At 36.2% G+C, this 288,358-nt stretch overlaps 2 protein-coding genes, 1 non-coding gene and 3 pseudogenes across 3 annotated transcripts; 3 read left to right on the forward strand and 3 right to left on the reverse strand.

Annotated features, from left to right (window-relative positions):
• The first annotated feature begins 22,665 nt into the window (after window positions 1–22,665).
• Window positions 22,666–150,790, forward strand: Ccdc73 (coiled-coil domain containing 73). The gene is made up of 17 exons (XM_071616315.1): window positions 22,666–22,803; window positions 50,068–50,139; window positions 69,112–69,183; window positions 71,381–71,416; window positions 72,840–72,914; window positions 89,853–89,891; window positions 93,646–93,781; window positions 94,012–94,091; window positions 115,420–115,548; window positions 116,277–116,336; window positions 117,124–117,228; window positions 127,622–127,732; window positions 130,308–130,442; window positions 140,715–140,898; window positions 142,003–143,508; window positions 145,949–146,082; window positions 150,581–150,790. The coding sequence occupies exons 1-17, from the start codon at window positions 22,666–22,668 to the stop codon at window positions 150,788–150,790; spliced, it is 3,222 nt and encodes a 1,073-aa protein (XP_071472416.1).
• On the forward strand, window positions 25,962–26,887 carry LOC114093820 (serine/threonine-protein kinase 25-like; annotated as a pseudogene).
• LOC114093673 (protein SPT2 homolog pseudogene) lies at window positions 82,709–84,700 on the reverse strand (annotated as a pseudogene).
• LOC114093819 (bifunctional phosphoribosylaminoimidazole carboxylase/phosphoribosylaminoimidazole succinocarboxamide synthetase pseudogene) lies at window positions 106,222–107,888 on the reverse strand (annotated as a pseudogene).
• Window positions 138,555–138,660, forward strand: LOC114093848 (U6 spliceosomal RNA). Its single transcript, XR_003582937.1, has one exon. It is a non-coding gene; the product is annotated as a U6 spliceosomal RNA (small nuclear RNA).
• A 408-nt stretch (window positions 150,791–151,198) lies between the features above and the next one.
• Window positions 151,199–167,817, reverse strand: Eif3m (eukaryotic translation initiation factor 3 subunit M). Its single transcript, XM_027936449.2, has 11 exons — window positions 167,709–167,817; window positions 164,389–164,521; window positions 163,399–163,537; window positions 162,996–163,119; window positions 162,743–162,837; window positions 158,733–158,816; window positions 157,767–157,866; window positions 157,106–157,187; window positions 152,848–152,991; window positions 151,846–151,906; window positions 151,199–151,389 (listed from the first exon to the last, which is right to left on the reverse strand). Exons 1-11 carry the CDS (start codon window positions 167,748–167,750, stop codon window positions 151,269–151,271), a joined length of 1,125 nt encoding a protein of 374 aa, XP_027792250.1. The 5' UTR covers window positions 167,751–167,817; the 3' UTR covers window positions 151,199–151,268.
• Between the last annotated feature and the right edge of the window lie 120,541 nt (window positions 167,818–288,358).

Below are 288,358 nucleotides of genomic sequence, written 5' to 3' on the forward strand. Positions count from 1 at the left end.
TTTGCATAGCATTTACATTGTATTAAATGTTATCAGTAATCCAGAGATAATATGAAGTATGTAGAAGGACGTGAACTTGCAAGTACTGTGTCATTTTATATAAGGCACTAGAGCATCTTCAGATTTTGATAGCTGTGAGGTTCCTGAAACTAACATCCTTAGCTATATTGCTGGTACCTTCTCAGAGTGCCGGCTGAGGCCATTCCCTTGCACTTCTACCCTCTCTCATGTGCTCACTCCTGGGGGAGCTCAAAAGCATTAGAAGAAGTTCCACCCTACCTCTTACCTTAGAACTACCTTCATTTGTATCCCAGTCAATACTTTCAACAGTGTAGATAGACTTAAGTTTGAATCTCTGGCATCCCAAAGTGAAACTTTTGCTCCGAAAAATGAACTCTGTAGATTCCCACAATTTCATTATATTTTTGAGTCTCGAACTGGAAGGCTTGGGTCATCTTTGATTTTTTTTTCTTTTTTTGCCAATGTTTCTACCAAACAATCACAAAAACCTTACATTTTCTTCTGTAGATATTTTTCATTCCTTTTTATACCAAGCAAAGCAGGTTCTAAGTTACCTGTCTCAAATATAGTCCCCTTCTCCTTTCCCTTATCTCTGAGCTCCATGAAATCCATCAAAATCTCAGGGTGTAGATCCCAGAAACTTGTGTATCCATTAACGTTCTAGATAATTAGTTTGTCCTGCACTGAAGTCAGGGTTGGGATTCCTATTTCAGGGGGGAATATTACTGTATTGTCAAGATACATTAGGTTATGCTCCTGTAACAAATTCATCCTGAAATCTCAGAGGCTTAACATAATAAATGTCTATTTGTTGTTAAGGCAAATTCCAACATGGATAGGGCAGCCTTCTCTTTGTTGTAGTTATACTATCTGAAACATGAGGTCTCCAAGATGTTGAGACTGGGGAAGAAAACACTGAAGGGATATTTCCAAAGGACAGGATTGGAATTTGCTAGAATTTATGACAGGAACTTGAACTAAACTGCACCTGCATCTGGAAAATGCCTAGAAAGTTCCCGAGAGAAGTGATCAGTGGGACATATCTGAGCTTCTTACTCCCCACGAGGATGGTTGTTCCCAAGTATCCTGAAGTGGCTTCCACCACTTGCATCAACTTTGAGTGAATCCCAGTTCTTATCACAAAAACAAACAAAACCCAAACTGGACACCTCAGGGCCCTGCTGCAAACACCTCATCATCTCCCAGCAGAGAGCGGTCTCCAAGGCTTTAAGAATGTGGGCCAAATGTTGATAGTGCAGACAGTCCTCAGATAGGCACGTTAAAGGCAACATTACAACAAATCTAATTTTGTAGATGTTAATTGGCTTTACTTCGATTCTAGAATCAGGCAGCAGTCTGTACTAAAGATGGTTAAGAATACTCCATCCCACCACATGAGCAGATTATATTTATATCCAGAGATAAGGAAGTGATGTATTGAAAACAAAGGGAGGTACAGAGATAGCTTAACTGGTTACAGCTTCTGTCTTATTTGAATATGGCTTGAATGGTTGGCTGCTTGTGATTGGCCAATAGTCAATTACAGCAGTAGGTTATAATCTTTTACAAATCAAGTGACAGTGGATATTTTATATATATTTTACTCAATTATTATACATTACATATTTTTTAAAATTTTTTATGCGGGGGGCGGGTAAATGTCCTATATTTATTGTTGAAATCAACATTTACAGGTTACCTATCAAAAATAAAAGTCCAGGGCTGGGAATATAGCTCAGTTGGTAGAGTGCTTGCCTTGCATGCACAAGGCCCTAAATTCGATCTCCAGCGCTACAAAAAAAAAATTAAATTACAAAGTCTAGATGTTCAGTTTAAGAGTAGAAAAGGGTTTTATAACAACATTAAGTACTTCCTTCTGTTCTACAGTAAGTCAGGGAGCCATTCAATATTCATCTCACTTAAGGAGATAGGAATGATGAAAAACAGATGAGAAAACTGAGGCTCAGTCAGGTGAAGTCACTTGCCCAAGGACTCACCACTAGAAAGAAGTGGGCTATGATTCAAACCCTGGTAATCTAGTTACAGAAACCCTTCACTCTTAACTCCAGTGTTGTTCTTTTCTGGAGAGAATGACAAGATACTTACAAGCTGTTTTAAAGGGGAAGTAGATAAAACAGTTTAGTAATAGTAATAGTTTATTCTTGTTAAATCCAATCTAGTTGTCCTAAAACTGCCTCCATACATATTTTAAGTTTGGGTTAAAGGTTCCTTATGTTCTCACTAAGATGCTGAGACTGATTTGCAATTTGCAGTCCTCCTGCCTCAGCCTCCTGGGTCGCTGGGATTATAGGTGTGTGCCACCATGCTGGGCTGAGAAAAAGATATTTATGGCAGCATTATAAATTGATGAATAAACGTAAAAGTTATGTAGAATAGGCAATAAAAGAATGGTGCAGTATACATAATAAGATACTAATCATATGATCTGGACACTAAGTCTAGTTTAAAAAAAGTTGGTGTGAGATGGATTCAGAAAAAAACTTCACTGTCAGATGGAATTTGATGTAGATTTTAAATATGTCTAAATAGAGTGTAGGGCAGGGCGTCCAATATGAGAAGCAGAATGTGTGCAAATATTAGTTCAAGCTTCTTAACATGCCATAAAAGATCCCGTAAGTCTGCTTCTTAAGCCTCATCTTGCACCCATCTTCCATGGTAGACTCTACCCTCCCTAAACTATTTTAGTTCCTCCTTTAAAATTGTATTTCTGTCATTTTTGCCTTTGCTTATGCTCTTTTTTTCCTCTAAGATATCCTTCCCTAAAATTTCACTTTACTAATGTTTTAATTTTTAAGATTTTAAGTCTCAGCCAAGAAGTTTCCTTTTCCAGGAAATCTGACATTCCCAAGATGTCCCTGATTTTCTTCTGCTGGATTAGAAACCTCATCCTTGTGCTAACATAGTATTCTTTATAGATCTCTATCATTGCATATGATCATATAATAATTATTTTTTTTGTCTATCTCTCTATCAGAATTCCTTGAGAACAAGTCTCTCTTCCCGATTCATTTTTTTTTTTTTTTTGTATCAGGGATTGAACCTAGGGGGGCACTTAACCACTGAGCCACATCCCTAACCCTTTTAGAGACAGGGTCTTGCTGAGTTGCTTAGAGCCTCACTAAGTTAGTGAGGCTGGCTTTGAACTCACAGTTCTCCTATCTCAGCCTTCTGAGCTGCTGAGATTATAGGCACATGCCATCGCACCTGGGCTATAAGTTTCTATTTTTTAATCATTACATTTTAAATATAGAATATAGAAGGGGCTCAATAAATATTTGTCAAATGAATGAATGACTTTTTTCTGTTTCTTCTATTTGCTTTCGTTAATATTTTATACTTAAGGTACTCCTTAGTTCTATTAAGTTTTATTTCCTTTTTTAAATACATTCAGGTTTACACTTAATGTTGTTGCCTATTTCTTTATTTTTTAAAAATATTTTTTAGATGTTGATGAACCTTTATTTTATTCATTTATTTATATGTGGTGCTGAGAATCAAACCCAGTGTCTCATACACGCTAGGGAAGCGCTTTACCACGGAGCCACTATCCCAGCCCAATAGTCTATTTCTTTTTGGAAACTCAACAATTTTTGTGCCTTGGCCCTTTCACCTTTCCTTCGCTCTGCTCTCTAAAGAGCAGAAGAATATTATTTCTTTTTTCTCTCTAAGACTAAAAATTGATGTGTTTCCCCTCTATCTAGCTCCCCTTTTCATGTGGTATGTATGTGAGAGAGTGTGTATGTGTGTGTGTGTATGTGTGTATGTGTATTTGTTTTTTTGGGGGATGGGTACAGGGGCTTGCACCCAGGGGTGCTTTACCATTGAGCCCATCCCAAGTCCTTTTTATTTTGAGACAAGGTCTCATTAAGTTGCTGAAGTTGCGTGGTACTTGTGATCCTTCCCACTTTAGCCTCTCTGCACTTACAGTACCCAGCCCCCTTTTTCATATTTAATGGCTTGATCTTCATTGGCCTCTTTCTACAAGGTGTAAGATGTTCAAGTTTCTACCCTAACCTCTACCTTTATCTGATTAAAATACCATCTTAAACCACAGATCATCTTTCATTTTGTGAAAAATTCTTATCAGTGACCTCATCAGTGCTTATTTGTATTTTCCAAATACGTTTGTACCAATAACAGCTACCCTCCCATCTATCAGCCAAGTGTCTACCTCAAAATCCTTCTTCATGACCTGTTTCTTGAATTCCTCAGTAGTCTAAAGTCCACAGGTTAAAAAATGTAAATTTTTTAGCAAGAAGTACACTAGATACCATCTCATCTAATTTGTTATTGTATTCATAATTATTTTTTCAATGAGATAAGAAATTATAAATTAACAAAGAAAATTTAGATTTAGTTTAGCAACTTTATTTTACAGATGAAGTGAATGTGATTTGAACATTGGGGGCTTTGAACTTTGAAGCTTAGAACACTTTAAAAAAATTTTTTTTAATCTATCGGTCTTTTATATCATGCCTCGTGTTATGTCTGGGCCTATACTTACTTGAACATGTGCATTATCTTTTCTGTGCTGTAAATACTTTGGGATTAAAGAACATTAACTCCCAACTTGTATCACCTATGGTTTCTTGAACAGAGTGAGTGAAGCATATTATTCTTATTCTTTATTATATCCATATAAGAAGTCTAGTTTTAAAAAAATCCAGGGTCTGGTGGCATAATTTAGTGGTAGAGCACTCATTGCCTATTATTCCCTGGGTTCAATCCCTAGTACCATAAAAAAAAACAAAGCAATCCAGATGAGTGGTGGAGTGTGCCTATAATTCCAACTACTTGGTAGGTGAGGCAGAAGGATCAGTTGAGCTCAGGAGTTTAGGGCCTGCCTGGGCAACAGAAAGTGACCTTAAAAAAAATTGTATACAGATACTCTTTCATTTCCTTCACTATATAATTATTCTTTTCTAGTTTTGTGATGTCTAAAAATTAATCTAGTTATAGGAAACATTCTACATATGTCATCTTATTCATGGTTTCTAAGTATCCTTCTTCCCATCTTTTTTGAAAATAAGAATGATCTATTCCATTCAGTGCAGTATGCAGTGCAACAAATCCTGAGTGCCTGCTTTTTTGTAAATTATTGTATTTGGCACTGTGAGGACACAAAAGTGAGTAGGCCTTGGTCATTGATCAAGAACATACAATATAGTGGCTAAGGCAACCATTGCTAATACAGGGATGGAAGATGATGAGTACAAATGCAGTCAGTTCCAGTTTGGCATGTATGCTATACGGGACATAAGAGACTTCATTGTTCTTTACTTTTAGAGGGGCTACATCTTAGGAAGTGTAAATTTAAAATGCTATTTCATCACAAAGGATCTTGATGGAGTTAAGGAGGTTCCCAATGAATCTTATAGCCATCCGAGATCAGATAATTAGTGTTTATATATTTTTAGATCATGTTTTATATTTTTAATCTTTTTCATTCTACTCATACACCACGTTGAATAACTATAGTTTTGTACACCAAGTTTCATTTATGTGACAAGTGTGATCCATATTTTACACTTAAATTCTATATTAATAATTACTATGAAATAGATCTATTTATCTGATCTGGCATAAGATTAGTCATAAGAATAAAAGAAAATGTGATGAAATCAACTTATGATATATTGAAGAAAAGAAAAGCAACTTGAAAGTTTTAGTTCTTTAACAAAGACTTTCTGGGAAAAAATGATTTAGTTGCTGAAAAATAATGTATTTATAGTTGTGAAGCTATTGTTGACAATTTTGTTTATATTCTTTGAATGTTTTAGCTAATGTCAAAGCCTTCCAATTGTTATTATGTGAAATGATAGTGTGAAATTGATGCTGTTATAGTATAACAATAAGGACGTGACTCATGTATTTTATGTACACATGCATTCAACTGTAGTGACAAATGGCTTCATGCTGTGTGATTAAATGCATATTAGCGTTTGCCCTAGGCATTTGATTATTACCATCTTTACTTCATTACATTACCACACTGTATGGCCATATAATTTATAAGATAATACACACATCACTTTGTTGCTGATAGGAATTATTCTGTTTTATGGATGGTGTCCTTTAATTTTGCCTTTCATGGATTATAAAATTGGTTAATATCTGCTGAAGTGAATCACTGGAGAAGCAAATAAAGATGTTGGCCTCAGGTCACAGTGTCATTTGTGATACTGGCAAAATCTTACAGGCTCATTTATCCCTGTACATGATTGATAACAGCATGGGTTAAATGGAGAAAGCTTTGCTTCCATTAAAGGATCATCATGAATGAAGACCTCCCACTTAAAAGTCAGGCATGATGAGAAGACAAGAGACTATCTACAGGTCAAATTAAATAACTTAAATAATTTAAGTAGAATGACAGTGTAATTTGTTCATTCTGTGTTATTACTCTGACCCCTATCAGGATTATAGGTTAGCTTACTTTTCACTGTAGAGTATTTAAGATGTAATTTTTAATAAATATTTTCAAAGATTTAAAATCCTTTATAGCTCTTAAATTGTTGTAAACTATGGATTTTTATTATATGCTTTTGAAAAAACTTTTTTAAAAAATAAAACTGGTATTCATTACATAACTTTAAGCATTTTATAATGAGGTAGTACTTTAAGTATTTTATAATGTATTGGCTTTACTTTAGAACAAATTTTATTTATTATATTTATTATAAATGCAATATTTATAATAAATATAAATAATGTAGGTAGTAAATACATATAATAAATATTGAAACTAAGCATTATAAGTAATAAATTTATTATTATAAATTACTATAAATAAGCTATTTATCAGAATTCATTAATAAAAACTTGAAAGAAATTAACTAAAGCCAGGTGTGGTGAAACCTGCCTCTAATCCCAGCTACTTAGGGAGGCAGAGGCAGGAGGATGGCAAGTTTGCAGCCAGTTTGGGCAATTTAGTGAGACCCTGTTTCAAAAAAATAAAATACAAAGGACTGGGGTTATAGCTCAGTAGAAAAGCATTTGCCTAGCAAGCATGCAGAATTCCGGGTTCAATTACTAGTATTGCAACAATAGCAACAACAACAAACAACAGCAACAAAACCTAGCATTTTTTAATGGCCACTTTCCTATATGGAATCATTACTTATTCAAATCGTAGTCCAAAAGAGGGAAAGCATATACATTTTTTGAGATCCTACAATAAAAGCTGTTTTGAAATGTGAGCATATTTTGATCTGTTAAGAGTGAAATACAGAAGCTTCAAATTAAATATTACATCTTTTTTATATTACTAGAATGACATATTTAATATGTGTAACTATTTCTTTTTTTTTTCTTTTTGGTGGTGCTAGGGATTGAACCCAGGGCCTCATGCATATTAGGCAAGGGCTCTATCACTGAACTACACTCCCAATACCTTGTTCTTTCTTTCTTTTTTTTAAACAATTTTTTTGTAGTTATAGATGGACAGAATGCCTTTATTTTATTTTTATGTGATATTAAGGATCGAACCCAGTGCCTCACACATGCTAGGCAAGCACTGTGCCATTGGGCCTCAGCCCTACCTTGTTGTTTCTTTACTGGATTTTGAACCTTTACTGTAAGCCAGGACTTTATGTATATTACCTTTTTAATCCCCACGTACTATGAAGTAAGTATCATTATCCCTATTGTATAGATGAGGAAACTGAAACCCAGAAGGGCCACACAGCTAAAAGGAGAAAGAATTTTAATCCACATCATTATAAACAAAAATGCATGTTTTTCTTAAAACACACACCAAAAATCATATTTTACCACAAAAATTTAAAACCGGTGCATTTTCACCATATCATGCTATCTATAGCAGCATTATAGAACTTTTTTTGACAGTGATTCACAGTAAGAAATTCATTTCACATTGTAATCTGGTACACATAAGTGTATTTACACATACATATAATTAAAACAAAACCTTATGGGGCTGGGGATGTGGCTCAAGCGGTAGCGAGCTCAACTGGCATGCGCGGGGCACTGGGTTCGATTGTAAGCACCACATAAAAATAAAAAAGATGTTGTGTGCACTGAAAACTAAAAAATAAATATTAAAAAAATCTTAAAGTATACCATATATGAAGATTGCTGATATATTTTAAATTTAGCCTACTCTGGTATGTCTTATATATGAAAACTGTGACTAAATTGATTTATCTCTAAGGGTTCTGTATCAACTTAAATCATAGAATAAAGTTTTACCCTTTATTCTGGAAGTTATATATACCCTTATAGAAAAGAAAGATAAAGGGGGACAAAGTCACTCATACTATTTTTCACAAGGGTTGTTCAGAAAAAGAGGAACCTCAGTTGCCATTTTCTCAATTCCAGAGCAACTACTTAAAATTATTTTGGTGATTTTTTTTAGACATTTATTTCTGTATCTCTAGGTCTTCTACAAATAATATGTTTATCATTGATACTTATTGATATTTGATATTTAAATTTTATTTGTTATCTAATGACTTTATGTAAATAAAAATGATTCAGCCTTTTTTGTCTTTTGCCCAAATCTGTCCCCTTTACATACTATTCATTCTCCCCATAAAATTATATCTACTTTTGATTGAATCAGTATTTAAAGTTATCTTATGACTACATGAGTGCTGTTCACAGAAGAACTATTGTAATATCCTGTGATTATTTTTCCTTCCTATCTTAGCTTATTTTCTCTCGTTGCTTATTTTTAATGTATTCCTTACTTATTCAAGCTGATTTCCCAATTACATAAAACTCTTACTAATGATTTAAAAAGTCAGTAGACTTTAATTTCATTGTGTTGAGAAAGATGCTGCCAGAGCCTATTAAACTGTTTCAGTGTGGAATGGTGGAGTATAGTGTCTCTGCTGTACAAGTGTCATCTTGGTATCTTCATTCACCAGCACAAGGTTCCTTTCCTCTCTCTCTTTCTAGGATTGCTATATGCTGAATGTTTGTGATTCCCCTCCCCCCAAATTCATATGTTGAAACCAAATCACCAAATGTGGTAATATTAGGAGTTAGGGCCTTTGGTAGGTATATTAGTTCCCTGATAAAAAGAGACTCCAGAGAGCTCTTTCATCCCTTCTACCAGGGATGGACATAGCAAGAAGATGGCCATCTATGAACCAGGAAGTGGTACCACACTGGACACCAAATCTTCCAGTACTTTGGTCTGGGACTTTCAGCTTTCAGAATTCTAAGAAATAAATTTCCGTTATTTATAAGTCACCCAACCTATTATATTTTATTATAGCACCCTGGACAGACTGAGACAAGGGTGCCCTGTTTCCTGGATCCCATGTCTTCCTTTGTTATGGAGATATCTGTAAATAGCTTCCTGAGAAAGATTGAATGGAAGGTAAATTGTTTTGGATATTGCTTGTCTGACCCAGGGCCTTGAACATGCTCTACCACTGACCTACATCCCCAGCCCAAATCATTGGTTGTCAGGGATGGGAAGGAAGAGTGGTGAGTAATGTAAATCAAATTGCTCCTCAGTTTTTGTACTACTTTCTCAGATCTATCCCTCCATCTGCTGCCTTCAAAACAACAAAAAAAATTTTTTTGGTCTCATTTCTATTCTCTTTGTCCTAAGTCTTATACTATAAATCACCCATTGTCATTTAGTGGAGAAAAACTAAATACCATTGTTCAATCCGTTACCTTTAACTGAAGACTATTTTTGTTATTGTTGATGTTTGTTCCTAACAAAACTTTATAGCATAAATATTTTTTATATTACTGTAAACTCCACAAACATAGTTCTGAGAAGCAATGTAATGTAATGGTTAAGAGCAAAAGTGTGGACCCAGATTACGAGGTTCATATCCTGATTCCACCCCTTACTGTGTAACCTTGGGCAAGTTACTTTATCTCTCTATGCCTCACCTCAGTTTTCTCATTTGTAAAAGGAAATACTGATAGTAATTATCTCATAAAATTGTTTGGGGAACTAGATATAAAATATTAGAAGAGAGTCTTACACATAGTAAGTGCTTAACAAATATTAACAATTATTTTAAGTGGCTGTAAACATTCTACCAGATAGTGACTGTTTTTGTTACTAGTTATTTAGGTTGATTCCAACTTCTTTCTTTGTTTTAATTAATATTTAGTAGTAAATATTACTACCTGTAATATTTATAGTTACCATGTAACTTTTTCTTTTAGCTGTTACCATGTAACTTTTTCTGAATTTAGGATTTTTCTTTTGAATAGATTTTTAGAAGTGGAGTCAGTATAGCTGTGTACAGTTTATGACTCTTGAGACATTTTATTTATTTATTTTTGGTACCAGGGATTGATCCCAGGGATGCTTAACCACTGAGCTACATCCCCAGCCCTTTCAAATTTTAATTTTTTGAGACATGGTCTTGCTAAGTTACTTAGGACCTTGCTAAATTGCTGAGGCTGGCTTTGAATTTGCAATTCTCTTGCCTCAGCCTCCTGAGAAAAACTAAATACCAGTGTTCAATCTGTTACCTTTAACTGAAGACTATGTCTCCTATTTTTGTTAAGTATCTTTTTTTAAGTAATTCCACGTCACTGGGATTACAGGCGTGCTGTCTACCATGCCTTACTCTCGAGACATTTTAAATTGTTTTTTGGAAAGAATTTCTTCCATTTAGATTTCTGCCTTGCTAATTTGATAGGTGAAAATGTTACTTAAATATACATATATTTATATATTTCTAGTAAGCCACTAACTTTAATAAAAAAAGTCATTTTTAATGTTGTATATTAGCTCATATAGAGATGTATGTTAAACTGTTATGGAAAGTGGTTGTTTATTGACCTATATATACTCTTTTCTTTGCCTGAAAACTACCTGACATTTCCCCAAGTAGTCCTTCTTACATTCTCAGGTGCATGATATTTGTGAATTAACCTGGATTGACTTCACCTCTAGCTTCAAACGTTGTTTGTTGAACTTTGCCACTATCAAACTTCTGAGCTCAATAATTACTATAGTGATGATGGGAAGGTAACCCAAGGAGGCCCAAATAGGCCCAGATAGGAGCTTGCCAGTCTCCTATCTCAACCTCCTGAGTAGCTGGCATGACAGGAGTGAGCAACAAGTACTGGCTCAGATATTCTTTTTTTTTTTTTGGGGGGGGGGGATACGGGGGATTGAACTCAGAGGCACTCAACCACTGAGCCACATCCCCAGCCCTATTTTGTATTTTATTTAGAAACAGAGTCTTGAATTGTTTAGTGCCTCGCTATTGCTCAGGTTGACTTTTGAACTCATGATCCTCCTGCCTCAGCCTTCCAAGCTGCTGGGATTATAGCCATGCACCACCATGTCCTGCTCAGATACCCCTTTTCTTGTTGGAAGAAGGAACAAGGAAGTGTGTAGCCCTGGTGCTACTTGCAGTATTTTGGCATTATAAATTGATAACCTATTCAAAATGTAGTGAATATATTGAGGTAACATAGGCAAAAATGAAAAGAATAACAACCCAGGTGCTGATCACATTGCTTGCCTGAAGCAAAATCTAATTCTAGACTTTTATTTAGTAAAACAAGCCAGAACATTTAATTTTCTTAAATTGTGTTTTCTGTATTTGTACCTGAAAATAGCCTTATCATTGAATTAACAGAAATGGTTGAAGAGTGCTTTCTACTTTTTAATTCCATATCATGGCACAATTATAGATTGGTAATAGAATTTGTACAGTGCAAAGGGACAAGTGGAAAAAGTTACTTTTGGCTAATTATACAATTATCCCTATGTGTTTTTGATCCTGGCAGTTTGCAGAATTATATGGGGTAAAAATGGGAGTTCATAATCTGCTTGAATCAAATGTATGAAATATGATATGTCAAGAGCTTTGTAATGTTTTGGACAACTAATAATAAAAAAAAAGAAAAGAAAAAAATCAATGACTCCCAAACCTGTAACCTACTGGTTTTTTTTTTTTTTGGTACTGGGAATTGAACCCAGGAGAGCTTAACCACTGAGCCACATTCCCAGACCTTTTAAAATATTTTATTTAGAGACAGGGTCTCATTGAATTGCTTAGTGCCTTGCTAAGAAGCTGAGGCTGGCTTTGAACTCACAATCCTCCTGCCTCAGCCTGTTGAGCTGCTGTAACCTACTCCTAATACACCGTGTTAGCATAACAGTTAGAAATTTATGGGCTAGAACAAAATGTTGATATACTTTAAGAAAATGGAATTGATTCTCATATTTTTATTTTCTCCTTTCATAACACCCCTAACTCCGATTATAATTTAAAAAAATGTACCAAATGGGGAAATATACAATTTTCTTAATCAGTTGTTCTGGCTCATATTTTTGGAATATTTGCAAATTTGTGGGTTCTTTGAATCAATTTTCTCTGTTTTGTAACAGAAAAAAATGACTGTCAACAAATTTCTCAGCTTATATTGTTGAGATAGATTATAGTGCTCATAGTTTTGTTTGGTCCTTTAAATCAACATTTGATACAGTAAAACAAGGAAATAGAAACTGTTTTCCTGGATAAAATCTAAATCTAAATTTTCTCTATATTCTGAAAACATCCAGTGACCAATTGAGTATCACATGGATAGGTTTATTTGTTGCAGTGGGTCTCATACTTAAGTGGCTACAGGATTTCAGGGCCTAATCTGAAGTAGATCTGAGAATGTGCATTTCTAACAGGTTATGAGGTATAGCTCATGTTGGTCCACTTATTTATTTCACTGGTTTGATTGTTGTTGTTAATGTTTTTGGTTATTAAACTGGGAAACAATGTCATTTTTTTTTTCTGTAAAAATAAAGTGATGCTCTTCCCAAATTCTAGAGATATTTGGCTAATGATTTTGAACAAAGAACATTTAAGATAGTGTGTGTATAGCAAGAAACAAATACCAGTTTGAATGTACTTTAAAGTGTATTTCTGATAAATGAGTTGCATGTTGATATTGATATATCATGAAAAATAGGAGGAATATTTTGATAAAAATAATTTAGTATTAAATTACATTTCTTTTCATACCAAGGCTGCATCCCCAGCCTTTTTAATTTTTTATTTTTGAGACAGAGTATCACTAGTTTGCTGAGGCTGTCCTTGAACTTGTAATCCTTCTACCTCAGTCTCCCAAGTTGCTGGGATTACAGGCATGCACCACCATGCCAAGCTAGTATTAAATTATTTACTATACTATTAAAATTCACAAAAATGTAGCAGTTGCTCAAGTCACTACATTAAATCTCTTTTGTAATGTGTTGGGATATAAGTAATAGTATCTACTTAAAGAACTGAACACAGTGGCACATGCCTATAATCCTCACAACTCAGGAGGCTGAAGCAGGAGGTTTGAAGTCAACCTCAGTAACTTACCAAGACCCTCAGCAACTTAGCAAGACCCTGTCTCAAAATAAAATAAGACTGGAGATGTAGCACAGTGGTAAAGCTCCTTGAGTTCAATCTTCTCTTCTTCAGAAACCCAATCTATTTAAATCCCAATCTAGTTAAAGAAATATACCTTTCTGATGAAATAGTAATAATATTTAAAATGTTACTATTATTATATGTACATATATAATATTTTCAAAAATCTTGATAGAATGTCAAAATCAGACATAGTTGTAGACTTTTCTTATATTCTCTTCAGAATTATTTACTATCTAATCATGGTTGTTAATCCAGCTAAAAATATGTTTTAAACCATCAATAGTGCTGATATACTTTAAGACATTGTGAAACCATCTTTCAAAATATGGCCTATCTTCTTCCATTAAACTTGAAGTTTATTGTCAAATTAAGGAAAAGAGCCTCAGAAAAACCACCTTTACCTCAAGGTACACAGTTGAAAGTGATCAAATTTTTAATCTCCGTATAGCCCTTTTGACTAAGTTCAGTGATATTTTTAAAAATCATGTTGTATAGAAAGAAAGACTATGCAAACATCAGAGAAGCAATTTAGGGAGCAAAAGAAAAATATAGGTGAAACTGCTTTGTCATAGGCAAGGAATTATGTTTGTGTGTTTATGTATGTATTACTGGTTAATTTATTCTGTACTTTGTACCTGTAACTATATTAAATTTTGTGAGTGTGGGAAAATGAATGAAAGAAGAATAGTTCTTATCTTTAAGAGACATCCCAGTGGTGAGGCAGATGGATTACTCATAGAACAACTGGCAAATTATTATTAAACTGTTGTAATATATTTAAGTGCACAAGAGAAATTTAGAAAATGGAGGGATCAGCGTGGCTTAGAGTAGTCAAGGAGGAATTCCTGGAGAAAAGGGCCTTAAGTTGGGCATTAAAAATAGATAAATGATACCACTGGCTTGGGAGGCTGAGGGAGGAAGATTGCAAGTTCAAAGCCAGTCTCAGCCACTTAGTGAGGTCCTGAGCAACTTAATGAGACCCTGTCTCAAAATAAAAAATAAAAAATACAAAGGGCTGGGGATGTGGCTCAGTCATTAAGTACCCCTGGGTTCAGTCCCTGGTACGAAACAAACAAACAAAACACCCAAAAATGGTAAGTGGGGGAGTCAAAAAATTGTTCTAAATACAGCAGTAGGAATAGATTAGGTAGAAGACAGGAAACTAATAGAGAAGTTGCATAAGAAGATTGCTATAGAAAAGGAGGATGAAACTAGAAAGGGAGAACCCTTAAAAATCAGGCAAATGCATTCAGGCTTAACTTTATATATGGATTTGGTGATTGATGAGATTTAAGTGGTGTTTTGTAAAATCTGGAAAAATTTTCAGGACAGACTGAAGTGGGAGAGAAGATTAAAGAGGAAGAAGTGATTATAATTCGTGTCTCCTTTTGCAGTTCAAGAAGGAGACTGGAGAATTCTCTGGAGAAAAGGAAAGGTCTGAGAAAAAAACATGTCTCCATAGTGACTTTGGTGAGGTGGACACTTAGTGGAAAGTCTGGTTTGTTATCTGATTGGCCAATTGTGAAGTCTCTCAGTCAGTAGTCCTCCATTTCTTCCTCTAGTGCTTCAGTTAGATTGATAGAAACAGTAGTAGTGAAACAACATGTTTGTAAGGGCAAATTAGAAGGAAAACCAAACAGGTCCATTTAGAAATTAGATTTAGGGGATGAATAAGAGAGTGAGAGTCAAAAGAGAACAAGATTGAGGCAGTGAGTAAGAGGGCCAGGCAAAGTAGAGGAAGAGAATGAGGAAGAAAGAATGCTATCAAAGATTTTGTGAATGTTCATGGGAGAGTTAAATAAAATATGTGATACTATTGACAGAAAAGGAGTTAAAAAGATTTGAGGAGGAAGAGTACAAATTTGGGTTTATTAAATTTGAGGTGAAAAAATACAAATGAGTACTTTTAAAATTATTGAAGATCATTGGGATTTTTTCACATGATAGTCACATGGTAGAACTTTGGAGCTGGAAGTAAATTTGGGGAATAAAATATTCCAGAATGTTTGAATTATCTGCTATCACATGGCTACCTGTTAACAGATTTATTGATATCAACTGATGCCCAATCTGTGGCTTTTTAGATGATTATTGTGTGCTGATAGTAGGGGGGTGGTCACTAAACAGATAACCTTTAGGGATTAGATGAGGTATATCAATTTAATATTTATTTAACTAATATTAAATATTCTATATTAGTCTGTACTCGGCCCTGTCCAAGGTGCTGAAGACACAGCATGGCCAAGTTAGATGAGCTTCTGCTTTACAAGGAAGGAGAGAAAGAGATGTAATAAACAGTTAACATAATTAACACATAAATTTGTCATGAAGAAAATAAGACAGGATAATGTGCTATAGAATGGTTAGGTATGGAGCTTACTGAAGAAATAACATTTGACCTGACACCAGAAAAATACAGTTCACTTATTCAAAGTGTACAATTCTATGATTTTTTTTTTTTTTAGTATATCATGGTTGTGCAACTATCACCATTGTCAATTTTAGGATATTTTCATCACCTGAAAAAGAATCCCCATACCTGTTAGCCACTAGTCCCTATTCCCCTGCAATGCCTTCAGCCCTCTGGCCCCCAGCCTTAAGCAACTATTGATCTGCTTTCTGTTTCCATGAGTTTGCCTCTTTTGGGCATTTTGTATAAATAGAATCATACAATATGTGTCCTTTTGTGACTTATTTCTTTCATTTAGTATGTTTTTGAGGCTGATACCTGGTTTAGACTGTTTTAGTACTATGTTTTTTTATTAGGGACAAATTTTCTGGATATGTACATTTTACTTATCCATTTACTATTTGATGAGCATTTGTGTTTTTTCTATCTTTTGTCTGTTGCGAATGGTGCTGCTATGAACATTCATGCGCAGTGTTGTCTTGGGAACCTAGGAGAGGAATTGCTAGGTCATGTGGGAACTCACACTTTTTTTTGGTTTGTTTTTTGAGGTGGGGTCTTGCTATGTTGCCCAGGCTAGACTTGAAATCATGGGCTCAAGAGATTGTCCCATCTCAGTCTCCTGAGTAGCTGGGACTCTGTGTGTGTCACCATACTCAGTTATTCTTTACCTTTTGAGGAACTGCCAGACTATTCTTTTTATTAGCATATATTAATTGCACAAATGGGTATATAGTGCATTGATCATGTTTCAGACTGTTTTCTAAAGTGCATATACTGTGTGTATGAGAGTGTGTGTGTGTGTGGGGGGGGTGGGGAGATATCACAGATACATATCGCGAGGATTGAACCTAGCATCTTGTGCATGCTAGGCAAGAACTATCCCAAAGCCTGATTGTACCCTTTTATACTTCCATTAATAGTTTATGAAGTTTCTAGTTTCTTACATCCTTACCAACACTTAATATTATGTGTCTTTTTGATCATAGTATGTCATTTCATTTTCCCAATGTTTTGTCTTAAAAATACCAAAACTTATGAGTTCAAATAATAGAACAACCAACACCTTTATACCCTTTACCCAGATTCACCAATTATTAAATATTTGTTACATTTTCTTTATCTCATTGAATGTAATTTGTAAGTATTACAATACTTTACTCTGAATTACTGTAAGCATGTATCTCCTAATAACAAGGACAAGGATTTTCTCCTTCATAGCTTTGGGAAGATACAGATTTGGGAATATCATCTATACTCATCATTCATATTACCCATTTATCCTCCAAATGTCCTTAGTAGCTATTTCTTTTTCAATCTAGAATCCAATTAATGTTCATATATTGCCTTAATAGTCATGTCTGTCTGTTGTCCTTTAATTTAGAATAGTCCCCCTGCATTTTAAATGATATTAACTAACATATTACACTTAAATATAAATAGACAGGTAGGGATCACCATCTATTTGAGAAAAACATTAAAGAGATGAAAAGTAAACAGGAATAAAGGAACTTGGACATAAGGGCCAGAGGGCTGAAGGCACTGCAGGGGAATAAAAGAGCTGAGGTCACTTAATCTGTATTAGTTTTGAATGTGGTTGAGGCTCCTTGACTGTAGCTTCTCAGGTAAAGCTCTTCTTGATCCAGACACCTGTGAACTAAAAAACAGATTATCTGCTTCCTCCACATCCCATACACAGTGGTGTGAGAGAGGCAGGATAACCAAAATAGACATTTCCATTCAAAAAGGAGAGAAAGGGAGGACATTAGGTCATAGCATGCCTGAAATACAGGTGGGCTTATGTTATTAGGGGCATGAAATAATGTTCCCTAGTCCTTTTCTGGGGGGAGGGTACTGGAGATTGAACTCAGGGGCACTCGCCCACTGAGCCACATCCCCAGCTCTATTTTGTATTTTATTTAGAGACAGGGTCTCACTGAGTTGCTTAGTGCTTTGCTGTGGCTTTGAACTCACGATCCTCCTGCCTCAACCTCCTGAGCCACTGGGATTACAGGCATGCGCCACTGTGCTCAGACTCCCTAGTTCTTTTTTTAAAAATATTTTTTAGTTGTGGTTGGACACAATACCTTTATTTATTTATCTTTATGTGGTGCTAAGGATTGAACCTGGTGCCTCACCCATGCTACGTGAGTGCTCTATCACTGAGCCACAATTGTAGCCCCCTAGTCCTTTGTTTTTATCTTGGCCTTAACCTCTGGAATTTTTTAAACTAATTTTTAAAATTTACATATGACAGTGGAATGCATTACTATTCATATTACATATATAGAGCACAAATTTTTCATATCTCTGGTTATATACAAAGTATATTCACACCAATTTGTGTTTTCATAAATGTACTTTGGATAATGACGTCCATCACATTCCTCTGCCTCTGGATTTTTGGCTCAGCTCTTAGAAAGGCTCTTCCTTTTCCATGAAAAATGGCTTCTGGAATGAGAAGGGGATTATGGGGATAGGATTAGAAAGGGCAATAGGGAGGATGGATACCATCAAATAGGATGGATATCATCAAAGTTCATTATATGCCTGTATAAAAATGTTACAAAGATATTCATCATTTTGTACAATTAATATGCACTAGTTGGGTATGGTGGTATACACATGTAATTCTGGCTGTTTGAGAGGCTAAGGCAGGAGGATTGCAAGTTTGAGGCCAGCCTGGGCAATTTTGTGAGATTGTTTAAAAAAAAAAAAAGTGGGGCTGGGGTTGCAGGTCAGTGGTAGAATATACCTGAGTTCAATCCCCAGTGCAGCAAAAAAGAAAAAAATGGCTAATAATTACAATTAAAAATGGAAAAGAAAGAAAGAAAGAAAGAAATGGCCTCGAAGAGGGCATTATAACTCAGTGGTACAATGCTTGCTCCATTATGTGCAAGGTCCTGATTTAACATCCAGTAATGCAAAAAAAAAAAAAAAGACAGTTCACAAGTAAGTAGTTTGCCTTGTTTCCTTTGGTAAAGGCCTTTTAAAAAAATGCTGTGCTAAGTCCTTTTTTGTTCATGCTGGCAGTCATCCTGCCAGTACAATTGAAAATAACCTATATCCCAAACAAACACAAAACTGTCTGGGTTTCTTGTGAAAATTTTCTCTAAAGCCATATCCATAATTCTTTTTAAGGTAGATTATTTTCTACCTTAGGCATGTCAGGCTGCTCTGAGCGAATGACTTTGAGAGTCTTATGTAGTAAGGGCGCCTTGAATTTTCTGTGGTCTTAAAAGGCCTAATTACCCTTACCCTTGGTTTGATATTTATTTTGAATTATTTCTTAGTGGAAAAATTTTTGCTGATTGGAGAGTCTAGAAACGTGACATGGGTTTTATTTTCCATCTTAGTTATCTTGGATCTTTTGTATTTTCTCCAAATTTGACTTACAAACCTGAACTATTTCTTCTTTAATTCATCTCCCTTCTTATAGCTTCAGTATTCAGATTTTTAAAAAAGCCAATTTATACTTCTTTTTTTTTTAAACCTGGGGGCTGAGGTTGTGGCTCAGTGGTAAAGTGCTCACCTAGCATGTGAGAGGCCCTGGGTTCGATCCTCAGTACCACATAATGATAAATAAAGGTATTGTGTCCATCTACAACTAAAAAATATTAAAAAAAATAAAATCTGGAAATCTTCATAATCAGATCCAGAATTTAATGGAGTGTATTTTATATCTGAAGTTATTTCATGAAATCTTTCAAGACTCTAGTTATAGTTTCTTCATTTCCTTCCGGTTTCCATAAGAAGTCTTTCTGTTACCCTTCCAGTCTTTGCTTACCATGCAGACCTAAAGCCAGTGCCACCTATTGTAGATTTTTGTTACTGCAGCCTTCTATTTCCAATACTTATTTCTGTATTGGTTACCTATTGCTGTGTAATAAACCACCCAAATTTAGTAGCTTAAAACAATAATTTTTTATTTCTCATATTTTGTGGATTGGAATATTTGTCTGCTGGTTTTATGTATGTTTTTTCATACAGGTTTATTGAATTATGGATTTTCTTAGGGCTGAGCTCAGGTGGAAAAGGGGAAACTTCTGGGTCTTGTTCTTCACATGGTATGTCATTCCAGACTATGTCACAGGATGGTGATCTCTGGGGAGCATTCTAAGAGTTCAAAGGTAGAAACTGCAAGACCTCTTGAGGCCTACTTTCATACTACTTTCCGTAATTTATACGTTATCAATTCTGACATATTCTATTAATGAAAGTAAGTCATAAAACTCACCTAGATTCAAGAGGGTTAAGAAAAGAGTCTATGTCTGGATGGGCGGAACAACAAAATCACATTTTAAAGTGATATAAGTATGAAATGGTAGGATTTTTTGCCCATTAAACAGTATATAGCTATTGTGATTTGTGCTGCTATAAAATTGATGTGGCTGTGTCCCTGTAGTATGCTCTTCTTAGGTCTTACAGCCACATCAATGTTTATAGCAGCACAATTCACAATAGCTAGAATGTGGAACCAACTTAGATGCCCTTCAATAGATGAATGGATTAAAAAATGTGGCATTTATACACAATGGAATATTACTCAGCACTAAAAAATAATAAAATCATGGAATTTGCAGGCAAATGGATGGCATTAGAGCAGATTATGCTAAGTGAAGTTAGCCAGTCCCTAAAAAACAAATGCCAAATGTCTTCTCTGATATAAGGGGGGCAACTCAAAATTGGACAGGGAGGAAGAACATGAGAAGAAGATTACCACTAAATAGGGAAGAGAGGTGGGAGGGAAAAAGAGGGAGAAGGGGAGTTGCACAGAAGATGGGAGGAGATCCTCATGGTTATACAGAATACATTTATGATGTTGTAATGAGAAAAAGAAAAAAAAGTGTGTCACATTAGATTGGATAGAGAGAGGATGAGAGAGGAGGGGAGGAGTAGGGAGGATAGGAAGGGCAGCAGAATAGAATAGACATATTGATTGATGTATGTACATTCCATGTATGTATTATATATCAAAATGCATTCTACTGTCATGTATGACTAAAAAAATAAATAAAAATTAAAAAAACAGTATATAAACTATATGACTAATCACTAGATAAAAGAGGTGCTTGTATTTTTGAACCAAAAACAGGATGCTATGAGGGAAAAACCTACTTTAATGTAACATAAAAGAGCTCTTGGGTACAAAAACATAAAGGATTTCAACAGAAAGATTAGAAGATAAAGTGGAGGGGATCTCTCAAATAGCAGAACAAAAATATGATGAGATAGGAAATAGGAGGAAAAAGATAAGAAAATTAGGAAGTCCAGAAAGGTAATACAATGTCTAACTAAAGGGAGTTCCAGAAAATGGGAGGGTATTATTAAAAGAAATATCTAGGAAAACTTTCCCACAGCTGAGGCCCAATTATCAATTAAGCTTGGGGTTAGAATAAAGTACTCTTATAGAAATTGTTATATATCTAAAAGCTTAGCTTCAGTTTCATAGAAAATAATTAGAGGTTACTCTTTGTCAAAATGAGAAAAAAGCAAAAATGAAGACATATGAACCAGGAAATAGTAGTTTAAACACAAAGTATCAATAATGTACTCAAGCACATTATATGATAAAAATCATCTAATGTGTTAAAAAACATGGAAAAATTTTTGCTATGTGACACATTTTTTTGGAGAGTATTTGGAAAAAAATAGACAATAGGTATAGAGCCAAATAAGAAATAGAAAATCGGTACTTGATTATCTTTGTGTGCTGCTGATTGTCCTTGAAAAATTATTTGTGAAGATTCTTTGAATCCTTTGCATAAAGTTACATTTCTGTAGAAGGAATTTTTACTTGCATCTGCAAGTTTTTTTTCAGACATTACCAAGGTGAAAGTATTTTAGATTATATAAATAGGTCAAGGTTTCTCTCACCACCTTTTATAATACAAAATTTCATGACAAATTCATATGAAATTAAAATTAAGGTTAATGTTTTCTAGGGGTTAAAGATGGGGGGAAAGGAGTGGGTATGGCAACAAAGGGAGCTTGAAGGAGCTTGAAGGGAGCCTGTGTTGGTGTTAGAATTCTGTTTCTTGATTGTGGTCATAGTCATGAAGTTATGCCTGTGATAAACTTTCATAAAAGTAAATATACACGTTTGTATGCACACACAAATGAATGCACATCTAATTGGTAACATCCTAAATTCTGGGGATTGCATCAGTGTCATACACAATATTTTATTGTCCTCTTGTTATACTACAAGATGTTAACATTGGAGGAGGTTGCTTGAATGGTCCTGTACATTGCTTTGCAACTACTTCCAATAATTATTTGACATTGAAAATTTGAAAAGGAAAGTTTCTTGAAACCTGACTCATACATTTTTCTGGATTGAGAATATGTTAGGTACCTTGGTTTTAAATAAAAAGCAGTTACCACAGCCTCCTCTTGCAATTTTGTTGAGTTTTTAAAGGTCATATTACTATTAATTAGTGTTCACACAATCCCTTGCATAATAGCTTTATGTCAAGGCAAAGTTTAGGAAAAGAATTTGCATTTATCTTGGCATGCAGGAGCTATGAAGGGTCAAACCTTGCCTGCAATATGAGGAACACAACTTCTAAGAGACTGGTGTTTAAGGGCAGAAAATTTCTCTGAGGAAACCTGGGTACCAGAAAAATCCTTAGCTATGGAGAAATTGAATAGAATATTGCTGTTAAGTTTAGTTTTTGTATGAAAGATGGAGTAGGAATGATAAAAAACTGTATGTACTGTCAAACCTGGAAGATTATGGGATACAGATTGTTACATTTTTGTGGTAACTATATTTTTACTTGGAAAACAGTTTTTTTTATTTGAAATCTTTTTATATTACAGGAAATAAATGTTACTATGGAGAACGATTTCAACACTGAGTCATCATCATCTGCCTTTACTCTTCAACATTCTTCAGAGACAATGTTTTCCATTCAGTTATTAGATTTCAAAACAAGTTTACTGGAAGCAGTAGAAGAATTACGTATGAGAAGGGTAAGTTCCTTTTTTGAATTTTTTAAATAAGAGAACTTGCTTTTATCCTTTTTTTTTTTTTTTTTGGTTATTGCTTCTCAAGGGGGAAAATAAGAACCCAAGAAAATAACCTCTTGTTTAGAAAGAAAATATGCAGTCCAAATAATGACATAAAAACACAGCAATTAAGACAATGACCAGGGAACAGGAACTAAGAAAGATCTAGAAACTAAAACAAACAGGATAGGGATTTTCAGATTGCTATATAATTAATAAGTCAGGTACTATTGATGGGGCCACTGGGGATACATAGATAGCACTGTGGTTAGATGCTCTGCAAATTGAAATAAACTGCTCTTGGTGAGGTTACATTTTTTTAAGATAGTATGGTAGGTTCCTGTAAAAATGATTAAATAGTGAAACAGAGCAATATATGATTAAGTGACAAAATAAACGTATGTAGTAAGTATTCTGAGTTCAAAGAATCAAATACCCTTAGTTTTTAAAGTAATAGCTGAAATTTTAAAAAGGAGATACCTAATATATTACCTGTAAAATATCTTGGTTTCAACAGGAAATCTATATTGTGTAAACCTCGTTAAAAAGCATTTAATTTCTGAGATTGTGTGGAACTGTTTTTTTCTTGAACTTCTGGGGATTGCACCTGCTAGGCAAGTGCCCCACAACTGATCCTAGCCCTCTGTGGATCTAAATTTGAAAAATACATTTTAACTCTGTAGGATGATTGGTGTTCAAAGGGTTTTGAAGAGAAGAAAATAAACTATAAAATTATTTCAGTAGTGATCCAGTAGTATATTTACTAGGACTTATACATGTCTATGAAGATAGAACAAAAGAGGCAGAAGAATTGATAGATAAAGTAACTTCCTGAAAATAAACTACAAGTGAGAGGAAAAAAAGATCTGAAATAACATATTATATGAACCTTGTTCTGGGATTTAAAATTGGTGAAATTTATTGTTATAATAAGAAAATTTAAATATTACAGTGCTTATCCTATATAAAGCTACTTATTGGTGTAACAAGAATCTGTTAAAGGAGAAATTTTTCTGAAAAATGGTATCTTTGATTAAGTGTTATAAAGAAATATTTTTGCAACATTAATTTAAAATGTTACCTTTTCTAAATGAAACAACTTTAGGCCACTATTTAAAATTTAATATTTTTTATATTTTAAACATTTTATTGTGGTCTGTTTGTATTTCCAACCTGTTTTTCAAGTCTATTCAGATGTTTTTTACTTGCTATCTAATCTTTACCTAGAGTTTTTAAGTTTCAGTGATTATATTTTTCATTTCTAGATATTCCTTTGAAAATTGAAAAAAATTAATACAGTGCCAGCCAGAATTGAATGCAATGGTTTTTGGAACTTGGCAGGATGATTCTAAAGTTATATCTGTAAAAAAAATGCATGAGAGGTCAGCACAGTGGTTTACGTCCCAGCTACTCCATAGGCTAAGATAAGAGAGTTGCTTGAGCACAGGGAGTTCAAGGCTAATCTAAGCAGCGTAGCAAGACCATGTCTTTTAAAAAAAAGGCATGAGGATAGCCAAGAAAAATTTCAAAACAGTGAATTGTTACTTGCTCTATCAAATATATTAAGATAGGTTCTAAAGCAGTAACAAAAGTGTGACTACTGAAGAAATAGAAAAATTGATAAGTGAAAGAATAAATCAATTTAGTGGGGGAAAAGAACAGTCAATAAATGGTATTTGGACCATTCATACATGCCTCAGACACAAAAATTAAGCTCAGGACAAAGAAAAACTAGGAAAAAAAAGATACAAATGCAAGGAAAAAAAAGATACAAATAATAGATGAACATTTAATTTTGTTGTTTGATCGAACCCAGGGGACTCTACCACTGAGCTACATCCCTATCTATAACAGGGTGGCTAGCACCCTGACAGAGTAGGTTCCTGCCCAGGAGGTGTGAGCTGGCCTGGAAAATAAAAAGTCAGCAATCAGTAAGAAATAAAGACAAATCCAGAAATTAGATATATAAAGTGGAATGTCTGATGGGTCTTCCAGTCCTAATGGGAACTGGAACTGAACAACTGACTAAAAGGCCCCAATTCTTTATTTAAGAGGGATTACATCAAAGGCAGGCATAAGGTTTCAATGGGAGGAGTCTTGTTTTGGTGCTTGCTTCTCTGTTGTGGCAGGGGTCTTGGAGTAAACAGGTTTATTGGCATTTGAGAAGCTACACCCATCTTCGAGAGGCTGTCTGGCTCCCATCTCCAGAGCTGAGCTAGAACTTGAGTGGTGAGCTAGACAGGGCACCATGTGAATCAGGTGTTCTTGAACCAGTGGATTGGTTCCTCCTGGGAGTTTCTGATACCAGGCTTCCCTACTTAATGGCTGGAATATTGCACAGTCCATGCATGGGTCATGGATGGCTTCCAGCACTCATCCTCAAGTAGCTGGGATTAACAGGTGTGCATTACTTTACCCAGGAAGAAATAATTTTTATGGTCTTGGGAATAGATTATCCTTGGTAAAGGAAAAGATGACAGATACAAAAATGATTAGCTTCTTTGGAATTAAAGCCACCATAAATGAAGTTTTTTAAAAAAAAGTGGCTGAGAAAATATCTGCAGCATGTGAAATGGGAAAAGAGATCAATACTTATTTACAATATATTCCTATGGATCAAGACAACTCAATAGAAAAATGGATAGAACAAAGAATAAAGAATACTCAAAATACAAAAGTAGCCTTACTTTATTAATGTTAAAGTAAGTACAAATTAAAAAAAATGAGATATTTTTGCTTCCCAATTTGGAAAATTATTAAAAAGATTTCTACATTTTTGGCCCTCACTGCTGCCTTCTCATGAGCTGGGAGGCCTGGGCTTTCTAGGCAAGTAAGGCTGTGGTAGGCACCCATGTTTTCTATGCAGAGCAGGCCAGGATTCCAGGATGGAGCTCCCTGAGCTGCTTGAGTGAGTAGGCCTCTAGGCAGTGGACCAAGGGATGGTGCCTAGGTGGTGCAGGCCTGGCTCACCTCTGTACCCACACTGTTGGGTGAACCTGAGAAGCTCTTTACCAAGCTTGACCACGTTGGCAAGGACTCATTTGGGGAGGTGTACAAGAGCATCAACAACCACACCAAGTAGTTAGTGGCCATCAAGGTCATTGAACTAGAGGAGGCGAGAGATGAGAACAAGGATATCTAGCAGGAGATCACCATGCACAGCCAGTGTGACAGTCCCTCTTGATGGGCTTCTTTGACTTCTTTCTACCTGAAGAGCACCAAGCTGTGGATCATCATGTACCTGGGTGGGCGCTTGGCACTGGACTTGCTGAAATCGGTTCCAGTGGAGGAGACTTACATTGCCATTATCCTGCGGGAGATTCTGAAGGGCTGGGATTATCGGCACGGAGTGCAAGATTCACTGAGACAGCAAAGTTGCTGGTGTCCTGCTGTCAGAGCAAGGCAACGTGAAGCTAGCAGGTTTCAGGGTGGCAGGGCAATTCACAGCACATGCAGATTAGGAGAAACATGTTTGCAAGCATCCCTTTTTGGAAGGCACCCGAGGTTATCAGGTTGGCCTAAGGCTGACATTTGGTCCCTGGGCATCATGGCCATAGAACTTGCAAAGGGGGAGCTACCCAATTCCAACCTCTATCCCATATATGTTCTGATTCTGATTCCTAAGACCAGGCCACCCTCACTGGAGGGCCACCATAGAAAGCCCTTCATGGAGTTTGTGGAGACCTTCTTCAACAAGAACCCCCTGATTCTGACCCACTGCAAAGGAGTTGCTAAAGCATAAATCAAATGCTGCACCAAGAAGACCTCCTTTCTCACCGAACTCATAGACTGTTACAAGCTTGGAAAGTCTGAGGGGCATGGCAAGGAGTCCAACATTGATAGTGAGGCTGAGGACCAGGAGCAGGGTCCCATCTGGACATTCCCCCTGACCACCCAGCCAAGCCCACATAGCAAGCTGTCAAGGGGACAGCTGCCAAGGGGCCCTGCCACTTTCATTGAAAATCTGGATTGGAAAAACAAAAAGATTAATAAATTCCAGTGTTGGCAAGTTTTCAGGAATGAGTACTTCTTATCTTTTATTTATTGATGTAAATTAATACAGACCATGAATGAAAATTCAGTTTATCTGTCTAAATCAGAATTTAAAATTTTATGATCTTAACAAATGAACAGTTTATATTTTTTTGTAGGATAATTCCTTGTTTGGGCTAACTTGGGCCAAGATTTTTCTTTAATAATATTTATTATATCATTGAAATGGGAAAAAATTATAATCAAAATATCGGTCAGCAGGGTACACAAATGATATTATTACATTTGTGACTTCTGATGAACCATCCTTCATGCCCTAGAATAGATCACTCTCATATTAACTTAGATCTGGTCACATGATTTTCTTTGGCTAATAGGATATTAGTTAACATGAAGCATTATAGACTTGACACATACTTGAACCTTGGGGCTTATCATCTTGGAAGCCATCTGCTATGTCATAAAGCTCAGAATAGATTATTGAATGATGAGAAGTTATATAGGAGGAGACATTAGAGAGTGAGAGAACATCGTGATCATTCTAATCCCAGCCAAACTACAGTATGAATGCATGTGCATAAGTGACCTTATCCATGCCCTGTGAAACAGAACTTCCCAGGTGAGCTCAGTCAATGTACAAAATTGTGAGATTTAATAAATTTTTTGTTATTTTAAACTGCTAAATTTTGATGTAGTTTGATATGCATAGTTAGATGACCAAATCAGATATGTGGACTATTCTGTAATTATGAAAATTAATGAGTTAGGTACATACAGACCAACATGGAAGATGTGTGGAATACAGAAAATCTTTCCTTTATATGGTAGTGTGGGACCATAAAAAAAAAATGCCTCTGAAAGCTGAAACCATGTGAAGTGATTTTAAAAATAAATGGTAAGGGAGGGAAAGAGGAGATTCTGGGGAATGATATTCGCCAAATAATATTGTTATATTGTGTGCATGTACACATATGTAGCAAGTATTATGAGCTTCTATGTACAGCTATAATGCATGAATAAAATATGAAAAAAACAAAATGGTGATGAAAGTGTGATTATTTTGTATTTATTAAAAACATTTGTGAAAACATAATGTCTTTAGTCATAAATATAAAAGGAAGTAAAAAACCAATGAAAATATTTAGTACACAAATAAATAATAAATGCAATTTAAAACAGAATCATTGAAAGATAAAGGTTTTTTGATTAAAAACTTATCAAGATAGTTTAAATTGTGTTTATCTTATTTTTTCTTTTAAAAATACATTTAATTTTAAATATCAATACATAATGTACATATTTATGGAATAAGTGTCATATTTTAGTACATGCATAGAATGTGTGATAATTAGTTCAGAGTAATGGACATATCCATCACTTTAAACATTTATCATTTCTTTGTGCTGGGAACATTCAGAATCCTCTCCACTTGGCAGCAATATGGATGGCACTGGAGGACACTGTGTCAAATGAAATATCAGTCACAGAAAGACAAATACATGTTTTTCACTTATGTATATGGAAGCTTAAAAACTTGATCTTGTGAGAAATAGAGAGTAGAATGGTGGTTACCAAAATCTCAGAGTTGGAGAGATGGAGACAAGATGGTTAACAGATGCAGAAGTTCAGGTGGACAGGAGAAATAGTTTCCAACATTCTGTAACATAGTAGAGTGACTATGGTTGACAGCAATTAATTGTATATTGCCTTATTCATTTTTATTTTTTGGTACTGTGGATTGAACTCAGGGGCACTCAACCACTGAGCAACATTCCCAGCTCTATTTTGTATTTTATTTAGAGACAGGGTCTCACTAAGTTACTTAGCACCTTGCCCTTTCTGAGGCTGACTTTGAACTCACGAGGCTCTGTTTCAGCCTCCTGAGCAGCTAGGATTACAGGTGTGCACCACCGTGCCCAGCCTATTACCTTATTCTTGTTGTATAACTTAAGATATGAAGTAAGCATCATTTTTTCTACCTTTGCATAATACTCCTGTCCAAGATTGGATTAGCTTCCTACATTTTATCCCTATAGTTTCAATATTGTGAAATATCTTTGAGTTTCTTTAATATGATGTCTTTGCTAGTCACTATTTCTCTAGGACATCTTTAATCTTTTCACCATAGTCACTTTCCTTATTTATGTTGACAAATTCCCCTTCTCTGTGTTCCTCTGCCTGCGTATCTACATTTTCTAGAATGGTCAGCTATTTCTTCTATAACACTCTTATTTGATTTGAATTTTACTCCTTGTGTTATTTTTTCTTTCTGTCTCCATTTTGTTCTCTCTCCCTATTTCTTTCCCCTTTTCTCTCCTCCTTCTTCCCCTCCATCCCTGCTCCTCCTTTTTTTTTTTTTTGCCACACTTTCATTGGCCTTCTTATTGATTACCCATTTTTTCTAAAATTTCACGTGGAGTTAAAATTGGGACACTATAAAGATATATATATGTATATGAATACTTGAATTTTTATTGTAAATGTAGATTGAATAATAGAAAAACAGTGTCCAGTCACTGACAGAGTGTAATAGAAGTGATATGATTGATCATTGATCATGTGCATGTGTGTTCTTTAGTGATTTATGGATTGAAGAGCTAGCAGTAACGTTTGTATAATTATGTGCCATGGTAAATGAAATTTGAACCATGTTGTTGGGGGATTAATGTCCTTAATTAAGCCATAAACTAAAATTTACATATATAAATATGAATCATCTGCATATTAGTCAATGAAAAGTACAAGTTGTAAAAGACAAAAATTTTAAAAATGTTTATATTGCTATAGAAAAAAATTCTTGAAGGATATGTGTTAAACCACTGACCATGGTTACCTCAGAAGAGGGAAGAGATTGACATATCCTATGTATGTGTGCTGTACTTTTGAAGGGAACTTTTGATTTTATATACAGAGTCATAAGTCTTCTGTCACTGTTTGGTCAAGTATAGTGAAAGACAAGTTAGGTACAATGTTAGATTTTTGATACAATAGAGATTAAATTTTCTGTTTCGGTTGTATTTTATTAAATACACACTCAAAAATTTGCACTTTATTAAAGTTCTGCTGGAATATGTAAAAATAATTTATGTATATTTCTTTTTCATTTTTTATTGGTTCTTTTAAGTTATTCATTTGACATATTTATAAAAATATGGAATATAATTTATTCTAATTCAATTCTCAGTACTTCTGCCTTCCTTCCACTCCTCTTTCCCCTGTTACCTTTTTTCTGCACTACAAATGTGATTTTATATACATATATATGTGTGTATATATATTATATACACACATATATATACACATACGTTTTAAATTAGTGTCTTATGGCTATATATGATGGCATTTGCCAATAAATGGATGGAACTAGAGACTATCATGGTAAGTGAAATAAGCAAGTCCCCCAAATTCAAAGTTGAATGTATTCTTTGATATGTGGAAGCTAGTCCAAATTGGGGGTGGGGGATTAAAAAAAATAGAAGAAAGATCAGTGGAGCAGATGAAGGGGAATAAGAGAATGAAGGGAAGGAAAGGGAGATGGGACAGGGAAAGATAGTGGAATGAGTTTGACATACATATGTGTACATATATGAATAGACCACAGTGAATCTCACTATCGTGTATATCCACAAGGTACTAATGATAAAAACTATATTTTTTAAGACCAAGAAAAACATTATTAGTTAACATTATTGAGACAGGTAGTAACATTTCAGTCAGGTCTAAGAATTATGTTAGTAATATGTGTTAGTTTAAGATTTGATGTATTTTTGTCTTGTGAAGAGTGTGTTTGTTTAATAGGAGAGTTTTAGAGGGTAATAAGGCATCATTTTGGAAAGTTATTCTTGAATCAGGAAAGTTTTTTGTAGTGTTTTTTTTCACATTTCCTGAAATTTGAAATTCCTTTACAATTAGATACTGAAAGTAATAAAGTATTAGGCATGCCAAGAGATATTATATGATCCAAACCAATAGAAGAATCAGACAATAAAAATAAAACTGTTTGTGATTTGCATTGGAGGTCAAACAGAAAAGGGCATTTAAGTAGGAAGAAAAATTTTATTATAATACATTGAAGAAATTAGAAATTGAGAAAAACAGAGGAGTATCTGAAGCATTTCACTGAAGAATAGAAATATATAAATAAGAAAATCAAATAGAAATTCTGGAAATGAAAAATATAGTATTTCACATTCTAACTCAATAGATTTAATGGCTAATTAGATAAGTAGAACACAGGATTAGAGGGCTGAGGGTGTATCTCAGTGGTACAGTGCTTGCCTAGCACATGAGACCCTAGGTTTGATCCTCAGCATCAGTGCAAAAAAAATATTATAGAACCAGATTACAGGAGAGAATATTCAACATAGATGAAATACCTTATGCAGATTCGAGAAGCTCTGCAAAATCCATATGGGATACTTACAGAGAAAACCACACCTAGATACTTCATATAACTGAAAACCAAATAGAAAATATAAATAAATAAATAATTCAATGGGCTTTTGGGTAGTCTAAAGTAGCAATGATTTGCTAAAGTTATTGTGAGAGAAAACTGAACAATTAATGGTATAGTATGTGATAAATAACATTAAATGGATTTCAGTGCCCCATAAAATTACTTAAGCTGTGAGTAGAATCATACCTTTTTCTGATCATTATGATTTGTAGAACATGTATCTTTAGCCTACTTGGAAAACTTATAAAATGGGTATTAGCTACATTCCCCAAAGTAGTATCATTATATGCTTCTTCTATTATAGGATTTTAATTTAATTTCATGCTTTTATTAAAAATTATTTATCTTTTTATTTGTAACTTTCCTTTCTCTTCAGTCTTCAAGCAGTTTTATTAAAGTTTTAAACAAACACTCCTATGAAATTGTCAGTGAGAAAAAATGTATTAAATTTAGTAAGAAAATCCAATCTTGAACTTCAATAAAGTATCCCAGAATATAGAATCCTAAAAGTGTTTATTTTTTATTGGATGCCTTAGGACTACAAGGATTTAAGTGTTTTTTACAAAAACAATAAAAGAGGAGTCATTTGATGGTTTATTTACTCTTTATAACCTTTAGTAAGTGTCATGCTTTTTTAAAGTGCTTGCTTCAGGCTGTAGTTTTACAAGATGGGCTGTGTATTGGTCAGACCTTTTCAATTCTTGACCCTGAACAGATTTAGGAACACAGTATGTATAGCAGGCACATGCCCAAGCAGCCCAAAGTGTAACAGGGTACTTTTACTCTTCTTTTCAAACTCATAATCCACCTCCTACAAAATTGCTTGATTCTGTTTCTTATGTTGTCTAACAAAATACTAAGAACTCCTCCAGATAGTTTCTTGGTGTTATTAGCTTAAAATATTAAAGAAAAATATCTCTAGTATTCATGAAATAATTTTAAATTTAATTAAAAAATCCCTTTCCCAATAGTATTTAAATTACTGTTTTACATTTGTGAACTTAATCAATTATGAAGATTTTTGATATGGAAAATTATTAGTATAAAATATTCAGTGATTCTTAAATTATTTTCTTCATGCAATAAAGATTTCTAGTTTTTAAACTTGAAAAGTTTTATAAAAAACCAGAATATACTCACATATTTAACATAGGTAAATTTTTGAATAATTTTCTTTTTTGGGATGTGAAAATTGAATTCTGAAGTTTTTATAGGAATGGAGTATATCATAACAAATCATACTGCTCTACAGAATTTATAATTTCTTAAAGATAATATATTTCAGTGTTTAAGAGACTCTGGAGACAGATAATATGGGTTCAAAACTGATTCAACTGTTTACCTGCTGTGTGATTTTAGGCAAATTATTTATCCTTTTGCTACCTCAGTTTTCTCATCTATAAAATAAACACAGTAAGGAGGGGGAAGATGGAAGACTAGAGGAAGGATGGACATTCCAACAGTTCCTCAACACTGGACTTAAAAGCAGGAAAATGGCTTCTCAGTGAGGTGACAGTATAATAGATGACAAAGTAGGCACTGGACATTTATCTCAAAACTATATATCTGTACAGGACTGACATTAGTGCTACTCCTGGATCCCTGTCCCCAATCTAAGAGGGTCTTCAAGTGATTGGGACACTTCAAGATCACAGAGTAGAGATCCTGCTGCTGAGAAACACAACTCAGCTAAGCAACAGTGAATCTCACCCCTCACATATCTAGCCCTATGTGAGCTTAAATATTACTTTAGTTCGTAGACTGGGGAGACAAAAACCACAAGCCAAAAACTAGGCCCCAAGGTGGAACAACTAGAGGGGGAACTTCAGGTTCTACCCCTCAATATCTACTCTTACCAAAAACAGAAATCCTAGAATAAAAAAAGAACTACATGTGTAAGGACACATATACAAGAGGAGGGGAAATCCATCTTAATTGATATGTAAGTCCAGGACCTCTGAAAACATGAGGAAATAGGCAAACAGATCTCCCCCCAAAATTCACAATTCCCATATAAAGGATCCCACAGATATGAAAGAGGATGAAATTGCAGAGAAAAATTATAAAAAAACTGATTACAAAAAAACTGATAATTAAAATGTTCAGTGATTTAAAAGATGATTGAAGGAATGAATCAAGACAACAAATACAGAAGATGAAAGCTTGTTTCAATAAAGAAGTAGAATATAAACCAATCAGGACTCCTGGAAATGAAAGACACACTGAATCAAATTTAAAATTTACTTGACAGCATCTCCATCAGATTTTGTAGAAAATAGAACTTTAGCATACAAAAACAGGACCTCAGTCTTGAATTTTAGTGCATAGAATACAGTAAAGAAAAACAAAACAGAATACCATCAGAATGTACAGGAACTCTGGGACAACACCTAGAGACCGAACCTGAGAATCAATGGGATAGAAGAGAACATGGAGATACAAGCAAAGGCATTAAGAACATTTTCAATGAGATAGTCACAAAAAAGCTTTGCCCAGTCAGGCATGGTGGCTCATGCCTGTAATCCCAGTGGCTCCGGAGGCTGAGGTAAGAGGATGGAGAGTTCAAACCTAGCCTCAGCAAAAGTAGGGTGCTAAGCAACTCAGTGAGACCTTGTCTATAAATAAAGTACACAATAGGGCTGGAGATGTGGCTCAGTTATCAAGTGCTTCTGGGTTCAGTCCCCAGTAAAAAAACCAAAAAAACTTTACCCATATCAGAAAGAGATAGACATCCACACACATGAGGTATACAGGATCCTGTATAGACCTAATCAGAAGAGAAGTTCTCCAAGGCACATCATAATCAAAATGTCTAACAAAGAAAATAAGGAAAAAAATTAAAAATTATAAAAAAATTGATTATAAAAAACTGATAATTAAAATGTTCAGTGATTTAAAAGATGATTGAAGGAATGAATCAAGAGAACAAATACAGAAGATGAAAACTGCAAGAGAGAAACATCATATCATATTTAGAGGCAAACCAATAAGATTCATATCTGACTCAAATCAGACACTAAAAGCAAGGAGGGCTTGGAATGAGATATTCCAAGCTCTAAAAGAAAACAGTTGCAAACCAGGATTGCTATACCCAGAAAAGCTCTCCTTCGTATTTGATGGGTAAGTAACTTTCCATGACAAGGATAAACTAAAAGATAAACTGCATACAGAGGAACCCAAAAACAAATTTCAAAACTTCCAAATAGATGAAGAGCAATAGAAGATTGATTATCTCTAAATAAGAATCAAGATAGAATTAAACAAAACAAAAAATCAAAATGGAAGTAAACCACAAACACATATCCGTAATAATACTGAATATAAATGGTCTCAACTCCCAATTAAAAGACATAGATTAGCAGAATGGATCAAAAAAAAACAAGATCCAATTTTATGCTGTCTGTAAGAGACTCATATCATAGGCAGACACAGACTAAAGGTAAAAGAATGGAAAAAATATTTCATGCAGAGTCCATAAACAAGCTGAAGTTGCTATTCTCATATTTGAAAGAGTTGATTTCAAACAAAAATTTACCAAAAGAGACAAGGTGATTATATCCTGATAAAGGAAACATTCCACCAAGAAGATATAACAATAGTAAATATATGTGCTCCAAATGGCAGTGCAGCCAATTACATTAAAAAATACTTCTTGACATTAAATTCCAGATAGACCCCAATATAATAATACTGGGTGACTTCAACACACCCCTGTCACCAATAGACAGATCATCAAAGCATAAAATCAGTAAAGATATATTCAACCTAAATAATACTATATATCAAATGGACCAAATAGACATATAGAACATTTCACCATAAAACAGCTGAATTACCTTATTGCCAGCAGCCCATGGAACCTTCTCCAAAATGACCATATTCTAGGTGACAATGAAAGTCTTAGCAAATAACAAACAAACAAACAAAAAAGATATAATCCCATGCCTCCTATAGGCCCACAATGGAATGAAACTAGAAATTAACAACAGGAAAAATAATAGAAACCATATAAACACATGAAGATTCAACAATACTCTTAAGTGAAGAATATATACAAGATGAAATGAGAGAAGAAATCAAGAAATTCTTAGAAACAAATGAAAACAATGATAAAACTATCAAAATCCCTGAGACGGTATGGAAGCAGTACTAAGAGGAAAAATTTATTGCATTGAATACCTACGTCAAAGAAGTAGATATCCAAATAAATAAGCTCATGTTCCACCACAAGTCCTCAAAAAAGAACTAACCTCAAAATTGGTAGGAAGTGAAAAGCATGAGAATCATGACAGAATTAATGAAATTGAGAATAAAAAATCAATACACTGGATCAGTGCAACATAGAGTTGGTTCTTTGAAAAGATAAATAAGATTGATAAACCCCTAGCCAGTCTAACCAAAAGAAAGAGAGAGAGGACTCAATTCAACAAAATTAGAGATGAAAAAGGAGAGAAATCATCACAGATACTTCTGAAATCCAGAGGATCATGGGAATTATTTTGAAACTTTATAGTACAATAAACTACAAAATCTGAAAACATGGATAAATTTCTAGACACATATCACCTTCTCAAATTGAACCAGGAAGATGAAAACCTAAACAAATATCAAGTAATGAAAAAGCAATTAAAAGTCTACCAACAAAGAGAAGCCCAGGTCCAGATGGATTATCAGCTGAGTTCTACCACACCTTTAAAGAAGAACTATTATAATTTTTATCAAATTATTCCATGAAAGCAAAAGGGAAGGAACACTCCAAAATAGATTCTATGAAGCTGGTATAACCGTGATACCAAAACCAGATAAAGACATATCTAGGAAAGAAAACTACAGACCTCTCTTCCCAATGAACATAGATACAGAAATCTTTAATAAAATATTAGCAAACTGCATTCAAAAACATATTACACTATGACAAAGTGGGCTGCATCCCAGGGATGTAAGGTTATCCTACAAATTATAGAGCTATAGTAACAAAGCTATAGAGCTATAGTAACAAAAGCAGCATAGTGTTGACATCTAAGTAGACATGAAGACCAATGGGATAGAATAGAAGACACAGAGACAAAGCTACATGCTTACAACCATTTATTTTGACCATTATAAACCATTTGTTTTGACAAAGGTGCCAAAAACATGTGTTGGGAGAAAAGACAGCATTTTAAACAAGTGGTGCTGGGAAAACTGGATATCTATATGTAGAAAGTGAACTTTAGATCACTATCTTTTGCCCTGCACAAAAGTCAAGTCAAAATGGATCAAAAACTTAGGAATTAGGGCTTGGGTTGTAGCTTAGTGGTAGAGTGCTTGCCTAGCATGTGAGAGACACTAGATTCGATCCTCAGCACCACATAAAAATAAATGAATAAAACAAAGGTCTATCAACAACCAAAACAAACAAACAAAATAACTTAGGAATTAAACTAGAAACCTTACAACGCTAGAAGAAAACATAGGGCCAATGCTCCATTATATAGATGCAGGCACTGACTTTCTCAAAAGACCCCTAAAGTTCAAGAAATAAAACTAAGAAACAATAAGTGGGATGTCATAAAATTAAAAAGCTTCTGCACAGCAAAGGAAACCATTAAGAGAGTGAAGAGAGAATTTACAGAATGGGAGAAATTTTTTGCCAGCTCATCCTCTGAATGTTTAGAGAACTCAATTGTGTGCATGTACTAATATGTAACAACAAATCCCATCAGTATGTACAACTATAATGTACCAATAAAAATGTGAGAAAAAAGAAGTATAAAATCTCAATGCAAACAAACAAATTCAAAACCCAAATAACCCAATCAATTAAAGAGCAAAATAAATAAACAGAAATTTATGAAAAAGAAACACAAATTATCAACAAATATATGAAAAAAATGTTCAACATCTCTAGCAATCAGGGAAGTGCAAATCAAAACTACATTAAGATTTTATCTCACTCTAGTCATAATGACAATTATCAAGAATATGAATAATAAATTCAGGTGAGGATGTAGGGGAAAAGGCACACTCCTACATTGATGGTGGGACTGCAAATTAGTACAGCCACTTAAGAAAGCAGTGTGGAATTTCCTTAAAAAAAAAAAAAAAACTAGGGAATGGAAGCACCATATGACCCAGCTATCCCCTCCTCAGTATTTAACCAAAAGAACTAAAATTGGCATATTATAGCAATAACAACCACTACAGTGTTTATAGTAGCACAATTCACAATAGCCAGATTATCAACCCAGACGCCCAGCAATAGATGAATGGATCAAGAATATGTTGTATATATACACAATGGTGTTTTACTCAGCCATAAGGAAGAATGAAATAATGGCATTTGCTGGTAAACGAATGGAAATGGAGAAAACCATGCTAAGTGGAATAAGACAGAAAGTCAAGGGTTGAAATTTTTTTTCCATATGTGGAAGCTAAAACAAAATAAGTGAAAGAATGTTGAGAGCCACAGCCGAAGGGGCCCCAGCAAACTTTCAGACTGCCAGCTGATGATTGGCTCACAGCGGCCCCAGCAACTTCTAGCTGATTGGCTCCTCTGTGGTGATGCTCATTGGGCTGTTTCCCCGCCCTTTCAGACTAGGGAGCTGCTCATTGGGGGACTTTTTTTGGCTCCGCCCACACGACCCAGCCAATCCGCCTCAAGAGCAGGAGGAGTGGGGGAGGTTGAGAGGCTTGTGGGAAGCCGGTGGTGGCAGTTGGGCTCTGAGGGTTTTTCCTGAGGAGCTGTTTTGTTTGGCGTGTGTGGTTCTAAAAATAAAGTTAGTTTCTTTTGACAAGTGGCTCCTGAATTGTGCCCAGCCAGACTGCGGCAAAAGAAGGCAGTGTGGGAGGGGGATCAGATTTCATGAAGTTAGAAGTAGGGGAATGGGAGGGAATAAAGAGGGAAAGGTAAGGAAATATGGAGTGAATCTAACTTATATATGTATATAAATGTGTCAAAGGGACTATCTCCTTTATGTGTATGTATAAAGTACCAATCAATCAATCAATAAATAAAGGAGTAAAAGGAAGATCAGTAGAGTAGAGGAGAGAGCAAAGGGCGAGGGAGAAGTGGAAGAAAGAGGAGGGGAATGGGAATTGAAATCAAATTCCTACTATGTATAATTATGTCAAAAGGAATCCATATAACTATGTCTAAATATAATGTTCTAATAAACATGGTAAAAATACCTATCTTATAAAATTATATCCCAGATTAATCAATACATAAAAACTGGTTAGGGCAATATCTAGATCATGGTAAGATCTTAAACCCATAGACTCTAAGAAAGAAGTGTATTATCAGACCAACATGATGAAAGCAGTATTAGTGTCTTGCACATTTCTAGTCCAATCACTTTGGGAAGGGCTGCATGTTATATGTGGCTGCTTTCTGTCTCAGCCTTCCGAGTAGTTGGATCACAGAAACATATCATTGCACCTGGCCAATTTGTTTTTATTATGGAAAAGTATTACTGCAAGGGATTCTCATCTCTCCTCACTGTATTTATCATGTAGCATACACAGTTAGTTGTGCATTTATTTGCTTCCTCTTTCTATGTTGAAGGAACCCTAATTGTGTCTTTGGTTTCATCTCTCACCAGTGTGAATCAGATAAACCCTTACTGGTTTTAGTTACTTAATGATGGTTCAATGACAGTCTGCTTTCCAACTTAGGAGTTGGCGTGTAATTCAGTCATGGAGTGGTTGTGCATTGGGGTGTCTGTTGGGAAGCTTTGGGGAAAGATTTCATTATCTTTTTATTATGAGAGAATATACTTTTTTGACTGCACATTATTCTCCTTTTTTTTTTCCCTTAATGTCTACAGTTTTGATAGCCATTCTGCAACAATGAGGGGTGGAAAGCCTAAGGAAAATCACTTTCATAATGAAAAAAATAGAAAGATGAAAATGTAATCATAGAAAGATAGGATCATAGCTCTTGATGATATTGAGTCAATTATTGAAGTAACCTATCTTCAGTTTCCTTTTCACTCTTATAAGCCCCTGTGAATTAGGTTTTGTTGTTACTTGTTTCTGAAACCATTTTAAATGAGACAATTTTCAGGAAAGTCTTTGAGTAACACAGCATAAGTATGTGCTTACAAGTGTGTATATGTGGAGCAAGCAAAGAACACATAAGAGAGTCACAAGGAAAATATTTCATTAAAAACACATTTAATCTATTATTATTCTTGGATTTTTCCTCATTTTGTTATGAAAATTATCAAACACACAGCAAAATTGAAAGAATTTCACACTAAATATTTATAATATTGTTAACATTTTTACTGTATGTGCTTGATTACCTAACTATCCCTTTAAACATTTTTTTTAGTTGTAGATGGACACAATACCTTCATTTTTTATTTATTTTTATGTTGTGCTGAGGATCAAACCCAGTGCCTCACACGTGCTAGGTGAGCACCCTACCTCTGAGCCCCAACCCCAGCCCCCTAACTATCCTTTTTAAATTTTATTCTTTGATAATTTCAAAGTAAAGTGTAGGCACCAGTACATTTCCTACGAAATACTTCAAAATGCCTATCATTAAGCACATTTCACCAATTATTCACAGCTTTTTTCTTCATACTAAATATTATAAACAACAAAATGTACAGATCTTAGCTATTTTGACAGTTGCCTATACTTGTATATTGCAAACCCTTATCAAGATATGTTTCCACAAACAATCAAGAACATGAAGAGAGAGCCTATAGAATGGGAAAAAATCTTTGCCACCTGTACCTCAGATAGTGCATTAATCTTCAGGATATATAAAGAACTTAAAAAACTTAACATCAAACACAGTTGATAAATGGGCAAAAGAAATGAACAGGCACTTCACAGAAGAAGAAATATGAATGGCCAACAAATATATGAAAAAATGTTCAACATCTCTAGCACTTAGAGAAATGCAATTAATACTACACTGAAATTTCATCTTACTCCAATGATAATGGCAATTATCAAGAATACAAGTTACAGTAAATGTTGACAAGAATGTAGGGAAAAAGGTACACTCATACATTGCTGGTGATACTGCAAATTGGTGAAACCACCCTGGAAAGCAGTATGGAGATTCCTAAGACAAATTTGAATGGAACCACCATTTGACCCAGTTATCCACTCCTTGGCATATACACAAAAGACTTAAAATCAGCATACTATAGTGATGTGGTTGCATCAATGTTCATAACAGCTCAACTCACAATAGCTAAGGTGCCTTCAGTAGATGAATGGGTAAAGAAAATGAACATATACATAATAGAATATTACTCAGGTATAAAGAAGAATGAAATTATGGCATTTGCCAGTAAGTGGATGGAACTGGAGGCTATCATGCTAAGTGAAATAAGCCAATACCAAAAAACCAAAGGTGGAATGTTCTCTCTGATATGCAGATGCTGACTCACAATAGGCTGTGGAAGGGTGAGAAATAGAGGTTCACTGGATTGAATAGGGAGTAATGGGGGGAAGGGAGAGAGGATGGGAATGGGAAAGACAGTAGAATTAATCAGACATAACTTTCCTGTGCTCATATATGGTCATATTTCATTGATCATGTATTCACATGACCAATGAAACTTCACAACATGTACAATCACAGAATGGGAAATTAGACTACAGTTAAGTATGATATGTCGAACCCGTGGAGGGGCAGAGCCGCCCCACGCGCCTGCAAGGTAGGCGGACCTGCGATCCATCAGCAGAACAGGCCCAGCGGCCTGCTGAGGGGCAGAGCCGCCCCCTCCCCCCGCGCCTGCAAGGTAGGCGGAACTGTGACCACCGACAGAACAGGTCCAGAAGCCTGCGGAGGGGCAGAGCCGCCAACCGCACCTGCAAGGTAGGCAGACCTGCAACCCACCGGCAGAACAGGCCCAGAAACCCGCGGAGGGGCAGAGCCACCCCCGCGCCTGCAAGGTAGGCGGACCTGCGACCCACCGGCAGGTCAGGCCCAACAACCCGCGGAGGGGCAGAGCCGACCCCACGCGCCTGCAAGGTAGGCGGACCTGCGACCCACCGGCAGAACAGGCCCAGCGGCCTGCAGAAGGGCAGAGTCGCCGCCCATGCCTGCAAGGTAGGCGGACCTGCTACCGACCGGCAGAACAGGCCCAGCGGCCTGCCGGCATGGTAGGCACATTGCCCCAATTGGAGGAGGGGCAGAGCCGCCGCCCGCGCCTGCAAGGGAGACTTTGCAACTATACAAGAGCAATATAAATATATAGGGGGAAAATTCAATAACACAACAGTTTCACCAAGCAGAAAGAAATGCGAACAGTATGAAGAGACAAGGAAAGAAAGGACCACAGCAATGCAGGTCAACTCAACGTTAGAAGAGGTAATATCTGCAGCAGACGGAATGTCAGATAAAGAATTCAGGATATACATGCTTCAGATGATCTGGAGTCTCAAGGAAGACATCAGACAGCAAAATCAGACAATGAAAGATCACTTCAACAATGAATTACATAAACAAATCCAAGAAGCAAAAGATCAACTATACAGGGAGATAGAGGTTATAAAAAAACAAACAAACAGAAATTCTAGAAATGCAGGAAGCAATAAACCAACTTAAAAACTCAATTGAGAATACTACCAGCAGAGTAGAACACTTAGAAGATAGAACATCGGACAATGAAGACAAAGTATTTCAACTTGAAAAGGGCATAGACAGCTCAGCAAGACTGTTAAGAAACCATGAGCAGAACATCCAAGAAATATGGGATAACATAAAGAGACCAAACTTAAGAGTCATTGGGATACAGGAAGGTATAGAGGTCCAAACCAAAGGAATGAGCAATCTATTCAATGAAATAATACAAGAAAACTTCCCAGACTTGAAGAATGAGACAGAATCCCAAATCCTAGAAGCCTACAGGACACCGAATGTGCAAAATCATAAGAGATCCACACCTAGACACATTATAATGAAGATGCCCAATATACAGAATAAGGAGAGAATTTTAAAAGCTACAAGAGAAAAGAAGCAGATTACATTTAGGGGTAAACCAATCAGGATAACAGCTGATCTTTCAACACAGACTCTGAAAGCTAGAAGATCCTGGAATAACATATTTCAAACACTGAAAGAAAATGGGTTCCAACCAAGAATTGTGTATCCAGCAAAATTAAGCTTCAGGATGGAAGATGAAATTAAAACCTTCCACGATAAACAAAAGTTAAAAGAATTTGCAGCTAGAAAACCATCTCTCCAAAAAATCCTCGGCAAAACATTAGAGGAAGAGGAAATGGAAAATAACAATGAAAACCAACAGTGGGAGGTAGTACAGTAAAGGGGAGAAAATAGTCAAAGAGGAAAACAAATCATGTTTAGTAACATAAATAAACAAATATGGCTGGAAGAACAACCCATATCTCAATAATAACCCTAAATGTTAATGGCTTAAACTCACCAATTAAGAGACACAGGCTAGTAGAATGGATCACAAAACAAGACCCAACAATATGCTGCCTACAGGAGATGCATTTGATAGGAAAAGACATACATAGACTGAAGATGAAAGGTTGGGAAAAATCATATCACTCATATGGGCTTCGGAAACAAGCAGGAGTGTCCATACTCATATCAAATAAAATAGATTTCAAGCCAAAGTTAATCAAAAGGGATAAAGAGGGACACTACATACTGCTTAAGGGAACCATACACCAACAAGACATAACAATCATAAATATATATGCCCCAAACAATGGAGCAGGATGTTCATCAAACAAACTCTTCTCAAGTTCAAGAGTCTAATAGACCACCATACAATAATCATGGGAGACTTCAACACACCTCTCTCGCCACTGGACAGATCTTCCAAACAAAAGTTGAATAAGGAAACTATAGAACTCAATAACACAATTAATAACCTAGACTTAATTGACATATATAGAATATACCACCCAACATCAAGCAGTTACACTTTTTTCTCAGCAGCACATGGATCCTTCTCAAAAATAGATCATATATTATGTCACAGGGCAACTCTTAGACAATATAAAGGAGTAGAGATAATACCATGCATCCTATCTGATCATAATGGAATGAAACTGAAAATCAACGATAAAAGAAGGAAGGAAAAAGCATACATCACTTGGAGAATGAACAATAGGTTACTGAATGATCAATGGGTTATAGAAGACATCAAGGAGGAAATTAAAAAATTCTTAGAGATAAATGAAAACACAGACACAACATATCGGAATCTATGGGACACATTGAAAGCAGTTCTAAGAGGAACATTCATTGCTTGGAGTTCACTCCTTAAAAAAAGAAAAAACCAACAAATAAATGATCTCATACTTCATCTCAAAATCCTAGAAAAAGAAGAGCAAAACAACAGCAAAAGAAGTAGAAGGCAAGAAATAATTAAAATCAGAGCTGAAATTAATGAAATCGAAACAAAAGAAACAATTGAAAAAATTGACAAAACTAAAAGTTGGTTCTTTGAAAAAATAAACAAAATCGACAGACCCTTAGCCATGCTAGCGAAGAGAAGAAGAGAGAGAACTCAAATTACTAGCATACGGGATGAAAAAGGCAATATCACAACAGACACTTCAGAAATACAGAAGATAATCAAAAATTATTTTGAATCCTTATACTCCAATAAATTAGAAGACAGTGAAGGCATAGATAAATTTCTTAAGTCATATGATCTGCCCAGATTGAGTCAGGAGGATATAGACAACCTAAACAGACAAATATCAATTGAGGAAATAGAAGAAACCATCAAAAGACTACCAACTAAGAAAAGCCCAGGACCAGATGGGTATACAGCAGAGTTTTACAAAACCTTTAAAGAGGAACTAATACCAATACTTTTCAAGCTATTTTGAAATAGAAAAAGAGGGAGAACTTCCAAATTCATTCTACGAGGCCAACATCACCCTGATTCCTAAACCAGACAAAGACACTTCAAAGAAAGAAAACTACAGACCAATATCTCTAATGAACCTAGATGCATAAATCCTCAATAAAATTCTGGTGAATCGGATATAAAAACATATCAAAAAAATTGTACACCATGACCAAGTAGGATTCATCCCTGGGATGCAAGGCTGGTTCAATATACGGAAGTCAATAAATGTTATTCACCACATCAATAGACTTAAAAATAAGAACCAAATGATCATCTCGATAGATGCAGAAAATGCATTCGACAAAGTACAGCATCCCTTTATGTTCAAAACTCTAGAAAAACTAGGGATAACAGGAACATACCTCAATATTGTAAAAGCAATCTATGCTAAGCCTCAGGCTAGCATCATTCTGAATGGAGAAAAATTGAAGGCATTCCCTCTAAAATCTGGAACAAGACAGGGATGCCCTCTCTCACCACTTCTGTTCAACATAGTTCTCGAAACACTGGCCAGAGCAATTAGACAGACGAAAGAAATTAAAGGCATAAAAATAGGAAAAGAAGAACTTAAATTATCACTATTTGCAGATGACATGATTCTATACCTAGCAGACCCAAAAGGGTATACAAAGAAACTATTAGAGCTAATAAATGAATTCAGCAAAGTGGCAGGCTATAAAATCAACACGCATAAATCAAAGGCATTCCTGTATATCAGCGACAAATCCTCTGAAATGGAAATGAGGACAACCACTCCATTCATAATATCCTCAAAAAAAAAAAAAAAAATACTTGGGAATCAAACTAACAAAAGAGGTGAAAGACTTATACAATGAAAACTACAGAACCCTAAAGAGAGAAATAGAAGAAGATCTTAGAAGATGGAAAAATATACCCTGTTCATGGATAGGCAGAACTAACATCATCAAAATGGCGATATTACCAAAAGTTCTCTATAGGTTTAATGCAATGCCAATCAAAATCCCAACAGCATTTCTTGTAGAAATAGATAAAGCAATTATGAAATTCATATGGAAAAATAAAAGACCCAGAATAGCAAAAGCAACTCTAAGTGTGAATCAGGCGGTATAGCGATACCAGACCTCAAACTATACTACAGAGCAATAGTAACAAAAACAGCATGGTACTGGTACCAAAACAGGCGGGTGGACCAATGGTACAGAATAGAGGACACAGAAACCAATCCACAAAACTACAACTATCTTATATTTGATAAAGGGGCCAAAAGCATGAAATGGAGGAAGGATAGCATCTTCAACAAATGGTGCTGGGAAAACTGGAAATCCATATGCAACAAAATGAAACTGAATCCCTTTCTCTCGCCATGCACAAAAGTTAACTCAAAATGGATCAAGGAGCTTGATATCAAATCAGAGACACGCCGTCTGATAGAAGAAAAAGTTGGCTACGATCTACATACTGTGGGGTTGGGCTCCAAATTCCTCAACAGGACACCCATAGCACAAGAGTTAATAACTAGAATCAACAAATGGGACTTACTCAAACTAAAAAGTTTTTTCTCAGCAAAAGACACAATAAGAGAGGTAAATAGGGAGCCTACATCCTGGGAACAAATCTTTACTCCTCACACTTCAGATAGAGCCCTAATATCCAGAGTATACAAAGAACTCAAAAAATTAGACAATAAGATAACAAATAACCCAATCAACAAATGGGCCAAGGACCTGAACAGACACTTCTCAGAGGAGGACATACAATCAATCAACAAGTACATGAAAAAATGCTCACCATCTCTAGCAGTCAGAGAAATGCAAATCAAAACCACCCTAAGATACCATCTCACTCCAGTAAGATTGGCAGCCATTATGAAGTCAAACAACAAAAAGTGCTGGCGAGGATGTGGGGAAAAGGGTACACTTGTACATTGCTGGTGGGACTGCAAATTGGTGCAGCCAATTTGGAAAGCAGTATGGAGATTTCTTGGAAAGCTGGGAATGGAGCCACCATTTGACCCAGCTATTCCCCTTCTCGGTCTATTCCCTAAAGACCTAAAAAGAGCATGCTACAGGGACACTGCTACATCGATGTTCATAGCAGCACAATTCACAATAGCAAGACTGTGGAACCAACCTAGATGCCCTTCAATAGACGAATGGATTAAAAAAATGTGGCATTAATACACAATGGAGTATTACTCTGCATTAAAAAATGACAAAATCATAGAATTTGCAGGGAAATGGATGGCATTAGAGCAGATTATGCTAAGTGAAGCTAGCCAATCCCTAAAAAACAAATGCCAAATGTTTTCTTTGATATAAGGAGAGTAACTAAGAACAGAGTTGGGAGGAAGAGAATGAGAAGAAGATTAACATTAAACAGGGGTGAGAGGTGGGAGGGAAAAGGAAAGAGAAGGGAAATTGCATGGAAATGGAAGGAGACCCTCATGGTTATACAAAATTACATACAAGAGGAAGTGAGGGGAAAGGGGAAAAAAAAACAAGGGGGAGAAATGAATTACAGTAGATGGGGTAGAGAGAGAAGATGGGAGGGGAGGGGATGGGGGATAGTAGAGGATAGGAAAGGCAGCAGAATACAACAGACACTAGTATAGCAATATGTGTAACCGATGTGATGCTGCAATCTCTATACGGGGTAAAAATGGGAGTTTGTAACCCACTTGAATCAAAGTGTGAAATATGATTTGTCAAGAACTATGTAACATTTTGAACAACCAACAATAAAAATTAAAGAAAAAAAAAAAAAAGGAAGAGTGCTCGCCTCCCATGCACAAGACCCTGGGTTAGATCCCCAGCACCACACAAAAAAAAATAAAATAAAATAAAGAAAAAAAAAAGTATGATATGTCAAATATGTTCTACTGTCATGTATAAATAAAAACAAATTAAATAAAACAAGTTCATTGCTGGTTCTGTTGTATTATGTATTTCAAGAACAAGTTACTAAATTGTTTCTAAGGGTCTGAAATGGAATAAAATATGGCTTCGTATTAGAAAAAAAAAAAAAAAAAGGTATGTTCCATAAACCCAGAAAGTTCCCCCATGCCTCTTCTTAGGCAAATTCCACTTCCTATCCCCAAGAGGCAATCATTCTTTTGATAATTTTTTCACACTCAGTTTTGATTGTCTTGAAATTCCATGTAAGTGGTGGTTTTTGAAATATTGGTCTATTTCTGTGAGTTGTCAAATTTATTAGTATAAACTTCTTTTTAGCATTCTGTTACCTTCTTTTTTTCATTGATTTTAAAAAAATAAATGACAGCGGAATGCATTACAATTCTTATTACACATATACAGCACAATTTTTCATATCTCTGTTTGTATATAAAGTATGTTGTGGCTGGGGATGTGACTCAAGCGGTAGCGTGCTCACCTGGCATGCGCGGGGCACTAGGTTCCATCCTCAGCACCACATAAAAATAAAATAAAGATGTTGTGTCCACCAAAAACTAAAAAATAAATATTAAAAAATTCTCTCTCTCTCTCTCTCTCTAAAAAAAATATATATGTTGACACCAATTCATGTCTTTGTACTTTGGATAATGATGTCTATCATATTCCACCATCCTTGCTAACCCCCTACCCCCTCCCTTTCCCTCCCACCCCTCTGCCCTATCTATTCCTCCCATGCTCCTCCTCCCTACCCCACTATGAATCAGCCTCCTTATATCAGAGGAAACACTTGGCATTTGCTTTTTTGAGATTGGCTAACTTCACTTAGCATTATCTTCTCCAATGTCATCCATTTACCTGCAAATGCCATGATTTCATTCCCTTTTATTGCTGAGTAAAATTCCATCTTGTATATATGCCACACATTTTTTATCCTTTCATTCACTGAGGGGCATCTAGGTTGGCTCCACTGTTTAGCTATTATGAATTGTGCTGCTATAAACATTGATGTGGTTGTGTCCCTGGAGTATGCTGTTTTTAAGTCCTTTGGGTATAGACCGAGGAGAGGGAGGGATAACTGGGTCAAATGGTGGTTTTATTCCCAGATTTCCAAGGAATCTCCATATTGCTTTCCATATTGGCTCTACCAATTTGCAGTCCCACCAGCAATGTATGAGTGTACCTTTTTCCCCACATCCTCAGCAACACTTATTGTTGTTTATATGCATAATAGCTGCCATTCTGACTGGAGTGAGATGATATGACTTTAGTATTTTAGTACATGGTTTCTGTTAGTTCTTTGAGCATATTTAGAATAGTTGGTTTAAAGTCTTTGGGTAGTAAGTCCAATGACTTGTCTTCCTTGTGGGGAGGTTCTGTTAACTTTTTTCCCCGTGTGTGGGTCATATAAGTTCTTTGCATGTTTAGTGATTTTCTGTTGAAAACTATGTTTTAGATATGCATCAACTCTGAAAAACAATTCTTCCCCCTTTCTAGAATTTTGATTTATATATATATATATATATATATATATATATATATATAGAGAGAGAGAGAGAGAGAGAGAGAGAGAGAGAGTTGTAGATGAACACACACCTTTATTTATTTATTTTTTTATGTGCTGCTGAGGATTGAATGATAGGCAAGTGCTCTGCCACTGAGCTACAGCCCCAGCCCGGCTTATGTTTTGTTTGGTGACTTTTCTGAACTATTGGTAAAGTCTGTAGTCTTTGTGTGTGGCCAGTAAAATTGCTGTTCTGTTAGTTTCATGATCAGGTAATGATGTGACAGAGATTTCCTAAACACCTAGCGCCAAAAGGAAAATAAAACAACAATAAAAACCCACCTAGTCTTTGCATAAGGGCTCTATGTGTTTGTTGAGGCACATCTTCAACAGTCAACCAGGCAGTTGAGATTTTCATTAGAAGTTTCGGATTTCTCTAGAGATGTCTTATGTTTATGATGTAGATTAATTCAAGAGTATTACGTTATTTTGAAAAAAAAAACAGAAGGTGTTTCTAAATGACTGCTTCCTACTTGGCTTTGTATGTCTCCATTTGACTTTTGGTTTTCCGTTTAGAGAGAATCTGTCATTGCAGCTACCCCATCTGAATGTTTTTAAATTAATACTTATTAGTGTGGTGGTGGGTGGCAACAGGTGGGAGGAAGGGGACTTTTTTTATATTCTCAGTAAGCCTCACTCTTAGGTAATATGATTTTCAGAATGAAGCCTTCACAAGTGTTCTGATCCTTCCTTTAGCATGCATTTATGCCCCTCTAGTGATACAGATGTTGTTTTCTCAGTCCTCCTAACTGCAGTGGGTTTCCACAGGTGCTCTGAGGTTATGATCTTTATTGGCCTTCCCCTTGTAGATTAAGGCTTTCATTTCTTAAAGGAGATAAGGAAGGCAGGCCTATCTAAGTAGTTTTCAGTAGTGACTGTTTGTTCTCTTTGTTAACTGCACATGTTTTCCATTTGTTTACTTGGGTGTAGTTTTCATTTCTCTTCCCCTTGTCCTTGTGATCAAGAAATTTGGTGTGTAGAGGAAATAGGAAAGATAGCTTGTGACTGCTCTTCTCCTCCATAATCATTATCACAGGGAAAAGCTTTCTCAGGATTCTTCCTAGTCTTCCCTGTAACACCCTAGTGGGTTTCTTCAAGAAAAGCCTATCAGAAGGTACAGCCTCCCTATTTCAAAGGCCGTCACGGGATTTATATTCTTACAGTAGCCCACATTCTGCAGTTAGAAATTTATTAAGGACTTTTAGCTAACTTTTCTTACCAGTGCTCAGTGGCTTGTTTCCCAGATAAGCAAATGCTGGGATTGTGCTCCTCCCTGCAGGTACCTGTCTCTGCTCAGATTTTGGGTTATTTGATTGATCTGCGACCTCAATTTGCTGATGGATTTGTTCAAATAATTTGGAATTTGTCCAACTCTGTTCTAATTGTGTGAGAGGATACCATTTCTGTTTCTCTGAAAAGAGGTAAAATTAAATGTCTGAAAGTTCTAATTTTCATAACATTTTCTTTTTTACTTAGGAAGCAGAAACTAAATATGAAGAGCAGATTGGTAAAATTATTGTGGAGACACAAGAACTTAAATGGCAAAAGGTGAGTATTTCCCCCCTCAGATTAGCATTTTTAACATCTGTTTAAAATGTATTCTAATCTGTATTGCAGAATTAATTTTTAAATTTCCTAAACATATTCAGGGGTAGTACATTATTTGAAACAAAATCTCAAGAAAATTCCAAGTAAAACTGTTGGTGACAAATGGACTTCCAGAAAATAGGATAAAATTTTTGTTTAGGTTTTTGGTATTATAACATTGAGGATAACTGAAAATTTCTATATATTATTTTACACTTGAGAAACATACTATAGGAGAATAAGAGTATTTTGAAATCAGTGAAACTTTGGAACTAGTGCCATATTTTCCCTGGGATGTTTTTACATAATGTAACCAAATAGACAAAAATAACATCAGCTCTGGTTTTTCTCTCTAGCTTTATGATAGTGCTTCTTGTGCCTTTCCCTCCATGTAATCTTAAAGCTAAAAAAGTGAAAGCTTGATGATGATGATACTTCTCCTTTTCACTTGGCAGAATTGAAACAGGAACTTACAGTTAATATATCAGAATCATAATTCAGATGATAGAGATTAAAACTAACTAAAAATTATTCAAATTGTGAGACTAGACAGACTCAAGATTATATCAGAATATCAAAGAAAAATCAGAGTCAGATTAAATGAGAGACAGGTTTGTAATAGGCCTGAATGTGGCTAGAAAGCACAGGTAAATACTAAGTACAAATCAAAGCTCAAAGTACATTTCAAAATGTAAAGTTATATCTTGTTTCTGATTTTTATTTTTGTTTTGTTTGTTTTGAAATTGGAGGTTCTCACTGTATTTCCAAGCTGGTCTTAAACTCCTGGGCTCAAATGACCCTACTACCCCAGCCTTCTGAGTATCTGGGACTGTTATAGGCGTGAGCCATCACACCTGACTTTTTTTTAATACTTTTTTTGTAGTTGTAGGTGGACACAGTACCTTTATTTTATTTATTTATATGTGGTGCTGAGGATCGAATCCAGGGCCTCACATGTATTAGGCGAACAATCTATTGTTGTGCCACAACCCCAGCCCACACCTGGCTTTATCTTGTTTTTGTATAGGAAGAATCAACAGTATAAAAATCATCAGAATTCCTAATTTAACCAGTGGTTTAATACCATCCAATTTAAAATACCAACAGCATGTTCAGGGAGCTTAAGTTTCCTGAACATGTTGATTCTAAGGTTTATGTAGAAATAAACATACGAGAATGACTGGGAAAGTTTTGAAAAAGAAGAGACCCAGGGCCTTACACATACTTTATAAGCATGTTATAAAGCTATAATAATTAAAATAGCTTGGTTATTAATGTGAATACTTATTCAGTGGAACTAATAGTATACATAAATATAGATACATAAAATAATTTAGTGAATGATAAAGATGGCTTTCAAGTCAATAAGGATGAATAGATTATTCAATAAATAGTATTAGACAAAGACGGTAGAATAGAGGAGGGGTGCAATTTCCAGTTGTTCCATAGCTAGGGATTCAAGCAGTGAGAATTCATACTGCTTCCAGGGGAGGTGGGTACACAGGAAATGAACCAGATCTCAATATCAGAATCATAGAGTTAGAGACAAAAGTTGGGACTCTTTTTGTCCCAGTATGGCATACGCATATCAAAATTATTCTTGTCAATAAGTTTGACCACCTCAGTGGTGAAAATCCCTCCACTTTTCATTAAGATTTATTTTATTTCACTTTAAAAATTTACATATTTTAAAATTTTTCCTTCATTTTTCTATCAAATGTGAGTGTAAATGTGTGTATGTGTGGGTATATGTGTTCTTGCTGTGTTGTTTGGCTCATGAACACACATACATATATATGTTCATTTTTTTCTCTTCATTTTTATCTTTTTTTCCTTCTTTCTTTGCTGTGACCCATGCAGCATCCATAAAGGAATCTTGAGTAGGGGTGACTGGAGATGAAGAAAAACACAAAGAAAACACAAAGACATTTTTAAGCAAAGCTGGGGCCGGGTGAGACACTTCTCTTTGATGGAGGAACAGTGACCCAGAACTAGCTCCACAAGTTTATTGTATAGGGTCTCATCAGAAAGTTAAACTATAGGGGCATTGTGAATTGTTCAAGGCTTGTGAGTTGTCAGAGGCTCTTTGTGTACTAAAAAGTTACAGAGCTTCATTTTTTGCAGCTATCTTACTATTAACATGGTAGGAACATTCTGCCGCACCCAGGAATGTTTCCCAGGCTTGGCTTTTGCTGATGCTATAGGATCAGCTGATGACCAGCTGATGACTGGGGGCTCATCTACTCTCCACATTTCTCCTCTTCTTCCTCTTCCTCCTCCTTCTCCTTTTCCTCCTCCTCTCAGACCCAGGGCCTTACACCTGCTAGGCAAGTGCTCTGTCGCTGAGTTACACCCCCAGATTTTTTAGATTTTTTTTGTAGTTGTAAATGGACAGAATGCCTTTATTTTATTTTATATGGTGCTAAGGATTGAACCCAGTGCTTTGCACATGCTAGGCAAATGCTCTGCCACTGAGCTACAGCCCTAGCCTGAGCTTTTCTTTTAAAAAAAAAATCTTAAAACTTTTTCTTTTCTCAACTATTTGTTATTTTGACTTGTTTTGACTTTAGAGGAGTAGGGGTTTTATTTTTGTTTGTTTATGTGTTTTGGATTGACTTTTTGTTTTGGCCCTTTTTTTTCATATTACTCCTTCTCTCCTCTCTTTCCCCTTCAATAGCCAAATTAGCTAATTCTTTATCTTGTTATTTATTCTTTTTCTTTTATTTTTTACTCCCCCTTTTTTATAGCCATTACTTGTTACCTGTCCCTGTTGTATCTCTTTGTATCTTTTGAATATTTTAAACTTTATTTTACCTTCATGTACTATTTTCTTTTCTCTTAATTAACTGTAATTTTGCTATATTTAAGAACAATTTAGTTTATATAATTACTACCCTCAGTTTTCATGTTGTTGCAGTTGTTAGTACCGGGGAGGGCATAGTTGATACCTGCTCTGTACTTTAATACTAGATCTAGTTCACAGTTATTTGTTGTTTTTGCTGTTATTAAATAGTAACCCCACCATTTCTTTTGGTAATTAATGGTGTATATCCCGTAGAAAGCATCAGAGGACAGTTATTCTAATGCTGATGTTGATCACTACTGTGTTTGCTATTGCTTGTTTTCCCCTTTTCTGAGAGGGGCTGGGAAGCATCTGGTATACTACAAGTCTACACCATAGAGACTCACCCTTGGAATCCACTCCTCCAGCAAAATCAGAGAAAGATTTCAAAAAGATGGCTTAGAAAAACCCACAGTGAGAGCTGAATCGTGAATCACACTGACAATGAGTTTCAAAGTACTAATAGTTCTGAATCATTGGATGGTCTTGATGTTTGCAGATGAATTCCTATATTTGAATTATCTCCAAACAAGGGAAAAAAGTCAAACTTGTATCTCAAACACAAAGGACTATAAACAGGGTGCCTTAAAGGCTCCATCTGATGATCAGCAAGGATTTAATTATAATTATAATTTGATTAAGAAGAATGGTATGACTGTAAAAGGAACAAAGTGTTGGGAAAGCATCAAAGATTTTCCTGGATACCTTTTTTGGAACTTATACCTCCACCTCATTCAGTCAGTAAGAAAATCTTTTGCATTTCAATAAGAAAACACAACATTTTAATAACTGTCCCTATTCAGGATGACTCAAATTCAGATGCTATAGAACCACCACCTCCTGCCATAGTACCTGCTCACTATCATCCTGACTATCCAGGGTCAACCAGAGGTATGGCATCCTGTTATGGTTTGGATGTGGGGTGTCTCCCATTAGCTCATGTGTGAAAAAATGCAAGAAGGTTTAGAGAAGCAATGATTGGGTTATGAGAGCCTTAACCCAATCTGTGAATTAATCCTCTGATAGGGATTAACTGGTAATTGAAGTGGTAGAGTGTGGCGGAGGACATGGGTCATTGGGAGCATGCCTTTGGGGTATATATATTTTTTTATTTTATTGTTTTTTTAATGTGGTGCTGAGCATCAAACCCAGAGCCTCACGCATGCTAAGCGAATACTCCCCCGATGAGCCCCAGCCCCAGCCCCAGCCCCACGGCCCCTTTTTATATATATATTTTTTTCACAAATAGGACTTTTTATTGGTCACTATTAAAAATTTGAATTTTAAACAGATTCTTTTTTTTATTGGTTGTTCAAAACATTGTAGAGCTACTATTGACATATCATATTTCATACATTAGATTCAAGTTGGTTATGAACTCCCAATTTTACCCCAAATACAGATTGCAGAATCACATTGGTTACACATCCACATTTTTACATAATGCCCTATTAGTAACTGTTGTATTCTGCTACCTTTCCTATCCTCTACTATCCCCCCTCCCTCCCCTCCCATCTTCTCTCTCTACCCCATCCACTGTAATTCATTTCTCTCCTTGTTTTATTTTCCCATTCCCCTAGGACACCCATAGCACAAAAGTTGATAACAAGAATCAACAAATGGGACTTACTTAAACTGAAAAGTTTTCTCTCAGCAAGAGAAACAATAAAAGAGGTAAATAGGGAGCCTACATCATGGGAACAAATTTTTACTCCTCACACTTCAGATAGAGCCCTAATATCCAGAGTATACAAAGAACTCAAAAAATTAAACAATAAGAAAACAAATAACCCAATCAACAAATGGGCCAAAGACCTGAACAGACACTTCTCAGAGGAGGACATACAATCAATCAACAAGTACATGAAAAAATGCTCACCATCTCTAGCAGTCAGAGAAATGCAAATCAAAACCACCCTAAGATACCATCTCACTCCAGTAAGATTGGCAGCCATTATGAAGTCAAACAACAACAAGTGCTGGAGAGGATGTGGGGAAAAGGGTACTCTTGTACATTGCTGGTGGGACTGCAAACTGGTGCGGCCAATCTGGAAAGCAGTATGGAGATTCCTGGGAAAGCTGGGAATGGAACCACCATTTGACCCAGCTATTGCCCTTCTTGGACTATTCCCTGAAGACCTTAAAAGAGCGTACTACAGGGATACTGCTACATCGATGTTCATAGCAGCACAATTCACAATTGCTAGACTGTGGAACCAACCCAGATGCCCTTCAATAGATGAATGGATAAAAAAAATGTGGCATTTATACACCATGGAGTATTACGCAGCACTAAAAAATGACAAAATCATAGAATTTGCAGGGAAATGGATGGCACTAGAGCAGATTATGCTTAGTGAAGCTAGCCAATCCCTAAAAAACAAATACCAAATGTCTTCTTTGATATAATGAGAGCAACTAAGAACAGAGCAGGGAGGAAGAGCAGGAAGAAAAGATTAACATTAAACAGATACATGAGGTGGGATGGAAAGGGAGAGAAAAGGGAAATTGCATGGTAATGGAGGGAGTCCCTCATTGTTATACAAAATTACATATATGGGGTATATATTTTGTATTTGGCAAGTGGAATTTCTCTCTCTACTTACTGATCAACTGCTTCTCTGTACCACATTCTGCCATACTGTCCTGCCTTATCCTAAACCCTGACAAATGGAGCTGGCTGTCTATGGACAGAGGCCTCTGAGACTGTGAGACACCCCCAAAACTTTTCCTCCTCTAAAATTGTTCTTGTCAGGTCTTTTAAGCCACAGCAGTGAAAAACTTGACTAAAACACATCCTCACCATATTATGCCTCCACAGCAACATTACTTACCACTTCTACCTCCTGAACCACCAATAAGCCATCCAGTGCCACATCTTCCCCAGGCTACAGGTACTCCTCATTTGGTATTTAGCCAGGCTCTACCTTCACCAGTGACCTCTGCTCCACCACCAATAACCCCCTGTCCCCGCATATATCATTGCCTAGATGCCAACATATATGAAATTATCCTCCTCCAGACACTCCCCCACCTCAACATTGTGTCCAACATGTAACTGCACCCCTCCTCACCATTATAATTCTAATCCTTTACTCCAGTTTACTGAAGATCAAGGAACTCTGAGCCCTCCATTTGCAGAACTAGAGGAAATGAGTCCTGGTATATGCCCAGCACAAAGAGAGCCACCTCCTCCTTCATGAATTCAGTGTCTGCCTTCTCAAACCCCACTTCCTGGACCACATCATCCAGATCAGACAAGATATAAACCTTATTACCAATGATACTAGTATTTTGAACTGAAGATAGAAGGAGGAATAAAACCTATGTATAGTCAAATTTTAAATTAAGTTTTGATTGTTTTGGGAAAGAAAAGTACCTCTAAGTGAGGTAGCTATAAAACACATTGGGTCTTGTCTCTCAAAAGGGTTTTATATCTTGACTTTAGGATTGATTTCAAGTACTATGTAGTACAGATAAGTGGCTCAGTTCAGCACAGCTATATTTTAACACCTTTGTTCCCCAGGTGGTAAACTGACCCAGAACATTTGTTAAAAAGAAAAAAAACTGAAAAAATTTTTTTCATTGTTTCACTTTCAAAAGTATTGCTTTAGTTAAACTCAATGTTTAACTTGTGGTACATCCACAAATGATATCAATAAAGACCTTTTGACCTAAATGATACTATAAGTCAAATGGACCTAATAAACATATATTTTGGGGAGAATATTTCTCCCAACAACAGCTGAGTATGCTTTCTCCTTAGCAGCTCATGAAGTCTTTTCCAAAATAAACCATATTTTAGGATACAAAGCAAGTCTTAGCAAATATAAAAAAATTAATATTCCTTGTATCTTATTAGATTATAATGGATCAAAATTAGAAATCAACATCAAGAAAACATATATAAACCACAAAAACACATGGAGATTGAACAGTACTCTTTTAAATGATGAATGGCTCATCAAAGAAATGAGAAGAGAAATTTTAAAATTTCTAAAATTGAGAACAGTGATATAATATACCAAAACCTCTGGGACACTCTGAAGATGGTAGGGAGAGGTAAGTTTATAGCATTAAATTCCCACATTAAAATAAAAAACCTCGGGCTGGGGATGTGGCTCAAGCGGTAGCGCGCTCGCCTGGCATGCGTGCGGCCCGGGTTCGATCCTCAGCACCACATACAAACAAAGATGTTGTGTCCGCCAAAAACTAAAAAATAAATAAATATTTAAAAAAATAAAATAAAATAAAAAATAAAAAACCTCAAAAAGACCCCAAATAAGCAAATAAACAATTTAATGCTCCATCTCAAGGCCCTAGCAAACAAGAAAAAACTATTTCCAAAACCAGTAGAAGATGGAATAATTTTAAGATCAAAGCTTAATAAAATGGAGAATAAAAAAGCAATACAAAGAATCAGTGTACCAAAAGTTGGTTTTAGGAATGATAAACAAGATTGATAGCCCCCTAGCAAAACTAACCAAAAGAATGAGAGAGAAGACCCAAATCAACAAAACTGGAGATGAAAAAGGAGATATCACCACAGACACTTCTGAAATCCAGAGGATTATTACAGACTATTTTGAAAACTTAAGTTTTAACAAATTAGAAAAGCTAGAATATATCGACAAATTTCTAGACACATATGACCTACCCATATTGATATAGAAAATGGAAACAGACCAATTTCAAGCAATGAGATCAAAGCAGTAATTAAAAGCCTTCCAACAAAGCAGAGTCCATGACCAGATGTATTCTCAGCTGAGTTATAACAGACCTTTAAAGAAGAACTAACTGCAGCCCTCCTCAAAATATTTCATTAAGAAGGAAGGGAACACTCCTAAACTAATTCTATGAAGCCAGTATTACCCTGACACTAAAATTAGAAAAAGAGACATCAAAGAAGGAGAACTACCAATACCTCTCATGAACAAGATGCAAAAATTCTTAATCAAGTATTAGCAAACCACATAAAAAAGATTATATAGCATGACCAAGTTGGAACCATCCCAGGGATGTATGGTTAGTTTAAATTAATAAGTCAATAAATGTAATTCATTGCATAAACAGAATCAAGGACAAAAATCATATGATCATCTCAATAGATGCAGAAAAGTCCTTTGACAAAAATTTAGCATCTAGTCATGTTAAAAACACTGGAGAAACTGTGAATAGAAGGAACTTAACATCATAAAGACTATGTATGTTAAACAAAAGTCAGCATTATACTGAATAGATAAAAATTGAAAGCATTTCCTCTAATCAGGAACAAGATAAGGATGTTTACTCTCACCACTCCTATTCAGTATAGTTTTTGAAACTCTAGCAACCAGTCAAGAGAAGGAAATTAAAGGGATACAAATAGGAAAAGAAGTCAAACTATCTCCATTGCTGATGACATGATTCTATACCTAGAAAACTTGAAAAACTCCAAAAGACCTCTACATCTGATAAACAAATTCAGCAAAGTAGCAGGATACAAGATCAATATTCAAAACCAACAGTTTTCTTATACTTCTGTAATGAATCTGTCAAATTCTCCATATTTGCTGAAGAAGGCAAAATAGTTGATTGGCCCCCTTTATGAATCCTATATTCCACCAATCACCTACATGGACAGATCAAGCCCTTAAAATTCCCTAGACAACAGACATCCATTGGCATCCCTCTCTTGGCACCCCTCCCTCTTTGGGAATTCTGCTTTCTTTCTTTATATTGCTCTAATAAATCCTGTTCCTTTACTTTTACCCTTGTGTCCATAGATTTCATTCTTTGAATTTTTAAGACAGGGAACCCACCTGACATCCATGCTCTGTGTTACTCCATGTTATAGTAGTTGTTTATATTATGTATATTTGTACATTTTCCCTCTTTTCTTGAGTGATCTTTTGATAGGACAGTGTCTGTACAATAGTATTTAAGACTCTAGAAGTCACACATTTGAATATACCAATATGGAAAAATGGTGAGAAAAAATTATTATTAGACTATGTAGATTTTACTAAGCCAGCAGCCAAGAATATCCAAGTAAAAGCAAGAGGACAAAGGACATCCCCAATCACAAACAAATTTCAGTCTGTTATTAGACTCATATCACAGAGTGGCCAAGAATAGAGAGTAATATTAATGATAAGGACTTTGGAAATATCATGATTAAGAAATAATATGTTTACTTATTTAAGGTTTTAAATTGTTACCAAAGAGGAAATAAAACATTTGGGAAAATAAAGAACAAAACCCTGCAAAACTAGGCATTGCAATCTGATTATCTGAATTCGGTGTCAGCAAGCTTTTTCTGTAAAGAGCATATGGTAGATATTTCAGGTTTTGTGGACCCTGTGATCTCTTTCATAGCCACTTAACTCTGTTGTTACAGTGTGAAAGCAGCCATGTTCTGTATTTAAAAGAATGAATGTGTTAGCCGGGCGTGGTGGCACATACCTGTAATCCCAGCAGCACTGGAGGCTGAGACAAGCGGATCATGAGTTTAAAGCCAGCATCAGCCACAGCAAGGCGCTAAGCAACTCAGTGAGACCCTGTCTCTAATATAAAATACAAAATTGGGCTGGGGATGTGGCTCAGTGGTTGAGTGTTCCTGAGTTCAATCCCTGGTACCCTGCCCAGGCTCCAAAAAAAAAAAAAAAAAAAAGAATAAATGAGTCTGTATTCCAATAACACTATTTCTGGCACTGAAATTTAAATTTTATACAATTTTCAGATAGTTTGAAGTATTGCTATTCTTTTGATTTTTTTTTCTTTTTAGCTATTTGAAATTGTAGATTTACAATAGCCACCTCCTCAAGAAGCATTACAACACTGAAAATTGTTGACCATTTGAAATTGGGATTCCTACTGAGGTTGGAAACCCTAATTCTGTCCAAAAGCATGGGCTTCTCCAAAGGCATAACTGCTGTTAATGTTAACTCACTTACCTCTTGACTTTTGGCAAGCTTTTGCTGAAAGTTCTGTCATCTGGACGGATTTTAATTCTGGTAAGGAGTCATAAGATAGGTCAGCTGAGACTGCTGTGCTGTGTCCTGTCTGATATTTTTCCCATTTTTCTTTAAAAAAATGACCTATTCACAAATGAGATTAAACTTCAATTTAGGGAGGGTTTCTAATAGATCAGTTTGTACCACAGTCATTGCTCAAGAGACTAGATTGTCATTTTGCCTTTGGATAGCAGAAGAAGAGCAGCAGACTACTACTACGACTACTACTACTACTTCTTCTTCTTCTTTTTTTAAAAACACATTTTCTCTATCGGCAACATTTATAAGAAAGAGCTAAGAGAGAGATTTTCTCTAGTAATTCACTAATTATCAAAATATTTCTTGAAAGAAAGTTTGCCAGGCAATTTGTTTTATATCACTACGTTAGCGTATTTGAATTTTTTTCTCCATTAAGACATAAAAACATTTAAAACCTGTTTTCTGGTAATCCAAGATGGCAGGCTAGAAGGAGGATGGATTTTGTGTTGTTTTGTGACTAAGATTCAAGTAGTGGGAATACTGTTTCTCTGCAAGTTACTAGAGAACCCCCAACAGCTACACCCATGCAGGAATCCCACTGCTTCTCCCACACAGGATACCCAGCCACTGTCTACACGTGAGACCTCCAGCTGCCACTCCCTTGTGGACCTCATCTACCAGTGTGAAGCTCCCCTAGTTGCCTTCATCTTGGGACACTGAAATCACTTCCATAGTCCCCTACAGGTGGTAGCTTTCACCTGGAGACATAGGATAGGGACTAGAGATAGCCGCCAGCCACAACACTGCTCACCACAGAGCTGCATCTCTGAACACACCACCCAATGCCACCACCCAACCTAACCCCACCTGACACCCCATCTCTGAAAGCAGCCTCCATCTTGGGACACCTTTATATCTATCTTTAGTTGGGGCAACTCTCAGCTTGGGGCCTAGAAGCAATATCAAAGTACCTATAGTCCCCACTTCCTCCCTCTCCCCCATAGCTACTAACCCAGAACCATGCTTGCAGTTACAGGGCAGGTCCATAGCAAAACCTGGCCTGAACTGCCCAATACAAAACAGCTCTCCTCACAGGTGCACAGCCCCCAGAGCACAGACCACAAGACCTCTGGAGAGAGAGGTACCTGATTGGGAAGTAGGAATGGGGGAATGAGTGAGATATACAGATTAGAGACCAAGGATTGTGAGGTCTACAGGTGATATAAGGATATAAGATCAGGCACCCACATCATACTAACACACCCCAAAGGATATCCTTGGAGTGCAATCTCCCAGTGGGACCTGTAAGTGCTATATCCCACCTCCCTAGGAGCTCTGCCCCCAAGACCAATCCTCCTACCCTAATAACTTTCACCATCCTAAGGGTGGAGATACCAGCAAACAGCAGACAACTCCACCTATTGGATGAGAAGGGAAGTAGGAAAGATAATGAACTCCAACAAAATCAATCCTTATATTTTCCTTTGAGATTTTTTTTTTAGTTGTCATTGAATCTTTATTTATATGTGGTGCTGAGATTTAACCCTGTGCCTCTCACATTCTAGGCAAGTGCTCTATCAGTGAGCCATGACCTCAGCCCCTTTGAGATTTTTTTCTCCCTTCTTTTCACTCTCTCTCTTCTTCTACCCTCACATCTCCAACATTTGTGAAACAAAGTATTTTTCATGAATTAAGCTACTGAGGTCTGGGATGTCTGAATAGTATATTACAGTTGTGTTGTATATTCTTTTATCTCCTATTTTTACATTTTTATTTTTCTTAATTTTTATGTTTTTTTTTTGTAATCTCTCTTGTATTCCCACTGGTCTCCCCCAAATCACTTTCTCTCTTTTCTTCTGCTGCTACCTAACTTCTTTAGATACCTCTTTCAGGCTTCCTAAGATTTAATAACTCTATATCCTCACCTCCTACCTCCTTAATATCTCATCCTACACCACCTCTGGTTCTCTCTTTGTCCACCATCAGAAACTGTAGACACTTTTGCAAACCTACTGTTTATATTGTGGATAATAATTGAACTCTCCATTTCTGCATATTGTGACAAAACCATAAACATCTTAATATCAGCTAATTGGTTTAAGGCTGTATATTGTTTGTATTGGGGTCTGTTAATATTATTTTCCCCCTTAAAGGGGAGGTATTTGAATCCTGCAGGGACACTATAAGCCTATAGGGTAAAAACTGTAACACCTCGGATCCACAGTGCCTAAAGGGAAGACACAGGAACAACATGAAAAAACAAGGGTAGAGAGTGCCCCAAACAAACCAAGGTACTACATGATTAGAATCCATGGGCAGCACAACAAAAGAAATGACAGAGAAGGAGTTCAGGATGTACATAATTAAAATGTTCTGTGAATTAAAGGATGATATAAAAGAGCAAATACAGGCAGAAAAAGGTTATTTCAACAAAGAGCTACATAAGCAAATATAGGAAGCAAAAGATTATTTCAATAAGGAGATAGAGGTTCTGAAAACAAACAAACAAACAAACAAACAGAAATCCTTGAAATGAAAGAAACAATAAACCAAATTAAAAACTCAATAGCATCACCAACAGATTAGATCACTTGGAAGACAGAATCTCAGAAAATGAAGACAAAATATATAATCTTGAAAAGAATGTTGACTACACAGTAAAGATGGTAAGAAACCATGAGCAGAACATTCAAGAATTATGGAATAACATAAAAAGGCAGAACTTAAGAATAATTGGGTTAGAGGTGGGCATAGAGTTCCAAACCAAAGGAATGAACAATCTAGTCAATGAAATAATATCAGAAAATTTTCCAAACATGAATAAAGGATTGGAAAACTAAATACAAAAGGCTTACAGGACACCAAATGTACAATTTCACAACAGATATCCACACCAAGGCACATTATCCTGAAAATGCTTAGCATACAGAATAAGGAGAGAATTTCAAAAGCCGCACAAGAAAGGAATCAGATTACATAGGGGGGAAACCAATTAGGGTATATGCAGATTTTTCAACACAGACCCTGAAGGTTAGAAGATCCTAGAACAGCATATATTAAGCTCTGAAAGAAAATGGGTGCCAACCAAGAATCTTATATTCAGCAAAATTAAGCTTTAGATTTAATGATGAAATAAAAACCTTCCAAGAAAAACAAAATTAAAAGAATTTACAACTTGAAAGCCTGCACTACAGAATATCCTCAGCAAATCCACAAAGAGGAAATGAAAAACAACAATGAAAATCAGCAAAGGGAAGTTTTACACTAAAGGAAAAACCAATAAAAGGAGAAACCAAGTCAAGTTAAATTACCAAAAATAGACAAAAATGACTGGGAATATAAATCATGTCTCAATAATAACCCTGAATGTTAATGGCCTAAACTCACCAATCAAAAAACATAGACTGGCAGATGGTTTTAAAAAAAAGACCCAACAATATGCTGCCTTCAAGAGACTCATCTCATAGGAAAAGACATCTGCAGACTGAAGGTGAAAGGTTGGGGAAAAAACATACCACTCACATGGTCTGTGGAAACAAGCAGGGGTTTCCATTCTTAGATCAAATAAAGTAGACTTCAAGCCAAAGTTAATCAAAAGGGATAAAGAAGGATATTACATAATGCTTAAGGAACCATATATCAACAAGACATAATAATTATAAGTATATATGCCCCAAACAATGGAGTGTCTACATTCATCAAGCAAACTCTTCTCAAGTTCAAGGGTCAAATATATACAACACAGTAATTCTGGGTGACTTTAACTACCTCTTTCACCACTGGATAGACCATCCAAACAAAAGCTGAACAAAGAAACTATAGAATTTAATTAGGGCAGAAGGGAGGGAGAGGAAGGGAGAGGGTATGGAGTTAGAAATGATGGTGGAATGTGATGGACATTATTATCCAAAGTACATGCATAACGACACGAATTGGTGTGAATATATTTTGTATACAACCAGAGATATGAAAAATTGTGCTCTATATGTGTAATAAGAATTGTAATGCATTCGGCTGTCAGATGTAAATAAAAAATTAATAAAAAAGAAGAAAAAACAAAACAATAACTTAGACTTAACTGACATATATAGAATATTTCATCCTTCAGTGAACAAATACCCTTTCTTCTCAGCAGCACATAGATCCTTCTTGAAAATAAACCATATACTATGCCACAAAGCAACTCTTAGCAAATATAAAAAAGTAGAGATACTACCTTGCATTTTATCAAATCATAATGGAATGAAATTAGAAATAAATAAATGAAATAATAAATAAATAAATGCTACTTCAACACCTGGATATGCTACTGAATGGACAATGGGTTGCAAAAGACATCAAGGAGGAGATTAAAAAAATTCTTAGAGGTAAATGAGAACACAGATACAACATATTGAAATTTCTGGGACACTATGAAAGCATTACTAAAAGGAAAATTTATTGGAGTTCATTCCTAAAAGAAAAAGTCAACAAATAAGAAACTTAACATTACATCTCAAAGCCCTAGAAAAAGAATGACAAATCAACACCAAAAGTAGAATAAGACAGGAAAAATCAATGAAATTGAAACAAAAGAAGCAATTGAAAAAAATTGACAAAATAAAAAGTTGGTTCTTTGAAAAAATAAATAAAATCGACAGACCCTTAGCCATGCTAATGAAGAGAAGGAGAGAGAAAACTCAGATTACTAACATCGATGATGAAAAAGGAAATATCATGACAGACACTACAAAAATACAGAAGACTATTAGAAATTATTTTGAAAACCATTACCCAATAAAATAGAAAATATCAAGGGTAGTGACAAATTTCTAAAGTTATATGATTTGCCCAATCTGAATCAGGATGATATACACAAGTTAAACAGATCAATTTCAAGCAATGAAACAGAAGATGCCATCAGAAGCCTAAGAAAAGCCAGGACCAGATGGATACACAATGGAGTTCTATAAGACCTTTAAATAAGAACTAATGCCAATACTCTTCAAATTATTTCATGAAATAGAAAAAGAGGGAGTACTTCCAAACTCATTCTGTGAGGCCAGTATCACCCTGATTCCAAAACCAGGCAAAGACACATCAAAGAAAGAAAACTTCAGACCAATATCTCTAATGAACATAGATGCAAAAATTCTCAGTAAAATTCTGGAAAATCAAATACAAAAACTTATCAAAAAAGATAGTGTACCACGATCAAGTGGGATTCACCACAGGGATGCAAGTTTATTTCAACATATGGCAATCAATAAATGTAATTCATCACATCAATAGACTTAAAAGATAAGAATCATATGATCATCTCAATAGATGCAGAAAAAGTACTCAACAAAATACAGCACCCCTTCAAGTTCAAAACACTAGAAAAACTAGGGATAACAGGAACATGTGTCAACATTTTAAAGCTATCTATGCTAAGTCCCAGGCCAACATCATTCTAAATGGAGAAAAATTGAAAGCATTCCCTCTAAAAACTGGAACAAGACAGGGATGCACTCTTTTACCACTTCTGTTTAACATAGTTCTTAAAACACTGGCTGGAACAATTAGACAGATGAAAGAAATCAAAAGGAAACAGGAAAAGAAGAGCTCAAACTAGCACTATTTGCCGAAGATATTATTCTATACTTAGAAGACCCAAAAAATTCCACCAGAAAACTTGTAGAACTAGTAAATGAATTCAGCAAAGTAGTAGGATATAAAACCAATACTCATAAATCAAAGGCATTTCTGTATATCAGTGATAAATCCTCTGAAAGGAAAACAAGTAAAACTTCCCCATTTATAATAGCCTCAAAAAAATTAGGACTTAACCTAACAAAAGAGGTGCAAGACCTCTATAATGGAAACTACAGAATGCTAAATAAAGAAATTAAAGAAGACCTTACAAGATGGAAAGATCTCCCTTGTTCTTGGATAGGCAGAATTAATATTGTCAAAATGATGATACTACCAAAAGCATTATACAGATTTAATGTAATTCCACTCAAAATCCCAATGACATTCCTCATAGAAATAGAAAAAGCAGTCATGACATTCATCTGGAAAAATAAGAGACCCAGAATAGCTAAAGCAATTTTTATCAAGAAGAGTGAAGCAGGTGAAATCACTATACCAGATCTTAAACTATACTACAGAGCCATAGTAGACCAATGGTACAGAAAGAATAGAGGACATAGAGACTAACCCACATAATTACATTTTATTAGACAAAGGCACCAAAAATATACATTGGAGAAAAGATAGTCTCTTCAAAAGTGGTGCTGGGAAAACTGGAAATCCGTATGCAACAAAAATGAAATTAAACCCCTATCTCTCCCTCTGCACAAAACTCAAAATGGATTAAGGACTTAGGAATTAAACCAGAGACCCTGCATCTAGTAGAAGAAAAAGTAGGCCCAAATCTTCATCATGTGGGATTAATCCCCTACTTCCTTAATAAGACTCCTATAGCACAAGAATTAAAATCAAGAATTAATAAATGTGATGGATTCAAATGAAAAAGCTTCTTCTCAGCAAAAGAAATAATCTGTGAGGTGAATAGAGAGCCTACAGCTTGGGAGCAAATTTTTACCACTTGCACATCAAATAGAGCACTAATCTGTAGGGTATATAAAGAACTCAAAAAGCTAAACACCAAAAAAAAAAAAAAAAACAAACAAACAAACAAATAACCTAATCAACAAATGAGCCAAGGAACTAAGCAGACACTTCTCAGAAGGTGATATACAGTCAATCAACAAATATATGAAAGAATGTTCAACATTTCTCTAACAATTAGAGAAATGCAAATCAAAACTACTCTAAGATTTCATCTCATTCCAATCAGAATGCCAGCTATTAAGAATATAAACAACAATAACTGTTGGCGAGGATATGGGGGAAAAAGGCACACTTATACATTGCTGGTGGAACTACAAAATGGTGCAGCCAATATGGAAAGTAGAATGGAGATTCAGAAAACTGGGAATGAAAATACCTTTTGACCCAGGTATCCCACTCTTCACTCTATACCCAAAGGACGTAAAAACAGCATACCACAGGGACACAGCCACATCAATGCTTATAGCAGCACAATTCACAATAGCTAAACAAATGGAAAAAGAAATCGTGGGCTATATACACAATGGAATATTACTCAGCATTAAAAGAGAATAAAATCATGGCAATTACAGGTAAATGGATAGAGTTGGAGAAGTAAGCCAGTCCCCAAAAAACCAAAGGCCGAATGTTTTCTCTAATGTGATTGCTGATCCATAATGGGGGTTGAGTGGGGAGCATGGGAGGAATGGAGGAACTTTAGATAGGGCAAAGGGGAGGGAGGAGAAGGGAGTGGGCATGGGAGTGGGAAAGATGATGGAATGAGATGGGCATCATTACCCTAGGTACATATATGAAGACATGAATGGTGTGACTCTACTTTGTGTATAATCAGAGACATGAAAAATTATGCTCTATATGTGTACTATGAATTGAAATGCATTCTGCTGTCATGTATAACAAATTAGAATAATAAATTTTAAAAACCTGTTTTCCATTAAAATCCTTAGTTTTGTTGTATGTAAAATATCATATACATATATATGAATGTATTCATATATGTATACACACATATATGTGAATAACGTGTAAAAGTAAGATGTGGTATCATAAAGGAGAAAATAATATTTCTCATTTGGGGGTTCAAAGGTAACATTTACAAGATGGAATAGGGTGAATATCAGAGATCAGAAATGCCCATTATATGAGTAACTCCTATAAATCTTTAATATTTAGAGAAATATCTCTTTGTAAGTTTGAGGATAAAGTGAGAAATTGATTTCCTCCCAAAACAATATCATTGATTTGCCTACTTGATATATTTCCTTTTTTTTTTTTTTTTTTTTTCTGGTCTGGAGATTGATCTTGGACACTCTACCAACTAAACAACACCCTCAGCCCTTTTTATTTTTTTTTTTGAGATAGGGTCTTGTTAAGTTGCCCAGGCTGATTTAAAATTTGAGATCCTCCTGGCTCAACCTCCCAAGTGGCTGGGATTATAGGTGTGTGTCACTGTACTTGGCTTATCTAAAGGTTTTCTAAATCTGTTTCCTAGGCAGTTGGAAATTTTCTAAGTAATTTTTGCTTCACATTTGTCATCTGGGAATATGAACCAATTAATGTAGATCTGGGAAAGGCAGTGTTTTTTTTAAAAAAAATTAACTTTGGAAACTTAAATATTTTAAAGTAATTAGGAAGTTCATAAAAACAAAAGGCATAAAATAAAAATTTTATCACAGTATAATACATGGCTCAGTATTAAATAATAATTACAGAGTCATAACAATGCAAATATTGACTTGATTTCAGGCATAATTTTGATATAACTGTTGGAAGACTAGGAGAAAATGTGGGGTAATAGTTATATAAGAAAGCTAAACTTGCAATACAACAGGAGGTCAAAGAAAAAAATTTAAAATTGCCAAGTCAATGTATTATGTAGAAATTGTGAAGTAAATAAGAAAAGTGGTTGCCACTTAGACATATTTTTTAAATGATGAGAATTATTAATTTTTATAAAAATAGAAGAAAATGTTAAAATTATCTTGAATCTAAAGGACAAAACATATAACTCCACCAAAGGAGGGAGCAAGAAACGGACCATATATGTGCATTTTTTTAAAAAAAGGTCCTGAGATAGCTTTGGTTATGCAAAATAAAAGAAAAGAAAAAAAGTTATTTCAGTTACTTTCAAGTCATATATGTCGCCATGTGAATGTTTGTGCTTAGATAATAAAATTGATTTCTCTGGAAATCCTAAGACCATAGTCTATTTGTGTACTAGAATTTTTAATTTTAATATCTTTGGTTAAAAGGTATTTTCTTGAAGAAAGATTTGGAGCCAGGCATTCCAGAGTCTAAAAATTTTAAAACAATGTGTTTTTATTGTGAAGAAGGAAGTGGAAGTAAAATTTTTACATAATGATTCCATGAGGAAAAAAACACATAAAATTGGTTTAAAGTTGCATTTCAAGAGGATAAAAATGCAATGTGTTTAAATTAAGCTGTGGACCAAATTAAGATTTAAGCAGACGAGGTTATAAGAATTTATGTTTTGACTTCTCATAATTTTTTAAATAGGAAACTCTTCAGAGTCAAAAGGAAGCATTAGTGAAGCAACACAAAGAAGCAATGGAAATTTTTAAAAAGCAGGTATTTTAGACACTATAATGCACTTCCTCCCTTTTGCATGAATACGAAGGCAGGGTTTTCTCCAGACTCCTGGAAGACAAGAAGGAGAAAAGGGTATTATGAGGAGTAATAATTGAATAGCTACTTTAAATCATGACTGATAATAAAGAGTGTTTGAGAAAAATATTTTCAGAGATGGAGATGTATTTTCATTTCTTCTAAATAATTTAGGTGAATGATGTGCATGTATTCTTATTTCTTTTCCTTTTCCTCTTTCTTTGGTTAGAGTATCTTGGAATCTTACCTTTTCCACTTTCCTCCTTTACTAAAGTCAGTCATAATACTGGCTGAGATGCAAATAAGGAGATATAAAGGATGAGAGGTGATTACCATGCACAGAATCCTCCATAAATTCAACCAACTTAAAGTAACTAATGAAATAAATAAGAAAAAAAACAAAAGAAAAATATTTTAAAGGAATGAATAGCAGCACTTTTTCAGTTAATTTGAATTCTTAGGTCTTCTTGACTGCTTTGAATTTCTCTTCAGTCCGTAGCTAGAAAATATTAGTTTAAAAAAATATGCTCATTCAAAATAAATTAGCCTCTGGAAGTTTTTCCTTTTATCCCACTATCTTCATTTGTACTTCCTTTTCCTTCCTTCCTTTGTTGTCTTCATCTTTATGCAGTGTCTGTTTAGAAAAAGAAATGTACCTAAAGAATAAACCTATAAAAGCTATATCACTAGTGTGTTATGGTTATTGATGATTTACACATTAGTTTGAATTTGTTTAAACAAATAATGAACTTTATTCCTTCAATCTGAAATAGGTCTCATCAAATTTATGAGAATTTTAATTGAAGGGTATAGAAGCAGAAGCCAAAAAAGTATCTTAGTATTCTCTAGGAGATAACAAATAGAACAAATGTACATCTCTGCTATCACAAGGGACTTGGAAAAGAAAAGAACACACAGTTATCTGAAGATTAGGGAGAAAGTGCTCTTGAGTTTCCACTGGGGTGGGACCCAAGGTCTTAAGCACGCTAGGCAAGTACTGAGCAGAATCCCCGGCCTTATGTTTGTTTTAAATACATAATTCTTGAATGTAAGGAGTATGGAAAAGGAGATAAGAACGTTTCAAAGAAAAAATTTATTTTTTGACAATTTTGCTAAGTATCCTTGTGCTACTTAGAATATTTCTTTTTTTAAATTTTTATTCTAATTTGTTATATATGACAGCAGAATGCATTATAATTCATATTATACATATAGAGCACAATTTTTCATATCTCTGGTTGTATACAAAGTATATTCACATCTTTTATGTTTTCATGCATGTACTTAGGGTCATGATGTCCATCTCATTCCACCATCTTTTTTACCCCCTTTCCCCCTCCCTTCATCACCCTCTCCTTTTCCCTATCTAGAGTTTGTCTATTCCTCCCAACCCCAGTACGAATCAGCCTCCTTATATCAGAGAAAACATACAGTATTTGGTTTTTTGGGATTGGCTAACTTCACTTAGCATTACCTTCTCCAACTCCGTCCATTTACCTGCAAATGCCATGATTTTATTATCTTTTATTGCTGAGTAATATAGAATATTTCATTATTGTCCTTTGATATGTGTTTTTCAGTTTTTTGTTTTAAAATGTCATTATTTTAAAAAGTCATCATTTCACTATCATATGCATTTAAAAATTTTTCAGAGCACAAATACTGTCTGCAAATAAAAATTGTAATGATTTCATAAAATTATACCTTCAGAAAAGTACACATGCTATTATTTAGAAGTAGATGATGGTATATTCAGACATTTAAGGAAATTTCTAAAGGGGAAAATGAAACTTTGAAGGGTTATTGATGTCTCTAAGTGAGATTAAATTGTTCACTTATTTTGTTGACTGTCTTTTCCTCTCTTTTTTTATCTTTTTTTTTTAATTGCCAATGGGCCTTTATTTTTACTTATTTTTATGTGGTGCTGAGAATCGAATCCACTGCCTCACACATGCTAGGCAAGCGCTCTACCTCTCAGCTACAACCCCAGCCCTCTCTTTCGTATCTTTATTATTTTATTTTCTAGATGTAAAAATGACATATTCATATTATATTAAATTCAAACAATACAGAAATATGAAATGTTTCTATAATCCTATTAACCAGCAGAAATTACTGTTACTGTTTTACTTATCTGGATCTTAATTTTAAAAATTATCAGTTGCAAATGAAGATGTATGCCTTGGAAGAAGAAAAGGTATTTATTAATTTTTAAAATAATTTAAAGCATATGTAAATGAATTAAATTTTCAGTTATTCACTATAGTAGAAAACAGCCTTGGTAATAAACTAATGGGGGAGAATCTTGATTGCTTAAAATCCTAGAAACAGAAAGAACCCAAATAATTACATTATTTGACCTCTGTCATTTTACAATTGAGAAGACTGAGGCTCAATGAAGATATAATGATTTGCTGTGGCAAAGTTGGGAATTTCAACCCCCAAATTAATGTTTCTTCCACTCTACTGCAATGTTCTAATGTTTTTAGTGCTTTTTCAATGTATTTATTTAGTGCTTTTTCAATGTTCTTTAAAACACATTGAAATGACTTGTACTTGAGTGCAGACCAACCTGGAAAGGAGAAGTGATTCCCAAATGTAGAAACTAACCAGGTGCTAGATATTTTCTCTAGCTGTTTGTTAGTTAATACATATTTTTATTATGCTTATGAGCATGCAGTTTGCTGTTTTAATAATTATAGCTGAGTATTTTTAGCAAAAAAATTTTAAATTTAAAAAAATTTCCCCATCCTTATATTCATAATATAATATAAATGTACCTGTACTTTATTAATTAAAATACAATCAAATCTCTGTATCCACAGTTTTGCATCCACAGGTTCAACCAACTGCTGGTTGGAAATATCAGGAAAGAAAAAATTGAGTGTACTAGATATGTACAGATATTTTTCTTGTTTTCTATAAGCAGTACAGTATAACAAACATTTGCATTGTATTTACATTGTATTAGTATTATAAGTGATCTAGATTTAAGATATATAGGAGGACATGTGTAGGTTGTATGTGAATATGAACACTAGGCTTTTTTTTGGGGGGGATAAGTTACATCCCAGCTGTTCTTTATTTTTTATTTTGAGACAGGGTCTTGCTAAGTTGCTTAGGGCTTCATTAAGTTGCTGAGGCTACCTTTGAACTTTCAAGCCTTCTGCTCAGTGTCCTGAGTTGCTGGGATTATAGACATGTACAATCATGCCAGGCTACTATTTTATTTTATTTAAGTGACTTGAGCATCCTTAGGTTTTGGTATTCATGTTGTTCTTGAAACCAACTCCTTGCATATTCTGTGAGATGATTGTATATTTATTCTAACTGCAAGAATTAAATAATTTTATAGTATCTCAAAGTTCTATGAATGTTCTCTTGATAAAATGATTAGTCATTATAATGAGATATTTCATTTTATGATCATTATAATCATGCAAAGGCCTTATTTTTTAATATTTTGAAGCCATTAGAAATATATTTTGTCATGCAGATACAACTTAAAAGCCTATGAAGTATTAGATTTAAATTACAAATTTTGGTTCTTGAGCTATTATATTTCCTCCTTTTATAATATTTACATTAGAAAGTATTAAAATATAGTTTTTTACTTAAAGGGAAAATATCAACTTGCTGCAGAAATAAAAGAAAAAGAAATAGAAGGATTGAAGGAAACATTAAAAGCATTACAGGTAAAGTAACAGTACTACTTAAAAAATAATTTGCTATTTTATTGTTGTTTTTAGTAAAACATCATTAAACATGTAATTTAGCAAAGCAAAGCTGAAAATTCATACTATATATTTTACATAGTTTAGTACTTTATTTTCCCAAGAGACTTAAATTTCAAATTAGTATCTTTGCTTCATCATCTTTTATTTTTTAAAAATACTAAATTACTTTTACTATTTTTTTTTCATGTGTGTGTGTGTGTGTGTGTGTGTGTGTGTGTTTTACTGAGGGTTGAACCTAGGGGAACATTACTACTAAACTACACCCCAGCCCTTTTTATTTTTTCGTTTTGGGACAGGGTCTCACTAAGTTGCCATGGCTGGCCTTGAACTTGCAATCCTCCTGCCTCAGCTTCCCTTGTACCTGAGACTACAAATGTGTGCCACTGCACCCAGCTCACTATTTCTTATAGTAATAAAGCTAGAGTCTTTTAAAACACTTTTCACATGAGAAAAACAAGTAAGGTCCATATATTTTAATTTACCCATGGTCCTTAAAAGTTAAAATAGTGCTAATTGAATTTTTATCATGTGCTAATAAGTATTGTGCTTATTTTCTACAAATATAGGCTAGGAAACATCACCTTTGCTCTTATGTTGGTCACAGTCTCTTGGAAAATACAGAAATATTTAACTAAAGATAATACATTCAGTGTGTTTATTGAAGATCTACTATGTGCCAGACATTTTTCTTAGCACCAAGGATATAGTGACGAGTAGAAAAAATAATCATTTCCCTTCTGGAACATCCAAAAAAATAAAATGAAGAGTGAATAAAGATCATTGGTAAAGGGTATATTCTCATGATTTCAAAATATTATCCTATAGATAACACTAATTACAAAGAGCAAAATATAAATTTTCACAGTGGAAGGATCCTGAAGTTCATCACCTTAACCAAGTGATCAAATGCAGCATTGTTAATAATATTATGTAGTAAGAGGCACAAAAATTTACTGATATAATATAAATATTTTTGGTACCAGGGATTGAACTCAGGGGCACTCAGCTACTGAGCCACATCACCAGGCCTTTTAGAGACAGGGTCTCACTGAGTTACTTAGCACCTTGCTGTTGCTGAGGCTGGCTTTGAACTCGCAGTCCTCCTGCCTCAGCCTCCCAAGCCACTGGGATTATAGGGATGTGTCACCATTCGGGGCCAGTGTAATTACCCTTTTACCAAAAAAATTAACCTGAATCTAATACTGGAGAAACAATGAAACAAACTCATAATGTGGGATATCCTATAATACAACTAACCTGGAATATTTAAAAAACTTCAGTGTCATAAAAAAACTTAAAGAAAAAAGGAAGGGTGAACTATTTTTGATTAAAAAGAATAAAAACAGATGACAATGAAGTGCAATATATGAACCTTCATTGGATCCATGCTCAGGGAAAAATATAGCCATAAAAATTAAGGGGCAATTGGGGAAACTTGAATAGTACTATATGAGTTGATATTGAGTTGTTAATTTTCTTAGGTGTATTATTGGTATTATGGTTCTGCATGACAAAGTTTTTATTCTTAGACAATGCATGCTGAAGTATTTTAGTGTGAAGATTCCTGATGGCTGCAACTTATTTTCACATAGGTCAGGGAAAAATTATGTATGTATGAACACAAAGAAAGTATGGAAACTGTTAAAAGTTGGTGAATGTGGGAGAAGCTGGAGAAGATCATTCTTAGAAGAAAGACTTGGGAGGTTTATTTTTTAGTTTGTCTCCTTTATAATTTTTATAATAGTTGCTCTAGTGGCTAAAAATGTGTATTTATATATGTATATGTGTATTTGCTGCAGTCTACTTCTAGCAACATTTTACTATTTTAGGTGGTGTGTAGAAATCTTAACACCATTTAGATCCTTACCCTTCATGCTTCCTGATATATTGTCTTAATATTTCCTCTCTATACATTGAACATCATATCAGTGTTATAATTTTTTCTTTCAATAGTCAAATCTAGCCAATGAACTCCAAGATAAATATTTTTAAGAAAAAGAATTTTTATTTTTTATTCATTTTTTCTTTTTTTTAAAGAGAGAGAGAGAGAATTTTTTAATATTTATTTTTATTTATTTTTTATTTTTTGTTTTCGGCGGACACAACATCTTTGTTTGTATGTGGTGCTGAGGATGGAACCTGGGGCATGCATGCCAGGCGAGCGTGCTACTGCTTGAGCCACATCCCCAGCCTAGAAAAAGAATTTTTAAAAGTCAAGGAGAAAAGAATAATCTGTTTACCTAGATTTTTCATTCTCTATTCTCTGTTCCAAGGTTCCCTCTATTTAATTTCTTTTATGTCTGAAGAAATTCTTTTAGCAGTTCTTTTACAACAAGTTTGCTGATAGCAGATTTTCTTAGTTTTCCTCATCTGAGAATTTCTTTATTTTGCCTTCATTCATGAAGAATTTTTATCTGGATATAAAATTCCATAATAAAGCAAGAAAAAGTAATAAAAGGTATATCATTGGAAAGGAAAAAGCAAAACTGTTTTTGCAGACAAAATAGCCATCTTATAAAATCTGATACCACTTACAAAGAAGCTACTAAAACTAATGAGTGAGTTTAGCAAGGTCACAGGATACAAGGTCAACACATCCAAACCAATTGTATTTCAATTACAAAGCACAATCAAATTGAAAAGCAACTACAACACAGTTTATGGACAACATTAAAACGAAGAGAATACTTAGGGGAAAATTTAACAAGGTGCCATACTTGTACACTGAAAACTGTAAAACTGCCTAGAGAAAGTAAAGATCTAAATAAATGGTGAGATATAACATGATTATTATGAGTCAATATTTTGTTTTTTTGTGTATGTGGTGCTGGGGATTAGAACCCAGGGCTTTGTGCATGCAAGGCAGGAACTCTACCAACTGAGCTACATCCCCAGCCCTAGTCAATATTTTAAAGATGTTTGCCTTTCTTTTTCTGTGAAGTACTTTTTAATGACTGTTTTTCTTTTGTTTTGTTGGATTTTTTACTTCCTATTTCCATGAATTCCTTATATTTCTATGAAATAAACCTTCTTTGTCTATTATATGAGTTTCAAACAGTTTTTCTCAGCTATTTATATTTTGATTTTGTTTGACTTTTTGTTTAATTCTTAAGTAAGATTTTCTTTTTATTTTTATGGTTTTTAGACTTTAAGACATGCAGGAAGGCCATTCACTACTCCAAGGTTATAAAGAATTTTCCCATGTTTTCTTGTATTACTCTGATGTGCTCAAATTTTACATTAGATATTTGATTTCTTGAAGTTTATCTTTGTCTGAGATATGTATCTAAGTTCATATTTTTCCAGATTATTATCCAATTGTTTTAACACTATTTAGATTCTCTTAATTTGAGATATTACACAATTTTTTAAACATTTATTTTTTAGTTGTAGGTGGACACAATACCTTTATTTTATTTTTATGTGGTGCTGAGGATCAAACCCAGTGTCTCATGCATGTTAGGTAAGAGCTTCTTCCTCTGAACCACAATCCCAGCCTTAGGCAATTATTAATATTGGATTTCTTTTGTTACATTGATATAACAAAGTAAAGAAAAATAAATTAAATCAACAAAGGTCAATGAACTCCAAGATAAATATTTTTAAGAAAAAGATGAGAATGGATTCTCTGTCTAAGAATGAATAAGCTAAAAGATATTTGTGATGTAGTAAATAATCCTTGTTGCAACAAAAGCAAAAGGTGATTATAATCTCTAGGAAAACCAGACAACTATATTAGAAAGATAAAAATCAAATTAAAATTTGGAATGTTTTTGAGCAATGTATGGAATATAAAAAGAGACAAAGCATTTAGGTCCTGACCTTAATAAAATAATCCTTCAAGTAGCACACTAGACTTATAAAGAAGGAAATTTAATATTAACACATTGTTGAGAACTGCACCAAACAATATATACATTGACTGTAATAATGTAAATATTATTAGTTTCCATTTTTAGAATTAATCTATAAGCAAAGCATGGAAGACATAATTATGATTACAGAATAAAACTTAAATGTTTTTGAGATTCTCAATGTAAAAGTAACAGTGTGGCAGGAAGATGATGCTGATACCCAGCCATGTTCTTTCAAGTTGATGAAATCAGAGAGGTCCAAGTTTACTGTTTAAAGTTTATATAAAGTTTAATGACTCTTACCATACCTCAGATATACAATTCAAGATGATCCTAGTGGATAAACTTTTTTTCCTGCTTATTTGGAAAAATTTTAAAAAATCATTTCTTATAACTGAGAAAACAAATTACCATTTTAGCTGTTAGGAATAACAAAAAGCAACACCCAATGTTAAGTTTTCTTAGTGTCTTGAACTAAGCATAACTTGCCTCTTATTTTGCCTAATTTCTTTTTTCTTGGTAAATGTTTAAAAACTATTACATCTTTTCTTACTAAAAAGTTGTCAGTAATGTTACTTTTCACATTAGTACTTCATTCTTTTAGCATTCCTTCTTAAATTATTTCAGTTCCTGGCATGCATACATATTTAATTATCTAAATAATGTAGAGAGTATTTTCAAAGCCAAAGAAATCCCTTCATATGATTGACCTTTATAAGGGTTGTAAGAATTTTTTTTTGCCTTATTCATAGTACTGGTAATATATAAGGTAACTCATGGTCTGCTAAACATGATACATTAGAATAATGAACATCTTTCTGATTCCCACTTCCCCTGCCCCCAAACTGAAGAAACTTAAGTTCCTGTTCAAGTAAGGAAGGATCTGATATAAATTCACTAGGCAGAGAAAAACTTTTTTGGGGGTGGCAGTCCTAATGATTAAACTCAGGCCCTGGAACATGATAAGAGCTCTACCACTGAGCTTGTCCCCTTAGGCATAGGTGGGGAGGCAACTCTTACTTTTCTTTCTCCTTTTGCCCTTTCATCTCTTTCCCTACTAAGTGCTAGGTACCAGAAATTTAAAAAAAACCAGATAGTGGCTTTTATTTTGGAGTGCATAATTAAGAGATTCTACTTACTGAATTCCAAAACAAATAGAAAACAAAAACCACATACCCCGAAATTGGGAATGTATTCCATTTCTTGTGTGACACTTTGTTAATTGATTTCAGAGGGATGGTTTAAAGCAGGACAACCTTTCTACATCTCAAGTATGTGACTAAACTTTGCTTATAAAAATAATATGCCTAAAGAGCTAAGTAAAGATACTTTGCTGGTTGTCCTATAGATAGTAGGTAATCTGGTTTTGCCTATGAATGACTTATTACATAGTTTTGTGACAAGATGCTTTCTTTTGGAGTTCCAATTTTCCTTTGGTTAAAATGAGGAAATTGAACTACATTAGCATTTTCCAAACAAGACCATTTTGTGAGGCAATAACATATATACATTTTCTACTCAAGATGACAGGAGTGAGCAAGTAGAACAAGCAGAAGAAGTATGAATAAGAGAGTGTAGGGAGAATATGGAAAAACTGAATTGGAAATAATGAATGAGATAGATGACCTTTACAGTATTATTATTTCATTATTTTGTCATTAAATATAAAGTTTATAGGATTTGATACCAGTTCTTCTTACAGAACTGAAGCTTAATTTTATTAGGCCTTACCTAATCACACTTACAAAAGGGAACTAAATTTCCAGACCTTTGAGTGTATATTTATCTTTCCATAAGGAATTTTTAGGCATTTGAATGATTTTGTCATCTAGAGAAGGAGAGAAAGACATGTAACAACAAAACAAAGGTCTCAGAGTTGGGAAGGTGACAAAAGCATCCTCATCAACAATGGTACTGGAACAACTGGACATTCTTATAGGAAAAAAAAAAGATTCTAAATACAAACTTATATCCTTTACAACTCAAAATGGATCACAGACCAAAACTATAAAACTCCTAGAAGATAACATAGGAGAAAATCTAGATAACCAGAGGTTTGGTGATCACTTTTTTGATAAAAACAGCAAAGGCATGATTCATGAAAGAACTGATAAGCTGGCCTTCATTAAAATTTAAAACTTCTCTTTGAAAATTACTGTCAAGAGAATGAAAGATAAGTCACTAAAAGAAAATATTTGCATTAGGTGCATGTGATAAAGGACCGCTATCTGAAATATAGGAAGAATTCTTGAAACTTAATAAGAAAACAACTCAAATTAAAAAAAAAAACGGGTCAGTGATCTTAATAGGCAACTCATCAAGGAAGATATACATACAGATATACATACAGAATATCAGCATATGAGAAGATGTTCCACAATATATATCATCAGGGAATCACTTTAAAAATACCACCACACACCAATTTGAATGACCAAAATCTGGAAAACAGACACCACTCAATGTTGGTGAAAATGAGGAGCAACAGGGACTCTCATTTATTCCTGGTGGGAATGCAAAATAGTACAACAATGATGGCAGATAGTTTGGCTGTTTCTTACAAAAACAAACTCTTACCATATGATGCAGCAATCATGCTCCTTGGTATTTACTGAAAGTAGTTAAAAACTCATGTATATACAAAACTTGCATACAGGTATTTATAGTGGCTTTATTCATAATCCAAAACTTGGAAGCATCCAAGGTGTTTTTTAGTAGGTGAGTTGAGAAATAAATTGGTATATCCAGGCATTGGAATATATTCAGTGCTTAAATAAATTAGCTACTAAGTTATGAAAAGACATGAGAAAAACTTAAATTTAAATAAGGCAGATGATCCTGCAATGCCTGTGTGATTCCAACCCTATGACATTCTGGAAAATGTAAAACTATGGAGACAATAAAAAGACCTGGGGTTGCCAGGGGTTAAGAAAGACGGAGGGATGAAAAAGCAGAGCACAAAGATTTTTAGGACAGTGAAAATACTCTGTGTGGTACTATAATTATAAATACATGTCATTATACATTTATACAAATCCATAGTCTGTATAACACCAAAAGTAAATGCTTGTATACATTGTGTATTTTGGGTGATAAAGATGTGTCAGTGTAGGTTCAGGAGTTGTAACAAATGTACCATTGTGGTGAGAGATGTAGATAGTGGGGAGTCTATGGGACATTTCTGTACCTTCCTCTCAATTTTGCTGTAAAATAAGCTCTTAAAAACAACATTAAAAAATATTTATTTAGTTGTAGATGAACACACAGTATCTTTATTTATTTTTATGTGTTGCTGAGGATTGAACCCAGTGTCTCACACATGTGAGGCAAGCACTTTATCACTGAGCTACAGCCCCAGCCCCTGAAAACAATATTTTGAAAAAGCATCCCTGAATGGAATTAGAAGAATTTTTATTACCAAAATATTTTTCCTTTCCCCTCTATTTTTTATAATTTAAAATATTTTTTTGTAGTGTGAAAGTTAATACTTTTAATTATTTTTGGAAAATTTAAGCCATTATCACTTCAAGAATTACTTTCCCCAACAATTTTTATATTTTCTCCTTTCTACCTTCTAAAAAGAAATATATATTGAGTCTTCTTACCTTATGTCTCTATACATTGTACACTTTCTATTTCTTTATCTTGGTGGATTGGCTGCATTTTATGTAATTTCCTTAGATCTACTAGTTCACTAATTCTTTTTTTAGAGAGAGAGAGAGAGAGAGAGAGAGAGAGAATTTTTAAATATTTATTTTTAAGTTTTCGGTGGACACAACATCTTTATTTTATTTTTTTATGTAGTGCTGAGGATCGAACCCAGCACCCCGCGCATACCAGGTGAGCGCATTACCACTTGAGCCACATCCCCAGCCCTAGTTCACTAATTCTTAATTGAGTTTTATTTACTGTGTAATTTATCCATTAAGTTTTTAAAGTTCATGACTACAGTTTTCTTCTATAGGTTCTATTTGGTGCATTTTCACACTTGCCTTTTAATAGTGTCTTATACATTTCTCATACTTTTTATTATATTTTTTATGACTTTAGAAATTTTAAAATAACTTTTATATTTTTAATATTCATCTGCTATTGGGGGGTACACATATTCCTGTTTGAAGTGGCTGCCTGCTGCCTCCTCATTTTCAGTGTTCATTTTTATTGTAGTTCATAAATTTTAAATTGTGAGCTCACTTCAATGAAAATTATACTTTTTTGGTGAAATTTTGTTGTGGAATTCTTTCTACAGAGCTCTGCTATATTTCCTTCTGCTTTGAGACTTAAAGGTCTTACTGATTAGTCTACATTTGTTCTGTTAATCTATCATCTTAGAATATATACACCATGCAGGGGTGTGTATATTAGGCCTTTATACACTTTTGTGCTCCAAGTTTAGGTTTTTCAATTTTTCGTGGAATAATTTTTGGTTTTGACCCAGAGATCCAGACAAACATAAGCTTTGTTCTGCTGGTGGGCTGTTTTTCTTGTTCTTCTTTGCCAGAGTTAGCAGCTCTTTTAGCATCTCTCTTTAAAAAAACATATTTTTAGTTGTAGATGAACACAATATCTTTAAAATTTTTTTTGTAGTTGTAGATGGACAGAATGCCTTTATTTTATTTGTTAATTTTTATATGGTGCTTAGGATCAAACCCAGTGCCTCATGCATGCTAGGCAAGTACTTTGCCACTGAGTTACAGCCCCAGCTCCTGAGCCACAACTCCAGCCCCTAGTGTCTCTTTTTTATACCAGTTTTTCTTAATTGTTGTTCCAGATCTCTTGGCTCTCTGCTCATAACTTAACCATTAAAGCCTATGCCTGAGTTTAGTGATTCCTAGGTTACCAAAGCATCAGTTTGTACTGATGAGAAAACTTTTGAGTTTTCTTTCTTGTTTCTAGCATATGGGAATTTGCCTTTCTCTCTCTCTCTCTCTTTTTCTTTTTGATATTGGGAATTGAACCACGGTGCTTAACCACTTAGCCACATCCCCAGTCCTTTTTTATATTTTATTTAGTGACAGGGTCTTGGGATTCAAAAACATATTTGTATTGGGGGAGCCTCACATGTAACTTCCTTGTTTTTTAAATACTCTCTCAAATCCAACATTTGAATAAAACAACTTTTTTCTTCAATATAAAAATGAACTTTTTTAGATAAAATAAATCAGTACAATGACCTTGTCTGTTTTAAACTAAAGCCAACATAACAAGAAATCTTTAAAAAAAAAAAAAAAAGATAAATCTGAAAGGAAAACTCAGAAAAGAACATTCTTACACTGGCCTAACTTGTATTTTTAACCGGAAAACCTTTATTTGCCTAATCACCTAAATTGATAAGTATGCTTAGTAATGCAATCCATGTTTAATGCAGAATACAATATATTATACTTTAGAGTCACAAGGATGACATCTGTGTGATAATTATAAAACTTACTCTACATTTTTGAGTTCTCAATCCAAACATATAGGTTAGGACAGGTCACTTTATTGCTGGAAACCTTCATGGAAGGGCCAGGTTCCTCATAAAGACGAAAAGTTTGATTGGTAGTTGGGCAGTCTCCGCTCACATCAGCAGAATTATAAGGAGTCAAGAGGCAATTAAAACAAAAGGAGATTAGCCAACTTGTGAGTGGCCCCACATTAGAGTGCATAGCTTATCAGGATCAAGGCTGGCATTTGTGAACAGTTAACTTCATAATAGCACACTGTGGGCATTACTGATTTCATCCTGGAGTATTTGAAAATACTTTATGGTCAAATGACAGCCTGCAAGTAACAGTATGCATTCCTTCTCTTTGAGCACTAAGTCTAAATCTAAAATGATAAAGGGGACTTATTTAGTCTAAAGGAAGAAAATCCTTGCAGCAGTGTTTCTAGAATTTCACAAAAATAAAATAGCAGCTAATGTCTCTTCAGCTTCTTGGCTTTTTGACGTTTCATTTCTTCTTCACGTCTCATTTCCTCTAAGTCCTCCTGCATACCTAGTCTTAAACTCTTTACTTCTTCCTTCTGCTCTTTCCAACTACTCTCCATGTAACATAAGGCATAATCACTTTCAACTTTGTATTTTTTTCTTTGGTCAGAGCCAAAGATTTCTCGAATGTGCTTGGATATTTCTTCCTGAGGTTCTCCTTCATCTTCAATGAAATCATTCATTTCAGAGTCACATTCATCATCATTCTCTTCTTCCTCATTTCCTCACTGCCTTCTGTATCCAGTAGGGAAGGGAAGTCTTTGAGGACCTTGGGCAGATCTGTAGCTAGAAAACATTCATCGTTCATTGCTGGTTCCACTAATAATATTCTTGGAAGATATTGTTTCTGTGACAACAGTACACTTGGGCTTCAAAGGGTGACCTGGGCTATTAACTGTTCACACAAGTCGTAAGCCTCTTACTGGTCTTCCAGGGTTTGAACTCCTGATAGTCCATCTAGCTGGAACTGAACCACTTATGAATCGTCCAGGCCCACTGACTGGCTACTCAGGGGGTCCTGGGGCACTCACTGGTTGTTGAAGGTCATGTGGACTGTTTATAGGTTGCCCAGAGCCTCCAGAGCTGCCCACAGGTCTCCCAGAACTACCTGAGACACTAATGGGTTGCCCGGGGCCATTGAACTGCTTGTAGGTTGTCTAGGGCTATTTGTACCAGTGACTATTCTCCCAGAGGGATTCAAGTTACTGTCTAGCTTCTTGGTCTCATGACTGAGCGCTCAGGTCCTGAGCTGGAGCTACCATTACAGTGTCTTGGCACAAGGCCAGAACTAATTGTGGGCCTAGCAGTCCCTGGGCTGGGTTTCACAGGGGCTGAGTTGGAGTTACTGACTCGCTGCCTGGCACCTGGACGCTTAGCTTCATTGTGGGGGTGACCAATGGCCCAGACTTGGAATGGCTAATATAAGAAGGATGAAATTATTTGTGTTCAGTAGTAGATTTCTGAGTCCCATTGGCAGAAGTCTTTGGTGCTGGTGAACAGGTCTGTCATGACTTCATGAATTGAGGGTTGGGAACTATATAGCCTGATCCTGCCTTGGTCCTCTCTCCTAGCATAGATTTGGGTGAAGACACTAATAAGTGTTTCTCATGGGCTGTGCTAGGTCTGGATTTCTTCTCAGTATGAGGAAAGGACATTCCTTTAGAAGAAGGATGACTGTCCCCAGAATCTTTGCTAAGTTTTGTGCACATTCTTTCTTTCTGAGAAGGTGCCATTTTGGACACAGTTGGAGGTAAGGTAGTTTTGTATTTGTCTCAATTTTCTTTTTCCTGTGTTTTTGTTCCAGGAATTCTTGCTCCCTAAGTTCTTCTTCAGTCCTAGGCTGCTCTTCTAATTTCTTCACTACCTTTATCTCCACTGGTTCCAACTTCTTTTTATCAGCCAGCCTCAGTATAATTAGTGAAGTTCATGGGTGGTGGGGCACTTTAAGGGGGACCTTTAGCTTGCTTTCAACTTCAGGAGGTACTTGCTTTTCCTCATATTCCTGCTTTGACTCTGCTTGATTGTATTCTAAAAATTCATATTCTTCTTTCATCTTGTACTCTTTTTCAGTTGCCTGACTGATGTGGTCTTCCATTGCCTGCCTGTTCTTTAACTTTTCCTCAGTAGAATCCCATTGTAGCCATGGAAATTATTCTTTGTCCTCTTGAGCATAGCTCTTGCCTTCTTGTCATGTTTGAGCTCAATTCGTTTTTTTCACTAGTTCTTCTTTTCTCCTTTTCTAAGGCTTTTTGTCTGAGCTCCTCTTCTTTCCTTCTAAGAAAAGCTTATATGGCTGCTAATTGGACACCTTTAACTTTTGGGTCTTTCTTTGGAGTTCCCACTGCTAAACTATATCTTTTTGGCCCATTGTTGACACCTTATCCTTTGGAAGCTATCAGGAGAATTTTCCTGAAGTCCATGTTTGGCCAGGCAGCAGAGACTGGCCAGGCACTCAGAAAGGGGTGAAAGCATACCTTGCCAAGGTGACTGCTATGCCAAGGGCTTTCTTAAACTATTTTTTTTAATGCTGTAATTTCAAATAGTTCATTCCACAAAGTTTTTTAAATGATTTATTTTTCTTCAAAACTATCATAAGCTTACACAGAGTTTATTGTTCCTCAACAGTTTGAGACTAATTTGCGATTCTGTTACTATGTCACCCCTATACTGTAGTATATTTTTCTTACAATCAAGGACATTCTCTTTTTTTGTGTGTGGTGCTGGGGATTGAACCCAGAGCCTTGTGCATGCGAGACAAGCATTCTACCAACTGAGCTAGATCTCCAGACCCAAGGACATTCTTTTTTTTTTTAATTTTTTATTGTTGGTTATTCAAAACATTACATAGTTCTTGATATATCATATTTCACCCTTTGACTCAAGTGGGTTATGAGCTCCCATTTTTACCCCATATACAGATTGCAGAATCACATCAGTTACACATCCATTGATTTACATATTGCCATACTAGTGTCTGTTGTGTTCTGCTGCCTTTCCTATCCTCTACTATCCCCCCCCTCCCCTCCCCTCCCCTCTTCTCTCTCTGCCCCCTCTACTGTCATTCATTTGTCCCCCCAAGGACATTCTTTATAAATAAACTATAGCACAATCATCAAAATTGGGAAGTTATTATTGGTACATAACTGTAATGTTCAAGAACCATTCAAGTTTCATCAGTTGTCCCAATAAAGTGTTATATAGCAAAATAATCCAGTTTAGAATCCCCTGTTGCATTTATTTATCATAGCTGTTTAATAATTTCCAGTATGGAAGAGTTCCCCAGTCTTTATTTGATTTTTATAACTTGATACTGTTAAAGATTATAGACCAATTAATTTGTAGACTGTGCCTCAGTTTCTGACTAACATTTCTTCTTAATCAGATTTAGTTTACATATCTCTGGCAGGACTATCACAGAAATAGTGCTGTGTTCTTAATATTAAATTATATCAGAAAGTTCATGCTTTCACATTGATATTTAAAGTAGTATCTGACAAGTTTCTTCTCTGAAAATTTACCCTTTCCCTCTTTGTAACTGAAGTGTTTTGTAGGGAGGTACTTTGAAACTATATGAATATCAATTTTTTAAAAAATGTGTTTATTTTTATATATTTAAATATCAATATAAATTTAGTTTATTATTTTATTCAATGGATTAAAAACTGTGACTATCATTTATTTTGATGCTCATATTATTTTTTTGGACAGCAGGAGTCCATTTAAGCTAGTTTTGACATGTCTTTATAGTATTTTAGCATTTTTATGATTTCATTTTTTAAAAAATATTTGTTAGTTGTCAATGGGCCTTTATTTTATTTATTTATGTGGTGCTGAGAATTGAACCCAGTGCTTCACACATGCTAGGCAAGTGTGCTACCACTGAGCCACAACCCCAGTACCCATTTTTATGATTTCAGATAAAAATAAAATATGTCAGAATACCTTGTACTTTACATGGTCTTTTCCTGGAATGAATCATTTCTCCATGTTGAACTGGTTCCTGTTAGTGGAGAAATGGTATGTAGAAGATAAGATCTGAGTACTATTATACACATTAGTATGGGGTATCTATCACTTCTTCTGACCCCCTGAATACAGCAAGAGAATATGTGTATGTCTTTATATACATATGCACATTTACAATTATCTTATTTCTACATCAGTTTTTATATATTAAAAATCATGAATTCATACCATGTCCCACTGCAGTCTAAAAGCTCATTGTAGTTTATTTCCTTCCTGTAAATTAGACCTTTCTGTTCTTTCAGTGAAAATTTTGAAATTTCATTACTTTTAATATATTTATTTATTTGATAAATCACCATATGTGTAACCAGTCAATCATTCTGCTGTCCCTTCCTTCCTCTGGTGGATGCCTTCCTTTCCCTGAGTAGAATCTGATACCTTGAGATGGGATGTCCTATTACATTTTTTGGCCTTATTCATATATTTTGCCTTAGCCGTCTTTTTGTTCTTTCTTTTAGTACTGGGGATTGACCTAAGGCTTCATGTATGCTAAACACTTGTGCTACCACTGAGTTACATCCCTGGCCCTACCCTACTCATTCTCTGACTGCCCACAATAGACTCTCCTCCTTCTCACCAGAAATCATTTTTTCATCATTCAGGCCTGATAGATACCCCGTTCTGTAATGCTATAGTCATGACTTCCTCACCACTTCTTCACAGACTCCCTACTTTGTTCTGCCTCATCTAGTGGGTTTAGGATTGAATTTTTTTTTTCAGAAAGAGAAAAAGATTAAACGTTTTTAACATTGTGTTTCAGGGACCTTTATTTCCAATTAACATAAATCCAATTAATGGAAAATTAATAGGAAAACAGTTTTTCTCTAAAGAAGTAAGCATTTTAGCTATTCTTAATTTCCATAAAATAAGGAATTACCATAATAATAAACATCTGTATGTCATTTTTGAGATTATCTTCTGTAGTTAATACATTAATTAGTATCAGTATAGTTTTATTCTTATATTAGAAAGACAGCTGTATTTGACATTATAAAGCAATTCATATGTGATTTTTAGAATTAAAAAATGAAAAATTAAATATAGCATACATAAAAAGATTGTATGTCAATCTAATTCTATTACTTTCAAACTTGACATGTTTAAAAGGAAGCCATAAAATCCCCCTTTTTTCAATTGCATATTTTTTCAGTTCACTTAACTCCATCAGCTACAAACACTGTAGTCCTTTCACCTAGATTATTGCAGTAGCCGGTTAACTGGTTTTCGTTCCTCAACTTCTGTTCCCTTTTACTGTTAACATGACATCAGAGTGATCCTTAAAAAAAAAAAAAAAAAAGGTCAGCCTATGTTACATTTATGCTTGGAACTTTCTGCTTCATTCCTTGTTAAAACCTAAATACTTATCACATATTATAAAGCTTGCAATGATTTGGGTTTTTCTGCTTTCTCTTACCTGTCTCTAAACTTGCCTTTGGCTGTTCTTCTCCTACCTACTTCCTCCCAACCACATGGGTATCCCTGCTGTTCTTTAAACATACCAAGTATTGTCCCCATTAGGGCCTTTGCATTTGCTGAAATACTCTTCCTTCTCTCCAAGTCTTTACTCAGAAGTTGCTTTCTCAAAAAGGTCTTTCCTGACCATCCTATGTAATCTTCTTCCCTGATCTGTTATTTTTCTTTAGCACTTATTAATATCTAATACACCATATGTTTCAACTTATTTATGATATGACTTACCCAGAATTTAAATTGTGCAGGATTTTTGTGGTTCCAGTGTATATCTTCATCAATGTTTTGCCTACAATGAACATTCAGTATTTGTTGAAGAAATGAGTCACACATAGTCAATTCTACTAAAATGAAATAAAATGATCAGCTCATTCATGAAAGTAGGCTAACAATTTAATTCATAGGAAATGTGAAGTAATCATTGTATTTTTGTTTAAAATTTAACAAATGTAAATAGGGTTTAAGAAATTGAGCACTTAAATATGTAAATCAATGGATGTGTAACTGATGTGATTCTGCAATCTGTATATGGGGTAAAAATGGGAGTTCATAACCCACTTGAATCAAAGTGTGAAATATGATATATCAAGAACTATGTAATGTTTTGAACAACCAACAATAAAAATTAAAAAAAAAAAGAAATTGAGCACTTATAATGGCTGGTTGGAGTTTAACTTGGTCAGTCACTATGTAGTTAACTATTATGTAGCAATTTTTAAAAGCCTATGAAAATGAACAAATCTCAAGAATTTCACTTTTTTCAATTTGTCCTGCTAAAATGAGTAACTACAAAATTCTAGGTATAAGTATGTTTATTTCAGAATAATTCATTATACTAAAAATGGAATACTGGGTAAAGCCATACAAATGAGAACAATTAGGTAAAGTTAAATTAATGTGTATCCATTGAAAAGTTAAGTTGAAGTTGGGTGAGTTGATGCATGCCTGTAATTCCCAATGACTCCAGAGGTTGAGGCAGGAGGATTGCCAGCCTCGGCAGCTTAGTGTGATCCTACCTCAAAACAAACAAACAAAAACAACAACAATAAAAGGCTGGGATTTAGCTCAGTGGTAAGTCAACCCTGGTTTCAATTCCCAGTACCAAAAAAAAAAAAAAGGTTATGTTGTATATTTGTCCTAGAAAGCCATTTATTACATATTAAGTTAAAATAATATTTATTATCATCACTTCCTTCTGAGCCTCTTTTAAACTATAAATGCATAGAAAAAGGTTGCTAAGTTGCTGAGGCTGGCCTTGAACCTGCCTCAGCCTCCCAAGTTACTGGGATTTCAAGTGTGTGCCACTGTGCCTGCTAGTTATCACTCTTTAACATACTTTTTACTTATATTTGTTAACCAACACTCCCTCTAGAAAGAAAACATTTTGCGGGGGTTTGTGTTGGTGGTACTGTGGATTGAACCCAGGAGTGTTTTGCCACTGAACTATATCCCCAGCCCTTTTTATTTTTTGAGACAGGGTCTCACTAAGCTTCCTAAGCTGGCCCCAAACTTGGGATACTCTTCCTTCAGCCTTTAGACTCTCTGGGAGTCTCTGGGATTACAGGCATGCACCTACTTTAAAGAAAGCTTCTTAAGAGTAAGGGCTTTGAGCTGCATGCAGTGGCGCACACCTGTAATACCAGTGGCTTGAGAGGCTGAGGCTGGAGGATCTTGAGTTCAAAGCCAGCTTCAGGCGTTAAGCAACTCATTGAGACCCTGTCTCTAAATACAAAATAGGGTTGGGGATGTTACTCAGTGGCCAAGGGCCCTTGAATTCAATCCCCAGTACCTGCCCTGCCCCCCCAAAAGGGGCAAGAACTTTTGTTTTGCTTGCTGCTATATCCCAGGAACCTAGGAAAAAGTCTAGCACATACATATGCTATGAATATGTGTTGAATAAAAGAATGTATTGTTTTTGTTATAAGGAAGAGGGTTATTGTAAATAAAATTTTGAAAAAAAAATCACCAAAAACTGTGCATAGAAATAAGTGCCTAATTTTACAGCATGCAGTTTTGATACCACAGGGAATTTGTGGTAAAGAATTTTAATGAGATTTTCCCTCTCTATTTTTCAAGGTTTCTAAATATTCTTTACAGAAGAAAGTGAGTGAAATGGTAAGAAAGTTACAAAATACCTGTTTTTTTTCACTTGGATTAGTACATAAGATGCATAGTAATTTTGTGAATGTAAATGTGATATTTATAGTAAAAAATGGAATACTTAAAACTGGATATTGCTGTCCCCTGTAAAGATCTGACATAATTTAAATACTGTATAATTTAAATTATTTTACAAAGTTACTTGCAGATTACATGGTATTTATATTTTATAGAATAAATTCTAAAAACTATTATTTTAATGATTTTTTCCTACATATTTATGGAAAAAAATAGTTATTGTAGACTGAAAAAATTGAAATACATATTGGGGTATGGCATTCATCCTTTAAAGTTCTACATTTAGAATGCAGAACTCATTATTTATTTATTCAACAAGTATTTATTGTGAATTTCTTTTTCCTTATATATAAAAAACTAATATTTTTGTTTTATAGCATAATATTTTATAGAATATTTACTTTGATATTCTCCTTTTCTAGTCCAATTTATTCAGAAGTATTTTTTGTGCATGTGTTGTTGAACAAAATTCTTTTATATCCACTTAAATCTTCAAAAGACTTCTTGAGTGGGTTTACACTATTTCAGTCTTCATTGGAGCAAACTGTAAAGCAAGAAAAATTAATTTTTGAGTATGGCTTATATATATAAATATGGGTGTGTGTAAGAAATCAGAGGTCATTCCTTATGATATTAAATATAAAAACATAAAGTAAGTATTTTGCTTCTTTAAATTGTTTTGGTCTGTTATAAAATAAAAGAGCCCATAGAAAGATTGCTAAGCTTGATTGAATAAAAGATGTGAAAATTCTGTTGCTGTTCAACTGGAAAGAATAAAATAATATTGTCAGACTATTTTAAACTGTGATTTTAATTAAGAAGCTGAAAAACTAGATTCCACTTTAGCTTTAAGTACCATGACATTTGTTCTGAAAGTCATCTTCAACGCTACAGTGATTTTACACAAAATATAGTGAAATTGAATAATGTGCCCTTTGACCTGGGAGATAAGGCTACAAGTTAAAGATCAAAGGCAACATATAATGTGTTTTGTTTTATTTCAGTTTAAAATTTGATTAAACAGATACTTAAAATCTTAAAAAAAACCATGGAAACATGTATTTTACCTATTCTAGTTTTTGGTCATACTTCGAAGCTTTTTGTTATTGTGAATTATAACCTCTTAACATACCAAAATTAATATTTGAGTTATAATATTTTTTCTGATAGTTGTTCAAAGCATTTATACCATTTTTCACTTAAAGTAATTAGATATTGATATGTATATTTAATATTCCATGATCACTCTGGCTGAATATTTATATTTCTTATTTAAAAGTTAAAAATAATATTTTTTCTAAACATTCTTGGATATATTTATCTTACATTATAATTCTTTTATTATTATTTTTTTCTGTTTTTATATAATTTACATCCTTCTTTTCATTCAAAGTTAATCTTATTTTATTTGTAGTGGTACATTATTCTTTTATATTATTTGTCTTTATTGGTACGACAAGGTCCAAGATAGCCACTATAATAGTGCCAAGGAGAGACTTTGGGAAGCAATAAAGTCAAATGTCTTAAAACAGATTATTTCAGAAAAGTAGTAAGCAACTTTTAAAGAAGTTCATGATCTGCTATAGGTGAGCACTAAACTACTACAAATTTCTGTCTTCTAGGAAGTCAGTAAATTAATTTTCTTATAAAAGTGGTGATACATTTCTAGATAAATTAACATATCATACATAAATCAAAAGATTTGTTCATCCCTACCCAAATCACCCTTTGGAAAAAAATCATAGACATTACCAATAAAATAATACAGCAAAACATGTTAAAGAAAAGCTTTAGAAAATTGAGTTAACTATCATTGTGATTTGGTCACTGAAAAAAATCTCTCCTGTTGTTTGCAATAATTACTGTGCAGATAATATATTGTGTAACTGAATTTATTGGTGGCTGTGTTGTATACCTGTGTAAGTTAATTCTGCTTATTTAAGGAAGTAAAAACTTATAAAACCACGTTTAAGTCATATTTATTTCTCAGATTTTTATTAAAGCAAAATTTCAATATTGAAGCTTTTGATATTATTGAGAATAATCATATTTTCTTTCAGAGTAGAATGTTTTTAGACTGAAGCCTTGTCTAGAAATAACTTCAGGATAATAAATATTATGTTTATCTGTACACATGTACATTAGCAGTGTAACTTACTTTTGTAAGTAGTATTTGCCTTACATCTTTAGATTAGAAAGGTAAAACTATCTTAAGATTAAGATGCTTTTGCGTTTTAAAAATTGAATTTTATAACTCCATTAAATTAGTTTGGGTTCATATTGAAGAAGTTAGAAGTTGCAAAATTGAAAATTAAGAATACATGAAGTTTATCTTTGGATTTTTATCTTTTCCTCTAAAATTTATTTATAGCTAACTGTTTTAAGGAAGTTAATTTTGTCTCCAAAAATTAATTTCCTTAAGTAAATGGGAAAAGGGGGAAATTGTACAGCTAGGTCTTTTATTAGTAAATGTATATTTAAAAATCATGTATAAATATTATTTTGAAATAATACTATTACTATTACTATTTTAAATGCATCAAGGCAACTTTATGTCTCTGCACACATATACACACACATAATTATGCATATGTTGTCCTCTTTTCTAATATTGATTTTAATAGGTTATATTTGTTTTAAATTAGGTACATATGTGTTTAGAAAGCAGTACATCTGACATTATTTTCTTGGACTAAGTCTTGCATCGAATAATAAAATTATATAAAAGAAAAAATAATTTACATCAATTTAAGAGGTAAAAAGAACAAAACCAATATGTACTTAACTATTAGTCATCTCAGAAATCTCATGAAATCAAAGGGGTATCAGTAGAGAAACGGGACTGGGGCGTGAACAGAGGGGGGAAGTGTTGGGGAGTGATTTGGCCAAATTATATTGTTATATCATATGCATGTACGAATGTGTAACAACAAATCCCATCATTATGTACAACTATAATGCACCAATAAAAAATGTGAAAAGAGAAAAAATTTAAAAAGAGAGTTCTTTTAATTGAAGGTAATGGGACCCTTATTGTACTATAAGTAGGATCCAGTCTTTTTTTTTTTTTTAACCAATTATTTCTCCAGTTTAAGTAGGTTTTCTACTCAACTATATTGCCTTTCTATCACAGAAATATTGTCTTTACCATTTCATTTTTAATGTAGTGAGAAGGTACTATATTCATTAAAATTAATCTCAGAAAAAATTACCTGAGTTGCACACCAAAATTATACTTGCAAATGAAGGCACAAAGAATCAAAACCATGCTCTGGTTAGGTGCTAATTATTCATGTGATTTAGACAAAGAAAAAATGATTTCCTAGGGTTCTAAGACTATTGCTTTAATATCTTCCTACTTTATTTATTGTTAGGCTGATTAACTTTTTATAAATAAAAGTTGATGTTGAAAAAGAAAGAAAAAGACATTGTAAACAAAAGAAATATAAAATGAAATTGTCTATATTTATTCCAGGGGAAAGGAAAGTTTGCTTTAGTTTTATACAGATTTAGAAATATCTGCTAACTAATCATTTTTTTTCTATTGTGTACTCAGCACTTTTTCATAACTTTTATTTTTGGTATATTATTAACAAGAGTTGTTTACCACTATATATATATTTGTTTGTGTGTGTGTGTGTATGTGTGTGTGTGTGTGTGTGATACATATAACATTTATTCTTTAAAATAGGAACAAAATGTCCAGTTACATCTTTTGGCTAAAGGTGATTATCATAAACAACTGAATGAAATTGAGAAATACTATGCTACAATAACAAAACAATTTGGATTGGTAAAAGAGAATCATGGAAAGTTAGAACAAAATGGTAGGTGCTATTTTGTTTAAACTTACATGTTCAAGAAGGAATATTTAAATAGATTTTATCATGAATAAATTGAATTTACTTGACATTAGTAGTAGTAAATGGCACTTTAACATTAAATTAAATAAAAATTATTTAAATTACATTGGAACTGTTTTCCTGTCTGTGTTCATGGTATTTTCTTTGAAATATATGATGAATATAATATTTTCCTAATGTCTTTGATGTTACAGTACAAGAAGCAATAAAATTAAACAAAAGACTTTCAACTTTAAATAAAAAACAAGAATCTGAAATATGCAGTTTGAAGAAGGTATGATTGATACAATTTTATAGTATTGAGTAAAAAAATTATACTCTAAGGTGGGTGCAGTGGTGCATGCCTGTAATCCCAGTGACTTGGGAGGCTGAGGCCAGCCTCAGAAATTTAGTGAAGTCCTAAGCAACTTAGTGAGACCCTGTCTCAAAATAAAAACAAGGGCTAGGGATGTAGCACAGTGGTAGAGTGCCCCTGGGTTCAATCCTCAGTAAATATTAATTAATTATAGTCTAAAATAATCAGTCTTATGGAATATTATTAGAAAACAGTTTGGTAGAATTTTTTGATAGAACATGATTCATAAATTTTGAATTACGATTCTAGTACATTTAATAATTAATTCCAATCCATTCAAAAATTGTTTTGACTTATAATCAGTGACTTGAATTTTTTAAGTTAATTTATTTATTTATTTATTCTAATTAGGTTATATATGACAGCTAAATGCTTTTTGATTCATTGTACACAGTTGCCACACAACTTTTCATTTTCTGATTGTACACCATGTAGCGTTGCACAATATGCGCAGTCAGACATGTACCTAGGGTAATGATGTCCATCTCATTCCACCATCTTTCCTATCTCCATTCCTCCTTTTCCCTCTCTCCCCTTTGCCCCATCAAAGTTCCTCCATTTTTCCCATGCCCTCCCCTGCATTATGGATCATTATCCACTTACCAGAGAGAACATTTGGCCTTTGGTTTTTGGGATTGGCTTCTTTGGCTTAGCAAGATCTTCTCCAACTCCATCCATTTACCTACAAATGCTATTTTATTCTCTTTTAATACTAAGTAATATTTCATTTTTATTTAATGCTGAGTAATATTCCAAAGTTTTTTTTATCCATTCATCTATAGAAGGGCATCTAGGTTGGTTCCACAGTTTAGCTATTGTGAATTGAGCTTCTATAAACATTGATGTGGCTGTGTCACTATATTATGCCAATTTTAAGTCCTTTGGGTATAGACTGAGGAGAGGAATGGCTGGGTCAAATGGTGGTTCCATTCCAAGTTTTCTAAGGAATCTCCATATTGCTTTCCAGATTGGTTGCACCAATTTGTAGTCCCACCAGCAATGTATGAGTGTGCCTTTCCCCCACATCCTTGCTTAGAGTTATTGTTGTTTGTATTCTTGATAGCTGCCATTTTGACTGGTATGAAATGAAATTTTAGAGTAAATTTTGATTTGCATTTCTCTAGTTGCTAGAGATGTTGAACATTTTTTCATATATTTGTTGATTGTGTATCATCTTCTGAGGAGTGTCTATTCAGCTTCTTAGCCCACTTATTGATTGGGTTGTTTGTTTTTTTGGTGTTAAGATTTTTGAGTTCTTTATAAGATTAGTGCTCTATCTGATGTGCATGTGGCAAAAATTTGTTCCCATATATATGCAGGCTCTCTCTTTACCTCATTGATTGTTTCTTTCCACTTAGAAGAGCTTTTTAGTTTGAATTCATCCCATTTATTGATTCTTGATTTTATTTCTTGTGCTTTAGGAGTCTTGTTAAGCAAGTCAGGTCCTAATTCAATGTGATGAAAATTTGGGCCTACTTTTTTTCCTCTATTAGGCGCAGGGTCTCTGGTCTAATTCCTAGATCCTTGATCCATTTTGAGTTGAATTTTGTTCATAGTGAGAGAAAGGGGTTTAGTTTCATTTTGCTGCATATGGATTTCCAGTTTTCCCAGCACCATTTGTTGAAGAGGCTATATTTTCTCCAATGTGTGTTTTTGGCACCTTTGTCTAGTATGAGATAACTGTATTTGTGTAGGTTTGAGTGACTTGAATTTTTATGGTGATGTGAATAGACAGTGAACATTTACTGTATGTCAGCTTCATTAGCACCATTCATTCATTCATTCAGTATTTATTTAGTGACTTATAGGTTGACAGCCAGTGTCTCCATGGAGGGTTTTTCTTCTTGTGAAAGGTGTAAGCCACCTGAGAAATTAAAGTCTAGCATAATTAGTGAAGAACAAAAGACAAAGAGTCAGAAATATGTTTTCCAAAGCAGAGCCCCTGATAGATCCAGTCCACACAAGAGCTGGAGCTAGACAAAAGAAAGTGGCTCCAGCAGTTTATTTAAGGCAGTACAACAAAGCCAGGGGTAAGGTTTCAAGGGTGGAGTCTTGCTTTTTGATGTCTTGCAGTCAGCAGGTTGATTGGCATCTTTTTCAGGTCACACCCATCTCAGGTGCTGTGTGGGAGATATGGCAGAGCAGAATAGGAATTCACAATATGTTTCTGGGTAGTCTTACACAGAGGAAATGTCCATAGGAAGTTCCCAGACACCAGATGTTCCTATTCACTAGGTTGCAATGCTGACAAAATTCACACACAGCCCACAGAAGGCTCACGACAATGACTTATATTTGCCAAGTACTATGTGCCACTAAGGACCCAACTATAAAGAAAATAAAATATGTTTCTACTTTTATACGGTCTAATGTGGGGAATTAGACAGAAAACAAGTAAATATACAGATCAAATAATTTAAAACTGTCATAAGTAATCTGAAGAAAAAGTCAGGATAGGATGACATAACAGGCGATTTTTATTGATTGAAGATAAAGGAGTAGAGGAAGAAAAGGAACAGTGTTTCAGGCAAGAACAGCATGTACAAAACCTTAATACAGGAAAGAGTTTAGTACATTTGAAGAACTAGAAGAAGTCTGGTATGGCTGCAGCATCATGAATAAAAGCGTCCATTGAATATTTATTGATTTGCTCTTTGAACACCAGTATCCCCTTTTCTTCTTCCTAACCTTATCCAAATTTTTGTTTTTGTTTTGCCTTCAGCTTTAGAGCTGAGCTTCAAATTGGCAGAAAACTATAAACATATTTCTTTCCTCTGGCCACAATCATTCCTTCAGGAATTAAAAATCAGGAAAAATGTAATCCCCATAGTGGCTACCAATCATGAGAGAAGCCAAAACCTGAGGAACTTAATGTGGAAGGCAGATTGGTGTGATATAAAGAAACCTGTTCTTCTACAACATGTTGAGTCCCTGCATTTTTTCCTGGTTCTAGACTTTTCAGTTATGTGAGCCAGTAGTCCCCATTAGTACTTAAGCTAGCTTGGTTAGGGATACTTGTTTTTCATTGTTTGCAACTATAAATATTCCAACTGATGCAAAGGGAGAGTTAGTATGAAAAGAAGAAATAGGTAAGGCCTTCTTTCTGTAGAGAATGACCTCTAATTTCCTTTCCCTACTCCCTTCAAAGCCTCATCTCAAATATACCACTTCAAATCATTTTAGGACTGCTTCCTTACCCCTGAGAGAATTAAGCGCCTATCCCTATTGATCTGAACATGAACAACTGAAAATGTTTTTTCAAAACATCTGTTGAGTACCATTTAAAATGCACTTAATTTGTAATTATTTATTGGTACACAAAATATTTTCTACTTTTTCCTGCAGTTCCAAAGTTATGCCTGGAAATCTTATCTATATGAATTGCATTAGTGGGCTTCCAAATCCTCTAGCTTCCTGTTGAGCAGGGCCAGTGAAGCCTGGGTAGAAGATGGGAGAAAGGAAAGAAAAGAAATCAGGGTATTTAAACCCTCTGATCCCTCTCTGTGTCATCACTTCAGGTTGGCCATGTCACTCACCAGATCACTACTTCTGTTGAATTAGCCTATTTTATACATTATTCCCTTTTTGAGTTCCAGTAACCTTCTTATTGTTTGCTAAAGTTGCAGACAGCTCCACTGGTGGAACAAGGTTGTACAATCTCAATCCTTGTGACTCTTTTATATCCTGTCGACACGTTTGCAAATAAACCATCTTCAAAATACCCTAATTTATATGTGCCATCTATTTCCAGGTGGGACTGTGAATGTATGCTTGGTCAGGGCATATCATTAGTGAGGCCAGAAATTATTAATTTAGTTTCTGTGTAGACTAGTTGATTCAGTACAGAGAAAATTCTGTTTCATGGTGAAAGATTTTTTATCTAGCCAGTTTGTAAAAATATATTTTGAATTCAAGGAATGAAAAAATATGAATGGGGTTGGGGTTGTGGCTCAGTGGTAGGGCACTTGCCTCACCTGCCTGAGGCACTGGGTTCCATCCTTACTTAGCACCACATAAAAATAAATAAATAGATAAAATAAAGATACTGTGTCTATCTACAACTAAATTTTTTTTAGAAGTATGAATGGTGCTATTCAGATGTATCATAAATTTGAAGAACAATTATTTCTACTTATTTGGGTTAGTGTTGTCATCTTAACTCCAAAGCAGTCTGCTCTTTTTTTTTTTGTCTGGGGGTGGGCTGCTTTAAGTACTAATTTTTTTCAAAGTAAATGCTTTAGGTAAAGGATTCTGCTTTGAAAGGAGAAAAAAGAAAAGAAAAAAAATCCCCAAACATTAATGTCTTCTTATATACATAGAATTTCACTATTTTTATTTAATATATTTAAGTTAATGAGTTTAGTTTTAAAGCAGTTTGGGGTCTGTAGCATAATTGAATAGCAAGTACCAAGTTCCCATATACTCCTGTACAAACATCCCTCACTATCAAAATTCACTAGTATCTGATGTCAGTCATTTTGGATTTTGGTTGTTCTAATTGGTGTGTAGTGGTATCTTGTTGATTTGCAGTTCCCTAATGACATATGATGTGATCATCTTTTCACGTGCATATTTGCCATCTGTATATCTTTGGAGGGATGTCTATCTTGACCTTTTTAAGTGTTGTTAATGGACATATAATAATTGAATATATTTATGGGATATAGTGTGATATTTGATAAATGTATTCAATGTGTGATGATCAAATCAAGGTAATTAGCATTTCAGTTTCCTTAGATGTTTATCATTTCTGTGTTAGGAACCTTCAAATTTCTCCCTTCTAGTTCTTTGTAAATATATAATAAATTGTTGTGAACTATTAGTCACCTTACTGTGCTGTAGAACACTAGAAGTTACTTTTCCCATGAAATTATATTTTGGTACCCATTATCCAGCCTTCCTCTATCTCTCTTCCTCCTTACTTTTCTCAGCCTCTAGGGGCCACACTATTCTACTCTCTACTTCTGTTGTGATTTTTGTGTGTGTGTGTGTGTGGTGCTGGGGATCGAACCCAGGGCCTTGTGCATGTAAGGCAAGCACTCTACCAACTGAGCTATATCTATCCCCAGTTCCGATGGAATTTTTTTTTTTTTTTTTTTTTGCATTTATCCTGGCTTCATGTTCTCTGAGCTTCCTAGATCTGTAGTTTGGTATCTGACATTAATTTTGGAAAATCCTGGGTCATTGTTGCTTAAAATATTGCTTTTGTTCCTTTCTCTCCTCCTTCTTCTGGTATTTCCATTATGTATATTTTACACAGTTTTAGTTGTCATGCCATTCTTGGTATTATGTTCAGGATTTTGTTCTTTTTAAATTTTGTTTTCTTAGCTTTGGGAATTTTTGTCATATTCTCTAGAATAGAGATTTTTTCCTCAGCCATGTGCAAACTACTAATGAGTCCACAAGAAGAATTCTTCATGGTGGTTTTGATCTCTAGCATTTCATTTTGACTCTTTCTTAAAATTTCCATCCTTCTGCTTATTTTATTGATCTGTTCTTACATGTGATCTACTCTTTCTATTAAAATCCTCACCATATTAATCATACTTGTAAAAACTCTTGGCCTGATAATTCTAGCATTCCTGTCATAGCTGACTTTCATTCAGATTTTTGTTCAGCCCTTTGAAATTTTATTCTTTGTGTTTTAATATATCTTATGATTTTTTTTTTGTTGAAAAGTGAACATGATATAGTGGGTAGCAAGAACGATGGTAATTAGACTTTTAGTAATAAGGTGTCAGGGGAAGGGAAGCATTCTGTAGTTTTATTAGTAGGTCTATCTTTTGGTGAACCTGTGCCACTATATTGAGAACTTCAACAGTGTTTTTCAGTAGGGATAGAATGACTAGATGGGGCTAGAGTTGGATATTTTCTTTTCCAGGTATATTAGGTAGGTATAACTATAGCTGATTTGGTGTTTTCTTTAAAATAGATTCTTTGGAAGACAGCTCTTGTTAGGAAGAATATGCTTTGATATATTTCAAAATGATTCCTCTTTCCCTCCTCCATCTTGAAGCACAAGGAGATTTTCCACCAATGTTCACTGTGAGATCTGGTAGAGTTTCTGGAAGTAATACCCACAAATGTAACCCCTACACCCCTATTACGGGGTACCCCAGGAATTTTCAACTTTAGAGTTGTCCACAGTGAGCCTCTAGCAATTTAACAATTACTTTTTGGGTCTTTTTACCCTGGCACTGGTTATTGTGGAGGTTTCTGCTCCAGTTAAATTGTGATTCTCTGTATTTTCCTGTCTATCTCTCTTATTCAGTTTGCCCTATGACCTCACTTTTATGACAGATTAAAGAGAGTTGTTGATTTTTCAGTTTGCTCAGTTTTTTACTTGTTGTTAGGATGGAGTGGGGACTTCTAAGCTCCTTACATGCCCACTGAGAAATTGGAAATCCCTCTATCTTTAAATACAGTTTTACTGAAATCAAAATATTATTAAGGATCTAGAGACCCAGGCATAAGTTTTGAAGAGTATGCTGCCAGATGAATGACATGCTTTAATGCATGAATTCAAAGACTATTAATATTTGTAACATTACAACATGTTGTTGTATATAAATCATTGATCTAATAGCTGTCAGTAAATTTGCTATATATTCCCTGGACTCTCTTCTTATACCTGAGAGATCAGAAAGTAGGAGCATAGGTGTTGTAAGTTAGAGAAGATTCAGATGGATGATGAATAATCATATAATTCTATTCTTAAAAAGTCTTTTGTCTTTCTGGGCACAGTTACACATACCTATAATCCCAGGGACTAGGAGGCTGAGACCAGGATGATCATAAGGTCAAAGCCAGCCTCTGCAAAAGCAAGGCACTAAGCAACTCATCGAGACCTGGTCTCTAAATAAAATATAAAATAGGGCTGGGTATGTGGCTCACTAGATGAGTGTCCCTCAAGTTCAAGCTTTGGTACCCCCCTTAAAAAAAATCTTATATTTCATTTAGTGTATAAAATGTTTCTTTTATCCTTGAATATAAAGGTAACTCTTTTTAACATAAGGAAGAATAGCTATAATTTTAAAAATTTGTCTGGAATTCCAAATCAGAGAATAGTTAAAAAGGACCATTCATTATTATCAATATAAACTTCAAATGCAAATATAAATAACTATATGTTAATCCAGTAGTCATGAATAAGTACATTTTCAGTGATATCTCTTAGGCTAATTTATTTTTTATTTAATATGTTTGTCAGTAACTTAAATAGTATCCATATTTGGCAATTATATTAAAATATTCATTTATCTTTATGCAGCTAGTTTCTGTATTATTACTAAAAAGATTATATAGTATAAATTTCATTATGAAATTATATATTTGCTTTAAATATAAACAAATGTTTCATTGTAACAAAATAGACTATCAAATTCTAATACGTAATTTAAGACTCTGACCTGTAGAGTAGATGAGGCTCCTCTAAATCCAGGGAGAGATACCCTTGGCGGATTTATTTAAGAGGGTGAAGAATGTCCCTTTCTATACATGAGTAGAGTGATATTGCTCATGAGAACACTTGCTTCTTTTTCTCAGGCCATGGGGCCTCAGCCGGGGCCACCTAAATGTGGTAATAGGTTATGCAGTGCTGGCCTCTGTCATTCTAGAAAGCATTACCGTCATTGTGTCCATTGTAGCTTAATTGTTCTTGGAAGAGACTATATGAAAGGGCAAAGTGAGAGGATTTCATTATCTTTGAGACTTAAAAGTCTAAATAACTGCAAGAGGTGAGCAATATAAAATGTGTTTGAAGGGCTGATTTTTAATATTTTAGACATTCTAGGTACACAATTTTTATATTTTGTGTATTTTATGTGGATTTGATTTTTAATCTTAACAATGACTTTTATTTTTTACTCTCTTTCAGAAACTAATTGAGTCTAGCAACATTGGTTATATCACTCATTTAAAACTTCTAAACATTAATTTCCCAAAGATAATTTTCATTTTTCTTTTATACTGATTTTGTCCAGAACAGTTAAGTTATTGGTTTGTGATAAGGTGGAATTCCTTTTTTGTGGAGCAGTTAAACAGATCAAACTTAGTTGTTAGATAAAACTAGGTATTATAGTTCTGAATGCTGGGTTCACCATTATGGGAATCATGAAGAATTCCCGATATTATCTATGAGAAACATTCATAACCTCTGCTGTTTGTCTGAGTAAATGTCAGAGCACTCAAGGAGATAGTGATATTAAACAGACTACCTCATGCCAGAAAATGAGGGGTGAAGGAGAAAACTGCACAGTATTTATGACTCTAGGAACTATAAGTTGTAATTTAATGAGATCAAAGCATGTGCTGTTTATTTGCTGCACTAATAGCTTTGAATAAAATGGTTAGAAAACAGACAATGTACTAAAAGTTCAGAATATTTAGAAGCTTATAAAGGCTATAAAATCAAAAGCATATTTTTCAGTGGAAAATCATTTTGTGGAAGTCTTTGATTTTAATTTATTGTGCTCTTAAGATTAATTAATGCATAATAGAAAGAGAAAGATGGAAGAAATCATTACTTTTTATTTTTACCAGCCATACACTGTTTTTCTATCCCTAACTCATTTATAAACCTTTGTACTATTTTAAAACAATTATTTTAATAGGAATTGATACATTTTAGGGTATCTCCCATAATTCAGCTGATTCCAATAGTTTTCGTTTTCAGTTATTTGAAAAAGGTAGAAAAGCATAGGACTTTGCTGTATTTTGTAACATTGGGGAAGAAAAAAACTTTGAAAAACCAGTTGTCCTTGATTTCTTCAGAGAATTGTAAGCTATATAAGTGAATATAAATTTTAGCCATATACGTCTTATTAATAGGACATTGTGTCTTAGGAGTAAACTTTGAACAGATCACTAGTACAAAATAAGTCATGTAGTAATTTACTTTCTAAATTACTTTGAATCTTTGTTTACTTCATATAGTTGTATTTTGCTTTAGGAAAACCTAATAAAAAATAAAGATTCAAAAATAATTGTTGGGTTTCCTTTAAAAGTTATCTTAGTATATAAAAAGCCACTTGAAAGCAAGATTATAGAAACACTATTATGTAAAGAATGATATACATCGTGTTAAAGTCAATATCATTGGTTTCTTTTTTAAAAAATAGAATCAGTTGAGCATAAGAGATTTTTAAATACTCTGATAGTATTTTACTAAATACTGCATAACAATACAATATAAGTATTAGTCAAATGTGTAAATATGAGTTGAGATTAAAATTTTATGGCCAGGCATGGTGACACACACGTGTAATCCCAGTGGCTCTGGAGGCCAAGGCAGGAGGACCATGAGTTCAAAGCCAGCCTCAGCAATTAGCAAGGCCCTAAGCAACTCAGGGAGACCCTGTCTCTAAATAAAATATAAAAAAGGATGAGGGATGTGCTTCAGTGGTTAAGAATCTCTGGGTTCAATCTCCTATAACTCCCCCCCAAAAAAATTTTTATGATCCTCTCTCAGGTATTTTACCTTTGAATTAATTTAATAAATTCTTAAGAAATGAATTACCAAAACAACTAGATTTAATTTTTGATCTTTCAATATCCATAGTCATTTAAACTATCGTCTCATGTTTTAAAATATTTAACAGGGGTGGAAATGATAGAATCAATGAATTGTTCAATAAGTTAAGTCAAAGACTATTTTGCCTTTGGAGTAGAATAATGATTTATTATAATGTCTAATTTTTATAATTGTTTTTAGCATATTCTTGACTATAAACTTAGAATACAGAAATAACCTATTTTAAACTCACAGTTTAGGAATGTTGGTTACAATAGTCAAGGTTATTCTCAGCCATAAAATGTGCTGTTCTTTTAAAGTTAACATAATGCTAATAATTCACCATCTGGTAAGCTTAAGTTTTCCAGTATTGGTAATAAAACTGCAGTGGTTTGTTCACAGTTAAACAAGGAGTATCTCTCTGTAATATGGCAGTCTAAAGTGCTGTATAATGAAGCTAACTGATTCAATCACTATGGAACCCTCAGCATTATACTTATGTCTACCACTTTCTAAGGCAATCTTGCAAATTGACTGAACTGTTGTGTCATTAATAGTCTGTTTGGCAGACATTAACCAGTCATTTTTATTGCCATTTACTTTATCCTGAGTGAATCAAATCTTTGATTTCATTAAATTTTATTATAGACAAAGATGAGTCATATTTTTATTCATATGTTTATTTTATTTTCTATTTATATCCATTCTAATTTTTAGTTCCTGTTAGATTTCTGAATCTATTAAAGTGCCATGGAACATAAACTAAGCATAAGATATAGTATCTTTTTATTAACATGCATTAATTGTACAAATCCATTAATTGTGCAAATTAATGGGTTTCACTGTGACGTTTTCATATATGTATATATAATATACAAAAAGTACCCTTTGGTACCTTTTTCTGAAGAGCTTATTCAACAAAACTCTTATTAATCATGAGGAATGAATCTTAATTCCTTACATAAAATAATACTTAATTATTCATGACATTTATTAAGACTTCATAGTACTTTATTTTACAAGCAGGAAAAATTCTATATCACACCACAGTTGTAGCGGAGAATCCCCTGTATTCAGCCTAGTAAATAGATGATGTGTCTAGCACATAGTAGATACTTAGGAAATATTTCTTGCATGGATTTTTATATGCCAGGAACTTTAAAAAATTTATTATCTACATTTTACAGATAAGGAATTTGAGGCAGTATTAAGTAACTTGTCTAAAGTTACAAAACAAGGAAAATAGAATCAAGATTGGAATGCAAACAAATTTGGCTCCAGACCCTGTGATCTTAACCATTTAACTTATGATAATAGAATAACAGCACAAGCAGTTCATGCTATATAAGTTTTTTCTCTTCTGCGTTATTCATGATAAATCCTATATTTATTAAAAGGGTACATTGTTGACTACTCATACTATTGAACTGCCATCTTCTTATATGCCTAGACTGTAGAACTACACACTAGCTTGTCCCTACCCTTGAAATTCATTGCAACTGAGCTTCCATTGGGCACTTTCATTCAGCCCTCCACTTTCTGCAATCAGAGGACCCTTTTCTATGATATGTACCATCACATGCCCAAATCTCCTGCCTCTAGTCTTTTATTCCAGTTACTTCACTCAGTCCATTAGTCTGTTCTTGCTTATGTGGAATTCCCTGAATAATATTTCTCATTTATTCTGTTTATATTAACTCATCACTTCACTTTTTCTTTAAAACCAAACCTTTCAACTATAGTTGTCTTAAGGAGGTGTACCACTCGGGACATACTGGTGTTGCCACTCCCCTTGCCCCTGGCTTTGTGTTCTCATTTGTAATATGAGTATCATAATATATACCTTTCCTGTTTAATACATATGTAATAAATATAAAGTTGTAAAGTGCATGAGAAAATATTTCAGAAAGTTTCATTCACATGCTATAGAAATGTATGAAATTATTGTTTCAAATGAAATTAAGTTTAAAATAGGATTAAAGTAGTTTTGACAGATTCAGATTTTCTGCATCATAACTACAGGTGAGTTATTAGTATATATAGGCTTTAAGACAATTAAAACAGCCTGTTTGCTTTTTTATTCATTAATAAATTTTGTGTCCTCTGTCTTAAAGTCATGTTTTCATCTTGCTTGACTTTTTTCTGAAGCTAAACTAGAAATTTGTAGTTTTTTCTCCAAGAAATAAAATGACATTCTTTTTTTTTTAGAGAGAGAGAGAGAAAATTTTTTTTTAATATTTATTTTTTAGTTTTCGGCAGACACAACATCTTTGTATGTGGTGCTGAGGATCGAACCTGGGCTGCACACATGCCAGGCGAGCGCGCTACCGCTTGAGCCACATCCCCAGCCCCGACATTCTTTCTTATAAATTATATTCTCTGAGCTGTGCACCATGGCACATGCCTGCAATTCCAGTTACTTGGGAGGTTGAGGCAGGAGGATCACAAGTTCAAGGCCTGCCTTTGTAACTTAGTGAGATCTTGTCTTAAAAAATAGAAAGGGCTAGGAATGTAGCTCAGTGTAGAGCACCCCTGGATTTAACCCTCAGTAGCAGGGGCAGGGAGCAGAATCATATTCTCTGATCTTTTCTTAGACTGCTTCAAGGAAATCCATTTGGTAATATTGCTTGCTTGCAGTTTGATCCATACCAAATGGCTGTTTAATCCAAATATCTGAGCAGCAAACTGAGCTCTATGAGAAAATACCGTTGAATATCTGAGACCACTGGATTGTTGAAGAGATGACCATACTTCCTGAGCTCCCTAGTTTAGTGTGAGGAGAGGACAGCTGATAACTGGATAGGCAGTATTATCAGATATCACTGGGCAAAAACCATTCTTTCTACCTTCCACTGCCCCAAATGCAGTAGGAATGTCATCTCCTTCATACTCATCTTTACTCTTAAGAGTTTCTTCTGGTCCTTTATGGGCAGATGTTACCTGAAGTTCACATGGAATTCCAAAATTTCCACAAGACTTCTTGATTTTTTTTTCCATGTGACTCAGATCAGAAGCTGAACCCATCAGTATTATAACCCTGCATTGACTTCCTGATTTCTATTTCTATTCTCTATGTGACCCACTGTTTTTCTTTACCATCTGGAGCCTTTCAGGAGTTATTTTCATGTCACAATAAGACTTTTCCTGCTGGCTTCTATTTCCAAATGGCCAGAGTCTCCAGAAGTCATTATAAATGACATCAGCAAGAACATTTTTTTTGGTGGTTACATAAACACTAGATTCAATCTTCATATCAAGCACTGGGTGTAACAGTTCTGAGACAACCAGGGTTTCTTCAGTATTTAAAAAAAAACATGTGTAGCATGACTTATCTTCTTAATTCTGGCTTATAACAATTTCAACAAAGCAAAATTTTGTAGCAATTAATTGTTTCTCGGACAACTAAGGATCATTGTTGGCATCATCCTTGAAAAATGTTCCACTTGAGGTGGGCAAAACTTATATCCTTTCTTGATGCCAGGAATTATTTTTAGAAAAGAACCAATCACTATTCTACAAATCCACTCAAATTAGAATCATTTCACACCTGGGGCACAATGAAAGCTGTCTCCCTCCAGCTGGTGAAATCAGTTTTGATGCCTGCTTCCTGTAACAACTGAAAATACAGCTGGTAATTTTATTGGAGATTGTAGTTTTTCCTTCCGGATGATTCTTTCTAGATGCATGTTATGGTTTGGATGAGAGGTGTACCCCCAAAAGCTCATGTGTGAGACGATGCAAGAAGGTTCAGAGGAGAAGTGATTGGGTTATGAGAGCCTTAACCCAATCAATGACTTAATCCCCTGATGGGATTAACGGTGATAGCTGGAGGTAGGTGGGGTGTGGCTGGAGGAAGTGCTAAATTTGGCACATGGCTATGAGATATATATTTTGTATCTGGAAGAATGGGAGTTCTCTCTCTCTCTCTGTCTCTGCTTACTGATCACCACGTGAGCTACTTCTCTCTGCCATGATATTCAGCCTCACTGTGAGCACAGAAGAATGGAGACTGAGCCTGCCTTCTATGGATTGAGACCTCTAAGACCGTGCACCCCTAAATAAACCTTTCCTGCTCTACAGTTGTTCTGGTTAGATCTTTTAGTTGCAGCAGAAAAAAAGCTGGCTAAAATAATGCATTTTCTGCTGTAATTTGGTCTTTGAATTTCAAGAGAACTTTTTCCTGGACTATCTAACAATTGAAAGTTTTTTTTTTTTAATTATTTTTTTATTTATATATGACAGCAGAATGCATTACAATTCTTATTACACATGTAGAGCAAATTTTTCATATCTTTGGTTGTCCACAAAGTATATTCCACCAATTCGTGTCTTCATACCTGTACTTTGGATAATAATGATCATCACATTCTACCATCATTAATAACTACATGCCCCCTCCCTTCCCCTCTGCTCTATCTACAGTTTGTCTGTTCCTCCCATGCTTCCTCTCCCTACCCCACTATGAATCAGCCTCCTTACATCAGAGAAAACATTCAGCAATTTATTTTTTGGGATTGTCCAACTTCACTTAGAATTATCTTCTCCAGTGCCATCCATTTACCTGCAAATGCCATGATTCTATTATCTTTTATTGCTGAGTAATATTCTATTATGTATATATGCCACATTTTTTTCCATTCATCTATTGAAGGGCATCTAGGTTGGTTCCACAGTTTAGCTATTGTGAATTGTGCTGCTGTGAACATTGATGTGGCTGTGTCCCTGTAGTATGCTGTTTTTAAGTCCTTTGGGTATAGACCGAGGAGAGGGACAGCCAGGTCAAATGTTGGTTCCATTCCCAATTTTCCAAGAAAGCTCCATACTGCTTTCTGTATTGGCTGCATCAATTTGCAGTCCCACCAGCAGTGTGTGAGTGTACCTTTTTCCCCATATCCTCGCCAACACTTATTGTTGTTTGTCTTCATAATAGCTGCCATTCTGACTGGTGTGAAATGAAATCTTAGAGTAGCTTTGATTTGCATTTCTCTAATTGAAAGCGATGATGAACATTTTTTCATGTATTTGTTGATTAATTGTATATCATCTTCTGAGAAGTGTCTGTTCAGGTCCTCTGATAAAATCAATGTTCACTACCTCAGCTATTGCTGTTATCCTGAATGAATGTGCTGCAGAAAGTGATCATGCTGCGAAGAGAGACTGGAATCTCTCATTTGCTCTTAAATGCCTTTTCCAATAGCAAAGTCTGAAATCCTTTTGACTGATCAATTGCTCTTCCTCCTTTAAGCTTGAACTATATTCTATTTCTACAATGATTAGTTCTTTGCAAACTATTTATCCTTTACAGATCATCTCTAAATTTCATAGAACCATAGGGATTATCTAATCTGACAGTTTTCATCTTTCTTTGAGCAGCAGAATACTTTGTTTAAAATGTAGGTGTTCGGGATTGAAGCAAATAAATGTAGAGCTGCTTCATTTGAAGGGAGAGTTGGAAGAACTCTGGAACTATATCTGTTGGCTACTCTTCTTCATAAGCATCCCTGCAAAAGCTCCATGGAACTGCACGATTTTGAAAACTGTTAACTGGATCCAACATCTTTTTTTGGAGAAGGAACTGAGACCCAAAGAGAGTAGGTGAATTATTTACTGTCAAGCAATTTATAAAAAAGATCCTTCACTTATTTTCACTTTATTCTGCATATTGTTTGTAATCAATTAATTAATTATTTTATTTTTTTTCAGTTATATTTTAAATAATCTGAAACTTTTATAATGTTAGCTGAAACTCTTCTTGGGATGGATGTGGTGATCATTTCACAACACTCTTTCTATTTCCGATGAGCAGTCTAAGCCAATTAATATCACTTTATTCTTCATGCCAGCATTCAGTTCAGGAATGAGCATATGGGGGTCATATATGGTCAAAGTATGTCATTTGCATGTATGAATATAATTATATATAATTAAAATACACTAATAAAAAAAGAGTGAGCATATGAAGTAATTTTGGTAAGCAGGAGGTGGTTCAAGGAAAATTTTTTTCTTTCTCTTTAGAAAGAGTTCCAGAATGAGATAGTCACAATTTAATACGTCTTCTTATTAGTCCAAAGAAGCAGAGTCCTATGAATGGAAACTGGAGAAATTAAGATATTAGTCTTTGGTAACACACATTTGGTGCCCAAATCAACCAGCACTAGAACCTGCCTAACTTTGGACACCCTGTTATGTGAGAGTCAATTTACTTATTTACTTTAGTAGGTTAGTTATGATTTTCTGACATTTGTAACCAAGGCATCCTATGGGTATTCTCACACTGTTTTCCATTATAGAATACTGTGTTTTGTACAAGTGATGAAGTTTAAAAAAGTAAACTATAAGCATAAAGGAACTTTAAAACATAGTTTTATGACATTTATGTAAAAGTGATCTATTTAAGGTTTTCTGGTACTCTCACAAATGAATTCCTCTGGCTCCCTGTTTATTCCCTTTTCTCCTGTTTCTCCAAAACTATCCTCAGGTCTCTGTTTTTCTTTTATCATCTGTCTTTCAGTGAGTTTATATTTCTTAATCCAGTCATTTTCTTCAGGAATGACTTCACATACACATTTCCTGCCCTTCTTTTAAGTTTTAAAATATATTTATTTATTTACTTATTTTTAGAGATAGTGTCTCACTTTATTGCCTAGGCTGGTCTTGAACGCTTGGGCTCAAGTGATCCACTTGAGCCTCATCCTTCTGAGTAGCTGGATCTATAAACACATGTTACTTACTGTTTTTGGTTCTCTAGTTCCATATTTTCAACTGGTTGTAGGTTATTTCCTTTTTGTGACTTTAACTTCGAGGTTAATCATATATTGGATTCTTCACTATCCTATTATCCCTGAAAAAAATTCATACAACTCTTAAGAAGAAACCATCTTGCTGCTTGTTAAGGTAAGTCATTATTGGTACACTGATACTTCTTTGGGGGAAATTCTTTGGGTGCTACCTTTTATAATATGAATATATATATATATATATATATATATATACATATACATATATATATACATATATACATATATGTATGTGTATATATATATATATATATATATATATATATATATATAATGAAGGATGTGTTTCGAGAATAGTAACAGCCTTGCCAGGTGTGGTGGTGGTGCGCATGCCTATAATCTCAGTGATTTGAGAGGCTGAGGCAGGAGGATTGAAAATTCGAGACTAGCTTTAGCAATTTAATTTAGCAAGGCCCTAAGCAACTTAGCCAGACCCTGTCTCAAAATAAAAAATAAAATGGACTGGGGTTGTGACTCAGTGTTAAAGTGCCCTTTGTTCAAATCCCCAGTAACCCTCTCCCTCCCCCAAAATAGTAATAGCTTAGGCTTAATGATTTGTACATTTTGGCTTTTTAAAAAAATTTTTTGTAGTTGTAGATGAACACAATATCTTTATTTATTTTTATGTGGTGCTGAGGATCAAACCCAGTGCCTCACACATGCAAGGCAAGTGCTCTACCAATTCCAATGTGCCATCTGTTTTTTTTCTTTTTTAAAAATATTTACTTTTTAGTTATAGACAGACACAATATATTTTACTTTTTTAAGTGGTGCTGAGGATTGAACCCGGGGGCCTCACGCACGCTAGGTAAGCACTCTACCTCTGAGCCACAACACTAGCCCCGTGCCATCTGTTTTCTAATAGCCCCAGTCCCCATTTTGGCTTTCTTAAGAGTCTATCTCATGACATTTTCTCTCTCCTAAATGAAATCGTAATACGTATTTCATCTCTTTTATCAGTGAAGCAGATTTTTCATTTTTATGTTTCTGCCTTTCATATTTCATTCCCCCTTTTCATTTTGTCTACCTTCATCTATATACTCTGGAATCATCTTTTATCTTCATTTTCTTTGTTCAGTTGATGATATCTTTTTTTAGAATGTCTTATCCCCCATTTCCCATTTTTAAATAGTATAGACACTCATCATCTCATGTCTGAATTAATGTAATAGTCTCTTAGCCTGTGTTTTCTTCAGATTTCATTCACTTTTTTTGACAAGAGTTCACTGAGATACTGGTTTAATGTACCAGTTGTAGGTGACTGACACAGAGTAGGTACTTGGTGTATATAGAAGGAATGATGGGTTGAGTAGTTTTCTTTTGCCCACCAAATCAAATCCCAAACTTCTTTAATTGGCTTTCCAGAGGTTCTGTGGTTTGCCCATTCTACATATTCAACATTGTTTCCTGCTACTTCTTAAAAGATATGTTCCATTCTATTTTAACCAAAATCTTTGTGGCCATTAGTATTATTCTTAGTTCTTCCTTTTTGCTTTTGCTTTCCTCTATCTTTGCTCTCACTCTTGAAATGCCTTCTCTTTATTTTGTTTGTATTAAACAGGGTTGTGTTAGGAATCAGATGGCACATTGGGATTGGTAATTGAGAAAGATTTAATGAAGAAGCTATTTACATAAATGTGGGAAGAGTTAAGGAAGACCAACAAGGGATGGTAAAGTACCAAAGGATAAAAGTAGTAGGGAGTTTATTACCATGCCTATACTAGAAGGGGCAAGGGAATGAAGCAGATGCTGAAATGTGGCAAGAACTAGCTATGGTTGTAAAAGAAGGCCAAAGTCAGAAGCTGTGACTTGGTCAAGATACAACACCATTGCCAAATTGTGATTAGGTAGGGCAGAAACTAGGAAAATACCTCAATCTCTTTCTTTTCCTAGCCTGCTGATTCACTGATGCCTCCTACAGATTTAACCTAACAAGGAGCCAGAGGGCAGGGTGGGGTTTCCTATACTCAAAGAGCTTAGCCACACAGCAGGGCACAAAGCAGTGTACAGAAAGGGTGGAAAGTGAAGGAGGGACAAATGGAGGATATTCAATCTACTATTCATTCTTCAAGGCCCAGTTCAAACCTGCCTCTCCTCCTTCATTCAGTCTTTTTTAGTTACTTTAATACATGCTGATTGGTTTCATCATACCAGGATATTAATTTGTTTTCTTGTTCTGCTGAAGATAGAGCCCTATCTTTTGATTACTTTTAGCAGTCACTTTATGCAATGCACATATCCAAAGGTTGTATGTGAGCTAAGACTAATGAGTCCTTTCTTCTGGATTTTGAAATATGATGTAGTATAGTAAATTTCTCTCTGGGTGGGCTGAAACTGTAACATGTAGAACTCGGAAGTATTGGCAGCCCTATTTTCTGTTGCTTCTGTTTTGCTTGCTTGATATTGCACTCTTGGATTTCCTCCTACCTCAGTTGACTGTACTCTTTGGCCTTTTATACTGACATCTTTAGTCTGTGAATAGTGGAGTTCCTTAGGACTTAATTATTTATCATCTTCTATCCTCTAATTACTTATTTCTGTAACTGTAAATATTATTTTGAAAACCACATAAGAAATTTTTAATTTTTAAAAAAATAGAGAACACGAATCAATTTTTAAAATTGTGTAACCTTAACCATCCTACTGTTTCGGCTTTTTATTTTTAACTAAAGAGTCAAGAGTCTATTGCTTAGGTAGTTCAGAAACCAAAAATTTGAAGTATATTTGTCAGGATTCTTAATTGCATGCTGACTTAGTCAGCAAAAGAATTTATTGGAAGAATGTTGATCATCTCAGACTTGAAAAATCATTAGGAGCAAGGGAGACTGCCAGGGTTACCAGCACTCTGGTAGAGCAGATTCCTGTTTGGAGATGTGAACTGGCTGGGAGAATAAAAAGTCTGAAAATAATTACTAAGGTATAAAAGACAAAGACAGAAATTAGATTTTTAAAAAGGGGGCACCTGGTGGGTCTTCCAGTCCTGATAGGAACTGGAACTGAACAAGTGAAAAAGGCCTGTCCTTTATTTAAGGTGAAATACATCAAAGGTTTCAGAATGGCAAGCTTCTTCAGGAAAACAGGATAAGAGTGGGAAAAACAGGTTCTTCGGTGGTTGCTCTGGGCAGCTGCATTTGAACTTAGGGCTGTGAACTAAGGCACAGTGCCAGCGTGATCTGGGCTTTCTCAAATTGGGGAATTTCACCCAGGAGTTTCCAGAAAAGCAGCTTCCCCGCCCTAATGGCTCAAACAAAATCCATAATTCATACATGGCTTCCAACGGGAGACCATGCAGTATATTTAAGACAAAAGCATAAAACCAAGCTCCCACTGCTGATTACTCTATACCTTGTATCATCTCAGCTGACCATAGTGGATGCACTACTGTCTGGGAGGCATCATTGTTACCCATGGAAGCTTGAAGTTACTGGCACTGTCCCCACTGTCTACCAACAGACAGATCTGCAGCAGTCCTTGTCCTTTGTAATAGTCTTGATCCAACATCCAAGACTTGTGCATCTGATTAGCAGAGTCTGTTCTCAAGCTTATAAAGCAAGTATCTAGTATTTTAGCTTCTCTGGTGGACAGTGGGTTCTTATAATGCAGAGTTACTCCAGAATACAAAGGGAGCTCAGAAGCTATGTAATCAAGGCTATAAAAATCACTTCTTGGGTATTTAATAGATACACAAAACAGCAATACAATCAGTTGCACACTAATTTAGAAATTGATATGTTAGGATTTTAATGTGATTGGTATCAGCTAAACTAAATGAACATGTAATGGTTCACAAATGAAGACTTCTTTCATAATTCTAAATTATACTTTCTGCACACTGCCAAAATTATTTTTTTAAAAAGCAAATCTTGTCTTATCATCCTATTCAAAATTCTTTAGTAGGGATGGGAATAGGAAAGGCAGTAGAATGAATCTGACATAACTTTCCTATGTTCATATATGAATTCATGACCAATGAAATTCTACATCACAACCAAAAGAATGGGATCCTAATTAGAATAAGTTATTATAATCTAGGTATGTATAATATGGCAAAATACACTGTACTGTCTTGAGTATCTAAAAAGAACAAATAAAAAAATAAAACAAAAAACCCCCAAATCCTTCAGTGGTTAATTCCCATTGTCCCTAGAATAAAAATAAAATTCTTTATCTTGACAGACAACTTCCTCTTAAGATTTGAGTCCTGCCAGATTTCTAGCTACATTACCAATATTTTCCCCTTCCCCTTCTGAATCTTTAAAGACTTAATTCAAGTGCTACTTTTCTGTGTAATAACTTCTTGATGTCTATAACTAAACCATTTCCTTCTTTATGCTTCTTATACATTTCTGTAATACATTATATTTTAATTATTTCTTACTTGATGCTAATCAAATTGAGAATCCTATATTATCATTTTCATTATCTCAGAAGATTTTTTTTTTCAGTACTGTGGGTTGAGCCAATGGGCACTTTACTACTGAGCTACAACTCCCAGTCCTTTTTAGTTTTTTATTTTGAGACAGGCTCTCACTTGCTTAGGGCTTCACTAAGTTGCTGAGGGGCCTCAAATTTTCAATCCTCCTGCCTCTGCTTCACAAGTCACTGGGATAACAGGTGTGTGCCACCATGACCAGCTATCTCAGAAGATGGTTATTGAATAAGTAATGAATGAAAACACTCTACTTTTCTGGTTGGTTAGTGCATGTTTTTTATCCCCATGTGATTGGTCTTGCCTATTCTATTAGCCCCATGTTGCATTCCCATGTTGGCTAATCTTGCAAAGGAGCTACAGGAAGTAGACCTTGATATACTGGTAGTGTTATCTTGATATATGAATTATAATTATAGGTTTAAAGATGAATTTTGAAATTGTCAGGGAACTACCTTACTTTGATGAAATATGTGTATTGAATTTTGTTGACATATTTTTTACATTAAGGAACTAAAAAAAATAGCTTCTGACTTGATAAAGTACAAGGTCACATGTCAGTATAAAATAGAAGAAGAAAACATCAATATAAGAATTAAAGAACAGAAATTTGAAGAACTTCAAGAAAGACTCAACATGGTATTTGATTTAATGTATTCAAGTTTATAAAATTAATTATTTTTAAATGCATGAGAATTTTAGGATTATAGCACAAAATGTTTCTTCTTTTCAAAATTGCCATACATAGTAAAAATTCAAGGTATTATGAATTTTTTTTAATTATTAGATATTTTTTGCCATTATCAAGGACAAAAAATTTGGATGCAACCATTTTATTTTCACTTTGATTTTGGATAATATTGTAATACAATGGTGTCTCCAGAGAGCTTTAAAGATGAGGGATTTTGTAGTTTTAACCTTTCCAAGTTTGTACAAATCTATATTGAATTCTTTTTTTTAAGACTATATTATATTTCATTTTCTAATGTCTCTTTTTGGTACCACGGATTGAACTCAGGGGCACTCAACCACTGAGCCACATCCCCAGCCCTATTTTGTATTTTATATAGAGACAGAGTCTCACTGAGTTGCTTAGTGCCTCTCTGTTGCTGAGACTGGCTTTGAACTCATGGTAGGAGCCTCAACCTCCCAAGCCACTGGGATTACAGGCGTGCACCCCACCACACCCGGCTCTATATTGAATTCTGATACCTTCCTCAATTCACTGGAGCCACTGTTTCAACCACAAGCAAATGTGGGTGCTCTGGAGTAATAGGTCATGTCATTCTCAAGTTTTTTGAGCACTGAATTGAATGTAAGAATTTGAATTTTATACCATAAGTTTAAAATTATTCAAATTTTTGAAGGAATTAGAATTAAATAAGAAGATTAATGATGAGATTATCCATACTGAAGAAGAAAAACAGGTAAGCAATCATAAGATATTTATGAAATCAGTAAATATTTTAAAATCAGCTACAGTGTGGGAAATAAAGTAACACATGGAATCATGTTTAAGTCAATATGTAGCAAATAGTAAGCTTTCAGTTAGAATGTGTATAACAGTCACATATATACTCCCATTTTTAAAAGATCAGTTTTTTTCTTTGTTCAGAAAAGTGGTGCCCTACGAGGTAATTATTGAAGTATATTTATACATAATGCATGATTTTTCAGAACATTATCCTCTCATATGAATCTATACATAGTGCTTACTTTTTCAGGACATTATCCTCTCATATGAATCTGTTTGATATTTATAATTATTCTAATTTTTTAAAAAGGTACATGAAAGAAAACTCCTGTTCTTTGTTTTTCTTCTGCTTTTCTTCCATTTGATTCATGACATCCTAGTTCATTATAACATCTTGTAATATAGCCCATATGACATTATAGTAGAGATATATTTGCTATTTTGCAGGGGTCAAGTCAACAAAAGTTTATTTTAGTTTTGAATTCTTCAAAATTTTCAATAGTGTCATGGTCCAATTAAAAAAACTTAGTTAATTATTTAAGGGACTCTTGGAAATAATATTTCTTTGGAAATTATGTAAGAAATATTTTTAGATATTTTATTATAAAATTTGCCATTAGTTTAATAAAGTATTGAAATTAAACTATAATGAATTAGAAATTACAAAATGTATATGAAGTCTAGAGACATGACTGTTATATTAAACATTTAAAAATTGATATATTTATATATTTTTAAAGGCTATCATCATTTCTTTTCAACATATGCAGCAGTTACTTCAGCAACAAATTCAAGCTAATACTAAAATGGATGCAGAATTGAAGATGCTAAAAGAAAATAATCAGGTTATATATATATATATACATATATACACACACACACATATATATATACACTATATACATATATGTATATAGTGTTTTATCATATTTCTAATGAGCTTTGCCTGTTTAATTGGTATTCATCCGTGCAATTTTGTTGATGTTTTTTAATTTTAGGGGCAAGATACTGAATTCCATCAACTTTTGTTTTCAGTCTTTAAAGTAAAGTATAAAATGAAATGTCTGATTTCATTTTATAATAGAATGAATGGGATATTTCTTTGTCTTAGAATTGTGGCTGAGGTCTAAAACTGAAAATAAAAAGGTGAAAGTGTCAGGCTGGGGTTATAGCTCAATGGTAGAGCACTTGCCTAGCATGCGCAAGGCACTGGGTTTGATTCTCAGCACTGCATATAAATAAAAAATAAAGATCCATCAACAACTAAAATAATATTGAAAGAAAAAAGGTGAAAGTGTCATCCACATTATAAAAGAGCAGTCAACCAGCTCTCAGAATTTCAGGGCAGAACTGTGTTCATAGGAATATGATAGCACTAGCACTGTTGCCACAATCATCCCAGCTTCCTCTTCCATATATATATATTTTTTCATATATATATCATACATATATATTAAAATTATATATTTTACATATCATATATAATATGATATATAAATATATAATATATAATATGATATATAAATAATATGATATATAATAATATATATTATGTTATATATATACTATATTATATACATAATATATTTTATATATCTGAAAATTATTGGGGGCTGGGGCTGTAGCTCAATGGTAGAGCACTTGCCTAGCATATGTGAGGCACTGGTTCAAGCCTAAGCACCATAAAAAAATAAACAAATAAAATAAAGGCTGTCTGACCATCTACAGCTACAAAAAAATTTTAAAAAGAAAATTATTGGAAGGGAATACATTATGGTCACTGATATTTTGAGAGTGCAGTGTTAAAAAAGAGAGGTTTTTCTCTACTTCCATAGTGGAAGGGGATGATGCTAAGTGTGAGAATCTAAAGAAAATCCCTTATGGAGATTGAGGTACAAGAAGGGAAGACTGCCCCTTGTTCCTTGTATGAACACTTGAGATCCACTCCTGGTGTTGTCAGTAGAATAAAATATGGTAAATTCATGTGAAGAAGCTTGCCATGTTTCTTGAAGTTGGGAAATTTACCAAGAACATATTAATTAATGCCCAGTTCTGGTCTGGAAATTTCAAAGTGGAAGGTTTTGGGGAAAAATCTCTGTCAGTAAGACTTGAAGTGTATCTAATACCTGTGGCTCTAGAAGTGTGCGTAAGAGAGAATCCGCTCATTCTGGGCTCTACATACAGAAAGGTAGAAGTTAGTGGAGGGCAGGAACTGCTCTGAGTACCCCTAAGCCAACTGATGTGATGTCTACTTAGAAGTAGGGGCGTGTTCTTCTGGGGTGGCCCATAAAAGACATTTCTGCCCCTCTTCTGGGGTTTTTGGTAGCAAGGAGAAAAGGTAAAGCTGAATATTTTACATGAAAACTATAATCACCTCCCATGTAGGAACCATTATTAGTAGAGGCTAGAGCAGTTTCATGACTTGTGCAATTGTATAGGGACCCACACTCACGAAGACTTCCTGCTTCAGGTTTAATGCTTTGCAGTCACAGTCTTGGAAGTTTTTTATTAACTTTTATCTTGACTTTATGTTTTATAAATTAAGACTGATGGGACAATGGAATCTGTGCCAAAGGCTTGTAGCCTCAGTTCAGACATTTTTTTTAAAATTTCCAGTCTTGGTTCTTAAATCTTGTTTGGCCCTTCTCTCTTGTCCTTTTCTTCTGCCATTGGCAGGTTGTTGGATCACATTTGTAGTGAAAGATCTGTGTTTTGATATTGACCTTTACTTCTTGGCGGGGACCTAGTGCAGGAAGGGAAGGTCTTACTTGGTTGCATGTACCCTCCAGCACTTCAAATTGACACATGAGGCAGCAACTGTTCAGGTTCCAAGTTGTCATAACTTTGGTATGGTAAACAGGTGACTTGTCAGGGGCAGGATGAGTTTCCAGTCCAGGTAATGCATCCCCATCCCTGCCCAGCAGTTGGAATCACTTCAGAGTCACCCATTTATCATGGGCTGGAGTAGAAGGCCCAGGGGAAAGGAAATTGACTTCCCTGATATGGCCAGAACATAGTACATGGGTCAAGCATTTGGAAGGAAGAAGGGAAACCTAGTAGCTGGTGGATCTTATTCATGCTGAGTTGGGTGATGAGTCCACTAGACACTTATGTTTTCCCCTGCTCAAGAAACCATGACATTAAGTTGAAAATAAAAACCACTATGGCAGATTAAGAGGGAAAGGGAAGGAGGAACTGCAAAGAAAGGAAAAAATTTATATTTTCATCTTTTTAATAATTCTTTTCCCTTGTTTTTTATTTTATTTTTTCATTTTGTACCAAGCCAAATTATGTAGTCCAACAGCACTGAATGGAACCACATTTAACCTGATCAATGTGTCTTATCTTCATACTATTGATATTCTATGTTTTATTCTATAAAGAGAGCTATACCCTTCTTATTTCCCTTGCCTTCACCTGGTACTATAGGAGTTAGACTTAGGAGAAGGAGCTCCACATGGTGGCGCATGCCTGAATTCCCAGCAGCTCAGGAGGCTGAGGAAGGAGGATCATGAGTTCAAAGCCAGCCTCTGCAAAAGCAAGGTGCTAAACAATTCAGTAAGACTCTGTCTCTAAATAAAATAAAAATAGGGCTGGGGATGTGGCTCAGTGCCCCTGAGTTCAATCCCTGGGACCCCTCCCCCCAAAAAAAAGAGGAAGGAGAAAGATGTGGTATGCCAGAGTCAAACTTCTCTCTCCTTTAATATCTTCACCTATTCTAATAAAAGACTGATAAAAACAATTTCTTTGAAAGTTTAGTTATGAGCAAGACCCCCTCCCCCACCTCCCATACCCCTGCCCTGTAATTGGATAACTTGGACTATTTCTCTAATATATTGAACTTTCTCCCAAGAAACATAATTTATCCAAATTCTTTAGGAGTAGCATTAGCAGAAGCATCTCCTAATTCATAGAACAGAGTTGAAACAGACTTTTAAGGGAACAAAATATTAGAGATTGACTAATCAAAACATTTCAGTCCACAAAAATATAAGCAGTGTCATACAAGGCCTTGTAATAGTTGCAAAACTTGAATTAAACTTTTATCCTGGTTTTAATCAGGCACTGTTTTTACAACTTCATACTATTATTCTTTCCTAGATCTATGAGAGCTGCCAATTTTGTTAGATCACTTATACTAAGATGGTTCTTAATTATCTCTTCATAAACTCTAATTCCAATTCTTAAGTATTACTGAATTTTAAACAGCCAATAGTAGTCATAAATGTATAGTTATGGGTTTCTTTTGAGTTAACAATGACTATCAAGATAGTCCCAGGATATTTTAACTATGACTACTGTTATCTTGGTAAACAAAACCTTTATCCTTAATTATCATAATTAGTACCTCTCCCTTGAAGTTAGATGTAAAACAGTAAAGATTCAAAATTTATAAAAAATAGAACTGTCAGCTTATTTTGAGAAGCAAGCTCATTAAAAAACAAGCAATACCATTTATCATCACTATCATTTTTAAAATGAACATTTTAATATCAAAATTATATTAAGGACATAATCTCGAGATAAAGGACAGTTCTTTATAAGAAAAGTCATTTAACGGCCTTATATTGACTTTTTTTTTTTCTTTTTGCCATGGACTAGTGAAAATTTTGTCATGGATCAGTACTTGTCTGCAGACTAGTGTCTGAGAACCACTGATATATAGCACAACAAAATATTAATGTTGAACTGTTGCTAAGGATTATGCTGCATAGATCGCCAGTGTTTTCTTGAGGAGCATTCTAATTCCACCTGCACTAAAAGGGATCATTACTCTTGATAATGGCCAACTGTTTTTCAGTGCTCAGCAATCATGCTGTCATCTGTCTTACTTTTTTAGTAGTAAATTTTAGAATCTAGAGACCTAAATTCTCATGAGAGAAAATATTTTCTACTATGATTTAATTAGTCACAATATTAAGAAAAATAACTTTGCATATTTTATTTCTATAGTTACAGTGCTAACATAGTACTAACTAGGACAATTTATTTAGTTTTTGGTAGATTAAAGCATTAGCAGATGGTTTTATTTTGACCTTCCACAATATCCTTTTTTTAATCACAAGACTATCAGATTTTTTAACCTAATTATAAGTAATACCAAATAATTTCCTGATAGAATATAAACTCCATGAGGGCAGCAAAGTTTTCAGTGATGTACTATATGAACATAAAATAGCATTTGGTACACAGGAGGAGCCTATTCTTATTAAATGAATGGATGATGAACAGTAAATAACTCATATTCTTCCTGAGTTCTGATATTGTTTGATCAGGGCTTCTGGTTAAACAATGACTTGAACGTACATTCACTTCTACCCCATCCCGAAACTGTAATAAATGACGTTAATAAATCCCAAGGAAAAGGAAATGAGGGAGGAAACAATAAAAATAATATTTTAAAAATGGGAACTAGCTGGACAATTGGTAATTTACACAGAAGAGGAAATGGAAACCTAAGTCAAAGATGCAGAAGTAAGGGCTAAAGTTGGGGTTCGGTGGTAGAGTGCTTGCCTAGAATACGCAAGACACTGAGTTTGCTCTCCAGCCTTTCCCTTCCCTACTATAACACACATAAACATAATAAAACATAAATGATCAGGAATTATAAGTATCATGTGCCTCTAGAAGTAGGGTGTGCAGTTGAAATCCTATACTAGAAGATTATATAAGATGCTATTGCAAACTTAGATTCTCTTCTTCACCCAGTACAAATTGTCACTGTCCCTCTCCTACTTAGCAGAAGGTTGGACGTTTAGGTTGGGGAGTTTGAAGGACAGTTAAAGGAATTAACCTGCCTGGAGAAAAGACTATAACTGCTGCAATTAAGCTTTCCAAATGAAACAGTTCATCCAGGTCAACTCACAGTAAACTTGAAACAGCTTTTTAACACCACATCCTTACTATGAACAGGTAGTTAATTACTACTATTGAATACTTGAAGAAAGCCTCCAACATGAAAAACAGAACAGCATCAGTAATAATAATAATAATAATAATAATAATTCCCAAATATTTTTGAGACTATTGTGAGTAAGGTAGTTTTCCTAATTTCTGTATCAGTAGAGTCATCAATAATGTATAAGACCTTAGAAGATGGAAAGATCTATGTTCTTGGATAGGCAGAATTAAAATTGTCAAAATGACCATACTAGGCTGGGTTTGTGGCTCAGTGATAGAGTACTTACCTCAAATGTGTGAGGAACTGGGTTCAATTCTCAGCACTGCATATTAATAAACAAAATAAAGTCCATTGACAACAAAAAAAATATTTTAAAGAGTGGCCATATTACCAAAAGTGCTATACAGATTTAATGCAATTCCTATTAAAATCCCAAAGATGTTCTTCATAGAAATAGAAAAGGCAATCATGAAATTCATTTGGAAAAATAAGAGACCCAGAATAGCCAAAGCAATCCTTAGCAAGAAAAGTGAAGCAGGCACCAATATCAGACCTTAAAACATACTACAGAGCTATAGTGACAAAAATGGCATGGAATTGGCACCAAAACAGACGCGTAAACCAATGGTACAGAATAGAGGACACAGAGACTAACACATAATTACAGTTATCTTATATTAGACAAAAGCACCAAAAACATACATTGGATAAAAGATAGCCTCTTCAATAAATGGTGCTGGGAAAACTGAAAATCCATATGTAGCAAAATGAAATTAAACCCCTATCTCACCCTGCACAAAACTCAAAGTGGATCAAGGACTTAGGCATTAGACCAGAGACCCTGCACCTAATAGAAGAAAAAGTAGGCTCAAATCTACATCATGTCAGCTTAGGAGTCAACTTCCTTAACAAGACTCCTAAAGTACAAGAAGTAAAATCAAGAATCAATAAATGGGATGGAATCAAATAAAAAGTTTCTTCACAGCAAAGGAAACAATCAATTATATGAAGAGAGAGCCTACAGAATGGGAGAAAATCTTTGATACCTGCACCTCAGATAGAGCAAAAATCTCCATGATATATAAAGAACTCAAAAAATTTAACACCAAAAAAAAAAAAATCAAAACAAATATCCTAATCAACAAATGGGCTAAGGAAATGAACAGACACTTCACAGAAGAAGAAATACAAATGGTGAATAAATACATGAAAAAATGTTCAACATTTCTAGCAATTAAGAGAAATGCAAATTAAAACTACACTGAGATTTCATCTCATTCCAGTCAGAATGGCAATTATCAAGAATACAAGTAATAGTAAATGTTGGTGAGGATGTGGGAAAAAAGGTACACTCATACGTTTCTGGTGGGACTGCAGATTGGTGCAATCATTCTAGAAAGCATTATGGAGAGACCTCAGAAAACTCAGAATGGAATCATTATTTGACTCTGTTACCCCACTCCTCAGCATATACCCAAAGGACTTAAAGTCAGCATCCCTATAGTGATGTTTATAGCTTTTCAATTCATAATAGCTAAAGTTATGGAACCAGCTTAAGTGCCCTTCAACATATGAATGGGTAAAGAAATTGTGATATTGAGATATATATATATATATATATATATATATATATATATATATACACACACACACACACACACACACATACACAATGGAATATTACTCAGCTACAAAGAGAAATGAAATTATTGCATTTGCCAGTAAATGGATGGAACTGGAGACTATGATGCTAAGTGAAACAAGTCAGTCCCCAAAAAACAAAAGGCCAAATGTTCTCTCTGATATTCAGATGCTAACTCACAATGAATCGGGAGGGGCAGGAAGAATAGAAGTACTTTGGACTAGATAAAGCTAAATGAAGGGCAGGGAGTGGAATGGGAATGGGAAAGATAGTAGAATGAATCAGACATTACTTTCCTATGTGTATATATGATTACACAACCAATGTAATTCTACATCATGTACAACCAGAAGAATGAGAAGTTATATTCTATATATGAATAAAATGTCAAAATACATTCTACTTCAAAGAACAAATAAAATAATGAAAAACCATGTGAAAATAATATATAATCCACAAAACAAGAATTAGGAGTCTACAGAGAAACATTCAGGAAATAAAAATGCAATGGAAATGTTGGAGGATAATGTTGATATCTCTATAAATGTTGATGTCCCTATAATGTTATTTATCTTCTATAAAGTAGAACCAAAACACATAGAAGATGGAAAACGAGAGAAAGAAAATTAGGGAATCAGTCCAAAGAGTCTGGTTTCAGAGAAACAATGGAGAAAATGGAGGGAAAAAATAATCAAAGAGAAAATACAAAAGTTTACCCACACATGAATGATATGATTTTATAATGATACCAATGCATATCATCATGAAATTTTGTACTATACATAAAAAGATGATTCTAAAATTCTGTGTAGAAAAAGTAGATTACATACAAAGAATTAAGAATGAGAATGGTAACATATTTGTGTTAGACTTTTTAATGGTATTATTGGAAGATATAAGAAAATAATCATGCCTGCTGAAATTGGGAAGAAGTTGATTTCCAAAGTAGAGTTCTACTGTATTCAGCTAGTCTAATTGCCAAGTATTGGAAGAACAAACAAATTTGGGGGCATGCAGGGACTCAGATAATTTACCATCTATGTCTCCTTTATTGAGAAGTAACAAAGTTTACCAAGAAAAGGGAGTAAACCCAAAGAGAAAACCATGGATCTAGGAAACAGGAAGATACACAACAGAAGAGAGAAGGGAATCCTCATTGATAACCTGCTTTTTACAGTAGACTGAAAGCAATCAATTTAAATTATAATGAAAGGATGGGGTGTGTCCAAAACAAACTGAGAGAATACTTGAAGGAGGCAGTTTCTTTTACGTGGGGAAGTGGGACAGGAAATGATTTATGTCTCCGGTACACTGATTCAGGACCATGATGCTCTCTTTCTAGATCTTCCCCCTCAGTTACCTCTGCAACTCAAACATAAGCCACTCAAATACTACAGTCTTGATTTTCTATTTATTTTTATTGTTCAAATCACCTTATTCAACATCATTCAATAAATAAAAAGTTACTTTTGGTTATTTATTATTACTAGGATATAGACTATAGTATATTCTCCCATTCTCTTTCCTAAACTTTTGTCTGTTTTTTAAAATACAGTATGTTACTGATTTAAAAACTAAAATATTTGCTCAATTGTTAAAGTACTAAAAGTCTTAATTATACACTATTGTAAATACTTAGAAACGTCCCCATTGTTATATGTAACATAAATTAAGGAAATGTATCTTGTATAAACATTTTCATTATCCTGAAATAGAAGCAATCAAAATAGGTATTCATTTGGGTGCTCTGAAGGTGCATAGCTTCTTATGAAATAGAGGAGAATTTTCATATTACAAGTTGTAACATGCTTTTTGTTAGATAAGTTGCTGTTATTTTGAATAATTGTGTATTTTCATATTGAATACTTTAGATGTAATTGAGAACTCTTTAAATAAAATATTATGAAGCCTTAAAATAAAATTGATCTATGTATAGTAGTATGAAAAGTAAGCAAGGGGGCTAGGGATGTGGCTCAAGTAGTAGCGTGCTCGCCTGGCATGTGTGCGGCCTGAGTTCAATCCTCATACAAACAAAGATGTTGTGTCTGCCGAAAAACTAAAAAATAAATATTAAAAAATTCTCTCTCTCTCTTTAAAAAAAAGTAAGCAAGGCATTATTTTGCTTTTTACAAAGCAGAATATAGAATAGTACATGTAACATGGTTCATCTGTATTTAAAATATATATAGGGGCTGGGGGTGTGGCTCAATGGTAGATTGTTCACCTAGCACAGGCGAGGCCCTGGGTTCGATCCTCAGAACCACATAAAAAATAATTAATTAATTAAAGATATTGTGTCCAACTACAACTAAAAAGTAAATATTAAATATATATATGTATGTATATGTATGTGAGTGTGTGTGTGTTGTGTGTGTATATATATATTAATTAAAACATATACATATATGTTTTAGTCAGCTTTTTCACTGCTGTGACTAAAAAATCCAACCAGAACAATTGTAGAGGAGGAAAAGTTTATTTGGGGACTCATGGTTTCAGAGGTCTCAATCCATAGACAGTAGGCTCTTGGGGCTTGAGGTGAGACAGGACGTCATGGAGGAAGAGTGTGGCATAGGGAAGCCCCTCACATGATGATCAGGAAGCAGAGAAGTCTCCACATGCCAGATACAGATATATACCCCAAAGTCATGCCCCAATTCCCATTTCCTGCAGCCACACCCTATCACTTCAGTTACCACTCAGTTAATTTCTGTCAGGATATTAATTCACTGATTGGGTTAAGACTCACAACCCAATCATTTTCCCTCTGAACCTTCTTGCATTGTCTCACAGATGGGCTTTTGTGGGACACCTCATATCTAAACCATAACAATTCTTGTACGACTATAGGCAGTTTCTATAATTATAGAAAAAAATGCTAAGTGATTATTTGGGGGGAAGAAGAACTAATAGAGGATAATCTTACCTTTTCTTTGGATATCCTTTTGTGTAGCTTGAAATTTTTACCAAGCAGACATCTAATAAACAGATAAACTTAAAAACACTGAATATTAGACATGTTGATGAAAGTTACTATTTATTTTTCACAGACGTTTATAAGCACACACTGAAGAAACTTAATAATATTGGTGACATGAATTTAATAGTTCACAAACCCTAATCTTAGAAAATACTTGGTACTATTTTTACTTTTTAAAGGTTTTATTTGGGGTGGGGGAGTAGTGTGGTAGAAATTCTGTGAAATTAATGAAGTAAGTAAGTTAATATGGTAAATAGTTAAGTTATGCTAAAAAGTATGAATTTGAAATTAAAATTGTATTTCAGGACTTTCTAGCCAGTTAATTTCTAAAATAAACTATAAGAAATACTATTCTGTGGTAGTTAAAATTTTTTAGTAGTGTTAGGCTGGATTATGCTACATTTCATACTTTTCAGTGCTGTACTTTATATTACTTTTTCAGTACATTAAAAGTTATGCAGTGAAACTGAATAATGGCAATGTTTTTATACCCTTTTATAGCCATTTCTTTATCATAACCTCCCCCTATTTCCTGTTAGCTAAACTATAAGCACCTTTCTGTTAATTTATGAAAATTATTGTTGAGATAGCACATTATCACTGATCTGTATGGCACTTTCAGCATGTTGAAAGCAAAGGTCCAAGCAACATAAAACACATCAAAATTCATTAATGTGGTATTGATTATTTTTTGGATAATTAATTTTATTGCAGACCCTTGAAAGAGATAATGAGCTGCAAAGGGAGAAGGTAAAAGAAAATGAAGAAAAGTTCCTTAATCTTCAGAATGAGCATGAGAAAGCACAAGGAACTTGGAAGAGACATGTAGGTTTATTAAACTATAAAATATTAAAATATTTTAAATAACTGCAGACATTTAAAATACCTATTTAGTGCTAAGAAAATATTGCAAAAATAATACAGGAATAAAGTCAGACACATTTTCTTCTTGCACTTATTTTTCCAAAAAGTGAGTGCTTTTTAAGAGGTAAATTTAACAAAATTTCCTGTAATGTTTTCATGCATAAAAGATCATACATATATGTTTGTGTTTATACATAAATATATATGTGTATATATTAATATGTATCAAATGACCTTCCATATGTGGCAAAGGAAATTTACCTTTTCATGAAACCACTGCATTGTATTTTACTAAATGATTAAAACAAAGGCTTATATATCTACTGTTGTTAGATGATCTATTTATTTTCCTCAGCAGTTTTGTTGAGATATATTAGAGCCATGTTTAGAACATGTGTGCAGTAGTTCTGTTATATTAACATCTTGAAACATTATTATTTCCTTAACCCAAAATTGTTTATTTTTAATAAATATTTTTATAAGCATTTATTTTAATTTCAGTGAAGTAGATAAAGTAATGCTATAAATGATGTAAATTCAAGTTGTGAAATACAAAGGTTCACTTTAAAGATTGGAGGACCACAAAATTGACTATTCTATTTTAATATCAATTTTCATTGCCTCTTCAGTTCTTTTAAAGAATTAACACAATTGGCTGGGGCTATAGCATGCATGAAGCCCTGGATTTAATCTGAAGCACTCCAACTAATAATAATAATAACAATTGAAAGTCACTACTTACGAGTTTAGGAAGTGATATTTTTGAAATGTATGATTATATTTTAAGACTATTGTATTAATTAAAGTACATGCAATATTGTTATAGTAATATAATGTGTATTTTAATATCAGCTTTGTAGCATTTTCTGTAGATGATTTTGTTTGATTTATGATACAAATAACTCTTCATATAGTTCATTTGTAGCTAACATGTTTTCTTACTTTATAGTTTGGAAAAACCAAGTCATCACTGATATAAGATTTTGATAAGCTTTTCTCAAATCTAAGAAAAGTATTATATATTTAATTATTTGAGAATACTAAAAAGTGCTTAATAATCTCTACCAATAAAATTTATCATTAAGCAATAAGCATAGTAATTTCAGTTAATCTCCATTGCATCCCAGTACCTTCTTCTCATCCACAATGATTAAAAGATTATGGAAATGGTACTGTCAGAATAAGGAAAACTGTGAAGTGCAAAAAAATATAAACTGAAATATGCTAAATATGCCACAAAAGAAATTGGTTGAGCTAAGAAACTTAAACATTCATTTTCTCTGATAAGACTATAACAATGACTTTCTCCCTAGAAAAACAATGATTGATTGATGATTTATTTATGAATGCATGCTGAGTGTCCAACCCAGGGCCTTGTGCATGCTAAGCAAGTGCTTTATCTCTGAACTACATCCCCAGTGCTGGGTTATTCATTTTACAAAATGAGAAAGAGTAACTGGGGTCAAGGAGAAAAAAAAATTAAGAATGTGAATAGAGGACCTTTGTGGACTGAGGAGAGAATGCTGGCATAATGTGAGAGCATGAGAATGGGCAGAAGAGAAATTCACTAGAGTAAGGAGATAGAAGACCAAATGGAGAGTTTAGTCTTGAAAAAACAAATTAAAAGATGTTTAAAAAATAGATGAGCAAAGGGAAAGTAATGTGAGTTTATACCTGTTGGCTTCTATAACTACTATTGCATTTGGGAGATTTATGATAGAAGTTTTTAAGAGAAAATTATTATCTTTAATTTAAAAGTTATGTTTTTCTCTTCAGTGGAACTGTGTCTCATATTTGAGGTTTCCATGAAAGAATACTCCCCCAGGAAAAATATTATGAAATTTTATAGGCAGCTTAAGTTCAGTTTGTGGATGTAAATATCAGGCTAAAGTATCATTTTCTGTTGTACCATTAGTGCTCAGTACTCTTCATCTGGTTGAGTTAAAAATCTCTATATCTAATTTGCAACAACAAAAGAAAACTTTAAGAAAGCAAGAAAGATATAACTTTTGTAGAATTTTTAAAAATAAAAATTATAAATTTTCGATTGTAATAAGAGGTGGCTTAGTGTAGTAGTTACGATCACAGCACCTAGATTTATCTTTGGATTTGAATCCTGACATTTCATATCTGCATTATATGGAGCAAGTTACTTAACAACTTCATTTTTTAAAAAAATATTTTTTTAATTGTTGATGGACCTTTATTTTACTTATAAATAGATTTATATAGGGTGCCGTGCCAAGAATCGAACCCCGTTCCTTACATGTGCTAGGCAAGTGCTCTACTGCTGAGCCACAACCCCAGCCCGAGACTCTCATTTTTTTACCCGTAAATTTGGCATAAAAATATTTTATAGAGTTTTATGAGTATACAATTACATTTATTAAGGGTTAGCATAATTCCAATAATTAGTATTTAGTATTATTGATTATTTTGTGATTGTTTTTATTTCTCACTATTTCTAAACCTTATGTTAATAATTTCAGACAAAAATGTTTATATACTTGCTCATTTTGGTTAAATGTTACAATAGGTTGAAGAACTTATTGGAGAAATTAACAAGATTAAAAATGAATTATCATCACTTAAAGAAATTCATATTAAGTTTCAAGAACATTACAACAAGTTATGCTGTCAGAAAAAAGTTGAAGAATATAAGAAGTTTCAGGTAAAATTAAAATACGTTGGGGAGTACAACCTGCATCACTGATAATTTTCTCCCTGTTTTATATTTTAAGCTTTCAGTGAGTATACATATGTTGTCTGAAGTACATTTTTAGTTAACTTTTGTGTGCAGATTCTTTTTCAACTTTATGAATAAATTATTTTTATTTTGACAGGCTCTTGATATAAATATCAAGAGTAATTTTTTAGATATGGATTTCCAGTTGTTTGGAGACACACATTTATTGAAAAGACTGTTCTTTCTACCATTATACCTTGGTACTTTCTTTGAGAATCAGTTGATCAAATATCTAAAGGTCTATTTTTGACTCTTTATCATGTTCCATTCATTAATTATATGTCTGTATTTAAGCCAATACCACATTGTCTTTATTAGTATTGCTTTAAAATGTAGTATACGTCCTTCAATTTTGTTGTTCTTTTTCAATTTTTTTTGCTATTTTAGGCCTTTTACATTTCAATCACATTTAGAATCAGACTTAAAAAGTCTGTGGGATTTTGATAGGCATTATATTAAATCTATAATTTGTGAAGAATTGGCATCATAACAATACTGAATCTTATAGTTAATAAACATGGTATTGCTTTCCATTTAGGGGAATATTTAAAAAAATCTCTCAGAAATGTTTGTAGTTTTTATTGTATAGATCTTTCAAATATTTGGTTAAATTTACATCTGAGTATTTCATGTTTTGGAATCCTGTTGTATTTTTTGTTTGGTTTTCCTGTTGGGTATTGGGGCTGGGGATGGAACATAGGTGCCTCATGCCATGCTAAGCACAGATTCTACCACACTATATTTTAAATTTTTGTTTTTCTAACTGTTCATTTTTTGCATAGAAAAATATAGTTGATTTTTCTACATTGACCTCATTTTAAAATTTATTGTTATAGTGGTTTAGTATAATATGTAGTATTTTTTTTTATCTCAACAGCATTCATTAGCTAGGACTCTCTAGTACAGTGTTGAATAAAAGTTACAATACTGAGCATTCTAGCCTACTCATCTCAGATGAAGAGTATTTAATATTTCATCATTTTGTATTATTATAGCTGTTGGGATTTTTTGTTTATATTCTTTTAAAAAAATTTTTTTAAATTGTTGGTGTTTATTATTATTTTATTTATTTTTATATGGTGCAGAAGATGGAACCCAGTGCCCCACACATGGTAGGCAAGTGTGCTACCACTGAGTTATAACCCCAGCCCTTGTTTATATTCTTTATCAGGTTAAGAAGGTTTTCTTCTATTCCTAATTTGCTGAGCTTTTGTCATGAATGAATTTTTACCACAAATAGGTATAAAATTTTGTCAAATGCACTGGGCTCAAGAGGCTGAGGAGGAGGATCATGAGTTCAAAGCTAGCTTCAGCAAAAATGAGGGGTTAAGCAACTCAATGAGACCCTGTCTCACTGTAAAATACAAAATTAGGGCTGTGGATGGGGTTCACTGGTTGAGTGCCCCTGAGTTCAATCGCCAGTACCCCACTCCCCCAAAAAATTTGTCAAATGCTTTTTCTGTACTTTAAAAAAAAAATATTCTTAAGTTTAGGTGGACACAATATCTTCATTTTACATTTATGTGGTGCTGAGGATCAAACCCAGTGCCTCATGCATGCTAGGCGAGCATTCTACCTCTGAGCCACAACCCCAGCCCTTCTGTATCTTTTAATATGATCATTTTTTAAAAAAAAAAAATTCTGTTATCTATTAGTTACCTTAATTGTTTTCCAAATGTTAAAATAACCTTGCATCTTGGATAAAGTCCAACCAGTCATAATATATTATCCTTTTTATATATGACTGGATTTGAATTGTTAATGCTTTGCTAAAGATTTAGCATTGACAAACAATACTAGCCTGTAAGTTTTATTTTGTTTTCCTTACTATTTGGTTTTTGTGTCAAGAGTAATACTGGCCACTTCATAAACTGAGTTGGAAAATGTTCGTTCTTCCTATATTTCCTTGAAAAGTTTGTGTAGAATTGGTATCATTTCTTTATTAATTGTTAGAATTCACCAATGAATTGGGGCTGGAATTATGGCTCAGTGGTAGAGCGCTCCCCTAGGATGGGTGGGACTCAGGTTCGATTCTCAGCACCACATAAAAATAAAGGCATTGTATTGTGACCATCTACAAAAAAAGAAAAAAAAATCATTCTCTCTCTCTCTCTCTTTAAAAAAAAAAGAATTCACCAATGAAGCTATCTGGGCTTTTTCTTTGTGGGAATATTTTAAATGAATTAAGTATTTAAATTATTTATAGGGCTATTCAGATTATCAATTACTTATTATGGTGGTATGTAGGAAAGAGTTACCATCGCAGGCCTGAGAATGCTATTCTTAGAAATGTTGGCCTTTGTCTGATGCTTGGAAACTTTGAGAGCATTCTCACCATTTCCTGACAAGAGTGGCTGACAGTGCCTTCACTGTTAGTATAAAAAGCTGGCCTTTTCTGCACATCTCTTTTTTTCTGGAGTCTGGAGTTTGGCATGAGCTAGGTAGAGAGTGCCCTGTAAGACCAGCCCTTCCAGAACACCTTGAGCACTAAGTCTCTAATGAGCTTCCCTGGTAGATAGCGATTCACATATGTTGTCACAATTCAGTGCTGTAGGAATTAGGCATGTCTTTTATGGCTTTACTAGGAGATGACTCTTGAAAGCTTGTACCTCGTTTTCTCTAGACTTTATTACTTCATGTGACTTTTCCTTTGCCTATTTTGTTTTTTTATCCTTTTGTTGTAATAATTTTAGCCATGAGATACTATGTATTGAATATGTATACAATATAGTGAATATAATATATAATGAATACAATATATATTGAATAATATGTTGAAAAAATATATATGTTTTCAATATTATATATTGAAGGTTGTGAGTCTTCCTAGTAAATCACTAATACTGGAAGTGATCTTGGGGACCCCCAACATAGTTTGGATAATTTTTATCTTTCAATAAGTTTGTCCTTTCCATAAGTTGCCAAATCTATTGACTAAGAGTTACTCATAATATTCCCTATCATTATATTCTTTTGTAGATCTGCATTAATGTCTCTCATTCTTGATATTAGTAATTTGAGTCTTCTCTTTTTTTATTGATCAGTTTAGTTAGAGGTTTTACAGTTTTATTCATCTTTTTGAAAAGCAAGGCTTTGGTTTCATTGATTTTTTCCTCTCATTTTTGTTTACCTGCTATTTTATTGAATTTTGCTATTAACTTTCTTATTTCTTTAATTCTGCTTACTTTGAGTTTAATTTGCTTTCCTTTTCTAGCTGCTTATTGTTAAGACTTAGAGTGATTCTTTGCCTTTCTTTTTTCTAATACGAACTTTCAAAGCTATGAAATATCCTCTAAGCACTGCTTTAGCTGTATCCTACAAATTTCAATATATATTTTCATTTTCATTCAGTTCAAAATATTTAAAAATTTTCTTGTGAAGTATTCTTTAACCCATGAATATAGGTATGACCTTTATGAAGTATGTTGTGGAATTTATAAGTACTTGAAGATTTTCCAAATATTTTTCTGATAATTTCAAATTTAATTTGACTGGTCAGAGAACAATCTATATAAGATTTTTATCATTTTAAATGTATTATGATTTTTTAAGCTAAGGATATTGTCCGTCTTGGTGAATATTTCATGTACCCCTTGAGGGGAAAAAAACACATATTCTGCCATTGATATATGGAATGTTTTATAACTGTAAATTAGGGTCAAGTTGGTTGATAATTTTGTTCATATTCTATCTTTTTTTTTAAGGTACTGGGGATTGATCCTAGAGGCACTCTGCCACTCTTCCACTCACTTATATTTCCAGTCCTTTTTATTTTTTGTTTTGAGATGGATTCTTACTAAGTTGCCAAGCTGGCCTCAAACTTGCAATCCTCCTGCCTCAGCCTCCTGATTTACTGGGATTATAGGAGTGTGCCACCATGCCTGGCTATCTTGATTTTTTGTACTTGTTCTATCAATTAGTGAGAGAAGAGTTTGGAATTTTGGATTGTAACTATGAGTTTATCTTTCTCTTTCCAGTTGTCAGGTTTTTCTTTAAACATTTATTTTTTAATTGTAGGTGGACACGATACCTTTATTTTATTTTTATGTGGTGCTGAGGATTGAACCCAGTGGCTCACACATGCTAGGCAAGCACTCTACCTCTGAGCCACAACCCTAGCCCTCCAGTTGTTAGTTTTTGCTTCATCTGTTTTAAGTCTGATATTATATATATATGATTCCTGATAGTTATGACAGATTTATGATTGTTATGGCTTCCTGATTAATTGACATTTTGTCATTCCAAAATATCCATTTCTATCCTACTAGTGTTTCTTGTCCTGAGGTCTATTTTTTTTATACTAATATAGTCACCCCATTTTCTGTGATTAGAGTTTGCATTATATATCTTTTTCATCTTGTTTTTAAAGGAATATTCACATTTTTTATTGAGTAATAACATGAGGAAGTCCTTTATTTTCTTTGAGAACTATTGTGTGATGATGATGATGATGATGATAATTATTATTATTCATTAAAGTCCCAGAGGGCACTGAGCTATATCCCTATTCCTTTTTAGTTTTTATTTTGAGGTGGGATCTCACTTATTTGGCTGAGGCTAGCCTTGGATTTGTAAACCTCTTGCCTCAGCCTCCCAATTCACTGGGGTTACAGGCATTTGCCACCACATCCATCTTGTACTTTATTATTGTGGTAAAATGTATATAATATAAAGTTTACTCTTTTAGCACATCTTTAATATGTATTATTGAATGGCCTTAAGTACATTTACAAGTGGGTATGGTTATATACCAACAAAATTATGTTTATATAAACAGACAGTGGGTTGGATTTGACCCTCTGGGCATAGTTTGTCAACTTCTTCTCTAGAGGTAAATTTATCATAGCATATTTTCAAATAATATTATGCCAAATTTGTAATATTATATCCAATTTTTGGTAAAGTAAGAAGTTTTCAATACCATATTGTCATTTTCTCCTTCCTGTCTTTTGTCTTATTGTGATCATACTTTTTACTCTTCAAATTATTACCAGAACATAATTTTTTCTTTTTTTTTAAAGAGAGAGTGTGAGAGAGAGAGAATTTTTTAATATTTATTTTTTAGTTTTCAGCGGACACAACATCTTTGTTTGTATGTGGTGCTGAGGATTAAATCTGGGCCGCACGCATGCCAGGCAAGCGTGATACCGCTTGAGCCACATCCCCAGCCCTCTTTTTTTTCCTTATTTTTTTTCTCCCTTTTGGTACTGAGGATTTAACCCAGGAGTGCTTTACCACTAAGTCACATCCACAGCCTTTTAAATTGTAATTTTAATCTTGAGATAGGGTCTCACTAAGTTGCTTAGGACCTTGCTAAGTTGCTGAGGCTGGCTAAGTTGCCATCTTCCTGCCCCAGCCTCCAAAGTTGCTGGGATTCCAGGCATGTGCCACTGTACCAGGCTACTCTACTTGTTATAAACCCTGTCCTAATATTGTTTTTAATTTTGGTTTATTTTTTGGAATTTTACTTTAAATAGTAAAAATTAGCCTGGCACACACCTATAATGCCAGTCACCTGTGAGACTGAATCAGCAGGAGGATCACAAGTTCAAGCCTAGCAGTGGCAACTTAGTAAGACCTTGTCTCAATAAATACAAAATATAAAGAAATAGGGATGTGGCTCAGAGGTAGAGTGCTGCTGGGTTCAATCCTCAGTACCACACATATACTCAAAAAAAAAAAAAAACAAGGAAAAATAAAATAATATGTAGTTTTTTATATGCACTCCCACACTTGTCATTTCTGTCATTCTTCATTCCCATGTGTGGACCCAGTTTTCTACCAGGTAATATTTCATTCAACCTGAAGAACTTTAATGTTTCTTCTTGTACATATTTGCTGTTAAGGAATTCAAATTTTGTTTCTCTGAAAAAAGTGCCTATTTTTCCTTAATTGTAAATGATATATATTTTCATGGAATATAAAATTCTAGGTAGACAGGTTTTTTTCTCTTGTTAATTAATAATAGAAGATTCAAATTTGTTTATTTGCTTGTATTGCTTCTGGAAGGAAGACTGGGACAAATCTTGTATTTATACCCTCTCTTTATAAGTGTCTTTTACTTCTGGGTGCCTTTAAGATTACTCCTTCATGACCATTTTTAAACAATTTAATTTTGATATACCTTGGCATGATCTTTGTATATGTCTTATTTGAGACTTACTGAATTTCTTGTATCTGTAAATTCAAGGTATAGTTTTCGTCAAATTTGGAGGATTCGGGGTCATTGTTTCTCAGTTATTTCTTTCTGTCCCCCTCTTCTTTTGTGGAACTTCAGGTACACATGTTAGACTGCTTGAGGTTGTCCCACAGATTACTGAAGCTCTACTGCAAAATTTTTTCAGTCTTTTTTCTTTCTCTACACTAGTCTGTATTGTTCATTATTGGGTCTTGAAGTCCACTTTTCTTTCTAAAATGCCTAAGCTGCTACTAAGTCTAATAACTTTTTATTTCGGATACTATACATATCATCTCCAGAATTTCCATTTGATTCTTATTTTGGGTATCTTTAATTTTTCGACAGACTGTGCAGTTTTCTACAGCTCTTTTTCTTCATAGTTTCCTCACCTTGAGTACTTTGCCTCACAAATTGAGGCCACCTCAGCTTCTCCTAACTCTGATCTCTGGGATCTCTCTTCTCAAATAAGCAAGACTATCTTGATTTATATCTACCCTCTCCCTCCCCCGGGGCTGTAATGTAAAAAAATATCCCTAGGAAGTAAACTTGAATGATAGGGTTCATCTTTGTTAAAATTTGGATCTGGAATGTCCTCCAAAGGGTTATGTGTTGAAGGCTTGATACCCACCTGGTGGTGCTGTTGAGAAGTGTGGAGACTTTAGAAAGTGGGCAGAATGGGAGGAGATGGGCTACTAGGGTTCATCCTTGAAGTCTGTGTCTTGTCCCCTGCCTCTCTTTCCTTCTTATCCTCATCCCTTTTCCCATCGCTCCTTACCAGCTGCCATGAGGTGAGTAGTTCTGTTCTGCTGTGTGTTCCCCATCATGACAGTCAGCCCTAATACAGGCCTCTAGTGATGGGGCCACACAATCAGGGACTGCAACCTCTGAGACCAGGAGCCAAAATAAATCTTTCATCCTTTAAGTTAATTTTCTCAGGTGTTTTGTCACAGTGATGGAAAGCTAACGAACAAAATCTTTAAAGACAGGCAGAAAGCAGACTAAAGAGAGCTGAATAGTCCATTCGTAGAAGTTTGTTCTTACCTCTTTTTATGGGTTTTAAGCAGAGGAGTAAAGTGATCAGATTCACTGTTTTGAAAGATGATTTTAGTGATGATATATATGGAGAGACTAGAATGAGATGAGACTAAAGATGTGGCAAGTTGGAGAACACTGCAATAGTGCAGGCAGATTTGTTTTGGCAGCATTCAGGACTGAACCCAGAACCCTGCATGTGCTAGGCAAGCACTCTGCCGCTGGGCCAGACCCCAGCCCTTTTTATTTTTAGTTTGAGACAGGATTTCGCTAAGCTACTAAGGCTGGCCTTGTATTTGCTATCCCCCTATCTTAGCCTCTCAAGTAACTGGGATTATAGGTGCGTGCCACTATTCCTGGCTCCAGAGAGAGATATTATCTTTCTCTGAATCATTATTTTTTAAATTTGTTCTAATTAGTTATACATGACAGTAGAAGATAATATTTTAATATTAAGATAATATTTTAATATTCATAAATACAGGTTGAGAGTGGTGAATGGCAAGTAATTCTTTTTTTAATATTTTTTTTTAGTTGTAGATGGACACAATATCTTTCTTTCTTTATTTTTATGTGGTGCTGAGGATTGAACCCAGTGCCTCATGCATGTAAGGCAAGTGCTCTACCACTGAGCTACAACCCCAGCCTGGCAAGAAATTCTTATACCATCTGATTGTTTATAGAAATGAATACAAACTTGCATTCATAAATAAATCTTTCAGCATCCATTTACTTTCAAATTGAAAATAGCTCTTTTATCAGATCTTAAGTAATGTTTTCATTTTAAGAAATGTAGACAATGTAGAAATTTTAGAATATGAAAATGAGTGCTCCCTTCAGCAGCACATATACTAAAATTGGAATGTTACAGAGAAGATTTGCATGGCCTTGCACAAGGATGGCATGCAAATTCATGAAGCATTCCATGTGTTTGTAGGAATGTTAGTAGAATGAATCAGACATTATTACCCTTTGTGCATACGATTACATGACTTGTGTAACTCTATATCATGTTCAACCAGACAAATGAGAAGTTATACTCCACTTATGTCTGATGTGTCAAAATGATTCTACTGTCATGTGTAACTAATTAGAACAAACTAAAAAATAAAATATGAAAATGAAGGTCATTCATAATATCACCTCCAGAAATAATAATTGCCGAAGTTTTGATAGATGAACCTTCCAAGAATTTTTCTATACATGTGTTCATATAGAAATAAACACACAAATATTCATATAAGATACTTTAAAAATTAAGATAATATTTTTGTGATATTTTGTAGTCCTTTTTATTTATCAGTTTCTTTTGTTGTGGTAAAATATATAATACAAAGTGTGCCATTTTAAAGTGGCTACACTTAAACTTAAAATTCAGTGGCATTAATTACATTTGCAATGTTATGCAATCATCATTGCTGTCTTACTTCCAAAACATTTTCATCACTTCAAACAGAAATTTTGTAACCATTAAACAGTAAATCCCCATGCTCCCCTCACCCCATTTTTGGTACTCTCTCATCTACTTTCTGACTCTAATTTGCCTATTCTGTATATTTTATGTAAGTAGAATCATATAGTGTTTATATAGTATTTATCTTCTTGTTCTAGCTCATTTCAATCAGCATAATGTTTTCAAGCTTCATCCTTTGGTAGCCTGTATTAGAACTTCACTCCTTTTATGGTAGAATAGTACTCCACTGTATGGGTATACCAAATTTTGTTTATTCATAACCACTACAAGTTTCCTTCTAGGATCTCAAAACTAATATATATGAAAACCAGGATGTGCACCCATATTTATCCAACCACACTGTTTCTGGTAACTACCATAATATTTTTCTCAATTTCCTTTGTAAGAGTCTCTTCTTCTGTCTTTCCCTTGGAAGACTTCATCAGCAATATTTTAAAAATATTTTTTTTAGTTGTAGTTGGACACAATACCTTTATTTTATTTATTTATTTTTATGTGGTGCTAAGGATCGAACCCTGCGCCTCACATGTGCTAGGCAAGCGCTCTACCTCTGAGCTACAACCCCAGCCCCTTCATCAGCATTTTATCCTTTGTCCTTTTTATTCCCCCCTCAAAATACCCCCATCTTCAATTGCTGTGCACCTGCTGTTAATTTTCAGATCTACATCTGCAGGTCATTTTTATCTCTTAAGTTCACATTCATAATCTAATATTAATTTCACATCACCACTGTAATTGTATTACTAACTCTTCAAATTAAACAGGTTCAAACTGAATTTGTATTTTCATCAGATCTGCTACTCCTGCTTTCTAGTAGCTCAGTGACTGACATCCCAGTCACTTACACAATGTAAACTTTTTGAGTAATTTAACTTCCCTCTCAATCCTCACATTTAAATGTTGACCAAATCTTATTGCTGTTAGTTTATAATGATTTAAGAGACTATTGATCACTCTTCCTCTATACTGGTATCACCTAGACTACTATGGCACTCTCCGATGCATCTCTCTGCCTCAGGTACTGTCTCCCTTTTATTGTTTCTCAGATTTCTAGGTGCAACCTATCAGTGATTCATGAAAATTTGACTAGTGGTTTGTGCTAAAAATAAAGTAGCATAGAAAACATCAGTGTATCATAGGAAATATTTTGGTATACTCACTGAGTTATAAACATTCTCGTGGCTGGTTTTAGTTAATGAAGTTTGGGGATATTAATCCATTCTTACATTGCAGCCAGAGTGATCTTTCTGATCAGATCATGTTATTTTGCTTAAAAGTTCTTCAGTGACTTCTCCGTGTCTTCCTGGTAAGGTTGGAACTCCTTAGCACGCAACATGTTTAAGGGTTTTTTGTTTAAATAGTATAAAGTAAGTTTGTCTGGTTTCCAAATAGAAATTGATGAATAGTTGAGTTGAAATACAGATTCCTCTTCTCTCAACAAAATTTGCCCAATTGTTTTATACTTTTTAACAATTTTTTTTACATTGAAGGACTCTCTTTCATTTTACAATAGAATGTTCCAGAAATAAATAATGAAAACAGTGAAAGAACTAAAAAATCAGAAAATGCCATCATACAGAAATACAATTCTGGGCAAGAAATAATGGAAGAAAATACTAAGAGTTTTTATTCAGATGTTGAAGATAGAGAAGAGGAGGAAAAGAAAGACCTACCTATAGAAGAAATCATCACAGAAGGTAACCATAAAATTAAGGTTAATTCTAACTTGTGTATTGAGATTCCCTCCCCACCACAAAGGAACTGCTAAAGCACCATGCAGGGCCCTCTATGGAATTTGAGGGAATATTGATTATAGTCTTTGCTTTGAGGACCACATAGGATAGTCTTTTCATTTGCATATGTCAAGAAAACAAGCAACCTTCAAACAGTCAATATTTATCAATAGTTTTGGGAAAGGGTACTATTTCTGCCTCTCCTCATTTCTTATTCCTTGACCTATTTTTGCATTCTTATTTTGCCTTCATTTCTTTGAGAATGTTCTCTGGGTCACCAATAGCTTTCTGATGAATGACTAGTGCACTTTTCTTAATTCAAATGACCCTCTTTATTGAAATTATTTACTAATGCTTCCATTTTGAAAATAGTTGTTTAAAGATGGTACTGATTGAAGGTGAACAACCACTTGGTGGAGATGTTGGAGAAAGAATGGACTAAAAAGGCCCTTCAAGACCTTAAATTTAATTCTAGATTATTTTATCTATACTTAAGATTTGTTATCTATGGTTAGAACACAGAGGAATAAAATTAATGTCTTGGTCAAGTAGATATCCTATTCATTTGCTCAGAACTCTTCCAGAATTTAAAAATATTTATAGGGTAGTAAATAAAAAAGTGACAGTTGTTAGATTCAAAGAAGGCAGTTTCTTCTGCACAATTGCTGGACTGGGTATAGTAGAAATTAGAGTGTAACCTATCAGAATAGATTAATTTTTATCAGCTCTGTGTTTATAAGATTGTGTTATGTGTCCAAACAACAATAGATAAGAGATATAAAAAAAAAACATGTTGTAGCACCCCAGCTTACTTCCCCTTTCTTTAAAAAAAATACTTTTGCTGTTATATAATAAAAATTCAATAGAGAAAAGTTGAATAGATAGCATCTAAATATATGCTTGTTATACTCAAGAGAACTCAATATTTATGTAAAATTGACATTGTTATGTTTGTGTAATTATTGGTCAGTAAAATAAGGATAAATGTTTTTACAAATACCGGTGATACATGTTTTATAAAAGCATTAGTATATAAAATAAAATTTAATTGTGTCTTCATCATGACAGGTTTACAGCTTTTTGAAAAAAGTGTCAAGAATGAAATTAATACTACTGTCTCTCAGGATGAAAATCAAAGTGAAATCTCCCTAAGCAAAGCCCTCTACCTAGATAAAGATGTAATTAGTCAAAAACAAACTGTGAATGTTACTCACTGTAGAGAATCAGTTACTGCAGAAATAAAATACAAGGTAGTCGTGGAAAAAGACAATGAATGTACAGAATTTAAAGCACAAAATAATCCACTTTTAGTGATGGATCTATCAACAGAAACCAAAAAAATACCCTTAGAAAGAATGGAAGGATTAGATCTTCATCACACAGATATACATCTGGAAATTGAAAATAACAGAGCCTCGTTTAACAGTGTTGTAAATGAGACAGCTTGCAATAGGAATAATAAAGAAGTTTCTGAACATAAACCATTTGAACAACAATTCAGATTGCACCTGGAGACTCAAGAAAATGCTACAGGGAAGGAAATTATTAATAGCGCCCAAACCAAAACAGATTTAGATTCATCTCCAGATATAAAAATGATTCCTGGTCAGTGTGAGAAGTATAGTTCACAGGATTCAACTCATATTATATTAGATGATAAACAGTGTAAAATAAAACAAATACAACTATTCAATAAAAAAAGTGAATACAGCATATTACCTTTTAAACAAACTTCAAATATTCAGCAAATATGTCAAGATACTTCAGAGAAAACTGAACTTATTCCTCCCTGTGATGTAGTAATCAACCATCTCATTTCATCTGCTGCCTTCGGTGATAATGTGAAAGCACTTAAGAATACAGATAACAGTATTAATATTACACCTACATTGGAGAAATTCAGCTCAATCCCCGGAGAAAGAGTTGTGTGGAAAAATATGAATGATATGAAAAATCATCAATTTAAGAACTGTTTGGGATATTTAGAAAACAATATCACCATTTCCCATCTTCAGGTTAATGATGAGAATAGTCATACTTCACAAGCTAAAGATTTCAAAACTGATGTTCATATGAAAACTTCCAAAGAAATACAGTTTTCCAATGAGAGTCAGATTGATGAGAATCAGATAACTGAAGTCACAAAAAATGACCTCTTCCTTTTTGTAAATGTGAACGAAACACAGCATATGTTGTTAAATAACACAGAGAAAAAAGAGTCATTAAATGGCATAGTTTCAGGAAAAATGTACAGTGAAGGTCAGCTGGAAGAATCAGATTCATTTCACATAAAGCCATCTGGTGATTTAGTAAACAGAAGTGGAAGGTCAACCTTTGATCTTTTCACTTCAGATAAAAAAACTGAGAAAACTCCAGTATACATGAATTTTTTAGACCCTGATCCTTGGTCAAAAGTAAATCAAACTGAGAGTCAAACAGTGAACACTTCAACTTCTAGCATTCCTTTGTTGCTGAAAGAGAGACCAGTAGGTCCAACAGAAAATAAAACGAGAGTTTCAATGGCCATTTGTGAAAAAGCTGGTATGGATGATGACAGAAAGGATATTGGACCGGGTAAGAAAATAAGGTTATATTTTAATTCCCCAAATTTGTTTTACTAATTATTATTCTTTATTAAGTCTCTAAAAAGATTGTGTTCAATGAAAATGATTTTGCCCCTAAGCTAATATACTGCAAACACATAGATATGTAAAAGCAGGAAAGATTTTATTTAAATGTAAGTGGGCTTCTTTTAACCTTGTACAGTATTATTAATGTACAATCACATTTGGAAATTTTTTTAAAGTTTTTTTTTTCCTACCATTATCAAGAAAAGCAAAAACAACCAACAGTTAGGAATAACTACCTAATCTGATTTTTTACTTTTTAGAGCAAATGAATTTAGTGACTAAGGGTTCTGACAATGTGCATGTTTACTCCTTTTCTCTCTATATACTCTCAGCATCCTTAAAGATTTCCTTCCCAAGAAAAGGGATCTCATGAGAATAGAAGAGAGACCAGTAGTGTAGAGGAAGGGAATCAGTGGGAAGGAGGGCAAGCAGAGGTACTGGGGAATTAAATTGACCAAATTGAAGTTATGTGCATGTATGAATGTCATAATGAATCCGGTTATTATTCATAATTATTATGCACCAATAAAAAATTTTAAAAACTTCTTTCCCTCAAAACCACATTATAATTTCTATGTCAGTTTCATCTCCTAGTTTTCTCCTTTCCTTCAGTTTTTCTAATATCTGTTCCTTTAGCACCACCACAAATTCATTTTGTTCTTCTCATTTTATAAGCAAGTGAAGCATCACAGTTTATATTATTGATATCAGTCACTCTTTAAACACTTATGTACCTGTTATGTTCAAATTTAAACACCTTTCAGAGCAGAGGGGCTGTTTTATTCCTAAAAATAAGCACATGAAGTGACATGGTGTCCAAGTTTTGCTTTAAAATACTCTAGGAAAAAAGTAGGAGGGAGCTGTTAGATGAACTTACATTACTTAATATTGATGTTGAAGTTGGTTGTAGGTACATTGAGGTTCACATAATCAATGTGTTTTTCATAGTTTTAATATTTAAAAACATGCTAATAGGTAGTATATAAACACTTATGTACCTGTTATGTTCAAATTTAAATAAATTGAAGATAAAAGCAATAATTTGTAATTATGAGAAAAAATGTTTGCTAATAGCTATCTCATAAAGTTGTCAAGAGTGTTAAAAAAAAGAAATTCTATAAGTTTTGCTTGTTTGTTTTTGGTACTGGGGTTGAACCCAGGGGCACTTTACTATTGAGCTATATCCCCATCCCTTTTTGTCTTTTTTAAATATTTTTTTATTTGTAGTTGGACACAATACCTTTATTTTATTTATTTTTATGTGGTGCTGAGGATAGAACCCAGGGCCTCGCACATGCTAGGTGAGCACAATACTTCTGAGCCACAACCTCAGTCCCTATCCCCATCCCTTTTTAATTTATATTTTGAGATGGAGTCTTGTTAAATTGCCCCAACTGGCCTTGAACTTGCAATCCTCCCGCCTTAGCCTCTTGATTACAAGCATGCAGCAACACACAGAAAACTGGGTTTAACAATGTACATTTAGACCCATTAAAGAAATGTGTATTACAAGGACATCCTGCTTTTTATGGTCTCAGATTAAACAGGTTTCTTTTACAAAGCAAACTGAGAAAAAAATTTAAATAATATTTGGGGATTAAAACCAAAATAATCACACCTTTACTAGCACCAGTAGGAAGGAATGTAGAGGAAAACAGAAAACACCAAAATACTATATAACCTCATTTCCCAAACTGTCATTTTTTTAATATAATAAAAGTTTACTTCATATTCTATTGAGTTAGTCAATTGCTGCTTTAGGGTCTGATGTAACACTTTCTGTTTTTTCAGAGGTTCTTTCCTCTTAAGTTACATTTCAGTTATATTAGATATTAAGGAGAAATGTCTAGCATTCTGTAGAAATTGAACTTGTAAAATACTCATTAAATACTGTTATCTTCTAATTTTTACTGTTGATTTATTTAACCTGTTTATTAAAGTCACTGATCTCTTTTTTAAATAGCCTTTTTGAGGGCTTGTTACTACAACCAGTTTCTTCAAATTAGTTTATCAATCTGGCACTGAGCTTGTTCAAACTTAAAATGGTCATTTTATAAATGTTTATGTGTGTGTGGGCAACGTAGTAATGGGGGAAGGGAAGCTAGTATTTTAGTTGTTTTATTTTAGAAGGTATTTATACCACCTTATTTTTTTATGTGAAATTATAGTGATTAGGTCTTATAAAGGAGCAATAATAAAATCTTGTTTTGTGAAATGAAATGCTTAGTGTAAGAGGAAAGTCTAGGAAAACTATAAGATTCATAGTAAAGAGAAATTGTTGCTTTTTAAATACAAAAGCACAGGATGAGAGAGAAAGTTCAGTCACTAAAATGAGTGCCTAGAGAATAAAATTCAGTTGTTGCCATTTCCTCTTTGTCAATCAGATACTACCACCATTAACAGAGTTGCTGACACTTTGAATAACTGGAGTATCCATCCAGATCCCAAGGGAGAGCCCAGTGAAGAGAGGAATGCAACTGCAAAGACTTTTTATGATTCCTCTTTTCCCACAGAACATGTAAGTCAATTAAAAATATTGCCGAGCAGACCTTAGTGAGCTAATTCTACAGATATGTGTAGAACTGTATGCATCTGGATGCTTTAAGACCTAACTGATCTCCAAAATAATATCAAGAGGGCAACATGGCACCATTTTTCACAATTAAGGTTGATAGAAAACAGCAGGAAAAAGTCACAGTGTATAAATCAAATAGATACAATCCAGCCTGTTTGGGGAAGGAGAGGATGAGGCATCATACTATGTACTTGTACTTTTTAGTCACTTAAGTTTAGAAATAGTGACATTTTAGTGTTTAAGTTTTATAATAAAGACGCTTAAAAATAAGCTAAGCAAGTCTAGTTTTTAATAACGCCTTATTTAGTTTATATTATCTTTGGAAACAGAAAAAAATAGAATACAGTGTAAAAGTATAAAATATCCATAATGTGATGATAGTAAGTATGAATGTATATACTGAAGTTATTTGTACAGCTCATATGGTTCCCAGGAGTCCATTTGTCATAAAGAAAAGCAACTAACTACAGCTGACAGGTTATTTGGTTAAATTTATTAAGTTCTATATCTTGTGCAGAACTTTAGCAAAAAGTCTGTACTGTTCAAGTCTTAAAAGACAAGTACAACTGACAAAGATGATCTAAAATGTTATTTATAAACAACCAACTGCACAATGAGATTTTAAAGTTACTGTATATTTTATATTTGAGAGACAGCTTTCTCTTTAGCATGTACAAAAAAACCATAGCACTAACACATCCTTAATAAGTAACAACTTTTAACAATGTACTTTATTAATTGGAGAACCTCAAATGAGATAGCATAATTCTTATTTGGCAGAGCTGAAACAAAAAAATCAGATCTGTCCTTTTTCTTCCTAATTAGTTATATATGACAGCAAAATGCATTTCAACTTTTCACATTTTAGAAACTGGAAAACAGCAGTCTAATTTCAGGTTGGTGTGTACAAGTATGTATTTATAATAGAGATCAGTAAATCTGGCACTGGAAAACCTAGGTTCTGGTCTTGGTCAATTGGATAAGTCAGAGTTAAAGCAAAAAGGAAGCTAGAGAGCAAAGCTAGATACCCTGTTGCTAATTAGATCAAAACCACAATATGGGCTGGGGTTGTGGCTCAGAGGTAGAGCGCTCACCTACCATGCGTGAGGCACCAGGTTCAATCCTCAGCACCTCATAAAAAAATAAAAACAAAGATATTGTGTCCACCTATAACTAAAAAATAAATATTAAAAAAAAAAAACACCCCACATTCTACCTTCAAACATCTTAGGGGATGATGAAAAATTCACAATTTCCTTCAAAGTCCATTTTTATAAGTAACCTAATATGGAAGTTCTTTGTGTCTAATTCCTAGTTTTCTTCCTGCAATTAATGTTATTTTTAAAAATTTACATTTGTAGAATTTATAACCTTTTGAAAGAAACATTCCCACAACATCCTGTAAGGTAAATACATTCTTTTTTCTATTTTGCAGATGAGGAAACAGTGATATAAAAAGTAAAATTATTTTCCAAGGTCATTGAGACATTATCTGCAGTGAATCTATGCTAGATGTCTTGGCTCTTAATCAAATGTTGAATTACGCTTTTTCAACTTTCATAATAGAAAAATTTCTTCTCAAAAATACTGGTACATGGAGCTGGAGTTGTGGCTCAGTGCTCTAAGCACTTGCCTAACATGTGTGAGGCACTGGGTTCAATTCTCAGCACATGTAACATGGGACAAAATCAAAGTAAATCTTCCTAGTAAGTTAAAACAGTACAGCAAAGCTACACCCATTCCTTTACAAATGCTGCTTCTGCACTGCAATGACAGGATTAGGCAGTTGTGAAAAGTCTACAAAGCTCAAAATATATATTATCTGATTCTTGGCAGGGAAAAAGTTTGCCAAATCTGTTGTAAATGAACACAAATGAATTTTGTATTTATAGCCAGAAAAGGAAAACAATTTTTATGTTTTAACATTTTTATACACTCTTCACACCAATTTTGTTAAATTTAGGAGCAAATCCACTTTTCCATATGGCTTTAGAGCAACTTGAAAAGATACAATTTTTTTGTTCTTATTCTTGGATTTAGGTTGGTAGTGTGCTATAATCTTATCACATCCAGGAATGAGGATGGAGAGAGGATTCAGAGCTATATATTTTATTCATTCAATTCTGAGGCTGAAATAAAAGGACTAGTACCAAGCTAGGGGAAATGTTAAGGGTAGGAGGTAATAAATTGCTAAAAAAGAAGGGAAAGAGCAAAGAAATGTGCCAACATGTGGAACTAAAATTATTGCAGTTGGCGGTAGAAACCTCTTATGCTATATAGGACAGGCTAAGTGCAAAAAACCTTAATCAAGCATTTTGGGCCATTTAATCACACAGCTCAACAATCATTTGACTTCAAGATTAGATTTAGATTTTACCTATCTTTCCTTATCTTGTCTATCATATGGGTCACTTAGAATCCATTTTGATCTGATGGAAGTATATTGAACACATATTATCAGACCATTATCAGAAATATACTCATCTATGAACATGTTTATTCCATACTACTCATTCTTTCCAGTAATAGCATCTGGGAGGTAAAAGAAACTGATGAGAAAACTGAGGACCATAAAAATTGGAATGACTTGTCTATGGTCTCTTAGTGACCTTGACCCTTTTCAAAGAACATTAGCAATTAGACAAATACAAAAGTATCAACCCCAAAATCAGAGGCAAAGCTTAGAGGGGACTGGTAGAATTTTTCAGGGAGCCAAACAGAGCACTCTCTTAGGGAATGGTGGTTAAATTCTAACAAACATTTAAGCTCATGTAAAAAATATTTCACAATGAAAATGATGTTAATGCCACTTTTACCAATAAAACTGAAAAAAGTTTTTTTTAAAAAAAATTTTCAGTTGTAGATGGACACAATAACTTTTTTTTTTTTTTTTAATCTTTTAGTTGTGAATGGACCTTTATTTTATTTATTTATATGTGGTGCTGGGGATCAAACCCAATGCCTCATGCGTTCTAGGCAAGCACCCTACCACTGAGCCTCAACCCCAGCCCTGGAAAAGATTTTAATGTAAAGCAATACTCAGATTTTTGATAAGAATTTATGAACAAATGATACTAATTATAGCCTGATCTACAGTTTCAGTGTCCAAAAATGGATTAAATATGGAACAATGGGACAGAAACATCTTCTTAAAAGACTTTAAAGAATAGGAGGAGGGCTGGGGATGTGGCTCAAGTGGTAACGCACTTGTCTGGCATGCGCAAGGCGCTGGGTTCGATCCTCAGCACCACATAAAAATAAAATAAAGATGTTGTGTCCACCGAAAAACTGAAAAATAAATATTATTAAATATTAAAAAATTCTCTCTTTAAAAAAGAAAAAAAAGAACAGGAGATGATAAAATGCTTTTCAACACAGCTATGTAAACTGATAAAAATATGATCTAAGTCTAAAAAGATCAGTACATTTACATCAAAATATGTAATGGTGATTGGGATCTTAGGTGATTTGAATGTTAACTCATATTTCTAAAATACTCATTATTTCCCTGATAATAACAAAATAACACAGTAACTATTATCTTAAAGCCATTTAATATTCCCTTTGAATAGAAGATTTTATCTAGTAATGTATGTGAAGACCAAAGATTCTTTTCCATGAAATTACCTCAGTCTTATTTTTAAGAGGCATAAACTGCAAATAATGTAAACATTCAATTGAAGAATTGTACAGGGACTATTTTGCAGCCACTTAAAGAGTTATTCATGAAAAATTTAAGACCCAGAAAACTGCTCACAGAAGAAAAGCAAAATAGAAAATTCTACAGAACAATCAATATGCTAAAACCAGAAAAAAGAATGGCATAAACAATACCCAAGTATTGACAGGTTTCTTTGGGCAATGGATTAATGATTTTAAGTTTTTTTTTTTTTTTTTTAAATACTTTTGTCCATTTTCTGAATGTCCAGTATTTTATCAGGGGGAAAAAAATCTTTAAAACAAAAGTTATTTTTTAAACACAGTATAAATATGGCAGTTTAGTTCCTGGAGACATGCCAACTTCAAAAATACCTCATTCCTCTTTCCTGTTTCTTCAACAATAGTACACTGAAGCATGAGAGGAAACATGAAAAGGCAGTTTTTATAGGTTGTTTCTGTCTGAATTTTTATTTTCTCCTAGCTTTGATGAAAGACATTTGAAAAGGATATAGAAGATCAAACTAATTTTTACCTCATAATTTTTTTAAATACCTTCCACCATAAACTCAAGACCTTTTAGAAAATAATTGTGGTATCCTTGGAATATCTTATATTTTGAAGAGGTACTATATATTGTATTGTACCAATATTATTAAAGTAATTGTAAATCAGCATGAAAACCTTGGCTTTTATCATCTAATGTAATTGCAGAGGCTAAAAGGATTCTTTATAAAAAGTCATTTGTAAAATTTAAATGGTAAAACAGACTTATCTTTCCTAGGTCAAAGCAAAGCCTCTGCTTTCCACTGTGCTACAAAGCCATTTTCAGGCAATCAAGGTCAAAGATGCTCCTGATCTGGCTGCCCTTTCTGGTATCGACAACTGGAAGAGCCTCATGACAAATCAGATAACTGAAAAGTTTTTAAGCTTAGAAAATGGCAACCAATTCAAAAAAAGAAAAGCTGAAGAGATGTTTGAAAAGATAGATTAAGTGAAGTTAACAGATACTTTCAGTAGTGAAATGAAACTGGAACACTGGCACGGTTATTACCAGAATAAAATAACTTACACCTAAAGCTTTACAGTTGTCTTCCAACTTTGTTTCTGTCGTTATTAAAATTGTATGTTATCTGGTTCTGCAAATAAACCATTTAAGATAGCTGCCTTTATTTTGCAGTTTGCTCTTAAGCACCCAATTAACTTTAACTTCAAACTTTTGTCTTCCCTTCTCTATGTATTTCTTTCAAAGTGCTGCTTGTTCCTTTAGTATTCTTCCTTACAGAACTTAGGTCATTATATATAAAAAACAAAGTGACCCTTTATAATGTGTTACTTTCTATCCTCTGGGTTTGTGATTTTTCTTTAGAATTGAGACAATAAATGCCCAGACTAGTCAAAATTTTAGTTTATAATGTTTTACTAAGGTTTTGATTTTTCTCCCCAAAGAACAAAATTATTTACATTAAAATTCAGGTATCGGAAAGACTCAAAAGGCTGTTTTTCACTTTGTTCAAGTTTTGTTTCCAGGCATTAAGTGTGTCATACAGTTGTTGCCATTGTTGTTTTCCAAATGTCCGATGTGTGCTATGACTAAAAATTGAAAAATTAAAAACAATGCATTAGTCAACCTTTTATCCTCTGATATTCTTTTTATAACACTCACAGTTGAATCTAATTAAAAGCAAAGTTAAGTATAAGGCATGATTTAGATTTATAAGAGAATTTTAGACACTTATTTTAAAAACATCTTTACCACACTGATCTGAAACCTTCTATTCTCCTGAACAACTATATAAAGCAGACACAAAAGTCATTAGTATTCTAGCCAATGCTCAGCCATTAAATGAAATGTGCTGGAAAATAGGACTCTTTCATTAAATAAGCTAATCACATTCAGTCTGAACTTTAATAAAATTATGATAAATAGCAACTATTTAACTACAGTCAACTGATAAGAACACCACCTTGGTTCTCTAAACATTTAAATGAAATAATCAGAACAAACTAAATTGTTCTACAAAATGCTGCAAGTATTAAATGTCTTACCTGACAACTACTTTTCTCTGAGTCTGATCAATTTTGCAGTAGACCATTTTAGTTCTTACCGCTGGAAAAAAATATATATATATATTTTTACATGATAATGTTATATAGAAAATTTCAAGAAAAACTGCTAGGGTATGTCCAACTGGTCATAATAAAACTTTACGCTGTTAACCAACATTATTTTACAAACCAACTCTTTGAATATAATGAGCAAACAATATGATGTAACAAAGAGAAAGGTTACATACACCCAATAAATATTCACTAACACAGTTTGGGAGGGCAGGGTTGGCACTTGAGATAGAACCCAGAGGTTCTTTACCATTGAACTACATCCCCAGTTTTATTTTGAACCAGGGTCTTGCTCATTTGCTGAAACTGGCCTTGCATTTGTGATCCTCTTTCCACTGGGATTACAGGCTCAGAGTTTTTATTAAGATTCTAGTTGTTCTCCCTGCACTTATATATGGTGGAAAAAAATGAACTTCCTTACAAGATATTACTTCCTTATATGACCACTGGAGATCAAGATCATTAGAAGAAACAATACCAATAGTTCTGTACACTTATCTTAATTGCACAATCCCCTCAATGTATAAACTTTGAAAGTTCAGGGAAAAAAATTCCTGATTAACAGTTAAACCACTTTATAATACTACTGTCAGGGAAAGAAGGTTCTATTTCTACACTTTGTTCCTATTAACCATTTCCTTTTTGTAATAACACCTGGTCTCAAACGTAGGTGTTATGCTAAAATCTATGCTCTTAACCACAACACTACACTGCCTAAAGGACTTGATTCTATACAATTTCAGGAGCTAGAACATCAAAACCCACATTATTTACATACCTACTGAATTCATTCTATTACAAATATACCTAGTTGTTTACTAAACATACACATTTGCAACAAAAGAATCTAGCTTCATCTGCACAAGGCTCATTTCAAGATCAAAATCTTACATTCCACATAGAAGAAATAAAATGTTCTAATTGCCTTACCATCAATAACAAAGGCTTCAACATCATCAGCTCCAATTTGAAGTTCCTGCTGCATTGTATCAAAAGAAATTTCTTTATTTTCCACTGCCATTCCCATAAAAGTAAGTAGTCTCATTTTTGCCATATTCTGTTCATGTAAAAGGCCTGAATAAAGATAGTGAAGCCTAATAAGTATCCATACTAGTTAAAGACCTACACAGTTTAATTTTGCAGACCACAAGGTGACCCTATAATGAAGTCACTGCCACAGGTGACTGATAGGTTCAAAGTTAAGAATGGACTATAAATAATGAGGCCCTGGAAGTTTTGAACATTTCACATTTTTTATTTATATATTTTAGTAGATAAAATCAAAATACATTTCATAGTTAAAGTACCTAAGCTTATTTTCACTATTAGTTATTTAAACACACAGGATTCCTTACATATATATATTAACTTGTTCTGTGTCACTGTTACTAGTAAATGTGAATTTTAAATACTTTCATAAACATTGTCAGTTATAAAACATTCAATTTCCCTTCAGGTTACTTTGGATTTAATACTTACAAATGAAAACCAAAATGTGCTTATCATTTAAACATTAGAGGCCAATATACTTAGTTAATAAAATTAAACCATACCATTAGCAGTGATACTTGTTCTTTATAAAGCTGAAGTAGAAAATAATTTAAAAAATTCAAATTTTTAAAAAACATTTTTTTTAGTTGTCAATGAACTCTCTTTTCTTTATTTATATGCGGTGCTGAGAATCAAAACCAGTGCCTCACATACGAGAGGCAAGCGCTCTACCATTGAGCCACAACCCCAGCCTGCCTTTTAATTTTTAGTAAAATATGCCGTTATACTTTATTTGGATCACAAACAACTGTTAAGCCTAGAACAAAACTTATCAAGTTTTAGTCCTGATGCTTTTACTTTACAAAAAGAAAACCAAAGAGCAAAGACATTAAAGGACTTATAAAGTGGCAGTTTCAGACCCACAAAATAGTTTCATTTACAAAATACAGGACAGCTGGGTTTGGTGGCAAACACCTGTAATCTCAGCAGCTTGGAAGGCCAAGGCAGGAGGATCACAAGTTTAAAGCCAGCCTCAGCAACTTAAGGAGACCCTGTCTCAACAAAACAAATGGGCTGGGGATGTGGCTCAGTGATAAAGTGACCCGGGGTCCAATCCCCAGTATGAAAAAAAAGACAATACAAAATAATTTGCAAATTCTAGTTACCCAAATTATAAACTGGTCCTAAACAGAAGAATTAAAACACAAGTATCACATATACTTGTTTTGATAATATATTAATAAAAACAAGTTTCTAAAACTTATCTTGAGTTGTTTTCATGTTCCTTTTCTTTGAACTTTCAAATTATGTAAACTCAGTAAATAATTATGTGCCCTCTACTAATTCAGGGCCTAAAATCTGTATTTAAAAAAAAAAGTTATTTAAACACTCCATAAATAAATTTGAAATTTATAACATTCATACATTAGTAGAAGACTAGGGAAGCCCATTAATATAGGGCATGATCATCTATTAATTAGCTGTAATTATGATGCAGGCTTCCTATTTGGCACAGATTCAACAAAAACATGATCATCATAACTCAAACGAATGAGGTACACAAGTAAGTATTGCTAACTGGGTTTAATGGAAATCTACAAGCATCAAAAAATCAATTAGTGCACATTAACCCTAATTAACAAATGCAAATCAGATGCTGATTAACTTTCTGAAGCAAAAAGGTAGCAACTGAATAATACCAGATTACATGTGAACATGTTAGGGCAATTCAGTTGACACAAGACAATGATACCGTTGGCCCAAGTGGTGTCAGCATTAATAAAAAAACGTTTTGACAAACAGATGCTACCTGTGGCATCTGGACATTTGTAATCTTTCAACTATAATAAATGTCTAGCAATACATCTATAAAACACAAATTTAATAAAATGTTTTCTCAAAAGCATCTTCTATAAACAAATATCTAATATAGAAGAAAATTAATAGGTATACCCAAAACAAAAGCAAATTAGGGAATTTGATTTCCAGTTAGCACAATAAAGTAATATATTGGGAATTTTTTCCTATCAGAGAATACTGGATTCTCAAAAATTTCTTAACATTCCCAATTCTTTGGCCATATTGTTTCCTTGCAATACGATGAATGATAAAAACCTCCTTATATTTCTAAGATATTAACCAAAATACTCTTTAAAATCAAGGTTACTGCTACTCTTTGTGCAGTTACAACCTTAGCATAAGTGAAAAAATCTATAGAGGAATGAACTATTTCTAAAATGAATTATATAAAACCAGTATCTTACCTATGAAAACTTGTCTCTAAAAACATCTCATATTGATGATTAAAGTCATTCATTGCTTTGTAAAACAAGAACCATACTTTATAAAGCCTTTTATACCCATTTTAAAAATCAAACTCTTAAGCTGGTGAAGTAGGAGTTAAAGATGAGAAGGAAGTCATGCTTTGTTTCATAAAACTAGAATACTACTTTCAAAGAGTAAGTCATGGTGTTCTGTGTCATATTTCATTTAAAGTTATAAAAAATCTAATTTTATGGAAACATTTATTCATTACTAATATGTCAAAACCTTAATGCAGTAATAAAAAAATGTGCATCATTGAGCAATTTCTGCATTGTCACTGACCCTTGTCTTAAAATGCTGCAATATAGAAAACGCAATTTTAATGCATGCAATAGCTTATGAACCAGTGCTCCTTTGAAACAGTCAATTACACATCAATGGGGGAGTGTCAAAGTGTTAATTACTACTCCTTTTGCCTTGGTGCGTAAATAAAGAGGTTGCTGACATTAACATTCCATCACACAGCTTCATGCCACAAAGCAAATTAACTGGGACAGAATGTGGTTTTCTGGGTCTACTGCACCTGGCAAAGCATTCTACACACTTTTGCATCTACTTAATCTTGGTGTATTTCAAATGCCTATGTTTGAATAAGCCAATCTTCACCAATTCTATTGGCTGCATAAAATTTATAGGTGATAGGAATTACTGATTAGTAAATGGAAAGCTAAGTGTAACCAAGTAGATTATAAATGTACTCTTCATCTATATCTCAAACAACCAAGATGTCTAATAATCGATGTTAATATGAAACATATAATTGACCTCTAACATATTTTGATTATTGCCTAAGAGGATATCAAATCCCTGTAGTTGCATAAAGCTGTCAAAAAACTGGTACTTTTAGGACATTTAAAATCTGTTCAACTGCAGGTTTTCTAAGTATTCTCTTTATAATTTTATTATTTAAAACATGCTCCAGAAGAAAATTAAAATACTGAACATACATGGGTTTGCTCAAGAGGATAAGGTTCAATTCAATTTGGCAAACATTTACTGAATTCTGATGCATTCAGACAACAAAATTCAAAGATATAAATCAGATTTCTTATGCTGTCTTCATAAACTGAAGTTAACAAAGTTTCTATCATGTAAAATCACTACGTATCCATTTTTAACTCCCCAGAACTAATATATAATACATAATTATACATACAAAATATAAGCAATGCTATTATATACTTTTGTAGTTTAAATTTTTTTGACAGAGGAGGAATCATAATCCAACCACAAAATACATAGTAGAGGGGAAAAAACATTTTCTCCTACAATTTTGTAACTACATCTTTAAAAAGTTAAAAAAAGAAATAAAAATACAAATTGCCGCACATCTAAGGAATGAAGAGTTCTACAAATAAACAACCTTTAGCTTAATGAAGTGCCTTTCATCACTGAATTTTATCACATACTTCCAAAGGTCACCATTATGATCAAAGTCATGGTGATCCTTTTAGTTACTTTGCTGCTCCCTCTCTCATCCCAATTTTAAAAAACACCCATTATTAATGGAACCATTTCTATCTGAATCTCTTCTAAGCACCTGATTCCTGCTAGAACTTGGGATAGTAGAGCTGGAAGGGCCTCAAGTTCAACAAGCCCAGGTTGTCTGAGCAGGCTTTCACGGTCTCCTTTATGGGTTTTCATGCTCTCTTGTCTATTTTTAAAATCACAAATGCCATCTTATATACTTGGTTTCTAGTTACCAATTCATTCTAAATAATCTTAAACTGTCTTGTTGTTCTATCAAGCTTGCTAGGGCCATCTACAGATAAAATTGTAACCATAATTTGCAGGATCTCACAGAACAATTATGTTCAGATATGACATGTTATATCAAAGGAATATGTTCCAACCTCTATCCCTCAAAACTTACCAAGTGAATCAATGAAGTCTTTATTATTCTGATAAAATTTGACATAGGATGCCAACTTTGCACTCACAAAAATGGTTAAAAGCTGAGAAAAAAAAAAAATTATCAAGATAGAATCAAGATTTATACTCAAGATACTTTTTAAGACACTGACTCCTAACAATAAAACTTCACATTTCTTTTAGTGTAAAATATCAATGTTTCATCAAATTACCAAACCACTTCCTTTCATATGACTCTCTGTTAAAATGAAACAATCAGTAAATATAGTGAGCTCTAAATTATCAATACTGAAAGATGTTGGTTAACATTTGGTAGAGCCCAAATGGAAAATAATCCAAAAAATATTTATACTTGCACTTTAAAGTATGTTCATGTGTTTTTAAATATCAGACTTATCTTCCTATTTGGGGCTAATGACACAAGAAATTAAAAAAGAAATGTGTATTATTGAGGTCTATAATGGCAAGGCTAAGTTAGGAGATAAATAAGGGAGGAAGAACAAGACTGTATGTAGTGGTTAGAGAATATCAGCCTGTTCCTGATATAGAGAGAGTAACATCTATCCATAGTCAAGTTCATTAATGAAAGAAAAAAAAAATACGGCTGCTTCAGTATGCAATATTTAGGAAACGAAAAATTTTCACATTGAAGAACTACTTACATCATGAATAAGCTCGCCTTCCAAGAACTTGACTGGTTTTAAAGTAAGAAGATGGTCAAAAAGAAATGCATTTGGATCTTTCAATGCTCGTACAATACACCTTAACCAGAAAACAAAAACACAAGCTCAGAGTTTTGACATGGTTCTTCACTAACTTTTTTTGCAAGTCACAAAATGTATTTAATTCAGTAAGTTAAGAGTCCAATGTATACACCGTTAAAAATGGTATAGGAAGGGATTTTAACAGATCAATATTTTTATCAGGTCTGTTTTAACATAATAAAAAAAAAAGTTGTGATAAAAAGCTGAAGAGAAAGAACAATGGTAAGCAAATAGCCAACAGAAGCACCTTACCATGTGCTAGAAAAGTGGTTTACAAGCATATCTCATTTACTCTGAGAACAATGCACTGAGACACAATATTACCTTACTGTTTTTTCATCTTACTGATGAAAGAGGCTCAGAAAGAACAAGTGCTAATTAGAGGATTGAGTAAATATTTGAATTCGGGAGCCCCGTCAAAATTTTTTACCACTATCTACTCTGTTTAACAACTCCTACCACTGTACATGTCCATGTGTAGCAATAACTATTCTTATTTTTACTTGTTAAAGCTAGTACTAAAGCCCTTCTCATTTGCAATGTCCAACTTTAAGCAATTAATTCATCAACTTTTCCCCACTTACATGACAATATTAAGATAAACTGACCCAAGACTAGATTCTAGTTCTTGGGTTGGAATCATTACCCCCTTACCAGCAAGATCCCATATACACCAAGTATATACATACAATTTATGGTTCTTCCAAAACCCAATCTTGAATCTGAATATCAACATCAGAACCACCAGGAAACACATTATTGAATAGCTTTGGCTCACTACTGGTTGCAGACATGATTTCAGAATCATGTAACTCAATAATCCAATTTGCCTCAGGCCCTTATTATAACAATGTTTAATGTTACCTGTGGGCATCAACTCGAGCCTGGGAAGCATTGTCTTCCGTGTAACTTCCAAGCAATTCCACCATGACTTTTGAAGCAGCATCACTAAGGAGAAATACTGTTTTAGGAATATGAATGCATCATAACTGTCATTCCTTAATTAAAAAATATACACTAATGGCAGGCCCGTACTGATGATATATACGTGTGTGTGTATAAATGGTGACCAAGAAACACAACATAGTCCCCACCTATTAAAAAAAGCCATGGAACTTTCCTTTTTGTAGGAAAATCAGACAACCAAGGAAACATAATATGTAAGTGTTATGAAGGAAATATAAGGTGATGCAACAGAATAGGGCAGAAAGCAGAGTGTATTTTAGAGAGCATGAGCAGGGCAAGGAAGGTAGGCTGATATTGAAAGGATGTAAATATCCCTTTAATGTTCTTTTCTTGGGTGTAATAAAATCTAGGGGTGGAAGATGGGGGTAAGATGAATTTCTAGGCCGAGAGAAGACCAAGTATTATAAATGCCCAGGGTGGGGCTGGGTTGTGGCTGAGTGGTAGAGCACTCGCCTAGCATGTGTGAAGCACTGGGTTCAATTCTCAGCACCACATATTAGTTAATTAGCTAATTAATTAAAGGTCCACTGACAAGCAAAATAAACGAATAAGTAAGTAAGTAAATAAATAAACAAATGCTCAGGGTGGGGAAAAGGTTTGGTGTGTCCCAGAAACTGTTAGTACAGTATGGCTATTGAGCCAACATCAAATATTTAAGTCATTCTACTCAAGATCATCTTTCAATTAAATTATCACTAAAGTTACATAGATGATCACATTACCACCACAAAAAAACATAAAATAATTAAATGCATTCATTCAACTTCAACTCCTTGGAACTACATCATTTATCTTTAAAACTTTAATGGTACTCCAAAATTCTTTCAAAATCAAGGTTTCTTAAGATGCATAAATATAATAATAGGATGATTAAGTGGTAGTTAGCCTTTTAAATACAGTGATAGAACTATAAAAATTCAAAGGGAAACTAAGAAAAACCACGTTCTACTCATTGTTAATTACCCTTTTATATACTTTTATAAACCACATTAAGAATTTTGCACTTCCTAAAGAAAATAAAACCTAAAAAATAAGATGAAATTTGTTTCAGAAAAAAATTCCTGTGGTTGTACAATGCAATACAGGCCACTTTGAAGACTACTGAAACCACCCAGAGAAGCAATGATGATGGCTGGTAGAGACAAAATCACTGCAGAAGCAGAAATAACCAGATGTGGTGATAAAGGAGATGGAGAGGAGGGAATTGAGGATATCACTAAGTTTTCTTGCTTAAGGAAATGGTCCTGTCATTTACTGAACATGAAGATTTAACTTAGAGGGAGAAAATAATAAATTCATTTTGGTCACATTGTTGGTGACACCTTTGGACACATCCAAGTGAAAACAGAAAACAGTTGGACGTATAGATCTGAAGCTTAGAAGAGTAGCCAGCATTAAAGACATGGATTTTCATTTTGTAAGTGACAGAAGCCATAGATGAGATGATCTAAGAAGAAAGAACAGACTGAGGAAAAGGTCTCAAGCCAACATCTTGAGTAACACCAACCTTTAAAGGAACAGAGGAATACTAATTTACAAATGTGTCAGAATGAAATTCAGAGAGTCTGGAGGAAAACAAGGACAGTGGTGTCACCTAAGTGGAGAGAAGAGTTTCTGAGGGAAGGGGTACCATGGCCACATGCTACTGAAAGGTCAAGATGACAAAGAGTGCAGATGTCCACTGGACTGTATCTGTTCTTAAAAATGAAGGAACTGAAATTCAAATATTGGAAACTAATTTTCACATGTCTAAAAACTGGGAGTCATGTCCAAGCTCTTATGCTTGCTAAGTGCTTAAAGATCTGAAAAGAGGGAGTCACATGGAAACCTGGGAGAGTACTCTAGGAAAAAAAGCCAGAACCACAGTACTGGAGGTAGCTTTACCTTTTTACTCTGAATGAAGCCACTAGGGGGTCCCGGCTAGAGGGGAAACATAATCAATCTGACCTTCCACATTAAACAGAACTTTCTGGCAACTACATTAAGAACAGACTATAGAGGGACAAGGACCAAAAGAGACTGGGTAAGAGGCTCCTTCAATAATCACAAAAAGAAACAATGGTAGCTGAGACCACACAGTAGCATCAGAAGTGGTAAGAATGGTGGAATGTGATAGACATCATTATCCAAAGTACATGTAGGAAAACACAAATTGGTGTCCACATACTTTATATACAATCAGAGATATGAAAAACTGTGCTATATATGTGTAATAAGAATTGTAATGCATTCTGCTGTCATTTATTTTTTTTAAAAAGTCAAAAAAAAAAAAAAAAAGAAGTGGTAAGAAGTTAATTGGATTTACTGACAAATTAAATGTGGGATATAAAACAGGAGAAGTCAAAGATGAATCCCAGTTTTGGTCTTGAGCAACTGAAAGTATAAAAATGGTTTTGTCCTAAGTTGAGTAAAACAGAACTGGTTTAGAAGAAAACAAAAATCTATGGTTTACTTCTGTAGGTGTCAAATTTGAGACACCTTTTGAACACCTAAATGGAGAAGTCAAATAGGAATAACATCTGAAGTTCAGGCAAGAAACAGAGGGAAATAATTGAAAATCATCAATAAATAGATAATATTCATTTAAGGTAATGTACATATCTTTAAACTTTTCAACAACCCTGAGATAAGCACTAATATTATCACTTCTTCTTTGAAGTAGGAAACTAAGGCATAGCAACATTATGTCTCTTATTCAGGGTCATAAAAGTGGCAAAACCAAGATTTGAATTCCAGTAGTCTGACTCCACATGCACATTTAATAGTTGGATTAAAATACAGATTCTTTTTCTAATAGTTTTTAATGTTCTCCATTTGAAACGGTCTTTGGTATAAACTACTTCCTCTTAATACTGTACTGACAACTGGCTGGAATGCTGTCAGAAGCACACCAGCATATAAAAGTACCCACTATTTCTGAATGACTACACTATAAGGGCAAGAATCTCCTGCTTACTTTATTTTATGACAAAACACTCCAAATTTCACAACAAAAATATAACATTTCCTCTTCTTTTTGGTTTGCAAAATTCAGTTTTTTAACACAACAGAAAAGCCCTGAAAGCCAGGACAGAGAAATTTGTGCAAGAAAACTAAAATTAAAGACTGATTACTTTTCCTGAAAGTCTTTGACCACTATGAAAAAAGAGAAAAAGTAGGTCAAAAAGTTAGAATTATCCTTCAATAAACAAAAACATCACTAATTTTTAAAAATTGAGCCAAACATATCATTTGTAGGCATTCTAAAACTGAATATGCAGAAGAATAAATATTTGGGGCATAAAGTTTATGGGGTTAAACAGAAGCCTTAGAAACCCAAGATGTTGCCAAAGCCCAGCAGGTACTCATTTAGTACAGCTCAATGCCAAGTTTCATCTCAGGGTCATTGTTTATATGAGACTTTGTGGTAACATTTGATTGGTGGGCCCTCACCATCATTCAACAAAAGCAACAGCTCTATCCCTACTAAGACAACAAAGCATCATTAAATAATTTAGGCTAGGGGATGGGGCTATAGCTCAGTGGCAGAGTGCTTGCCTAGCATGTGTGAGGCACTAGGTTCAATCCTCAGCACCACATTAAAAAAAAAAAATACACAAAATAAAGGCATACTGTTCATCTACAACTACAAAAAATTAATAATTTAGGCTAATGTTTTTCACAGTTCTAGGATTAACAATTTTATCATTTTTAGAACAAAAGTAGACTTTGCTTTTTAAACAGTTTAAAGATGAGGAAAATCACTCCAATCTTTGCAGTGATCTTTTAACTTTGTAGGTAAATTTACAGAAATATATATTTTAACCGTGGAGAACAATAGAACAAAATTACTGGCCCTTCCTGTCTTAAAAAAAACACTCCCACCTACTTATACGCTTTTAAGTTGTAAGTTCATTACTCCTGAATACCTTTTCTTACAATCCACAAGTGCCTCATAAAGTAATCTCAAAAGGGTGTGTTTTTTTTCAGTGGTAAGATTCCAGTCAGAAATCCATTTTCTCACCTATAATGAGATTGGCAAAAGGAGGAAAAATTAGTAACACCGCTGAATATATTCTCACAATCTAAAAGACAATTTTTAGAATACACATAGCTTCTTCCTATCTTAGCTACAACATAAAGCTACATTTCTTGTAAGCACTATTACCCATAGTAACTCACTTGATCCAGCTCAGTTGGAATGTACTGGATGGCTCCACAAGATGCTGCCACTTTAATGAGGCTGCAGTACACTGTGTATCTTACAGGAGTGTTCTTATCCATTCCATGGAAAAGGTTGCTTAGCCTGGTTAACAAACAATAAACAATGTTTGAGATCAGCAACCATAATGTTAAGATGAGGTGATATGCTCTCACCACAAACCTGGAATCATACTATCAGTAACTTCATGTCACTAAGGAAGGAACTAGGGCAGAGAAAGGTTAAATGACTTGCCCAAGTTCACAGATAGTAAGAGACACCGCTGACAGTCAAGTTCCAGAATGCCTGTTCTTAACCATTAACAGGTAGTGACACATAAATAGCCCCTGTGAAAAACCAGACCTCTTTTCCTTCTTAACTTACAATTGCAGTCTCAGAGATGGGCGTTCACCTTCCCGAAACTTCACCAGCTTTTCACACAGGCTTTCAATCAATGCTTCCTGCTTGTCAGGTTCCAGGATCAACAGGAGGGATACCACACTGTTCATCACACTTTCCACATCTACGCAAGTATCAATAACACAACTATTGTGATATAATGTCTAGTTAAATGTATATTTCCAGGGTTTTAATATAACAAAAGCCACAAAGCTTAAGGACAATTTAGAAAGAGAAAACCTGGCTACTATAAAACAGTTGTCCTCAATGGACAGCAGCAAAAATATACTCAGTATGAGTTCAAACTGAACTAGCTCTTCTGCACAGCTAACATTCACAGAGCAATTTACACATCTTATTAGTGAGGAAGAAAATTGTTATCCAAGATTTGGTTTCTATTTTAGAAAAATAAATGAGTGATTTGCAAGTATCTATATGCATATTTTTTATTTCAACATTGGTATTATATTCAATCATTCTGGAAGTTATTTGTTAGCCTTTTGGTTAGGATGTTGTTTCAATTAAGGAAAACTTCATCTATGTGTAGAAAATTATTAAGAGATGAAAACTCTTAACTTTCTGGTTGACGGGCTTATTTTCAAGTTTCATAGAGATTATCCATATACCAAGTTTAATCTCTAAGAGATTTCGGAACCCACAATTTTTAAAAATTCCCGACTTTAACTCAGTACATGTGAAACTGGTCTAATAATTAAATGGCTTTTAGACTACTTGAAACGCTATCATCCCCCTCTTTGGCATTTATCTAAACCTCATGAAGAGCAAAGAGCTTCACTGTTTTTCTTCAGTTCCTTCTAAAATCACTAGCAGTTTGTGTGTGTAATAACATTCAAGGATTACACAATGTTAAAGGTTTTCTCAAAATTGGCTTGAAATGAAAAACACAAAATTAACATGAAAATATTTAAAGTAGGTTCTTTCATAATTAGTAATATTAGAAAAAATAAAACAAACCTTTATCATCTTCCTTCAGACAGACATCACAGGCTTCAATAATTTGAGCTAAATCTACATGAAGTCCACCTTCTGAGTTCTCTTCTGAGATCTCAGCTCCTTTAGATTTCAGATAAGCACGAAGTTCAGCAGCCTGTTGAATCAAATAAGATTGTCATAAGTCTCTTTTATGTGTATATTTACAAAGGTGACTATAAATGTCAAAATATAAAAACTCAAACCATCCTGTCCTACTTCCGAAAAACCAAAAAGCAAATACTATATTTAAGAATTAATTTACTTCAAATTATATTGAAGGACTTCTTCCTCACTTCTACCATAGGAACCACAGGATTCCCCCACAAGGCCTGTGGCCCCAGACACACTTGGCACCACAAGGATCACCTTCAAAGTCTCTTAAGTCACCTGTATCCTGTTAGACTTCCAATATATAGCAAAAGCTTTCTAATATAACCCAAAGGCCTTCCATGTGTGCATGTATATGGGGTGGGGGGCACAGAGAAGAAATTGATTTGACTTGGCAAATTCAACTTCTTTAGAAAGAAATGAAAATTTTATTGTTCTCAACTACATATATATACACACAGCTACTAGGAAAGTTTAAAACGTTAACTGGGCCAAGAGGGTAATCACTTGTTAATTTAATTTTTGAGAATCTATTTGAGACATAAATTTTGAGAAATGCAAAGATATTTTAAAAAGACATGTCTTTGAATATTGCCTCGAATAAAATGTATAAAACTGGACATAGGAGGTAACAAATCTCTTAAAAAAGTATCTGGGTGAGAAAGTACATTTGGACCAATAAAAACACAACTAAAGTACCACATTTAGTCATTTGGACATTTCCTATTTTATTTGTTTATTTATTTATTTATTTGCTGTGCTAGGAATTGAACCCAGAGCCTCATACATGTTGCTACATCCCAGCGCCCCCCCCCCCTTTTTGCCTAAATGCCTTGAAATTGTAATCCTCCTGCCCCAGTCTCTGAAGAAGCTGGGATTACAGGCATGCCACACCAGCTGATACTTAATAATCCTTCTCATTTGAGTGCTTAATATTCATGGTAGCCAAATATGAATGTAAATGGTTTTAAAGATAATAAACTGAAAAACTAAAACAAGCAGATGAAAGGATACCATTAATAAATGCACAGGCACCACATTTTCAAGACAAAATTATTAAAAAAAAAAAACCCACCTTGGTGTAGGCCATCAAGATTTTTTTAAATTTTCTTTTTTTTTTTTGTAGTTGTAGATGGGCAGAATGCCTTTATTTGTTTATTTTTATGTGGTGCTGAGGATCGAATCCAGTGCCTCATGCACGTTAGGCAAGCACTCTACCACTGAGCTACGGCCCTAGCTCAGCCATCGAGATTTTTAAACCCACAAATATGGTTTTTAGTAAATATATTAAGTTGTAGACTTCTCGGTGCTATTTTTTTGGGCAACACATAGTAACTTCATTTAAGAGTTAGTATTATAAGCAAGATTTAAAAAAAAAAAAAAGTTACCTGTCACCATATTAGAACAAAAATACCACTGGAAAGCATACTTCCCTAAGGAAAATATCTGGCTCAATCGAGAAAAAAAGGTGTTCTCAGCTCTGGGTACTAAACTCTCTCTATGAACTAATCAAGTTTACTCTTTTTATATCATTTTCACAGACCACAATAGTTGAGCAGCAGTACAAGACAAAGGAAAACAAACAAGGATTACAATTCCACTTTTTAACTCTAATCAAACAATTCGACTAAACCTGAAACCCTGAAACAATCAGAATATTTCCCTGAAAGGAATGGCTAGCATGAAATTGATGTATTACAATAAGAAATGGCACTTCATTTCTGAGACAGGGTCTCACTATGTTGATTAGGGTTCCCTTCAACCTGGGATCCTCCTTCCTTAGCCTCAGGAGAAGCTGGGATTATAGGCATGCACCACCACACAGACAGATATCAGACTCTGAAGGCTGATCAGTGACAAAAACTTCTCAATTCACAAATTCACTATGTTAGAAACAAGTGTCGGGGGCTGGGGTTGTGACTCAGTGGTAGGGTGCTTGCTTAAGACTTACAAGGAGCTGGGTTCGATCATTAGCACCAAATAAAAATAAATAAATAAAAAATAAGGTATTGTGTCCAACTACATCTTAAAAAAAATTAATTAAGAAGAAAGTGTCAAATGCTTTTTCATTAACCTAGCAGCGAATTGTTGGTATCGACTTCCATTACTAGTTTGTTGGCTTTTTTTCCTTTGCTTCACATCATTCTATCTGTGCTTAGCTCCCTCCTTATTTTTTAAAAAATGTTTGGTTGTCAATGAAGCTTTATTTATTTATTTATTTGTGGTGCTGAGAATGAACCCAGTGCTTCACACATGCCAGGCAAGTGTTCTAACACTGAGTCACAACACCAGTCCTCCCTCCACATTTTTGACCTCCCTTTTCATTTCCCCTCCTTTCTTTGCTCTACAGGGCTACAGGATCGCAATTCTATTATAGGGGAGCGGTTCACTTCTGCAATTCTATAGGATTATCTTATGCTATTAAAGGTACAGAAATCAAAATTTCCCTGTTAGCGGAGTAACAGGAAAAAAAAGATAAACTTAGGACTTCATTTACACAAAATTAAACAATGTCATTTCATGTTTAGTTTAGCTCTCACCAATTCAACTTATGTTACAGGTAAAATACAAACAGCACCATTGCATACCAAAGAACAACGCCATTAAGTAAACTTAAGTATCGGGATGTTTCACAACAGGTATGCCTCACAGCACATGATTTGGGGGTTACAGTACTTTCATAACTAGGATTAGAAAACCCTAGTCTAAACATGGAAAATGGGCCACCTACTCCTTTGTGACCGCACAATAAAATCTTTTAATTTTTACTACAAAGTTGTTTTCCCTTGAATCTGACTATAGTCAGATTCCACCCCACCCGCGCCCGATGTGGCTGCGCTGGGGACAGCAGCAGACCCCATTCTAATCAGTCAAGGAGTACTATGTCAGAACTATGTCACAAGGGACGCCAGCTGGGAGTTCGACGCCGACCAGGAAGCTGGCGGTGGAACGTTGGACCCCACACCGCGATCGCGGGTGGACCGACTGGTGCGACTCAAGACTAGAGACGCGCGCCCCTATCATATGGCCGCCTCCCTACTCGTACACGTGGGGGCGAGAGCTCCAGGTCTCATCCCCGGGGCCGGCTCCGTGGGGCGGCGTCCTGTCCACTCGGCCCAGTCTCGGCAGCGACTCGTTACACCCCTACGACAACCTCCAATTCCCACTAGCGACACTGTGGCCCGCGAGCACACCTGATCTTCCTCACTGATATCGATGAAGGCCGGGACGCTCATGATGAAGGCCCGGGAACCGAGAACGCTTCCCCAGCAAACCACGCCAACCGGAAAAGAAAGCAGAGCCGCGCGGCGGTTCCACAACTACTTCCGGGTCAGCCCAGCGCCGGCCAGGGCGGGGCGGAGGTCACCGAGATGGACGGGGCCAATCCTAGCGCGTATTCTTGCAGCAGCTGGAGGCGTGGCAGACGGATCTTGTGGGCGACACCCGCTGGGCCACTTCCCGCCCCGCCCCTAGCGGCCTCTGGTCTTCAGCGTTTCGTTGCTTCTTGGACGTCTAGTTATCTCTCCGCTGGCACCGCTCCGAATCCACCTTTTCTCTGAAATTTTAGGCCTGTTCTGCCAATGAAGATTACGTGTGCCAAGAACAGTTGTTATTTTCTAGCCCCGTCCCCTTCTGCCTACCAGTCAAGCGGGCCTGCCTCAGTCTATTCGTGGATCCTAATACGCTCTTGGCATTTCCGGGAGAGCCTTGGAGATAGGCGTCCGGTGCTAAGTCTGACATCCCCCCTTCAACCCCGCCAGTTACGATTTTCGATCTGAGGGAGCAGCGGGCAGGCAATGTCCCCTGTGATGGGGACAACGATAGTTTTCCAAGGAAGCTCCCGCGTGCAGCCTGCATTCCAGTGGGGACACACGGAATATAAACATTAGTAAGAATTAGAAAGGCAGTCCTAAGTGTCATCCTGCCTAGTTCTGTGGGGTGGAATCCTAGCTGCACCCTTGAATGGACGTATGACTTAAGGCAATTATCTAACCTCTGGATTTCTATTTCTTCTTGGAAATATGAGAGTACTTAAGTATTTACCTCATAGCATTGTTATGATTAAGTAACTATAGAAGGCATTTAGTATACGGTGAGCACTGTCTGCGTTGTTATTAAATAGTTAAAGAACATGTTAAGTAGAACTAAGAAGGTAAAATCTAAGAAGTTAAAAACAAAGCGTGGTGTGGGCTATGCATGCTTATTTAGTTACAGTAATCAAGGAAAACAGCTGAAATGATTTTGAGACCTGAAGGAAATGACGAAAGTACCCAGAAATATGTGGGAAACTTTTTCTTTCAGAAGACAGCAAGAACCAATGGCCTGAGGCAGGTGTGAGGAGGCTTCTAGGCTGAGTATGAAGAAGAGAGAGGCATGAGATAACCATTGCCAAAAAGGGCAAGGGCAGTGGTCAGTTTTTTTTTTTTTTTTTAAGGGAATATCATGCTCCAAACATTCTTTATTTTATTTATTTGTTTTTATGTGGTGTTGAGGATCGAACCCAGTGCCTCACACGTGCTAGGCAAGCGCTCTACCACTGAGCTACAACCCCAGACCAGCTGTGTGTGTGTGTGTGTGTGTGTGAGAGAGAGAGAGAGAGAGAGAGAGAAGAATCACTCTGGCAGGTTTATTGCAAACTGACTTAAGTTGGGTGAGGACCAAATTAGGGAGACTCCCCTTAGAACATTGTTACAAAATCCAAGTAAAGAGGACCGTGGAGTGGTAGTTAGAAATTGATTGAATTCTGGTTCTTTTAGTGATAAAACTGGTAATATTTACTGATAGATCCAGATATAGGGTGTAAAAGAAAGGAAATCAAGGTGACTCCAAAAGTTTCACCTGGACTTAAGCCAGTACCCTCAAACAATCCAAGGATGACTACTTTCCTCTTATTTGAAAACGCAAGAAATCCTTGAAAGAGGATTGATATACAAGAGACTTGATACACACCTGGAATGGTTATCATTATTGTTTAGGAAACTAGGAAAAAGTGATGGGAAACTCAGTAGTAAGAAAATGGCATGCAAAATCAAATTAGTATGGGGTACCACTACACACTTTTCATAATAGATTTTAAAATTTTTTTTAAACCAAAAATGTCACTGTGTGTGGTGGAGCACACCTGTAATCCCAGCAACTCCAGAGGCAGTAGGATCACAAGTTCGAAGCCAGCCTGGGCAACTTAGCAAGATTCTATCAAAATTTTAAAAAGGTATAGTTCAGTTGTAAACCATCCCTGGGTTCGATCCCCAGTACTGCTAAATAAATAAATTAAATCAGAAATGTGAAGTGCTTACAAGGACATAGAGCAACTGGAGCTAATAGCTGGCAGAAATGCAAAATGGCAAAGGTAATCAAGATATTGTGGTGTTAACTTCAAGATAGACAAATAGGTCAAAAAACAATAGAAAATCAAGAAATAGACTCATACATATATGGTGAATTGACTTTTTTGGTGGGGGGATTTACATGGGATTGAACTCAGAGCCACTCAACCACTGAGCCACATCCATAATCCTATTTTATGTTTTATTTAGAGACAGGTTCTCACTGAGTTGTTATCACATTGCCATTGCTGAGGCTGGCTTTGAACTTGTGATCCTCCTGCTTCAGCCTTCCAAAGATTTCAGGCATGTGCCACTGCACCTAGCTATGATGAACTGATTTTTAACCAAGATACAAAAGCAAATAGTGCTGGAACAATTGGATAGTCACATGTGAGAAAAATGAAATTGAATCCATACCTTGTCCCAGATGGAAAAATTAACTTAAAATGGGTCATAGACCTAAATGCTAAATTTATAACTACTGAACTTTTAGGAGAAAGAAAAAAACTTTAAATCTTGGGTTATATAGAGATTAATTAGATAGATGCTTGAAATCATGAGAGAGATTATCTTGATGCTTGTCTTACCTGCCTACAATTACCACCCAGTTAATCCCTGTCAGTGGATTTACACACTGATTATGTTAAGGTTCTCATAAGCTTTTACACATGAGCTTTTGGGGGACACCACATAAATATGTGGTGTCCCCCAAAAGCTCATGTGTAAGATAATGCAAGAAAGTTAAGAGGTGAAATGATTGGGTTATGAGAACCTTAACATAATCAGTGTGTAAATCCACTGACAGGGATTAACTGGGTGGTAATTGTAGGCAGGTAAGACATGGCTGGAGGAGGAGGGTCCCTGAGGGCATGCCTTTGGGGTTTATTGAGCAAAGCATTCTCTCTCTCTCTCTCTCTCTCTCTCTCTCTCTCTCTCTCTCTCTCTCTCCCTCTCCCTCTCCCTCTCCCTCTCCCTCTCCCTCTCTCTCCTGCATGGTGGCCATGTCCTGACCTGCTTTCCTCTGCTCACTGTTCTGCCTTAAGTCCCAAGGAATGGAGCCAGCTCTATATGGACTGAGACTTCTGAAACGTGAGCCCCCAAATAAACTTTTCCTTCTCTAAATGTTATTATTAGTTCTTTTGGTGACAACAAAACTGACCAAAATATTGGAATTCATTAAAGTTAAAAACTTATGCTCTTTGAAAAACACTGCTAAGTAAATGAAAAGACAAGCCACAGACTGGGAGAAAATATTGGTCAACCTCCACATTTCTGATAAGAATATACAGTTGCCCCTCAGTATTTGTTGGGGATTAGTTCCAGGATACCAAAAGTCTATGGATTCTCAAGTCCCTGAAACAAAACAATGTCGTATATAAATATGGGTTATATATAATATATATCCTCTTTTATACTTTTACTTTTTAGATTACTTACAATACCTGATACAAAATAAATGTAAATAGTAGTTATCCTGTGTTGTTCAGGAAATAATGACAAGAAAAAGATGTCTGCATATAGTCATTACAAACACAATTTTTCCTGAACATTTTGATCTATTGTTGATTGAATCTGTGGATACAGAACCAGCAGATATGGAGAGCCAATTTATATAATCAAAACTTCAGTAGTAAGAAAATAAGAATCTTCAAAACTCAGTAGTAAGAAAATAAGCTAATTCTGGTGGCGTACACTTGGGAGGCTGACACAGGAGGATTGCAAGTTGAAGGGCAGCCTGAGCCCTTAGCAACACTCTGTCTCAAAAAATAAAAAGGCTAGGGATATAGCTCATTGATAAAGCACCACTGGGTTCAGTCCTCAAGAAAGAAAAAAATGATGGAGGGTACAAAGAGAAAGGGAGGGAAAATAAAAGAAAACAATTTGAAAGTGGGCAAAAAATTTGAACAGACTTCACCAAAGAATATGCACAAATATCCAATAGCAAATGGAAGGATACTAACATCATTAGTCAATAGGAAAATATGAATTAAAATTACAGTGACATAGCACTAAGAATCTACTAGAATATCTAAAATTAAAGGAATGACCATACCCAAGTGTTGGTGGCTAAGTGTAGAACTGCAACTCTCATATGCTGCTTCTGGGAATGTAAAATGGCAGTTGGCAGAACAGGGACAATTTCCTAGAACATTTAACATAGAACCATCATATGACCCAGCTACTCTACTACCAAGTTATTTACCCAAGAAAAATGAAAGCATATAATCATACAAAGACTTCTATATAAATGCTCATTGCATCTTTTTAAAGTTCTACTATTATTTTATTGAAATAAAATCTATGTAATAAATTCCATATACCTTTTATGGTATATAATTCAGTAGTTTTTAGCATGTCCACAGAACTGTGCAACCATTACTACTAATTTTAAAACATTTCAAAAACACCAAAAGAAACCCTGCACCCATTGACAGTTACTCTCTATTCCCCATCCCCAATCGAAGTCCCTGGCAACCACTACTCTACTCTCTGTCTCTATGAATTTGCCTTTTCTGAACATTCTATATAAATGGAAGCATAAAACATATGGCCTTCTATGTGTGGCTCCTTTGATTTAGCATAATAGCATCAAGATTTATCCATGTATCAGTTCTTCATTCTTTTTGTTGCTTCGCAGTATTTCATTTTGTTTATTCATTTTTGAGTTGTTTCCATATTTCAATGATTTGGAAATAATGCTTATTTTGTGGGAGAACTCAGGAACTATTACTTCAGTACCAACAGATATTTTTGAGATTTTTTAGTTGTTTCCATATTTCAGTGGTTTGGAATAATGCTTCAATAACCATGCATATACAAGTTTTGTGGAATTGCTGGGTTACATGATAATTATATAATATTTTAACCTTTTGAGGAACTATTTTTCAAAAAAGGCAGCAGTTTTATTTTGAATAGTTGAAAATAGGAAACATGACAAATGTTCATCAGTAGATGAATGGAATAAACAAATTGTTATATATTCATGTAATGGGATATTACCATGCAATAAAACAGATAAACTATAGATAATTGTAACATGCATGAATCTCAAAATAAATTTGCTGTTTAAAGCAAATTTGCTTTAAACAATAAGTTTGCTGTTTAAGGAGGCAGGGCATAGTGTATGATCCCATTCATATAAACTCTAAAAAGTTCAAACTAATCTATACTGAAACACTATAAATTGTTGTGGCCTGAGGGATTTGGACTGGGCAAAGAAGAGGGAGAAGTGGATTACACAGGGATATGAGGAACCTTTGCAGATTATGGATATGTCATTATTTTGTGGTGATTGTGTTATGATTGTATACATATGTAAAATTTATCAAATTGTAAACTTTTAAAATGTGCAGTTTGTTGATATCACAATTATATCTCAACATAAAAAAAATGTCAGGCACAGATAACTAAAATGTACGGAAGTGGGGCTGGGGTTGTGGCTCAGTGATAGAACGCTTGCCTAGAATGCATGAGGTACTGGGTTGGATCCTTAGCACCACATAAAAATAAAATAAAGATATTGTGTCCACCTAAAAACTAAAAAATAAATATTTTTTAAAAATGTATGGAAAGGGAGGACACATAACAATTAAAACTTAAAATGATTCATTCTTGCATGGATGTAGAAACTGATAGAGAAACTGAACCTGAAGGCAGAGAACTTGGGTGTCACATTTCACCTCCATTCCCTGCTTCTGCCTCACTACCCAGCACCCACAAGCACTTAATAAATATCTGTTGGTACTGAAATAATAGTTCCTGAGTTCTCCCACAAAATAATATATTATTTCACACCTCTAGGAATAGAAACTAAAAAATACATGCATTGGGGCTGGGGATGTGACTCAAGTAGTAGTAGTGCACTCGCCTAGCATGCGTGAGGCACTGAGTTTGATTCTCAGCACCATATAAAAATAAAGATATTTTAAAAAATACATGCATTTCATTGCATATTTAAAAGGCTTGTCCTTTTTCTATTTTTTTCTTCATTCCATGATCCTTTTCAAGTAAAAAGAACTTTGCTCCCAGGGAAATTCTTTTTTTTTTTTTTCAAATTACACTGTTATATTGTGTGCACATACAAATATGTAACAATGAATCCCACCATTATATATAATTATAAAATAGAAAAATAAAAGTATGGGGAGAATAAATTGGCTTATTCACACCAAAGGAAACAAGAATGCAAGAAAAATCTTTGCCAGCTACTCTTGTAACAGGGGATTAATATCCAGAACATATAAAGAACTCAAAAAGCTTGACACCAAAATAATAATAATAATAATAATAATAATAATAATAATAATAACACAATCAATAAATGAACAAATGAGATAGCAGACATTTCTCAAAAGAAGTACAAATGGCCAACAAATTTATGAAGAAATGATCAGCATTCTTAACAATCAGGAAAATGCAAAACTACACTGAGATTTCATCTCACTCCAGTTAGAAGGATATCAGCAAGACTACAAATACCAATAATTTATGGCAAGAATATGGGGAAAAGTTACACTTAATGTATTGTTGGTGGACCTGCAAATTATTACAATCACTTTGGAAAGCAGTATGGAGATTCCTTAAAAGACTAGGAATAAAACCACCACATGACCCAGCCATCCCCCTGCCCCACTGCTTGGTATTTATCCAAAAGAACTAAAATAATCATACTGTAGTGATACATACCAATGTCTCCATCAACATGAGCACAATCCACAAGTTCTGGAATGAGTCTACATACCCATCAATAGACAAATGGATAAAGAAAATGTGATGTGTGTGTGTGCCAGGGAAATTCTTGACTAGAAGATTGTAAAAGAATAGGAACAAAATTATTTGAGACTTTACACTTCATCATTCAAAGAAAGTATTTATCTCCATTATATGCCAAACACTTCTAGGCACTTGAGAGACTAGAGAGAACAAATGAAGGGATGCATCTTGAATGGAGATAGGAATGCTTATGTTTCCCAGTCTGAAATCCATTTTCTTAACTTTCTTTTAATTCTCAGAAGTTGGGAAACTGAGTTCCATTCTTAATAGCCTCTGAGAAGGGAACCACTCTCTAGAGGGAGATTGGAACCAGTCTCATTGAAAAAGGTATATACTCACTCTGTATGCCTGTGCTTTATATTTTCTTTCTTTCTTTCTCTTTTTTTTTTTTTGAGAGAGAGAGAAAGAGAGAGAATTTTTTAATATTTATTTTTTAGTTTTCGGCAGTCACAACATCTTTGTTTGTATGTGGTGCTGAGGATTGAACCCGGGCTGCACGCATGCCAGGCGAGCGCGCTACTGCTTGATCCACATCCCCAGCCCCAATATATTCTCTTTTAATATTTATTTTTGTTGTGCTGAGATTGAATCCAGGGCCTTGTGCATATGAGGCAAGCATTCTACCACTGAGCTATACCCATAGCCCTATATTCAATTTTAATGCCTTCATCTCAGGTCAAATTATTCTAAAATGAATCACAAAATGTAAGCTTTTTAATTAAATAATGTGAATGTTCTATGGCCATTTGTTTTTCTTTTTCATTTAAATCTCCCTTAACTCAGACAAGTGGTGTGAGAAATATTGTCTATTCTGCTATATATGGCATGAAAAGTTCCAAATGTTTCAGATAAAGAGAGAAGTCTGGAGCCAGTTGAAATTGGAGCTGGATAATTCTAATTTGACCCTATACTTGAAATAAAATATAGGTTACTGGTGTGTCTAAGGTTATAAAACAAGAGCTGTCTATATACCATCATGATAGCAACTTGTTATTATTATATCATATTCTCTTTTTGAGTTTTTAAACATATTCTTAGGAATTTCACAAAAAAGAACCACCAGGAATATGAACAAAGCCCCCCATCTTTTGCAAGACAATATTCCTTTAGCTCATTTTGTAACCTGAAAAATACAACCGAATATTTATAGCTTGATTAATTATTTGTTTACTTTCTCTCTGTTATTTCTTATTTAAAATTCTGGAAAACATAGCTTTAGCTATATTTCTAATTCTTTTTACGAAGACCATATTAATGTATTCACTTGAAATTTTTATTTTTGAACCAAAACTACAAACTTTTTTTTTTGGGTTTGAACAAAGAGAATAATTTGCATGATACCAATATGTAAAACTTGTCTTCAAGTCTATGTCAGGTATCTCAAAACTATGAAGTTATTCATATAATAAAATATATACTATGTTAAAATAATACATGCAGTTGATTACCTAAATACTAATGTTATACAGAAAGGGTAACCTATCCCAAATAGGCATCACTTATAACAACAATAATACATAATAATTGTAATGAATCAATGAACTGTGAGCTCTGAAAACGTGTTCACTATGATATCCTGTCACTTTTTTATCAAAATATCTAATATAAAGAAGATTTACTAATTTCCTAATAAGTATTTATTGTATAAATGAAAGATAGTCCAAGAATTAATCTATTAAATTGGTAACAAATCTCTAATAAATGTTTTAAATTTTATTTTTTTATTCTGATTTATTATATATGACAGCAGAATGCATTACAATTCATATTATACATATAGAGTACAATTTTTCATATCTCTGGTTGTATACAAAGTATATTCACTCTATTCGTGTCTTCATACATGTACTTTGGATAATGATGTCCATCTCATTCCACCATCATTTCTAACCCCATGCCCCCTCCCTTTCCCTCCCATATCTTTGCCCTATCTAGAGTTCATCTATTACTTCCATGCTGCCCCTCCCTACCCCACTATGAAACAGCCTGATGCTGGTTGTTTTAATGAATCATAATTATAGCCATTTTTATCAGGTATTTAGAATGTGCTCAATACTGTTAAAATACTTCATGAACTAGATTTCTTTTTAAAGTCATGTTTGTTGAGATATAATTTATATATGGTACAATTTTCCCTATTTAGTTTTATAGTTATATGAATTTTGACAACACGAATATAAAAAATGACAACAGACATATATGGATATATAGTACTATAGTCAAGATACAGAGCATATTACCTTATTCTCCTTTACTTTTTTTAAACAAATTAATTTTAATATATTTTCATTTAACCCAATGGATTACCAACATAATTTGCAAAGAAAATAATTGTTAGTAAGATATTTCATGTTCATTTTGTTTGTCCTAGTAATTCTTTGGAATCTATTTAACACATAGCACACCAGTTTAGATTTTCAAATACTCAATAGCCTCATGTAACCAATGGCTGCCATATTGGCTCCTTTCTCCATCTTTCACCTTTTGGTGAGACAGATGCTGTAGGCTGCATGATAAGTCCCCTTTTTATGTGGTTTCTTGTTGAGTTCCATTAGAAAGGAACACCAAGGAGAAGAACTTAGAATATACAAGAGTGGAACAAGATGCTTTATTCCTCCCTATAAGACTCTATTAGACTATGAGTTGGTTTCTACATGCTTTTGGTGGGAATAACTTCAGTTAGGTCACCTTCTCCTACAAGTTTTTCATAATGGCTTTCTCTACTTTCACGTCCTACCTCTCCAAGTCTACAGAAGAAAAGGTGCTTCACAAAATTTGTTTGCTTCCTTCAACCTTGTCCTTACCTTTATAAATGCCTTATTAAATAATTTTTACCCTGCTTGATCTTTATCATCCTTGAATCTTGAATAATGGCTTTTTTAATTATAAGAAAGTAAAATATACCTCATCTCATATCATAGGCAATGTATATACACATACAAGATTAATTGTATATTAAAATATATAAAATTCTAAAACTTTTAAAAAATATTTATTTTTTAGTTGTAGTTGGATACAATATCTTTAATTAATTAATTTCTTTTTATGTGGGGCTGAGGATCAAACCCAGGGCCTTGCCCATGCTAGGCAAGCGTTTTACCGCTGAGCCACAACCCAAGCTCCTAAAATGCTAAAACTTTTAAATAAAACATGTACATAACTTTGTGAAGAGAAATGGAAAACAAAAAAATACAAAATAAACAAACACCTGAAAAATTAGAAGATATTGTAGTTAAAATTTTTATGGGTAAAAAATTATCCAAAAGGGTTGAAAGAGACATGAATTGTATTACCGGTAATTTTTGTTTATTTTTGGTATTTAGTTTGACTTGGTTTTACCTTTGGTTGACTTTTTCTTTATTGTAGATCTTCCCTTTGCAGATTTTCATTGTTGTTTTTCATTTTGCCAAGAATGTTCTGTAGTGCAGACTTTCTTGCTGTAAATTCTTTTAGCTTTTGTTTATCGTGGAAGGTTTTTATTTCATCATCAAATTTGAACCTTAATTTTACTGGATATAAGATTCTTGGTTGGCATTCATTATGTTTTAGAGCTTGGTATATGTTGTTCCAGGATCTTCTGGCTTTGAGAGTCTGGGTTGAAAAATCTGCTGGTATCCAAATTGGTCTTCCCTTATAAGTAATCTGATATTTCTGTCTTCTGGCCTTTAAAATTCTATCCTTATTCTGCATGCTAGGCATTTTCATTATATTGTGTCTTGGTGCAGATCTATTGTAATTTTGTACATTTGATGTCCTAAAGGTCTCTTATAATTGACTTTGCAGTTCATTCTTCATGCTTGGGAAATTTTCTGATATTATTTCGTTGAAGAGATTCTGCATTCCTTTGGTTTAAATCTCTGAACCTTCCTCTATCCCAGTAAGTCTTAAATTTGGTCTTTTGATGGTATCCCATAATTCTGAGATATTCTGTTCATGGTTTCTTACCATCTTCACTGTGAGGTCAACTTTATTTTTAAGACTGTATATTTTGTCTTCATTGTCTGAGGTCCTAACTTCCAAGTGATCTAGTCTGTTGGTGATGCTATCTGTTGAGTTTTTTAATTGGCTTTTTGTTTCTTTCATTTCAAGTCTTCTGTTTTTTTTTTTCAGTATCTCTATATCTTTCTTGAAGTAATCTCTTGTAACCTATATTTGCTCTCTTATCTCTTTGTTGGTATTATTGATGGTTGTCTGTATTTGTTCTCTTATCTCTTTGTTGCAGTGATCAGTTTTTGCCTGTATCTGCTCACTTAGGTCATTCTTTAATTCCCAAATCATTTTAGTTATACATATTCTGAACTCCTTCACTGACATTTCACCTACTTCACTATCTATGGATTCTATTGTTGTAGTATCTTGGTTTGTTTGGGGCATTCCTTCCTTGTTTTTTCATGATGTCTATGTGTCTTCCTCTCTTGAAGTGTAGATCTGAGGTATTACAGCTTCTGCCCTATTGTCTTATAGTGTCCCTACAGGTTATCAATACCTCACTTTTAATGGAAAGATCAATATTACAGCACTCAATGTCCCCAACATGCAGTTAGCTTCTATTTTTACATTTACAGTTTTGTCACTAAAATAAAAAATGATGAGTTCGGTTATCTTCTACCATATAGTCATTATGTTTGCCTAATGGTTTACAGTTTCTAATGGTAGAAGGGGCACTAGGGTGTTGGCTGAGATGTTTATGAGGTAGGATGTGAGAATATGGAGGTATTAGATTGTATGACAAGTGAGAGGGTAATCATAAGACGTTGGCTGTTAGTAGAAGAAACAAGAGATAGTCAACTCCATGCAAGACTCCCTGTTACCTCAGCAACAGGATAACTGTTAGCAGAGAAATAGGATAACTGTTAGTAGAGAAACCTCTGGTGCAGCCAGACCCACAGGGACCTTGGTGACATCTTACCAGGTCCTTATTGTTGTCTTTTGAGAGAAGCGGCAATATCCCAGTTTCATGGTGATGGCAGCCTCAAGCCTTTATGTACCCTGATGTTGGTCTGCGGAGCCACACTTTGGTGAATAAGGAACCCCAGCGCATGGTGGGCCTCTCCTCTGGATCTCTGGGCCATAGTGTGACAAGGCAGGCAGGCCTCTCCTCCTGATCTCTGGGCTCTAAATTTTAATTTTGTATGAAAACAATTATGATGTTCTAGAAAGACATGGGAAAGAATTTTCAAGAAATGTGGCAAAGACTTACCAATCCAATATTCATCTTCTTATTCCTTGGTAGCAAATTAGGGTTTAATAGTAGGTGTAGCAGTGTGTTTTAGTAGGCGTAGCAGTGTACCTTTCTTATGAAACTAAGTTTATCAGACTTCTAATAGCTAGACATAACCAATCAGATGTAAATAAAAATTGTGGGAATGCTGTTAAACAGAAGCTAACTTAGCCTAAAAGCTGATTTTTTTGCCCTTGTTTCTTCCTTTTTGCTGCTTAAAACACAGGCTTGGTAGTAGGAGCTGCTGCAACCAGACTGAACCATGGTCTTGAAAGTGAAAGTCATGATCGTGGAGAGGAAAGATAGAAGGAGCCCACATCCCTGATATCAGGAGGATGTGGTGCCAACCCACCACTGCCTACCTCTGCACTTATCTTAACATCAGATAAAAATAAACTTTTGTCTTTTTTATGTATTGTTACATTGTTTTCTCCCATGTGGACGAACCTAATCTTGACTGGCACAGAAAGAAAATTTGAAGTCCAAAGTCATGATTTTGTAAATAAAAGGTTTATATAAGAGCAAGTTTTAAAAAATTTATAGTGCATATTTATGGTGTGATTCTTAGATTCTCATAGCTGTTGTGATATAACACTGAATTTACAAAGCTGCTCTCATTTTAGAATCTTAGATATTTATAGCTAATAATTAAATTTTATACTCATGATGCAATATATGATTATAGTGACTTTATAGGTGAAACAAATAATGTTTAAACCAGGTGAATTTTTGCCTCACTGATATATATTACACCTGAGATGAGGATCCAACAGTAGAAGTAATACAGTACCTTAAATCTTCAACAGTTTGACCACAAAAAGCATTAATCTTCCCATTAGTCTTCGTAGTAAGAGAAAATTCGTAAGGTTAACCTCTTCAATTCACGTGACATAGCCAGTTATCGAAACATTCATAAATCTGTTGAATTCAAGGTAGACATATCATCATTCATGTTTTAAAAATGGCTTTAGAAAGGCATATGTGTACCAGAGGGGAAAAAAACTAAATGTGCTCATCAAGAGGCTTATCAACTGCAAACAATGTACATGTAAGAGTAGTTTTATGAGCTAATAATTTTTATGCTCTAGGGTGAAAAACTTATTTTTGAGCCTCTACAGGAGCTACACTAAACACAACCCTGTTGTATTAGTCAGGGTCCTCTATAGGAACAGAACCAAAAGAATATATATGGGTGTATATAATTACAAGAGGGAATTTATTAGGTTGGCTCCCTTGATCAGAGGCTGGGGAGTCCCATTGATCAGAGGCTGGGGAGCCCCACAATGAACTGTATACAGGCCGAAGAACAGGAGAAACCAGTAGCTGCCCAGTTCAAGAAGCTGGAAACCTTAGAACAGGAGGGACCATTGATGCAGCCCTAATTTGAGGTTGAAGATCTGGAACCTCCCTGGGAAGTTGAGTATGTGAGCCAACTTTCAAAGGCTAAAGAAGTAAGTCTGATGTCCATGGGCAAAGGCAGTAGCAAAAAAACACACCTGCTCAAGAAGAATTGAGATTGTACAAGCTACCAGGATACATGGAATATGGATCAGCAAGTATTCCTATCCAGGTCTCTCACTTAAAAGCTGATACTCTTGTCTTTTCTTTTTGTTGTGGGTGCTTTCATTTTAAAAATAGAATGTAAGAATTTTTTACCAGATAAGTAATATGTACTTTGGGGATAAACTTTTGTATCGAAGTAAAACTTACATTTAGAAAAATGCACAAACATGAAGTACACACTTCAATGAGGTATCACAGTGAAATGTAGCCATCATCTGAGGGTTTTTTGTTGTTTTATTTTAGAAAAAGGACTCACTGCTATAAGGGAAATGTAAGTGCAAATAAGTGAGATACCACTTCATATCTACCAGCATGCCTATGATTTAAAAAAGGAAGAAAAACAGCAAGCGTTGATAAAGATATAGAGAATTTGAGACCCTCATATGTTAATGGTGTAAATATACAATGGTGTAGCCACTTTGGAAAATAGCCAGGTAGTTTCTTAAAACGTGAAACATAGAGTTATATGACCTAGTAATTACACTCTTATGTATGTCCAAGAAAATTTAAAATATACATCCATACAAAAACATATACACAAAGTCTCAGTGGAAGAACATGTGTTTAGCATGTGTGATGCCCTGGGTGAGATTCCCAGCACTGTAAACAAACCAAACTTAGCCCCAGAAACAGGTACATGAATGTAAATAGCAGCATTATTCATACAAGTAAAAATATTCATAATAGCCAAATGTCCATTAACAGATTAAAGATGGCATATTTATAAATGGAATACTATTCAGTAATAAAAAGTAATTGAAGACTTTTTAGATGCTACAATAAAAACAAATCTTGAGAACATTACACTAAGTGACAAAAGCCAAAAACAACACATATAATTTATATATATTATATAATTACATGTGGCAGCTGCCTGAGGGAAGGGGAAAGTGGCAACTAACTGTGAGGCAATGAAAATGTTCTCAAATTGATTGTGGATATGGTTGAACAACTGTGTGAGTGTCCTGAAAACTACCAAGTTATGTACTTTAAATGAATGGATTTTATAGTATGTGAATTACATGAATAAAACTGTTTTTTTTTAAAAAAAAAAAAAAAAAAAGAAAAGTGCACACACAGGAAAGGCATATGGGGGATAATGTCTTCATTACTGCTACAGGATGAATCATATAATATGTTTTTTGATTTGTTAACTAAATATGCTGAGTTATCCTCAACTCCAGAATTAGGCAGAGGCACGACTGCATAGGGAGGTGGCCTCCAATATGGTAAGACACCATGGAGTCCAGACTCAAGCTCTCCGTGGGCAACTTGCCCAAGAGGGAAAAGTGGTAGGGACTGACTGACCTTGACTCTGCAGGATCAGAAGGGAAACCTCTACTTCCCAGCACAAGGTCACTCTTCCCTAGTAGAAAATGGCAGACCTGAGATGGGCTCATACCAATTTGATAAATCATTCAACTTCCCCTCGGGGCAGAGTAAAATTAAGATATGGAAAGACCAGAAGTATCAAAGGACACTTTGTAGAGCTCCCTTCACCTAGAAGAGGGGAGGGGCTGTTTCTCCCAGCACCTGGTTCTTCCATCTTTTTCATTTTGCATTGCTATTCAGACTTTCATTATTTCTTATCAGGACTATTGAAGTCAACTCTTAACCATTCCCCTTTCCTCCACTTTCACTGTCTTGCTTTCTATTCTCTGTGCTTAGAGGACCTTCAGAATACAGAGCTGAAAGATTTATTTGTCCTATATAGTGTTTAAATTTTTTAAATTAATTGCTGTGGCAGACACTGCTGAAAATATTTTTTTTTTTACTTTTCTAGCTGTGTTAGCTTTATGTTGCTATAACAAATATTGGAAAATTATCTTTTTAAAAAATATTTGATTTAGTTGTAGGTGGACACAATAACCTTTATTTTATTTTTATGTGGTGCTGAGATCAAACCCAGTGCCTCACCCGTGCTAGGCAAGTGCTCTACCACTAAGCCTCAGGCTCAGTCTCTGAAAATTATAGAGAAAGGTTTGTTTGGGTGCTGGGAGCCATTAGCCAAGTAGGTATGACAATTTCCTTGCCAGCGTACCCCATGTTGCTTAGTGGAAGGACTCGTGGAAATAGGACATTTTGCAGTGACATTGCATGTAGGTGACCTTGCTCAAGGACCAAGGCGGATCCAAGTTTAGGGCGTTCCCGGTTTAGGACTATCCGGGTTTAGGGCGTTCCAGGTTTAAGATTATTCCTGCTGGGAATAGGGCGTATCCTGCTGCCTGAGTTCCCCTTGAGTTCTCACGGGATTCAGACAGTATTTTTTGGGAGACAGAAGCCCAGTGGGAGTGGATTTGGGCAGAGAACGTGGATTTCCCCAGAACGTGATTGTAGACGGCTGGTGTGAGTTCGGGAATAAAGAGTTGCTGTTTGAATCTACAAGCTGTGTGGTGGCTCGTGATTGTGTGCCCAGCCAGACTGCGGCATTTGGGCTCACAGTTTTAAAGTTTTTAGTCTACAGTCAGTTGAACCCATTGCTGTTGGGTCTGTGGTGAGGGCAGTGCATCTTGGCTGGAGTGCATGGTAGAAAAAGCTGCTTATCTCATGGTCACTGGGAAGCAAAGAGAGAAGAGGGGCCATGGTCCCAATATTTTCTTCAAGGCCATGTCCCCATATGACTGAAAGACTTCCAGCTAGTCCTCACCTCTTAAAGGCTCCACCACTTTCCAAAAGCAACATGGGCTAAGGGCCAAGCCTCCAATACATAAGCCGTTGGAGGACATTGGACATTTAAGATCTAGCACTAGTAGAATCCTGCTTTTGCTCAGGGTGGTATTGTGCCAAGCTGAAAAATTATATTTCTCAGCCTCCTTTACAGTTGGTAATGGAGATGTGACATCTTTGATAAAAAGACAGGAAAGTTGCAATGTAAGACTTTCTGGAAAGGTCTTTAAATGGAGACAGGTTTGATTTGTAGGAGCCTTTATCATTTTGCCTTTCTCCTTAATAACTTGGGTATAGACATGAAGCTGGAGGTGGGACAGCCATTTTGCAACTCAAGTTAACAAGCTAAAGATGAATTCCATAAACTAAAAGAATAGTGTTGAAAGCTAAAAGGAACCTGGGTCCTGGTTCATTGTGGAACCATCTTTTCAGCCCTGGATATCTTACCTAGATTTCTAGTTTTATAAGGAAAATATACTGCTTATTTGCCTAAGCCTCTTTATGTCCATTCAATTTTATTACTTTTAGTCAATCTTACTGAAGAGATCTGGTACCATAAATGGAGTACATCAGGAAATAGAACCTAAAATATGACATTGGCTTAAAGAAGGAAATAAGACTTTGACAATGAGGACACAGTTTTCACAGGCTAGAAAGTACACGACTCTTGTTACATGGTGGTGTGAAAACATTCTCCATGGACAACTGTCTCCTTTTGTTTCTTGGGACATAAACCATAATGTTTTACATTTTTGTTAGAGAAAAGAGTCGATATAATTTGAGTTGATAGATCCTGGTTACTTCTTCTCACTTTCAGCAAAATCCCAAAGGATAGAGATAAATTCAAACTAGAGCTAGCTACTTTGCAAGCAGAGATGGACAATAAAACAACTCATCTGAGAGCCACCATCTTAGTCCACTTTGTGTTACAATAACAAAATGCCTGAGGCTTGATATTTTATAAGAAAAGAGGTTTGTTTAACTCACAGTTCTGGAAGTACAAGAGAATGGTGCCTAGTGAAGATCCCTGGCCCTGGCTGCATCATAACATGGTGGAGAAGAAGAAAAGGAAATGGCATGATGGAGAACAGAAAGATCAACATAGGGTGATGTTGCCCTTGTGAAAATTAACTAAAAAACTGTTTATCAAAGTGCTAGGAGAATGTAGAACACATTGTTTAATAAGTGGAAGAAAAGACAATAGCTCTAGGAAAAATCTATGGTTATGACTACTCCTGCATAAAGGTGATGGGAAACCTTCCACATTTTTGAGGCTGGTTGTATTAAGAACTGTGAAGGCTCTGAGACTTTATCCTACTTGCAAGATAACAAGTTAGTTTACCATAGTTTCATGGATGTTGGTAGAAGACACAAGATTCATGGGTCAGAAGCAAAGTACCTCATTACCAGAGAATAAGTACCATGAGCACTTAGCACATTTTCATCAGTTTCCCTTACCCCCAGTTCCCATGGGGGCTATGTGGATGGACCCAGCTGCATTGCCAGCTAACAGTGTGGGTTGTGTTACATGAGAGGAACCAGAGCTTAGAAGACCCAAATATTTCATACATTTTCTATATAAAGACACTGTATCTTCCTAGATTGTTTACAAACATCCATGAAAAGTTCATTTGAAACAGAGCAGTCAATGATTCTGCATGAAAGAGTTGTAGAGATACAAGAGACCCGTGGAAACTTGTTTCCCAATAGTATGATACTTATGGTAGAGTTAATACCCTGGCAAATCCATAGTAATTTGAAAATATCATTAAGTCAAAAATGCATTTAATCCACCTAACCTATTGAGCATCCTAGCTTAGCAACAAAGCACAATGTAAAGTATGAGTTGTTCTCTCTTGGAATCATGTGCTAAAGCTGCCTAGCATGATGAGAGAGTATTTTACCGAATATCACCAGCCTGAAAAAAGATAGTCAATATTTGAAATTTCCAGTATGGTTTCTGCTGAATGTCTCTCACTTTTTTCCATTGTTAAGTGAAATAATCATAATTGGGAGCCTAAATCAAACCATCATAATTTGAGAACTATCTGTGTTATGAAAGAAATTCCAGGCTTAGGTGGCAGCAACCTATGATTTTTCAACTCTGATGGCCATGCCAGATCCCTAATCATACACCTACTAGAATTGAGCCATGATGGTTTTTAAAGGCACTTAGAAAGGCATCCTTTCCAAAACCCTTGTCAGATGAGGCCATGGATAATAATGGGCTATGGGGGATTCCTTCAGAAAGTAGAACCTAGGGCTCTGAGGTGCCAACCACAATCTTGTTCCACCATCAAACCAAGGAGTCCTTATTCTCTCTGCTAGAATACAGGTTTGATACTTCATGCTTTATGTGTGCTCCTAGTCTCTTCATTCTTCACTTGGAGTACTTTATTGCCATCCTGCTCCTTCTCTGTTGTATCTTCAGTGTGTTGGAGGTGGTTACCTTATCTTTTTTGTGTTAAGCTCACTGGACTGTAACAAGACATGTCTAGATGTGCACATCATCCAGAGAGCTAGTATTTTGAGCTGGATGCAGTATTTGGATAAGGTATTTTTTTGTCTGGTTTTTAAAAAATTGTTTCCCTTTCAGACAGAGAGTTAGTGTGTTTTTATTTGCATGAGGGATATTTGCATTGTTAGATGGGAGAGTTTTATGTGATTGTTAGTGTGTTCCTAGACATAGAATAAGGACATATTGATGTTGAATAGCTAAATGGTGTGTGGTAGTGGACCTTCATATATTTTGGAGTGGGGAATATCTAGCACTTTTTGAACACCTTGTTGTGATAGCCAGTCTTCTGATTACCATTTCTCCTGAGGGTGAATCCAGAAAACAAATCCCCCCCAAATTTGACTTAGGCTCCATCATTTAGATAAACCCACTTGAAACTAATGTTTAGAGGTGAGCAACTTGAAGAAGAGAGCTGTGTGCAAAATCTGTTTTGTTGGCAATGTGGTGGCACAGTTTTTGTGACCAGTGACAAAACTGGCAATAGTGGTTTCCTCTTCTCCCTGGGGAAGCTGCAGCAGTGAGGGTTTTCATATTAGGCCAGGTGGACCATGTGGGTTGGGCTGTTGTTTCTAGAATAGCCTCAAGCTTGTATGTCCAGCTTTCCCAAAATTCTGTGAGCTGCCTAGAATACTATTTTTTCTCCTCCTCCTCCTCCTTTTTAAAAATTTTTAGTTGTAGATGGACACAATACCTTTATTTTATTTATTTATTTTCATGTGGTGCTGAGAATAGAAGACAGTGCTAGGCAAGCCCTCTACCACTGAGCCATACCCCAACCCCTCCCCCTCACCATCCTCCCCCTCCCTCTCCTTCTCCTCCTCCTCTTTTTATTGAAGCACAATAGAAAAGCACACATATCTGATAGTACACTGAGGACCTGATGGTGGGAGGGGCCATATGTAGGTTCAGCCAATAAGAAGGTGCAGCCAATAAGAAGATGCATTGTCTGTAAATTATTTAAAAATAATAGTAAAACTGATTAAAAGTCACTGCTTTTCATCACCATCAAAGTTTAAATAATGTCAGTGATAAAATAGTCCTCCCCCAAAAACCTTTTGATGGTTAAGTTTTAAGCAATGGATTCAGTTACTCAGTGTGTGTGTGAATGTGTGTGTGTGTGTATAAATGTAAATGTGTTATACATGTATATATACATATATGTATAACATATACATGTTATACATGTATATATAGTTTATGAATTAATGAATACTAGTTAATACATAATACTAATAATACTAGTTAATAATATTATTATAATTATATTAAATAATAATAATTTAGGTACATACCTGCACTTTATCATGAATGTGTGGTAAATCAATCTGCACAAATTGAACATTCTACTGTATCCAGAGAGACAATATCACCAGAACCTAAAAATACCCACCATGCTCCCTTCTGAGCATAGCACTCCTCCCCAGGGGTAACCATCATTCTGATTTCTAACAGGCTGGATTAATTTAGCCTATCTTTGCTTTAAAAATGAATGGAATCATACTACATGTACCGTTGTTTCTGTCTTCTTCTGCTCAACATTATGCTTAATAGAATCATCAGTATTGTTGCATATAATTGTAGATCATGGATTTCTGTGTGTAATATTCTGCTGTGTAAGTGTATCACACTGTATTATCCTTTCTAGTATTAATGAGCTTTTGGGTAGTTCTCTGCTTTTGTAAGATTCATAGTCCTGCTATGGATATGCTACACTTGGTCTTTTAGGAAATAAACCTGTGCATTTTGGTTAGGAATAGGTCTAAGGATAAGGTTGTTGGAACACAGGGTATTTGTTGCCAAGCTATTTGTTTTAATATGTCAAATACATTATTATTACCATTATTATTTTTTGAAAATATAGTATCTCTTTTTTAATATTTTATTATTTAGTTATAGTTGGACACAAATCTTTTATTTTGTTTATTTATTTTTATGTGATCCTGAGGATGGAACCCAGGGCCTCATACGTGCTAGGGGAGTACTCTACCACTGAGCCACAACCTCAGCCCTATTATTATTATTATTATTATTATTATTATTATTATTATTTTGGTGCTGGGGATTGGACTCAGGGGTGCTTTACCACTCAGCCACATCCCTAGCCCTTTTTATTTTTTATTTTGGGACAGGGTCTTGCTAAGTTGCTGACACTGACCTTGAATTTGCAGTCCTCCTGCCTTAGTCTCCCAGGTCACTGGGGTTATAAGCATGTGCCACAACGCCCTGTTCAAATACATTTTTAGTAATATATTTTCTGATTTATAACCCAGGAACAGTTTTTGTCCCTTACAACTTAGAGCTTTCCTGGTTATAGTTGCAGTGTAAATATTGGGAGATTTTATGTTAAGTATGGATGATCAGTGCTATAGTTTGAATATGGTCTGTCCTCTTTGAAACACATGTTGAGATTTGATTGTCACTGTGGCAGTGTGGGAAGTGAGGCCTTTAAGAGTTGATTACATTATCTAGAGGGATTAATGCATATCTCATATTAGTAGGTTATTTATCATGAAAGTAGGTTGTTAAAAAGTAGATCTGGCCCCCTTTGTAAATGTTTACATGTATTTGCTTGCCCTTCTGCTTTTCTGTCATACTCTGAGGCAGCATGAAAGACGGGAAGTTAATGTCATGTCCTTGAACTTCCCCACCTCTAGATCTGGGAGCCAAATAAACTTTTCTTTATAAGTTCTCAGTCTCCAGCATTCTGTTATAGCAACAGCAAACTGACTAAGATATTCAATTTATTTTGAAAAAGCAATAGTCCCCAGCACTGGATTGAAATTCCTGCTAGGGACAATTAATTGAAGTTGCACAATTGTGCAACTTTAGCCAAGTCTTGTGCTGTTTGGTTTACCACCACGCCCCATTTTCTCATAACTGTGGTTTACTTTATTTTTATTTTTTAATTATGTGCCTCTTTTTTGTAAACATCTGAGCTGAGAATCTTGTGTCATACTGCTACCAAGAAAAAAATCTTCTTAAAAGCAAATCTGGTTGTTTCTCTTTTGCTTAAAACCTTAAATGGCTGTATCGTCTATGACAACAGCCCTCAAACTTTCATTGTACCTAGGAATCACCTAGAGAGCTTTGCACATTCGTGTTTTTTTTTTTTTTAATTTCATCCACCATTCTTGAGATTCTGATTTGGGGTGGGGGGGGAGCTACAGTTTAATGAGGAAGTTCTAAAGAATCTGAGGCAGGTATTCCTCAAACCACAATTTGAGAAAGAAACACTAGTTTATTGAACTAAATCCCAACTTCTTACCATGGCATGTATCACAAACAAGGGCTTAGGTGTGCATGTGCTTGCACGCACATACAGATGCACTGAGTCCAGCTGTATTGAACTCTTTGTATTTTCCTGTATGCACCAGTCTGTTTCAGATCATAAGCCTTTGCCCATGCTTATCTCTTCCTTGAATGTTCACTGTCTAATGTTCACTGATGAACACACACCTACTTCAGACCTCAATGTTACCAAAAACTCAGTTCTTGTCCCTTATGCCAATCCAATAATGAAGACATGGTTTTTAGAAAACAGAGGAAGTTTTATGGGTTTGCTAGCAAAGGAGAAACACCAGGGACTCCTGTCCCGGAGGCTGTGGTTCTCTGCCCATTAGAGGAAACCGGTTTTTTGAAGAGGTGATTCAGAGGCAACATTCCATGGGTTCTCTGGAGTTGTAATTCATTTGTTAATTTGGAAGATGGACATTTCTTAGATCTTCTGGTGCTATCCCCAAATCTAAATTACTTTGCTCCTGTGGTGGGTGTATATTCAGGAACAGATAGCTCTACCTAGGTTGAGGAACAAAGATAATCCTGTTCTACCCTCCCTGCCTAGATTAGAGATGAGGAGAGAGAGGAAGAGAAAAAAAAAACATGTCATTTTATAAATAAGTCGCAGTGGCAGAGAAGCAAGGTCTATATTCAAAGCATAAAGTGGCCCACTGTTACCTTGGGTCACATGTCACCTCTTCTGAGACACTGTGCTTGCTTCCTGCTCCTCTTCTTTCTGAGGAATGAAGCACTCCCTTCTGGTCTGCCCTCTGGATCCTGTGCATACGTCCATATTTGGTATCTATAGCATTATATTATACTTCCAGTCTATGAGTTATTACTCTGTGTAGCAAGGGACCTAGCACAGTGCTTAATGCTCATTAGATGGCTTAAAAGGAGCCAAAGGGGTGGAAAATATCACCTCCTTGAAATTAAGCCAAATACTACAATTCATTTCTAGCTAGATATACCTCTATGAAAATTCTTTCCAACTAAAAAAGGGTGAAGGAAAGGGCTTTCAAGGAAGGAAACCATATCAAATTTCTGCTGATCCAGAAGCTCCATCAATGAGCAGGTTTAATATTTAAGCTTTAATATTTGAAGATATGTGCTCTAGGATTTCTTGTAAAGTCACAGGTGATCGAGGTGAAGTGCCCTGACTGTTTTTCTCTCTAAATTAGTAATATAAGAATTAATCATTTCCAGCAGTTTTTCATTACAAAGAAAGGGCGTTGTGAAACACAGTTGTTCTGGAAGTAGAAAATCTGAGGCAGAGACATGGTCCCTTCTGCTCAGGAGCTCTGTCTCCCTTTTCCATACAGATATAAATATTTCTCTAGTTTTATATTTTATCCCATGTGCACCCTAATGAAGCTCTAAAAAATTACTTATGATTCCCTACCTCCTTTTGAACTTGGTTGACCTGTACACAATTGTCAAGGGTCCCTTTACATATTCCTCTGGAAGGAACCTCAGCCTTCCCTGGGCCTCTGTATCCTTGGCTGCTCCTTATCTGCCTCCTCAGCTCACACAACCCTCACCTCTGTCTCTATCACTCCACTTAGCCACTGTGCATTGTAACGGTTCAATTTATGGCTCTCTTTTAGGATAAAGGAACTTTCCTTCATTTATGTAGCCTCAGTGCCAGAATAGTAGTAGTAGTTTAATGCCTTTTTTTTTTTTTCAGAGCTGGGGTTTTGCAAACTAGGCAAACTCTCTACCACTACACCTCAGACCCTAATTAATGCCTTTTGAAGGTACTATGTACTTCTCGTGTGCCAGAAACTGTTCTAGGTGCTTGGGATACACCAGTGGAAACCACATGTGCAGAGGAAACCACATGTGCAAAGACATGCAGCCTTGAGAGCTGCTGATGTCAGGGACTGGTGGGAGTTCTATGTGGCTGGGGGAGTTGGAGTGCCCGATGAAGCGGTGGAAGATGAAGCTGCTAAGGAGCATGGGGCCAGGATATGAAGGGACTCACATGCTCTGCTAAGGAGTTTGCACTTTACCCTGTAGACAGCCAGAGTCCTGTTGATGATTTTATGCAGGGGAATGACATGTTTATATTTATTTTGAGGAAGATAATTCTGGCAGATGTAGTGGAGTGGTGAGAGACTGGGCAAGTCACTTAACCTCTCTCTTCCTCTGTTTTACCATCTATCAAATAAGATGAACCATATCTGCTTTACTTACCTCATAGGATTTGGGTGAAGGAATAAATGAGATAAGAGATGTGAAAACACTTTGAAAAGTGTATGGTAGTGTAAAAATGCCAGCTGGTGCTGTTGTTATTTCAGCTGTGCTGTGTGTGGGAATGTGGCTTTAGAGAAGTCCCAAGAATCAAGGGGAGAATCAGAGGAACAACCCCAGTCCTGACTCCATAGGAGAATAAAACCCAATAATACTTTAATTTGTTGAAAGCTTATTTTTGCACCCCATTGTACAAAGACCTAATGTGATTTTATGGAAAATGGAGAAAGCCAACCCTGGGAGAGCTTATGTGGAACTGTAGAGACACGATATGTCTAAGAAAGTAAAATAAGTGTACACTCAGAGGAAACCCAACTACATGAAGATATGAACCAATCCAAAAGGAAAATGCTGGAAAGGGTGGAGATCAGAGTCATCAAGACTTCCTACAGGAAAAGAAAGTCATGTAATTTTCCCAATGAAGTGATGATTTGCTAAATGACACCTCTCTTGGTCCACTCCTTCTGATGAGCAGAAGAAACAGAATAACAGTTTGCCAGGTAGAAAATGCAATCTATCCTTCCAAAAGTAATGTTTTATTAACAAAGTATGACATTTTGATATTCTCAAAATCATGTTTCTTGGTAACAAATATGAGTAAGCCTCATTACAGAAGCATCTTAGATCAGTCTACCACATGCTTTTTCTTTCTTTCTTTTAAACAAGGTCTTTTTTTTTAATGTTGTGCTGAGGATTGAACCCAGTACCTCATGTATGCTAGGTGAGCACTCTACCACTGAGCCCCAGCCCCAGCCCTACCACATGCTTTCTCTGTCTTAAATATTTGTTGGGTAGAAATAGATCCTAGGTATATTAAATATTTTCCTTAGATTCCTTCTTGCATGCAAGTTTGAATTACTTGCATCTCTTTTAAATATATCTTTCAATTTCCTGATGTTCCTGTAGTTCCCATAGTTACATTTTAAATTGTACCAAATTTCTCTTTATAGATTAAAACAACAAGATGTGTATCTTTATAAAAATGGCAGAACTCTCAGTGTTTGAAAATATTGATAGAGGATGAAATAACAGTTTAATAACAAGGCATGTGTTAGTTTCTTCTTGGCCTTTGAGAAAATAATTTGTTAAATTAAATACTCTCCATGTTTGGCAAATATGCTTTTACTAGAGGCTTTTAGATGGACTTATAGAAACTTTCATACAGAGTTTTGATACAGCAGGCTTTTAACAAAAAGGAAGTTCTTACTATGTGAATTCTTAATGTGTATTCAGTACATGAGCTTCACTTCATGAAGCCAATAATTTGGTGAAGGACAGACTTATAAATAAGAAATAAGTGACAAAAACACAAGGTAGTATCAAATGTGCTGCTGAGGTGCAGGGGATGCAGTAGTTTGGGTATAAGCCATGTTTTAGTTTCCAAGCTTATGCGTCAATGTGTGCAGCTGATAGTGGTTATAAATGTCTAGTAGTTCTTTTTGCTAAGACCATGGTGTAGAGAAGAGTGCGGCTTTGGCATTCACAGGCCTGGGTCTCACTCTGTGCTCTGATGCCTTCTAGCCTCATGACCTTGGATAAATGACTTAACCTCATCTAGGAAATGAAGCTGTCGGTGCCAATCATGATTCCTGTAAATAAATAATGGCATTTCCTAGAAAGAAGATACACATGTTTACACCTTGTATTTAGTTCCAACTCTTATGATCTACCAAAGAAAACATTTTTAGTCACTGGCGGGTATTTTTACAAGAGTCTTCAGAGTCAGTCATTTTCCATTTGAAATTTAGGATTGGGTGATGAGAGTGTGCAGGGGAGATAAAAGATGGGTGAGATGGGATGCATTATAGAGAGGTTTAGAAGTCAGGCAGAGTTTTCAGGGATATATGAGAAAAGCAAGAGGAGGCCCACTGTTGGGTTTAGGAGCAGAGTGCCAAGACTGAAGGATGTGAGGAGTAGGTGGGGACATGGAGATGGAAAGGAAAAACCACATAGGATGGGTGTTTAAATGCCACTTTTCCCTCTTACACTAAATGTAACCTATGCATTGTAGCAAGTTGGGAAGCACAGAAAATATAAAGAAGAAAATTATCACTGACAGTCCTCACCCTGAGATACTCATTGCTTATATTTTGCTATATTTCCTCTCAGTACCTCCCCACTCATTACCCTGATAGACATTTGGGGTGAAGGATATTGAAGTCAAGATGAGTGAAGGCTTAAGTGTTACCCAACAGACTCCTTGGATTTCCATGCAGGAGTCATCCTCTGTGCTGCTAAGTATTTTATAAATACATAGAAGGGACCACAAAAAATTTAAAGCCAAATGAAATAAATATAGTTAATGTTAGTTATTCTAGAGGTGGCAGCAGAAGTCTTCTTTAAGAGAAGACTATTATTTGTAAGGAAAACAACATATAATGGGTCTTTTGAGTTATATAAAAAGTAAAAGCAAATCCTGCTTTGGCACAGAGGATGAGGTGCTAAATTGCTTTGTCTAACAGTAAAAGGCAGTTTTATTGTGGGCAGAAAGTATTTGTGTAGAAATTATTACTTAAACAGAGCTGGGGCCAAGGGTGAACTTTTGGTGTGCCTAACTGGTGATATGGACCCCTGTCTTGAGGTTCAAGAGCTGCTCCTGCAACCCAACGCAGGCTCAGAGCTGAGCAGAGACGTTTAATCCTAGTATAACCTTAGATGAGGTAGTGCAATTAATATCCCCAGGTAATATATCAGGAAACAGTGGGACAGAGAAGCCAGATGCCTCCAAGGTATCTTCTTAGTATGGAACCAGGACTCAAGTCCATGCAGTCTGGCGCTCAAGTTTGTGCTTGGAACTGCTGTACTCTCTTGTCTCTTGGGAAGGGACTATGCTGTCCGTAGTCACACAGGATGATGATTGAGAAAATGGACACTGAGAATCAGAGGGAAATAATGATATACAAGAGCTGAGAACATGGGGACTTCATCAGAACATTTTCCAGACATTTTCTTTTTTAGAACATTGTTTAATAAACTTAATTGACAAATGAAGGTTATATATATTCAAGATGTGCAATGTGACAACTTAATATACACACTGTGAAGATTATCACAATTAAATTAACAACATCCACTGGAACTGGAGACTATCATGCTAAATGAAATAAGCCAATTCCAAGAAACCAAAGGCTGAATGTTCTATCTAGTATGTGGATACTAATACAATAGGTGGTGTGGGGCAGGGAAGAATAGAAGTAAGTTAGATTAGACAAAGGGGAATAAAGGGAAGGGGGGATAGGATTAGGAAAGACAGTAGAGTGAATCAGACATAATTTTCCTATATTCATTTATAAATACATGACCAGTGTAACTCCACAAGATCCTGATAAGTTATACTCCATGTATGTATAAGATGTCAAAATACATTCTATCATCAGGTATAACTAAAACAAATTTAAAATTTTTTAAAAAGAATATTTGCAGAAAAAAGTTGCATCTGAAAAAAAAGACAAAACAAAAAGAATGTACACTACTGCTCTATTCCTCTGACTAAAGACATTATGTGTGCTCAAATGTTTCAAATAAATTGAAATAGAAGTCAGAAAAAAATTATCAGTATCCATCACTACCCATGCTATAGATCAGATCCTCAGAACTTGCTCATTTAAAACATGAAGTTTGTATCCTTTGATCAACGACTTTTCCAGGAGTCTGTTAAACAACTGACAAGTAATCTTTGTTCATGCATCTTTTCTACCCACCAGGTTTACTTCTTCTTGGACAGGAGTATGTTTTGTTCCTTCTGTATCCTCAGTGCCCACCACATAGTAATTACTCAAAAACCATCTAATCAAAGGTCAAATAGGACACATTAATGATGATTCCAACATGTTGAGCCTCGTTTACAGAGAGAATGATATAACTATCAAAAGGCAGCTCTTTATTTGAAAGATCTTTACAGCTTAACACACATGCCACTATTTAAAATGTTTTTTTTTTCTATTTCCAGATATCATAACCTTTGAATATTTAGAACACCACCCATTGAGGTGACTTACAAGATCCCTGAACCTTTAAATCACTGTGTTCTTTGAACATCCAAATTCAAAAATAAAACATACTACCTAGAAGGAAATAACAATGATGTCATTAATTCACATTTGGGTAGTAGGCCAAATGTGTGTGTGCCCTACTCCCTACTACCAAGATGTCTATGTCTCAAACCAGTGAATGTTACCTTACATAACACAAGGAAACTTCACAGAAGTGATTAAATTAAAGATCTTGAGGCAGGGAGATTATCTGGGATTATCTGTGTAGTCCCTAAATGTATCCCCAAGTGTCCCTGTGAATGTGAGACAGAGGGAGATTTAACTACAGAAGAGAAAGCAATGAGACACGGGAAGCACAGATTGAGGTGATGTAGCCACAAGCCACAGAATGCCAGCAGCCACCAGCAGCAGGAAGAGGCAAAGAACAGATTTTCCCTTCTGGAAAGAACCAGTCCTGCCTCCAGTCCTGCCTACAATTGAATTTAGCATCGAAGATTTATTTTGGATTTCTGTCTTTCAAAACTGTAAAAGAATGAATTTCTGTTATTTCAAGCCATTATGTTAGCTGTAGTTTGTTGGAATAACAATAGAACACTAATACTGAGCCTCATCAGAACATAAAAGATAGGAGGTGGGCAATATATTTTGGAGCATAACAGAAAACTGATAGCATTAGAAGGCTACCAGGACCTGGTGAAGGGCTTGTGTTTGGATGAAAGTAAAAGGAATGTGTAACAGGGTTATTGTTAAACTTCAACTTCCACATCTGTTTTAGCAACTGGAACTTATGCGCAGCAATTCTGGAGACCTGAGTGGTTGGGAGGCTCCACTGTAGGAGGCCAATCAGGCTTCCAGGAGTGTGTGAAACTTCCAGGAGCAATTAGGCGTTGGGATTTGGCAAAGCCTGGTGTTACCTGGTGCTGGCAGCGGGATGCATGGGGAACAAAGGCTTTTAGACTCACCATTTTTGGTAACAATGACTGTTAGCAAGTAATAAAGGAGCTTTTCATCAGCAATCAGCAGTGAAATCATTCAAAAACTATTGTGAAGAAAGGAGAGGAGATGGAATGGTGAGGTAGTAGGAGCCTAAGAGCTGCAACTACTGCTGCTTTCCTGAGGTTTCAGAGGCCGGCTTCTGCTGTCTTCTGCTCTGGGTGCTTCACAGAGTGGAGGGGGGGCATCCTGCAGACCTAACGCTTCGTAAACTCTTATCTCTGACTTATGGTTTTCGAGACAGACACAGTACACACTGGCTGCATTTTGCTTCATGCTTCAAAAGTTTAAATAAATAATCCTTCCCTTCAATTCAGCAGCTCTCAGGGAAAATGATATTGTTTTTACTCATCCTAGCAAGGGGAGGCCCATCTGAAGCACCCACGCTTTCAAGCAGAAAAGACAGCATTTCTGCCAATGAAGCATGTAGTGAGTTCCCAAGTCACAGCCAAACTCTTTATCACAGAGGAAAGATGAATGCCCCAATCTAAACTTTGGCTGCCTGTTATTTTTTCCTATATATGGTCAGTGGTTTCTATAGAATCAGAATGAGAGAGGCTTTTGATAATGATGTTTTCTTCTCTTGGATAACTGAAAGTTTTTGATATTTAGGTGAAAAAGTCAAAATACTTTGTCAGATGGGTTGTGCAATTCATGAGAAAGCTGCAAATTCACGCTGGTGTTGAGTGGCTTCAAGGGGCCATGGCAAGGTTACTGTACTTAGGAAGAAGAGAAATGGATGTTCTTTAAAAATTCCACCAAGTTCCTTTCATGAAAGTGTATCAATCCCCATTAAAAAACACAACTTGATGACCTTGACTTCCTTTGGCAAAATAACCATGAGAGTTTGCCATGAATCAGACATCAAAGAACTAATAAATTTAATGAGTAGTTTTCAACACTAAAGGCTCACTAGTTAGTATGTTTCACTGTCACTGTGCCTACATTAAGAAGAGTCTGAGTTCTAATTAAGGACCTGCATCACAAGCTTTAACACAGAGGATGCACCTAAGACCTGCCTTGTGAATAGGTAGATAGTAAAATAAAGTCAAGTGGCCAAGAATATGCCTCATGGTGCTTGGAATGTGGTCACTAAATATTCACTGTTTTCAGTTAAATAGTCTTTTCTAGACTCTAATCTCTGCAAATAAAAGGATGCTATGTTAAGTTACATGTTGCTGGATAATTTTTCTATGTGTGTGTGTGTGTGTGTGTGTGTGTTGTTTTCCTGGCAAACAGGAAGCAAGTTGGGAAATCTTGGAGAATAAGGGTAAGGTGAAGCTAAAAGATGGAGAACAGGTACTGAAAGGCAAGGTTAGGTAAGCTGAGAGGATGGGCTTCCTCTTCTTCACAGTCTTTCAGAGGATTGCTCTTGATCTTCCTGTTGCGTCAGGGGTTGCGAACTAGGATGGCTATGGGGCACACAGGTACCTGTGCACCTGGTACACTGGTTGATAAGCCTTGTCTAAAGAAGCCACACCTTGTTAGCTCTTGCCCATTCTTGCTGTGCATGCTGTTAGATGCAATTATGTGTTTAGTCTTCCGGGAGCCTCTGATTTTTCAAATGAGCTAGAAATCCATATCTCTAATCTGAAAATATCAACAACTAATTCCAGTATTCTTAGAACATTGTGCAAACTAAACAAAATGTATCTGTAGGCTGAAACAGGCCCTCATCCCATTTTATAACCCTTGCATTAGCTCAGGGACAAAATTTCACATTGAGAATATGTAGGTTGTTTATGAAGAAATGTCAGGACTCTCTTATGTCTTTTGCAGGGACCATCCAGGTAAGAATGAGAAAGAAAAATCATTCCAGAAAAGGAATTTTTAAATAATCTCTTTTTTATAAAGTTTCTTTTGCCTTCAGTCTTATAGACTCTACTTCTAAAGTTATTTAGGTTGGTGTCTTTCCCCTGCTGCTTCAATAAATTGTTTCATAAAATGTGTGTAGGGGGAGGCACTGGGGTGAGCCAGTGTGCTTTACCACTGAGCTACATCCCCAGCCTTTTGTTTTTTATTTTGACACAGGATATCTCTAAATTGCCAAGGCTAACCTTGAATTTGTGATCCTCCTGCCTCAGCTTCCCAACTACTGGGATTACAGGAATATGCCACTGTTCCTGGCTGTTTCACATATGATTTTAATAGACTTACATAATTTTGTCACATTCTTCAGGTGGATTCCTGAGTCTCCTAAATTAGTTTTTTAAAAATGCATACATTAAAGTTCACTTTTGGGGCTGTGCAATTCTGTGGCTTCCAACAAATGTATAGTATCATTTTTCTTCCTTTATTGTATCATATAGAATAGTTTCACTGCTAAACAAACAAAACCCAAAAAACAAAACACACACACACACACACATAACTGCTTTAAATATAAAATTTTACTTTTAGTAGTGAAAAGGGAGAGTATTGGCAGGGTTTACTTGCAAGAAACAGAACTGACATTATTTTTTAAAGTGATTTAATAGAATTAAATACTCAAATTATAGGTTCTAGGTTGGACCCCAGAATTTAACTCTCAGAACAACACCAAATATCTGACTAGCCAAGAAAGCTGTGACTTCTGCCTCAGTGGGGAAGGTAGGAATCAGGAGGACCCTGTTGGCATCTAGAATCCAGGGATAGCTTTGCACTCTAGAGATTAGGAAGCCACTGCACGGCCATGCAGCCACCTTAGAAATTCCTTCATAGATTTAAAGGCTATCCCTGACTAACTTGATCCAATAAATCTCATGGTCTTCATAGTGATCATCAACAGCTTCAATCAAAGATTGAATGTGGCTCCCCCAAAGACATGTCTGCCAAGAACCTGAGAATATGATATTATTGGGAAGAAAGGTTTTTGTATATGTATTCATATTAAGGATCTCAAGATGAGATAATCTTGGATTATCTGGATGGGGGCTAAATCCAATGACAAGCATCATATAAGAGAAAGAAGAGAAGACACAGAGAAGGCAAGGCCATGTGGAGATGGAGGCAGAAACTAGAGTGACAAAACCAAGAACCAAAAATTGCGTGGAACTGCCAGGAGATGGAAGAGACAAGGAAGTAGTCTCCTTTGAAGCCACCAGAGAGAGCGTCCTTGCCAACACCTTGATCTTGGACTCTGGCCTCCAGAACTGGAAGAGAATACACTTCTGTTGTTTTAACCACCTAATTTGTGGTAGCTTGTGATGGCAGCCCTAGGAACCAACACCCTTAGCTTCAAGTGACCTAGGAAGTGTGGTTTTACCTTTCCAGCCTCTGCTAGGTGAGAACAGGACTAGAAGGACATTGGGTGGATGCTAAGAGATAATCTCCATGTCTACTTGGTACCACCTGGAAATTGGAAGCTACGTGGATCTGTATAGAACAAAGGTTTTCTTATTGGCATGTTTGCTTGGTGACAGTTAAATTGAAACCTGCTCATTTACATTCATAAAACCACAGATCTAGCCTTCATATCTACTCCTTTAAATGACCTGTCACTAACCAAGCACACAAAAAGTACCACACAAAACACAATGCCCTCTTCCTTTAGCAATGTTGTGTAAAGACTCTGGGCCAAGTCTAAATTGACTGAACTTACCTGGATTTATGAAACATCAGAAAGTATCTTACTTTTGTTCAAAAAATATTGGAGATATTCTTTATTTCCACAGCTGTTTGCTCAGAGAGCTTCAATGGTGCATAACTGTAATGCTTCCTAAAGCTAAGGGTGAAGGTTAGATACCATATTATGTAATATGCATCCTGTTTAAGACACCCAGGAACATTTGAAGTTTCTGGCATCATTTAGTGGAGAAGGAGGGGAGAAGGGTTGGAAAGAGAGAGAAACTATGCATATTAAACAAGCAAAACATCCTAATAACCACAAATAGCAATTTGAAACTTAGAGAGATTCTTTTTTTGAGAGTGGGGGGCAATGTTTGGCTTCAAGTTTGGTTAAATGCATTTAGTCTTACAAAATAAAAGAATCATTTTCTCTGGCTATTCCAGAAAAATAAATTTCAGTAGGTCATTACATAACCAATTATCTTACACAACAATCACTAATGTTAAAGGTAAGATTCTTCCTATGTGCATTCTACTACTGATCACTTTGCTGGGAGACTAGGTTGGGCTTTGTAGAATTCTATGCCAGAGGAATCCAAAAATACCAAAAGTGGGAGAAGGAGCAGAATTTAGAATCTTGTGAAAATCTAAATTTCAAAAAACCAGAAGGGAATGTGGGTGGTTCTTTGAATTGAAAAGAGCTGGGGTAGAAGAGACAGCATTGGAAGAACACCCCATATAATAAGATTTTTGTCTTTTTTTTTTTGGTACTGGGGATTGAACTCAGGGGCACTTGACCACTGAGCCACATCCCCAGCCCTATTTTGTATTTTATTTAGAGACAGGGTCTCACTGAGTTGCTTAGTGCCTCACTTTTGCTGAGGCTGGCTTTGAACTCAAGATCCTCCTGCCTCAGCCTCCCGAGCTGCTGATATTGCAGGCATGTACCACCGTACCTGGCAATAAGAAGTTTTTGATAGTCAGAAATACACTGAATTGAAATGATTATCATTTTTCCAAGCCATGGGGATAGTATCCATCCAAAGATATGCAATTTAGTATTAAAGGTGCAAAGTTTGGCCTCTGACTACAAACTAATTCAAAGAAGTCTTATGAATTTAATTATATCATAGAGCAGGAAGCACTGATATAATGTGATTTATGGCTGGCTGGCTAGGAAACCTGTTCTAGAATATTCCCTTTATTTACTGATCTACCATTACAGATTGATTTCTTGGGTCAAAGGATGGATCACCCACCACATGCAGCCTCTTAGTATGCACATAGACCACACCGAGTATTAACAGGTTAGTCACTATAGCAAAGGCTGCTTGCACAGGGCCATGCCGTTTGCAGAACATCGCCCAGTGGATATTCCTTCACTCCTCCAACATCGATGGGGAGGGGTAGGTGAAGAAATCAGAGCTTTGATGTAGAGACATGGGAGGACTAATTTGGGAGCATGGGGCATGGTCAGAGGCCACAGCTTGAGCGCAGGGGAACATCACAGGACTCCAAGCATCAGAAGGGCACTCAGGGCCAACGGGGGCCTGAGAACTCCGAGAGGGAGTATCATAAATGAGCACATCCCAGATGAACTTACTGCTCCATTCAGAGCAAGTTTTCGCCTATTGCTGCTGTGCCGTATGACTGATATCTCCCCACATATTCCTGGATGTACTATGATCCCTGTCATTTTTAGAGGCAAATCCAGCATACATTTTTCTTTTCAGGAGCAAAAATCTGGGCATATATTTTTGTTGTACAAGAATATTGTGGGGGCAATAAAATTATAGTTACCACCCTGGGATTGAGTGTCTTAATTTGTGAACATTTATTACCAATTTATGCCTGAAATTTAAAAGATTTTTTAAGCAAATTATCTGAGTACTTTAGTCACATGTCCTATATTCTTTAAGTACTAGTTATTGGCAGGAATTCCTTTGGTCTTTATAAAAGTGATAAGCCCAATAAAAAAATATCACATTTTTAGCATAATGTGAGCCTTATTAATGGGTAAAACCATTTAAGTAGAGAAAAGACAAACAAGAACCATGCATATTAAACAAGCAAACAAAATCATAATAACTATGAGTGGCAATTTGTAGTTCAGTGGGGTTTTGGGGTGTTACGGCTTCAAGTAAATTTCAAATTAAATTCTACTTTGAAGAGTTGATAAAAACTGAGCATGTGAGTTTACATATTGATTTGCTAGTGCTGATAGTCTTATTAGAGCAAGGTCCAAGAGGTTGGGTCACATTCTTTCCGTGACATTTTAATGAGCAGTTTAGGGAGTGTGGCTGGTGAGGTGATAGTAAGTGGGGACAAGTGGCAAAGATTAACTCACTACTCATTTTGCCTGACTGCAGAATTTAATACCTCACCACTGTTGGTACTGTCAACGCATGAGGTAGAAAATATAAATTAGATTGAGCTCTAGAATATATTTATATAAGAACTTCACTTGCTGGTTAAAGCCTTTTTTCAGTTGTTAATAACACCTCTTTTCCTAGAGAATTATATATTACTAATAGTATATTTATATTTTTAATACATAATACACATACCATAAAATTTACCTTTTTAAAATGTACAATTCAGTACTTTTTCCAGAAAGTTATATAACCATGACCACTATGTAATTCTAGAATGTTTTCATCATCCCCAAAAGAAATCCCGTACCCATTGGTAATCACTCCTCAAGTGTATTTATATTTAATTGACCTATACATAAAAAGAGAGAGAGAGAGGCTATCCAGGAATACTTTATCTATGAGGATTAGGTGCTTAAGCCATACAGATTCGAAGGTGTGAGAGTACCACTTTCTCTCATGAGCCAATCTGTTCCCTGCCTTCAAGGTTTCAGATTCTTGTCAATTTTATTTTTATTAACTGCATGCAAGTTTCAGCTGCTATCAGAATGAACCAGAATTACATAGATAGTGAACAACTAAAAATGTGATAATCTCATTATGTGTCATTCCTTTTACAACAAATCCATGCATTTTAATTTATTTTATTAGTTAATAATAATTTAATAACCTACTTGCAAAATTATGGGCAGGATTTTGGAAGTGGTGAGTAAAGGGTCTAAGATAATATCTGACACAAAGACACTAAACAAACTGTGACAACTCTTTTTTAAAACAATTTTTTAGTTGTAGGTGTACACAATGTCTTTATTTTTATTTATTTATTTTTATGTGGTGCTGAGGATTGAACCCAGTGCCTCTATTGCTCTAGGCGAGTCCTCTACCACTGAGCCACAACCCTGTCCCAACAACTCTTACTAACAAAACCAATTTGTGCCCCCATGTGATACTCAATTCATAGATATAAAAACACTTTCTAATCCACCCATGACCTATATTTTTTTAGGGGAACTAAATAAAATCCTAACATGGAAAATACTTTACAAAAATACATAAGTTTATTGTTATTAGTAAGAGCTGCAGTTTATCATAGTGTTGTTGACAATAGATTCCAATATTTGAATACTTCACAAAATAGGTGGCAAGAAAATAAAATACCAGTAGTGTGTAATCTGAAAAATAATAACTGAATTTTTGCCAAATTGAATAATACCTCTTAATAACACCTCTTTTCCTAATTTTCCATGAGAATTATGGTTTTAAAGGACTAATTTTGTACATCTGAATATAATATGAATAAAGATAGATAGCTGTTACTTCCAGTATGTCCTTTTATATGTGACTGAAAAAAAAAAAAGATATTTTTGTGCACATTTATATTCACCATGGTAACTAATAATTGACTATTGATCTCTACCATTGCTGGAATATTTCATGGGTTTTAGGGTATGATAATTTTTTTAAATAGCCACAAATTTTTTGATCCTTCTCCCTTAAAGATATGGGGTCTGCTTCCCCTTCTTTCAAATACAGCAGGATTATGACTGCTTTAACAAAGAGAACATAGGAAGTGAGGTGATGTGACCTCCAAACCCAGGTCTTACAATGCCATTCAGATTCTTCCTTGTCACTGGAACACTGACTATTTTCAGGGATTTGACCCATCAAGCAGGCTTTCTGGGGAAGGCTCTTGAAGGCATTTTGGTTGATGATCCTAGTTAAGTCTAGCCTATAACCGTCCCTGTCAAGTCACTAGACCTGTGAGTAAAGCCATCTTAGGCTGGATGAACTAACTCATCCCCCAGCTGAATACCCTCAAGTTGCTTCTGTTGACACCACACAGAATAGCTAAGCTCAGGTCAAAATTCTAACCCACAAAATTGTGAGATAAAATAAGAAGGGTTGTTGTTTTAAGCCACTAAGTTTTGAGATAGCTGGTTACACAGGAAAAAATAATAAATTAGGGGTCATCTGTCTGCTCAGCTGCTACGCTGTTGATCCCTTGGGTTGGTTATATTAGTGAAGTGGATCTTCCCTTTCTCCCTCACAGCTCTAAATGTTCCTTCAAAGGAAAACCTTCCCCCAAAGAGACAACTGCTTCAATTGTAGCCTGTTCTCTCTCTCCATTCTTCATCTTTTTGTTTATTTGCTTTGTTGTAGTTGCTAAGGCCTTTGAATGCATGTCAGGCATTAGTCGTTTTAATCTCTAAATAATTCAAACAATCTGACCTATGCCTTATACAAACAGATTTGGAAGTTTTTCAAAAAGTAATTTCTTGAAAGACTTTAAAATCTTTCCACTTACACATGCCCAATGTCACATGAATGTTCTTGAAATCTTTCCTTTCATTAAATTGAATATGCATCTACAAAGTGAAGTGGGAAACTTAGGTCATTATCTTTGATCTGTACTCTTGAAAAATACAGAAAATGGGAACAAAGAGATATCATAAACTGAGATAAAAGCTTTGCACCTTCCTAAATTAGCATACCTCTTACCGGAAAGAGAAAAGAAAGATCCATGAAACCCAGTTCACAACAATGGTTTTAAGCTAATCACTTGTTTTTCAAACTTGGGAGGCAATTTTTTATTCATATCTTGGCTCAAAGTTTAAGAATCGTCCACACAGACACAATATGAATGATGTAGGAATGAGCAGGTTGAAAAAGAAAGGCATCTCTTGGATTGGTGGCTGAAGCCTCAGGTTGTATTGGGAACATGTAAGATGAATCTACACTGCCTCCATCCTTCTTTTAGAATGCAGCTATGCTTTGAGTAAATTTGTGTAAGTCTTATCAGAGACATACTTTTGTATCTTTCTTTTAACAGCACAGCTGTGAGTTTCTGAATCATAGTTGATGAATGAAAGTAAAATTTATTTAAGTACAGGAGCTGCCCAGTTGAGTGTGTGTGGAGGAGAGGGGTCAAGGTTATTGGAAGAAAATGAAGAGAGAGGGGGAGAGAGAGAGAGAGAGAAAATGAACAAAATAATTTTCTCTTGACCCAATGCAAAGATACGTCCAACATTATATTTACTGCTAATCAATTAATACTAGGCTTCTTTTTCTTCTTCTGATTGCATTTCTTGAAGAAGAGCAGTTAATATATGTGTTTATCAAATTTTTTGAAAACTTTCTCATCAGGATTTTGAATCACTTACAGAATCTCCAGTGATTCCTTAGGAATCTCATTGGGACCCTAAGATATGTCAATCTGAAATTGGAAGGGATTTTGGTATGACCTAGTCCTTGTTACTCAGAGTAAGGGCCAAGGACCAGTGCATTGGCATTGCCCTGGAGCTTGTGAGAGCTCTGCCCCCCTGGCACAGATCTAGTAGGACAGAACCATCTTTTTAAACAGGAAGCCCAAGTGATTTGTATCATTAAAACATGAGAGGGACAGATCTAGCCCACCTGCTACCCCATGCAGAAATCAAGTGGGATGAATTTTGGTGGAATCTAAGATGAAAATATAAAGTACAGATAAAGAGAATGTCAAGTTCCTTTTTTAGATAGGAAAACAACATTATAAACCAAATCCCATACAAATAAAACCCACAACAAAAAAGTGGAAAATCAAAGATTCATGCAGAAGCTTTAATAGGAGGAATTAATGCCAAGAAAACAGCTGGATGGGGGTTGGGGATGGTCATATGGAACAGATTAGGGACCACTGGTCCAAGTAGCAGGATGCTTGGGGATTAATCTGTACATTTTGTAAACATAGGACACTTCTCTGACGATTTTCAGACAACCTGTCCTTCGGGATTCCTTAGTGGAAATTCCTAACCTGTCACAAACCAAGAAGTCTACAAGAGAACTGTAGGGGCATAGTACTTGTTTGTTTGTTTTAGCACAATTTTGGTTGAAGCATTTAAACAATGTTTAGGGACTGTTGTAACAGGTGTTTTTCTTAATCTTTTTCTTTAAGGAGAACTGCTGAGTTCAGAGGAAATGAGTACTCTTTTATTTAAATTTCCTGAGATTAGAGGAAGAACATATTGCCAAACAATGCCTCTTCACTTCAAAACCTCTCCCCATAAATTATTTGAGGATATCTTATTAAAAGTCTGTAAAATTTCCTATTAAGAACATTTGATTGCAGTCCAGGCCATCAGATCTCTGCTGCCTTTGCTGAAATACCACAGCTGTCGGGAAGAAATATATTTTGAGACAAAAGGTTTTGTTTCCCCAGCAATAAATTATTTTAGTGATATCTCAAGATAGATAAAACTTTCACTTATGTTTGAGTGAAGGAAGATTCTACTGATAACTTGTTAAAAAAAATCTATAAAAAGAATAAGAGAATGTAGATGTAGATAACAAATTAAAATCAGACTTCCTTTAAGTTTAGCAAAGCAATTATTTGTAAAGCCAGTGAAGATGATTATTATGGATAATGAAATGATTTACTGGAAAACGTGGAAATGGCATTCACTGTGGCCACATCTCTGCACAACATCAACTTGGTATTTTCAACTTTAACCTTAGTGCCATTAAGGAAAAAAAAACTTATCTTGTAATATTTTATATAAATTGCTAAATATAGTGATTGGATTCTGGGTAAGGTAGAAAATGCCTTGTTTGTAATGTAGACACAATAATCTGTTGATTAGATGAACTCTTTAAAACAAAGCTGTGCTCCCAACTCCCTGACTTCTCTCCATCACCACCACCCCTTATCCCTAAACAGGGGGTACCTTTTTTTTTCCCTACTACAGTAAGCATTTATTGAAAACTTATGCATCTCTGAGGGTGGCTGGGTAGTTCCAAGAGTCCCAACATGGTTGACCCAGCTTGGCTTTGGCTATGGGTTTAGTTTATCTGGATTCATATGATCTAAGTCTTCTGGGACTAGCAGGGTTCCCACGACATGCTGTCTTTGTGGCAATGCAAAGCTGCACGGAAAGTAAGTGGAGACATGGGTTATATATCTTGGGGTCTGGGCTCTGGACTGTCACACCTTTTCTTCTCCCATATTCCAGGGGAAAAGTCAGTTACTTGGTTCAACCCAACTTGGAATGGCTCTGCAGTCTGGCAGCACATGGAAGTTGCTTTTCTTGATCGTGACTCTCACTGGGATTATTTTGAACCGAGTTACATTTGAGAATTATTATTATTATTATTTTAATTTTTTATTGTTGGTTGTTCAAAACATTACATAGTTCTTGATATATCATATTTCACACTTTGATTCAAGTGGGTTATGAGCTCCCATTTTTACCCAGGGGGTACCTTTCTTACTGAAGTCATAGGAATATGTTTTTTTAATCAGACGTTCATTTTCAGAGTTGCAAATATCCTTTTACATACTGGAAGTAAAGAAGTATTCAAAGCAAGTTGTTGAAGATTTTAATGTATTTCCTATGAATTTTTTCAGGGGACATTGGGTTCATAAAATATTTTGAAACCCTGGAAGATAGCCTTTCGCTTTCTTTCTCTCCTTTTTCTATCCTTTGACTATTGCTTTCTTTCTGGCTTTTGTTTTAAAAGCTAGTATAAAGCCAACGAGGAAAAAAATTGTTATGTTTTCACCATTCCCAGAGTGAAATTAATTAAGAAAGGACCAGTTCATTTTATACCCAGTCCCTGAAAGTAATTCTGATGACTTCTGGTAAATGCCAACCTTTGATATTTAAGTTTTGAATTTCAACAGTGAATCAAATTGGTGGCAGACAGAATTGCTGAGACTTCACATAGCTTGCTAAAGACCTAAGTCACCAACTTGGATGATAACAGTGAAGTGGTATAAAATGCTGCAAAACATTGATAAAACAATAACAATTAAAGTGCATAATAATCATAATTGCCTGTTCATTTTGAGTTTGGAGATGATGAATAAGTTGTATCAATAGACTGTTCATATATTTTTTTCAGAAATTAAAAAACTGAAAGACCCTTTACAACTTTTTAAAATAAAATAAAAAGTATATTATCTCTAAAATGAATAACCTACAAACTCTTGCCCTTTCATAGAGCAACTGAAATAAAAATGATCCCACTATGCACTAGGGTGCATATTATTAGCAGTTTTGTGTTGGAACAATTTCATTCTGCCTCAACTAAAGGGTCTGTACCCAGTGAATACATGCTGCCTTCTGAGGCCTGCAGTTGTTAAAAGAACATTAATCATTTAAGCAAGGTCACAAGCAACAAAGGCCAATGAGGGTTCAAAGTTTACAGGTCCAGGCATTTATCAGGTAGAAATGGGCTACATTTCAATATTTTGTAAAACATCCTTTTATGAAAAAGCTATCAGTCACTGTACAGGCTGGTAAAACTCTGGTTGTTCCAGTGAAGGAAATGAATGATGACAATGAGTCAGGAAATCCTATATAACTTTATATTTTTGCAGGACCACCATGGCTTGAACATGCGTTTTCAATTTCTATAAGGATGTGATGATTATGTGGGAATGTCTTCCTTTCCCTGGCTAAAGCAAAAGATACATCAAAATTTCATTCACTCCTGATAGGCAGATTAGGATCAATTGGTTAAGGCAATCAAAGAGCTTGTATCTCTAAATACCATGCAAATTATGGTTTTCCACTGACTTTTGTGATGGTTTAATTATTTCTTTTTTGAAGAGGAACAAAACAGATTTTGGTTTATATCTAGTTTCTTTAATTACATCAATATCATTATCCACTATTGGATGATGTCTTAAAAATTAGTCTAGGTGTATTGCCCTTCTGATTTAAGTTTCAGATGGGGTATTTGTTGGTGGCTCCTGATGCACCTTTTTTCATTCAATTGAAATCTTTACTTTAAGGTACCTCATACTTTCAAATTCAGAGGATAAACAAGTGTACTACTTTCCAATGTGCTTGAGAATGCATTTAATTGAAGGTCACTTTTAGTCTCTGAATCTATTTTTTTAACAACTTTATTGGGATATAATTCTCATACCATCAGATAATTCACCCATTTAAAATGTATGATTCAATATTTTTAGAGTACTCACAGAGCTGAACAACCATCAATTTTCGAATTGATTTGAGAGCATTTATTACCCCAAAGGAAACTTCGATTTTCCCTAAATGCCCCAGACCCATGCTGCCACTATTCTGTCTCTGTTATAGATAATTCATATAAATGGAATAATACCACATGTGGTCTTTTTTCATTGGCTTCTTTTTTTCAACATAGTGTTTTCAAGGTTCATCCACATTATATCATGTATTGATACTTTATTTTTCTTATGGCAAAATAATATTCCATGGCATGGATATACCACATATTGTTTGTCCATTCATCATTTGATGGAATTTGAGTTGTTTCCAATTTTTGGTTAACGTGAATAATGCTGGTGTTAACATTTATTTACAAGTTTTTTTTTGTGTGTGTGGATGTATGTTTTCATTTCTGTTACATACGTATCAAGGAGTAGAGTTTCTGGGTCCTATAGTAACTCTTGTTTAACATTTTGACGAACTGCCAAACTGTTTTCCAAAACAATTTCACCGTTGTACATTCCCATAAGTGATGAATGAACATTCTCATTTTTCTACATCCTTGGAAAAACTTGTGATGATAGTCATTTTGATTACAGTCTCTTTGAGTTTATTTGTACCATTGTTGAAATGTCAGAATTGGATTCTAAAAACCCCCACTAGGAAAAGTATTTACTTGATAGAAAAAAAATTTTAATTATATTAGAAAAGATAGGGGCTTAGAGTAAGGCTCAGTGGTAGAGTGATTGCCCAGCATGCAAAAAGCTCTGGGTTTAAACCTTAGCATTGCAAGAAAAAAAGGAGAAATAAAAGGATGTTTAAAAGTGACACATTACTTAATTTATGTAGCACATTTTACTTTTTCAAGAGCCCAGATCTTTCAATATGCTTCTAGATTCAACCACACCCCCCATTCCTATGAATCCCATTGGAACCAGTTTTCTGTAGTGATCATGGTTAAGAGGTTACAGGATGGGCCATATACTATGAAGTCTGGTAGGGGGAGACATTATTATAAAGGGCTCATTCAAGATCTCACCAGGGGTGTGTCAACACTGTACTATGTTTTGTCAAAAATATAAGTTAAGCTATTTTTAAAAATTATTCATTTGAGATGCTTGGATTCTAAGAAAGCAATAATATTAGTTGGTTGCATTATATTCCTTCCTATAAATGAATCATAACTTATTTAAACATTTCTTAATTTTTGGATGTGTAGGCAGTTTCCAAGCTTCACTATGATAAGTAATGTTGCAATGAACGATGTAGTCATTTCTCCCAAGCCAAATAAAAAGTTGATAGACTGAATTTCCTATTGCTGGCTTTGGCTTCATGGAGATGCAGTCTGAGATTATCTTGAGACTGTGTAAAGTTGATGCAAAGCAGACTGAACTTCACTTAGCAAGGGGTGCATCCAAAAGACCCCTACAAGCCCACTCAACAGGGACATTCCAAGAACTCAATTTATCTGTCTTAAAAGGTTAAGCTCACATGTTGACCCTGCCAAGATTCAGACCTGTGCTCCCGAGAAGGCTACATGTGTTGAGGCTGCTGTTGCTCTGAGCAGTCATTTCCTTTAAATATGCCAGTGTGATTTCTTTATCCCCACAACCTGGTAGAGTCCTTGGACTTTGTGATCTAACAGAAATTTCTCTTCCCATTTGAACTTATGCATTATAGAGCTCTCTTTACTAAGAGAAGCAGATTTCATCATAGCTGAAAGACTGGGGGAAAAAAACTCACCATGGTAAAGAGAAATAGCACATGATATTTCAGCATATATGTCAAATGCAAGTAAAAGAGAACTGAGTGGAATGAGTACAAGCTTAGGAGTCAGGAAAGCTTGGGTCGGTCCTGATCCTGTCACTAGCTGTGTGGCATTGGATAAGTCACTAAATGTCTCTGAGCACCAGTTGCTTTTTAATAAAATTAGTGAGTTTGATTAGATGATTGCTATAGACTTTTCCATCTCCAAAGTTCTGTATTCTCCCAAACAGAAACATCAGTATATTAACAAGTGCATAAAATTTTTCGATGGACATGAACACTGTTGCTAATGGTGGATGGGTGCCGATTTTCATTTGTATTTTTATTGTGGACCTTACAAAATACTATTTGTTTGGCTTTTTGCAGCTTATAAAGCAGTTACATACTTTTTGTTTTTAGAGAGAGAGAGAGAGAATTTTTTTTAATATTTATTTTTTAGTTTTCGGTGGACACAACATCTTTATTTTATTTTTATGTGGTGCTGAGGATCGAACCCAGCGCCCCGCGCATGCCAGGCGAGCGTGCTACTGCTTGAGTCACATCACCAGCCCCAAGTTACATATATTTTATAATTTGATCATTCCACACACTTATTATCCCCACTTTACATATTAGAAAGTTGAAGCTTGGAGGAACACAGTGACTTGCCCAGAGCTACACATCTGCTAAGGAGTGAATTCCAGGACCCAAATCCGTGGCTGCTGAGATTGAAAGTCCATGCCATGTCACTGCTTCACATTATGGCTTTTATTTTATAGTTCAGGCATGTTAAGAAACCACTACATATGAATGTTAAGACCACATTCACATAAGTGCTTTGGGGAGAGGGAGAACACTATACACATAGGGAATGTCCCAATGATGGCTAAAGCTGATATCTTCCCTCAGCCCAACCCTTCATATGGTTGCCCTCCTCTCTCCCTTGACCACCATGGTCAAGTTTTTAAATGCCTCTTTCTCATTTCCCATTACCTCCTTGGGCAATGCAATCTGCCTTCTGCTCCCACCTCTTTTCTTGCCAAGGCAATCTGTGGCAGACCTAGTTTGGGGGGGCTCCCTGCCCACAGCACTGTAGCACCTTCCCCAACTCAGCCCCCAGTGTATGAGAATAGGACCACATCTGTCATTTCTGCCCTGGGAGATCATACGCCATTGTACTGGCTGATTATAATGAGTAGACACCCAGTCTGAGGCTGGGCCCATATCCCGGATTTCTGAAACATGAACAGAATGCAGAAACTGAGAGCGGCTGGAGCCGAGTCTGTGATTGGCAGCCTGCTCAAGAGTAAGTGCATCCAAGTGCTACTGTGTAGGCTCCGGCAGTTGCCTCCATTCGTGCCTGAGTGTTCAAGTCTTCCTCTGCCTTTTTAAGCTTCCGCTTTTCTGGCTTATATTACTTCCTTATTTTTACCAAAACTTATCAAATGGTTATTAATTATTTTTGTTACTCTTTAAGTTGTAATGCAATGATAATACTTAACCAATTGTCCCCAGATTCTTCAGAAGGCCAGTTGTCAATTTCCTTGCTAGTAACACTTTCCCCTCTGGGCTTTTGGGATGCCCCTCTTTCTTCTCTTCCCTCTCCTCTGATTACACCTCAGTGCCCTGAAGGGTCCCCTCACCTGTGGCTCCTGACCCCTTCTTAAACTCTGCTGCTCAGCTTATTCTAAACCTCCCCCAGCTGGTCAGTCTACTCCCCTGGCTCCAGCTACCTGGGGCCTCCCTTCAGCTACTCAAATGCTTTCCCTTTAAACCCACTAGTCCTCTCCAGTTTCTTAGTTTTGTGCATGCCCATTAGGGATCCCAACGCCTCACCACTTTCTCCAGGATAGCCCTTTTTTATCCTTATGGACTCTGTGTGCATATTCTGTTCCATAGTGGGGATCTTCCAAATAATTTTGCTTTCACACCTATCAAATTTACTTTGAAGAACTGCACACCCCTTTGCACAACTGATGTTGATCGTTAGAAAGTGTTATCCTACGTTTAGAGGGTTGCAAAGGATGTAATATCTGGTTTATTATAAACATGGACGCTGGGAGATACAACTGTCACTATGCTGTTTTAAATGTATCCAGTGGAATTTATATGCTTCAGTGATTTGATGCCCCACCATCACCCTTTTTTATACCCAGCTGTACTGGGGTATAATTGACAAGTAAAATTTGAATATATTCAAGATGTAGAATATGATGTTTTGATTTACATTCAAAATCTAAAATAGTTACCATAATCATCCATCGCCTCGTGTGTGTGTGTGTGTATGTGTGTGTAAAACATTAAAGATCTACCCTCCTAGCAAATTTCAAGTATATAATACAGTATTGTTAACAACGGTCACTATGCTCTACATCAGATCTCCAGGACTTATCTTTTTATGTTTTTATAGTTCATTATAGTTATACATAACATTTTTACATAATCACACATTCATGGAATCTAATTTGCTCTACTTCATCTCCTAGTACTTACTCTTTCCCTTCCCTTCTCCCTCTTTCCGTTCCCCTTCATCTACTCTACTGGTCTTCCTTGTATTTATTTATAGTTTTTAAAAATTAGTACTTTATAGAAACACATAAAGGTGAAATTCACTGTGGTGTATTCATATATGTTCATAGTGTAATTTGGTCAGTTTCATTTTACCATTCCTCCCTTTCCTCATCCCTCCTTCTTGCCCTTCTACCCCCTTCCTCTGATCTCCCTTATATTTTCATAGGATCCCACCTCCACCTTTTCTGCCCTTCTTTTGATCAATTTCCTCATATGGGAGAAAACATTCGATCCTTGACTTTCTGAGTCTGGCTAATTTGGCTTAGCATGATATTCTCCAGTTCCATGGTAAGCAAATGCCATGACTTCGTTCTTCTTTATGGCCAAGTAATACTCCGTTGTGTATATATACCACGTCTTCTTTAGCCATTCATCTTTATCCATTCATTTGGGCACCTGGATGGTTCTATATCTTGGCTATTGTGAATAGTCCTGCTATAAACAATGATGTGCCTGTATCACTATTATATACTGATTTCAGTTTTTTTGGATAAATACAGAGAAGTGGGATAGCTGGGTCATGTGGTGGTTCTATTCCTAGTCTTTTGAGGAATCCAAGACTTATTTGCCCAGCATAACTGACATAGTATCTTTTGTTGCCATTACCTATTTTAAAAATTATTTGTTTATTTATTTTTGGTATTAGGGATTTAGCCCAGGAACACTTTACCCCTGCTACATCCCCAGCCTTTTATTTTTCATTTTGAAACAGGGTCTTGCTAAGTTGCCCAGACTGGCCTTGAATTTGTGATTCTTCTGCCTCAGTCTCTTGAGTTGCTGGGATTACAGACATGTGCCACCATGCTCGGCCTTCCATTGCCTTTAAACACACACACACATACACACACACACACAAAAAAAACTACTTTTTAACAGAATTTTTATATCATTTCTCTTTCTTCTTGAATTTATATTTCATTCTATTTCTCCCACAGAATTTCATCTATATGTAAATTATTTTAACCCTGAAAGTCTTTTATTGATCATATTTCACTGCCACAGAAACATGTAAAGAAATTGAAAGAGAAATTTTTAAAAATGCCTATAGTCATAAACCTCTCAAAGTTCAATTTTTATTCTGGGTTGTTTTCATTACAATTACAGATTATATTGCAGTACACAATCACCAAAATATTCAAAATATTGTGAAAATTTTTATAACTAAATAATAGCCATTAAAAGTGAAAGTTTAAATGAGGCAGGTGATCCTTTTAAAAAACTGATTTAGGGTTGGAGCTGTAGCTCAGTGGTAGAGCTCTTGCCTAGCAAGTGTGAGGCACGGGTTCAATCCTCAGCATCATATAAAAATAAATGAATGAAGGCATTCTTTCTGTTTACAACTAAAAAAACCCCACTTTTTAAAAAAATTGATTCAGCTGGAGATATAACTCAGTGGTAGAGTGCTTACCTATCATGTGCAAGGCCCTGTGTTCAGTCCCTAGCACTGCAAACAAACAAACAAAAAGAAACAAAATGAGTTATAAAAAATGATTTACATATTCTTAGATTAATATTATTTATTATTAGACTGAAACAGAGTTTCTGCAACAATTCTAGCTCAATTTTTCCTTTACATGTAAGCAATGAGAAATCTCATTCATAGATTGAAAAAATAGAAGTCAGGCAATGTCATCCAATACACCTTCCAAAATATGTGTTAATATAATGTGGTAGAGCGCCCGCCTCACACGTGTGAGGCACTGGGTTCAATCCTCAGCACCACATAAAAATAAATAAAGATATTGTGTCCAAATACAGCTAAAAAAATTTTTTTAAATGGAAATCATTAAGCTTTTTAAAATTTTTCTGTTGGCTGACAATTAGATTATATCTTTTAATCATGTAAAAGGACTTGTACTTCAGCTATTATACTAATTTGCTTTCTCAATTGCTAGGCTGTGAATCTAAAATTTTTACCAAAACTTATCAAATTGTTATTCATTATATTTTTATTCTTTCAGTTATAATGTGATGATATATCCTACTGAACCCACTGTATTCAGAAAGAATTGGGAATATAAAATGTTTATATTTTATCTTAGTATTCCTTCGTTAATGCACTTTTTTGTTAAAATTATTTTCTATTGCCACATGCTTTAAATCTATTTTTATCAAATCCTTGGAGCTTCAGATTACACTCATTCAGTTTATGGAATATACCTAATGGGTAAAACCAGTCCTCACTCTTAAGGTAGATGCATTAGGTCTTTCTTTGTGGAAAGAAATCGGCTATTTTATGGTCTATTTGGCTTCTGGTTATGTGAGTGTGTGTTTTATTTAATGACATCATAACTGAGCTGGCTGTTCCGTTAATGTTCACATTTCTCTGACTTTACAGCTTCTTGTGTCCTGCTGGCATTTCTGAAGGGCAATTATTGTCTGGAAATTGAACAACAAAATGAATTCATTTAATCTCAAAACTAATTTCTTCTTAAATTTTTATGATTACATAGCTTATCTGATTCTGTGAAGACTGGTTAAAGAACCAGATGCAACAATAAAATAAAAAGTAAAATTGTATTCATCACCTGTTGATGTGACTAAATGATGGTGATTACGTGACAACCAGCCAGAAATGACCAGAACAGTTTCAATGAATATGTAATGCTTGCTGAGTAAGTGATTTGCTATAGGAAAATCTCAGACAGATATCTGAATGGTTGCTGGAAAAAATTTGCTGTAAATTATGTCTACTTCAGAAATTTCTTGTAACTATTTCTGATTCTCCCAAATAGAAAACCAATAATAACAAATTACAGGGGTTACCTCTTAGGCTCTATTCTAAGAATTTTGTATATATTATTTACTTAACTCTTACAATGCAGTGAGGTTGCTATAAAGATTAAGTCTGTAAAGTTCTTACAAAATCATAGAAATCTGGGTCTAGTATTCAGTTAAAAGATGTAGCTGACAGGGGGAATGGCATAATTCCCTAGTCCTCCAAAAGTGCCAGTTAGACATTTCTATAGTGCTACAGAAGCCTTTGATTTTAAACAATTCACATCCTTAATGAAAGGCCCAGAAACTGCAATAAACCAAATTCTGTTGATTTTTTTTTTTTTTTTTTTTGGCACTTTGAAATATTTACTTTTTTCCTAACATAAATAGGATTCAACTAAGCATATTTAACTGTTCAATTAAACCTGCCTTGCTTAAAATTGTTGTTTTGCGTATTTAACCTCTGAGGCTGCTCTGCTCATACTGGCCATCTCCTCAGCCTGCATGGAGGAGTTGTTCACATGTGGAAATCACACTCTGGAAATTGGCTGAAGATGCTTGGAAGGTTGCACTCGTTGACATTCATTAAGATCTTGGTTCTGATTCATCTTACATTGATAAGAACCTCTATCCACAGAATATTTATCAAAACCATGCTAAGGGGTTATCAGTTACTTTGGTGACATGGAGCAGGGGATTTCAGTTACTATTCTAAGTTTTGTTGTTATTGTTGTTGTTGTTGTTCTACCAGTGTCATCAAAGGGCAAGCCTGCACTCATTCAAGGATACAGATATAAAATAATATTTTTGAGTGCCTGGTTTCTGTGGCATTCCATTACCTATAAATTCAAGTGACCATGAGAGTTTATTTGCCCTGAATACACTTGTTTCCCAGCCTCCCATCTAGTATATGTGCCAGGCATTTCATTCCATAATGGCTTATTTTTACAGATAATGGAATGAAAAACTGGGATGGTTTTGACAGACCTCCGCTTTGAACATCCAAGTTTGTTGTAGTTTCTAATGTGAAATAGATGTGCAATGACCGGAATCTTCATTTTAACAAATGGTTAAATCTGAGAGTCTAACCCTCCTCTCTTTGCAGGACTCTGTCAAGATGCAAAACAATTAACACTTGCCCTTCAAGGACAATGATAAAAACTTTGCTTACTGATAAAAACAAATGTGTCCTTGGACAGGAGCAGCTAGTGACAGCAAATTCCTCCTATCTGGAGAGATAGTCAGTGGTGCTGTTCCTGCTGGTCTTTTGGTATACTGTACCTACCACACTATCAGGTCAGAAGGAAATGGGAAAGTTCCAGGTTGGGTGTACATGAACAGGGAACATAGGCCGAGCAGTCCTACCAATATACATAGAGTCATCTGAACACCCTTAGTACAAAGGCTTTATCATTTAGTACATGATAAAAATTGCATTTATTTCATTGTTTGATAATGCTTTTTAAAAATGTTCCAATAAATGTTCCAGCAACTGCCTTAGACTAGGTTTCTAAGAAACAAACTTTGAAATAGAGGTTTTCCTGCAGGAAGTTTATTGGGGGGAGCTCTTGGAAACAATAACTGTGAGGGGATGAAGGAGGCCAGATGGGGCAGAGGGAGAAACTGAACTGCCAAGCCTGTGTAGCCCTGGCCTCAGCGGATCCCCTGGGAGTCCTGGAGCTGGGGTGGTCTTGCAAGGTGGTGCTGAAATGAGGCAACTGGGTCAGGCCTTTCTATTTTACCACTAACTCTTCCCTACCCATGGACCCATTATAGGATGGAGGCTGCCCCCAGGGAGGGAGCATAACTAGGGAAAAGCAGCTTGTTTTAACCATGGCAATTTCTTGAAATGGACTGTACTGTAAGCTATCAGCCTCCAACACTGACAGCGCTGCAGGAACTGTGCCACCATCCTGCAGGGTTATCAGGCAGCCTCAATATTCACTCCAGCATCAATGGGAAGAGAGGAAGGAAGAAAATCGGCACATGAAAATTTCAATATAAAGTTTCCATATTTAAGAGAATTTTTGAAATTATAATTTGCACATAATGTTTGTGAACATTTACTGTCTATTATTTGGTCCAGAGTGATATCATTGACTAATGAAAGCCAGAAGACACAAATCTGCTAAAAATGTATTAAGTAGTTATTTTAAGAAGACTTTGCCTAAGAAAACACAGGCTACTATAGAAGTTCAATTTGTGTCATTTTTTAAAGCTTGACTTTGAATTTTTCTAAAATAATTTTGTTCATTTTGATCTAACTTGGCCTGGTTTGCTCAGAAAGTAGCAATGAAGATAAATATTTACATTTGTTCAAATATTTTATTAGTGAATATGATTTGGGGAGCTGGAATGAAGGATGGGAAGAGCAAAGAAGGAAAATAAAGTGGGTCAACACAGAGAAGTGTAATCAGCTCTGTACAGTGGCACATGCCTATAATCCCAGTGGCTCTGGAGACAGACAGGAGGATCACAAGTTCAAAGCCAGCCTCAGCAACTTAGTAAGGTTCTAATAAGCTCAGTAAGACCCTGTGTCTAAATAAAATATTTTTACAAAGGGCTGGGGATGTGGCTCAGCAGTTAAGTCCCCCTGGATTCAATCCTTGGTACCAAAAAAAAAAAAAAAGAAGAAGAAGAAGTGTTATCAAAGTTGGCCACCTCTTCATGTGATTCATTATTCCATTCCATGGGCCTGTCTGAAAAGCCACATTAACCACATCTCCAGATAGTCCTTCTAATGAAGAAAGGGGTAGTGTTTAACAATTGGCCCCTGTTCCCTCTTGGTTTCCTCTCAGGTTCATTATCTCCTTTTACTCCTAAGCTGTTCATGCATGCCAAACGTCCTGAACAAGTGTCCTCAGAGCCGCTTTGGGACAGAAGGTAGAAACCCTAATCTGAAGATTCAGTGTCGAGATGAGACAAGATGCTGAAAAAACTGAACAGGTATCCAATAGATTTATTTTTTTCTTGTGCTTTTACAAGAAATACACAGCAAAAGTTGTTATTGTGTTGATTCCATTAGCAGAAAGAGAACTTTGCAAATGGTTATCTGATGCCTGATTTATGTGGACTGTATCAGATGTTTCAAAGAGAATCCCAACTACATTCTTTTCTATAGTGTTTGTACTTTTTAATTCAATTCATGAAAACAGTAAAATATTTGAAGGTTAATTTTTAAATTCAATTCACAAAAAGAAGAAAATATTTGAAAGTTCAAAATTGGTCAAAGGCAAATCACCTGCCATTATTGTGACTGTATTAGAAATTCAGCTAAAATAGTCATCACTGAAGATAAAATTATTTGTTTTTGGTAATAATACAAATATGAATTTCTGTGGGTTACAGTACTGGATAGAAACAATGTGTCTATTAAATTGAGAAACTTAAGATGCAGAAAATTACTTGAAATTGGTTATGGTACACATATAATCTGTATTTGCATTTGTGATATTGTTCATGACCAACAGGTTATCAAACCAAATCAAATTGGGTTTTTCAAATTTGTAAAGAAAAAAATTTGAGCTATTACTCTTACTGATTTTTTAAACCTTTATTTAATTTATTTATTTTTATGTGGTGCTGAGGACTGAACCCAGTGCCTCAGACGTGAGAGGCAAGTGCTCCACCACTGAGCTACAACCACAGCCCCTACTCTACCCTATTTAAAGACTTGCCATGAACCTGAATCAATTGGACAGTGCAGATTTGGTGTAAGTGTGGACGTGTAGGTCAAAGGAGTAAAATATGTAGACAGTAATAGATCCACACATACGTTGCCAGAAAATTTTAACAAAGGTATCAAGGTAATCCAATGGGGAAAGACAGTTTCCCACACACACAAAAAAATGGAACTTTTCCTGGGCTGGGGTTGGGGCTCAGTGGTAGATCCCTCACCTAGCACGTGTGAGGTGCTGGGATCAGCACCACATAAAGATAAAAAAAGAAAGGTATTGTGTCCAGCTACAACAAACACAAAATATTTTTTTAATGGAGTTTTTCCAAGTAAATATTCATATGGAAAAAGAGACTATCATCCATTATCACAAACCATACATAAAAATTAATCATAATTATGATGAAAATGAATTATACACCTAAATGTCAAATCTAAAAAATAAATCTTCTTAACAAAAACACAGAAGGAAACGTGACTTAGTTTTCCAAACTAAGATATCCTAAGTAGGACATAAAAAGGACAAAACATAAAATAAAAAATGGAAACATTTGATTTTGCTAAAATTTATAACTTCCATTCTTACAAAGTAACCATTAAAATAAAGAAAAAGCAAGCCCCTGCTGGGAGACATTATTCACAATTCACATTCCTGACAAGGGACCTGTATCTAAAATATACAAAGGGCATTTGCAACTCAATAGTAAGACAAAAATCCAATGTAAAACCAGCAAGATTTGAGCAGGAATTTCACTAAAGAAGGTATGTGACTAATCAACAAGCATAAGAAAGAATTCACTATCTTTAGTCATCAAGGAAAAATGAAAAACACAACACAACATTTTAAAATTAAAAAGTGCTGCACATCTATTAAATAACTAAAATTAGAATGACTCACAATACTCACAATGAGTGTGATTAGAACTCTCATACACTGTTGGTGGGAGTATAAAATAGCACACTTTGGAAGACAATTTGGCAGTTTCTTATAAACATTTACTTTTCATTCAACCCAGCAATTTTGCTCCTACATATTGTTCAAGAGAAATTATAATGTACATCCACACAAAGACTTATATGTGAGTATTCACAGTAACTTTATTCATAATCACTGAAAAACTAGCAAATGAGTCAATAAACTATAATATATTCATACGATGAAATATAACTCAGCAATAAAAAAAGAACAAACTACTGAGCAACTACATAAAAGAATTTCTAAATGTTACAGTGAGTGCAGAAGCCCATCCAAAAGACTACACACTTTATAATTCTATTTACATGAAGTTCTAGAACAGACAAAACTTATCTGTAGAAGGAGGAAGCCAGGCCAGGCTTCTGGAGGGACCGGGGCATGGGAGGATGAGACTGACGGCACAGGGGTGTGAGGGAACTTGCAGTGAGGCACGTGCTCTATAGCTCAGCAGTGTTGGCAGTCATGGATACGGACATATGTCAAAACTCATCACCCTTAAAATGAATGATTTTATTGCAGGTAAATTATGTATCAGTGAAGTTATATTAGTGAATATGATTTGGGGAGCTTATTTAAAAGATATTTTCTAATTTTTTTGCACTAAAACATTTATAAGTTTAATTTAAAACCAGAATTGTTAGTATATTTCATTTAGTATAACTGACAGGCGCATCTGCATTTTAGATGTTTTGATAAAAGTATAGTCTATGAAAATCAATTAAAATATCAACATTTCAAACTTTCAAATGCAACTCTGAAGAACAATTTTATGGCAAATTTATAGGATTAAAGACAGATCCACCCAAGAAACTGACCCAAGTATGTGAACACGTACCAACGATTACTGTTCTGATTATATTATTGCAAATGTTCAGATGATCAACCTTCTTTTTTAATTGAATTTATTATTTTTTAAATACATGACAACAGTGGAATGCATTACAATCCTTATTACACATATAGAGCACAGTTTTCATATCTCATATATAAAGTATGTTCACACCAATTTATGCCATTATACATGTACTCTTTTGCATTAGAATTCTTATTACACATATATACCACAATTTTTCATATCTCTGTTTGTATATAAGGTATGTTGACACCCAATTCAAGTCTTCATATGTACTTTGTATAATGATGACCATCACATTTCACCATCCTTGCTAATCTTTCCCTTCCCTTTCCCTCCCACCCCTCTTCCCTATCTAGAATTAATCTAATCCTCCCATGCTCTCCCTCCCTACCCCACTATGAGTCACCCCTCTTATATGAGAGAAAACATTCAGCATTTGTTTTTCTGTGATTGGCTGACTTCACTTAGCATTATCTTCTCTAATGCCATCCATTCACCTGCAAATGCCATGATTTTGTTCTTTTTTAATGCTGAGTAATATTCCATTGTGTATAGATGCCACCATTTTTTAATCCATTCATCCACTGAAGGACATCTAGGTTGGCTCCACAGTTTAGCTATTGTGAATTGTGCTGCTATGATCAATCTTCTTTAAGGTATAAAATTTTTGCTCCAATGTCCCCAGATGTCTATATAGCTACAGAAGGATACTTTTCAGTATTTTAAAATAATTTTACTTTGAAATTAGTTTTTAAATAGAAATTTTTAGAAGATTTAACAATATCATAAAATGTTAGTCATTAATTATTTCAAAAGCATAGTTTTAATTATTTTTTGTCCCTTTTCACTTTCTAATGTGTTCTGATAAGGATGATAAATCATATGGTCCCTTTACCTATATATGCATTTCCACTTTCTGTGTGATATCCATTCTGTCCCCTGTCAAATGGAACTACTCACTTTTCCACACCCAGGTTTCACACATTTTTACCTCTTTGTAGAAAAATTCACGTTAATCCCCATCCTTGATCCCACCCGTTTCCACACGCCCCTTCCCTAGGCCTGTTGTCTCCTCCATGGAGCCCTTCTATAGCCAGATGTGTCCTTCCACCACTTTCATTCTCTTGGATGATTTGTCACATTTTTAATCTATATTTCTTAAGTGTTTGTTTTATTTCCTCTTCTTACCTCCAAATGCTTTAAAGTCAGAGAGAGCATCTTATCCTCATGTCACCCACAATTCGTAGCACAATGCATGGCTCATACTCATTAAACATTGGCTAAATAAACTAACATAGGAAAGGACTCATGAAGCAATGAGTGAAAGAGTGAGTGAGTGAATAATAAAGTCTCTATTTAGCACTGGTGCTGAGTACAGTTCCCACTGCAGTTGATTTATTGACACATATGTCTCGATTCTTATACTTCTCTCCCGTGTCCCCTGCGGGCTATGAAATTTGGATTTTCCTTATGTGAAACATGCTGACTGAAAAATACGGTGAAAAATCACATGACACGAAATAATTTTGAAAAGCAAGGATGGGACCACTCTGAGACCTTAGGGGTCCTGCTTCCACGCTGGAAGGAGAGAGAGTGAGAACCCACATTTTCATTCTTTCTATGAGGGGTCTTCAAAAGGATTTTGATGGAATGTTCTTTTGCTAAATAAGGTAGGAGTTAGGCTGTCCAAGCCTAATGGGTAATGCCCAAGTTCAGAGCTGCCGGAGCTGTCTCATTGGTCAAGGGCAGAGATCTAACGCCTTGGGCAGTCTACACATGGGAATGCAAGGATCCTTCTCAAGGCGAAACCCAAGTCCCCATGGCTCAGTACTGAGTAAAAGACCACTCAAGTAGAGTCACAGGTGGCGTACCACACACATGGAGTAGTGAAATAAATTTTGAAGTCCTCTTTAAGGTCTTAGATTTGTGATCATTTTAGGTTAAGGTCTGTGTGCATGAAGTAAAAATTGTTTTTCACTTTTTCTGATTTCTCATGGTTTCAAATACTTATAGAGTCACATAAAAAATGTTTTTAATATTCTACAAAGTGAAGAAGGAAGTTCCCAAGATCCCTGATTCGAAGGTCCTGATCCATAGCTTCTCCGCCAGGACAGTGCGTTCCAGCCAGGAGGCAGGGCTCCAGCAGCAGCCTAGGTATTGACATGGGATGCCCATTGTTTGCAGATCCTGCCTCCAAGGTTCTTCCATGAGGAAGAGCCAGGATTTTATCTGAACTTAATTTTAGCTGAGCTAGGGTACCCCAGACTGCTTGGTTCAGTGTGTGTCCTCCATAATGTGTAGCCCGTTGCTTCGCACTAGTGCACACTCATGACTCCAAAATAATTCACTCAATCAGCAAATGAGTGAGCCATCTAATCATGACATAAAGCAGGAAGGGCTGCCCTTTTGTCCAGAACTGTGAAACTGTGGGCATTCCAGGAATGTGGGAGTGCTGCCTGCTCAGCCTCACAGCTTCCTAACTTTAGAGGTGGCATCTAAATGACACAGCCACCAATAAGCACTACACTTTCATACATTCTGCTCTAATGCCAAAACCAATGACTTAATTGGCTGGGGATATGGCTCAGTGTAGAGCACTTTCCTGGCATGCCTGAGACCCTGGGTTCAATCCCCAACACTGCAAAAAACAAACACCACCACCACCAAAACCTTATGACTCCTCAATCAACAAACATTTATCAGGCACTAAATGGATATCTATGCAACATTCTCATGAATCTAAATGAATTGAGGGACATTGTTCTTGCTCTTTAAAAACTCTAAATCTTTTTGGATGCAATATTGAAATAAACACAAGACAAAAGGAATAATGCAAAACTCTATAGATAACACAATATCAAATTGTGTGGTTCAGAAAAATAAGGTCTGAGTTCACAGAAGAAATGGAGTGAGCAAAAGAAAGTTTTGCCATGGTGGTGGCTGGTGTTTATTTGTCTACAAATATTGTGCAGCAGGTTGTTTCTGAGAACATATTCAGATGTTGTATCCCCAATTCCTTATTCTAGGCTTAGCAGTGCTTGCAAGCCAACACTGGTTTCCTGAGTGCCGCCATCTTTCTGACACTAACGGTGGGGAAGTGAGCTCCAGGACAAGTGGGAGTACCAGGATGGAACTGGCAGAGGATTTACGTAGGTGTGGAGCCAGACCAAAAGAAGATGGGAGTGGAGGCTGGACAGAGTGGAAATGAACAGACATTAGGAATAGGAGAGGTGATAATCACAAGTCAGGAAGCTCTGGCAGGTCAGGAGAGAAGCAGAAGCTCACTGGAGTAGTTCTGGACTATGAACCTTGTAGGATGCTGGAAGCCCAAGGTGGTCAATGAGGGAGAGAGAAGGCAGGTGTCAGAATGCAAAGGGACTATAATAAGTTGGACTGAGGGCAGAGAACTTCATTTAAACAACTATCAGTTAAACATTAAACAATCTTGGGCTGAGATTGTGGCTCAGTGGTAGAGCATTTGCCTAGTATGTGAGAGGCCATGGGTTTGATCCTCAGCACCACATAAAAATAAATAAATAAAATAAAGGTATTGTGTCCAACTACAACTAAAAAATAAATATTAAAAAAATTAGACAAGCTATGAAGTCCAGAAATGAATTTTGGTCTAATTACTGCCCTGGAGATCGACTTAGTAGGAGTGCAAAATTTTCAGTTCCGCCATCATTGGCATCATTTATACCTAACTGTAGAGGACTTGATATTAAGGATAAAACTTATTTAGACTAATTTGTGATTTTTGTTCAGCATACACCAGTGTCACTGGCCTGTTTCCTTTTGTGTGTGTGTGTGTTTGTGTGTGACTGTGTATGTGCATATAAAGCATATCTGTAACTCTGGACATTTGCACATGCTATCTCTTCTCCAGAGAATTCTTTTATGGATCTTCAAATGTCCCCTCCACAGACCACCCCAACTAACACTGGTTCTCCTCCATCCCCCTGCTTGGCAGAATTTCTACTAGACACCACGAGGGTGGATTCAACTTATGATAGGGCCACACTGCCTAAAGAGACTTGTCCACATTCTGAGGAAGCTGCTCAGTGGTGACATGTGTCCTATGCTTGATGACAGCAGAGGACAGGCTTGAAGATTTAGAGAAGCCAGAAAAATCCAAAGAATATCAAGCCAGCAAGGGCCACTTAAACTTCAGCTTTTTCTGAACTAGTTAAGATAAACAGAAAAAGGGGAAAAAAAGGAAAAGAAAACAGAATGCAGTTAGTTTCATAATACTTTAATGCCTCTTTATCTACTGAGAGTATAGAATCTATAAAAACTTGGTCGTGTTTTAATGGAAATTATTATTTTTTAATATCTTTGTTTTATTTATTTATTTTTATGAGGTGCTAAGGATTGAACCCAGGGCCTCGCACACACTAGGCGAGCACTCTACTGCTGAGCCACAACCCCCAGCCCCAAAAGCTTGGTCATTTTTAACACACTGTAAAGTTAGTAGGTTTGGCTGCAAAAGGTAATCACAGCCAAATAATCATCATGAGTTCTTAAAGAAGTGAGAACATGAATCATATAAATCAAGAATAACAGTATGACAGCAGGTGCTCTTCTAATTAAGTCTTTCTTACACCTGGTATGAAAATGGAAAAAAGTTCAGTTCACAGTTTCAAGAGGCCTTGGAAAGGCACATAGGCATCCACCACAAGAAACCAAGATGGAGGTCTAGAATTTGGAACTGGGATGACCCCGTAAATAAATGAGCAGAGACTTTCAGTCACTGACTCCATAATACACATGTAATTCTGATTTTTATCACTTCTGTGAATCTTATGACTTTTGTGAAATAACACACTGAGATTTCTGAAACCCATACTAGAACAAAATGATCTAATATCAGGATAGACTATTAAAAGTGGGACTCTTTAAAAATCAGTATGATTGACTAACTTGACATCAACTTATTTATATTCAAAAAGACTCAGATTTGGGAACAATGTACCAATGCCAAAAGATGAACCAGTCTTCCATCCATTCTCCTGTTGGCTCTGCCCTGGGGCTATCCAAAATGTCTGTTGGGAACCCAGTCAATCCAAGAATTTCTAAAAGCATCCATCTTGATTAGCCAACTTGATCTAGACTTTTAAAAATGGATACCTTTTGAGACAAAGAGGAAGACATGGCATGAAAGCACAGGTGCATGGAATCCAAGGCCAAATCTGTATATTCAAAAGTCACTGGGTACTTACTGTATGCCAGGCATGTTCACGAATGAGTCTTCTGAAAATTTAACAGATTCTATGTGGCTCACAGATTCATTTTCTATGAAAATCCCCAGAGCATCTCAGCCATCATTTTATTGAAGAGATGGTCACTCTTTTCAGTAAGTGGTGACATCTAGGGCTTGTGAGGTATGCTCTAAGATTGCATCAGCAAAAACCTGACTTTATAAGGTTCACCCCATACTTGCCTTTACCAAAAGAGCTAGACTTAGAGGTGATGGAGGCCTGTGCTCTGTATGCTCCATAACCTTTGTGAGACCACTTTAGGCTGCAAGCCAGGGTGACGGTGTGCTCCACAAGTTCAAGGCCACGCCTGGCTCTTTTCCAAGCTTGCTCAGATCTTCAGCCAGCTTACCTACTTAGGAAGTCGCCCTGCCCTTGTGAAGAACAAGCATTTACAAAAGATGGCCTGGAATTTTGCTCCAGTTTCATTTAGAGAGGCCAACTATACTAAAGGCAGACCCTGTCAGCAGCAGAGGGAAGAGTGCTCCTCTTGGCAAGGAGGAAGGTGGTGTGGGGCCTCCACAAGGGTCCCTAACAATATAGTGAACCATGCAAATAAGGTTGGTCTCCTTCCATCCCCTCTTATTTTTCTTCCCAAAGAAAATGAGACTTAATAGTTTCCATCTCAATTTTACATTCATTAATCTCATTAGACTTCTGTAAAGTTTGTTTCATGAAGTGCCTGATGGAAAATGGTTTCTTTACCAAAATTATTTATTCCCCCATGCAAATCCCCAATCTTCATGGTTTCTCTTCTGTGCTTTAGTGCCTTGGAGAACCTTCAGGAATGAGCTCAATGACCAACCCTGAGTAAATCTGAAACCCAATTCAGTCTTCTTATGATCTGATTAAAGCAATGGGGTTTGATCAATGTCACAGAAGAGACAGTCAAACCTCGACTGCTAGAGGTTGCCCAGGTAATCATTTCCTCTGTGTGTCTTATTATCTTTCTAACACTTGAAGCAGATCAGTGGTCCGGTGGTCATTGTGTGTCTTAGGGGGGTTACGATTTTACCATGACAAACATTCCTTATAATACTTGGCATGCACATTCCAAAAAAAAAAAAAATCCTATCAAGAGACTGGCAGTTTTTAAATTAATTATTTGAGCTTGAACAATTCAAAAGCATCATCAAATTAAAACAAGGTAATTTGGCACAGAGGTTATTGCCCATCATGTCTTCTAATTACTTTTCTGTATTTTGAAAAAACAAAAACAAAACATTAAGTGCTGAGATAATGAACTTTGGGGGCGGTGTTCCGCAGCAATCCCCTTGGTGATGGAAAAACAGCCCTGACTTCCAAACAGACCCATCTGATCTTTCCCAGAAAGATGTGGGTTGCAGAACGTGATATCCTGACCCCCAAGCACCTCTGAACGCCTTTACAACACGCTAGTCACAGACTACACCTGCTATGGCAGCAGGCCTGATGAAAAGAAAAATAGTCACTTTCAAGAGCACTTTTTTTAAAAAATTCAACTTTATTGAAGTATAATTTACATGAGTTTAAATGCATCTATTTTGACAGTGTAGTTTAATGAGTTTTGACAAACTAACACAGTTGTATATTAAACATTATAACACATTTCTGTCACCCCCAAACCCTCCCAGTATCCTCATGGCCAATCCCCACCAACTATCCACCTTTCTGGTCCTAGGCAACCACAGGTCTGTTTTCTATTACTATAAGTTAGAATTTCATATTGAGGGAATCATATAGTATGTTCTCTTCGGTATCAGGCACCTTTCCCTCAGCAAAATATTTCTAAAATTCATCCATGTTGCTCTGAATCAGTAGTTAGTTCTTTTTGATGGTCCCATTATATAGATGTCCCAAAATTTGTTATTTGTGCCTATCAATGAATATTTGTGGATCTTTTCCCAGTTTTTTTTTTTAAAAAACTATCTAAATAAAGCTGCTGTATTTGTGGGGATATACCAGATCTTTTTTAAAAAGTAATATACAAAATCTAAAAGACTTAGGCCAAAGCCGTAAACCTAGCTATCAAGGGGGAAAAGCAGGTAAAGCAAAGGAGAAAAGTGGAGTAGATGTAAGACAAAAGAAGGTGAAGACTGTAACAATTTGCCACAAGAACAGTTCTTAACTCCTTATTTATAGAAATAAAGTTAAGAAATTAAGGTGATAATGAACTGAGACTATTAAAAATATTTATAGATCAATTAATTCCATTAGCTCAGGGAACAAAGCACCTTTGTCAGACTTTCCCCCTTTCCAAAGGCCTCGTAGTGTACAAAACAAGACAATAAAATTTGGGGTTAGAGAGCCTTGTGTTTAAATTCTTGATCCATACTGACTGAACCTGGGCAAGTTTTCCCACTTTTCTGAACTTCAGTTTCCTTGATGTAAAATGACGAGGATCTGAATGACAGCTATCTCCTAGGGTGATGGTAAAAAAAATTCACAGAATAAAGGCACTGCTGGAAGTAGCCTGAACATCTTCAGAAACAAGTGCTGATTCTCTCCTTCACTTTGGCATAAGCAGAGTGCCAGGCATTTCACTCTCATTATTTCCTTTCATTATATCTTTAGTCCATTTTGTTAAACAGAAAACTGAGTCTCAGAGAAGTAGCCAACTAAATCACCAAAGCAGAGAATGAGAACCACCAGCTCTGGCTGGACTTGGCAACACTCTCCAAAACATAAGCCAACAGCATGACAACCTCGGGGACCCTCAATGTATTTCCTCACAATTTGGGGTGAACCTCACCTCTCCCCAGTCATTCCAACCTCTGCCTCTGGTCCATAGCCTACACATCTGCTATGCTCAGGAGGACCTGGGGGCAGAGCTTTTCCCGGGAGCACATCTTAGACTCATACTAACCATGTTTTCCACCAAAGTGTTTTCCCAACTAGGCAACATAGTGCTGCTTAGTGCTGTTTTCCTAAGGCCTGGTACAGTGCCTGCCACATAGTAGGACTTTGATGAATGTGAATCAGATGAAAAAAGGAATGAATGAGTTTCAAGGAAAAACACAGCAACTACCAACAAGGACATTCTTCCTATTGCCTATATACACACAAACACACAGATGCAACTTAACTCCATGAGTGACTGTACTGAAATATAATTGTATCTGTGTTGTTTCCATTACTACAGTGAAACACACAAGGCTGGATAATTTTATAAAGAAAAGAGGTTTAACTCCCAGCTCTCTCTGAGTTTTTTTCCCAAGATTAATTGTGGGGATAAAAAAAAATACCAAAGTGTTTCAACTTCTGGAAGTGTTTGGTAGAATAAGATATCACTAGGAATAGACAGGAGTCCTTAAATGACTAAGTGCGCTATAAAGTGCTTGGTGGAACTAATGATTCACCTGCATTAATTGGTGCTTGGTGAGGACCTCATGAAGGATGGCACCACAATGGTGGAAGCATGTGTTGGAGGAAGAGATCACAACATCAGACAGGAAACCATAGAGAGGGGAGGGTCTAGTCTTGTAACACCCCACTAGGCTCCACCTCTTAAAGGTCCACCACCTCAACACTACCACACTGAGGACCAACCTTCTAGCACAGGAACTCCCAGAAGACAAACCACACATAAACCATAGCAATATCGACATAAAAGAAGACTTAAGTAGATAATTTCCATAGATGTTCCTTTTGGGTTTATACAGTCTTTGTTGAAAAGTTTAAATAAAAGTCTATAGTCAAAGCTGCCCTACCAAAAAGTTACTTAGAAGTTCAACAAATAAAAATAATTATATTAAAACATCAGGGAATATCTGCATACTAAACATTTTCATTCTTATGACATAATTTTTAGTGCCTTGATATGGGGTTGTTTTGTTTTTCAGTTGCTTATGAGAATTCAGGAGCAAATCCTATAAAAAATATCTGAGGTTTTTTTGTTTGTTTGTTTTTGGTACTAGGAATTGAACCCAGGGCACTTGGCCACCGAGCCACATCCCCAGCCCTATTTTGTATTTTATTTAGAGACAGGGTCTCACTGAGTTGCTTAGTGCCTGGCTTTTGCTGAGGATGGCTTTGAACTTGTGATCCTCCTGCCTCAGCCTCCCGAGCTGCTGGGATTACAGTTGTGTGCCCCTGCTCCCGGCTCTCTCTAAGTTTTTTCTTCCAAGATTAATTGTGGGGATAAAAAAAATACCAAAGTGTTTTGACTTCTGGAAGTGTTTGGTAGAATAAGACATCACTAGGAATAGACGGGGGACCTTAAATGACTAAGTGTGCTATAAAGTGCTTGGTGGAACTAATGTTTTACATGGGACTAGGAAAGTGGGATATGGAGAGTTACTCTTTAACAAGTATAAGTTTCTGATATGCAGGATGATTAAATTCTAGAAGTTTGCTGTATAATGTCATGCTTGTAGGTAATAATACTGTATTGCTTACTTAAAAATTTGTTATATGATATTATCACAATTTTTTAAAAAAGAAAAAAATGTCTTTGGAAATACCATCTCCCTGCAGGCCCTTGCTGCAATGAGTTTTGCCTTGGAATTGTCTTTTTCAGTGTGGTGGGATTTTGACTTGTGGGCCATAGATGCACACCTTCAGAACTGGGAGGAACCCGGGATAGCATGCAGCTCCAGACCCCTCAGTTGGCTGAAAAAGAAAGCGGAATTACTTTTCCAGTTCCCAAAGCACGCACATGGCATGGGTAAGTCTACAAGCTTAGGTGCTCTAATACCCCTGTCAGTGCTAGTAAAGGCTCCCAGCGTTTTATTTTTTAAAATTTCAAACTTAAGGATCAACAGGAAAAAGTAGTATAATGAATGGCACGCACGCCACATCCGTGCAACACATAATACTGGCCATCTTGGTTTTATTTCCATCTGTCTTTCTGCCTCTCTCTCAACCTGAGCCAAGTTTAAGACCTATTTACAGTTCTTTTTGTCCTTATAATATATACCATGGAGGATCTATAGAATGCTATACTTGAAATACTATATTTGAAAGTTATTTTGAAAAATTCTTTTCTCTCTACAGTTATATCAATTTGATAGTTAGGTTCATTTGTTTCTGTTTTGCTTCAATGTTAAGAGTTTGCTTTTTCCATTTGATGTAGGTTTATTTTTAGACTATGTAGAACCTTTGTAGAGTTTGAAAGACAAAGCATTATAAACAGGCATTCCTAGAGGTCGTACTCCCATCCCGAGCCTCTCTCTCCAGGAATAAACATTTTCATTCTGTCCTGATTTATCTTTCCTGTATTTTTTTTTTTTAGAAAAGTAAGTAAATATGCTTTGCTATTCCCATTCTCCCTTCTTTCTTCCATAACAGGTGGTGTACTATAAGTCTTGTTTTTTCCACTTAATGATATATCCTGGGGCACAACTGTATCTGTTCTCATCCTGTTTGATGGCTACAAAGCGCTTTATGGCACACAAGATCCCGCCTGTCTGCTGTTGATGGACAGGTAGGCTGTTTCCAATCCTTTGCTGTTAAAAATGCTACATTGAATAACTATGTGCCTATATTGCTCCATATTTATCCTCCAAGAAGGTTCTTAGGAAGAAGATTGCTGAGGCAAAGGGTAAATGCACGTGTAATTTTGGTAGTTGCCACATTCTTCTCTATAGTGATGTATCATTTCCTATCCTGCCAGCCCAGCCCGGGACACACGGTTCCCCTGCAACTTCACAGCACAGTCAAGCTTCTGGTTTCTGCCAGCTAATTGGTAATGATCTTTCAGTATTGTCTTCTCACTTTTCAGAAGGCTGTATATATTTGGGAAATTGACTCTTTGTAGTAAGAGCTGCAAGTATAACCCTGCTACCGCCATTTGTCTTATTGCCATTGTTGCTGTTATTTGCTTACATTATTTTTGGGTTTCTCCATTACAAGTTTTTAATGCTTTCAAATAAATTTATCATTTTTTAAATTGCACCTAGGCTTTGAGTCATAATTAGAAAGGTTTTTCCCACTGCAGACTATGAGGGATTCATCCATGTTTCACTCCAGTAGATCTCTGGTTTTGTCTGTTACATTTAGACCTTGAATCCATTTAGCATTTATTCTGAGAATACTGTAAGCTTTTAAGCAAACGTTGTTTTGATCTTTGACTTTTTCTTTTTCTTTTCTTTTTTCAAATTTATTTTGCATAGTATTGTTAGAATTAATCAGTTGAGTGTTTTGATAGTTTGTCATTATCATGCCCCATCTCATTTTGAACAATTTTCTATTTTCTGGCTCTACAAGTTTTTTTTTTTTCCCCAGACTTATTTTGCATTTTCTCTGGGCTACCTGCCATTTCTCCAAGGAGTACTGATTCTTTTTATTGGACAATGGTGTTTAGAAACTCACATCTGGGCACTGGGTGTGCTTATTGAGATTGTATATCATTTATTCTGGGTCATTATTTCAGTAGACAGAACTAGGAAATTATATATCTATAAATCATACATGCATGTCCATCAACATCATTCATACCCATCTTTGTATGTGTGTGTGTGTGTGTGTGTGTGTGTGTGTGTGTGTGTGTGTGTTATGGTTTAGAGATGTGATGTCCCCCAAAAGTTCATGTGTGAGACGATGCAAAAAAGTTTAGAGGTGATATAATTGGGTTATGAGAACCTTAACCTAATCAGAGCATTAAGCCTCTGACAGGGATTAACTGGGTTGGAACTATAGGCAGGGATGGTGCAGTTGGAGGTGGGTCTCTGGGAGTGGGGATGCCTATGGGGTTTACATTTCGTCCAGAGAGAGGGAAGCACTCCCCGCGCTCTCTCTCTCTCCTTCCTGGTGCCTTGTTCCCAGCTGCTTTCATCTGCCATGATGTTGTGCCTCACCTTAAGCCCTGAGGAACGGACTGAGACCTCTGAAACTGTGAGCCACCAAATATACTTTTTTTTCCTCTAATTTTTTTTTGTCAGGTCTTATTTAGTCACAGCAGCAAAAAAGCTGACTAGAACAATGTGTGTGTGTGTGTGTGTGTGTGTGTGTGTGTGTGTGAGACATAAATGACAATAAATAATGATGATGATAGTGAGTCCCATTGGTATTCTAGATTCCAATCTAATACTATGGAGCTCATTTTAACCTTTTCTTTGTCCTTACATGTACCTTCTTTCTCCAACATTGAGAAACCTGGCTGCTTTTATCTACAACATATTTTATTTGTTCAATTCTAGTAAACAATGAGAAACTTGTTTGCTAGCGCATGGCATTTTTGGATAGTTCTTTTTGTCATTAGACTGACAGTGTCCAGTCAAGATACTATTTTCCACAGTAGCCTGAGTCAATTATGTCCATCCCCATTACTTTGGTGTGTTTCTGTTATTCATTTGTTAGTGTCTGAAATCCACTTGAACTTCCCTCTGCATCCTGATTTATTTTGTTTGTTTATTTCTTAGGGCATATGAAGAGTATAAGAAATATTACTATGGTTTTAAGAAGCAGGGCTATATGAAAATATACATTCTTTAATTCTATTTTTGGTACTATGGCTGGCAATTTCATATTTATTAAATAAAAATTGATTTATCTATTTTTTTAAGAGACTAGCTCATAAATATTCTTTCCCCAGGCTCACACAGTGTGCACACCCCATCCCCCCACACACCATGATAATTATGTGGTGATGCGTGAGTGGATTGATAGTGGTAATCATTACACAATGTTTACATATAGCCAATCATTGTATAACTTAAATTTATACCATTTGATTTCAGCTATACATCAATAAATCTGGAAAAAATACAAGCTTCCCATGTGATTCTAATGTAGAAAAATATAATTAATGTATGAACACAAAATGTTGATATTCTAAAAGTACAGTTAGATCAGTTAGATCAGTATCAGAAATGGAAGGACAGGAGAATCATGGCTGGGAAAGAACAAATATTGACAAAATCAAGCTTAATCAGAGGAAAAAAAAATCTCAAATTCTCTCTCTCTCTCTCTCTGTCTCTCTCTCTCTCTTTCTCTTTTGATATCAGGGATTGAACCCAGGAGCACTTAACCACTGAGCCATATCCCCAGCCCTTTTTTACATTTTATTTAGAGATGAGTTTTCACTGAATTGCTCAGAGCCTTGTGAAGTTGCTGAGGTTGGCTTTGAACTCATGATCCTCCTGCCTCAGCCTCCTAAGTCACTGGAATTACAGGTGTGCGCCACTGCACCTGGCCTCAAATTCTCACTTTGGCATTTCTAACTGAATTGTATGCCTTTTCAGTCAACACTTCTAAGAAGTTTTGCACACATTTGAGAAATGCCAGATTTGTCAAAAGCACTTGAAAACTGCGCAATGATTTTATTAAAGATTAAGTTAGCTAGAAAGCAAAGCTACTCATAATACCATTTTCCTAGCCTTGTGTCTCTTTATTTCTAAGCACCTGAGAAATCTTCTGTGTTTCCTATATCTCACTGTAGAACTTAAAAAATATTCAAAGGAAAGAACTCATTTTAAAATTCCACATAATCCCCATGCTTCCTTTAAAGACAAGCCACAAACAATTTAAATTCTTAAATAATTTAGATTTTATTGTTCAAAATGGTTGGGGGGTTTGGGGAAGGTTTCATCTCTTTCTTTTATCTGCAACAATAGGACACCTTCCTATTGTTTTTCTGGGTCACGCTCAAAGAAAGTAAACCTCGCATGCTTCATAGGAGATGTAAACACGCTTTCTAAAGTGGAAAAAGGAGGCACTAGATACAATAGGAAAGTAGAATATGAAGAGTTTCTCAGGAGAGTCCGAGTTCCCTTTCAGCTGGATTTTTCCTGAAACAGTCTCATGCATGCCCAGCCTGGGTTTTCAGTGTCAAGCATCCTTGACCGTGCAGATGCTCCCAGACATTCTCGTTTGGAGCAAATGGCACCTTTCCCCCAGTTCCTCCCTCAGCTCTCAGGCTCCCTTCTCCCACCAAATCACACTTTCAGAAAGGAATCTGTGTAGTTAACTCAACTTTAATAAATTAAAGCCCACAGGGTGGAGTGGGGGGAAGGAGAAGGAAACCAGCCTTTGGAGGCATCTAGCAGGTGTGAAATCTATATATGTTCATGTATGTGTATATGTATTTGTGGAGTGTGTGTATATTATATGTATCTCATATGTGTCTAAAATAAGGAACTTGGAAGATATTTGACCACAATGTTACAGGAGTTTATTGAGAGCCTTGTAGAGCTCAGTGGTAAAGTGCTTAATATATATGAGGCCTTGGGTTTGATTCTCAGCATGGAAAAACAATTTTTTTTTTCAGTGAGGAAGTTAAAAAAATATATTTTTTAAACAGTTGGAGTCATGTATTGACTACAACCCACACAGACAAGAAGAACTGGGTTTAAAAGAGCTGGCTGCAACATTAAGGTAAGAAAGCAGCGAAAAATCACACAACACAGAGTAGTTTTTGAACCAAGGGTAGGATGGCTTTGTGACCTTAAGGGTCAGCTTCCACGCTGGAAAGAGCACTGGAAAGAGAGCATGCACCTAGAATCTCTTTATTTATAGGGAAATTAACAAAAGAGTTTCAAAAATTTTCTTCACCAAATAAGGCATGGGGTGGGCTGACCTAGCCCCAATGGGTAACGCCCAATTCCAGAGCTATGAGAAGGCAGACTTCTTTGCGGAGAGAAGGTGGAGACCACCTGCATCGTGCAGCCCAGACAACTACAATGCCAGACCAATACCCCCTTGGCTCAAGGCTGAGAGAGGATGCTTAGTATGACTCATGGTCAGCAACCCATAGTCATGCACTTCAGGAAGGCAGTAGCTGCTCTGCTCTACCCATTGGGAAGGCTGGAGGCAGCATCTTTAACTTCTGCTGGTATCTTCCTTATGCTCTGGCTTGTCTAGTCCCTAGACTCTGAATAACATTGCGTGACAATTGAGTTGTTTTTCCTGATGATCAGAACAGATTCTGTACTCTGAGTCCATTTCACAAGTATTTATTGAGCTCCTGCTTCATAAATCTCACTTCCTGTTAAAGGATGATGGGGACAGGTGGCATAGGGAATAAATCGCCATCTGTATCTTCAAGCTTACCGCCTGCTGAGAGACATACACAGGGCATGAGTAGAGAACGTGCATGTGTTTCAGTCAGTGGGGGTCTCCATGCCACGCGACTTTGCATTCGAATCTCCCTCAGGCTCTAGGACACTCACAAATCCTGTGTAAAATGTCCTGATTCCCCTTTAACCTACCGTAAACACAACCACTTTCTCTGGCTCTCAGACAATAATAAACATGGCGGGCAAGTGATAAATAACTCTAAGAGCTGTTCTGTTTCCAGCTGGAAGGGGCCTCCTCATCCTTGTTAGTGCAAGGCAGGATTTAGGAGCTTAGGTTTCTTGTCAGAGCACTCTTTTCTCTCCCAAGATACATTACTTTTTCCTCGCGCTTATCTTGATTCACTCGACTCTGTCTCTTTATTTATGCCCTTGCACCAACGCAGGGTAGATGTAAGAGTGTGTGATTGTCTTGTCTTCCTGGAAGAGTGGAGAGCGAGTACCTCACTATGAGATATTCTCCTTCCCCTTGATTCTCCGACTGCAGGTGATCAATACAGAACGAGAGAAGAAGGCAGTTGGGTTGGCCCTGGCCACTCTGAACCTCCACTCTTTCCGTCTCTGGAGTCCTGGGGGAGGGACAGATTCTGCCTCATATTTGTTTTCTATAGAATTGCCTAGGACTTGATAAGAAAGATGACTTCCAAGTCTATTCTTGGACTCACCCCAGCCAGTTTCATTAAAATGCCTACTGTTCCGAGAGCTAAGTGTCCTGGGTGCACCCTGTTTATTGTGATGTGCTTTCTGGAGGGCCTTGCTCCTGACTGTACAGGATGGCAGGGTGACACCTTTACTTGCTGCCAGATCTCCTTTGCATATGTCTCAAAATCTATAGAAAATCTAGAGAGAGAGTTTCCTAGGGAAGAGCAACAGATCATAAACAGAGCTGGTTTTACGAATAGTTACTGTGCTTTTACTGAGAAAAAAAAAATATGAATTTTTTACCTAGTTCCTCATCTCAATCTAGGCTTTAGAACCTAACACATTGGACAAAACTGACACTTTCCATTTACTTAGTTAAGTGTCTGTAGAATTTGGGTAAAGACAACATAACTTTTCCAAATGTTTCAAAACAATATCTGGGAAAGATATCCACAATACTTTGGACTGGTTGGAAAGAAAGGAAGTAAATTGCAGAGAAATATGTGTCATAATTTGCATGTGTTTGTAAAAACACTCTACAGTACTTTTTAAAGGACAGTCATCTTTGGGTACCTGTGGGGGTATTGGTTCCAAAACCCATTTAGATACCAAAATGGTGCTTAAGGACTTCACATAAAATGGCATAGTATTGACACATAACCTGGGCACACCTCCTGTACACTTTACACCATCGCCAGCCAGATGACTTACAATACCTAATACAATGCCTACCCCTCCTTTCACTTGTGTGGTCTCAGTGTAATAATCAGAGCATGGTAAATTCAAGTTTTGCTTTTTGGAAATTACGAAAAGAAAATTTCCAGTAGTTTCCATCCTCAGTTGGTTAAAATCCTCAGATGCAGAACTAGCCAAGATAGAGAACTGACTCTATTTACTAGTCATGGAAGGATATTCACAAAAGAGTTGCCTTACAGGATAGGCCTATGGGCATAAAGCAGGGTAAAAGGGTGTGAATTATTTTCCATTACACGCCTCAGATCTGTTCAAATTGTTAAAAGCAGCAATTTTTAAAAAGATTTATAATTTAAAAAAAATGTTTTGCTTTAAAAAGTAGCCAGAAGGTATGCTTAGGTTCTCAGGGCTGTCTGGGAAGCAGAGCAAATCAGAATCTTGCTAAGTAGGAATGTGCTGGCCCATATGGAGTCCCTTGGGCCAGGCAGAAACTGCCCATAGGTGCCCTGCCACACGGAGGCTGAGGTTGACTGTTGACAGATCACTCTCAGGAGCCTACAGCCAGAAGCTGACCTCCCATAGATGTCATCAGAGGCACAGCAATGATCACTCACTCAAGAGTCTGGTTCTTGAACAGATTGAGCTGATTACCAGGCAGCTGCAGCAGAGTCTAGTACCTAATGTTTTAAGTTATAGCCAGCATGGAGTGGGCCCTTTGTGGGCAGAAAACATGCTAGGACTTTGTAAACATCTCATTTAACCTACCACATGAATTGCTACTTATTATTAGAGATGAGAAAAAAAGTTCCCAGAGCTCAAGTTCCATGTAAGTCAATGGAAAAATATATCACAGTCATATGGATATATATGTATGTGTATATGTTATGTGTGTATGTGTGTGTGACACATGTAGTTAGGGGAAAAATAAAGCATTTTGTTTTTAAAAACTAGCTGGAAGTTCTGCTATGTGTCCAGGGCTGTCTAAGAGGGAGATTAGATCAGAGCCATGCTAATCAGGTGGGAATTTGTCAGGCCACATGATCCCCTTTGAGCTAAGCAGGGCTGGCCTGTTTACATACTATATATATGGTATATAGTCCCCTAGTTTCTCCGGTGCTTTCTTACACCTAACAAACCTGCTGTATTCTGGAAATGCACTGGACGGGACTCATTTCCCTCTCCCATGGTGTCTTGTCACACAGACACAGACTACTTAGTAGTTTAGTTGTATTTGTGGGATGCAGTCCCAACAGGACTCAGACTGTAAGCCTCTGCAGTAGAACCCCAGGATGAAGCAGTGAGCAGCAGCTCTCTGCTTGGAGGAAGGAGGGTCTGTGTGACACTACCATAAGCAGAGTAAGTGCCCCCGTTTCTTCCACCCACTCTTTCTTCATATCTTTTTTTCTTTTCCTCTTCTTTCTTTTATAAAAATATCTGAGTTTGTGTTCCGGGATAAGAGAAAAAATGCAGCTTCGGCCCAATTTAGTTCTTCCTCTACTGATCTGATTAGAGCAAACAAGAGCCTCCTAGGACTTGGGGGGAAAAAAAATCCTTACTCAGATCTTGGATGAATTATTGCGAAGAGGTTTTAATTGGCTGTGGTTGGCCTCTGACCTCTTGTACAGATTGATTTATGAGGTGAATTGCCATCAACTGCTGGAAAAATGGATGGCAGCGTAGAGTCCAGGAGATAGGAGTTGCTGTTGGAATAGAGCTTGAGAAATATTCATGCCATTCCCAGCCCCCACCACACACCCAATTTCAGGCCGGCCCACAGCATTGCTTAGGAACATGCAGGGGCCCGAAGCCAGCCCATCATGTTCTGCTTCCGGAGTCAGATAAAGATTGCCAGTTTCTAACCTGCACTGGAGAAAATGTAAACTTGATCTGTAGCATTATCTGTTTCGTGTCTTCGCATAATGGTTCTTAAAGCTGCTATAGGATTTTACTTATGAAGATTACTCTTTTAGCACAAAAGTGATTTGTTCTTTTTGTCCCCACCACTTACATTTTTTCATGTGGTTCTTTGGGGGACCTGATGACTTCTACTTGAGAACCACTGCCCTGGAGATTTTGGAAAAGTCCTGGGAACATAGTAGAGCTTTCTCCCCCCCACTCAAAGAAGGGAGTCAGATTTAGAGGGATCAAGGGGACAAAAGCTGTAAGCACAGCAAAGCAGTGCAGGCGGCTTCATAGCCACCTGTACATGAGGCCTGAGGAGCTCGTAGAACAACAGGAGATCTCTGCCCAGGGATATGTCTTTCCGATTCCTATTCCTTGTAGGATGCAGGACATAGGTCGGACCCAGGGAGTCAGATTTAGGAGATAGTCTAGAAATAAGTGAAGCATTTCTTTGCACAAATTGTCATAGCCTGTGTGTGATTCTGAGTATGCTGCCATCTGTTGTCTGATGTCTTTCTCCAACAAGATTCTGAAACTTCCATGGCAGTCTGCTGGGTACCGAGTCGGTGCCTAATCACTTTGTATTATCTTTTGTCATTGATGCATTCATTCAGTCAACAAATATTTATTGTCTGTCACAAATAGCCTTTCAATGGGCACTAGGTATGTAGTCATGAATGAAACAGGGCTCTCACCCTCATGGGGCTTGGATTAATGGGGGAAAAGAAATGGAACAAGGGAAACATAGATGGATGCCATTATAAACTGATGTGTATGATAAAGGAAAAAGGGCAGTCCGCTGTGTGAGAGGGAAAAAGGGGCTGCCTGCAGGATAGTCGGTGGCCAAGGGAGGAGTCCTGAGGAGGTGACATTTCAGCTGAGATCTGAAAAAAGGAGGGGGCCATTAGAGGAATGGGGCCAATTATTCCAGGCAGAAGGCACAGCATATGCAAAGGTCCTGTGTAGGACTAGAGTTGAGTATAATTCAGGAGATAAAGAAGGACTCTGTGTTATAGTGGAGCATAGGGAGCAGTGCAAAAGTGGTTAGAAGACCCGAATCATTTAGGGCCTGCCAGAGTGTGTTAAGAAGTTTGAACATTGTTCCAGTGGGGAACTCGTTGATCTTTACGGATGCTTACATTGATCCTCCTACTGCAGACAGATTCTTGTCAACGTTGAGCCCAATTAAACACAGCCATGTCTTTTGGGAAAGTATATTTTTTTTCAATACCTTTTCAATGCCTGTCACATACTTTGTAGGTACCCTACACATCTGGATGGATGGCATGTGCTTGTGTTCATTTACTGTGTCACAGGAGTATCCCCATGCCATCAAATATTCTTCTACAACATGATTTTCATGAGGTCATAAAATTTCCAGGATGGAGATAGCATGACGGGCTTAGCCTCTCTCTTATTAGATATTCAGTAAATAATAACTTAGTGATAATGTTGACAATGTCAGCACAAACATTACTAGTAAGTTAATAATAAATAACTTAAGTAACAATGGGTAGAACTTACTGGCATACTAACCTTTGCACATATGTACCTGACCATTTCCTTAGGAAATCTCCTGGAGGTAAAAATTTCTGGGCCAAAAGAATATGCCTGATTTTATGATGGGATCAAAGTGCCATGGTGTCAGACTGAACTCCACCATCTCCACATCCCTGAGCAAACTTTGAGAGCAACCATTTCAAAAGGAGCATTGTTTTCAAAGGGTATGGGTTGGTCTGCAGAGAAAACAGGATGCTACTCAGACTCATGGGGTTGGAATTTGGGGTCTGCCCCATAAGCTTGTGTACTTCAGGTAGGAAACTCTTTGAGACTCTATTTCTCCATCTGCAAAATAGAGAATATAATAGCATTTGCCTCACAGGATTGATGGAAGTAGAAAGAGAAATCGTGTTGGAAAGCACTGGATGTGGCATCTGCCCAGAAGAGGCATTTAATGAAGCTTAGTTCCAGCGTTCTGGTTTGTTCTCCCCTTTCTTTTTCTCTGTTGGTCTTATGGGTGTGGATTTGGAAACTCCCTTAAGCCAAATGGAAAAAGAGAAGATTCTTGTCTCCATTATCACATCTTTTAGGCATGGTATGAAATGTTTACCTACCTCCTCCTGGCAACTGAGAGTGTAATCCCCACATTCAAAAGTGAAACTTCCCCCACATGGATATTTCCTCCCTGGAGAAAAGATGGGTCACCTTTGGCTACCACTAGGCTTAGCAACTATCTGTTTTACACTTACATATTTCATTATTTGTTATGAACCTAAAATGTGACATGGAAGTAAAAGCTCCTGAAATCCAGGGTTTGAAGGCTGGCTCTTGCCACTCATAGGCTGTGTGGCCTTAGACAATTTGCTTACACTCTCTGAGCCTCATTTTCCCCTACTGTAATATAAGATATCCCTATCAGTGTGGTTGTGAGGATTAAATGAAATTAACATAAGCCAGAGCCCTTAACCTCTGCTATACAGGTGATCAATAAATATCATCAAACCCAAAGTTCTTATCCACCTTTCCAGGGAATGAATAGTGAGGATTTGGGCCCATAAAACTTCCTACATTAACGCGAAAAGACATCTGCTTTGGGGTATAGTTCAGTCTTTTATTCCTGCAATGATCAATTGTTTCTCGCCTTTCATATGCTGTCTAAAAAACTAACAGTGGCCCTGACTCATAACCAAGTTAAGAAAACACAAGTGATAAGGACACTCATGAATCTCTTGACACTTTGCTAGGTCATGTGAATAATTGGGCTGACCCCCAATCTTCATTCTTTGCCAACCTAGAGGAACTCTGTAGTGTCCAAGAGTTCCAATGACAGCCATTAGCCCAACAAACCCAAAAGTAGAAGGAGCACCTGAGTTCATGGTGGACCTCAGAAAATGTCTCTCAGCCAACAGGGAACCACTGTTGCTGTGAAGTCTACTGTGAAAAGGGCCATTCGGTCCCATGGGGGTGATGGCCTTACTGTTATCACACCAGAGCCAGTGTGGGTTTCTGTAGACGTTACTTGGACTGGGGAAGGGGAGCAGGTAGGATAGGAAAAGGGTCAGATAATCAGAAACACTTGGGGGTATCAGGAGTTTAAAAGTCATAAGTCAAATGTGATTTTGAGATTTCTAACTTTTTAAAATTTTTGTTTCTTCTGGAAACCTGACATTTACACCTCTACGAATAGGTATGAATCCCCATATTCCAAGTTGTGAAGATATTGGCTAGATCATGGGCTGTGAGACTTACTGAGACCTGCAACCAGGGTCCTTCCACCCTCCTGGATGCCCAACAGGCATCTCAATCCCTCCATCTCTGCTGGTGACATCTTCTGTTGTGCTCTTACTGGAGCCAAATTCTTCGGTGCTTTTCTTGGCTCCTGGTTCATTTTTTTTTTTCTTTCTTCCTTATACCCCTGTCCAATATGCTGGAAAATTCTATCAACTAAAAATTCAAATACATCCAAGTCCATATGATCTTTTTTTGTTTGTCTGATCAAACCCAGGAAAAGCATATGCTAAGTGCATGCTCACCCACTGAGCTAAACCCTCGCCTCTCTAGAACCTTCGCAAACCACTTTCCTGGCTATCCCCTTGACTTTAGCCTGCACCTCTCACCTGACTATTACAGTATCCTGGTCACCTTCCTTGCTGCATTACTGACCCTTCAGTCTCTTCTCCACACAGCAGGCAGAGGGGCCTCTCAGGTGTGCAGTCAGACCATGGCAGAAACTTCCAGTTGCTTCCCACCTCCCTAAGAAGGATCCTTACCAGAGCTTTCGAGACATAGCTGCCCGGACCCCATTCTGCCACAACACGCAACTCAATCAGTCAGGGTCACTCCAGGTGAATTGGACTGGAGCTAAATAATCACACAGAAAGTACCTTTTTTGGGGGGTTCAGTGATGACAATTCTGCCCCAGCTCCCACAAAGGAGGCAAAAGAGAGAGAGAGAGAGAGAGAGAGAGAGAGAGAGAGAGAGCGAGCACCTTGGACCATCCTATTTGTTGAGGGGAAGACATTCGAGAAAGTTCAACCCAAATAAGGCAAGGGATTGGGTTTCAGGGGGTTGCTTGGTGATGTCTCCCAGTCAGCAGATTGACTGACATCTTGGAAAGCCACGCCCATCTCAGGTGCTGTGTGGGATCAAAGCAGAGTGAGCAGAAAGGACACATTCGGGGCCCAGCCCAGTCAGAGCAGCAACGTCAGTCCAGTCCCCTCACGTGCTCAAATGCTCCTAGATCAGCCCATGGCTGGCTCGCGACACCCTTCCCTGCCTGCTGTTCTTCACTACTTTCCCGTTCACCCCACTTCTGCCACACTGCACTCTTCACTCAGCTCTTCCTCCCACACCTTAGCAGGCACACACCTGCCTCTGGGCCTCTGTAGTGCCCCTCCCTCTACACAAATGCACACCTGGGTGGTTCTCCTTCACACCTTTTATTTGTCAATGCGGTTTTTTTCTCATTATTCAAATTCGCTATAGGAAGTAAACACTAAAAGATTAAAAAAAAAATTCACAATGCGGTAGGCGCAGTTTCATCACATCCCACGAAGAAATTAAATCTCTAATAAAAATGACCAATTCTATTACTGAGCAGAATGCATCAAAGCTGATTGTGTAAACCCCAGGTTCTTATCATGGACGGTAACGTTAGCGCCTGTATTCCAGTACTGACGAATCCTGGCATACGCCTGGCATAATATTATGTTTCCAATGGGGTTTAAAAATTCGTGAAAGTAGTTGCGTGAATTCTTTCTTTCTTTCTTTTTATTGGTTGTTCAAAACATTACAAAACTTTTGACATATCATATTTCATACATTAGATTCAAGTGGATTATGTTGAAAAGTGATTGACTTGACTTAAAAAGAAATTTTAAGACCCTTGGTTTCAAAGCCCATTTTTCCACAAAGCTTAAGCCACAGAAGTCATGCCCAGAAATGGAATCATGTCATGTTGGGATGAACATCTGATCTGACTTCTTATGACATTTTTCCAAATGCACAGATGCACAGGGTCCCCCATGCTTTTTTCATGCTGCAGTTCTCCTTCATATCTTACTCACTTGCTACCTTTTCAGGGACGCTTCCCTTCCCTGGCTGGCCACCCCTTCAAAAATTGCCCACTGTTTCAAATTAGCCAGAATTCTCCAGAGAAGCAGGACGAAAGGGCTAAGATAGATTGATTATTGAAACTGACTCACATGATTGTGGAGGCTGGAGTCCCTGTGATCTGCTGTCGACAAGCTATTCATTCAGCCTTCCAGAAGTGGGTTCTTAGATGCTGAAAGACCATTGCTAAGGTGGTAAGTTGACTTCTGATTAGTCAGTTGAAAGGTCGTCTCTCACTATGGATGTGTTCTTATTTCATCAATCTTTAGACATTTATTGGATTCCAGATATATGTTAAACACAGAAAGATGAATAAATTAGCTCCCCCACCATTATGGTCATTATGGTCCAGGCGTCTACTTCTACTGGACCATAATGATCGATTGCTGTAGACTATCTATTGATTTCCAGTGATGCATTAGAAAATTATCCCCATTAAAGAAACACAGGAGAGATGATGATCTGCATGGGGCATTTATATGCACATGTGCGCACGCGCGCACACACGTACACATACATTCACTGTCCTCAGATTATATTTTTGATGCTTTAAGTAATCTTTTCATGAAAAGTCCTCAAATCTGGCTTCTGGTCTGGAAGCATGTCTGTTTGGGTACTCTATAATGTTTTATATTACAGTGTTATTGTCCAGGTCATTAAAATTTTAAAATTGCTTCCATAGTTTTGATATACATTAAAACCTTTATATAACTAAATACATAAGCCCAGAACTGTAATCTTATAACCTTCTAAGTTTTCTTTTGTAAAACTAATCCTCTTGTTCTCAGATTTTTTTTTTTACACAATAGACAAACCCATTGGAAAATTCAAAGACTCTGTCACAAGCAAAACAAAAACAAATGAACCTAACCATATGTCAAATTGATACAACTAGACCTGGCACGGTGGAGCACACCTATAATCCCAGTGGCTCAGGAGGCTGAGGCAGGAGGATCAAAACCAGCCTCAGCAAAAGCGAGGTACTAAGCAACTCAGTGAGACCCTGACTCTAGGTAAGAGTAATTAAATAGGGCTGGGGATGTGGCTCAGTGGTTGAGTGACCCTGAGTTCAATTCCTGGTACTCACCCCCCATAATTGACTGTACAAAGAAGAGAATTTTTCAAAATAACTTTCAAATATACTGTTTCAAGCATAATGTCCTATATATCTTTACTGGTACATATTTTATCCAACTACTCTTACTTACTATTTTATGATTCTTTTCGTACCAGGGATTAAACCCAGGGACACTTAATCACTGAGCTACAGCTCCAGCCTTTTAAAAATTTTTATTTAGAGACAGGATCTCACTGAGTTCCTCAGGGCCTCACTAAATTGCTGAGACTGACTTTGAACTTGTGATCCTCCTGCCTCAGCCCCCAAGTCTCTGAGATTACAGGCATGAGCCCTATTTTATGAATTTTTAATAATGTTGATTTAAAGATTTTGTTTTGTTTTTCTGGGTGATGCAAGTCATTTGCAATTAATGACAATGAAAATTAGTTATTTTCTAAATATCAGTTCTCTCATTTATGTTTGTGTTTTGTTGCATTGTATAGAACAGGGTTTTTTCAAGTTCAGCACTATTGACATTTTGGACTGGATAATTCTTCATTGTGGGGTCTTCCCTGGCCTCTCCTCACTCCATCAAAGCACCCTCATCCCCAAGATTGGAACAACCAAAAAATGACTCCAGACTTTGCCAAGTGTCCCCTGGTGCTGGGAAGCAAAGTTTCCACCCACTGAGACTCAATGCTCTAGAATTTTCAAAACACTATAAAATAATATAACAGTGATATGGTCATTCCTCATTTGTTCCTAATTTGACAGGGAATGATATGTGTGGTGTTTTTAAATTAAATACATCAATTTAGCATAGACAGTCTTTTTGAGGTTCTAGAAATAGAATTTTCCTCCTATTTTAAAAGAAATAAAATGTTAATGAGTATTGATTAGTGATGATGTAGAATAAATTCCTCCTTGAGTTTTAAAAGAATTCTTACAACCAGTGGATCCCTTTACAGCCACAGTTGGTGTGTGTGTATGTGCATTGTGTGTGTGTAAAGGAGTAAGGTAGGAGGTGTTGTGTAACATTGACTCACAGAAGCAGAAAAGAATATGTGCTAAGCGAACACAACCCAGGCTTTCCTTCTTTCCCCTATGAAGGAAAGGAAATCAAATACAAGATTATTGCTGTTAACTGAGACATAGCCCCCAGGCATTTTAAGTAGATGAATTCTTTAGCCACTCTTTTCAAATGATAATTTATAGCTCTTTTTGTTTTTCTGAACTCATTTTATTAGGCTCCAGCTTTCAACGTTTCAAATAGAATAATGAAGTTCAGAGTCACCGCTCTGTGCTTCCCATGGCCTTGAGAAGTCGGCTTCCAGGACGGGGGTGATGATGGCTGACTTGGCAAGGGGCTGGGAGGTTCTGCTCGACCCTTCACAAACAGACTGGAGCTGAGGTCACAGACAGACTGCGCAGGTGAGAGGGCGCATAAATTCTACACCAGAGCTGCTCAGACTTCACGTGGCCTGAGTGGGCCTCCCTCGGTGGAGAGGCCTGAGGCCCCTCGGGCAGGTGGATTTATGTCAGCAAGAGCAGCTCGTAGAAAGAGATTAAGAAGGTTTTCAAAGGGTGCTTGAGGGGTCGGTCTTCCATATGAGCCTTCTGGGACGTCTGGGACGCAGAGCCCTGTCTGTGAGGACCTGGGTTGGTGCCAGAGAAGGGAGTAGGGCGGGCCTGAGGAATGGAAGGTCACTGGCAAATTGGGTGTTGTGATAATTATATCCTTGTTTCCTTGAAGGTACCAGCGTCCTTGATTTTCTAGCTTCAAAGTGTACGGCCTCTGAAGTAGGGGGACAGTCACACCTGCCTTGCTGCCGTTGATTTCTGCCTTCCTGGCTGCAGACTCAACAAGACAACAATGAGTCTGTTGACATTTTCAAGGCCACATTCATAAACCAGCCATGGGAAGCCTCTCTCCCCCTTTCTTTCAAAGTGAACATGAAAACGTTGTGTACCCAGTAAGAATTCAGCAACGAACTCAACTCAGAGATTGGATCTTAAGTTCAGATGCTTTATGAATCAGACACTGTAAGTCATGTTCATCACACCCATAGCCTCTCCTCTTGCCCCAAAGGACAATCGGGACCAGAGTGTAGTAATTATTGGAGGTGTCAGTATCTAATACACTGGGCGTGAGGGTTTTTGTTTGTTTGTTTTATTTTTCTCTCTCTCTCTCTTCTCCTGGTCAACCTTCTGAGAAGCTGGGCCCACAGTGGTTATTAGGTACAAGCCTAGTTTTATCTTTCACATTTTCCCTCTAGCACTGAGATTCCTATGAGACCTTGAGGGAGTGGAGAGAGGGCCTTGTGTGTCTAATTGGTGCAAAGAAATGGTCCCAAAATGGATTTTCCACTGATTAATATATATATCTGCCATCTCTGTACCCCAGCTTCCCTGATCATCTGAACCCTCCCATCATTATATGGGCAAATTTAAAGCCACATTCTTATTTTAAAATTCCATTTGTTAAAGAGCAGATGACTGGATTCTGGCCCCTGAAGCCTGCCCGAGAAGTGGACTACGTATTACCCAGAAGCCTCTGGAACCTGTCAAGGATGCTCTTCTGCTGTTATTATCAGCTCCATCCACCGCACTTTCCTTCTCCAGGCAAAAGCAGGTGCTGGTCGTGGTGAGCCAGGTGTGTCAGACTCAAAGACAAGTGTCATATGTTTGCTCTCATATGTGGAAGCTAGAGAGAAAAAAGGGAAAAGAAAGAGTTCTCACAAAAATAGAAAGAAGACTGTTAGGGCAAAAGAAGAGGATCAGGGCAGGGAGGAGAGATACAGGACAGGGGACTGAAATTAATTAAATTGTTACATGCATATATGAATATGCCACAATAAAACCCACTATCCTGTATAATTAATATGCACCAATAAAATGTTTAATTAAAATAATAAAGTACCCAAAACAATAATATCAATGTGTTAGGCTATATATGTTTAAGTGTAATATATATATATATATATATATATATATATATATATATATATATATAAAATGTATGTTTATGTGTAAGTGAAATAAATAACAGTCATGATTAAAGGCAAAAATAAAAGCAGGTGTGGGTCAGAAGCTAGAAATTGGGAAGAGGGAAATATTTGCTGTTTTTTTCTAGTTAGTTTTTGTTCTGACTTTGGCAAGGATAAATAATGGCTCCGTATACAAAATCTTCCCTCTCTTTTGCCCTGAGATGGGGAAAATATACACCATTATATTGATGAATTCTCGACTTAGCGACAGATAAATAACATCTTTCTTTATTGGAGGAAGGTTTCCCCACCTGTCTTTGTCTCATACCATCCCCGCAAACCCTGTTCCCCCCACCCTCATCTTGCCATTGTTCTGAGAGTTTTCTGCTCCCTCCATCCAGGGCAGTGACTACCATGATACCTAGAAGGGTAGGAAAGCTCCATTGTCTCAGATGTGCTCCTGCCTGTCCCTAGGGCCCTTGGGCTTCTGAGCTCCTGCTTGTGATTTAGTGAGGAGACCCAAGGGGGCAGCACAGGTGCTGTATCTCATGCCCCGCTGACTGCCAAGGGACCGTTTAATCTGTTGACTTTATTCAGTTATGCTAGTCTGGCAAACGTACCTGGGACTGTAAATTACTTAGATGCTTAATTTATTTGGTGTAGAAGGTTCTCTCTTATACTTCAGCTGTCTAATAGCAGAAGATGAAAAACCACTTTATTTGCAAGTCATAAAAACTTTAACAGACTTGTGCCTTAAAGAGGAAGAGACCTCTCTGGCTTTAAAAGTATAGTAGGGATTCAAACAAGTATTGTTCCCCTAAGAGAAAAATTGTGGTGTAAACTCAATTACATTGGAAATAGAACCAGAAACACAAGTGTTCTTTCTGATGCTAATAGACAACAAAGAAACACAAGAACAAACCCTTTCCAGTAGGAGGGGGCACAGCAGGGTCCTTAGTCACCCCCCAGTCCCATTATCATGAACTTCCCAATGACCCAAGGGAGGGAGAAGTATAAAACTGGAGGAGGTATGATATAATGTAGAATCTGCTAGAAGACAAAATTACTATATAATCAGTGAAAAGTGTCATTGTTTTATTTATTGACCTCACACTCAATATGTTTCATGAAGAAAGAAACCCAGTCTGAGTTTCATTAACATAGAACGAAACAACAAATACAAATGATCTAATGCACTGACCGGTCACTATCACATTAGATTAGGGCTCCAAATAACCTTCCACTCTTTCCGTCTCTTGGTGAAAAAGGATTGATCCAAAGCAAAAATAAGCAGAACCTGTGGCTGTACCAAAATAGAAGCCGTAGGAATATAGACATTCCTTGTAAAACACATTTTTACAACTGCCTTATTTCAAAGCTGCTCCAGAAATCAGATGATATTATTGGTTTTTTGTTTATCAATGTTCAAAATTTATTTTCAAAAAATTTATTTCATCAATGGGAGGCAGTAGAGTTTTAGCTAACAATGCTCGTTCTGCAGTCTGGCTGCCTGGATTTGCTTTCTTGACTATGTCTTATTAGTTCCATGACTTTGAAAAAGTTTCTTAACTTCTCTGTGTCTCGGTTTTCTCATCTGTAAAGTAAAGATATATTGTTCTCTTAGAGTTCTTGTGTGAAGAAGTACATAAAACAGAACCTGGCACGTTGTGTGTTTCAAATATCTTAAATCACTGTTACTAATCATGTACTATGTACTTTGGATTCATATATATATATATATATATATATATATATATATATATATATATATATATATATATATATATATATAAATTCATATATATATAAAACAATCTTCCAAGGCAGTGATTGTTATTCCTACTCTACTGAAGAGGAAACTGACTCCACATGCCACAGGTAGAAAGAAGTAGAGCCCAATTCGGAATTCAGGTCAGTATGTCCCTGCAGCAGGTCTGAATCCCCAGAGAGCAGACTCCAAAACAGAGCTAGCTCTGTGTGCAGGAATTTAACTGGGGAGAGCCCAAGGGTAACATGTGTAGACTGGGGAGAAGCCAACATGAGATGCAATAGTTGTGGCAGTGACAAAGCTCCCTTTACCCCTCAGGGCCTCTGGCACTTGTCCCTCACTGCAGACTTGATTCCACAGGGGCAAAGTTCTGGGCATTAGCCATCTCTTCCATCAAGTCTCCAGGTCTTGCATGTATGCTGCCCATGAGAGTATGCGGCTTTAGGCAAAGCAGCCCCCTTCAACCAAGGGTGAGCTCCAGAGAGGGTCTCAGCTGAGTATGGCAGTAGCCTCACTCCCTGCTAGGGGAATAAGCACTTTGGTCTCCAGGGGGAATCTGGGCAAGGCATTGCTGGGATGGGACCCACCTCCCTGCTTAGTGGAAAGGTGCTTCAAGTCATCTTGTGGACCATGGGGGTGGCGATCACTGCTATTTTTGTTCAAAATCTCTCAGACCCCTCTTGTGGCCAAGAGTCCAGGAAGTATGTGGGTAGACTGCTGTTTCTGGATACTCCCAAAAGGTACTTGGTGACTTGAAACTAGCACAGCAGCTGCTAACCAACACCCAAAACAAGCAAGTTGTCCACAGGCCCTGGCTACCACAGCTTATATGCTCTTCATAGCCAGTCATAGACTGATCACTTATGAAACATGCAAGGGGCCCATATTTTAAAAATACAATTTCTTTAGCAAGTATTCTTTATGGTGTCTGACATGATCCACAAGTTAAAATCACAGAATGTTAAAACTGGAAGGAGCTGGAGAGATCCAACCCCTTCATTTGGGCTGGAGTGGAGGGGAATGATTTAGTCCAGGTCACACAGCAAGTTAATAGTTACACCATGGGATCGGGACCATCAGCGTGAAAATTGATATCTCAAGTAGAGGTTAGCTGTTTGCCAACTGCAAAGAAATTATAAAAACAAATTCTTGGCTGAAAACTTGAAAGGATAGGTTTGGAATGTTATCTTAATGCACATTACAGTCTTGGAGTTTCTTGTCATATCCAAGATAAAGTACTGTGTTTATATTTTATTCATTTCCATGCAACATGGCTTCTAAAATTAAATGCCAAGAATTCTCACTGACATGGTGTGGTTCTTGTTTCTTTCCTAAAAATACAATAGTTATGATTAAAATGCTCTTCTACTCCTAATATTATAGTTTCCCGCCATAAAATTGATACAATTACATAAATATTGTGTGATGTGAGAAATCTTTAAAGAACATATTTCAGACTTGAGAGTAAATCTTATCTTTGAAATATTTTCAGAAACCATATCATATGGAGCTGCAGGGTTTAAAACAGTACCAACAATTGTTATGCTAACTTATTATCTAAAGTGCAGTTCCTTGGCATATGCATATATCCTAAACCATGAAGATTAGTGCTCAAGCTTTTAATTTTTCGCTATCTCCTTAGTACATTACCTGGCTGGAGTTAGACATTTAAAAATCCCATATGATCATTCAGCTCTTCAGACAAGTTAACCGGTAAATTCCCAGGAGAAAATCTACTGGACAATCTGACTATTAAGAATAGTGGGAGCTTACTATTGGAGTTCAGAGCACAGACATAGGAGCCATACTGCCTGCATCAGAGCCCAGCTTCATCAGCTATGTGAAGGTTACTGGGCAAGTTATTTAACTTCCAGTGGGAATAGGTGTTAACACTTGGCTTTTGTGATTATTGTAAGGATTAAATGAGGGAATGCATGCAGAATGCTTGGAACAGTGCCTGCATGCAGTAGTGCTCAGAGAATTCATATCATTAGAATTTGCTTTTTATACTATAAAGGATTGAACTTAAAAGTTAAGGATGGACATTTTAAAACAATGCACCTTGCCAGGCACAGTGGCACATGCCTGTAATCCCAGTGGCTCGGGAGGCTGAGGCAGGAGGATCTTGAGTTCAAAGCCAGCCTGAGCAAAAGTGAGGCACTAGGAAACTCAGTGAGATCCTGTCTCTAAATAAAATACAAAATAGGGATGGGATGTGGCTCAGTGGTTGAGTGTCCCTGAGTTCAATCCCCAGTACCCAAAACAAACAAACAAACAAACAAACCAAAAACTAGATGCACCTAAGTGATCATGTTAAATTATTTATTTTTACAATGAAACTCTGGTAAAAGAGAATCATAAGGTTAAATAGAAATATAAGTTTATATCCTTAAGATTCTTTCAATAACTTGATACACATAAAGAATGAGATAGTAAATTCCCAATTTTTAAAAAGAAGAAATTTGGTTCTAAGAATCAAATAACAATATTCTGATGATGAGCTCTAGAAAATCATTCTCAAACTGGAAGCTCTGGAGAAACAGTGGCAATGTGGGAGGAATTAATATTTGTGAAATGACTGGTTGAATAAAAGAGGAAAAGTCCTTTAATGCATACAATTTTAGAGTTGGAAAGTTATGCTTATGACATTACAAATAAGGAACCTGGGGTTAAATGACTTAAAACTTTCTGGAGAGAAGAAAGAAAGAAAGAAAGAGAGGAAAGGAGGCATGGAGGGAGGAAAAGAAGGAAGGAAGGAATTATGTGATTAGAAACAAGACATTAACTTCCAGGTTTGAGCACTTTCCAATAAGACATTTTCTTCCATAGTATTTTTTCTAAAATATGTTCTTAGAAACTCCAGTCTCTTAAAATGGCCCTGGAGAAATGGGTAGAAGGAGTTGTTCTATAGTCAAGTAATTTGGGGAAATGCAGAGTTAAACAAATAAAACAGTAGAACTCCACAAAGGAAATAGCACTGTATACAGTGTTTCTGAACAGAGTTTGACCGTGAAATTCCTTTTGGAAGCAGCATCTTTTGGGGCTGCTGGTCTATGAAACACATGAAAGAAAACTGAGCAGTTGGCTATAACAAATACTTATTAAACACCTACTTCATGCAAGTATTGTGATAAAAATTGTGCAACCAGATGCGTTAACAAAGTGTCTGGGGGCCTTTAATAAGCAGTGGTGATGGAAAAGAGTGTAAATAACAGTCACATAGAAGGAATAAATTTGGTAAGTGCTAGAAGAGAGAGGCCTTAATAAAATCTTACTGGGATTCCAAAGAGGAGAATCTAATCAGAATTCCTTTGGAGAAATAGCACTTGAGATGAATCTTAAAGAATGGATGTGAGTTTCTTTGGGTCTTCTAGTATTTGTTTATCTTAAAATGTCTTCATTTTACTCTCATTCATGAAATATAGCTTTCCTGGATGTGCAATCAACAGTCATTTCCCTTCCACATTTTTAATATACTATTCCACTGTCTCATGGCATCCATCATTGCTCTTGAGAAATCTGTCAACAGTCTAATTGTCAGTACTTTGTAGATTATCTTACTTTCTCATCAGGCTGCTTTGAAGATGTTCTCACTATCTTTGCTGTTCTCCAGTTTCTTTATAACATCTCTAAGACATAAATTTCCTTTTGTTTATTCTACTAGTAGATTTTTTCTAAGGCATAAATTTCCTTTTATTTATTCTACTAGCTGTATTTCTAACTCTGTGGACTTTAGGTTATTCATAGGTTCAGAAAAACTCTTAGCTATGATTGCTTCAAATATTATATCTCCTACCTCTAACATCTCTTCACAAAACTCCAATTAAATATTTATTAGAAACTTCTCCCTCTATCTTCCATATCTTTAACGCTTTTTAGTTTGTTTTCATAATTTCCATCTACCCCCCTTTTTTTCTTATCCTACATTATAAATATTTCTTCAGATATTTCTTCAATTCATTAATTATCTCTTCAGATATTTAACACATTTATTTAATTGCTCTTGTCAATTTATTTTTCAATTTCAGGATCTCTCTCTCTCTCATTGCTTGCTTATCTTTAGGATTTCACTCCTCATTTCTTTAAATATTTTGCCATTCTCTGTTAGAAAGGAACAGTAATGAAGAGTGCAGACTCTAGAACCAAACTGCCAAATTCACATTTTTTAATATATTTTTTAGTTGTAGATGGACACAATACCTTTATTTTATTTATTTTTTTATGTGTCACTGGGGATCAAATCCAGTGCCTCACACACATGCTAGGCAAGCGCTCTACCACTGAGCCACAACCCTGGCCCTCCAAATTCACATTTTTATCTCTGCCATTTAAGAGAACTTGATGAGGGACAAATTACTTAATCTCTCTGTGCCTCTGTCCTTCCAGTTATAAAATGGGACAACAGTAGTACCTGTTTCATAGAGTTGTTATGAGAATTAAATAAGTTAAAATTGCACAAATCTTCACAATGGTGCCTAGCACATAATAATTGCTCATACTTTTTGTAAATAAAACAATTCTATATCTGAGAATTACAACATCCAAACTCCCTGGAGTCTAAACTGGATGCTAGTTCTTTCTCTCTTCTATTGGAGTCCAAACTAGATGTTAGTTCTCTCTCTCTCTCTCTCTCTCTCTCTCTGACTTGCCTCCTATGAACTTGGCAATCTTTGATTAGAACTCAAACTTTGGTGGATCTTAATGGCTTATTTACTGTGGGTATGTGTATCTGTTTCTGTTGTGAGACAGGGGGAATATGCCAACTTGGGACCCTATAGCTCTTTTAGATTGGAGTACAAAACTACTCTGAAAGTCTTGTCCTGCCACAATGAAAGAAACCCTGTTATTGCAGATTGATCCTTTGATGTCCTTGAGGCTTTTAATCTCCAGTGTCCCAGTTATAGATATCCCCCAAAATAATTCTTCAGCATGATCGGAAAATGCTTCACCTAGCTTGGGCTTAGGGAATTTCCTCACTCACTAATAGAGGTGGTACCCCAAGCACGGGGCAGGCTAGAGTGTGGTGGGGGTTAACAATTATTCAAGAGATCAGGAAAAGGGAACAGACTAGTGTCAGAAAGTGTTCTGGTACCAGACAAAAATCACTGGGACCTTTGAGGGTCTCTTGAGTCCCATCCATGGAACACTTATACACAACCAAGGTCTTTAAATATGTGTAGTGGTAATTTGGAATAAAAAGATCAGCACCAACATGTTAGCCATGTTACTTGACTTGACAGTTATGATGTTCAGGTGGCAGATTGGTTGACTAAAATTTTACATTTGTTCCCTTTCCCTTCATTTCAAATAGGCATCCAAACTTTGCCTGGAAAATGAGGCAAAAATTTGAATGTAGGCTAACCTGGTAAATTTTGCCCCTTGATGCTTAATGCTGCTGAACGCTTGTGAATGGTCCAGATGGAGACTGGCCACAGAGGCCCATGTCTGTAATCCCCAGTGACTCAAAAGGCTGAAATAGGAGGTCTAGGTTGTAGCTCAGTGTTAGAACACTTGTCTGGCAAGTGTGAGGCACTGGGTTCAATCCTCAGCACCACATAAAAACAAACAAACAAATAAAATAAAAGCGTCCATTTACAACTAAAAATGTTTGAAAAAAAAAAGGCTGGAATAGAGTATCACAAGTTCAAGACACCAGCCTGGATAATTTAGTGAGACCCTATCTCAAAATAAAAAATAAAAGGGCTGTGGTAGAGTGTTTGCCTAGCATTCAATCCCCAGTATGGGGGGAAATAGGGGGAGAGAGAGAGAGAGAAGAAAAAAGAGAAAAAAAGAAAAGTTTCATATGGTAAATTTTTGTTATGTATATTTTTCCAAAATGAAAATAAATTGAATTAACAATCATTTTATTCTGAGTATGCTAGTATGTGTATATTGTAATAAGAATTAAAACTATAATTTATATTATTATTATTATTTTTTTTTTTTTAGTTTTGTACCTTGAGGTACCATGAAGAGTGTTGTGGAGAGGGAGTTCTGGGGAGGATGCCTTTGAGAGATAATGAGTAAGAGAAGAGATGTCCTGTCAGGGGAAGAGGGCAGAATCTTCTAGATGAGATCTTCCCCAGCTTCTGGCAGTGCCTGGATGGCAGTGTCTAGTAGGGAAGGCTATACATGCACCCAGGGGTCCTGATCTCAGTCTCACCACTGAATCCCACCTGAGGGATTGATCAACCTGGAACAGAGGGCAGGCATTTGCTTCTTCCTGTACATCACTAGTAATCATCTCTGGGAGCAGCGGCTTCCATGTGGCAAATTCAATAAATATTTGTTAAATAAATTAAAAACAATGATAAGGCAGGGCCTTGATGTTGTATAAAGCCTCTGGACATCACCTCATGGGATGGAGAAAAGGGAGGTGGCTAGTTAATTTTCTCACAAGCCTGTGGGAATGAGGACTTGGAGCCAGACTTATGTTGATTTATGGAATATAATGTATCTTTTTAAGCTAATGATTTCCCTACATCCCTCATACATTTTGTTTTGTTTTGTTGTATCAGAGATTGAACCCAGGGGGTGCTAACCACTGACCAACATCCCCACCCCTTATTTTTTTATTTTGAGACACATTCTCACTCAGTTGCTTAGAGTCTCACTACGTTGCGGAGGCTGGCTTCAAACCTGTCATCCTCCTGCCTCAGACTCCCAAGCTGCTGAGATTATATGTCTGTCTTTAATATGTTTTATAATTCAGTGTTACCAATAAATAGGAGACATTACTTATTTACCAGTGGATAAAGTGTTTCCAATACTAGCTCATGAACAGGATAAGAGCTGTAAATCTGAGTGGAGGTACAAGAGCTTGTTCCCCTTGAGCGCTCTCTGTATTTGTGGCAGCCAAGAATCCAGAGATGCTTGAAGAATCAAATGCCCTCCCCAGGGATTACCTTAGGTATGAGTAACATCTGAGGTGAGCCCAATAGAGTCCTTAGGTGAACTTTGAGGCATGGGGTGGTGGCGAGGGTCAACATAGGAGACTTGGAATTTCTTCTGCAGAACAAGGGACTGAATTCAGCATTGTGTAAGGCAGGTTTGGGATTCAGCCTACATACATGCTCTGGCCATCCTCAGTGTCTCCAGGCTGTGTCATTTCTGATTGGCCAGGCATCTTCAAGTACAGTGGTTAAATGTTGTGACTATTAACCCTACTCTCAGTTCTCTTCCTACTGAGGATGAGTTTTTGCAGGTCTTCAGAAGACAGAGGGAATCTGGCTTTTCAGAAACAGAAGAATCACAGGAATTCATCCAAAGTGCTGATCTTTCCTGATTATAAATATTCTCCAGATGACTTCAGGAGCTATGTGCAGTATAAAACTGACCTCTTATCACTGGCTCTGTGCTCCCATCTTCCATTTTCCAGCTTCCTTTGAACCTTTTATATCTTGGCTGTAAAATAATATTTTCCCCGACTTCAAGAAACACGTGGCCACCTTTCTCATCAGTGGGAAAATAATAGGAAGCTTGCACCTGGAAGAGCTGAGATTCTGTTGTAATGCCTCACTGTCCCTCCTTGGAAGAAAACCAAACCCAAGAGAAAGATGCTGAGCTAAGACACAACTTGGCTGCCACAAAGTGGCAGGAGTTCTTTCATCTCTCCATACTTTTTCCCATCCTTTCCTCTGCCTGGAAGGTCTTCTCTATACCCTTTCCCCAGGTGAGCATCTCTCCACCCTTCAATACCCCAACCAATGGTTATATTGCTTTTTATACATGTGTACAAAATGAAATAGTTGTTTTGTAACATGCATATTATTTACAAGTCTATTTCCCAGCTAGAGCTCCTTAAGAACAAGAAATGTGTTTGTCCTCTGTGTGCCCCTTTGCCCAGCATAACACCTGGCAGAGGAATCAGTTTGCTGGAAATGTCTGTCATGTTCTACCTATCATTAAGTCCACCACCCAGGGAAGAGCTAAGTGAACCAAAGATGCATATATGACCTTCATTTGGATAAGTCAAATTCCCAAAAAAATTTTGAACTGGGAGTCCTAGGGACTAACTAAGAATCAGAAAGTATGACCACTGGAAGGTCACATAGAGAAGATGACCCTGAAATAGGATGTGGTTGCAGAAATTTTATTTGGGAGGTGGTCCTAGGAACCATGAGGATGGGGAAAATGAGGGAGAGAAAGGACAAAAGTGAACAAAAGGTGCATTATGAGCAGGGAAATTGTTGCTGTATCCCTCTTGAGAGTCTTGGAGGAACCATGTGAGATACACCTCAGAATGGTCCCACTGGGAACCAGGAAGACTGGGGCATTCACGCAATGACTCCAAGCCTGTACTAGTTGTGGCTACACCTGCCTGTGGCCCAGCAAGCTCTCATAGCGCAGGAGAAAGTGGCAGAGAAGCAGAGATGTGTATGCCTTGGGTGGGGAGTTGCCAGCCTGGGGGAAAATGTCTAACACTGTTACAGGTGAATTCCAAGTTGAGCCAGAGAATCTGAGCAGGACATTGACAAGGCCTGATGCAGTAACCCAATGCCAAAAGAAAACCCAAGTTATCGGGGACAAGCCAAGGACCTTGCAAAGGAGGCTGATCTGCAGAGAAGAAAATGCAGTGGAGAATCAAAAGGAAGATAAACCACGGACACAGAGACAGAGCAGAGGCCTGGACATCACATCACTCTATTTAGCAGCAACCTGAAGGCACCTATCTGGCACAGTCACCATAGAGGATGACCCAGGATTTGTACACTGCAATGGCTTGTCCATGCTCTATCCATAATTTCTTCCAGATCCTATCCATACAGTTGTTGGTCAATCCTTCTAAATTACTCTGACCTGTATGAAGCTTACAAAATATCAAAAGACTTGCTCCTCTCCCTATTTGTCTTTGGAACTTGACCCTCTGCTTCTTCATCCAGTGCCTTGGAGGACCTAGAACCTCTGGAAGGCCTGTATTTTAATGTCCAACATGACACTCTTCCTTTTATTTCTTTGCAATAGTTTTGTTATTATCACACCCTTTTAGTCAGTTAGTCTAGGTTAAAAACTGCTTGCCAGAACACAAATTGATAACAGAAAAGGAGGAAAGAGAAGAATAAACAAGTGCATCTCAGGACACATTCAACTAGGCAGCGTAGTAGAGTTCAGCTCATTGGTTGGGAGCAGCCTCAGTACTGTATACAAGTGCTCACTGGATGAGAACAGTCAGTATGGCTTCTTTGCTTTAGTTTTTTGTGAGTCCATTCTGCATAACCATAAGAAAACACCCAAGCCAGGCTGACTTTATAAAGTAAAAAGGTTTATTTAGCTCACAGTTCTGGAGAATCAAGGTCATGATGCCAGCATCAGCTGGGCTCTATTGATGACCTCATGGTGGATGGCAGCAGCACACTTGGTCCAAAATACGAAGCTAGAAAAGTTGGAGTTCCACAATCGCTTCTGAAGGCACAACCTCCAAATGACCTAAGGACCTCCCATTAGGACCCACCCCTTAAAGGCACACCACCATAATACTGCCACACTGAGGACCAAGTCTCCCACACATAAATCTTGGGAGTCAACCATATCCAAACCTCAGCAAGCTTTCTTTGCCTGAGAGCTCCAATCCCTGAAGAAGAAGAAACTGTGCACCCACCCAGAGTACTTTTAATTTGGAAAAATATCTGAAATACAGATAGTGCTATAATGACTTGGTATCAAGGAAGTTAATATTGAAGACTGGAAATATTTCCTTAAAAAGTTTCCCCTTTATTTAAATAGAGCTCTTGCGTAGCATGTGTAAGGCACTGGGTTTGATTCTCAGTGGCACACATAAATAATTAAAATAAAGGTCCATCAACAACTAAAAAAAATTTTAAAACACAAACTTTCCCCTTTACTTAAATTAGCTTGAGAAAATTTTTGTTCCTGTGCTACCAAGCAAGCCTATGCAAATAGCATGTTACCTGTATGAGTCAGGACTCTGCCAGAAAACAGATCCAACCAGTGGAGAGAGTTTTTTTTTTTAAGCAATTGACTCATCATATCTGAAGTTTGATTTGTATTTATCATTGAATGAGTGAACAAGTGAAAAAAAATTGCTGATTTTTCCCTTAAATTTAGAACTTGTCCTGATTCAAATTGGGCTTAAATAGGATTGTGTGACCTCAACCAGGCAGGCAGAGCAAAATCCCATATACATTCACATGTGTGCAAAAGAATGCTTCTCCCAGCTTTATTAGTAACATCCCCATTCTGAAAATTACCTGAGTGTCCATCAGCAGTACATGGGCAAATAAAAAATATCATACAGAAATGAATGTGAGTTGTGGTTACAGATAAGGTGTATAATTCTCACCAAGTGGAGCAAGAGAAGCCATACACAAAAGAAAAATGCATTAGTGCCATTTATAAAAAGTTCAAAAACAGGTAATATTAACCCTTCTTAAACAGGGTTTGGAGCTCTCAGGTTAGGAGCTAAATAATTTTTTTAAGCAAGGAATTGATATCTTTAACAGTTCAGATAATGGTTCTGCACATTATACCTTATGGACATATGAGGTGGGTACTGGGGATTGAACCCAGGAACTCACACTTGCTAGGCAAGTTCTCTACCAGCTATGCACCCCACCCCACCCCATTCTATCTTTATTTTGAGACAGAATCTCACTAAATTGCCCAGGTTGGCCTTGAACTTGCGATCCTCCTGTCTCAACCTCTCAAGTAGCTGGGATTACAGGGATGAGCCACCATGCCAGGTTCCAACATTATACTTCCTGACATGGTTGTTAACTTTATCACAATCTGTTAAACTGCATTGTTTTTCTGTATGAGTGCTTTATTTCATAATCAAAAAGTTTAACATTTTGGGCTGGAGTTGTAGCTCAGTGGTACAGCACTTGCCTCGCAAGTATGAGGCATAGGGTTCGATCCTAGCACTACATAAAAACAAATAAAGGCATTGAGTCCATATACAACTTAAAAAAAAAAGTTTAACATTTTCACCCAAGGTCTCCTGCCAATTCCTGAAAAAAAACAAAAGAGAGGGAATCCACAAACTGCTGACATGATCCCCTATTAGCCTCTAACCAAAGAGACCAGTGCGTTCACCCTCTGGCCTTCCTCTCTACCAGCATCTGCTTAGGGACACTTTTCTATTTTGCCTCTTTCTCCAGAACAAATGTCTCCAATTTTAGTGCCTGATTAGATTTACAATATAACCAATTTAACAGTTGAAAGTCCTAAAATTCATCCTCAGCAGAACTTGCAAAGCAGCTGCAAAAATGATGAATGTCACTCCTGGGATCAAAAGCCTAGAAGGTTTTCGGGGAAAAGTTCAGTAGCATGCGCACGCATAGCCTGTTCTGAGCGGAAGCCCCATTGGGGGTTAGAATCTGTCTCATTATCCACTGGAAGTGCCTGGGATACCTGGGCTTCAGAAGACTCCCCATTCTTGTTCAGAATTCTCCAGGACCAAGGGCAGGTTCTTGTGACCTGTCTTCCAGGATCCTAGGCTTGAAATTCCGCCTTTAGCCCTTGGGGAGTTAGAGAGACAGCAGTGATTTTCAGGGCAGGTGCTGGAAGTTTACTTTTTGCCTCTGTTCATAGCTTTTAGTGCTTGGAAATGTGCAGTTAAATATGCTTCCCTCCCTCTGGAAAACAGATTCCACACCCTCCCGCTGCCTGGGGAATAACAAATTTCATATGGAAACCTGAAAATCCAAAGAGAAATATGCAATGCTACAGACACCTCGTGTCCGACTAGCTGTCACAGACTCTCTCGTTTGGGTCAGGCTGTTTAAACTTCTTTGGAACAAGCATTTATCTATGGCAGGGTCATTTTATAGATCCATTAAATCTACATTTTCTCTTGGGCTCCTTTCCCCAGCTCCCCTCAACCCTACTCTAGTCACACACTCTAAAAACCCCCTTAAGCCCCTGGAATAAATCTGTATAAACTGCCAAGTGTTCAATCAGGCTTTTACTATATCTCTTTGCAATTAGAATAAATTTACTGCTTGGAGAGATGAGGGGAAATATGCGAGGTACTCCTTGGATAAATATACTGCAGTGAGAAAAGTAGAGGCTCTGTAAAAATTATCTCTGTGAATTCAACAAGAATCGAGGTCACGGGAACCGCTACATACCAGGGAACGTTAATTAATGGGCCTGTAGCTGGTGGTACCACTTGGCTGCTCTACTCCAGCTGCCTGCTCTATATTTCTCTCGTTTGTAGGACTATTCTTGGACCAAATCCCATCTCTTTTTTTCCTCCAAGTACAAAAAGTACATAAGTCTATCCTGGAAGGATGCCAACCTTTCAGAGAACTAAGGAAAGTGTTGTTTCTTTGCTATTTTTATCTCCTTTTTTGAAAGAAAGGACACTCTGGAGCGGGATTACTTGTAATCAGCATTGGAGCTGTGGTCTGAGGTCACTGTTCTGGCACTGTGTGCACAGGGAGATGTCGTGAAGATGGAGAGCAGAGAGGTACACTTGTAACTTCTCACACCAATACAGAAGACACCTAAAAGACACTACTCAGATCTTCCTTGACTACTCACTTTGTATCCTAGGCCAGGCTGAATGCACTCATTGCCTCCAAGCTGCAGAGGGAGGAGGAAGGGGGGAAAAAGAAGCATCTGATAGAGGAGACAAAGTATTTCCAGGGTCAGGATAGCGTTTACCATTTAAATATGCGGGGAAACATTAAATGAGACCATGCATGTAAACCATTTAGCTGGGACACAGGAGTTAATTATAATGCAATTCCACAATTGAGGTCCAACCTACAAGTTTGACATAGGCTCTCTCCCTTCACTGACTTGGATTGCATTTCAATTCTGCATCGTTCTGGTTAAGCACAGATTTCAGTCAGAAAGATCTGGGTTTGAATCCAGCTGGGACAGCAGGCAGCTCAATGAGCCAGTCTCCAACTCAACCTTCTCATATGTAAAATAGGGCTAATAATAAACAGTTATGTGCCTCCAGGCAATTGGGAAGATTTAAAGAGACACTTCAAATAGACTTTTCCAGCACAGTGCTGGGCACATTCTAACAGTCTCCATAAATATTCATTGTGATCCTCAGGGCAGTTAGTTATCTAAGCATGTCCATAGGTAGCAGAAGAAGAATGGGGGAAGAGTTTGCTTCTTTGAGCAGATGAAAGCAGCTTCACAAGAATTGTTTTCTGAAGCGGGAAATTGGTCTCATTTGCTTCTATTGCAACTGGCCTTGTTTTGCTTCTCACTTGGAAACTTTCTTTCTTCCGTGTTGCATAGTGGAGGGACTGGGCGTTCTTCCACACAATGACAGACATGCAAATCTCGCCCAGAAATAACAGGGAAAATGCCTGACTCTGCTTCTTTAAGGAATTCTCCAGGTAGTCATTAGCCTTGAACTCTAGGCTCAGAGCCCTGGGGATGTCCGTGTGCCCCCAGCTCCCAAGACAGGAGGGTCATCATCCACTTGGGCCTTTGTGAAGGAAACTCAGATTTACTGAGCTCTTTAAGAAAGGAAGAATGTTGTAAAAAAAAAAAATTTTTTTTTGAAATGTTCTCCATTACGACTTCCAAACTGTAAAACGATATTTGGGACTTTTCAAAGACTTGGGACTTTTTCTGAAATTAAGGAATATGGATTTAAAGGAAGCCTTGGGGGATTAGATTTTTCTTCCTCTTTGAAGCATTTCAAACAACTTTCATCTGCTTTCAGAGTGCTAGTCAATTTGGCATGGCATTCTGGTAAAGCCTAGTTGTCTTCTCCACGGAACTGATACTTTTGTGCCTCATTTTAAACCCATTTGCAGAAATATTTAGGATATAGAAAAACAAAATTAAGGTTGATCGTGAAGAACAGGAACATTCATATTGAAGGGACAGCTTCTAAAAGACTGGAAAGACATTTTAAATTTTTTGTTTGGAGCATAAGAAAATTAAACAAGCACAAATCTTGTTGTAGAACCAGCCGCCACATAATAAATATTAATTCTTAGTTTCCTGGTTGTCGGTCCTTCTATCGAATATTTAGTGTTTTATGATATGCATAAAATTACGTACTCTCATGTAATAGCACTGTTCTAAGAGACAGATATTATAATACTTATTGTACTGAAAGGGAAACTGGGGCTCAGGAAATTTTAAAAAGATTACTTAAAAAAAAACCAAAGTAACATGGTAAGAGCTTGAACCTGGGACACCAGATTTTGATACTCAAAACCTTATCTATACTATCCATACCTCATCACATTTGACTTGCTAGGTGACCTTGACATGCCTGATCAACCTTTGGTGCCTCAGTTTCCCAGCCTGTGAGATTAAAATGATACCTCTCTGGCTTCCTTTCAGTATTTATTTATTTGTTAGTAAATAAATTTTCCAGGGCCACGTCCTTCATGTGACCAAGATTTCCAGAAACATGTATAATGAGATTGCAGGAAACACACTTTGCAGAGGCCAAGAATATGGTGCTAACACCCTATCAGAGGCAAGAGATGCTTTTTGTTTGTTGGTTATTTATTTATTTTTGGTACTGGGGATTGAACCCAGGGGTGTTCTACCACTAGTTACATCCCCAGCCCTTTTTATTTTTTATTATTTTGAGACAGGTTCTCACTAAGTTGCTGAGGTTGCTCTCAAACTTGTGATGCTCCTACCTCAGCCTTCTGAGTTGCTGGGATTACAGGAGGGGACCACTGGGCCTCATGGTGGTAGATGCCTTTAAACCCAAACTTTGTTAATAAGTTTATCAACAAAACTAATAAAAAGTCTGGGCTGGGGTTGTGGCTCAGCGGTAGAGTACTCGCCTAGCATGTGTGAGGCCCTGGGTTCAATCCCCAGTACCACATAAAAACAAATAAAATAAAGGTATTATGTTCAACTACAACTAAAAAATAAATATTTAAAAAAACTAATGAAAAGTCAATATCTGTGGAATTCTAGACTTAATAGTCTTGAAATATCTAGGAAAATAAATATATATCTCTTCTGTCTACTTATTCCTTCATTTAAAAAGGAGTATCTATTAGGTCAAAACAGTCAATAACATAGAGTTAGAGTGACTTTCCTTTTATGTGCCCCTTCCCCAACTTACTTGATAGATTTCCCATTGTTAGTTTCTCCTAAGACTTTTTCCACTCAGATAAAATATACTTCTTATGTATGTGTATATACATATATAAATACATATATTCAGATACATGTTATACAGATTCACATGTGCATTTTTAAAATGAGATCATACAATATATGTTGTTCTGCAACATGTTTGTTGGTTTAATTTGACAATGTGCCATAGATATGTGCTCATTCGGATCTCATCCTTCTTAAAGGCTGGAGAGGATTTTATAATTTATTTAACTAACTCCTTACAGATGTAGATACAGATTACGTTTCTGTTATTTAATTATTAAAAATAATGCCTCAGTGGATAATAATGATGATTTATTAATGTGGGAAAAAACAATCTAGGGGTAAATGGACTAGAATAAATTTAGAGGAAATGGTACCCAACAAAACCCTGACCACAGAGTGCAGCAAGGGGAATCGGAGGTGAGCTAATCCTTCTTACTTTAGCTCTTCACGATGCCAGACTGATACATAGCACCCAGGAAAGAACCCAAGAAAAAGAACCAGGTAAAGAAAACAAGCCCCCCCCCCCAAAAAAAAAAAAAACATTAAGAAAGATTAAAAAAAAAAGAATATCATGATTATCTTTCTATAGCAACAGAGATAAAAAAAAAAAAAAAAAGAAAGAAAGAAAACAAGCCCAGCAGGAGTTTTTAGAGTTTAGCATATCTTAAAAAAAAGCTAAGTAAGGCTCATTGTTGAATGTGCAGAGACCATATGACGTGTAAGAAGATCATCTATAAAACTCAGACTGGTGATATCATAAGAAGGAATTTAACAGAGAGGATGAGAACATGTTTGAGAGTTTAGTCTCAGTGTCTGTCCCCAGAGGCAGAGCTGTTTCTTATTCTACACTGTCACCTCTATACCTGGCATAATTCCTGACAAAGAAAAAGGTGTTAATAAGTACTTGAAACAAAATGCAAAATACTACTCTTAAGAGGATAAGAGGAGTAAGACTGTGGAACAGGGACTAGCAGAACCAACCTGAATGCAGAAAAATCTTAATTTGTATCTTTAAAAGTAAGTAAGAAATTTAAAAACACTAAACTTTGGTTTAAAGTAGTAAGTTCAAAAGTTTTTCACCAAAGCCTCTGTCTTTTGCTTTTCTCAGCATGTTTTTCTAAGTACTCTGCAGTGTGTTTTATTTCATTGTCTATTCAAAAAAGATAATAATTTAAGCTATAACTGGATGTTGAATTTTTTAAAAATAATTTTCTTGAACCAAGAAACAAGTGACTTTGTGTTTGGCTGCCAGTTGAATCAGTTGGTTGGCTTCTGCCTCTGGTCCTCAGCATTCATGCTCTTAAATGAAGTGACAAGAACCAAGTGGCCATAGCATGTCTTTGGCCTTGCTGAAAGAACTCAGGGCATAACTCATAGGCCCTGTGGTGTCCTATCAACAGGGTGACTTCTATCCAGTCAACCAAGGGCTCAGATAGTGCCAAGGGGAAGATGGCTAACCCTTGTTCTCCATCGTTTGAGTCCTCCAGAGTGGTAATTCAGACTCATCGTGACACTGAGGCACTGTGGGAAGAAAGATCAAATTAAAATTGAGTATTTTTCTGGTATACTGTTTAAATGTTCCAAGCATGAATAATTACATAGTTCCAAACATGAGCAGAAGCACTAGATAGTTCAGAGAGACCATTCCCTGATCATTCTGAATCAGCAGGATAGTTTGAGCTTTTTTTTCTTTTTATCAAGTCCAGACCCAAAACCCATCCTGAATTCTCTCTCCCCATCCCAGCAGGGCTCCAGCTCCTGAGAACACATGCTCCAGAGAGTTCTGAATTAATCTACGGATAGAATTATCTGCAGGAAGGAGACCTGCTGTCCCAGCGATAGAGAGGAGTGATTTGTTTGGGAAGACTTTTCAAACATCATCTTTTGTCTCAGATGGTAGGGAACTAGCCTGGAGTCAGGGAGTGTGGGCTGCAGGTCTTTACTATGATTTTGCTGCGTGGCTTTGAGCTTCATTTTCTCCATTGCAAACTAAAGAGTTTAAGTAGATGACTATGGTGTGGAGAAGAGCGCCCCTTACTAGTTAGTGTATGCAATAAAGTATGTTGATAAAACCAAATCAAGACTCCATAATCCTAAAGACATATGACTGTTCACACAGATTTTTTAAAATTTTGCAAGGACTCTAGAAGCATATCACTTGGACATCAGTCCTAGCTAGGTGTGGACATTTTTGCCACTAAATCAGGCATCCCTTGTCCTTGGGGATTCTGGTAAGAGCCCCTCCTTCTTAAACTAGATCAGCTGTAAACTTTGCCCTTCCTGAAGGCCTCGAGAACCCAGGATTTCTATCAGGGACTCAGCTATAAGCCTAGGTTTGTGGTCCTATCAGCAATACCATTCTTACTGCTCTCTTCAATAAGTCCTTTGTTTCCTGAGCACTGTGAGGCCCACCAAGAGCAGCTAAGCTTGGCCAATCTTCCCTGAGCTCCATCTCAAAAGGCAACTTCAGGGCCTATGGAAGAGAAGCCCTTCACAGTGCTATTGACAGTCTTTAACTGCATGGACTTATGCCCTGATGAAAGCCATCATTTGCTTGTTGATTATGGCTGTCTTAGTTTATTTGGGCTTCCCTAACAAAACCCCGTAGACTTATGTGTGTCTTATAAAGAAGAGACATTTATTTGCACAGTTTTTCTTAAATGTTTATTTTTTAGTTGTAGTTGGACACAATACCTTTATTTTATTTATTTTTATGTGGTGCTGAGGATCGAACCCAGGGCCTCACACGTGTCAAGCGAGTGCTCTACCACTGAGCCACAACCCCAGCCCCTATTTGCACAGTTTTTGAGGCTAGAGATCAGGGTGCCAGTGTTGTTGGGTTCTGGCGATGGCCCTCTTTTGGGTTGCAGTCTGCTGAATTCTTGTTGTATCCTCACATGGCAAAAGGAGGAGCCCTCTGGAGAGAGCTCTCTGGGGTCTTTTATAAGGGCCCTAGTGCCATTCATGAGGGCTCCACCCTCATGAACTAATCACTCCCAAAGGCCCCACCTCCTAATACTATCACACTGGGAGGTAGGATTTCAATGTATGAATTTTAGGGGAGCAAATTCAGATCACCACAATGACCCATTTACAGGTATTAAGAAAGCATCAATTCCAGCAGTGGCCTGGAGATAGCAGGCTTGTTTCTTGGCCAGGACAACTCTCTTGAGGCAAAGGGAAATGGTGGCTGTCTGGTTATTTGCTTTTTTCCTGCTTCTCTATTCCATTTTTTTTTAAAATATTTATCTTTAGTTGTAGATGGACACAATGAATTTATTTTATTTATTTATTTTTATGTGGTGCTGAGGATAGAACCCAGTGCCTCACACATGCTAGGCGAGTGCTCTACCACTGAGCCACAACCCCAGCCCTCTCTATTCCATTTTTGAGAGGCAGTATAGTAATAACAACTACAACAATAGCAAACACTGTCAGGGCCTTTACTCTGTGCCAGGCACAGATTCATCTACTCGATCCTTACAACAGTCTTATGAGGCAGATTTTGATTATTGGCCCATTTTACAGATGGGTAAAACCAAAGGCAAAATTAAACGGCTAACAAGGAAGGAATCAGGATTTGATCCCAGGAAGTCTGGCTCCAGAGTCCATGCTCTGAGAGGACTTGACAGTTGAATAGGCCTTTGTTGAATCTTGGCCTTGTCTGATCTTGGACTGGACTCTAAAACTCCCTGAGCCTCTGCTTCTAAATCCATTTTCATTTGTGAGAATGATAAAAGCATGCCCTGGTAGGGTTGCTGTGAAATTTAGGGGGGATGACAAGTACAAAGGCCTCCGTGTGTTATCTGGCATATGCTAAGGACTCAGTAAGTGGCTTTTACTACCAGCGAGAGGCCAGCAGTTTGCCTCTTGGCCCAGCTCTGGTACTGGGGAGAGACTGGAAGGATGATTGGCCACGGGTGAGCTCCTGATGTCCGTGATACTGTGGGGCATCCCTGGAGTCAGGATTGCAATGTGGAGTTGAGGGAAAGTGTTCAGTTTTGCAAAAGAGGTTAGGAAAATGTTGCTTTGGGAAAGGTATTTAGTGCTTATTGTTGTAGAGGCAGGTCAAGCCTATCAATAGGAGGGGGCCACAGAGGTTGCACCATGGCTCAGTACACTTGGGGCTAGTCTCCCCTCCTCCCACCCCCAGAATCATGTGTCCTGCCTGGCTTATCATCTCTGAGAGAGCAGCCTGGATACATATCCTGTGCATCCCCATTAATGACCCACCTGATGAAGCATCTTCCCTTCATTAGGAGAGAGGGAGAACTGAAGATGAAGGATTCCATGTGCCCACATATGTCAGCCTTGGTGTGGAAGGTGAGAGAGGTCACAGGTCACCAGCCTCAACCGAAGACAGTTCACTAACCTAAGCAGATATAAAAGAGACCTTACAGGAAGACGATGAAGAAAAATTTTTATTAAAATCACAATTAAGCATATCCATAGCATATCCATAGCATATCCATACATGGAGTACTATTCAGCTATCAAAAGGAATGGTGTACTGATATATGCTACCACATGGATGAGCTTCAAAAACAATATGCTAAGTGAAAGAAGCAGACACAACATATGGCCATATACTGTATGATTCTATTAAGTGTCCAGAAGAGGCAGATCATTGGTTAGCAGGGCCAAAAGGAGTGAACAATGGAGAGTGACTGGTAATGGGATGATGAAGATGATCTGGGGATATAGTGAGATTGGCTGCATGCTGTTGTGAGTATATCAAAATCATTTGAATTTTCTTCTATGCTTAAAAAATGTAAGCAATACATTTCAACATTCTAAAGCAAATATCAAAAGGCCATTAATTTAAAACTAGCAACCTTTTTATTTTGCATATTCTAAAATTTTCTACATAAGTATGAATTGCTTTTTTAAAAAAGCTTATTTTGAAATAATTGTACATCCACAGTGTGGGAGGCCAACCTTACCGGTGACTGAGTTACACTCCCCAGCTGGGTGCTGAGGTGCTCAGTCACAGAAATGGGTGTGTCTTGCTACAGCCCCATGGGTGAAGCTATGCTCACCTGTCCCTTTGTAATATAACCCCTTGCCCTGTTTAGGATAGAATCTTCCATGGAAGTGCCTTGTGTGTGTCCCCTCCTCTTACTGTGCCCTTGGGTGTGGCCTACCCAGGTGTCAGTCAACCTGCTGACAGTGGACATCATGAAGATAGACTCAGCCCCCTGAAACCTGACCCCTTGCCTCATTTGAATAGCTTCTCCTCAATAAAAGGGGTCAGCACGTGTGCTCTCTCTCTCTCTCTTTCTGCGGACCCTTAAGGTCAGAGGAGCCATCACAGCAACCCCAAAGAAAAAGGTATTTGTGTCTCTTGTGTGGTTATTTCGTGCAGCCCAGTTAGCCCAGTTTAACTAGAGTGACCCCTGAGCCTTTTAGTCGTGAGAACAGAAACCCGGCACCACAGGAAGTTGCAAAGCTAGTATAGAGGCTCTGTGTACCCTCAGTTTCCCCACAGTGGTTACAATCTTACACAACTCTGGTACATGTGGAAGCTGGGAGTGCATTGTGCAGTGCCTATGTATAGTTCTCTGCCATCTGTCACAGGTGTTTGTGTAGCTATCACTGCAACAGAGGCATCAAATTGGGGGCAGGGGGTATAGTTAGTGGTACAGCATGTGTCTAAACAGCATGAGGCCTGGGCCCTATCCCCAGCACTACAGGGGAAAAAAGGAAACTATTTTACCACCACAAAGTTCTTGTCCTGTACCCCTCCCCTCCTCCAGTCCCAACCCTTGGCAACTGCTCATCTGATCTCTATCTTGAAATTTTGCCATTTCAAGAATCTTATATAGATGGGAGAGGAGGGGAGTAGGAGGGAGGATAGGAAGGGCAGCAGAATAGTGCCACAGTCTGGCTGGGCACAAAATCACGAGCCACTCAAACAGGAACAAACTTTTATTTTTGAAACTCCCGCCAATGCCCTGTATGCTCCCGGGAAAATATGCCGGCCCACACACACGCAGCGTTCTCCGGGGCCACACTACTCCAACAGGAAATCCCTCCTCCAGAATTCCCTCCTACCGCACTTCCCCAACCAATGGGAACTCTCCAGGAGTCCCATAGCAGGCAGAGGTGGACAGCAGGGGTCTAATATCCATTTGAATGAAGATCTTAACATAATCATACCACCTCAATGGCTTGCTGGCGTCACCTTTCAACCAAAAATGCCATGCATCATTACTACTTGGCTATGGCTCTTAGCAGAATAGAATAGACAATATGATTGATGTATGTACATTCCATGTATGTATTATATGTCAAAATGCATTCTACTGTCATGTATGACTAAAAAATAAATAAAAATTAAAAAAAAAATAAAATCTAGGGACACCTATTTGATAACTGAGGGAGTAGTATTTTCATAGAGCAAAGGAATTAGTGTCTCAAATGAAAATTTTACTTTCAAATATAAAATATAGAAATTGTTTTGAATCCCAATCAATGGGTGTTTGAAAATAGTTTATTCCCATTTTTATTAATAAAATATATTTAATTAAAGCAAAAAAAGAGAATCTTATATAAATAGAGTATGTGCCCTTTTTTTAAAAAAAAAGTAAAATATTTTGTACATTTAACAAAGTATTACACAGTAACAATGCATTAGGTAGCTAATTATTATGCCATTTTAAAAGTTAATATTTTTTATTGATTCTCTTTCTAGGTGTACATGATATTAGGTAATAATTATAAAAGCCTGGAATATAATCTGCTCTAATTCAGTCCCCAGTACTTCCCCCTTTTTTAAAAAATATTTTTTAGTTACAGATGGATGCAATATCTTTTTTGTTTATCCATTTTTATGTGGTGCTGAGGATCGAACCCAGTGCCTCACACGTGCGAGGCAAGCGCTCTGCCACTGAGCCACAACCCCAGCCCCAGTACTTCCCCTTTTGAGATCAGCTTTTTTTTTTTTCCACTCAGCATGATGCCCAGGAGGTCCACCCAGGTTTTTGTAGCTGTCAATAGATTGCTCATTTTTTATTCCTGAGGCGTATGCTATGGCATGGATGTACCCCAGTTCATCTATTTACCTATTGGAGAATATTTTTCTGTCTATTGCTGGATTTGGAACCTTACAAATAAAACTGTTAGAAACAGCAGGTATTGGTGGAGATGTAAGCTTTCATTCCTTTGGGATAAATGCCCAGAAATATGATTGCTGAGTGAAATCCTAAGTATATGTGTGTTTTATTACTTAAGAGACTGCCAAGGAGCTTCTAGACTGGCTGTACCATTTTACACTCTGCCAGCAATGCAGAAGTGATCCAGTTTCTCTGCGTCCTTGCCACCACGAGTTTTTTTTTTTTTTTTTTTTTTTAAAGAACTCCCATTTGAGAATATTTAAACAATTTTATTTTAAACATGTTTAGTGTCATGTCCCTTTCCACAACTTCCGAAAGAGGCAGGTTAAAAATCATCATGCAACATAGGTGCACCTTAGGGATGCCACGCCCCCAGAGATGCTAATAGCTGGCCAGGATATTACAATGGTTCTATTTTCTGGGCATCATACATGCTGAAAATAATTGGGAAATTTATTCCATCATCTGGACAATTCCTCATGTTAAAGAAATTAACTGTGTGTTTATGTTAAATTTCTATGAAAACTGCAGGGATTGAAGGGTATGTTGGACCATATCATTTCCAATAAACCAGGAAATCATTACCTTTCTTTTTTTTTTTTTTTTTTTTTTTTTTATTGTTGGCTGTTCAAAACATTACATAGTTCTTGATATATCATATTTCACAATTTGATTCAAGTGGGTTATGAGCTCCCATTTTTACCCCATATACAGATTGCAGAATCACATCAGTTACACATCCATTGATTTACATATTGCCATACTAGTGTCTGTTGTATTCTGCTGTCTTTCCTATCCTCTACTATCCCCCCTCCCCTCCCCTAAAGGGGGCAGAGAGCCACCACGAGTTTTGACCTTATCTGTCCTAATGGGTGTGTAGCCTTATCTCCTGGTGGTTTTAATTTGCATTTCTGTAATGGTAGTGATGTTGAATGCCTGTTTCACCTGTTTGCCCATTTCTACTTTGTTTTCACCATTGAATTTGGAGTTTTTTATATATTGTAAAGAAAAGTCCACTGTCAGAGTGTGTGGTTTGTAGAAATAGTCTTTCCTTTTACAACTTGTTCCATCATTCTCTTAACAATGTCTTCCCAGAGCAAAAATGCTTTAAAAACAACAATAACGAAAACCTTGATGAAGTCTAATTTAGAGATTTTTTTTATGGATTGTGGGGTTTTTTTTTTTTGGATTTGTGTGTGTACATGTGTGTGCCCACACATGCTGGGGATCAAATCCAGGGCCTTGTGTTTATGCTCTACCACTGAGCTAAATCCCCAACCTTGCTTTGTGCTTTTGATGTTGTCTAACAACTCTTTCTCAAGCTTAGACTCAACAGTTTGTCTCCTATGTTTTCTTCTTCTATATTTTATAGCTCTGAATTCCTTTTTGAAAAGGCATTTTTTTTCCTAAACACAAGAAATGCATGCCCATTTTAGACCATTTGGAACACTGGAAAAAGCTAATGGGAAAATTAAAATCACTAGTAATACCAACACCCATAAATATGTTTTGGTATTGGACTTGAAATTTTAATAAAAACATGACCTTTGTTCTAATGGGAAAACAGAACCCTCCAATGGTAAATAACACCGGGGAGAACCAGACTGGTGCTGAAGGAGGGGTGCTTCTCTGAATGCTGAGATCAGCTGGGGGAGTCGCCATTCAGAAAAGACAGAATACTACTGACCCAAATGGTAAAACTCATGTTTATGAACCCCAGCTGTTGGTCACAGACTGTAAATACCCCACTAGATAAAGAAGCCATTTAAGAGCACAGGTTGCTACAGCTGAAAATAAACAGAAAATAACCATGTTGGGAATCACAGGATTGTCACTAAGGAGAGTGTCAGGTTTGAGGGTGGACTAGGTCTGTGTGTGTTTGGTGGCTTGGGACAGAGGCTGATCTAGCAGATGGGCCAGTATTGGCTCCTGTTCTGGTTCTGTTGGGGTTAGAAAGTAGCTCAGGGTGGAACACTTGCCTGGCATAAGCAAGGCCCTGGGTTCAAGCCTCAGCACTGAAAAAAGAAAACTTATTTTGTTGGAGAGTAATTTACTGAGGTTCTCTTTTTCCAGGTCTGGCATGTGGGGGCTTCTGACAAGAAGCATCCTTCCATCCTGTCCACTTCTGATTCCTGGGCACCTGGAATTCTGCTTTTGGCCCACACCCTTACCTGCCTGATATGGTCACATGGTAGCATCTGAGAGCCAGCAGTAAACTCCAGCAGCAACCCTACCCCCACAAGCAGCTGGTCTTAAAAAGAAGTATCAGCAGGGCTGGGAGTGTAGCTCAGGGGTAGAGCCCATGTGCACTAGGCCTTGGAACCCATCCCAAGTAACAACCCCCCCAACACACACTCAATAAAAACATGAAGCATTAGATATTTTGCAGAAATTTCCCCCCACCCCCAAGCCTCCAGGGAGCTGATAATTAAGTAAAACTTGCTATTTAATTTGTTTGATGAAGTTAAGAAACAATCCTGAATTTTATTTGGTTGATTTAGACATTCATATGTCAGTTTTGCATCTACTGGAGTATTGTTTGAATTGCCTGACTCTATGCTTGCAAAGAAAATATTATTTTTTGATTACTAAGTGAGAAAAGCTGTTGTTTACTGAATATCAAGGAATCAGGTGAAACCCTTGGATGCTGACAGACACAAAAATTTTCATAAGCATACATATTAAAAGTTAATTATGGGGGCTGGGGATGTGGCTCAAGCGGTAGCGCGCTCGCCTGGCATGCGTGCGGCCCAGGTTCGATCCTCAGCACCACATACAAACAAAGATGTTGTGTCCGCCGAGAACTAAAAAATAAATATTTAAAAAAAAAAATTAAAAAAAAAAAAAGTTAATTATGTAGTGAAAATTGCAACTGAAATGTCCATCAAAAGGGACTTGGTTAACATAAATTATGATGCACCCATATAAAAAGTCAACATTTATTACCATAGATAAAATGTGCCTACATATATTGAATCAAAATTTAGGTTTTAAATTCTCACATGGAACTCGATCCTATCTTTTAAAGTATAAATTGAACAGTAGGCACAGGTCAGAAATATGGACGCTAATGTGAAGAGGCATGAGATTTTTTGTCAGAAGTGAATGGAAGTCAGCCGTCTACTACTTCCCATTCCTTCACCCACTATCACATCACCCCCTTGTAAACACACAGTTCTTCAAATAAGGGAAATCACCCTCTGAACACATGGGTTCCAACAGACGCTTCTCCCCCAGCCAGGCATGTGAGTCAGCTTGGGCTCTGATACCCAGATAAATAGAGTCCAGTTGAATTTCAGAGTATGTTTCAATAGTGAGTCACAAAGGCTATGGGCACTGCTCCTGGGTGCACAGAAATCTCTCTCTTTCTCCTACACTGCCCTCTTCCTGCATTTTCTTTTTAAAAAGTTTCACAGTTGACTCCTGAGCTGGGGATGTGGCTCAGTGGTACAGAGTTGCCTAGCATGTAGGAGTTTGGGGGTTTTGAGTCCCAGGATCAGGGAAGGAAAAAAAATGTTGACTCTTTCTCATCTTCCATACATCATCCTAGATGTCACCTCCTCAGAGAGGACATCTAAGATGGTAAAGCCCCTCTCTATCACCATTTCCTGACCAGATCCTTGGGAGAAGTTATTCTAATTTCTCATTTAATTAATTTATGCCTGCTCCCTGTCTTTTTTTATATCCCCAGATTATAAACTTCAAAAGAATTTGGATACATGTGTGTTTAAATTGAACTCTGTTTAGCCAGTTTATATTTCATGATAGGCATTTAATACATATCTATTGAATGAATGATAATATTATCAAGATGAAAAATTTCATAAGTCCATCTTTAAGATGATACTCTAATTGTGTTAATGTTTTCAATATTGGCTGACCCCTGAATGGCAGGTCCCTTTATTTTTTTTGTGGAGTAATTAACTAACTTTTATTAAGTGCCCACTGTTTGCCAGGACCTGTGCTAGGTGATGGGGATAATGGGGCTTCAGGGAGTGCTCAGTCTAGCAAGGACGACAAATAAAATAGGTGAATAAGATCTAGGGAGATGTGGGATGTGATATGAGCAGTACGGGGTGTTGGTGCAGCATTGAGTCAGCTATTTCCTGAGCTTTATGAGAGCTGCAGCTGATGTTTCTCCACTAAAGTCACTCTGTGACATCCACTCAAGCCGAACCACTTCAGACCTAAAACACTGATTGGAGATATCTGTAAGTTTGTATGGAAAGATCATAATACACTTTTAAAAGAAGAGCGTAAATATATTTTGTGTAAGAGGCTGACACCACAATAAGCAAGAAGCCAGCAGGATAGCTTCATCTCTGCAAAGTCTGATTTTATAAAGTGCCATCTCTAATTCTTTTCTCCTTCTTTCTATTCTCTACACCCCCCTTTTCCTTCTCTCTCTCTCTCTCTCTCTCTCTCTCTCTCTCTCTTCTCTCACACAGCTCAGACACAAGACATGGAGAAGCAAATGTTTTCTGACTAGATGACTTCAGCGGATTAGCGCTTCTTTGAAAGTGATATTGTTACAGCCATAACGTGTTTATGTGTAACACAGACATCTTTGTGTATAACGCAGACGTGTCTGGGTGGGGAACATTAGCATTCTGGCCTCGTCATTTAGTAAGGTAGGAAGTTCAGCTCCAGATCCCTAAAGCTTTGGGGAATCTTGATACAGGGCAAAGGGGGAACCAGCAAGAACAGGAGAGATTTCTTTATGGGTTATTTATCTTTTTGTCCCCCCTAACTCTCCTGGGCTTAACTCCTACTCTCTGAGAAACAGTCTTTTTCCAACACAGCTGGGATGGCTGTCAGCAGAGGTACCTTCTTAAGGACAGCAATCAAAAAAAAGGGGGGGGAGGGGGTCAGGCAATTAGAAACTGCTGGTAAATCACAGAGACACCACCTGAGTTATATTTTATAATCACCTGATGGCAAAACATTTATTTCAGACACTGACACACTATCACAAAGGAAACCAATCAGAGGAAACAGTCTCTCAGCATTTTTCTTGATCATGAAAACTTTTTGTTTCAATAATTTTAAAACTGTTTATTATTGTTCTATATAAATTATGAAAGTCACCCATAATTTATAATTTACCGTAACAAAATCAAACAATTCGAAAGTACATAAAGTCAAAAAGTTAAAGTACAGCCCTTCCTCTACCCTGGGCTCAAAAGCAGACAGCCAGTGGCAATATAACAGCCTCATGCGTAATTTAAATGTTTCTAGTGGCCACATTAAAAAAGTAAAAAGAGCTCAGAGCAGTGGCACGTTCTTGTAAGGCCAGTGACTTGGAAGGCTGAGGGTAGGTTCAAGACCAGCCTGGGCAACTTACTGAGACTTTGTCTCAAAGTAAAAGATAAAAAAGGGACTGGGGATGTAGCTCAGTGGTAAAGCACTCCTGGATTCAATCCCCAGTACTGCCATAAATAAATAAATAGATAAATAAATAAACAGATAAGTAAATAAAAGAAGAGGCAGCAGCAGCACATGAGCTGGGCCTGACGCACGCCTATAATCCCAGCGGCTCAGGAGGCTGAGACAGGAGGATCTCGAGTTCAAAGCCAGCATTAGCAAAAGTGAGTCGCTAAGAAACTCAGTGAGACCCTGTCTTTAAGTAAAATACAAATACGGCTGGGGACGTGGCTCAGTGGCCGAGTACCCCTAAGTTCAATCCCCTATACCAAACAAACAAACAAACAAAAGTAGGTAAAATTAATTTTAGTAATATATTTTATTTAAACCAATGTATCTGAACAATTATTTCAATAAGTAATCAGCATTATCAAATTATTAGTGAGATAAAATTTTTATTGACTTTTTTCATTGTTTTTTTTTTGTAGTTAGTCTCCTACATTTGGTTGTATTTTACACTTGCAACAAATCTCCATTTGAATGCTAAATTCTTATTGGAGGGGCAGGGCTGTAGCTCAGTGGCAGAGCGCTTACCTTGCATGTGTGAGGCACTGGGTTCAATCCTCAGCACCACATAAAAATAAACAAATAAAATAAAGGCATGCTATCCATCTACAACTACAAAATAAATACATAAAAAGAAATGTCCTCATTTTAAAAATAAATAAATAAATAAATAAATTCTTATTGGAAATACTTGATCTGTACTTAGATTTCATAAAGCAGACAGTTGAAAAGCAGATCTAGTTGAAAAGTAGACTCATATATCCAAGTTGTTGCAAATATACTTAAAAGCTTCCCAATAACTGAATCAGGTACCAAGGTTTTGTTTTTGTTGTCTTTTGTGATACTGGGGATTGAACCCAGGGGCATTCTACCACTGAGTCACCTCTCCATATTTTATTTTGAGACAAGATCTTGCTAAATTCCTGAGTTTGGCTCCAATTTGTAATCCTCCTGCCTTAGCCTCCAGACTGACTGGGATTACAGGTGTGTGTCACTGTGCCCAATCTCAAGTACCAATTTTTAAATTAAAATTGAAGTAGTTAAAATTAAATAAATTAAATTTTCCATTCTTCAGTTATACCAGCAATATTTTGAGTACTCAATAGCCAAATGTGGCTCATGACTACCATATCTTTAGAGAAAACTGCTAGTTTCAGTTTGCTATGGAATATTCTCAGTCTTTATGTTTTTAGAAATATAAATACATCATTAAAGAAATTATTTATTACACAACATAATACACATATCTAAATTTCATTTCAGAAAAAAATGCAAATCATACTATGTATTTTACTCAACAACCCATTTTTTTCACCTAGTTATATTTTGAAATTTTTTCTTTCCTGTACATATGGATTTTCATTCTTTCTGATAATTGTGTAATAGACTCATTTAACCATTTCCCTACCATGGGGCATATAAGTTGCTTTTGATGGTTTGCTGTTCTAAATATCCATGTTTACACAATATTTCCATAGAGTATAGCCCAAGAATTGATACTTTTGGGCCAAAGGATGTATGCATTTAAAAACGTGAGAGCCAGGGGCTGGGGTTTTGGCTCAATAGTAGCGTGCTTGCCTAGCACTGGGTTCAATTCTCAGCACTGCATATAAATAAATAAAGTAAAGGTCCATCAACAACTAATAAAAAAGTGAGAGCTAGTAAACAAATTCCCTTCCCAAATGGTTGTGCCACTTCTATCAGACATTTTAGTCTCTGGTGTTCTTTTCCAGTATCTGTAGATGCTCCAAATACCAGAATCATAAAACATTGCAAAGAAAGGGACTTAGAGCTTGTCTATGACAGTATTTTTATTTTAGAGACTTGGAAAATCAAGCCCAAGCTGAGGGAAGGGGCTATGCAGCTCTCTCTTGCCCTTTGTCCAGTGAATACAAAAGAGTCTGACAGTCTTTCCAAAGCATCCTTGGGAAGGTCATCGTCCTTCCTCTGCTCAGGGGCTACCCCTCACCAGCCCTGGATCATTATCAGCCCCACCAGCTAGATCAGCGGGCCTTTGAATGGAGCATCACACCACGCCTCAGTGAGCAACGAGCTCAGAGTCAAGGGAGCTCTTCCTTGACATCTGTATCCAAAATTGAATTCAATCTGCTCAGAGGCTTGCTACAATTTCAAAGTGTGCCTTCCTTCCTCCCTTCTGCTGAGCACAGCCAAGTCACAGACCAAGGCGGAAGGAAAAAAAAAAAGGCATTTTGCTGCATGCAGAAATATACTCCTCGGTTCAGCAATTCTCAGTAGGGCAGCTTAGACCCATTTTGCCTTTAATGCAAGGACAGAAACAGAAATGTCCTTCTGTGGGGAAGGTGATTCCCTTTAGCAACCCTCGGGCTAATGAGGCTGGAGAGACTCAAGGCATCTCACATGCCAAGATGGGCTTCTCCTGGGGGCTGCCCCAGCTTCCTCCCTCATGAGTCCCTAGAACTTTACCAGGTCCATGAAGTGGCCAAGTGCAGAAGCTCCTGGAATCAATCTCAACAGGACAGGTTGAGCAGGGAGATTACAGAGACTTCTATGATCATATGTTCACTGCAGGCAAAGCCAGGGCTAGCAACTGTCTCCATCTCCAGAACCTTTTTCTCTTCCCCATCAGTTCCTGGTCCCATCTTAGCCCTGCACAGCCCCATTGGGCCTACATCCTATATTCTCCACCTTCCTGTTCATATCCCCATCTCAGTTTCATTAGGAGGATCTTAAAAACTTTTGCTTGGGGCTGGGGCTATGGCTCAGCAGTAGCACACTTGCCTGGCATGTGTGAGGCACTGGGTTCGATTCCCAGCACCACATATAAAAATAAATAAATAAAGGTTTATCAACAACTAAAAAAATATTTTAAAAAAACCTTTTGCTTATGCTACACATTTATTTGTTGTTTAAAAAAATCAATTCAGATGCCAGAATGGTGGCGCACATCTGTAATCCCAGTGACCTGGGAAGTTGAGGCATGAGGATCACAAGTTCAAGGCCAGCTTCAGCAACTTAACAAAGCCTTAAATAACTGAGCAAGACAAAATAAAAATATTAAAAAGGGTTGGGGATGTAGACCAAAAAAAAAGACATTTTAATTTTATTTCTTTTTCTTTCTCTTGTCTTACCTTCTCTTTCCACTCAATTGCCACACTTTCTTCACATACTGGCACCAACAAGCCAAGATTCAGGTAGAAGGAAAGTCTCCTGTTTTTATAACATGTTGCCAGATAGTTCATGCTTCTGTGTCTGGTGTCTCCTTTTGGTCCTTTATTTTATTTTATTTAATTTCTGATGTGTCTTAATGTTGGCAAGAAAGAAAAGAGATATCACAGTAGGAAAAGATGGAAGAGAGGAAAGCAGGGAAACAAAATAAGGATTGATTTCGTGCTGTATTAACACGTCACTGTTAGGCTTCTACTATGTCATCTGAGGCACGTCCTCATCCCCCATGTGCTATCCATCAACAGGACTTGTTGATTTCACCTCCCAAGTTTCTCTCAAGTCTACCTACTCCTTTCTGTTTCAACCATCACCCTAATTCAATCTTCTCCCAATTGGCTCCTGTCAACTTACACCCACTCTTGCTCCTCCTGCATGTTTCCCATTGTAGACAGAATGGTCAAAAAGGACCTTTAGGCTTATGCTAAATCCTGCAGAGAATCATCATCATCATCATCACCATCGTTAAAATCTTCAAACACCTACTCTGTGCCAAGAACTTTGTTAGTGTTTTCGTGTCTAAGCCACTTAATCCTCACAATAACCCTAGAGGTAGGTATTATCATTGCTCTCATTTTAGAAATGAAGACATCAAAATACAGAGATGTATGTGATTTAACCAAAGATTTTTTAAAGAAATCTTTATTATCTTGCTTTTTTTTCTTTGTACCAGGATTGAACCCAGGGGTACTTAACCACTGAGCAACATCCCAAGGCCTTTTTATTTTTTCATGTAGAGTCTAGAGGCAGGGTCTCATTGAGTTGCTTAGGGCCTTGCTAAGTTGCCAAGGCTGGCTTTAAACTTGGAAATCTCCTGCCTCAGCCTCCTGAAATGCTGGGATTACAGGCATGCACCACACAGCAATTTAAGTGAACTACTTTAGGAACCCAAATCACCAATAAATTCCCAAGTAATTAATATCTCTCTATATAGCAATGTATACAGTAGGTACACCACAGTAGGTATAAACTGTTGTCTAGATACTAGGGAATGGCAAGTGAGTTGCTTCTCACTGATGAATTACAAGTAAGCATATGGGTTGAGAAGGATTGAGGCTACTTCTGGGCTCAGTGGGAAACTGTGAGGGATTAAAAATGTCTATCCTGAGCCTTGTCCTGGTTGGAGCAGGGAGGATCCTTGTTTTCTATTGCTCATATAACAAATTGCTATAAAACAATACAAATTTGTCATTTTATAGTAATGGAGATCAGACATCCTCACGGGGTCTCTTTAGGCTACAGTGAAGGCACTGGCCTCTCTGCACTAATCTCTGGAACTCCCTTGGAGACCCTGCTCCTGGCCTCCCTTGCTCCAGGGGATACCTACCCTCCTCAGCTGCTGGAGCCCTGCAGTACTGTCTCAGTAAAGTCGCACACACTCAGCTTCTGTCCTCAGATCTCTTTCTCTGACTCTTGAGTCACTTTTATAAAGATTCTTGTGATTTCACTGTGTTAAGCCAAATCCAAGATAATCTCCACAATACAAAATCCTCAATTTAACCACATCTGTAAAAATCTCTTTTACTACTCCAGGTAACATATTCACAGGTTCCAGGGATTAGGACAGGGACATCTTTTCAAGGCCATTGTTCTGTCCACCACAGGGGTGATGGCATCTTGTGGTGGTGTGATCTCTGCTCTGATCCAGATCCAAGTCCCATGAATGGATTTCACATCTGACACACAACACACATGTAAATGTTTGATGAATGAATAAGTGAAAGAACTGATAAAACAAATATAAAGGATAAGAGGGTTTCTATCTAGGAGTGTAAGAAAGTGTAAACTGGCAGTGTAAGCTGCCATATTTAACACACAAATTTGAGGAGAATCATTTTTTAAATCTTAATGGGGATCTCACAATTTGGGCAATGCCAAAATTAATAGTGGCAACTGAGGTTAATGTTAAGCAGATTTGAGGGCTGGAGGAACTTTTGGATGTACCAGTCTTTTCTTGACATCTTTGTCTTTTTTGGGGGGATACTGGGGAATGAACTCAGGGGCACTTGTCCACTGAGCCACATCCCCAGCCCTAGTTTCTATTTTATTTAGAGACAGGGTCTCACTGAGTTGTTTAGCACCTCGCTTTTTTTGCTAAGGCTGGCTTTGAACTCACCATCCTCCTGCCTTAGCCTCCGGAGCCCTGGGATCGCTACCTGGCGACATCTTTGGCTTTTAACTGTACCAGAAACTAGAGGCTCCTTAAAGCGGAAGTATGCAGAATTCACTTCCTATAGAAGATGGAGGGAAGGATGGGTGAGAAATGGACTCAGGCTTCTGCCAGGAGAACTTCACCTCTCTGGGATGTAGCAGTTGTTCCTGAAGCAGCACCACTCAGTCCCAGGTAGAGTCGGCTCCACCAGGAGCTTCTGCTCTTCTCAGAATTGAGTTCAAGATTCTCAGGACTTATCATCTCCCTCCTACTCCCACCCATTTCTACCTCTCCAGTTTCACCCCTCAGCCCCCCATCTCCAGTCACACTAAGCTTCCCCAGAACCTCCAAGACAACCCCCTTCCTGCCCCAGGGTCTTCTGACATGTGAGTCCCCAATTCTGGAATACTCTTCTACCTTCTTTTGCCCAATGATTCCTACTTAACTTTTTTTTTTTTTTTTTTGTACTGGGGATTGAACCCAAGAGCACTTTAACTAGTGAGCCATCTCCCCAGCCCTTTCTATTTTGAGACTGGGTCTCATAAGATTGCTTACAGCCTTGCTTAAGTTGCTGAGGCTGGCTTCAAACCTATGATCCTCCTGCTGCAGCCTCCTGAGCCCCTGAGATATAGGCATGTGCCACCACACCTGGCCCCTACTTACCTTTGAGGTTCAACTCAAAATCATTTATCACATCCTAAATGCATGTTAACACTCCTATCTATATCATGTCCCCTTCCTTTCCAGGTTATAAAAATGGCTCAGTGTCAAGAACTTGGAATGTGGACTCACTGGTCGACTATATTCTGACTCCACCACTCATTAGCTATATGACCTTAGGTAAGACATGTAGCCCTCATGCTTCTATTTCCTCATCTTCAAGATGGGGCTAATGACAGCATCTACTACAGAGGACTGCTACAAGGATTAAATGAGATAATCCACCCAGAATGTTTGGAAGAGTCCCTGCCCTGTTAGTATAAGCTGTTATGTTCCTTTATGGCACTTATCAAAATCATCAAGATTAAACCATTTTTTTGTTCTTATCTAATATATTTTTCTCCATTAGTAAATCTACAGGGGCAACACAGTATCTTTCTTGTCCTCCACTGTATCTGAGATGCTTAGCCCACTGCCTGCCGTGTTTTAGGCCCTCAGTAGATGGATGGGGAAATGGCTGGATGCATGAACCTATTACTACTCCTAGGCTGGGTGCCAAGAAAAAGTGTCCCCCTTGTCAGGAATAATCACTGTTATTCAAGAACATTGGAGATTTCTAATTACCAGTTTCTGGGCTGATTACCAGCTTAGAGTTCGATGTTGGGCATGTTGCTCGCTGTTTCGTCCTCTCTGGGGCCTGTTCTCACGCAGGGCCTTGTGATGCTCATTGCCAGGCAGATTTATGAAACATCCCAACAGACGCTTACATTCCATATGTTACAATTTACACATTCCTGCTGGGGTCAAGGTGGGGAATGGCATGTGTGTTAATAGCTGCATTTCTTACATGAACTTTCACATAAACCGTCTTCCCAGCTCATTTTACTGATACAGTATAATATACTTTTATAAACGACATTTCAAGGTCATGAATGAATGCTTCCTAACTTTCATTTTTAGATAATTACAAGTCTAGAAAGGGCAACTAGAGGAGGTTTCCTAGCCTACCCCCCCGTCACTGACCAGAACTCTATCTGAATCATCCTTGCAGATCTCCAAGGAAACAAAGGGGAACATTTTTCTACAGTGTCTCACAATCTGTCTCCAGTTGCCCCTTTCTGTATCCCAAGGATGCATTGGCTCTATGTGGTAATCACGCATTGTCTTTGCAGTTCTAGAAAAAGTGCCTTTTGTAGAAAACATCCAACAACATTGTTGAATCCATATGGCCACCATCAAGCCGGTCCATCATATTGCTGGAAACTTCCCACAGCATTTGCTTCTTGGTGAGGAGACAGGCCAACATAAGTCTGTGCCATTTTTTTTTGTTGTTGTTGTTCTGACCTGAGTTGTCAGTCAAACTCTATCTTCGGGCCATTTGTCAAAACACCATTGTTTTCTCTCTTCCCTGTGGCAGTTTCATTTCTATTGTTCAAAAAAATCAAAAGTCAGAGCAGCCTCGGGTTGATGGAAACAGGGCTAATTCACTGGGTAGTGTAGTTTGTGGCCACCAGCCAGTCTCACTGTTGGGGTTCAGCAGACTGTGGGAATCACCTCCTGCCAACCAACTTTGGCCCCATCAGGAGACTACAACTCATAAAAGTTTCTGTCACAGATTGTTCTGTTTCAGGGCCACAATATACCGGATGGTGGCTTCCTATGACAGGGCAATTTCTTCTCCCAGCTGTATCTTTATTATAAGAAACTTCTTTCTTATTTATAAGAAGTTTATTAAGAGAAAAACATATCATTAAAAAACCTCAAATATCTGCTAGATCTGCTCTTTGCAGAGTCTTGGGCCTAAAGCTATTACTGAAAAGACACACAGTTTTATGCTAACCTGGATCCGTGTTGTACGGGAACAATAGCAGCAATTTTCACATGAGGATAGCATAGCCAAGACTTTTTTTAAAACATATTTTTGGTTGTAGATAGAAATAACACCTTTAATTTCTTTATTTAGGTTTTTTTTTTTTTTTAATGTGGTGCTGTGGACTGAACCCAGTGTCTCATATGTGCTAGGTAAGTACTCAACTACTGAGCCACAACCCCAGCCCAAGCTAAGACATTTTTAATGGTGAACTGTTTTCTCCAAATGTTTAATATTATTTACCTAAGAAATGTATTTTAAAATAGAATTTAAGATTTGATTCCTATATTAGGTGTGTTCCAAATGCTGCTTAAGGTAAAAGTGATTTCTCCAAACATTAAATAGGTGAATACTTTGAGCAAGGATAATTGGGAATTGGACAGTTGAGGGGACTCCTGAATAGAAGACTCTATCAACTTCCAAAGAGAAAAATGCCAGTTTCGTATAGGGGCTTAATACTCAGAATGGCTTGAATTTCTCATAAGCAATTCTAGAAGCTAAAAAGTAAAGAACAATGTCTTCAAAATTCAAAGGAAAATTATTTCCAATCTATCACTATAAAACCAGGTAAATACCAATCAATAAGAAGCTAGCATAAAGTCATTTTCAGACACACGAAGCCCCTCCAAGTCCATTCTTCTCATATCCCTCTCTAGACCCTGGGAAGCTCACAGACATGGATTGCATCAGTGGGTTCCCTGGTCTTCCACTTCCAGTAGGGTTTGGCCAATGGGAAATACTGGCAGAGATTGTAGGGAGAAAGAAAAATGAGGTATTCTATTTGTTCCCTGGCTTCCTCCTCTGTCAAATCAGCTTAAGTTGACCATATTCCTTCCAGAAGGTTGGTTTCCTCTAAGATCGACCTCTCTACTCTCTTCAGCAACTTGGGTTCCTCTGTTTGGGTTCTGAGAGCCACTCCCTCCTCTTGTTCCCTCT

This window comes from Marmota flaviventris, chromosome 9, assembly GCF_047511675.1.
Source record: "Marmota flaviventris isolate mMarFla1 chromosome 9, mMarFla1.hap1, whole genome shotgun sequence".
NCBI classification, from domain to species: Eukaryota; Metazoa; Chordata; class Mammalia; order Rodentia; family Sciuridae; genus Marmota; species Marmota flaviventris.

Coding starts and splice junctions, on each gene's coding strand:
- Ccdc73 (XM_071616315.1), top strand. CDS start 22,666: ATGGAGAACGATTTCAACACTGAGTCATCATCATCTGCCTTTACTCTT. Junction 50,140..69,111: donor AAGAACTTAAATGGCAAAAG/GTGAGTATTTCC, acceptor TTTTTTAAATAG/GAAACTCTTCAGAGTCAAAA. Junction 71,417..72,839: donor ATGCCTTGGAAGAAGAAAAG/GTATTTATTAAT, acceptor TTTTACTTAAAG/GGAAAATATCAACTTGCTGC.
- Eif3m (XM_027936449.2), bottom strand. CDS start 167,750: ATGAGCGTCCCGGCCTTCATCGATATCAGTGAGGAAGATCAG. Junction 158,817..162,742: donor CTTGTGGATTGTAAGAAAAG/GTATTCAGGAGT, acceptor ATTTCTCCTTAG/TGATGCTGCTTCAAAAGTCA. Junction 152,992..157,105: donor AGACTTCATTGATTCACTTG/GTAAGTTTTGAG, acceptor ATCTTTATTCAG/GCCTTTTACATGAACAGAAT.